Here is a 222,806-nt window from a genome sequence, read left to right on the forward strand (position 1 = left end):
ATCACTCTGATGTCGACCAAATGTGACCCAAGATAGGTAAGGGGTCTTGCAATTGCCTAGCTAACATCAAATTTATCAAAGTTCAGTCACTGGGGTAAAGGTCATCAGGATCAAAGTTCCAAAAATAAGCGTTCTCTGATTGGAACCAAAGTTGGTACACATATGGAGGTATGATCTGCAATTGTCTAGGAGACGTCAAATTTGCCAAAGGTGAATAATTGGGGTCAAAGGTCAAAATCAAATTTTTTCACGCCAGTTATCACAGAATGTGTTACACATATGGAGGTGCAGTCATTTCTGATCATCTGACCCGAGAGGCTTTGTCAACATTCTGCAAAATAATTATATGTAACTGTTTCTCCACAAAAGTGGTAAAATAAAATTGTCATGACATCAAAGATTACTAACCTCAAGATGACCTCAAATGCCAACTTGAAAGTTCTTCCACATCTGAAATTAATTGACATAATATACAGAAACAATGCTGAAAGTTTCACACTTTAGTCAAGAAAATGCACAGTTCTTATTGAGGGTACTCTGACCCACAGTACAAAATTTGTTTTGTTTGAGCTTTCCTACAATGCGTCTCTGTGTTTTATGAATTATTTTTTCTTGTTGGAATTTATGATCAAACAAAATATTCTCTTTGTGTTTTTTGTGTGCTTGATGTTGGCTTTAACCATTTGTATTGATTTTTTTTTAAAAAGATTTCGTGTTTGTAGCTGCCTAGTCTACAGTATGTTTTTTTTGTTTGTTTGTTTTTACTGTTTTTCATTTCACAGATCAAGGTTTATTTATTTATTTCCTGTTGGTTTCTGGAACACTTTCAGGCCCATGTGTGTGATCTTGTGATTACTGGGCTTTGAATGTGCCGTGTTTGTACGTTTAGTGAACAGTGTAAAATGCCTGTTGCCGGGTTAACTATAAATGGATGAGAGGATCTAAATCTGTTAGTATACAACTGTTCTGATGCAAAGAGATAAACACACCCACACACCCACACACACACATATATATGCACAACTGAGTTGGTGTGATGTGGGAAAGAGTCAGCTGTCTTGTTGACCTTGTGAGTGTTAATGAATGTCGGCTCAAAGACTTAACCAGAGTGCAGCCTGCAGCCAGATGGTCATTTCCCCAACATGGTGGGGGGTGTTACTGTACAGTGTCAGCACATTTAATTCAAAGTACGGGTTGTTTATGCTCAAAATCTTCACTCATTTAATGTTTGAATGCATGAGCGCAAACTTAAATATTACATCCTGGATCGCTTTCTGACTTATCCCATGTCGTTGAAGAGGGTCTGCCTATTAATGAAATCTAAGATAATAATTAAAAGAAAATTTTATTAAATGTGTTGTTGCTTCCTGCAAATCCTAGGATAATAAAACCACCTTTTGGTACTGCATGATAAAAATAAATTTATTGTATGCCTTTGCAGTTTTTATTTATTTATTTTAATTTTACTTTTTAAGTGTCTTAAAAACAGAAATTAACCTTCATGGTGGAATCTACCAAAAAGATGTCATGCAACCTTTAAAAAACTAAATGAATTCAGGTTTATAGGAAATCACGTTTTCTGTGGCTGCCACTTTAAATGGAAAAGGATGCCCAGGATGCCCTGTAGAGAGAGAGGGCATCTTGCCATCTCTTTACCAGTCCATGTGGGCATGTCACACTGAGGGTAGACCAGCTCAGTGGGCGTGTCTTACAGAGAAAGCTGCAACACCAAATCAGAAATATTTGGAACGATATGGAAAATGCAGTTTAAAAAAAAATGCAGTGATCCTTTCATTTACTTTGGCTTCTTTTTCATTGCAAGCAGTAAGAACCCAAGATAGTTAATGTTTTGTGTGGTCATCTGAATTTCATTTGTTAAAATATATCCATCACTACCTGCAACACATTCCAAAAATAAAAAAAATAAATAAATAAAAATGTGATGGGGTAATATAGGGCTAATAATGAGATCTGAAAAAAGATTAGATGTGGATGTTATTTCAAACACATTATGTCAACAAGTGATTGTAATCATGATTTGAGACAGTGGTCTTCAGACCAGAGGATCCTTGGTTGAAACCCCAGTCTGGCTGGAAAATCAGTACGAATCCTTGGGCAAGGTCCTTAATCCCCAAGTTGCTCCTGGTGTGTAGTGAGCGCCTTGCATTGCAGCACCCTGACATCGGTGTGTGAGTGTGTCTGTGTGAATGGGTGAATATGAGGCATCATTGTAAAGCTCTTTGAGTTTCTGATATAGATGGAAAAGCGTCATATAAATGCAGTCCATATTCACAGCGCTTCACTTCTTCCACATTTTGTCATGTTACAACCTTATTCCAAAATAAATCATTTTTTCCCTCTAAATTCTACACACAACACCCCATGATGACAACATGAAAAAAGTTTTTTTTTTTTTTTTTTTTTGCAAATTTATTAAAAATAAAAAACTAAGAAATCACGCGTACATAAGTATTGGCAAACTAGTGGGCCGCCATGTGCCTTTTACTAAGGAGTGGCTTCCATCTGGCTACTCTACAATACAGGCATGATTGGTGGATTGCTGCAGAGATGGATGTCCTTCTGGAAGGTTCTCTCCACAGAGCAATGCTGGAGCTCTGACAGAGTGACCATTAGGTTCTTGGTCACCTCCCTGACTAAGGCCCTTCTCCCCCGATTGCTCAGTTTAGATGAGAGGCCAGCTCTAGGAAGAGTCCTGGCGCATCTGAACTTCTTCCATTTACAGATGATGGAGGCCACTGTGTTCACTGGGACCTTCAAAGCAGTAGAAATGTTTCTGTACCCTTCCCCAGATTTGTGCCTCAAGACGATACTGTCTCAGAGGCCTACAGACAATTCCGTTGACTTGATGCTTGGTTTGTTCTCTGACATGCACTGTCAACTGTGGGACCTTATATGCAGATAGGTGCGTGTTTTTCCAAATCATGTCCAGTCAACTGAATTTACCCCAGGTGGATGCCAATTAAGCTGTAGAAACATCTCAAGGATGATCAGTGGAGACAGGATGCACCTGAGCTCAGTAATGAGCTTCATGACAAAAGCTATGAATACTTATGTACATGTGATTTCTTAGTTGTTTATTTTTAATAAATTTGCAAAAATCTTTTGCAAATTTTGTTATGTTACAGGCTTATTCCAAAACGGATGAAATTCCTTTTTTCCCCTCAAAATTCTACAAACAATACTCCATAATGGCAATGTGAAAAAAGTTTTCAGATGCTGTGGACTTTACAAATTCTTCCTTTAAATTCAGTGAGTGGCAGTAGGTCCTGGAGTTGTGGTCAGCTGCAGTTCTCCACCCTTTCCAGGGGCTCATACAAAACACTAACACTTCACTCTCAAAAATCTTATCCGTGGGAAAACTGCACAACTAAGAAACAACATGACTGGTTATGATGGACCCTCCCAAAACACACCTGTTCACCATTTCAATGTACTCACTATCAAAGTCCATAAAAATACAGAATTCAAGTCGCAACAAATTCTGGTTTTCTCATTCATTTCAATAATGTTCCTGAGTGGGCAGTCCGCCACATGATGTCAACAAAGTCAACTTTTCTGGCAAGTTTACACCTGTGAAATCAAGCAAATTTCCCATGTTTATGACTTAATTTCTCAGGGCATATGGCATCAAAAATAAAGTACAATACATCATTATTGTAACAATTCTTTCTTTATTTTGAATAGTCATTTGATTTACCATCGACATGCACTTTAACTATATAAAACAGGTCTAGGTGCGTGGTGCTGTGCATTGGATGTAATCACTACGCATTCACCACAACATGGAACTGCCTTGGTCCTGGATGGCAACTAACCAGGCAGAAAACTGATCCATCCCCTCCTTCTCAAAACCACCCATCAATCTGTCACAATCAGGAGAATCATGGTCATCCCCTTGACCTCTTCCAGTTGCTGGGGTCCTCTGTGGTAATGATCTGAACTCCTCCAGGCATGTGATCGTGCTATTTTTCAAGCATTGCAAATAATCTTTCTGTCAATCTGGCAGACAGGCATCATCACTATGAACTGGAAGAAAGGACATGTCATCCCACTCTGGAAAGAAAAGATTGATAACCTGGATTTCAGTAGTGTCAGGGGCATTATTACATTTTCTGAACTGAGAAATGTACTTGCAAGAATTATTCTTAACAGGATTCAGTCCAAGTAAATTGCCGCTATTTGAAAAAGACAACCCACTTCACACCCAAGACTGTTGAACACATCTCAGCTCTGCAGGTACTCATTGAATGCAAGTGTGATTTTCTGCATTGCTTTTTTGTGGCCTATGTTGATTTTCGTGAAGCATTTGATTCAGTTCATGTGGCTGCTGTCTGGGACATCCTCAGAATTTGTTGGATTTGTTGGATCCTCAAGAAGTTGCTGGACATCACAGCAAGCCTATATGCGGGCATACTGTGAGCACTCTGCTGAGTGGGGACAGAATCTGAATTCTGAATCTGAATCAGCTGCGACATTGTGACCATGTGGCACATTTCTCTTGGCATGATGCAGAACGCTAAAAATTCAGTGTTGAGGACCTCAGCAATCAAGAAGACCAAGGACACTCCCAGCTTTCGTCTTCCTGCAGCAGATAGATGGTTACTTTTGGGAGGTGGAGATGGACTTGTCATTTGTCTGGGTGGTTTCTGTCCAGAACCTGGGGCAGTTCAGTGGTGTGGTAGATTCAGAAACTTGCAGCACAGGTCCAACGTCCCAGACCTGACTGAAAGTCCTCAAAAAACAAAACAAAAACTATACAACTTTGAAATGTACAGAAATGTAACAGGAGAACATTACAAATGGAAATACACTCCCAAATGAATGTACATATACACTCAACAAAAATATAAACGCAACACTTTTGGTTTTGCTCCCATTTTGTATGAGATGAACTCAAAGATCTAAAACTTTTTCCACATACACAATATCACCATTTCCCGCAAATATTGTTCACAAACCAGTCTAAATCTGTGATAGTGAGCACTTCTCCTTTGCTGAGATAATCCATCCCACCTCACAGGTGTGCCATATCAAGATGCTGATTAGACACCATGATTAGTGCACAGGTGTGCCTTAGACTGTCCACAGTAAAAGGCCACTCTGAAAGGTGCAGTTTTGTTTTATTGGGGGGGATACCAGTCAGTATCTGGTGTGACCACCATTTGCCTCATGCAGTGCAACACATCTCCTTCGCATAGAGTTGATCAGGTTGTCAGTTGTGGCCTGTGGAATGTTGGTCCACTCCTCTTCAATGGCTGTGCGAAGTTGCTGGATATTGGCAGGAACTGGTACACGCTGTCGTATATGCCGGTCCAGAGCATCCCAAACATGCTCAATGGGTGACATGTCCGGTGACTATGCCGGCCATGCAAGAACTGGGACATTTTCAGCTTCCAAGAATTGTGTACAGATCCTTGCAACATGGGGCCGTGCATTATCCTGCTGCAACATGAGGTGATGTTCTTGGATGTATGGCACAACAATGGGCCTCAGGATCTCATCACGGTATCTCTGTGCATTCAAAATGCCATCAATAAAATGCACCTGTGTTCTTCGTCCATAACAGACGCCTGCCCATACCATAACCCCACCGCCACCATGGGCCACTCGAACCACAACACTGACATCAGAAAACCGCTCACCCACACGACGCCACACACGCTGTCTGCCATCTACCCTGAACAGTGTGAACCGGGATTCATCCGTGAAGAGAACACCTCTCCAACGTGCCAAATGCCAGCGAATGTGAACATTTGCCCACTGAAGTCGGTTACGACGACGAACTGGAGTCAGGTCGAGACCCCAATGAGGACGACGAGCATGCAGATGAGCTTCCCTGAGACGGTTTCTGACAGTTTGTGCAGAAATTCTTTGGTTATGCAAACTGATTGTTTCAGCAGCTGTCCGAGTGGCTGGTCTCAGACGATCTTGGAGGTGAACATGCTGGATGTGGAGGCCCTGGGCTGGTGTGGTTACACGTGGTCTGCGGTTGTGAGGCTGGTTGGATGTACTGCCAAATTCTCTGAAACGCCTTTGGAGACGGCTTATGGTAGAGAAATGAACATTCAATACACGAGCAACAGCTCTGGTTGACATTCCTCCTGTCAGCATGCCAATTGCACGCTCCCTCAAATCTTGCGACATCTGTGGCATTGTGCTGTGTGATAAAACTGCACCTTTCAGAGTGGCCTTTTATTGTGGGCCGTCTAAGGCACACCTGTGCACTAATCATGGTGTCTAATCAGCATCTTGATATGGCACACCTGTGAGGTGGGATGGATTATCTCAGCAAAGGAGAAGTGCTCACTATCACAGATTTAGACTGGTTTGTGAACAATATTTGAGGGAAATGGTGAAATCGTGTATGTGGAAAAAGTTTTAGATCTTTGAGTTCATCTCATACAAAATGGGAGCAAAACCAAAAGTGTTGCGTTTATATTTTTGTTGAGTGTATGAATACATATTATATTAATAATAATATATGAATAAAATTTATTAATATGTTACTATTCGTTTGAGGATCATCCAGAATAGATTTCTGACCATTTTGAGATTAATTTCGCTCTATAGTTTTTCTGACTTCACTATGTGGAAATGTGCAATAAAAACACAGCACAAAAACATCACACACAAAATTATGGCTAATACAGTATGTTGTCTGATATGTATGGCAACCGAGCCGGCAAGAAGTTAACATGAACTATAACAGTGCATCGTCAGAGTGCATAAATCCGCTCATCCCCAAAGTATAACTTTTACAGACGTGTGTGTAGTAATGTTTGTTATAGGTGTCCATTTTTTTTTTAAATCAAACTTATGTATGTTTTGTAGCCTGATCACAGTCTGAATAAATTTGACCAAATTACACTAAGAAGTTGGAATATTAAGTTATTTTGTGCCAACCTAATTCATTAGTTTCCAGTTGAAGCACTTTATTAGGTTGGTCTAATTATTTTTTCAGTGTGTATACCCTATTGTTACCAAGCCTGTTGTGGATATTACTTATGTAGCACCCGGCTCATGTAGCTTTTTAGGTATGAAGAATAAAGAGGGTGTTGATGTACAATGTGCGGGGCCCTGGGTACATTTAATTATGGCAAACTGTACAAACCTGTATAACTATGACAAATTATCTCCTTTTTAAACTTCATCATGAATTCAAATAAATGTCAATACATCCACTTAGCAGGAAAATATTAATTATTTTTAAAAACCACTAAAAATTTAAAATCCAATTTTACACTATTACCTTTTAGTACTCTCTATTTCGGCTTTAGACACAGTTTGTACCTTAACTAAAAGGATGAGATGCACACAAAGTACTTTAAATGAAAAAAAAAAAGGAATTTAGTTAGCGTATTTTTAAACTAAAATAAAATATGAAATTGAAGGTCAGAGTGTCTGATTGATATATATATTTATATACATGTAGCAGCTGCACTCTGCGTTGTTATGACTCCACTCATTCGCTCCTCAGAAGTGATAAGGAAATTTTTCACAAATGTGAATCTGTCAGATTTGGATTCTGGATCCAGCCCCGGTTTATCTCTTGACAAATTAGCTCTAAATTCTTTGATATTCTTGCACATACTCACATATTGAAAAAAACCCACTAAGCACAGTACCAACACCACTATCAGGATTACAGCCACAACAGCGTGTGTGTAGACAGGTCTAGGTTCCAGTGGCTCAGAAGGCACTTCTTTATTGTCTAAGGCATAAAGAGCAGATAGACGTATGTCAACGATAGATCTATGGAATGCTTTCACAAGAAACATGTGACCTAAACATTCAGTATGTATGGACACAATTCAAAAATATAAGGGCACTTTAATTGCATAATTTACCTCTGTCGAGGGTCCAAACCCCTCATTGTTTAGGGCCCCTTCATACATAATACGAATAAGTACAACTCAGGGCGACTCATGGCGAAACAGCTCATATGAGTGAACGACGAAACATTGCTCCAACGGGCGACATTGTGATGGTTCACGCATGCGATGGTGTCTTTCAAGCAAAAAGACATCACAACGCTGATGTGGAGAACAATAAAATAAAAATCAGCTGTATAATTAGTGAATATCACTCGGTTGATATAAATAATACATAAAAGAGGATGCAATACAGAACCCTGCGGTTAAATAACCCTGGTTAAAAAAAAAAAATCACTCACGGGATTCAAACCCATGAGCTCTGATTATCAGACAGAAACGTTACCACTATGCTACCATCACTGCCTTGTAATCAGTGCGGAAAAATGCTTGAAATCAAAGACATGGACAAGGTACACTGTGTGCAACCTCTGCAGCCTGGCGCAAAGGTGAAAGATGTTTTATATATTTCCAGGATAGCAGACAGAGACATGCACCTCATGGAGGAATGTTGTTAGTTCATGTCCTTCCAAATCCAGGAGCAGAGATCTTTACAGCCGCGGCTATGAGCAGACACGCCCCCTGTCCATTCAGCGCCCAGACCAATGTTCCACTCTCTGTGTTATGTGGTCATTCATTTTCGTTATTTGTTATGTAATTGCGTATGTAGGTATTGTCATAATTAGGTGGAACACCTCAGGATCCCACAATCAGAGGTGGTTAATGTGCCCTGGGAAAGGGAAGTTTGGGGTCCCCTGCTGGTGCTGTTGCCCCCGCAACTGTATCTTGGATAAGCGGTTGGACATGAGTGATGAGTGATGACTTTGAAATTTGTCGAATATTTTCACCAAATTTAATCAAAATTATTTTTTTATTAACATTAACTATCCAGCATTATTGTTCATAGTACATTTCTTATCTCCACTCTACAAAATCTTTATTTTCCTTCAGTTTATTACAAATACACAAAATTTATTCAACCCCAAAGATAAAAGGCCAACAAAAAGAATCATAATAGTACAAAATAAACATACGAGGGCTGTCTATAACGTATAGGTCCTTTTTATTTTTTCAAAAACTATATGGATTTCATTCATATGTTTTTACGTCAGACATGCTTGAACCCTCGTGCGCATGCGTGAGTTTTTCCACGCCTGTCGGTGACGTCATTCGCATGTGAGCACTCCTTGTGGGAGGAGTCGTCCAGCCCCTCGTCGGAATTCCTTTGTCTGAGAAGTTGCTGAGAGACTGGCGCTTTGTGTGATCAAAATTTTTTCTAAACCTGTGAGACACATCGAAGTGGACATGGTTCGAAAAATTAAGCTGGTTTTCGGTGAAATTTTTAACGGCTGATGAGAGATTTTGAGGTGATACTGTCGCTTTAAGGACTTCCCACGGAGCGAGACGTCGTGCAGCACTCCCATGCGCCGTCGTCAGCCTGTTTCAAGCTGAAAACCTCCACATTTCAGACTCTATTGATCCAGGACGTCGTGAGAGAACAGAGAAGTTTCAGAAGTCGGTTTCAGCATTTTATCCGGATATTCCACTGTTAAAGGAGATTTTTTTTAATGAAAGACGTGCGGACAGGTCCGTGCGGACGGGTCCGCGTGTCGGGACGCAGCCGGCGCGGTGCGGCGGCACAGGAAAAACACCTCCGTGTTGATAACCATTTGTAAAATCCAGGCGGCTTTTGATGGCTTTCAGTGGAGTGAGTATATGAGAAATTGTTTAACAGCTGGACATGTTACAACTTGTCCTTAAGGCTTCCAACGGAGGTGTTTTTTCTGTGGCGGAGCGTCGCGGTGGCTGCGAGCTGACGCTGCAATCCGCCCGCATGTCTTTCATTAAAAAAATCTCCTTTAACAGTGGAATATCCGGATAAAATGCTGAAACCGACTTCTTCTGAAACTTCTCTGTTCTCTCACGACGTCCTGGATCAATAGAGCCTGAAATGTGGAGGTTTTCAGCTTGAAACAGGCTGACAACGGCGCCTGAGAGCGCTGCACGACGTCTCACTCCGTGGGAAGTCCTTAAAGCGACAGTATCTGTTATGTGTCGGACGTGGTCGGAGCACCGACCCAGCGTTTGACAGGACCCAGCATAAAATAAGCATAGCACGGTTCAAAAGATAATAGAATTTAATAATCATAATGAGTGCAGTGATAAACAACCAAAAATGTCCGCGGTCTGATGAGGTGAAAACAGGGCGCGCTCTCAGCAGCGCAAACGGTCCGGAGCCACAGCAGTTCGGACCCAGGGACCCCGCCGACACCCCCCAGGTGGCCGCGACAAACCGAGTCTGTGAAGAAAGAAAACATGAGGTGAGTCCAACACTCTCCACCCAGAGAGACACAGCTCAAAAGGTGCACACAATCAGCAAACACTTCCTGGCTTAAATATATATCAGCTTCTCACCCTGCAGGCACGGATCAACTCAGTTCAAATCTCCACTGCAGCAGAAGCTGATTAGACAATTAGCATAACGTGACAGCTCAATACAACAAGGTGTGAGGGACACCAAATCCACTGTCATTACTTCATAAAAGTCACCAAAACCAAATTACCTCAGGAAGTGTGCTGAAGAGCGTGAGACCTCACCCAATCCTCCTTCACAGACTGTGGCGTCAAACCTGGAGCGGTCTCTGCGTCCGTAATGGTGAGATTGTTCTCCTGACATCGATCTCACACGTCTGCTCACAAGGTCGAGTCTCTGGCAATCACACACTGTGCATTCAAGGTTTAAGTGCAGCAAGCTCTGATCAAGACAGATATACCACAGCTGCATGACCTGCACGTGATAACAAGCCTCAGGTGTTCAGGGTGAGGTCCTAATACTCAGCCACACGTCAGCCACTCAGTCCTGAACGCATACCACCTGATGGGAGAAACAGAAAAACAAAAACCAAGCCAGCCAAACACCCCAGCACACAACAGTATCACCTCAAAATCTCTCATCAGCCGTTAAAATTTTCACCGAAAACCAGCTTAATTTTTTGAACCGTGTCCACTTTGATGTGTCTCACAGGTTTAGAAAAAAATTTGATCAAACAAAGCGCCAGTCTCTCAGCAACTTCTCAGACAAAGGAATTCCGACAAGGGGCTGGACGACTCCTCCCATAAGGAGTGCTCACAGGCGAATGACGTCACCGACAGGCATGGAAAAACTCACGCGTGCGCACGAGGGTTCAAGCATGTCTGACGTAAAAACATATGAATGAAATCCATATAGTTTTTGAAAAAAATAAAAAGGACCTATACTTTATTGACAGACCTCGTATAGTTTATAACGTCAAGTTACCAATGTCATTGTTAAAGCTACATTTTTACTTTGCTAATGTCACGAATTTAGACTGATCAAGGAAAACAAAAACCAACAAAATAGAAGTCCATTACTGCTATATCACCTGAACCCTAGATGGAATCAGTTTATTATATCTATATACAATTGTGTTCAAAATAATAGAAGTGTGTTTAAAAAGTGAGTAAAGCTCAAAATCCTTATAATAGCTTTTATTTCCATACACACAAATGCATTAGTAACACTGCACATTCTATTTCAAATCAAAACATGAAGAAAAATTGTATCAAATTTGTTATTATTTTACAGAAAATGAAGAAAAAGGGAATATTAAGCTATTTATAAAAATAGTAGTGTCTGCATTTTTCTTTTTGTGACCTTTATTTTGCAGGCCCTTATTTAAGGCAGCAGATATTGTACATGCTGGTTGTCCTGCATTTATAAAAATAGCAGTGTCTGCATTTTTCTTTTTGTGACCTTTATTGCACCCTTACAGGTGGCCCTTATTTAAGGCAGCAAATATTGTACATGCTGGTTGTCCTGCATTTATAAAAATAGTAGTGTCTGCAAGGGGATTCCCTTCCAAGATGGCGCCACGTGAAGGCGCCCTGGTATTCTGGTGCTCCCTGTTTTGTCTGTTTTTGTGCGTGAATCGTGTGTCATTGTGCCCCTACACCCGCGAGGAGCTTCTAAACATCAAATCATCAACACCCACGGACATTACGCCAGTTTTTTTAGTGCCTGCAGCTGAACTGGTTCACTTTTTGGCCAAAAAAGTGAGACGACGGCGGAGAGGGAAACGCGTTGGAGCTCTCGTGCGCCTCAGACGAAGGGGCACGCGCATATTTCTCTCCAACGTCCGCTCACTCCACAACAAGATGGATGAGCTGGCACTGCTGATGAAGAAGAATAGAGATTTCTCCTCATCTTGTGTTCTGTGCTTCACGGAGACGTGGTTAAATGCACAGACACCGGACTGCGCGCTCCAACTAGGATTCCAACTCCTCCGTGCAGACAGAGACCGAGCACTCTCTGGTGGAAAAACTAGAGGGGGAGGACTCTGCTTCTATATCAACAACGCCTGGTGCTCCGATGTGACTGTGATCTCCCAACACTGCTGTCCCTCTCTGGAATATCTCCTCATAAACTGCAGACCGTTCTACTCTCCACGTGAGTTTAACTCTTTCATACTTTGCTCTGTGTATATTCCACCGAGCGCGGACGTGCACGAGGCCGAGCACGCTCTCGCGGATCAGATTATGAGCGTGGAGAGAGACTTTCCGGACTCTCTTGTTATAATTCTCAGTGATTTTAACAAAGGGAATCTCAGTCAGGAATTACCAAAATACAAACAGTTTGTTAAATGCCCGACCAGAGAAGGGAGCACGTTAGATCATTGTTACACGACAGTGAGTGGTGCGTACCGCGCGGTGGCCCGTGCACTCAGATCACATGATGGTCTACTTGATCCCCATGTACAGACAGAGACTTAAACTCTCTAAACCTGTTGTGAGGACGTCTAAAGTGTGAAGCAATGAAGCTGTAGAGGAGCTACGCGCGTGCTTGGCCACCACGGATTGGGATATGTTTGAGGCTTCAACAGACAGTCAAGATGACTACACGGACACTGTGACGTCATATATTCATTTCTGTGAAGACAGCATCATCCCACAGCGTACCAGGGTGAGATATAACAATGACAAGCCCTGGTTCACACCTAAACTCCAGCAGCTCCGTCAGCAGAAAGAGGTGGCTTTCAGAGAAGGAGACAGAGACAGCTATAGAGGTGCAAAGTACAGATTTAGCAAGGAGGTGGCAAAGGCTAAATCCATGTACAGTTCTCATCTGCAGCAAAGGTTCTCTGCCAACGACTCGGCCTCTGTGTGGAGGGGGTTGAAAGAGATCACCAACTACAAGCCCAAAGCACCTCGTTCTATTAACGACCTCAAGCTGGCCAACGACCTGAACGTCTTCTATTCACACTTTGAAGACAAGGACTCACACCTCCCCACCCCCCACACAACTGGATATTCAAACACTCTGGACCTCCCCCTCTCACTGCTGCCGTCCCCACTCCCCCTGTTGCCCTCTTGGTCCAAGAGGAGGACGTGAGGAGACATTTCAAAAGGCTGAATCCACATAAGGCCCCGGGCCCAGACTGTGTCTCTCCTGCCACCCTGAGACACTGCGCTGATGAGCTGGCCCCAGTCTTCACGGGGATCTTCAACACCTCCCTGGAGTCATGCCATGTTCCAGTCTGTTTCAAGTCCTCAATCATAGTTCCAGTCCCCAAGAAACCATGCATCACTGGACTTAATGACTACAGGCCTGTGGCTCTCACGTCTGTAGTCATGAAGACCTTTGAACGCCTGGTTTTATCCCACCTGAAGTCCATCACCGACCCCCTCCTGGACCCCCTGCAGTTTGCCTACAGAGCCAACAGGTCTGTAGATGACGCCATAAACCTGGCCCTGCACTCCATCCTGCAGCACCTGGACTCCCCAGGAACCTACGCTAGGATCCTGTTTGTGGACTTCAGCTCTGCATTCAACACCATCCTTCCAGCTTTGCTCCAGGACAAGCTTTCTCTGCTCCACGTGCCCAACTCCACCTGCAGGTGGATCACAGACTTCCTGACAGACCGGAGTCAGCGCGTAAGGCTGGGAAAAAATGTCTCGAACACTCGGGTTCTCAGCACAGGATCTCCACAGGGCTGTGTCCTTTCCCCTCTGCTCTTCTCCCTGTACACTAACTGCTGCACCTCCAGCCATGACTCTGTAAAGCTCATCAAGTTTGTGGACGACACCACCCTCATCGGACTCATTTCGGATGGGGATGAGTCTGCCTACAGGAGGGAGGTGGACCGGCTGGTGACCTGGTGCAGCAGCAACAACTTGGAGCTCAACGCCCAGAAAACAGTGGAGATGATCGTGGACTTCAGGAAAGTCACAGCCCCCCCGCCCTCCCTCGCCCTCACCAACAGCCCCATCACCACTGTGGTCTGTCACCGCTTCCTCGGCACCACCATCACCCAGGACCTCAAGTGGGAGTCAACCATCAGCTCCCTCATCAAGAAGGCCCAGCAGAGGATGTACTTCCTGTGGCAGCTGAAGAAGGCCAAGATGCCTGTCCAGCTGATGGTGCAGTTCTACACGGCCATCATCGAGTCCATCCTCTGCTCCTCCATCACGGTGTGGTACGCCGGGGCCACAGTCAGGGACAGACACAGACTGCAGCGCATTGTGGCCTCTGCTGAGAAGGTATTCGGCTGTAGCCTTCCATCTCTCCACGACCTGCACGTCTCCAGGACTCTGGGCCGAGCAGGTTGGATCACAGCTGACCCTTCTCACCCTGCACACGGTCTGTTCAATCCACTCCCCTCGGGCAGGAGGCTACGGTCCATCCGAACAAGAAACTCCCGCCATAAGAACAGTTTCTTCCCCTCTGCCGTTAGACTCATGAACTCCTCATAACTCAGTCACCTTAAGCTTAACTCTGTCACTTTATCATTTTATCACGGGTCACTTTAGACAGTGTATTTTGGTTTTTAATTGCACTCCTCCCACTGCACTGTTTTTTCTGTTTCTCTGTTTTTCTGTTGCACACAGCCTTTCATATTTCATATTTCTTTTTTTTTTCTTTTTTTATCTTAAATTTTATCTTATTTTGACACATATGTTATATTTTATCTTAGCATTTTATCTCTTCTTGATGTTTCACCATTGTACCGAAGCAAATTCCTTGTCTGTGAATCCTGTTCACTGGCAATGGCAATAAACTTCTTCTGATTCTGATTTTTCTTTTTGTGACCTTTATTGTACCCTTACAGGTGGCCCTTATTTAAGGCAGCAAATATTGTACATGCTGGTTGTCCTGCATTTCTCTCTGAAAATCTGAGTAAATTGGGTCATTCCAGACATTTTTTCAGTATAACAGTGTACTTTGATTAAGAAGCTGATTGGACAGAATGGCAAAGACTCAGCCAGTGATCAGCTCCCGTGTGAGCAAAGAAGATCTAAAATTTCCTGTGAGTACTGTAACAATGAGAAGACGCCAGTGAGAACCCAATCTTATGGGCAAGAAGCCAATGGAAAGTACCATTCTTGCAAAAATGGCATGCTGTAGAGATTACAGTTTGCCAAAGAACACACTGACTGGCCTAACGAGAAATGGCGCAACATTTTTTGGATTGATGAAAGTAAGATTGTTCTTTTTGGGTCTAGGGACTGCAGACAGTTTGTCAGATGACCTGAATTCAAGCCACAGTACACTGTGAAGACAGTGAAGCATGGTGGAGCAAGCAACATGATATGGGGATGTTTCTCATACTATGGTGTCGGGCCTATTTATCACATACCAGGGGTTATGGATCAGTTTGAATACATCAAAATTCTTGAAGAGGTCATGTTACCATATGCCAAAGACGAAATGCCCTTTCAACAAGACAATGACCCCAAATACCCAAGCAAGTGAGCAGCATCTTGGCTCCAGACCAACAAGATTAATGTTATGGAGTGGACAGCCCAATCCAGGGACCTTAATCCAATGGAAAAAGTGGATGAAAATTTAGCAAACTTGTGCGGTGACTGAGGAAATCCAAGAAATGTACGAGGTCTGTTAGAAAAGTATCGGACCTTTTTATTTTTTGCTAAAACCATATGGATTTGAATCACATGTGATTGCATCAGCCAAGCTTGAACCTTCGTGTGCATGCGTGAGTTTTTTCACGCCTGTTGGTTGCGTCATTCACCCGTGAGCAGGCTTTGTGTGAGCAGTGGTCCACCCCTCTCATTGGATTTTTATTGCGAATAAATGTCTGAACGATTTGGAGCTTTGCTGCATCAATTTTTTCCAGAAACTGTGAGAGACCTCCAGGTGGACACCATTCGGAATATTCAGATGGCTTTCAGGGACCATTTTATGGGGATTACACAGATTAAGGAGTGCTCCAGCTGGTTTAAAGACCACCCACAGCGTCTGAGAGCGTGGCGCACTCCGAGCACCGATCGACAGGCTCAAACCCCGCTGAAACAACCAGATCATTTCCAACGTGAAGGCTTTGTTGATCCGGGACGTCATCTGACTTCCACAAAAAAGGCATAAGGCGTGGACATCAGCACTTTTTCGGCACATTCCACTGTTACAGGAGTTTTTTTCATGGAAAAAGAAGCAGAGGGATGCGCCACTGTGCCGTTCATGGCGCGGGACAAAACCACCTCCGTGTTTGTCTCACAGGATGGCTTTGAGATGGATTTCAGACGGCTGTCGGTGGCGCATCCCTCTGCTTCTTTATTGCCGCGACGTGCAGAGTTCCTCCGCTCCTCTTTCCATGACAAAAACTTCTGTAACAGTGGAATGTGCCGTTCATTTCCAAATTGAACGCTGTGTTGATCCGGGACATCATCTGACTACCACAGAAATTGCAGAAGACGTGGACATCAGCACTTTTTTGGCACATTGAGACAGACATGCGGAGAAATTTGCGCATCGGGATGGAGCCGCATGGCGCAAAGCAACGCCGTGATGAAGCCTCACAGGACATGTTCTGGCATGTCCAGCTCATCCACAATTTCTCGGATAGTCACACGACTGAAAAACCACCGAAAGCCGTCTGAAAGCCGTCCTGTGAGACCAACACGGAGGTGCTTTTGTCACGCGCCATGAGCGGCTCCATGGCGCATCCCTCCGCTTCTCTTTCCATGACAAAAACTCCTGTAACAGTGGAATGTGCCAAAAAAGTGCTGATGTCCACGTCTTCTGCCATTTCTGTGGAAGTCAGACGACGTCCCGGATCAACAAAGCCTTCACTTTGGAAATGATCTGGTTGTTTCAGCGGGGTTTCAGCCTGTCGATCGGCGCTCGGAGTGCGCCGTGCTCTCAGCCGCTGTGGGCGGTCTTTAAACCGGTTGGAGCACTCCTTAATCTGTGTAATCCCCATAAAATCGTCCCTGAAAGCCATCTGAATTTTCAGAATGGTGTCCACCTGGAGGTCTCTCACAGTTTCTGGAAAAATTTGATGCAGCAAAGCTCCAAATCGTTCAGACATTTTATTCGCAATAAAAATCCGACGAGAGGGGTGGACCACTGTTCACACAAAGCCTGGTCACAGGCGAATGACGCAACCGACAGGCGTGAAAAAACTCGCACATGCGCACGAAGGTTCAAGCTTGGCTGATGCAATCACACGTGATTCAAATCCATATGGTTTTTGCAAAAAATAAAAAGGTCGGATAGTTTTCTAACAGACCTCATATTTCTAATGAAGACAGTATCAATGCACCAGATTCTGTTCATTATCAGTCAACAGTAAAGATCAAGAGTTCAAGGTCAACCCAGACAGATCCACAATGAACTCTCTGTAATGAACTGCATACTGAATACTGATGACCCCAATACAGAGAACAGACATCAACACAGGTCCAGAGATCTTTAACCTGAGTATCAAGCAGGCCAAGATCAAATATAAAGAATCAGTCAGCATAGCAGAGGTGTCCATGAGACATTAATTGTGATTTAGCCACATTGTACTTAGTCTGCTTGTCATCAATGGCCTCAAGTGATAAACTTCCAGTGGTGTTAATGGTAGTTTTTCAGCAATAACCCAGTCTACCACATCATAGTTATTTATATCAAAGTGTTGGGTTGACACCTGATACCCCACAGATTAGGGACACCTGTTGTTGAGTATTGATTGATTATGCTCCCTTCAGAGGCCTTGAGACAGTCTGTTACATACTAGTAAGTGTCAGTATAGCATTGTAGCTATCAGATGTCCCTATAATTACCACGTCATAGATGCTCAGTTAGCCACAGACATAACATTACAGACTGTCAAGGACTTTGGTACAACTAACTACAATGTTGCTAAAAGCTCCTGTCACCCTGTGTGAGTTATAAGATTAATCTGGGGCAGTTCCAGAAAAGTCAAAGCCCAGAAAGTCAGTCAGTGTGGCCACAGTGTTTAAAGAGCTAGGCAGAGGGAGTTACCAAAAACACAATTACATCAACTCACAATTCGGGCAGTCAGTCCAGGCAAACTAAATCTGCACAAAGCAGGCAACAAAAGGAGGAGGTCAAACTAGAACAAAGACTGGTTAGCAACATATAATCACTGGGAGATGATACATAGAAATACTGGTGGTCACAGTGGAATGGCCAGGACCATGACATTCTCCACTTTCAGGTAAAAATGGGACTTCAAAATTCATAAATTTGTAACATCAACACCTACATCAGTATCAAACGTTAATTCAACCCAGTCTCATGGCAGCTCGTCAGACTCGGTTATGAAAAGTACATTAATCTATGGGTTCGTGAGGGGGGTACGAAAATGCAACATTTTTCGTCACAGGGGCACAAAAATGTAGGGTGAAAGGGGGATTCTGGGGGGGTCACTGTTAATATTTGGGAGGGTACACACTTACGGCATGGTAATGGTTAGAGTTAGGAGAAGGGGAAGATTATAAATAGCAAAATTAAAAACCCGTGTCACGAAAACCAACCCTTTTCGTAATGGCGCATGATAGAAACATGAGGCTGGGATGGGTTAATCAGCTATAGTGGCGCCAGTTCGAGGAAACATGATTATCTTCCTTCTCTCTCTCTCTCTCTCTCTCTCTCTCTCTCTCTCTCTCTCTATTTATTTATACCTTTCTGTATTATTTAGTGAATAAGGTTTTTTATTGTTTTTATTTTATTTTTTACTTCTCTATGTGCTATTTTCTAGGCTGATGTCTGTACTGCATGTGCCCTTATATTTTGTTTGTGTGTGGACAAATCATTACCTGAGTGGCATGTCCAGTGACTCCAGTTGCTCCAAAAAGCTTTGTCAGCACAATACTTATTCAACCTGGACCGAACCCTGAAGCAGCTCCTCTCAGTGATCTCAGCAGGGTTTAGAGTCAGACTCATCTTCCTGGCTGAAGTCTGACGCTGTCAGACAAATGTAAGGTACAGTCAATGTGATGTAAAAACAAATCTGTCATTCCTTTAAAATAATAAAAGATAATAATAAATGAAAGTAATAAAAATAGAAAAATAATAATTGGAAAAAAATTTAATCTATACAATAAATACATAAATTATTATTTAATAAGTAGGTAAAATAATGTTGAAATAAAATGTAAATAAATAAACAAAGCATAATAAAAAAATGATTTAAAATAATCCTTCAACCCATGTGTGTTCCAGTCAGACTCATATTCTACTGAGTGCTACTAAAATACTGTATGCCTTACCGGTCTAATATTTTAATGCTTTATCAGTCTATCCATCTCCCACATAAAACACATACAAAAAAAGTTTTGTATGAGACAACTTAAAAATAATTTAAAATTTCCTTCCAGAGTCTATTTGTACCCAAGAAGCAATTACATCCTTTGTGCATTTCAGTGGCACTTTTCTATCTGATGCAGATGCTCAAAGAGCTTTACCTTAAGGACCTTAGACATTTCGAGTCTGACAAGGGTTCAAACAGAGGATCCTCTTGTCTCGAACTTGCTGCCTTAACCCTAAAACAATCACCTTTCACAAGTACGTCATGTGGAAAAGGGACCAGAGGACAAAGAATCACAATTCCACCAAAAACATATGGCACAGAACCTGTGGAAAAAGGACCAAGGTCCATCTGTTTTTACATAAGGACATTTAGTAGGTGTAGTGCCTCCTACAGGCTCTATCCTCAGGTTGTCTGTCAACCAGGACACTAAAATATTTCAGTCCATCAAGGTGCACAATCCAAAATATCTGTTTTCTTAGTTCATAGACACTGATAATGTTGAGTCAGGAATACCGTGGATAGCCAGAAGATCATCAAGGCTCCTTGATGGGACTAATCCTTGTCATAACATCTCCAAATGCATTGATCCCAAGAGGCAAGATTGGTTCCAGTGTAGCTCAAACTCTACTATGTGGATGTAATTGTGAGCCCAAACCCAAACCTTGGTCCAGATCCAGCTCACGCTTGTAACGGTTTAATAGTGACACGACAAAATCAGATAATAAGTCAGCAAGTGGACATCAGAGGCAGAGGGTCAGTCTGTAGATCTGTAGGTCAGTCTGTAAGTCAGCCTGAAGGTCAGTCTGTGGATACATAGCTGTGTTGACTAGTTTTGCAACATCAACATCTCGTCACAGGTGTGCAGAGCAAAGATGATGACCAGCATGCCAGTGGACAGATAACAACTGTGACGCTTGGTCCAGCATTCATGAACCTTCCTGTAAAAAAAACCCCACCAGATTCACCATCAAAACCTTGGTTGTATCAGCCTGGACCAGACTTTAATCCTTATGTTAGTCATTTTGATCTGCTTAGTGGACAAAGCGCTGGTCAGCCACTCGCGAGCTCTGAGTCTGAAGGGCAAAAGGGCAAGGCTGACAACATATCCAACATCCATTGTACTCTTGGGGTACAGGAAGTGATGCATGGTACAATTTCTAACACCATTCTCACATCTACGAGTCACCACTTTCACACCAGTGGCTGAGAGACAGAGCGTGTGCTGTGAGAGCCCATCGTACCCTCTCGCGACAGGTGTCAGCCAAATTTTAGCTGACGCACACAAACATCTAACACCACTCATTTGGCACTTACAAAATTGTGGCCATTCATACTATCATCACGAAAACAGTCAGCAGACAATCACTGTCGAGCTGGATGTAAAATTTGTCGAAGTGCCCCACAACTGTGGAGTTGCAAAAAGCCACACACGTAGTGCATGTGTCTCGTGATGTGTGCGCACGTGTCGCAGACAACAGAAATGGTTTTTCTTGGTATTGCTGGTTTTGAGTTATCTGCAGAATTGAACAAAAATAATATTGTGATGTTAACAACACATGTACATGGATCATGGATCAAACTGAGCAGAGGTAATGAAAGTGGGGTTTGGATTTTTTTTGTGTAGGCACTGTGATTTTTCCAATAAAAAACATTAAGTATTGTTCTCATTTTCATTTAACCTTTATTTAATCAGATAAGAAAACCCACTGAGATCAAGACCTCTTTTGCAGGGGTGATCTAGCCAAGAAGGCAACAGCACACACCAACAGGCAAAGCAATAATAAAACAATAATACAATACATCCGCCATAAAATACAAACCCAAGCAGCTGACCAATGGACCCAAGAATTATTTTAAATAACAATGCAAGCTCAAGCACAATAAAGTTCATGGTCTAAGACAGGATTTAGGACATACACATTGTCCAAAGGATTTCCGTTGTCTGTTCTCTAATATCAATCGGACGGCTGTCAGTGAAACTAGCCCAGGCAGTTTCAATTCCATTTGGAGGGCATTCCAAGAAAAGGGGGAGCCAAAACTGTAGCTTTCTTTCCCTTTTCTTTTCAAACAGGAGGAACCGAAAAACACAAAGTGTCATTCGAGTGTAAGGCATAGCAGCTTACAGTTCTACACAGAAAAATGGACAGATACGTAGAAAGCAGCCCAACAAGTGCCTTATATACCAAAGTCATCCAGTGCATGAGCTGCCTTGGTTCCAAAGAGGACATGCCAGCCTTGGCATAAAGTTCGCAGTAATGGGTAAGGTGGCTACAACCAGTGATAAATCTGAGAGCACAATGATACACTGGAGACAAGGACTGCAAACACATGCTAGAAGCACATAAATACACAACATCATCACAGTCCCATAGAGGCATGAAAGTAGCATTTATCAGACGCTTCCGGGCTTCGAGGGAGAAACAGGACTTGTTTTTATGGAAGAACCCAAGCTTCACCCTCAGTTTAGAAATCAAGTGCCTAATATGAGCTTTGAAGGAGAGCAATTAAAATTAAACCCAAATACTTATAATTAGTGACCAGCTCAAGAGCTTGACCTTGGACATTTTTAATAGCTGGTACTGTCTTCAAAGAAACTGATGAATTTGAAAAAAGCATTATTTTAGATTTTTCAACATTTAATACCAATTTGTCTATCACTTATTCAGCAATGTAATAACAACTGGTGCCTCACAGAAAGAAGGTCGTGGGATCGATTCCCAGCCTTTCTGTGGAGTTTTGCATGTTCTCCCCGTGTCTGCATGGGTTTCCTCCAGGCACTCCAGTTTCCTCCCACAATCAAAAACATACTTATTTAGGGTCTGCTCCTTTCTCTGCCCCTGACCAAGGCAGAGTCTCTACATCTGGAGTTGGTCCCCGGGCGCCAAACTGTGGCCCACTGCTCCTAGTGGTGGGATCGTGTCTAACTGTAATTAGGATGGGAGGACAAATTTTGTTGTATGTATGTACAATGACAATAAAGGCTCTATTCTAGTCTGTTCTATTCTGTTCAATTTAACTTTAAACCTCCTTTGTTTTTGTTTTTTGTTTTTTACCAAATCCCATGAGCAGAAACTATTACACTGGATTTGTGACATTATGACCAACATATACATTTGAGTGGAATTAAGTCTATACATAGAATGAATGATGTGTCTGAAGAATCTAAAATCTGATTATGTTGTGTGGGCCGCTGAAGAGGAGGTACTGCTGGCCCACCACCAGATGGCACCCTGCCAGGATGGCAGCGTTTGGGCCTCTAGAGGGGGCACTGGCCTTTTTGGTGCCACCAGGTGTGCACCGTTGTCAGCTGTTTTCCAGCATTCATCACTTCATCCATAAAAGCCTGGGAGAGACACCATAACTCTGCCGAGTTATCCGCTTACCATGCAGGTAAACTTACTCAGCCTTTTGTGCCGTTCGCACATTCATTGTTACTGAAGTCTTTGCAGTTGTGAATATATACTTGCAGCTTGGAGCCAAGTTTGTGGGAAGTTTGGAGGAGTTGGTGTCTCCACTCCTCAGTTCTTACTTTCTAAGTATAACAATTGACACTGCACGTTCTCCAGTTTTCCTCTGCACTCTGGGAGTTATTGGAGTTTTCCTTCAGGAGGATTACTGTGGTTTTTGCTGACTGTTTGCTGGGTGTACACACACCCACCTAATGTGTTTTTGCTCCTGCCAGCAGTACCGGTCCGACAGCCTCGATCGGTGGCCACCTGGGGGTACCAGGACTTGGCAGCTCCGGTGTGTTGCAGGCCTCCGGCTGGCGGTGGAACTTCGTGGGTTCCGGCTCTTCTCTGGATAGGCGTCTCCTACCCTCGGGCCTGCCCACGTGTCACCATTTATTATTAATTGGACTCTGCATATTTTGGACACTGTTTGCACCTTTGCAAAATAAATTGTTATTTATTGGTATTCCTATTGACCGCTCATTTACGCCCCCTAACGTGGCTCCGTGCATTCACTTTCTCAACAGATTATCTACTTTATATAAGATTCAATGCAGTTTCCTCTGCAATCAACAGAGCAAGCACGGATACCACGGAATTAGTCAATGAGTCAGAGAGTGGCTCAGCAAATTTTCCATCAGTAATTCTGTAAAAACTGCAGCATATCAGCTTTGTAATCTTGGGAATCCAATAGATACAGGTGAGGGCCAGCGCACCTCCTATTTTGGACCTGAATGGCATCTTTTTCTTTTAACATAAGAATTTTCAGGAATTCTTTCATATGTTGGTATAAATAATATAAATATGTCACAGACATGAACAAGCAAAGCTCTTCAGCATCTCACCATGTTATTTAGGTCCGTCAGACTTTTTTCCCCAGACCCCCCACTACACCCATCTAAACCCCCCACCACATTAACCATTTTTCTTTATTTGCCTCTCACATGCCTGGAAAGTCCTCACCATCTCATTTAGGTCCTTCAGACTTTATTTTCAGTAAATCCTTCTGGGTGCATTAGGATGGCTAAAAAAACATCATGCAGTTTACACACTAAATATTCACTGACTGACCTCATGAGCTGTCAAGGTGCGTCCTGCCTCTCAAGTTAGCTTTCCAGAATTCAATAGGGACTCAACATTTAGCACACCCTGCTCAGCGTGCCGCTCTCGTTGGAGCGACATGTCTGCTATTTTGGCATTGTGGGATAGCTCGCTGGACTACTTTCGCCTGACCCAGGGCTGAATTTACCAACATGAGAAGAGGCTGCTGGATGAGTGTGAGCATTGACTTACGATCATTTAAGAGTAAAAACACACAAGATAGACAAGTTCTTGTGCCAAATATACTCCTGATGCTTTTGTTACCCATGAAAACGCAGGTCTGGGAACTACTTTTTGTACAGGAATTCATCAAGCACATCGGCCGCGTACTAACACAGAATATACAAAAACTATATATTGTTATTCGGCCAAAACGAGAGCATCCACTGTTGACTTGCCATAAGCTAGTGGCACGCATGAGAGTATGCATTTAACATTTCCTGTTTCAGCAACAACAGAGCAGTTTAACCCGCAGGTGGCGTGACACTGTTTTTGCTTTTACATGTGCTCAACAATCTGCAAAAATGAAAGTATCTACACAAAGTCCCCATGGATTCCTTAGAAGCAAAGGTGAGTTGTAAACACAGAACACAGTGAGTCATCGTAGTGCTGGAAGAAGTACTCAGATCGTTTACTTTGATAACAAAAGTAAAAGGAGTGAAGCCCCATTGCAATTGTAAATTCCCTGTAACAAGAAAAAATCTTGTATTCAAAGCGTTCCTTAAGTAACAGAGCAAATGTATTAGCACCAAATATATGTAAATTACCAAAAACTAAAAATATGCATGATGCAGAATGACTATTTTTAGAATTATTGATACTTTGACATGTTAATCACTGTATTGTTACAGCTGGGAAATGTGGAGCAAATTTTTATTTATTTATACATATTTGATATATTACTGCTGGATAGCTTGTGAAGTTCCTACACAGGCCCTAACTGCCATTGGCTTCAAAGCCGTCTATCACGTGAAGCAGATAAAAGTCTGTGACCCCTCCTGGATGCAGATTACTTCCCCAGCCAAGGCCTGTATTTATTTCCAACTGGAGGGTCTGGAACATTGGAGATGAAGTGTCTTGTAGCATGACCAAGAACAGAACCCAGGTCTACGAGAGGTGGGAGTAAGTCACCATCAAGTCATGAATCAGCAAGTCCCGAGTCAAGTCTCAAGTCTTAAGACTTGACTTGGGACTTGCAGATTGATGACTTGACAGTGACTTACTCCCACCTCTGAGGTCTACATATTGGAAACTCAACTAACTTATTTTTCTTTCTGAGCCACCAATAAATCCTTATGATCTACTTTTGAGCCATATGAATAATCTGGACTGAATATCCTAAATGCATTAGTCTTGGATACGTCCTAACATGACCGTGATCAGAGTGATCAAGGGCCCTTAACTGGCCCCAAGTTTCTTTAAATGGCCTAACTATACATTTTGCCCACTAATGTTTTGTTTCTGCGCTCCATGCCCCTTACTTGAGTACAACAGAGCAGTATAGCATTTCTTTTTCTTAAATATGAGGATAATTTTGTATACCCCATTGGTGGGGCCCTCTGAGGGGGATCAATTCCCCATAGGTCCAATCAACTTGAGAACCATGTAAACCTTCTTATCAGTGAAGGAAAGTGTGTTAAATGGGTAAAAGTTGCATTGAGTAATAAAAAAATTAAAAATTCAATTTTTTGTTATTTCTGGAAGCATGCAAGTAGTGCAGCAGATAACAGAAAATTTACAGAGGAATCCTTCAAATGTGATACAAGCACCAAATTTGGCAAAAGTACACCTTAGGTATTACTCTTTTGAAAAACCGACGTGCCACTTGAATTTTCAATAGGCGGCCACGTAGGGGTTAATTGAAGAATTACATAGGGGTCAAAATATAAAAATGCTCCAGTCATATTGAAAATTATACCACATTATTTGTCTGTTTGTAAAGATTCCAAAAAGGTATAATTTGGACAATCTATGACTGAATTCTATAGAGTTATGGGATAAAAACAACAAGAATGGTGACAGAGTTCAGTTTCAGTTTGTACAGGGGTCAAAAGTTAGAGTTGGTCCAATTTTGTTCAAAGGTAATGCAAATTATTGGTTGAGTTAATAGGGTTTCAAAAGGAATAGTTTGCACCATGTATCATGCTTAGTTATCACGTTACAACACAGTCAAAACTATTCAATTTATTAATCCAAGTAGCTCAATCAACAATTTGCACAATTTTTTACTAAAATTGGAGTAACTTTAACTTTTGACCCCTGTACAAACTGAATTTGGCCTTTATCACATTCTTAATGTTTTTACTCCATAACTCCATAACATTTAGTCATAGATAGCCCAAACTATACCTTTTTGGAATCTTTATGATTAGATAAATAATGTGGTATAGTTTTCAATATAATTGGAGTATTTTTATATTTTAACCCTGTGTAATTCTTTAACTGACCCCTATGTGACCGCCTATTGAAAATTCAATTAGCCAGTCAGTTATTTTCAAAAGAGCAATGTCTAAGGAGAATTTGTGCTGGATTTGGTGCTTGTATCATCATGTGAAGTATTGTTTCAGTTATTTGCTGCACTAAAGGTGTTGTGCTTTGCTGCATCCATGACACCACGGAACCACCATGAGTCCTGGGTGGAAACCACCCAGGCAGACAACCAATCCATCCCCACCTTTTAACAGTAACCATCTGTCTGCCACAGTCAGGTGAAGTATGGGCGACCCCTTGGCCTTTTCCAGCCATTGGAGTCCTCAACACTCAGGCACCTATGTTGTGGATCATGTACAGAGAAACGTACCACATGACCAACATGTTAAAGCTGACGCTCCCTCACAGTGCAAGTGATACTCCTCATCTGAGTCTCCCTCAGTAACCACAGACATCCAGCCATCGCCTTAGGTCGCTGGTTAGCGTCCAAGTTTCATAACCATACAGTAGTGTTCAGAATAATAGTGCTATGTGACTAAGAAGATTAATCCAGGTTTTGAGTATATTTCTTATTGCTACATGGGAAACAAGGTACCAGTAGATTCAGTAGATTCTCACAAATCCAACAAGACCAAGCATTCATGATATGCACACTCTTAAGGCTATGAAATTGGGCTATTAGTAAAAAATAGTAGAAAAGGGGGTGTTCACAATAATAGTAGCATCTGCTGTTGACGCTACAAACTCAAAACTATTATGTTCAAACTGCTTTTTTTTAGCAATCCTGTGAATCATTAAACTAGTATTTAGTTGTATAACCACAGTTTTTCATGATTTCTTCACATCTGCGAGGCATTAATTTTGTTGCTTTGGAACCAAGATTTTGCTCATTTACTAGTGTGCTTGGGGTCATTGTCGAAATGCCCATTTCAAGGGCATGTCCTCTTCAGCATAAGGCAACATGACCTCTTCAAGTATTTTGACATATCCAAACTGATCCATGATACCTGGTATGCGATATATAGGCCCAACACCATAGTAGGAGAAACATGCCCATATCATGTTGCTTGCTCCACCATGCTTCACTGTCTTCACAGTGTACTGTGGCTTGAATTCAGGTCATCTGACAAACTGTCTGCAGCCCCTAGACCCAAAAAGAACAATCTTAGTTTCATCAATCCACAAAATGTTGTGCCATTTCTCTTTAGGCCAGTTACTGTGTTCTTTGGCAAATAGTAATCTCTTCAGCATGTCATTTTTGCAAGCCCATATACATGCCCATATCATGATGCTTGCACCACCATGCTTCACTGTCTTCACTGTGAACTGTGGCTTGAATTCAGAGTTTGGGGGTCATCTCACAAACTGTCTGCGGCCCTTGGACCCAAAAAGAACAATTTTACTCTCATCAAAATAACAAAATATTCCTCCATTTCTCTTTAGGCCAGTTGATGTATTCTTTGGCAAATTGTAACCTCTTCTGCACGTCTTTTATTTAACAGAGGGACTTTGCAGTGGGATTCTTGCAAATAAATTAGCTTCACACAGGTGCCTTCTAACTGTCACAGCACTTACAGGTAACTCCAGACTGTCTTTGGTCATTCTGGAGCTGATCAATGGGTGAGCCTTTGCCATTCTGGTTATTCTTCTATCCATTTTGATGGTTGTTTTCCGTTTTCTTCCATGCGTCTGTTTTTTTTTTTTTTTTTTTTTTCCATTTTAAAGCATTGGAGATCATTGTAGATGAACAGCCTGTAATTTTTTGCACCTGTGCATAAGACTTCCCCTCTCCAATCAACTTTTTAATCAAACTACGCTGTTCTTCTGAACAATGTCTTGAATGTCCCATTTTCCTCAGGCTTTCAAAGAGAAAAGCATGTTCAACAGGTGCTGGCTTCATCCTTAAATAGGGGACACCTGATTCACACCTGTTTGTTCCACAAAATTGACAAACTCACTGACTGAATGCCACACTACTATTATTGTATTATATTACTCAAAACCTGGATTAATCTTTTTAGTCACATAGCACTACTATTATTCTGAACACTACTGTACGATAAGACTGGAAGCCTTAAAACCCTGGACCTTCATTCTCCTGCAGAGATATGTATCACCAAACACCTCTGTCCAACGACCTCACAAGCACTTCCCAGACATCTTTTAATCTCAAAGGCCAACACCAAAGAGTCATGAATGTCAGTGCCCCTAACCTGGGCACGCAATATATATGACTATACTATATAATATATGGACTGATCTGTCACTTGAGCCAGACACGTGTTTTCAAGGGTGGTTTAATCAAATTTCAAGGTACAGACTACAGAGGATTCTCAGTACACAACACAAGTATGTCGTGATGTTTATTTCTCAGTTATTTGTATTGTTAATCTAAATTTCCAAAGTAACTTGTAACTAAAGTTGTCAGATCATTGTAATGGAGTAAAAATGACAATATTTGCCTCTGAGATATAGTGGAATGGAAGTATGAAGTAGGAAACAATAAAAATACTGAAAGTACAAGTATTTCACATTTGTATTTGAGTGCCATACTTGAGTAAATGTACTTAGTTATTTCAGCAGGGGAGTTACGTAATGCTTACCAAGAGAATGTTTTTGTCAGATCCCATTTCATTGTGTTCCACTTCCCATTCTAGGCAGCGTCCAGGAATCCTCCCAGCAGGACTCTCCCAAAGAACTTCCAGTTGAGATTGAGGACCTTTTTGCAGCCATACTTTTTCTGAGATGTCAGGTTTCACTACATCAACATTAAGAAAGCAGTGACGGGATCAGCACAGATTCACCCTCATGCAGTGTGCTTGCAACAACTGTTCCGTCGAGTGAATACTTGGTCTGGTTCACCAGATTGTGTGCACAGTGCTCTACCTTACATACATGCAGGTACCTTGGTTTTGGATTTGCACACAAAAGAAGGTTGGTTTCAGGGGCCCTTGAGGAGAGGAACCATTCACACAGACGTTGATATCCGTGAAATCAGGCAGTGCTTTTCCTGTAAAGTTGCAGCCGATCCTGTGCCCATTTGACATGATATATTTGGGACATTCCTCAGTTTGCTTCAGTTCCCTGTGCCTGGGTAAGAAACAATCATAATATAAACACCATGTGATGTGAATCAGGTGTTTGCATATTTGTGTATGTTTGCATATGCATAGCTGTGTCCAGTTGTACGTGTGTAACATGCCACACGCAGCCAGGCAGCAGAGATAAATATCCAATCTGAGTCAGGTCTGGGAGTATATATGTACGTTGGCACCGGACATCACCACATCCAACACTGTCCCAGAGCCTGCAAGTCTAGGTCTACAGGTAGTGATACCATTTGTCAGATGGCACTAGCTTAAACTGCCCACATTTGAGGTGACTGGACACTAACACCATTCCTTTGTATAAAACCTGGATGGAGGGAAGCTCACGTCCACTGACGCACTTGGCTGTTTGTTTTGTGCTCTTCCGCTCTTTATGGCTGAAAGATCTACAGTTTTGATACCACACAGTGATGCATCCCATCAGGATCTTTGGCCCCATGCCAAACTTTTTCAACTGTAAGTCAAATCCCCTTGGCTTCTCTCTTCTCTCACTCTGGGTCACTACAGCAGATCTGAGGTAGCACAAGTTGCTTTCTACAGTTGACCTGCTGATTGCTGTTGTAGGAATACAGGGAGAAAAGGAAGGGGCTCAGGATACAAACCTGAGGCACTCCTGTGTTGAGAGTCATTGAGGCAGAAGCATTGGAGTATATCCTTGCTGCCTGGTATAGATTTGAGAGCAAATTTAGGATCCAGCTACATGGACTGATTTTGAGTCCAAGATCCCTGAGCATAGTATTGAGTCGAGTAAGGACTTTCATGTTAAATTCTGAAGTAGCGACTTTAGGTATGGTATTTAGTGAGCAGAGGTGTATTCGGCTCGCTCCGCTGCACTTTTCAATTTTCTGCCTTGTAAACCTCACACTTTTTGTTTGGAATTCCATTTTTATTTTTATTTTTCATATTTACCGCTTTTTGACCATCTGTAAAATGTCCAAGTCAAAGAGTACAGAAAAACAAGACAGAGAAACTTCGTTGCTTGTGGCACCTGAAACTATTGCGGAGATTAGACTTTTGTTGGAAGACGAAAGAGCTGCACTGTCAGCGGACTTTACGCCTTCTTTTGAAAGTTTGTTGTCCATGCTGGACTGCATCCAATGTGCAGTGTGTGGCCGCGGTTTACACATTAATTCTCTTGAATCCACGCACACCGATTTTGACCAATGTTTGGACCAGCTCAAAGCCAAATTCACTGCACTACGAAGAGACAACTAGTGGTTAATATCCAAGGTGGCAGACCTGGAGGGATGCAGCAGACACCGGAATGTTCAGATTGTGGGTTTATCTAAAGCTATCAAGGGTCCGCATCATTCAGTTTTTTCCTCCCAACTCCTGATCGATGTTTTTGGAATGGAGGTGCTCGCTTCACCGCCAGAATTGGACATGGTGCACCGGAGCTTAGCTCCTAAACCAGCTCCAGTTATACTGCATTTTCATCACTATCAAATGAAAGATCTGGTGATTCGTGAGGCATGTAAGAGGGAAGACCTGGCGTACAACGGCCATAAGATTTTTCTTTTCTTTTCTTACAACTTGAAAAAATCGAGTTCAGTATAAGAGGGAGGGCTTATGGGTTTCTAAAAATGTGGCAACCATATAGTATTTCTTATCTTGGATTTTTGAAAAATCTAGGTCCTGAATGAAATAATTGATATGGGAGCATGGTTTTTTTTGCGTCCCACCAAGGATGTAATAAAATCATTGGCGTTTATTTTTTTATTTGTCTGTCCGACTGTTAGCGGGATTATGTCAAAACTACTGTGCGGATTTTGACAAAAGTTTCACTACAGATAAATATTAGGCCAAGGAAGACTCCATTACATTTTGGAGGTGATCTGGATCTGGATTCTGGATCAGGTTTCATTTTATACAGGCTTTGAAGGATTACTGTTAGCAGGATTAAGTCAAAACTGCTGTACGGACTCTCACAAAATTTTCACCACAGATATACACTCAACAAAAATATAAATGCAACACTTTTGGTTTTGCTCCCATTTTGTATGAGATTAACTCAAAGATCTAAAACTTTTTCCACATACACAATATCACCATTTCCCTCAAATATTGTCCACAAACCAGTCTAAATCTGTAAGAGTGAGCACTTCTCCTTTGCTGAGATAATCCATCCCACCTCACAGGTGTGCCATATCAAGATGCTGATTAGACACCATGATTAGTGCACAGGTGTGCCTTAGACTGCCCACAAAAAAAGGTCACTCTGAAAGGTGCAGTTTTATCACACAGCACAATGCCACAGATGTCGCAAGATTTGAGGGAGCGTGCAATTGGCATGCTGACAGCAGGAATGTCAACCAGAGCTGTTGCTCATGTATTGAATGTTCATTTCTCTACCATAAGCCGTCTCCAAAGGCATTTCAGAGAATTTGGCAGTACATCCAACCAGCCTCACAACCGCAGACCATGTGTAACCACACCAGCCCAGGACCTCCACATCCAGCATGTTCACCTCCAAGATTGTCTGAGACCAGCCACTCGGACAGCTGCTGAAACAATCGGTTTGCATAACCAAAGAATTTCTGCACAAACTGTCAGAAACCGTCTCAGGGAAGCTCATCTGCATGCTCTTCGTCCTCATCGGGGTCTCGACCTGACTCCAGTTCGTCGTCGTAACCGACTTGAGTGGGCAAATGCTCACATTCGCTGGCGTTTGGCACATTGGAGAGGTGTTCTCTTCACGGATGAATCCCGGTTCACACTGTTCAGGGCAGATGGCAGACAGCGTGTGTGGCGTTGTGTGGGTGAGCGGTTTTCTGATGTTAATGTTGTGGATCGAGTGGCCCATGGTGGCGGTGGGGTTATGGTATGGCAGGAGTCTGTTATGGACGAAGAACACAGGTGCATTTTATTGATGGCATTTTGAATGCACAGAGATACCGTGACGAGATCCTGAGGCCCATTGTTGTGCCATACATCCAAGAACATCACCTCATGTTGCAGCAGGATAATGCATGGCCCCATGTTGCAAGGATCTGTACACAATTCTTGGAAGCTAAAAATGTCCCAGTTCTTGCATGGCCGGCATACTCACCGGACATGTCACCCATTGAGCATGTTTGGGATGCTCTGGACCGGCGTATACGACAACGTGTACCAGTTCCTGCCAATATCCAGCAACTTCGCACAGCCATTGAAGAGGAGTGGACCGACATTCCACAGGCCACAATTGACAACCTGATCAACTCTATGCGAAGGAGATGTTTTGCACTGCATGAGGCAAATGGTGGTCACACCAGATACTGACTGGTATCCCCCCCCCAAATAAAACAAAACTGCACCTGTCAGAGTGGCCTTTTTTTGTGGGCAGTCTAAGGCACACCTGTGCACTAATCATGGTGTCTAATCAGCATCTTGATATGGCACACCTGTGAGGTGGGATGGATTATCTCAGCAAAGGAGAAGTGCTCACTATCACAGATTTAGACTGGTTTGTGAACAATATTTGAGGGAAATGGTGATATTGTGTATGTGGAAAAAGTTTTAGATCTTTGAGTTCATCTCATACAAAATGGGAGCAAAACCAAAAGTGTTGCGTTTGTATTTTTGTTGAGTGTATATTAGGCCATGGAAGATGCCATTAAATTTTGAAGGTGATCTCGATCCACATTCTGGATCAAAATTTCACTTTATATAGGCTTTGAAGGATTACATCAAAAGTACTTCACAGAGTCTCACCAAATTTGCACCACAGATAGATATTAGGCAGTGGTGGACACAGCTAAACTAACCAAAAAGCATTCTGAAGGTTTGACGTTAAACAGACATGTGCCGAAATGCATTATGGGAAAATTCAAATGACCTGCTCTCATCACCCAAACCCCCCCCCCCCCCCCCCCCCCCAAAAAAAAAATGCACAGAACACTGAATGGGAGTGTAAATAGACCAACTGTAATTTGTATGCGGTATTGAGGTTTCAAATTCCGCAAAATGTCAAAAAAATGTCAGAGTTTGCAGTGAGACTGTCTGATCAGGCTGCAATTTAACCGCTGCACACGAACAACTGCATTAACGTCATCCCAACATAAAACTCTTTGTATATTGTGCATAAACTCCTGTGAATATATGATCTGGGTTTTTAGATGTTGTTATTATGTTTGTTTAATGTAAACCTGTGAGAAGCTCAGGTTGTTTCACCGTTATTTACAATGGGCAGGGAATCACTGTGAGCCGCAGTTCCTTCATGTTCATGTCATTCTGGAGGAAACTGAAGTTTGCTCTTTAAGATCCTGCTTATTGTCCTTTACAGCACTGTTTGTTCCAGAATAATATATAAAATGTTTGAAATTCAGTTTGTGTTTGCAGCAATCTCTTAAAAATGTTATAAAAGGCATAAAAGTTACATTTTGGTTGTATAATGTTCATTTGCAATTGTCATCGTGTACTTTCTCAGTGTTATTTTGACTGCAGCAACTCTCTGGTGTGCAAGGGATTATGGGATATCTCAATGGGGCAAATTGTGGTACTTTAAAATGATATACTTTCGTGAAACTGAAATAAACAACAACAACAAAAAAAAAGCCAATTTTGACACCCCCTGTAAATTTACTGTAACTTGTGTGTTGGTTTTTACAATGCCTGTGATCTGTGATCCACTTATATTGAGATGTTCTGAATATGTTGGTCTATTTACACTCCCATACAGTAGATGGCAGAGTTCTCTGCATTTTGATGAGGGGGGGCATAAACTAAGATAGAGGCCCACGTGAGAGCATGGGTTGTCAAAGTTAGCTGAAAAGCTAATCTGTTAACAAAAAATCTTAGCTTTGCTAATTAGCAGTTAGTGGGTTAGTGGAGCTGTAACCACCACTGATATTAGGGCATGGAAGACTCCACTGAATATTGGAGGTGATCCAGATCCCGAATTCACTTTATAAAGGCTTTGAAGGATTACTGTTAGCAGGATTATGTCAAAATTCCTGCACAGATTTTGATGAAATTTTTAACACAGACACATATTAGGACATGGAAGAAAATAGTTTTTGATTAATGTATCAGTATGTCTGAATACAACCCTGGCAAAAATTATGGAATCACCGGCCTTGGAGGATGTTCATTCAGTTGTTAAATTTTGTAGAAAAAAAGCAGATATGACACAAAACTAAAGTCATTTCAAATGGCAACTTTCTGGCTTTAAGAAACACTATAAAAAAAATCAGGAAAAAAATTTGTGGCAGTCAGTAACAGTTACGTTTTTAGACCAAGCAGAGGGAAAAAAATATGGAATCACTCAATCCTGAGGAAAAAATTATGGAATCATGAAAAACAAAAGAACGCTCCAACACATCACTAGTATTTTGTTGTACCACCTCTGGCTTTTATAACAGCTTGCAGTCTCTGAGGCATGGACTTAATGAGTGACAAACAGTACTCTTCATCAATCTGGCTCCAACTTTCTCTGATTGCTGTTGCCAGATCATCTTTGCAGGTTGGAGCCTTGTCATGGACCATTTTCTTCAACTTTCACCAAAGATTTTCAATTGGATTAAGATCCGGACTATTTGCAGGCCATGACATTGACCCTATGTGTCTTTTTGCAAGAAATGTTTTCACATTTTTTGCTCTATGGCAAGATGCATTATCATCTTGAAAAATGATTTCATCATCCCCAAACATCCTTTCAATTGATGGGATAAGAAAAGTGTCCAAAATATCAACGTAAACTTGTGCATTTATTGATGATGTAATGACAGCCATCTCCCCAGTGCCTTTACCTGACATGTAGCCCCGTATCATCAATGACTGTGGAAATTTACATGTTCTCTTCAGGCAGTCATCTTTATAAATCTCATTGGAACGGCACCAAACAAAAGTTCCAGCATCATCACCTTGCCCAATGCAGATTCGAGATTCATCACTGAATATGACTTTCATCCAGTCATCCACAGTCCACGAGTGCTTTTCCTTAGCCCATTGTAACCTTGTTTTTTTTTCTGTTTAGGTGTTAATGATGGCTTTCGTTTAGCTTTTCTGTATGTAAATCCCATTTCCTTTAGGCGGTCTCTTACAGTTCGGTCACAGACGTTGACTCCAGTTTCCTCCCATTCGTTCCTCATTTGTTTTGTTGTGCATTTTCGATTTTTGAGACATATTGCTTTAAGTTTTCTGTCTTGACGCTTTGATGTCTTCCTTGGTCTACCAGTATGTTTGCCTTTAACAACCTTCCCATGTTGTTTGTATTTGGTCCAGAGTTTAGACATAGCTGACTGTGAACAACCAACATCTTTTGCAACATTGCGTGATGATTTACCCTCTTTTAAGAGTTTGATAATCCTCTCCTTTGTTTCAGTTGACATCTCTCGTGTTGGAGCCATGATTCATGTCAGTCCACTTGGTGCAACAGTTCTCCAAGGTGTGATCACTCCTTTTCAGATGCAGACTAACGAGCAGATCTGATTTGATGCAGGTGTTAGTTTTGGGAATGAAAATTTACAGAGTGATTCCATAATTTATTCCTCAGAACTGAGTGAGTCCACATTTTTTTCCCTCTGCTTGGTCTAAAAAAGTAACCGTTACTGACTGCCACAATTTTTTTTTCTTGATTTCTTATAGTGTTTCTTAAAGCCAGAAAGTTGCCATTTGACATGACTTTAGTTTTGTGTCATGTCTGTGATCTGCTTTTTTTCTACAAATTTAAACAACTGAATGAACATCCTCCGAGGCCGGTGATTCCATAATTATTGCCAGGGGTTGTATATGTCTGTATATATATAAACTCAGTGTCCAAGATTAATCTAACTACATTTAAGATAAGATTTTTCACAAGAGATCGTATTCAATCTGACTGGAAGACTGGCAGACATTGACACAAGTTATGAAATAGGATCCGCATCCACATCTTGGAAGTTCCTAGGAATTGCACTGATAATGCCATTGTTGACAGTATAAGGTGAGTCATATCCCATATCACTATGACTTGTGCAGACAAGGTTTAATGGAAATGTTGTGCTGTGCAAGGAGGTGAGATGTGTGATGTGTGTGAGTGTAGCCAGTGGAGGCCTTTGTGATGATGTGACTCACTGTGGTCTAGGATGACTTTTAATGGACTTAAACATACCAGAAATAAAGGTTTTGCTGTGAACCAAGAGGCATATTTGGACTTCTATCCCACCTGCACTCCAAATACTCCATGTTATGGAACACACAAACAAAACCCTGGACTGTGGTACCCGCAATGCCTAGAGATAGAAATAGAGGTCAGACTGGAAACAAGTCTATTTAGATCATACTGTTAGATTAATTTGAAAAAAACCTCCGACTGACCTGTACTGGGAGGCTGTTGGACCAGTTCAGTATAGTTTGTACTCTTGAGCACCGAGCCATTGGTGCAGGGTCCAGTCAGTACCGTGTAAACTCTTACTCTGATTTCATTCATCAGATCAAATTGCACACTGTACGTACTCTCAGGTGTCCTGATGGCCTGCCAACACAGAAAATCAACCTTATTGTAGATATATAAATATCATATATAAAAGTGTGTGTATATATATATATATATATATATATACATCCTTGCCTCAAGTGGAGGATTTTAAGTATCTCGGGGTCTTGTTCACGAGTGAGGGGCGGATGGAGCGTGAGATCGATAGACGGATCGGTGCAGCATCTGCAGTGATGCGGTCGCTGTATCGGACCGTCGTGGTGAAGAGAGAGCTGAGTAGGGGGGCAAAGCTCTCGATTTACCGATCGATCTACGTTCCGATCTTCACCTATGGTCATGAGATTTGGCTCATGACCGAAAGAACAAGATCACGAGTACAAGCAGCCGAGATGAGTTTCCTCCGCAGGGTAGCTGGGCACTCCATTAGAGATAGGGTGAGGAGTTCGGTCACTCGGGAGGAGCTCAGAGTCGAGCCGCTGCTCCTCCACGTCGAAAGGAGCCAGTTGAGGTGGCTCGGGCATCTTTTCTGGATGCCCCCTGGACGCCTTGCTGGAGAGGTGTTCCGGGCACGTCCCATCGGGAGGAGGCCCCGGGGAAGACCCAGGACACGCTGGAGGGACTACGTCTCTCGGCTGGCTTGGGAACGCCTTGGGGTTCCCTCAGAGGACCTGGGGGAGGTGTATGTGGATCGGGAGGTCTAAAAAGTGAGTACAGCTCAAAATCCTTAAACAGCTTTTATTTCCATACATACAAATGCAATGGGAACGCTGCACATTCTATTTTAAATGAAAACATGAAGAAAAATTTATCAGATTTGTTATTACTTTACAAAAAGTGAAGAAAAAGGAATGTTTTATATATATAGCAGTGTCTGAGTTTTTCTTTCAGAAGTTAAATCGACCTCACTCCCCAAGGCCAAAAGAGCTCTAGTGACAGACGCCTGAGCCTGTGGGTTTTAGTCACGTGGTTAGAGTACCTGTCTCTCATTCCTAGGACTGTAAGTTTGAGTCCAGAGTAGGACAAAGCGGCGCACTTTACAATACCAGTAGTAGTATCTGCATCTACAGCGACACTGCTTTCAACCCATATTCAGACCTATATGTGTGTCCTCCCCCCCTCCACGGGCAATTTTATGGGGTCTGCTAACTGTGTGCGTCTCGGCGGCAGGGATCACCCCTGAAGTGACTTTTCAAAACCTGGTTAGGAGTGAAGCAAGTTTCCCACAGTGGGGTATGTACTTCTGAAGAGCCCTGAAATGCCTTTGGGTGGGGCTCGATGCTGATTGGTCGAACCTGTGTCTTATGTCCCAGGAGCTGTAATATAGCACCCTCTTGTAGCCAACAATTTAATTTGCCTGACGTGTTTATTTCTTGATTGAATCAGACAGTGGCAAAGATCATTTGTTAGTTGCATTATCAGATGTCAGCTCCACAGTTTAAAATTAATTCTTTGCTTCTCCTCACTACAGCATTGTTTCTAAGTATATCAGTGTCATCTGGCAGCACCGTGGGTTAATCAGCAGGTTATTTTATGCCTGTAGTAAGGCTGAGTTGTGTTCTCATCAGATGCTAAATTGCTAAGATGCTAATGTAGCGTAGCATTTTCGTGTTATTTTTCAGCAGGCATTGTTATCAGGTCTCAGGTCTATTTTTAGTCCTGGAATTAATCTGGAGCTACGCCGGTGTCGCTGACCGAAGGGTTCCCCTAAAAATCGGTCCCCCCAATGACGCGTTCACAGATTAACAACTCGTTTCTGCTTCAAACTTCACACCAGTCATCATCTAGCTTAGCGACAGATATCTGAAGCTTTTGTATAACAATCATTTCCCCATAAATTCAGCATTATTTCATCATAAAAGGCGGCGGAAGCGATCAGACCACCTCAGCTAACCTAGCTGCTAGCTTATGTGTTCACTGCGTGTCAGTTATTTCAGTGCGTCACGGAATTTTGATGAGTTTCCGCTTAAAACAGCCTCATTTCTGCTTAAAACCGACTTTAGAATGATTGAAGAGGTTTTACCTTTATCATCTGATAATCCCATTAATCCATTTGATTGCTTTGGGTGAACAGACTCTGTGTCAGACGTGCTGCTGTGGTCCGAAATGACGCATGCGCAGATGCAAAAGGCAGACCGATTTTTAGGGGCAGACTGTTTGGTCTGTGACACCAGCATTGTGTTCACAGTTTCACAAGATTCTCAGTAAATTTCATGGAAACCTACCACTTCTCTCTGTGGAGTTTTTGGGAGTGTTTAATAATGTTAATTTCGTCAGACGAAATATGTTCATCAACAACCCTTTTTCCCATGACTAAGACTAGACGATGACGAGACGGCATCAATGTTCTAAAAACACTGACTGAAACTGTAAATGTGTGTTATTGTTGGCGAATAAAAATGAGACAAAAATGTTTTGCAAGAAATAAAAAATAAACAAAAACTCCCTCCTCATTTACGTCTACTACACAACTACCCCTTCACACAGACAGTTTTTATTCATTCATCGTTAACGTGCCTTTTTTTGTGAGGCAGCCGACGACGCGGGTCTCTGCCGTGGAACGGAACATTAATATCTCCTGCTTCTCTGGTTCGTAAACTAAAGTTAGTGTCCCTCATGAAAATAATAATAATAATAATAATAATAATCCTCCGCTCCGTGTGTGTTGCGGGATTTACTCTGCGGCGTAAAGGTGGAAAGACGGGTCATTCCACAATCAATAACTTCAAGGCAAATTGCCATTTTAAATCAAAGGACACCTCTTTCCAAACGTTGTAAAACAGACAACATACTACAACCAATCAAAGCTGTTTTTCCCCTAAATGAGACGTTCTTCATTTCGTCGGGGAGAACTTATCTCAGTATCAAAGTCTCAGCACTCCAGGCGCGAGTATTACAAGTATAAGGGAGGCCGGGGCCAAAGTAACATTTTACATTTATATCCTTCTGAATCAGAACAAGTGGGGAAGAGCTCTTAGATTAGACATGATGTCATGATAATGTGATTCATTTATTTACTTATTTAGTCAGATTTCCAGTAACGTGTTGCTGCGGGTTTATGACACAGAGCGCTTTAAGATGTGTGACCATGTGAGTGTAACTTACGCTCCATTGGTTCTGATATGAGTCATAGTATTCCAGCTGAAACCGTTTTTGGCACTCGGTTATGTTGTTCAAGCTGCTTGGAGAGCGCCACTGAATTTGAAGACATCCCAGATGACCAGGATCAAATATGACAAGTTCCTCTGGAGGATCCACTTAAAAAGAAAACATCAGTATAAAATAAAACTTACAGAAGACAGTCGTATAAACATTAAGATGTGAGTGAAGTAGCTGGAAGTATGTTATATGTTTTCACCTTAGTTTCTTACATGAACTAAAGCTGATGGATGTTTACTGTGTGAATAAATGCCAAAGAAATCCAATAAATGATCCTAACAAATAAATATGGGTTACTGTGTGTGACAGGTGCAAATGCCTTCATGTTTTTTTTTTATTCCAGGTAATTAATGTGTTGTGTGTCACTTTAGTAACACCTTGTAGTTGATTTATGGACCAAGACTTTGTGACATCAGTTCCAAGGAAATTTTTTTTCGGCTCCAGTCCAGGAGCATGAATTATTTTGTATTGTGGGAAGAATCTGTTAGTAGAATGCTTTCATTTCAGTGTGTTCCAAAATAACACTTGTTGAAAGTTACAGACTTGTTTTGTCACTCTGGATACAAGAAGAGGCAAATCTCCAAGACTAATATGAGGGCCCCTTCACACTAGAGCACGAGTGCCGTATGTATCATAGGAATTGGAAAAACAAACAGAGTCAGAGCAACATTTGTACAGCTGGATGACATACGAAACCCCAGAATGTGGTACGAAAGCAGCTCGAATGAATCACGCAATTCGGAGTGCAGCAGCTCCCGAATCCAGGTCGACTACCCAGAGTGCAGGTCGAATACAGACACAAACCTTCCCCCAAGAAAACATAAAAACAGAATAAAATCAAAAAGAACAACACAGCAGGAAACTCCACAATGCCGGCAGAATGCAGCAGGAATACACAGAATGCTCCTCCAATGCCGTTCGTGCTACCTGAGGTCTGGGTGGAAAGCAAGCAGGGGGGCGTGGCAGGGCGAGCGCTGTGGTCCCCTCTTTTGAAGACCTGCCGTGTCACACTGCTGGTTGTCGAATGACATCCAACCCATGGACCAGTTACATGTAGATCAGGGTCCCCTGACCATTGCATCAGTGGAGCGCAGGTGTGACTGAATTATTACGGACATCTGCACCGACATGCACACCCACAGCTGTGATTACCAGCAGGGGTGAAAGTAAGATTAGACACTTGCAGGAACTGTGCTACTCAAAAAAGTTTTTTGCTCGTGTGCTCATAACCCTAACCCACCTGTGGCATTGAGCAGAGACGCTCGACAGGGGAAGATGGTTATTATCAGCTTTAGGGTGCAGGCAGGATTACTTTGTCCAACACCTTCCAGCCGAGCTGCAATCATGAGCCAGGCGGACGTGTTGATGTTCCCTGCTGCAGAGTGTTTTCCAAGAAGCAGTGAAGAAAGGCAACACCAAGGAGCTGCACTTGTTGCTGCAGAACAAGACATACTGCAAATTCAACATCAACTCCTTCAGTCTAGAACAGGGGTGGCCAAGTTCGGTCCTCAAGAGCCACCTTCCTGACACTCTTAGTTGTCTCCCTGCTCCAACAGACCTGAATCCAATGAAAGGCTCATTAAAAGTCTGCTAACGAGTCTTACGGATTCAGGTGTGTTGGAGCAGGGAGACAACTAAGACTGTCAGGAAGGTGGCTCTCGAGGACTGAACTTGGCAACCCCTGGTCTAGAAGGACAGACGGCGTTCCAGCAGTCCGTAACTGATGAGAACCTGGAGCTGATAAAACTGTTGGAGAAATTTGGAGCAGATATCTGACTGGCCAACAGGGAAGGGTGGAGAACAGTCATTTATAGCTACACAGTTGCTAGATTTAAAATAAAAAATAAACAACTTTGCAAGCATCACCACCACCAACTGCAAAACAACCAAAAGTGGCGCTCTTTGCGCTCCCAAATCCAAAATGCGGTGGTGCTTTTACGTAGTGCTTCTCTGTGAAAATTTCAAATAAAATAAATAAATCAGCCACACCGGCCAGTTTTGCCATTACTGAACTTTTCCCCGTAAGTGTGTGTTAACACCACAGAGGTTAATATAAGGACTAGAGTCCGCAGTCGCACTGAGACATGTGCCGGCAAGGAGGTGTGGTCGCCATTTTGGATCAGGGCAACTCAGGGGGCAGCGCACACTGACGCTCAATGAGTATCGTCATGAAACAGGTGCAAAATGATGGAAAGCTGCACATGTTGGCAAAACCACAAATGGGGGAAGAAGGGAGACATTTCCTTCCATAATTAAACGGTTTTGGTTATTCTTGTTACTTTTTCCGTGACTTTTGAGCAATAAACATGTATAAAGCGTCATGCCTGTGTATGAAACCTGAGGATTTGAAACCACCTTGAATGGAATTTTATTCAAAGCTGAATTTATTCAGTACTATATATAAAAAAAAAAAACGGATTTAATTCATGCGGACCATGTGGAATGAATTAATGCACTGTGTGTGTCAGTCTGGATTATGGGATATTATGCCTTCATGTTTGCACAATTTGGAAGCTGGAAACTTTCAGCACTGTTTAGGCCTCTACTGGTGGTTGGCTCTCACTGCGGTATTGTATCACTTCCTGTTCCGGAGCACAGCGGTGTTTTTCTGTATCTGTTAGCTGTTTACTCTGCGCAGTTAGATTGATCTAGTTATCTAGATTACGATTTGTTTCCCAGTGTAATCTTTACGTGCCTTAACTAAAGCACTCCTTCTGCTGAATCACCTATAAATTATTTACACATTATTCACTTTGCGTGTTTTTAGGAATCCGCTAGCTTAGCGTAGCTACTAGCTCTTAGCCGATTTAGCATGGCGGCTTCTCCTGTCTCTCCCGCACTTTTCTGCTCTGGGTGTGAAATGTTTAGTTATTCCTCGGCCTCCTTTAGCAGTAACGGTACTTGTAATAAGTGTAGCTTATTCGTAGCTTTGGAGGCCAGGCTGGGCGAATTGGAGACTCGGCTCCGCACCGTGGAAAATTCTACAGTTAGCCAGGCCCCTGTAGTCGGTGCAGACCAAGGTAGCTTAACCGCCGTTAGTTCCCCCCTGGCAGATCCCGAGCAGCCGGGAAAGCAGGCTGACTGGATGACTGTGAGGAGGAAGCGTAGCCCTAAACAGAAGCCCCGTGTACACCGGCAACCCGTTCACATCTCTAACCGTTTTTCCCCACTCGGCGACACACCCGCCGAGGATCAAACTCTGGTTATTGGCGACTCTGTTTTGAGAAATGTGAAGTTAGCGACACCAGCAACCATAGTCAATTGTCTTCCGGGGGCCAGAGCAGGCGACATTGAAGGAAATTTGAAACTGCTGGCTAAGGCTAAGCGTAAATTTGGTAAGATTGTAATTCACGTCGGCAGTAATGACACCCGGTTACGCCAATCGGAGGTCACTAAAATTAACATTAAATCGGTGTGTAACTTTGCAAAAACAATGTCGGACTCTGTAGTTTTCTCTGGGCCCCTCCCCAATCGGACCGGGAGTGACATGTTTAGCCGCATGTTCTCCTTGAATTGCTGGCTGTCTGAGTGGTGTCCAAAAAATGAGGTGGGCTTCATAGATAATTGGCAAAGCTTCTGGGGAAAACCTGGTCTTGTTAGGAGAGACGGCATCCATCCCACTTTGGATGGAGCAGCTCTCATTTCTAGAAATCTGGCCAATTTTCTTAAATCCTCCAAACCGTGACTATCCAGGGTTGGGACCAGGAAGCAGAGTTGTAGTCTTACACACCTCTCTGCAGCTTCTCTCCCCCTGCCATCCCCTCATTACCCCATCCCCGTAGAGACGGTGCTTGCTCCCAGACTACCAATAACCAGCAAAAATCTATTTAATCATAAAAATTCAAAAAGAAAAAATAATATAGCACCTTCAACTGCACCACAGACTAAAACAGTTAAATGTGGTCTATTAAACATTAGGTCTCTCTCTTCTAAGTCCCTGTTGGTAAATGATATAATAATTGATCAACATATTGATTTATTCTGCCTAACAGAAACCTGGTTACAGCAGGATGAATATGTTAGTTTAAATGAGTCAACACCCCCGAGTCACACTAACTGTCAGAATGCTCGTAGCACGGGCCGGGGCGGAGGATTAGCAGCAATCTTCCATTCCAGCTTATTAATTAATCAAAAACCCAGACAGAGCTTTAATTCATTTGAAAGCTTGTCTCTTAGTCTTGTCCATCCAAATTGGAAGTCCCAAAAACCAGTTTTATTTGTTATTATCTATCGTCCACCTGGTCGTTACTGTGAGTTTCTCTGTGAATTTTCAGACCTTTTGTCTGACTTAGTGCTTAGCTCAGATAAGATAATTATAGTGGGCGATTTTAACATCCACACAGATGCTGAGAATGACAGCCTCAACACTGCATTTAATCTATTATTAGACTCTATTGGCTTTGCTCAAAAAGTAAATGAGTCCACCCACCACTTTAATCATATCTTAGATCTTGTTCTGACTTATGGTATGGAAATAGAAGACTTAACAGTATTCCCTGAAAACTCCCTTCTGTCATGATCATTTCTTAATAACATTTACATTTACTCTGATGGACTACCCAGCAGTAGGGAATAAGTTTCATTACACTAGAAGTCTTTCAGAAAGCGCTGTAACTAGGTTTAAGGATATGATTCCTTCTTAATGCCATATAACAACACAGTGCAGAGTAGCTACCTAAACTCTGTAAGGGAGATAGAGTATCTCGTCAATAGTTTTACATCCTCATTGAAGACAACTTTGGATGCTGTAGCTCCTCTGAAAAAGAGAGCTTTAAATCAGAAGTGTCTGACTCCGTGGTATAACTCACAAACTCGTAGCTTAAAGCGGATAACCCGTAAGTTGGAGAGGAAATGGCGTCTCACTAATTTAGAAGATCTTCACTTAGCCTGGAAAAAGAGTCTGTTGCTCTATAAAAAAGCCCTCCGTAAAGCTAGGACATCTTTCTACTCATCACTAATTGAAGAAAATAAGAACAACCCCAGGTTTCTTTTCAGCACTGTAGCCAGGCTGACAAAGAGTCAGAGCTCTATTGAGCTGAGTATTCCATTAACTTTAACTAGTAATGACTTCATGACTTTCTTTGCTAACAAAATTTTAACTATTAGAGAAAAAATTACTCATAACCATCCCAAAGACGTATCGTTATCTTTGGCTGCTTTCAGTGATGCCGGTATTTGGTTAGACTCTTTCTCTCCGATTGTTCTGTCTGAGTTATTTTCATTAGTTACTTCATCCAAACCATCAACATGTTTATTAGACCCCATTCCTACCAGGCTGCTCAAGGAAGCCCTACCATTATTTAATGCTTCGATCTTAAATATGATCAATCTATCTTTGTTAGTTGGCTATGTACCACAGGCTTTTAAGGTGGCAGTAATTAAACCATTACTTAAAAAGCCATCACTTGACCCAGCTATCTTAGCTAATTATAGGCCAATCTCCAACCTTCCTTTTCTCTCAAAAATTCTTGAAAGGGTAGTTGTAAAACAGCTAACTGATCATCTGCAGAGGAATGGTCTATTTGAAGAGTTTCAGTCAGGTTTTAGAATTCATCATAGTACAGAAACAGCATTAGTGAAGGTTACAAATGATCTTCTTATGGCCTTGGACAGTGGACTCATCTCTGTGCTTGTTCTGTTAGACCTCAGTGCTGCTTTTGATACTGTTGACCATAAAATTTTATTACAGAGATTAGAGCATGCCATAGGTATTAAAGGCACTGCGCAGCGGTGGTTTGAATCATATTTGTCTAATAGATTACAATTTGTTCATGTAAATGGGGAATCTTCTTCACAGACTAAAGTTAATTATGGAGTTCCACAAGGTTCTGTGCTAGGACCAATTTTATTCACTTTATATATGCTTCCCTTAGGCAGTATTATTAGACGGTATTGCTTAAATTTTCATTGTTACGCAGATGATACCCAGCTTTATCTATCCATGAAGCCAGAGGACACACACCAATTAGCTAAACTGCAGGATTGTCTTACAGACATAAAGACATGGATGACCTCTAATTTCCTGCTTTTAAACTCAGATAAAACTGAAGTTATTGTACTTGGCCCCACAAATCTTAGAAACATGGTGTCTAACCAGATCCTTACTCTGGATGGCATTACCCTGACCTCTAGTAATACTGTGAGAAATCTTGGAGTCATTTTTGATCAGGATATGTCATTCAAAGCGCATATTAAACAAATATGTAGGACTGCTTTTTTGCATTTACGCAATATCTCTAAAATCAGAAAGGTCTTGTCTCAGAGTGATGCTGAAAAACTAATTCATGCATTTATTTCCTCTAGGCTGGACTATTGTAATTCATTATTATCAGGTTGTCATGGCTGGTTCAGGTGACCCTGAACCATCCCTTAGTTATGCTGCTATAGACGTAGACTGCTGGGGGGTTCCCATGATGCACTGTTTCTTTCTCTTTTTGCTCTGTGTGCACCACTCTGCATTTAATCATTAGTGATCGATCTCTGCTCCCCTCCACAGCATGTCCTTTTCCTGGTTCTCTCCCTCAGCCCCAACCAGTCCCAGCAGAAGACTGCCCCTCCCTGAGCCTGGTTCTGCTGGAGGTTTCTTCCTGTTAAAAGGGAGTTTTTCCTTCCCACTGTAGCCAAGTGCTTGCTCACAGGGGGTCGTTTTGACCGTTGGGGTTTTACATAATTATTGTATGGCCTTGCCTTACAATATAAAGCGCCTTGGGGCAACTGTTTGTTGTGATTTGGCGCTATATAAAAAAAATTGATTGATTGATTGATTGACTAAACTAAACTGATGAAACCATTCGCTCATAGAATCAGAAATCGTTTACAGCTGCAGGTGTCTTGTCCACACTGCACAGTGGAGAACTTTTTTGGAATCCTGTCAAAGATAATAATAATAATAATGTATATATATATACAGATCAGAGCCATGTAAATTTCAACACTAATATTTCAGACTGTGTGGGTATCACAGTAAGTTCAATACTTTCCTTACATAATTTAATGTAAATTAATTTTACTGACTCGATATCCAGGTTAGAACAGTATTTTAACATGTATTTTGAGCAGGCCCGGCGCCAGAAAAAAAATATTAAGGGGGCAATGAGTTTATCACAGGGGGCGGGGTCGCCCCCCCCAAAAAAAAGTGCGCACCGGAGGAGACGTGCCTCTGAGCGTTGCTTAATGAATTGGGTGGGCTCCTGGAAAGCTTGTGTATTTAGGCTACACCGTTGTAAAGCCCAGGTTACACATAGATGGTTTTGTCGGCGGGCAGTAAGTAGACCGAAGTTCGTGGTAGTTCCGGCTGTTTTCACGGTGGAAAGGGGCGGAGCATTTCGCTGTTTTGAGCGCCGTACTAGCTGCAAATGCGCAGCTAAATCCACTGAATAAAGCGGCGTTTTGATGCCGTAGCATCCAGCACACGTCAGGCAACAGGGGTTAATAACCAGTTCTATCCTTTACAATTGCAGGTTAAGACGCGCGTGAGAACGGCGGTGTTCTGCTGCTGCCGCTAATGCCCTGTGTATCGCTGGATTTGTCCAGGCAAATCCTGCGTTACTCCAGGAACTTTTGCATATAGGCACCGCCCCCAGAGTATAATAGGCTGAAGCAGCTGTCACTGCAGGGGGAGGGAGCTCATCTCTCAGCCTTTTCCCCTCCTCAACGTGTTGCTCGTCTCCACTACAGGGCTGTCCTCTGCTTCTGAACCAGACCTCTTGGTAAGTCCTTGCCGCTGCCAATTTTCTTTTAGGAGGCATACTGGAGCTTCTCTGCAAAAATATCTGGAGCTGGCCACGAGTGAGAGGCCTGCATGCAGCGTGCTAGCATTTTTATATTGACCGCCGCCTATCGGCCGTTTGGAACGCCGTTAACCGGGAGGTAGCGTTTAGAACGACGTACTGTCCGCTAGCGCCGCCGTTTTGTCTGCCTCTGTCGCCGGTTAGAATGCCTTTGAGGACGCCGATGTGGGCTCTATCGCCGTTTTACATGCCGTTGGTTAGGGATACAACGCCGGCCGCCAATTACGGCGGTGTAAACTGCGACACTACAGGGAGGGGCAGGATGAAACGGCGATTAAAAAATATCAAACGCCGTTATTCGCATTATCTCCGTCGTCACGCGAATTCTCCGGGAGCGCTCCCAGAATTATTCGACATGTTGAATAATTTTTTGGACGATTCCCGGTAAAGCCGGAACTAAGCCACACCCCCTAGTGCCGGCGTTGACAATGGCGTTTGATCCTTAAGATGGCCAAAAACTCTCCCGGGACGCTTCCGGGAGCTCTTACCGTCTATGTGTAAATTGGGCTTAAGAGACTGAGTAAAGCCCCGTGTGGTTAACACTGATCTTGCCCTCCACTCCAGCAGGAGTCAAAGTCTCTGTGTGCCACTTTCCCATGATATCACAGATCCATTGTCAGTCCACCTCATGTGTCAGAGGATGTATCTGTAAAATGATGTTAACATGGCTGTTAGACCTCATCCAGGCAGCGGCACTGCACGTCAAGGTGTCACAGAGATGTGCTGACTCGGTGTGACACATGGTGTATTTAGTGTGATTGTGCAGTGTTTACCTCTTGTGCACATGATTGCATGCCACAGACTTTGCACGTTACAGTATTTCCTTTATGCACCCGAACAGGATGCACGGTGGGGGGTCCGGCTCATCGGGGGCACAATCAAGATGTAAGGATGTGATCAGATTGCTTTGAATGCTGGGGAGTTGCCATTTTGGATGCCACTTCAAATGCCATTTGAGGTAGTAGTCAGACAGCAGTACAACCACTGTACGAATACTCCCCAGTTCGAATTCAGCACGACAGTAGTGTGCCTGTTCTCTACATTCTTGCTGGCCATGCTAATTTGGTTTATTAAATGCCATACGGATTTTGTCCGAGGAATTCGAACGCAGTTCGACTAAAGGTTGAATTGCACAAATGACGTGCGAATGTCCATTCATACGGTAAGAATGCAGTATGACCTGCAACTTGAACGCCGTTTGAATGTTTTCCAGCACAAGTGAAACAAAAATGTGCCAACTGCTGTAGGAATGAGCACGAGGCGTTCGAGTGCAGTTCACATGCAGCACGAATTACATGAATGTCATTCGAATGACCCTACGGCATTTGTGCTCTAGTGTTTCAGGGGCATTAGAAATGATCCATTACGAACTAACCTGTAAGTGCGCTGCATTGGATGGACCCCGTCCACCTTATTAGGAACAGCATCAGTGCAGCGTGTAGAGATTTACGCACCATCATTCACTTTAAGCTTGACTGCCAGCATAAAGTCAAGAATTAAAATGGTTAAAGTATATGAAATACTACACAAATAATTACCAGTGCAATGTACAAGCTTGGTATAAATTCTGAACAGGCACTACATTCATCAAAACAACAAATTCAATAAACAGCACAAAAATAGGCCAACCAGAGATACCAGATTTAAAACAGGTACTTACTGGAGAAAAAAGAAAAAAATTGACTTGTCCTCCGTAAGAAGTTCAGGCAGTGTGACCGAGATGACTGAAGTGTGAACTCATAAACAATCCAAAACTAACACCGGTGATTGTCTGGTTTCCTGAGAAATGTGGGAATGGCCCCTCCTTAACAAATGCTGAGTGAGTGAGAACATCCACAGAGATATATAGAGCGGAGAAAGAGGGAGGGAAAGAAGGGAGAGGGAGAGAGAGAGAGAGAGAGTGGACAGAAACACCTAGGTAGTGATTATAAATAATTTCACCTCATTCAGATTTTGACTTTTCTTTTTTTCATTCTCATGTTTCCTAACAAAACAATGCATGCACATTCTAAATTCAAGACTTACACCTCTGCACAGAAAGAGCAGACTGGACAATCAGAATAAAAATCAGAATGAAATGCATCTGCCAAGTAATTTAACAGACTATAGTAGAGTTGATATAACACCTAAATAGATCCTGTCATTCGATTGGTAGATTTTCATTGAATGACTCCAGTACCTTCTAAAAATGCTTCTGTGATGTGAGGAAACTATCTATATTACGTGGACTTCACCTATTTAGATGTCACATAAAACAAATAATGTTTTCTGTGCAATGGTAAGAATTTTGCACTCATAAACATTCATTATTTGGGTAATGTATTGTCTGTGAAATGTACAGTACACAATAAACAGCAATATGCAATATTAATACAAAAGTTACAACATAAAATACATAGTGTAAACAACAATAAAGTGTTTATTACCATTACAGATGTGGAATGAAATGTGTCTGTGGTCAGCTATTTATTAAGCGGATAGTTTGGGCAACAAAACTGTCCCCGTGTCTAGTGGTTCTGGTGAATGTGGCTCTGTAGCATCTGCTGAAGGGGAGCGTTGAAAAAAGGTTGTGTCCAATGTCTGTGACGAACCCCCGCCCTTTCTTCCTTTCTTTTTTGGCTCATAACTACTACTCGTAGGGTGGTGGTGCATGGCACGGCACAAAGGTTTGCAATATTTTTCTGAAAGCTGCGTATCTGGAAAGGTCATGATGTGATGAGGCACAAGTATAGGTAACGGGTATATATTTCTATGACCCTGTTCAGACTGGGGTTGACAATGCAGCTCACGCTGGATTCAATCCAGATTGCTTTCAACCCACATGGCGTTCAGACCTGATTTTCAAATCTGGCTCATCCCACAACACACCCAAACTCGATCCGGCTGAAGCTGAAATTCTGTTAAGAATGTGTGTGTGAATCTTAACGTGAGGGCGAGTTTTGTGTGTGTTTGTGTGTGACACATGGAATAGAACACACCCTGCAGAGAAAGGTAATTTCCTGTCCTCGCTATTGCAGCCACACTGAATGGCTCCATCGGAAAGGACACTGTAGGCACGCTAACATAGTGACATAGTGACGATGTTTGATGTCATGATTCTCAAGCTAGCCAGATTCGAGCCACACTCAGCAAATCTGGTTCAAATCTGGCTCATATCACCTTTAGCACGTACACACACACATATACTAAATCCAATATGGCCACCAAGATTAAAGATGGCTGCTGAAGATATACCAAATGCATCCTTGTTTTCCCGAGAAGATACCTTTCATGGTCTTATATACCTTTTAATTTTTGTTTAAACAAAATGCAAATCATACAGTTAAGGAGATGACAAAAACATTTATTTTGACCTTTTCAGCATTTGAGGAAATAATTATTTGTACTCTAAAATTGTTTGAAATTCCTTCATACCTTCATTTTCTGCCGTTTTTCCAGGTGTGTGTCGTGGTGGCAGTAGACCAAGCAGCTCATTCCACACTTCCCTATCTTCAGCCAAGTCCTGTAACGCTTCCCGGGTGATCCAAAGTTGTTCCCAAGCCAGCTAGGAAATATAATCCCTCCAGCATGTCCTGGTTCTTCCCCGGAGTCTTCTCCCATCTGGACATGCCTGAAAGACCTCCCTGGGGGGGTGACAACAAGAGGGCATCCTGACCAGATGCCGAAACCACCTCAGCTGCTTCTTCAATATGAAGAAGCAGCTCTACTCCTAGTCACTCCCAGATATTCTGGCTTCTCACCCTGTCCTGGAGTGTAAGCCCAGATATTCAATGGAGAAATCTTATTTCCACCACTTGTATCTACGACCTTGTTCTTTCAGTCATGACCCAAAGCTGATACCAGTTGATTCACGCTACTATCCTCATAGTAGTGTGAATCAACTGGTATTGTAAATCAAGAGTTTGATCTTCTGGCTCAGCTCTTTCTTCACCACGACGGTCTGGTACATAGTCTGGAAAACATCAGATGCAGCCACAATAAATGAAAGAATAATTTTTCATTTCAGAATATACTTTTTTAGAGGTTTTTTCTTTTGTGTGGAATACATGGCTACACGTAATAAAATGAGTTGAATCATTTAAAACAATTATCGCTCAACTGGACAGGTCTGACATACAGTACATCTGAAAAGTATTCACAGGGCTTCACTTTTTCCATTTTTTTGTTACAGCCTTATTCTAAAATGAATGAAATTCATTTTTCCCCCTCAAAATTCTACACACAGAACCCCATAATGACAAAGTCAAAAGGTTCTTGTTTTGTTTTTTTTGTAGATTTTTGCAGATTTATTTAAAATAATAATTAAAAAAAAAAACTAAGAAATCACATGTTCATAAGTATTCACAGCCTTTGCCATGAAGCTCAGAATTGAGCTCAGGTGTTTCCACTGATCAACCTTGAGATGTTTCTACAGCTTAATTGGAGTTCACCTGTGTAAATTCAGTTGATTGGACATGATTTGGAAAGAGACACACCTCTCTACATATAAGGTCCCACAGTTGACAGTGCATGTCAGACCATAAACCAAGCACGAAGTTTAAAGAACTGTCTATAAACCTCTGAAACAGGATTGTCTCAAGACACAAGGGTACATAAACATTTCTGCTGATTTGAAGGTCCCAATGAGTACGGTGGCCTCCATAATCCGTAAATGGAAGAATTTCAGATGCACCAGGACTCTTCCTAGAGCTGGCCGCCCTTCTAAACTGAGCAATCGGGGGAGAAGGCCCTTAGTTAGGGAGGTGACCAAGAACCTCATGGTCACTCTATCAGAGCTCCAGCAGTCCTCTGCAGGAATCCACCAATCAGGCCTGTAGAGTGGCCAGACGGAAGCCACTCCTTAGTAAAAGACACATGGCAGCCCATCTGGAGTTTGTCAAAAGGCACCTGAAGGTCTCTCGGACCATGAGAAACAAAATTCTCTGGTTTGATGAAACAATGATTAAACTATTTGGTGTGAATGCCAGGCGTCATATTTGGAGGAAACAAGGCACCATCCCTACAGTGAAGCATGGTGGTGGCAGCATCATGCTGTGGGGATGTTTTCAGCAACAGGAACTGGGAAACTAGTCAGGATCACATCCTGGATGAAAACCTGCTCCATAGTGCTCTTGACCTCAGACTGGGGTGACAGTTAATCTTTCAGCAGGACAATGACCGCAAGCACACAGCCAAAATATAAAAGGTGTGGCTTCAGGACAACTCTGTGAATGTCCTTGAGTGGCCCAGCCAGAGCCCAGACCTGAATCCGATTGAACATCTCTGGAGAGATCTGAAAATGGCTGTGTGCACCAACGCTCCCCATTCAACCTGATGGAGCCTGAGAGGTGCTGCAAAGAAGAATGGGCAAATCTGCCCAAAAATAGGTGCGCCAAGCTTGTGGCATAATATTTAAGAAGACTTGAGGGTTGTGAATACTTTTGTACATGTGATTTTAGTAAAAAAAAAAAAAGAAAAAAAAAGAAAAAGTTTTTCATGTTGTCATTATGGGGTGTTGGGAGTAGAATTTTGAAGGAAAAAATTAATTTACGTCATTTTGGAATAAGGCTGTAACATAACAAAATGTGGAAAGACTGAAGTGCTGTCTCCTGACACCGGATGCACTGTATTTTCTGGTACTATGGTAACAAAGAACATTATTTAACATTATTATCACTTACTGAGGCGTTGCTGGGCCGGTAGCACAGATTTATATTTACACTACCTGTCCATACCTGCCCACAGTAACAGGCAGGTATGGACAGTCAGTCCCGCAGTAACGGGCAGGTTGTTGTGTGGGCCGCCAGAAGAGGAGGTACTGCTGGCCCACCACCAGAGGGCACCCTGCCTGAAGTGTGGGCTTCAGGCACGAGGGGGCGCTGCCGCCTTACAGGAACAGCCGAGGTGACAGCTGTCACTCATCAACTATGACAGCTGTCACCGATCATCTGCACTTCTCCCCGGATAAAAGCAGGATGACACCTCCACCACGTCGCCGAGATATCGTACTTCTTTGAGAGGTAACTTTCTCTGCCTGCATATTATATTGATTGATTCCAAGAGCTACTGTGTTGCAGCTGTCTACCCAGAGGACCGGCGTGGGTCGCGACTGTTTCGTCCTACTTCCCACCAGATAAGTGGTACTCAGACGCTGCACGAGTGTGTGTTAGAGGTGGAGGTGGAATTCCCACCGTTATTGTTACGGGGTGTACACACACCCACACTTGACTGTCTTTGTTCTCCGCCAGCAGTACCAGATCCGACACGCTGAGACGATGGCCACCTGGGGACTTCGGGACCTGGCGGCTCCAGTATCCTTCGGGTTCGGTGGCGGTGGAAATCGTGTGGTTCCGGTTCATCTCCAGACGGACGTCTCCTATCGTCGAGCCTGCCCACACGACACCTTCATTCATTGACTTGTATTTATTCTATAATCTGCTGTGTGTGGTTGTGACATTCACAACAGTAAAGTGTTCAAATTTAACTTCCTCTATTGTCCGTTCATTTACGCCCCCTGTTGTGGGTCCGTGTCACTACACTTTCCCAACACAGGTATCCCAGTACCCCCCTGCTGTGCATAAACTGATGACTTCATAGCATGCGCAACCCAAGAACTGTCTGCAGACGACAACATGAAAAGGTGAGAAATGTGCGTTGGTCCCAATATGGATATTCCGGATGGTTTCATCATGGATAGTCCAACAATGAACAGCAGCCAAAATAGCCAGCTTGATGAGGACGCCCTGGCGATTTTGGGGAGCAGTGCGGTACCAAATCAAATCAAATCAATTTCATTTATATAGCGCCAAATCACAACAAACAGTTGCCCCAAGGCGCTTCATATTGCAAGCCAAAGCCATACAATAATTACAGAAAAACCCCAACTGTCAAAACGACCCCCTGTGAGCAAGCACTTGGCGACAGTGGGAAGGAAAAACTCCCTTTTAACAGGAAGAAACCTCCAGCAGAACCAGGCTCAGGGAGGGGCAGTCTTCTGGGACTGGTTGGGGCTGAGGGAGAGAACCAGGAAAAAGACATGCTGTGGAGGGGAGCAGAGATCAATCACTAATGATTAAATGCAGAGTGGTGCATACAGAGCAAAAAGAGAAAGAAACACTCAGTGCATCATGGGAACCCCCCAGCAGTCTAAGTCTATAGCAGCATAACTAAGGGATGGTTCAGGGTCACCTGATCCAGCCCTAACTATAAGCTTTAGCAAAAAGGAAAGTTTTAAGCCTAATCTTAAAAGTAGAGAGGGTGTCTGTCTCCCTGATCCGAATTGGGAGCTGGTTCCACAGGAGAGGAGCCTGAAAGCTGAAGGCTCTGCCTCCCATTCTACTCTTACAAACCCTAGGAACTACAAGTAAGCCTGCAGTCTGAGAGCGAAGCGCTCTATTGGGGTGATATGGTACTATGAGGTCCCTAAGATAAGATGGGACCTGATTATTCAAAACCTTATACGTAAGAAGAAGAATTTTAAATTCTATTCTAGAATTAACAGGAAGCCAATGAAGAGAGGCCAATATGGGTGAGATATGCTCTCTCCTTCTAGTCCCCGTCAGTACTCTAGCTGCAGCATTTTGAATTAACTGAAGGCTTTTCAGGGAACTTTTAGGACAACCTGATAATAATGAATTACAATAGTCCAGCCTAGAGGAAATAAATGCATGAATTAGTTTTTCAGCATCACTCTGAGACAAGACCTTTCTAATTTTAGAGATATTGCGCAAATGCAAAAAAGCAGTCCTACATATTTGTTTAATATGCGCATTGAATGACATATCCTGATCAAAAATGACTCAAAGATTTCTCACAGTATTACTAGAGGTCAGGGTAATGCCATCCAGAGTAAGGATCTGGTTAGACACCATGTTTCTAAGATTTGTGGGGCCAAGTACAATAACTTCAGTTTTATCTGAGTTTAAAAGCAGGAAATTAGAGGTCATGCATGTCTTTATGTCTGTAAGACATTCCTGCAGTTTAACTAATTGGTGTGTGTCCTCTGGCTTCATGGATAGATAAAGCTGAGTATCATCTGCGTAACAATGAAAATTTAAGCAATGCTGTCTAATAATACTGCCTAAGGGAAGCATGTATAAAGTGAATAAAATTGGTCCTAGCACAGAACCTTGTGGAACTCCATAATTAACCTTAGTCTGTGAAGAAGATTCACCATTTACATGAACAAATTGTAATCTATTAGATAAATATGATTCAAACCACCGCAGCGCAGTGCCTTTAATACCTATGGCATGCTCTAATCTCTGTAATAAAATTTTATGGTCACCAGTATCAAAAGCAGCACTGAGGTCTAACAGAACAAGCACAGAGATGAGTCCACTGTCTGAGGCCATAAGAAGATCATTTGTAACCTTCACTAATGCTGTTTCTGTACTATGATGAATTCTAAACCCTGACTGAAACTCTTCAAATAGACCATTCCTCTGCAGATGATCAGTTAGCTGTTTTACAACTACCCTTTCAAGAATTTTTGAGAGAAAAGGAAGGTTGGAGATTGGCCTATAATTAGCTAAGATAGCTGGGTCAAGTGATGGCTTTTTAAGTAATGGTTTAATTACTGCCACCTTAAAAGCCTGTGGTACATAGCCAACTAATAAAGACAGATTGATCATATTTAAAATCGAAGCATTAATTAATGGTAGGGCTTCCTTGAGCAGCCTGGTAGGAATGGGGTCTAATAGACATGTTGATGGTTTGGAGGAAGTAACTAATGAAAATAACTCAGACAGAACAATCGGAGAGAAAGAGTCTACCCAAATACCGGCATCACTGAAAGCAGCCAAAGAGAACGATATGTCTTTGGGATGGTTATGAGTAATTTTTTCTCTAATAGTTAAAATTTTATTAGCAAAGGAAGTCATGAAGTCATTACTAGTTAAAGTTAAAGGAATACTCGGCTCAATAGAGCTCTGACTCTGTCAGCCTGGCTACAGTGCTGAAAAGAAACCTGGGGTTGTTCTTATTTTCTTCAATTAGTGATGAGTAGTAAGATGTCCTAGCTTTACGGAGGGCTTTTTTATAGAGCAACAGACTCTTTTTCCAGGCTAAGTGAAGATCTTCTAAATTAGTGAGATGCCATTTCCTCTCCAACTTACGGGTTATCTGCTTTAAGCTGCGAGTTTGTGAGTTATACCACGGAGTCAGGCACTTCTGATTTAAGGCTCTCTTTTTCAGAGGAGCTACAGCATCCAAAGTTGTCCTCAATGATGATATAAAACTATTGACGAGATAATCTATCTCACTCACAGAGTTTAGGTAGCTACTCTGCCCTGTGTTGGTATATGGCATTGGAGAACATAAAGAAGGAATCATATCCTTAAACCTAGTTACAGCGCTTTCTGAAAGACTTCTAGTGTAATGAAACTTATTCCCCACTGCTGGGTAGTCCATCAGAGTAAATGTAAATGTTATTAAGAAATGATCAGACAGAAGGGGGTTTTCAGGGAATACTGTTAAGTCTTCAATTTCAATTTCCAAGACTAAGAGTCAAGTTTCAAATGAATTAAAGCTCTGTCTGGATTTTTGATTAAGTAATAAGCTGGAATGGAAGATTGCTGCTAATCCTCCGCCTCGGCCCGTGCTACGAGCATTCTGGCAGTTAGTGTGACTCGGGGGTGTTGACTCATTTAAACTAACATATTCATCCTGCTGTAACCAGGTTTCTGTAAGGCAGAATAAATCAATATGTTGATCAATTATTATATCATTTACTAACAGGGACTTAGAAGAGAGAGATCTAATGTTTAATAGACCACATTTAACTGTTTTAGTCTGTGGTGCAGTTGAAGGTGCTATATTATTATTATTTTTTTTTTTAATTTTTATGCTTAAATAGATTTTTGCTGGTTGTTGGTGGTCTGGGAGCAGGCACCGTCTCTACGGGGATGGGGTAATGAGGGGATGGCAGGGGGAAAGAAGCTGCAGAGAGGTGTGTAAGACTACAACTCTGCTTCCTGGTCCCAACCCTGGATAGTCACGGTTTGGAGGATTTAAGAAAATTGGCCAGATTTCTAGAAATGAGAGCTGCTCCATCCAAAGTGGGATGGTTTCCATCTCTCCTAACAAGACCAGGTTTTCCCCAGAAGCTTTGCCAATTATCTATGAAGCCCACCTCATTTTTTGGACACCAGTCACACAGCCAGCAATTCAGGGAGAACATGCGGCTAAACATGTCACTCCCGGTCCGATTGGGGAGGGGCCCAGAGAAAACTACCAGCCAACACGACGAAAGTTAAAGTGAGCCAACTTTTAATGTACGCGTTTGCTGGGTGTCGTGCGTTTTGGAATGACATTATTGCTAATGTGATTCCACGTGTTGTGCATCTCACTAAGTGATAATAATGCAAATAATATGTAGTTGTCGTGCAGTATGCATTTTCAGAGGCCCAACGTCCATGCCCAGTCGCCCAAAATGACTGATATTTGCCCTCGTCTAACTCTGCCCTCCAAAAGCATGTTATTGTATTATTACACTACATATATTTGGCATTTACGGCCAATACCCATGAAAAAAGGATTTTTGGGGAATTAGAAATTTTGGTCAATAGGTTGGTTTGAAAGCCTGTAAATCAAGAAACAACTTGGACGACCTCAATGACAGTGTTCTCTGCAAAATTCAGAAGATTGACAGTTTTGGATCCTTGGAAATCCTGAATTTCTCCATCCCAGAGCAGAGGATCTGGACATCCTGGACCTCCATCTTGACTTGGCTCCCTACAAATTTGAATGACACTGAACATCCAGCCCTTAACAGGCCTCCTGCTAAAATGCTCTTGCTGTGTGTTACTTACTGTGTGTTACTTGGTATTAACGGCCCTTACCAAAAAAAAAGTACTGATAAGTATATAAAAAGTAAACTGGAAGTATACTTGAAACATACTTGCATGTACTACTTTTTGGTAAGGGGGACCAAGAAGTGTGTGCTCCATATTTTCAGTGAGTGAAAGTTTAGTATCATACAATTAGTATGTTAGCACTAGTTAGCATCTGTCATTACCTAGGTAATGTTAGCGACACTGATAGTGTTACAGCTGCTGAGGCTAACTGTTTGACACCTACACCCAAGACACATTTAATCACCCAAGGCGGCAAGGTAGCTTAGTGGTTAGCACTGTGGCCTCACAGCAAGAATGTCATTGAATCGCTTCCTGCCTGGGGCACTCTACGTGAAGTTTGCATGTTCTCCCTCTGGCTTCCAAAGACGTTTGGTGAACTTTGGTAACTGTGAAACTGACCTGAGGTGTGCTTGCATGTGTGAATGTGTTTCTTTATATGTCGTCCTGCAATAGACTACAAATAAATAAATATATAACACGACCAAGAGAACTGCAAAGAATCTTTTTATTATGATTGTTTTTATATCAACCATGTTTGTTTGTTTGTTTGTTAAGAAATCCCAGCAATTTATACATGTAGTATGTACACAGGTTTGGATTCATTCAGTCTTCATGCATGCATTTGACCTTTCTGAAAATACAAAAAACAAAACAAAAAAACCTACAGTATATACATAATTGTGACTTTTCTGGGCAGTGGGGTGTTTAGACATGACTCACATTTCCTATGGATTGGATAGCATTCTGAACAAAGGAAAAAATACAGTCATACAATGTACAGCATGTCAGCAGTCACAGGAACCATTAGTCACAGGAAAGCAAAAGCAGAGGTCTGTCACATTCACACAGGAGATCGATACCATCATGTGCAGGAAATCACTGGTCAATCTAACACATTTGTATTTAGTATTCTGCAAAGCTCTCTCAACGTCCCAGGCCTGCAAGCTTCCATTTAATATGGTATTAATAGAAACTGGACAGAACCAACACTTCTGTTGTCAAATATCAAGATGTGGTGAGATGTTATTATATATGAATCATTACATTATTAACCCTTTGATGTCCTGGTGTTTCATCAAGATTGATTATAAGAATAAAGTGAAATGCAATCTACCAAATGTTTGAGGTCAAGATTAAAAGATTAAGGTTGTTTGCAAAGAACATATTTGACAGACGGAAAACCTTTGACTACGTCAGTACACAGCGGTAAGACATAGTATTGTTATTCCTCCTGTGTGTATGTCTGTGTGTGAACAAAATAACTCGAAGAGTTTTGTTCCAATTTGGACCAAACTTGGTGGAATGACTGAGGGTCAGCCAAGGACAAAGTGATTTGATGTTGAGAAAAATTGGTTCAAAGTTAAGGTCAAAGGCCAAGGTCAAGGTTTAGGCCCAGGTGTTATATACAAGGATACTCACTATGGCTATTCTGACAAATTGGTTACACCCTATGGTTACTATTAAACAATAATATGAAGTAATATATCACCTTTCTATTGGTCATATGACCTTTGATCTTGGTTGACTTTGAAAGGTCAAGCTCAAGGTCATAGTTGTTCAGCTCAAACAGCCAATATTGATTAAAGCTGGTGGAGGAGTTGTGTGTTTTGAAGAACAAAGTGTTGTGGCTGGGGTGCCTGGCTGGCTTTTGTTTCTGTCCTCTGTTTTCTGTCTTTTGTTTTTCCTTCCAGGTGGCATGCGTTCAGGACTGAGTGGCTGTGTGGCTGAGTTATTAGGACCTCACCCTGATCACCTGAGGCTGGTCATGTGCAGCTTGTCAGGACTCACAGCTGTGGTGCATCTATATGGATTGGGGCATGGTTGCATTTAAGTCTGGAGTACACAGTGTGTATTTGCCAGAGACTCGACCTTGTGACCAGACGGGTGAGATCGACGTCTAGAGAACCATCTCATCATCATGGATGCAGAGACCGTACCAGGTTTGATGCCATGGTCTGTGAAAGAGGAGGGGGTGAGGTCTCACGCTCGTCAGCACACTTCCTGAGGTACTTTAGGTTTTGTGACTAACATGAGTACAGTCAGTAAATGTGGTGTCCCTCACACCTTATTATATTGAGCTGTTATGTTAGTCGTTTAATCAGCTTCCACTGCAGTGGAGAATTGAACTGGGTGTTCCATGCCTGCAGGGTGGGAAGCTGATTGGTGATTAAGCCAGGAAGTGTTTGCTGTTTATGTACACCTTTGAGTGGTCTCTCTGTGTGTGAAGTGGTGGACTCACATTATGGTTTCTTCTTTCACAGACTCGGTTGGTCGCGGCCACCTGGGGGGTGTCGGCGGGGTCCTTGGGTCCGAACTGTTCTGGCTCCGGACCGTTTGTGCTGCTGGGAGCGCACCATTCTTCCACCTCGCCAGACCGCGCACTTATTTGTTAGTAATTTAGCACTCACTGTTATGTTATTAAATTCTGTTATCCTTTGAACTGTGCTCTGTTTCCTTTATGCTGGGTCCTACCTCAAACGCTGCTCGGTTCTCCGACTGCGTCCGACACATAACACAAAGTCGATCCATTTTGGATAGAACTGATCAAATGTCAAGACCAAACAAACATGTATCACTGGATGACAATTGGTTTGCATGACAAAGCAACAACATAAATAATAATAATGACTTGGATTTATAGAGCGCTTTTCAAGACAAAGTTGCATTATTCATTCACACACATTGGTGGTGGTAAGTTGCTAGTGTAGTCACAGCTGCCCTGTGGTGAACAGACGGAAGCATGGCTGCCATTCTGCGCGTATGGCCCCTCTGACCACCACCTCATTCATACACAGTCAAGGTGGGTTAAGTGTCTTGCCCAAGGACACAACGGCGTGTGTTTCTGAATGGTTGAGAGCCGGATTCGAACTGCCAACATGCAGCATTTGCTGAGTCAAAGCAATGACTCAGAGAAAATCAGATGTTACAGTTACTGTACATAACTGAAAATTATCATCACCGGATCTGGTGTCTTTTGTGTTCAAGACACAAAAGACAACAATAACGCACATGCATATCCATTGAAGTATTCTGATACTGTATTTGGAAACAGAAACAACCAGATGTGTTGCTGCTCTATACAGGCTACCACACTGGGATTTGAATAAAAGTTATATTGGCAGGCAGCAAATTTAAAGATGGCAGATTTTGAATTTACATATGTAGACCAAATACTGATGTGTGTTTATTATTGATTGGTTGATAGTTCTGGGAGGGAAATGAAAGAAAGACAGCTGATATTGAAAAAAAAAAAAAAACAATCCATGGCTGGCAGGCATGCATTCAGAGGGTCTTTGTGAAACCTGATCATGCCCCAATTCAAAGCATTTTGAGATATACTGACTTGGAATGTCCAGCTAAATTGTGGTGAAAGTCAGATGTATTTCAGTCAGGTTATCTTTGGTACAACAGTTAAAACTCTTCAATAAAGTTAGAGATCCTTAAAAGGGTCTTGGTTAAACCCACTCATGCTCAAATTCAAACTCAAAGAGACACTTGTTTGGGATGTCCACTTCAAACATAATGAAAATGATCAGTTTTGCTTATCATATGCACAATAATCAATATTGATCAGTAACACCCCCATCACACTTAGTACGAATGAGCACGAGCCAAGCAGAATCAGGCAGAACTTCAAAAAGAACCAGGATTTGTGCCACATCTGGGGATAAGAATGAGATAAGAATAAGAATTGTGGAGGATGGCTGTCCGAACACCTAGACTGCGCTCCGACTGATTCGTGCACGAGCCTCCGAACATGGAACAAATGTAGGTGGAATACTGTAATCATATCTGGACAGCTGGCAGACTGCAGTAAGAACAATAAGAATGCACTAACAAGCTGTACAATTGCAGTCTGATTGCGGATCAGCAGGATATAATCCAGCAGCACTCACGGTGCGCTCGTGGTGCACTCAGGTGCATTCAGCCGTGGCAGAAACATGCTGAACGCCCCCCTGCCGAATGTGATCAGAATGTCATGCCATTTTCATGCCAACTGATTGTTTAGAATGCAGTCAGACTCTAGTCAGATGGCACTTCATTCCATAGCTTTTCCACTTCGACTGCACCACAAATGTTTTGAACATGTGCAAAACATTTGAGTTGGCTGCACAACTGTGACCAACTGTTTAGAATGTTCTCAGAATTTTCATTCGGATGGGATTCAGGCTCATTCGGCCTCTAGTGTGACGGGGATATAAAGTTGCCGATCCTTAGAGGGTCTTCATGAAATGATCATGCTCAAATTTGAATTCAAATGAGTTAAAATTACATATGCTTTTAAAATGCCATGAATTTTCTTTAGATAGTCAAGGCCAACACCAAAGCCAAGGTCTTGAGAGGTGCCTGAAGGCACCTTAAGACCAAAGCCGTGCATCAAAGCACTGATAAAATGCATTTTTAAAACCTTCTTCTGACCTTACAGGCAGTGAGGATAACAATGACAAAAGGACACAACAAAAGAAAGTTGGTAAAATAAATTATTTACACCTACACTGACTTTCTGTCTGTCAAAGTTCAATGATGTCGGTGAATAACACCTCATTTTTTTTATTATACTCTCTAATGTAATTAATTTATCTTTAACATCTAAGAACAACGTGAAACAATAGTCAAAATCTGACGTTAATGAGCATTTGGGATGATCACTAATTACGTACAAACAGCAGTGATTAAATGCTAAAATCTAAAATGGTGTAACATATGTCAGGCTGTATAGCATGTTAACTTTTCCCAAAAGATATCTGTCTGTATGCGAGGTGTACCAACATTTCAGCAAGAGACCTAGATTTGATCAAGTGCCCAAAAATCCAAATAGATCTAAAATACTCAGAACACAGTGATAATGACAATAAAATATATCAGGCATGTAGAGAAAATGTTATGTAGGCTTTAACAACAGTCAAGTTTCCTAAAATTTGCCAATTTTTTTCTATAGATTAGCACAGGGCCAGAAATTTGACCTTGACCTCTGACCTTGATCGATAACCAATCCAAATGAAAATCAAATCACCGCTTCCCGTCCATTGTCCCAATGTACCTGCCAAGTTGAATCTAATGTGTAGGTGCTTGCACTGACAACATCTGTATGAAGTCTAGGATTCTAGGATGATAATGGGAACATCTGTACCGCTTTACTCCACCACAGCATCACTATTTTACATACAGTGGCATAAAATCATGAAGCAAACTGAATTCAGGGAAAACACAGCTGGTCTCACCTTAAAAAGTGGTTTATATTGAGAGATTTTGGTACTACAGGGAGTAAATTAAAAACTGCAAAACACAAACTGACATTAGACACCAGAAAGCACAGTGCAAGTCTAAAACTGGCCAGTGAACTTTGAACTCATGCCTTTCCAGTCAGAGCTGCAGGCAATCAAAGTTAGAGCCTAACATATGAAAAAAAAAATAAAAAAAATAAAAAATTTATTAAAAAAAAAGGCCAAGTGTAACCTTTAAGACACACGACATCAAGTGTTACAAAGCCATTTAAAGGAGTCATGTCATGCCAGGCGTCTTAACTAAAATGTGATTGGAGGAGTATGTTCAACAGCCCCAAAACTTCACAATTCCATGGTTGTGTCTGTAAAATCACCTCAATATATGCACAATTTAGGCCAGCATGGTTCTGCTGGAGGTTTCTTCCTATTAAAAGGGAGTTTTTCCTTCCCACTGTAGCCAAGTGCTTGCTCACAGGGGGTCGTTTTGACCGTTGGGGTTTTACATAATTATTGTATGGCCTTGACTTACAATATAAAGCACCTTGGGGCAACTGTTGTGATTTGGCGCTATATAAAAAAAAAATTGATTGATTGAATTGAGCATGTGCTGGAGGTTTGTGGCATATGTCACTGAAGACCATATCTAGATTCCTGCTTGCTCTGTGGGATGCAGGGAGCCAGTTTCAGCTCTGCAAGACATGCCCACTTTATGGGACAGGGATGAAGACATGACAGCAGGTCTTTTTGTGTCTTAAGAGTTTAATATTTTCAGACACCTGTTGACCTGTGTATAGTATCTTGATTTAAAAATGTGTAGGATGCCTTTAAACACGGTGACATTTGTGAAATTTCAACACATCAAGAGATAAATGTTTGAGCTACTAATGCATTAATAAGCATGGTCATCAAGAAGGTAAGGTAAAAATACAGCTTGATTGTTGCAGTTTTGCATCTTGATAGTCATAGTTAATACACAGTGGAGGTCAGAGCTATCTGAAATAATTCTGTTGTAGTGAGTCACAACTTATGTGGCCGGCCACCCCTGGGGGACACAGATGGCTGGGTGCGGGCAAATGAAGCTGATCTATGTGGATACAAAAAACAAAACAGAAAAAGAAAAACACCCTATTTAGAACATAACCCATAAAAGCACAAGAAGCACCTTTTTGCATTACTATAACAGAGAAAAGCATTTTAGCCTCAATCATTTCCCGTTTTTCCATTCATAGTTCTTAATGTGATTCCAGCCTGGGGGAATGCGTTCAATTCTTGCAAAATATTTTGTGAAATGTTTATTATCGTTGTTTATTATTTATTTGGATCCCCATTAGCTGCAGCAAAGCTGCAGCTACTCTTCCTGGGGTCCACACAGGCTTACAAATACAATAAATTATATATATATGAACAGAAAAATTGAGAAAATAAAAATCAAATCAAATCAAATTAATCATTGTCTGTATATGTTTAAAGGCTTGACTCAGATTACTCATTATACCAATAAATGCTATTTCAGAAGTTTTTTTAAAGAAACATTCATTTGCAGTAAGTTTAATGTGATCCGGTAATAAATTCCATTCCTTCATACCCCTAAATATGACAGTGTTCTTGATGGCATTGGTTCTGGCTACAGGTAGCATAAAGTTTCCCACCACAGCATGTCTGGTTCTGTAACTATGATTTTCTGAACTAAAAGAAAAATTCCTAAAGAAAATATACGGTAACTTTGTGACAATAATCTTTCTGGTAAAAATGAGCAGTGAATATAAAAGTCTGTCTTTGACTAATAGCCAGTTTAAATTTTTATGCATTGTGATATTTGTCCTATAACTGCACTTAAGTGCTATACGAGCTGCCCTATTTTGAATAATCTGTAATTTATTTAGCATTTCTCTAGTAGCATTTGACCAAACTGCTGGGCAATAGTCCAGATACACTAACAGTAATCCGTTAATAGCATAATTCATTGTAGTACAACTTAGAAACCTTGCATATCTACTCATAATTGATATACCCCTGCCCATTTTTACAAAAATATTATTTATATGTTTTTTTCCATGATAATTTTGAATCTACCACTATACCTAGCAGCTTGGTCTCATGCACTTGATTTATTAACATATTATTAACTTTAATGTTTAATATGGGGTTTTTCATAACAACACAACTGGAGCCAATAACCATAGTTAGTCTTTTCTGTATTTAACACTAACTTGTTAGATGTTACGCAGTCAACTACATTGTGCAATTCCATATTTAAAAGTTTCAAGATCATTGTGTGAGTGTGCTGATGTATAAATGGTTGAGTCATCTGCATACATCACTATACTAGCTTTATGTAAAATATATGGCAAATCATTTGTGAAAATTGTAAATAATAATGGACTGAGGCAACTCCCTTGTGGCACTCCACATACTACCCTCCTGGTGTTAGAGAAGATGCCATTAAAAAACACTGTCTGTGTTCCGTTATAAAGGTAACTATAGAACCAAGTCAGAGCTGATAGCTCAAAACCATAACAAGCAAGTTTTTTCAATAATCCATCATGGTCAATGATATCATAAGCAGCAGAGAAATCGAGAAACACAGTACCAACTATGTTCTTCTTTTCAACCTCTCTGAACCAATCATCAGACATATGAGTCAACACCCTGGCAGTGGAGTGACTCTTTCTATATGCATGTTGGAAATCCGTGATTAAGTTATTAGAAGAAAAATAATTATTAATTTGCTCATATACAATAGACCCCATAATTTTTCCTAACAGGTAAAATACTTATGGGTCGACTATTTAAAGCTGAGAATGGAAGTTTCTTATTTTCCGGTAGTGGGATAATTTTAGCCTGTTTCCACGCTTGTGGACATGTATTACACGTAAAACTGAGGTTTATTATATGGGCTAAAACAGGAGCAATATAATCAGCTGCTAGTTAGAGAAGCCTACTGTCAAGACCATCAACACCCATGACATATGTTAGAGATAATATCTCAGAATAAAATGTGTGAGGCTGACATAGTGACCATGAGAAAACTGCCCTGCAGATATCACAGCTCATATAGCTATCACAGGTGGGTGGGGTATTAAATTCAATTCTATTTACTTGGATTGCACCAAATCACAACATAAGTCACGCCAAGGCGTTTCATGGGGGTAAGATGTAACAATACAATCATCTAAGAAGGCGGCTGGCAAGGCTCCAATTTTACAACTCCAATTCCAATGAAGTTGGGACATTGTGTAAAATGTAAATAAAAATGCAATACAATGATTTGCAAATCTTCTTCAACCTATATTCAATTGAATACACCACAAAGATGATATTTAATGTTCAAACTGATAAACTTTATTGTTTTTGTGCAAATATTTGCTCATTTTTAAATGGATGCCTGCAACACATTTCAAAAAAGCTGGGACAGTGGTATGTTTACCACTGTGTTACATCACCTTTCCTTCGAACAACACTCAATATGTGTTTGGGAACTGAGGACACTCATGATTGGGTATAAAAGGAGCATCCCCAAAAGTCTCAGCCGTTCACAAGCAAAGATAGGGCGAGGATCACCAATCAATTTTTTTATATAGCGCCAAATCACAACAAACAGTTGCCCCAAGGCGCTTTATATTGTAAGGCAAGGCCATACAATAATTATGTAAAACCCCAACGGTCAAAACGACCCCCTGTGAGCAAGCACTTGGCTACAGTGGGAAGGAAAAACTCCCTTTTAACAGGAAGAAACCTCCAGCAGAACCAGGCTCAGGGAGGGGCAGTCTTCTGCTGGGACTGGTTGGGGCTGAGGGAGAGAACCAGGAAAAAGACATGCTGTGGAGGGGAGCAGAGATCGATCACTAATGATTAAATGCAGAGTGGTGCATACAGAGCAAAAAGAGAAAGAAACAGTGCATCATGGGAACCCCCCAGCAGTCTACGTCTATAGCAGCATAACTAAGGGATGGTTCAGGGTCACCTGAACCAGCCATGACAACCTGATAATAATGAATTACAATAGTCCAGCCTAGAGGAAATAAATGCATGAATTAGTTTTTCAGCATCACTCTGAGACAAGACCTTTCTGATTTTAGAGATATTGTGTAAATGCAAAAAAGCAGTCCTACATATTTGTTTAATATGCGCTTTGAATGACATATCCTGATCAAACATGACTCCAAGATTTCTCACAGTATTACTAGAGGTCAGGGTAATGCCATCCAGAGTAAGGATCTGGTTAGACACCATGTTTCTAAGATTTGTGGGGCCAAGTACAATAACTTCAGTTTTATCTGAGTTTAAAAGCAGGAAATTAGAGGTTATCCATGTCTTTATGTCTGTAAGACAATCCTGCAGTTTAGCTAATTGGTGTGTGTCCTCTGGCTTCATGGATAGATAAAGCTGGGTATCATCTGCGTAACAATGAAAATTTAAGTAATACCGTCTAATAATACTGCCTAAGGGAAGCATGTATAAAGTGAATAAAATTGGTCCTAGCACAGAACCTTGTGGAACTCCATAATTAACTTTAGTCTGTGAAGAAGATTCCCCATTTACACGAACAAATTGTAATCTATTAGACAAATATGATTCAAACCACCGCAGCGCAGTGCCTTTAATACCTATGGCATGCTCTAATCTCTGTAATAAAATTTTATGGTCAACTGCAAGAAAAAATAGTCCAACAGTTTAAGAACAATGTTTCTCAATGTTCAATTGCAAGGAATTTAGGGATTCCATCATCTACAGCTCATAATATAATCAGAAAATTCAGAGAATCTGAAGAACTTTCTACACGTAAGCGGCAAGGCCGAAAACCAACACTGAATGCCTGTGACCTTCAATCCCTCAGGCGGCACTGCATTAAAAACTGACATCATTGTGTAAAGGATCTTACCGCGTGGGCTCAGGAATGCTTCAGAAAAACATTGTCAGTTAACACAGTTCGTCGCTACACCTACAACTGCAAGTTAAAACTCTACCATGCAAAGCGAAAGCCATACATCAACAACATCCAGAAACAAAGATGTCTTCTCTGGGCCCGAGCTCATTTCAAATGGACAGACACAAAGTAGAAAAATGTCCTGTGGTCTGATGAGTCCACATTTCAAATTGTTTTTGGAAATAATGGACATCGAGTCCTCCGGACAAAAGAGTTAAAAGACCATCCAGATTGTTACCAGCGCAAAGTTCAAAAGCCAGCATCTGTGATGGTATGAGGGTGTGTTAGTGCTCATGGCATAAGCAACTTACACATCTGTGATGGCACCATCAATGCTGAAAGGTACATCCAGGTTTTGGAGCAACACATGCTGCCATCCAAGCAATGTCTTTTTCAGGGACGTCCCTGCTTATTTCAGCAAGACAATGCCAAGCCACATTCTGCATGTGTTGCAACAGCGTGGCTTCGTAGTAAAAGAGTGCGGGTACTAGACTGGTCTGCCTGCAGCCCCAGACCTGTTGCCCATTGAAAATGTGTGGCGCATTATGAAGCACCGAATACGACAACGGAGACCCCGGACTGTTGAACAACTGAAGTCGTACATCAAGCAAGAACGGGAAAGAATTGCACCTACAAAGCTTCAACAATTAGTGTCCTCAGTTCCCAAACGCTTATTGAGTGTTGTTAGAAGGAAAGGTGATGTAACACAGTGGTAAACATACCACTGTCCCAGCTTTTCTGAAACCTGTTGCAGGCATCCATTTAAAAATGAGCAAATATTTGCACACAAACAATAAAGTCTGTTAGTTTGATCATTAAATATCTTGTCTTTGTGGTGTATTCAATTGAATATAAGTTGAAGAGATTTGCAAATCATTGTATTCTATTTTTATTTACATTTTACACAACATCCCAACTTCATTGGAATTGGGGTTGTAGAAACGTCACAGTTTAAATGACTGTGTTGGTGTTATGCAATACACTGGTGATTAGTCAACTGGTCATGAATGACGCCACAGATATCATGAAGCTCCTTGGGGCAATTTACAGTATGTTGTGATTTGGTACTATATAAATAAATTGAAGAGATTGTACAATAACAGAGGGAGACGTAGACTAGATAGACTGTGGGTGACTAAAATTATTCCATTGTCTCAGGAATATTACTGTATTTTTCAGAGTATATACTGTGGTGTATAAGTTGCACCTGTCAAAAAATGCAACTTGAAGAGGAAAAAACCATATATAAGTCACACTGGATTATATGTCGCGCCGGACTGTAAATCACACTTTTTTCTGTGTTATGAGCTCTTTAATTTGGGATTTTGTGCATTGTTGCTGTGTATTTTTTATTACTGGCATTTATTCTTTTATTATTGGAGTTAATTTTGTTTAGTGCTTTGATTTTTTTTGGAAAGAACCAATATAAATAGTCATTATAATTACTATTATTAATAACAAACTTGTGAATTTTCCGTATATAGGTCGCACCGCCGTATAAGTTGCAGGGCTTCCCAAACTAGCAGAAACTTAGCAAGTTTCATTTTCTCAGGTTCACAAGAAACTCATGGTGTTTTCTTGAGGTCATAAGAAAATGATTCCATTATCTCTGGAAAACAATTGTCATTTCTCAACAAGACGTCCTATACAGGCCATGAGGACCACTGGTGTTGGTGCATATCGGATTCCATAGCTTGAAGCAGATGAGAGTCTACAGTTCCCCCTGGACGGGACACCAGGAGAACTCGGGCTACTTCCCTAGGCAAGGCTGGTTCCCAATTACGGCTGGGTGGAGTGAGACAATACAGATGAAGTGTCTTCTCCAAGGCAGGGAGCATGAGCAGGATTGGGACACGTCTACATATTGGCAGGCCGGCTCCTTATCAAAGAGCCTCCTGAGCTATCTGCTCGACATTTTCCCAAGATCATAATAAAATGACTCCATCATCTTCTGAAAACATGAAAAAGTTATTATACAACCTCTGGAAAACGAATGTTGTTTTGGCATGGTTACCAGAAAATGATAAACTCTGGAAACAAATGTTTTCTCAAGGTCACAAGAAAATGATTCCATTACCTCAGGAATACAATAGCTGTTTTCTTGGGATCACAAAAAAATTGTTCCCATTATATTGGGAAAACACATGAGTACAGTTGGCAACACTGGTAATAAACATTTTGAGAAAAAAAATATATATATTAAAAACAACTGACCTTAACTAAAAAGCAAAACCTTAAGAGGGAAAACAAAAAAGTCCTCAAGTTTATGAAATCACTAAAGACTTGACTGTGACGAGCTACTGCGTAATGTTTAATACACCGCAGTAAAATTAAATTAAGTGATCCCTCAGCGACATTTAAAAGTTAATATCACAGATATTGCTCCCACGCCTAAAGAATTATTCCAGTTACTGTGTAGTTTCCACAAAAATCATCAATTTGACAAGGTGCAAAACTAAAACATAAAAAAGTAATAAAATAAAATCCAGCAGGGCCTTACGCAGTAATTACGATTAAGACCAAGAAAGCAACAGTGCATAAATACAAAACAATAAATACATAAATAATAAAATCTCCCTGATTTACAGTAATAATGTGTCAGAATTCTTAAGGTTGACACCACAATATCACACCTACCACAGTGAAGAAGAATATCCCCTCCTGCATTTGGTGGCATTTTCACAGCACCATCCTGTGGTGATGGACAGAACTACAAACACTCTGAGCAGAACTAGGGACATACCTACACACACACACACACTCTATATGTGTATATATATATATATATATATATATATATACACATACACACACACACACACACACGTATGTATGTATATATGTGTGTAGATGGCACTGTTTTATTGATCAGGAAGGAGTTATTTAGCACGTGATGTCTGATGAGAATAATAAATTGTAACCACGCTGTGTCTGTAACATGGAACACATGGTTTGAAATCTAAAACCCATTAAGAGATAATTGGCAACAACTTCTTATCAAGCACAAAATTAAAGTTAGAAAGCACCTTACATGTGTAAGAGAAAATGCTACAGAACATGACGTCCATGCATTTGGCCACACATACATAATCACAGTGGTCAGGTATCACCTTCCCCGGTACATGAAGGTTTGCACTAAGTAAGAACTTCCATACAGCATTGCATGCTGGGTACAGCTGTTGCTACATGGTTACAGAGGCAAAAACACCAGGTAGAAGGTCAGATGCAGCTTCATCTCCTGATATATGGTGTTGTACCCAAAACTGCAGCATTATTCTGATTGCTGGAATCCATAACTTGTCAATTAAGTGAGAACGCCAATGCTGCCGCGGAAGAAGACAAGAAGATTTTTAAAAAGATGCATATCGTGTTAACAGCAAGCCCATATGGTTGGATTAAAAATGATAGGAAATATAAATTTGACAAAACAGAAAGAATAAACCTATCATTTATAAAGTCTATAAACCCGTTGAGGTCAGTCGAGTGGTCAGTATGCAGCTTTGTTGTCTTAAATGAATTATGTGTTTTGATTTCCTCATTGCCATGTCTGCAGATTAGTCAGTAAGTACATGCTCAATAATCACTGAGCACACTAGGAGGGACAAGCAGGCCTTCCTCTATACCTAGTGTATTGTCCAAACATCCAGAATTTGACCCCATAGCAGCTGGACATCTTGTTGGTCTTCAAGATGTTTCACCACTGGTTTAAGTGACTTCTACACTTCTGATATGTGGCATCTTCAAGACCAACAGGAAGACCAGTTGCTGTAAACATAAAGATATCTCCTACCTGGATGTCTGAGAACCTTCGATGACAGACCTAGTCCAGATAATATTCACAGTGGCGTCCACACACACACACACAAAGGATAACCCCAACAGCAAGGAACAACAATCGTAAATGTGATGGGCGGGGATAAGGTAGATCCTGAAATCATATCAGAAGATCTGTTAAGCTCCTGCTTCAATCAGGCAGCCGTCATGTAGACTCCCAAACACCCACTGGGTCCTCACCCACATGAGTTCCTTGAGGGTTGGGCAGGGAAGGGTTGGTTGGATGACAGTAACATTCTGGCTTTTGTCAAACAGCAGACAATTGCGTCGGTTTGCATGTAGGCAGATCCAGCAGAGCCTGGACAGTCACGCCCACCTTCACCAGACCACGTTCTTCTAGGATGTGATGGGGCAGGCACAGCTTGTCCTGTGATAGTAGAGAAACATCCTTTGTCAGTGTTGTCACACAGGAGATGCAGGTGTGATGTGCACAAAATGAACGCATGCTGAATGCTGATCAAACATGTTCTGCTTATAAACGAAGGAGATGGATCTGCCCCAGGTCAATGAACTGCATTTCTACAAAGTCATCAGATTTTAGTGAAATTTTGCAGAGACGGAATGGATTAGCTGATGCAGCTACAAAATTATTTGAAATTAATATGTTTAACTGCCACAGACTTGAGTTCTGTCCAGGGTGTACCCTGCCTCATGCCCTATGACTGCTGGGATAGCCCCCACCCCCGACCCTTAATTGGAGTAAGCGGGAAGAGAAAATGGAAGGATGAATATTTTTATAATGTTCCATACTGACTGTCATGGCACTTGTGTCTTCGGGAGGTTTTGGCCATTCCTTGTTGCAGCACTTCTAAAGCTCCATCAGGTTGGATGGGGAGCTTCACTGCACAGCCATTTTCAGATCTCTCCAGATATGTTAAATCGGATTCAGGTCTGGGCTCTGGCTGGGTCACTCAAAGACATTCACAGAGTTGTCCTGAAGCCACTCCTTTGATGTCTTGGCTGTGTGCTTAGGGTTAATGTCCTGCTGAAAGATGAGCCATTGCCCCAGTTTGAGGTTAAGTGCGCTCTGGAGCAGGTTTTCACACCACTGTGCTTCACTGTAGGGATGGTGCCTGGTTTCCTCCAAACTTGACACCTGGCATTCACGCCAGAGTTCAATCTTTGTCTCATCAGACCAGAGAATTTAGTTTCTCATGGTCTGAGAGTCCTTCAGGTGCCTTTTGGCAAACTCCAGGTGGGCTGCCATGTGCCTTTTACTAAGTAGTGGCTTCCGTCTGGCCACTCTACCATACAGGCCTAAGTGGTGGATTGTGGCAGAGATGGCTGTCCTTCTGGAAGGTTCCCCTCTGTCCACAGAGGAATGCTGGAGCTCTGACAGAGTGACCATCAGGTTCTTGGTCACCTCCCTGACTAAGGCTCTTCTCCCCCTGATTGCTCAGTTTCGACAGACGGCCAGCTCTAGGAAGAGTCCTGGTGGATCTGACATTCTTCCATTCATGGATGTTGGAGGCCACTGTGCTCATTGGGACCTTCATAGAAGCAGAAATGTTTCTGTAACTTTACCCAGATTTGTGCATCGAGACAGTCCTGTCTTGGAGGTCTACAGACAATTCCTTTGACTTCATGCTTGGTTTGTGCTCTGACATGCACTGACAACTGTGGGACCTTATATGTAGACAGGTGTGTACCTTTCCAAATCATGTCCAATCAGCTGACCCCAGGTGGACTACAATTAAGCAGTAGAAACAGCTCAAGGATGATCAGAGGAAACAGGAGGCACCTGAGCTCAATTTTGAGCCTGTGAATACTTATGGTACGTGTGATTTCTGTTTTTTATTTTTAATAAATTTGCAAAAATCACACAAAAAAAACCTTTTCACACTGTCATTATTGTGCGTAGAATTTTGAGGAAATTTTTAGAATAAGGCTTTAACATAAAAAAAATGTGGAAGCATTGTGAATACAGTGGTCCCTCGTTTATCACGGGAGTTACGTTCTAAAAATAGTCCGCGATAGGTGAATTCTGCGAAGTAGCCAGTGTTATTTTTTTTTTAAATTATTATAGATGTTTTAAGGCTGTAAAACCCCTCACTACACACATTTTCTCATTTTTCTCTCCTGTGTAAACACTCTCAAAGTTCAAACCTTAGTACAAAAATAAGTCCAGTATTATAGAATGAAACCAAAGATCAAAACCTGTTTTCAGGACCAAACATTTGTTTGAGAAATAAAAATAGAACGTTTTCCTATAAATAATTATGATGGCTTTTAGAACTAACAAATTTAATTTTAACAATCAACCTACGAGGTTGGACACATAAGAAATTATTAATAGTAACTGACCAGTAAGATGTTGCGATTCTCTTTGGGAGTGACGAGAATGAACAGGATTAGGAATGAACATATCAGAGGGACAGCTCAGGTGGGACGGTTTGGAAACAAAGTCAGAGAGGGGAGACTCAAATGGTTTTAACATGTGCAGAGGAGGGACCCAGGGTATATAGGGAGAAGGATGCTGAGGATGGAGCCACCAGACAGGAGAAGAGGGAGGCCAAAGAGGAGGTTTATGGATGTGCTGAGGGAGGACATGCAAGTGGCTGGTGTGACAGAGGAAGATACAGAGGACAGGGTGAGATGGAAATGATTGATCTGCTGTGGTCACCACTAACAGGAGCAGCCTACAGAAGAAGAAGAAGATGGTACTGCATGGTAAATTTGTGTAGCATGGACAATTCTCAAAGTGAAGAACTGTGGAAAAATGACACTATTGAGGAAAGCCATCCACACACCATGATAACACCATGAAGGGCTTTGTTACAACAAAACAGATCACATCTAGACTCAAACTGGCAAACTAGCTGAAATTTAAGGTGTTCTTTTGAAGAAATCCTTCTCTGTTCAACTCCACCATGAAGCTGTATAACTGGTGACACAACATACGAAAGCTGTGTACAATCTCTCCATACCGCCAGAGTTGGCATTGGTGCCTGGTGGCTTCCCTCATCAGTTTCATTCTGCTCTGATCACTGTTTTTGCTTGTTTGTTTACATATGACTCGTTGACAGAGTCATACGTAAGAAGCCTTCACACATTTACTTTAAAGCTTTGCTTGCTTTCAGTTCAAACAATGGTGAAGATGAGTGAGTGAGCGTGACACATTATCGATGTTAATATTAACCTGTGGGACTCCCAGCTTTTTACAGGCATCCAAGAAGTTCTCCACATTTCTCCGACACTTAGCCATGCTAAGCTTGGGCTGAAAGGCAGAATACCCAGTATGTTAGCAATAGCAAGCAAGCAAGCAAGCAAAAAAAAAAAACAAAACAAAACAAACAAAAAAAAAACAAAACACATTAGACATTAACTGTAAGAAATCCACTGTGCTTACCACTGCAGGTGAGGGAACATGGATGCTAGCGACAGACCGAGGACAAATGTGATTGGCTAAATGGCAAAGGACAACTCCGTCCATCAAAGCAGCTCCAACATCTTCTGGGAGCAACACCTTTAATCTGGACTCAATGTTCTGAAATCACATTAAGAATGGCATTCATGTCCTGTTCCAAATAAAACACCTGTTGTGTTACTCACAGTGAGCCCTGTCTGTGTGTGACAGCTACACAATCATCTCTGATACAGTGTCCAGGCCAGTTTCTGTGCAGACTGGTCTGTTCCTGTCCTGGTGATCAGGCTTAGTTGTTGGTTGTTATTATGCTGGAAATGCGACGCGCCCTTGTCTAATGAACATGATACAGACAAACCCTTCTACACCCAGTGACTGGCTTTGTATTGGTATTTGATAATCTGCTAACATTACAATATATGCTCAGACATGCCTCAAACAGCTGTGTACACACTGTGCAATTAGTTTTAGTGATGATATGGCCAAGGGTGTGTACTTTACATTGGAGTGACATTCTGCTTTTCTAGTTATTAGTTTCTGTATTTATTTATTGCATACTTTTTTTAACTGAAGCTGCATTCAGTTAGTACCTAACATCAAAACTGTAAGTAATGCATTAAGTCGAAGCCTGCAAACCGTCACCCTTGCTGATCAGTTTCCCACTTCTTCAAAGATGGGCTGATGTTGAGTTCTTTTTGGAATGTCACATTAGTTCGATTAGTGTGACACTTATTTATGCCAACCTAGTTAGCCCTTTAGCTGAGATAATTTCTTGCAGATTGGTTGACATAAGAGAGGGAAGGAAAGTCTCATCCTTTTTAATTACACAGGAAGATTGAACTACTATGAGACAGGATAAAATACTGAAACCTGACATGTATCTGAGTGCTAAAGAGTATTCTTGTCTTGTGTAGAAGGTGCAAGTAAATCAGGAGACTTTGTTTTTGCTCCTGAACACATCTGTATGTAAGTGGGTGAAGTGTTTTTAGGCTGTCATGCATTACAGTGCATGTTATAAAGCTCGCATGCAGGAAGTGTACCTCATATTATACTGCAACACTTTGGATGGTCAGTGCCACAGGCAAAGTACTGTACAGCGAAAAACCAGTGGTGACTCTTCTGTTATCTGGAACACTAGATATCCATATCCATACACATTCATTGGAGCATAATAGTTTGGTAACCCCAACGCAGAGAACCAGAATGCAAGGTAAGTAAAAAGAAGCTTACTGTCCACACAGAAAATGCACAGTTCAAGTAGCTGGCAGCAGGGTTAGCATCAACAGGCAGTAGTTAGACAGACAGGTGATCAGTCCAACAGGCGGGGTGCCGCCAGGGATTTCAGGCCCCATGAAAATAAATCTTACTGGGCCACCTCCCATATTATTTTATCAGTATTGTAATTGTATTTGGGGCCTCTCTGGGCCCCTGTCATTCATGGGCCCCTAGAAGACTGTTGAAATCCTCCCCCAGAAGCATTTGGCTCCCTCTCCATCTGCACCCCCACCCCTACAGCCACTCCACACTCTACGCACACATGGACAGAAACTGATATGAACTCATCTGCACCTCTTACCCCTACCCCTCCTTTGTGTTTCTGTTCCCACCCCCGCCCACACCCACACTCACAGTGCCTCAATTCAGATGATGGACTGTTTCAAAGTTTAGCATACATAAACAATCAAATGTTTATGTGTGGTTGTTTTAATTCTGATGTGTGCCATTATTACAGTCAACTAGTAACAACTGTGGATTAATTGCTGTATTTTTGTCTGACGTAATTGGGTGTGATATGAATTGCCCTTTTAGGGATCAATAAAGCTGTTTGAATCTTGAAGCACCGCTGTCAACAGGTAAAAGTCTTTCCGCAGGAGGCAACAGACAGATACCCCAAAAACATGGAGGGGTTTTTAACTGCAATTGAGGGACGTGTCAAAACATAACCCTTTCATCATGTACTAAAGAAAGGTGAGAAAATTGCTTCTAAAGTATTTTTAGTGTTTTGTTTTTTTAATCACTCCATATTAAATAAAGGTGTGAGCCCTGGAGGAGTTCAGAAGGCCTTCAGAATTTCAAGTGATTCCCTTTGCAGTTAAAAGAAATTAAGACAATGGGGACAGTCAAGTTTAAGCAACCAGATTTGGAGTTTGCCATACTGGGTGTGTTCTTTGACACTGTTAGCAGCTTTGAGCAAGCTTACAGCTTCATCAGCACTGTGTGGATCAGAGAACCATTTTTCTTGAACAAAGTTAATTTTATAAATACATAAATTAATTGGAATGAGGCTAACACATACTGTAATGTAGCTGTTAAGCTCATGTTGTAATTCATTTAAACCCTCTTACTTGTTCAAATTTTAGGTGGAGTGAGATTTTCTGTTGACAGATTTTTAGCTAGCTTTTTTTAAATGGACAATGAGTGGAGGAAAAGAAACAAATTTGTTGGTAGATTTACTGGGCAACTGTAGACTGAACAACTGTGTTATTGAACTGCTGTGAAAGACAAGAAAAGCAAACGGAGATGGACTTGTTGTGCAAACATTGATTATGACAGGCACAAGCTAAGTGTGTGGACGGCCAGGCTACCTTGAGGGCCAGGATATCCCTGAAAGTGATAGTGCATCAAATTATTTATGATACTGCATCATGTGATCCAATCAAATTAATTGTGGGGGGACAGCCCTGAAGGCCTAGGTGTAAAATGCACAGCCCACTGGAATGGAATTGATGCAGATATTATCCATCCATCCATTTTCAACACCTGCTTACTCCTGTTATGGGTCATGGGGTGGGGGGCACCTGGAGCTAGAGTCCCTTGATTGAGAGAGTAACGACATGACGAGTCAAAAAAAAAAAAAAAAAAAGGTCACGTGACTCGTGGTGCCATCTTGGGTTCAAAATAGCGTTCGCTTTTAATCTGTCTGCATGTAAATCCAGCAATTTTATTTATTTATTCGCTGAAAATGCCGGGTTGTTGTGCATTTGGATCCACAAATAGACTCAACAAGGGCTTCAAGATGTACAGATTCCCATCAGAACCGAACAGAAGAAAAATTTGGAAAATAAAGTCAGCCGTGTGGGATGGAAGCCGACATCATCAAAGCTTTGCGAGGTAAATTTATTGTTCAGTCCCATGTACAGTAAAACTCAACTAAACCGGCATCGTGTAAACCAGATATTCGCAGTCACTGGACAAAAAAAGTCCCAAAGTTTTCGTATTGTTTTCCATGTAATAAACACTGTATATAATGGATTTTGTATAACGGATTTTTCGTTCACATTGGATAAAATGTCTTGTCCGACCGCAATGTATTTCCATTAAAAACCCCAAGCAGTCTGGACATGCAAACTAACAGAGGTACAAATTAAAGTTCAGCTCTGACACTCGCCGATTTGAGGAACGTGGGACCGGAGTCATTTCCCTGATTAAAAGCCAGGCCATTTATTTTTTCACACTGTGCTCAGATACTTTTCAGCTTTATTCCTTCGTCTGCCATCATATTAATAGCTTTTGCAGTGCGCACGCCGATTACAAATGGATCAGAAACTTTACAACAATCTGACAAAGATGAAATTGTACAGCTTACCTTTGAATTGGAGGTGATGAATGCAGAACGAAAAGCTTGTTGAGGTTCAGATTAATCCATAACAAAGCATAATCCAGCGACAGAGAACTTTAAAACTGTCACACACGTCATTGCATGACATGGAGTTACAGAGTTGCAGAAGCATAAATCAGGCTTTAATTTAATTAAATAAATCATCATAAATTGCAAATTTATGTAAATGTGATAGCTTAACTATTTTTATATTTATTTTTCATAGTACCTTTACCTGGATGTGTTGCTGTATGAGGTTAAATGACTAAAAAATGTTGAAAACATAAAAGGTTCATTCAGTAGTTCAGTGCAGTTGGCCTCAAAACGGCACCATGTTCTGAGTTGACGTTACTCTCCTCAATCAAGGGACTCTACCTGGAGCCTATCCCAGCAGTCATAGCACGAGAGGCAGAATACACCCTGGACAGGATGACAGTCTATTGCAGGGGTCACATACAGACAAAAATGGCCACACTCGCACTCACACCTACAGTCAATTTAAAATGCAAACACCATACAAAAAGGACCAGGCAGGAAGCAATCCCACGACCTTCTCATTGTGAGGCAACAGTGCTAACCACTAAGCCACTGTGCCTCCCTGTGGATATTATCCATTCTAAAAATTTAAAATCATACAAAGTTGCAGATGTATTTACAAAAACATTTCCTGCTTGATAAAATCTAGAGAGCAAACAATACAACAGCAGGGTTCTCACCAGCGCAGTTGAGCATAGGGGTCCCCTATGCTATTATATGGATCCCCTATGCTGTAATATGGAGCCCTATGCTGTGATTTAACCAGCATAGGGGAGCTTTTCTTTTTTTTTTTTTTCTTTTTAAAGGACATGTCGCACGTTATTTAACGCCCCAATTAGCAATACAAAGTGTCCCTCAAAATGCAGGAAATAGTGTTTCAAAGGATAAATTTCAAAATTTTCTCAGAGGGATGCCCCAGACCATCCTACAATACTTGCGCCTGCAACGCTTGTCACACAGCTATTCCCTGCTGTTACCCCCTATGCTGTGAAAAACTCCTGGTGAGAACTTAGCTATCTTACTGAAACATGTTGCATAAGATGTTGATTATTTCTCAACTGCTTAGTGTAACTGTCAATTTGCACAGAAATTATGTTTCATGCAATTTGTAACTTGCAAGTGTTGCCATAGACTGTGTGTATATATATATATATATATATATATATATATATATATATATATATATATATATATATATATATACAGAGAAAGCCTGTGTGCCATCATCCACTGGTTTTCTATAGCCACCCGGAACGAAATCACCCCCTTGTCTGGGAGATACCATGTTGAGAGCCCCACCTGCACTGATTCACGATGAAGTCATTAATACATAAAGGGGTGGCACATGGGTGGCTTAGTGTGTGACGAAAAAACCTAAACACATCCCTCTCTTCAAATCCAAAGCACCAGCTAACAGGCTAACCTCGGTTTGGGTGTTTATTAAATCATATTTGTGGGGACTGCACAGTTGTTTTCCTAACGATTTACTTTGGTGACAGTAAAAGTTATGAGCTGTGCATTTCCTCAGTAATCATGCATTAAGAGGATTGAGCTACCGACAGCTGCTAAAAGTACTGACACTGTTAACATATAACATTAAATATGACGAGAGTTTCACTCAGCATGAATATTACAATAGAGACATCTTAGATGTTCTGTAATTACGTTTCACTGCACAATAAGTCATATTATTCTGGGTGTTTGTAATAAAATACTCCAAAAAGACTCAGCAACAACACAACAGCGAGTGGCACCGCATCAAGTGGACTCTTGAGTAACAGTCAGATGCTACAAGAGGAGTACACACTGGGGTCAGCCCCTGTCACTGACAGCAACCACGGCCACAACTATACAGAACTTTATGGAATAAAACATCTTAAACTAAGAAGTTAGAAAAAAAAATTCACCTCAAAACTAAAGTTGTCATGAAGGAGGAAACTATCTATAGCAGGGGTTCCCAACTTTTTTGAACCAAGATCTACTTCTAACGTTGACAGTCTGTTGACATCTACCAAAAGCCATAGTGTAGCCACAATTTATTGTGCGCCAATATAACACCACAATTTTCTGGCACAAAGATAAACTTTTAACAAGAATAATACATTATTGAAGTAAATGTGAGTGGTGCAAAGAATAAGCACAAGTAGGCCTAAGACTTGTCCGTAACAACACAACAACAAACAACCCAAATAATACAATGCCTAATTCAAGTTGGAAACGTTGTTCTCTGCCTTAATGGGACTTTTGGCACTGAGAGGAGGCAGTTAGTCTCTCATAGTCCAGACAGCAGGAGCTGACTGCCAGCCGTAAGAAGGCTGCAAGGTGATCTGTATTTTGACTTAATGATTTTCATATGGAAAAAGGCTGACTTACACAAATATGTTGATACAAAAAGTGCAATCAAATTCTGTGGGGTTTATCTGAGGTTGGGGTGCTGCATTACAATCCAGAATTAGACATTAATGTCAGGTATTTCCAGGTGTTGCTCTGGATTTGAGCTCAATGTCATTTTTCAGTGTGAGGATCTCTTTCTCAATAGCACAGCTATCAAGGTTAAAGAGTGATGCCACTTTGGACATTATATAATCCACATCTATATGTTCCCCAAATGGACAACTGACAAAAGGCTCAATGGAAGCAAAGTCAGTAAAGTGCCTGTCAAATTCTGACAAGATCCTCTGCACTTGATCATCATAACGTCCACTCTCAAGCTCCGCACGGTCTTTGCCCTGACGCCTAAGTTCTGTGTCCATGTGTGGAAAGTTCCGCAGATCACACTGTTGCAACGTGCTTGATAGCAGTTGTAATTTGCTTTAAAACATGTTCATGGAGCTGATCGTGTTGATGATGTGTTTGTCTTTACCCTGCAGCTCTACATTCAAGTTACTGAGCTTGTCAGTCAGATCGGTAACAAAGGCTTCTAGCTGTGCATATTCAGCATGGTTTGAACATTTCAGAAATTCTTTAATTTCAGGCAACAATTCATAAAACTGTTCCAGAATCTGTGTGTAGCAGAATCTGTGTGTTCTGCACCTGTCTCATCCAGCTGTACGCGGAATAATCACATCTGCAGACTCCTGGCCCGAACAGAACACTCAATCTTGTTAGCCACATTCATCATGTCTTCCATGTTTACCGACCATTGTGCTGCTAGTCAACTTTTCAATTCCTGGACTTTTCAGGCACGCAGGGGTGATTTAGCAGGGAAGTTTGCATCGTGGCTTTTGTGGATTATCTTGAACAGCCACTCCAAATTCCCTTTCTTTGGTAAAGCCACATTTGCATTGCAGATAAGACAAATGGACTTGGCATTCGAATACACACACAAAAAATAATGTTCCTCCTATTCTGAATGAAAATGATACATTTTAGATTTTAGCTTCTGCCATTGTAGTATCCACTCGCTCTCATCTAGCTTTCGAGTCCTCTGTTACAACCTAGCAATCATACCGTGCACACGTGCAGATAGAAAGAAGTGTGTGAGATTTTTTGTTTTTTCATAATGTGATCAACTGATCGACTGGTAGACTGTGATGGACAGGTTGGGCACGCTGGATCTATAGAGACCAAAACAGGGTTTTTTTGTTGTTGTTGTTGTTTTGTTTTTTCGTACCAGACTGTAAATATGTTTATTGCTGATATAAAGTTTGCCATTTTAGAATTAGCTGCTATGGGAATGTGCTCTGTTTTGGAGCCAACCTCAAGCGGCCAGTCAAGGAACTACACTTCCGGGTTGGGGTCAAAATACAGCTTGAGTGTTGCCCCTTGGTAACTGCATGAAAGTTTTGCCATGTAAACGTCAGCCTAATACATGGGTGTTATATGCTCTGGATGCCCCTTTCAGCTTCTGCAATGATTTTCCTGTTGGTATTCCTGGTCCTTTGATGACTGATTTACAAAGAACAGAAACACCACACAAAAAAAGAAAGGACAGGAATAAAAAGACAAACTATATAAACTGTAAGCATGTATGAGGTCTAATTAATCCACCCTCAGTTTGCATCTTATTATGTTGCTTTGGACTCACATTGACTTGAAAAAGCTTTTGCAAAACAAGGCCCAGATTTAGATTAATCTGAAGCAAATGTGCGATCTTGCAGACTTTGTTCAGAGGATGAATTGGAAAAAAAAGCAAAGGCATGAACAGGGTGTGAAGCATCTGACCTGACGTAAGAGTCCTATCTGTTCCATTTCTTCCCTCAAATGCTCCATCTTCCGCCTCATAGTGAAACTGGGATCTGTCGAGCTGTAGTCCTGACGGCTTCCTCTGGTGAAAGCTGAAATCATGAATAAAGTGCATGGTCTGAGTCACAAATAACCCACAAGGGAACAAAAATAACAAAACCAACTAGACTAGGTCAATCTCAAGCATTCTGAAACTGAGCCCTGAATGGAATCAGTATATATATATATATATATATATATATATATATATATATACATACACACACACACACACACACACAAATGTTAGAAAAGTATCTGACCTTTTTTTTTTTTTTTTTTTTTTTGCAAAAACCTGATGGATCTGAATCAAGCGTGCTTGCATGAGCCAACCTTGAACCTTCCTGCGCATGCGTGAATTTTTTTCACGCCTGTCAATTGCTCAGGCTTTCAAAGAGAAAAGCATGTTCAACAGGTGCTGGTTTCAGACCGCTTTCGGTGGCTTTTCAGTCGTGTGACTATCCGAGAAATTCCGGAATAGGTGGACATCAGCACTTTTTCGGCACATTCCATTGTGACAGAAGATTTGGCCATGAAAAGAGTGGCGGCAAAATTTGTGCCAAAGCTGCTGACAGCGGAGCAAAAGCAACTCTGTGTTGAAGTCTAACAGGACATGCTGGACTCCGAAAAATGATGCCCACCTCTTCCACAATTTCTCAGATATTCACACGACTGAAAAGCCACCGAAAGCCACCGAAAACGGTCTGAAACCAGCACCTGTTGAACATGCTTTTCTCTTTGAAAGCCTGAGGAAAATGGGATTGTGCATGAGCTGGACATGCCAGAACATGTCCCGTGAGGCTTCATCACGGCGTTGCTTTGCGCCGAGCGGCTGCACCGCGACGCGCGGAACTCCTCCGCACGTCTATCTTAATGTGCCGAAAAAGTGCTGATGTCTATGTCTTTTCACAATTCCTGTGCTAGTCAGATGACATACCGGATCAAGACAGCGTCCAGTATAAAATTAACGGCACATTTCACTGTTACAGGAGTTTTTGTCATGGAAAGAGAAGCGGTGCAGCTGCTCGGCGCAAAGCAATGCCGTGATGAAGCCTCACGGGACATGTTCTGGCATGTCCAGCTCATGCACAATCACAATCGGATATTCACACGACTGGAAAGCAACCGGAATCCGTCTGAAATCCACCTGAAAGCCGTCCTGTGAGACCAACACCGAGGTGGTTTTGTCCCGCGTAATGAACGGCTCCGTGGCGCATCCCTCCGCTTTTCTTTCCATGAAAAAAAACTCCTGTAACGGTGGAATGTACCGAAAAAGTGCTGATGTCCACATCTTCTGCCTTTTTGTGAAAGTCAGACGAGGTCCCGGATCAACAAAGCCTTCATGTTGGAAATGATCTGGTTGTTTCAGCGGGGTGTGAGCCTGTCGAAGGGGGCTGGGAGCGCGCTGCACTCTCAGCAGTTGTGGGCAGTCCTTAAAGCGGCAGTAACACTCCTTAATCTGTTTAATCCCCATAAAATCATCCCTGAAAGCCATATTAATTTTTTGAACGGTGTCCACCTGGAGGTCTCTCACAGTTTCTGGAAAAAAATTGATGCAGCAAAGCTCCAAATCGTTCAGACATTTATTCGCAATAAAAATCCACCGAGAGGGTGAACCACACCTCACTCAAAGCCTGCTCACAGGTGAATGACACAACCGACAGGCATGAAAAAACTCACGCATGCACAGGAGGGTTCAAGCTTGTCTGACACAATCACACGTGATTCAAATCCATATGGTTTTTTAAAAAAATAATAAGGTCGGATACTTTTCTAATAGACCTCGTACAACTAAATACTAGTTTAGTGATTCACAGGATTGCTAAAAAAGCAGTTTGAACATAACAGTTTTGAGTTTGTAGCGTCAACAGCAGATGCTACTATTACTGTGAACACCCCCTTTTCTACTTTTTTTTTTACTAATAGCCCAATTTCATAGCCTTAAGAGTGTGCATATCATGAATGCTTGGTCTTGTTGGATTTGTGAGAATCTACTGAATCTACTGGTACCTTGTTTCCCATGTAACTATAAGAAATATACTCAAAACCTGGATTAATCTTTTTAGCAATGGGAAACACTCGACTCACATTTTGGTACAATTCTTAGCTCACAACACAATTTTCTCACAATTTTTTAACAGGATGAGCTGCAGACAAACTATGCCTGAAAAATCTTCCTTTATTTCTATAAACTGTGCAAAACGTGTCCTCTTCTTAAATGTGGAACTGAAATTATATTTCATTGTAAACAACAAAAATTAATATCGTATTTTTCAAACAAATCCCACATTAAACTAACTAAATAAAATTATGCTGCCACACCCCTGATTTAAGAGATGATATGTCCATCACAATTAACTTTATTTTTAAAACTCTGATAGTTCAAACTACATTACTTAATTTTTAAGCATTACAAATATTCATAGTGAATGTCACTTAGTAAATGTCTGTGGAGGAGGTAATCTAAAACTAACTACACCTCAGTGTGTGTGTGTGTGTGTGTGTGTGTGTGTGTGTGTGTGTGTGTGTGTGTGTGTGTGTGTGTGTGTGTGTGTGTGTGAGTGAGAGAGAGAGAGAGAACGGTTTTCTTGATAGGGGCTGTGAGTCATGCTGGAGGGAGAGATGATGGACCCACCCCCAATAAAAAAAAAAGCAATGGTGGGGGAAACACTGGGTAATACTTTCTCTCAGTTTTGTCTGTATTAAAGTACTTGTGAATATGATAACTAAAACAGATGTTATGGGTCAGTGTTTAGTTCTGATTCCAATGTGACACCAACAGCCTCTAGTTAACAACATGTACTGTATGTGTCCGTCGGAGGGCCCAGGGCCAAACATCAGCCCACTCCCTTTTTTGAAATGTTGGTTGAAAGTTAGTAAACCTGAAGTTAAATTAAAATGAATGAGAGAAGGACAAAATTTTGACACAATGAAGTGAGTTATTTGTGATGTATTTTTTAACTGTGTTGAAATTATACATTTTATTGAAACTGGCATTCAGATGTACATGACAAAGGCCATGCTTGTGCACTGGCCCACCCCCTCTTCAGGCAGGATTTTGCATGGAGAGCTCTGGACCCTGGGAGAATGGGGTAGTTAACTCAACCATGAAGGCTATGACTTCATTGTGTTGTTGTTTCAGAATATCTCTAGCATTTAAAGAGTTTTAACAGGGGAAGGAGGAGGTGTTTACATTGTGAGCCCTTGATTCAAATGAAGGTATGGAGCCAAGAATATTTTTTTCACTGCTCTTAATATCAACTAGCGTGTTGCCCATGGGCTCTAGTGTTTGTAAAATAGTTAGCTGACATTTTTAAAGGGTGGTAATAAATTATTCAAAGTTTGTATAATGAGTCGGAATGGCTTGTGAGTCCAGAATGTTTTTAGAACCTTACACCTCAACAGCTTTTAGAAGAGGAACTCAACCTTTTAATTTCCTGTTAATTATTTAATTTTTGTAATGTTAATTTACTGTGTTAATGTATTTAGAAATTGTTTAGCTTCTTGTTATCATATACACACTATTATTATTATTATTATTATTATTTTACTATTAGCTCGATTTTGTCATTTGATTTTTAAATGGAACACAATAAAAATAAGTGTTTTCACATGTATTTTTGACGTAAATACAATGGGCCTCATGTATCAACGTTGCGCACTTGTGGCGTAAATTTACGGTGTAAATTTGATGTACACCAAAGTTGCCGTGACGTATCAAGCAGTGGGCACCTGCCCATTTCCGGCGTACGCCCGACGTGACCTTGATAAATGCGGCGGGTGAAAACAATCGTAATTATAATGAACATGCCCATAAATATTCAGACTCCGCTTCAGACACACCCTCATTTTATGACATGGAAGCCAGGAAGACGGCAAAGAAAAAGAACTCCACCAATCATGACGCGTGCCAATAGAGCGTCAAAAGCGGCCGTCGTATTAATTGTTTTGTAGTATAATCAATAAAGTGTTACAGTGGTCCTTTGTTTATCGCGGGAATTACGTTCTAAAAATAGCCCGCAATAAGCGAAGTCCGCGAAGTAGTCAGCGTTATTTTTTACAATTATTATAGACGTTTTAAAGCTGTAAAACCCCTGTAAAACCACTTTATACACTTTTCTCAATCATGAACATTTTCTCTTTTCTCTCATGTGTAAACACTCTCAAAGTTCAAACCTTTGTAGAGAAATAAGACCAACCTGTTTTCAGGCCCAAACATTTGTTTGAGAAATAAAAATAGAACGTTTTCCTATAAATAATTATGATGGCTTTTAGAACTAATGAATTTAATTTTAACGATCAACCTATGAGGTTGGACACATAAGAAATTATTAATAGTGACTGACCAGTATTTCACAGTTCCTCTGATCGCGCCTCTTCGTCCTGACACCACTCCTTTTTCCACTGAGTCAAACCTCGCTGCAGGTGTCTTTTTCCGAGTGAAGAACACAGTTATGGGTAGTTGTTGGCACTTTTTTTCTTCTGGGCGAGAAGATTCTTATAAACAGACACGCAGACCACAATGCACCGTTAAAAAAAAGCATGCAAAAATTGGACTAAAAAAATCTGCGAAACTGCGAGGCCGCGAAAGGTGAACCGCGTTATAGCGAGGGACCACTGTATTCTCTTTTCACATGTCAATAATTCTTGACATGTGGATATTTGCTAGCTCAATTAATAAGACACGCCTAATTTTTCAGATTTTCTTTATTTTTAAAATGTATTTATTTATTTTATTGTAACAAACGAATGGAGAAGACAAAACCTGACTGCAGCATGGGCGAAGGGAATGACAACACTACAGTTGTAATTATCAATTCCATTGTCTAAAACGATCACACCACATAAAGTTAAGCTCAGCGCTGCTCTGGCTCCAGGCTCGAAGTCTGGAGAAAAAGGCGAGCAGCGCTTTCTTTGCGGTCAGCACTGTGGCCACGGATCGTGCTCGAGACCAACAATCCCGCAAAAGCGGGATTTGTATTAATTATTATGTAGTATAATCAAGAAAGTGTTATTTATTTAACATATGCATTGATTTGTATGATGGCACTGTTTATCATGTTGATCATTTTCATTTTTATGTGGATTCCAGTGCTGGTTCATTTTGGTGTATAATTTACACCACCTCTCGACTTGGTGTATATTTTCAGCGCACCATACGCCAACGACCACATTGATAAATGTCAAGTAGCGCAGCCATTTTGGCGTACACCCCATATACGCTCAAATATCGCCGTACGCAACGTTGATACATGAGGCCCAATATATACAAACCGTGACCAGTTTCAAAATATACGGCATTTGCAACAAACAGCTACAAAGACATCTGAAAACAAAGTACTCATGAGTACTCAGGTGTTTCTGACAAATGACGTCGTAACTAGAAGCGTCCCAGTGTGTGCTTCAATGGAATGTAGCCAATAATGTTAAGAACAGAGGCACAGATTAATTCCAAAGTTGACATAAGTGTGATGTTATGTTATGATGACTCATTTTTAAGTGATAGCTGTTAATTTTGATGGAGTCACTGTAAAAGCTGCGGCTCCAAGGAGGTTTCTGTGCACCTGCAGTGCCATGAGTCATAAATGCAGCCTGTCAATAACCGTCTCTGTTCCAGGATCAGCTTTGTGCATGATTAATTATGAGTATTGTTATCAATAAAATAAAAAAATACATCTCAGGGTTTGACATACGCCAATTTGCCCCACTGGCCCATAGGGCCAGTAGAATTTAGAAGTTAGTGGCCCACAGTGTAGGAGCACTGGTCCGTGGTTTTGCGCACAAGAGTTCATGATATTCCACCCTGAAATCCTGCAAATAAAAGTGCCTATATAATATAAACCAACCCAGAAAAAAATATAAAATAGTCTATGGACCGTGAAGTTAAAAAAATAGAATTTATCAGAAGGCATTCTCAAGTGTAAAAAAATAAAGCGACTCCCATAAAATTTAGAGGGCATTTTTTTAGCAACCCTCAGAGTTGGCTAACTCACAGTCAGAAATGTAAAATACAGATGTTGGTCCATATCAAACCTAAAAAGTATGCCTTGTCTGGATTAGAGTTATAGATCTGCAAAATTGAAAAAAATTATGCTTGGTTCCTTTGCTAATGTTGTCACCATGGGGTTTCCACAAAGGCAAGCTGGTTAGACTTTTAAACTAGCTTCAAAACAGCAAGGGTCTACCAGGACCAAGCATATACATTACTTAATTGTCAGCATATGACAGATAGGCCCTGCAGATTTGGCAGAAAACCTCATTCTTCTCTTGGTCATGACCAAGCCACGGCCATTTCTGTGGCTAGGTCGGGACAAAACCTCTCTTCCTCTTGTTTCTTTCATATAGCCTGTCTCTCTCCCTTAACTCATCATCACTAAGCTCCCTCTTCTGGCCAGTTCCTTTAGCAAAACTCTTTCCTGGTTGTTGTCCGGGTTTAGGTGGTTGCAGTTTAAACATATTTCAATTCAAATTTCAAAGCATTCTGTTACATTTGCGCCTTGTTTGTATTCCTTTCCTGCAGCTTTCCACGCATCTCAAGATGCTAGCGAATATTGCCAAAGATCAGTGGCGAAAACAGCTGAACACACGCTCCACACATCGACAACATACATTTCAATGTGCGCGAGATTCTGCAGGAGCATGGAGCGTGGTGTGAGACCAAAACAAACATGGCGGACTCGGTGAAGTTTGATGACACGGAGATGTGAAGAAATTAGACTTTGCCACCGCAAAATATGGCAAAATAAATAGAATTTTGCGCATTTTTGTAGTGGTCCGAGCAGGCCATCATTTGATAAATTGTACTGGCCTGTAATGGCCCAATAGTGGGACAAATTGGCGCCGGGCCAGCAGGCAAATGCCTATGTCGAGCCCTGCATCTGCTGCCAGGGGACAAATAACGTCACAACTAGAAGCGTCCCAGCGTGCGCGTCAAAGGAATGTAGCCGATAATGTTAAAAATGAAGGCACAGATTAATTCCAAAGTTGAGATAAGTGTGATGTTGTGTTATGATGACTCGTTTTTAAGTGATAATTGTTCATTTTGATGGAGTCACGGTAAAATCTGCGGCTCCAAGGAGGATTCTGTGCACCTGCACCGCCATTAGTCATAAGCGCAGCCTGTTAATAACCATCTCTGTTCCAGGATCAGCTTTGTGCGTGATTAATTATGAGTATTGTTATCAATAAAATAAAAAAAAACAAAAAAAAACATCTGCTGCCGGGGGAAAGCCACTGTCTCGTCAGCTGCACAGCACACACACACACACACACACACACACACACAGCGAGCTTCGCAGCACACATGCAGACATTCCAGCTCCAAATTTACACACTCTCAGTAAAAAAAAAGAAAAGAAAAAAGAAATCTAGCCACAAAACACAAAAGGGGAAGATACCACAATCACCGTTGTGTTGTGGATTAATTTCCAAATGTAAACTTCACGCGATCAAAGAAATGCACGCGCGCGAGATCACCGGCTGCAGCTCTGCCTCCCTCTCGATCATGGCACGTAAAACAACATCCATGAACTCCTGGAAATAATGTATTCTGACTTTTTCCAATGTAACAAATCCATCTCCGTGTCTCCGTGCAGTCTGTTAAAAACAGTGTCAGATGTCCCACGTCCATGTCCACAAACCAGCATCCACACAAACAGCATGTCACCACACTTTAACCCTCGGGGGTCCAAGCGCATTTTTTGGACAGTTCACTTGCCTGGCATAAATATTTTGTTATTGCTGTTAACAGCTCTCCCTGCATCCCACAATCAAGTTTTATGTCTCTTTTTTTCAGGACAACCTGTGCTTTCAGAATATATATGTTGTTGTTGTGTTTTTATAAGTGTAATAAATGTTTACAATCAAAAATAGGCAAGGAAAAAATAAAGCGAAAAATAATTTTCCACACACATTTATTCAAAACACACAGCAAACTATAACAAACAACTGTATTGACACTTTATAAAGGTAATTTGAGGTCTTGTGTGAAAGACTGAACAACAAAAAGGTTCAAAGAATAAACACAAATGCACATTTTGAACAATATATACAAAATGGTCTACGCGTTTTGTTGTCCATTGATATGGTAAGCAGTGTTTTACGCAGAGAAAGCAACAGAGTTATCCAGTAACATTCACATGCAAACTAGTGGAGCAATCCTGATAGATACACATTCTTTGTTTGAGCACGTGAGATTGTCATCAGAGGCTCTCTGTCTGATCCTGCTTTCACTGATCGCTGTGCGTAATGGCGCAGGGCGCACTGAGTATGTACTAATAGTATGTACTCATTGGAGCACCCAGAGGGCTATTCAAACGGGCCAACGAGTAACATATCACTCCTGAAAACGATCTTTGGCTTTACACGTGAGGTAAATCTGCCCTACGATTGGATTTTGGAAAACCATGTGACGGTGAACCAATTCCAATTGGACACTCACATTGCGCACGTCATCACACAGCTTCTATGAGGAGTACAAAGATTGCCGATGGCTGGCTTGAAGGTCCGTGGAGTTCACTTTTCAGCAAAAAAAAAAAAAAAAAAGTAAGTTTCTATCTCATATCATTATAAAGTTATTTATAATTTAGTAAAGCTTGGTCTTAGCCGTCATATATGATGGCGTCGACCCCAGAGGTTTAAGTTCCAAAATCCGACACTGAAAAAGTTAAGAGTTTCAGGGTGAAGCGTGTTGTCTGCTCTCTGTAAATCCGAGCCATCACGTTCGAACAGCAGCTCAGAAGCCTCGTTTTTGGATGGAGCAGGTTCATTTCCCTCTGCCTGTCAGTCACTGAGATGTTTCTGTTTTGCTAATTAGGATGTCACACACTGAAAAATGCCAAGAATTGCCGAGTGAGACGTTTTCCAGATATGCACCTGCTAATGCTCAGAGTGAGAGGAATAAAATATATCAGGGATCACTAATTATTAGCATATGTGTGCAGAGACACGTACAATCATGAGTACTTTTATGTTGTCTTACTAACTTGGACGTTAAACATGAGACATGTCCTTTAATATAAAGATGACTTACTGCCCTGGCTGGAATGGTGTGTGAGCCCAGAAAGAAGTTAGCAACAGCCATTGTTCAGTGTTGTTAGCCAATATTTATAGCTTCTCCAAAAATATTAGTCCTATCCACATTCCATTTTTTGCAGCATTCATCCTTGGCCCAAAATACATAAACATACCAAACAGCAAATGTCAGCTCTCCCCAGTTACTGCGTAATCAAAGCCATACACATGCACGCACACACACGCACGCACGCACGCACGCACGCACGCACGCACGCACGCACACACACACACACACACACACACACACACACACACACACACACACACACACACACACACACACACACACACACACACAGAGGCCACTTGACTATTGTAATATACATGTGCCAAGTGAGTGCAATTTTAGAACAGCTGAACAGTTCCAAAGAAACCTTCCTGATTTCAAGAGAAACTCCCTCTACTGAACTTTGGCCACAGAATAAAGGCTGTGTTGTGTGGATTTCTAAGGATACAAAAGAGGAAAATGCTGATTAAATGATAAACTTCTGTGGAAAAGGATCTCAAGAATCATGTTATGGCCCAGTCACACGGCACTTAACGAAGGGTGACGAAGCCCTGACTAAACAAGAAATCTGGACTTTCGTTGACTGTCGTTTACATCGTTTAACCTTCGCGCAGCTTCGCTCCTGCAGCTGGCGCTTAGTCAGGATTTTTAAACTGTTGAAAAATTTTAACAAAGGGCAACGAAAACCTTAGTTCATCTGTGTTTCGTTTTGCTGTCGTTCTTGACGTTTTTTAATTGTTTGTTTAGTTTTTGTAACGTTATTGTTTAATTTGACTTCGTTGGAGCAGCTGAACATTTTCACACTGTGCAGAAGCCGGTTTGTGAGCGCTGAGGCTGCTGCTGCGTTCATGTGCTGTCGGAAATTACAGGGCAAACTTAGCCTGCTTGCTTGGATTTTTTTAACTGTGTGGGGGGGCAGCTTCAATGGGCTCAGGCACATTACGTAGGCCAGAATTAATCTTTTGTGTGGATATAAGCAATTATTTTGCCACAAGCAACTGTTGAATTTGAAACAACGAAAAAGTTGTGTAATTTCCGACGGTACTTGAATGCAGCATCAGCGGCAGCAGGAGCTGCTGCGTGCGTTTATTATTTTGCATTAAATATAACAATATGAGTGTAGGAATGATAATCCAGTCCTTCTATACATGTGACAACAGGTAGATGAATCAAAATGATTATATAAAGAGCTGTTCTGGAAAGACAGAATTCACGTTGTGGATCAGTGATCAGCTGGTGGAATAACCGCACATGTGAGTCAATGCGCGCGTTCACACGCACTGATTAATTTACTGCTCTGATATATTCAGTCATCTTTACACTTATATTTCGATTTATTCTCCCTTTTGACAGTTTTCTGTTATGAATCAATATATATGGCTTAGAACATAATACTGTGATACAGCAGTGACCACAGCACACTTTTTTTTTTTTTAATTGGAGCACGACGGAGCGCGCAGCGTGTCAACAGACAGTGTGGATTCTGATGATGATGGAGATGATCCCTCTTTTGTTCTAGACAAGGAACCAGAGCAGGTGGTCCATCGACATGCACACAGATCTCCACAGTTTCTGTTTGCAGTTTCCCCAGGACTCAGGCGCTATGAGCTCCGTCCCAGCGCAGAGTGCTGGAGCAGACACACATTGCTCCAGCTGTGGCTCAAGGCACGTTTCGTCGAGATCGTGAGCTTCGGTTTCGTTAAGTTCCTCTTTCGTCCATTTTGCGCTCTTGCTTCGCAGACTGTTCGGTGATAAAAGCTCTTTCGTCCACCTTTTCTCAATGAATTGTGACGTTTTTTACTTTTTCCCTTCATTCAGGAATCGTCGTGTACCGTGTGACTGGGCCATTAATGTTTTATCTGACAGAAAAGCAGCTCAAAAGAATAGAGATTCACCAGAAGCAACAGTCCATAACATGACTCTGCCAGCCAATCATGCTCTATACTGCTGCATCCTACTGAGGAGGTGTGGCCTGCATGGCCATAACACATTTTGCGCTCTCATTGGACCAACATCTGCTATTTTAGCATTGTGGGATAGCTCACGCCCACAGACTGAGCTCACCAGTCTACTTTCGCGAAACTGCTCAGCACGCCGCTCTCGCCGGAGCGACAACACACAGAATGTGTCTCTTTGTCCCAGATAGATCTGTCTAAGTGCAGCTTCTTGTTCTGACTTTAACACGAAGTTAACACCCAAGTCATCATCGCCAACTGTAAACTTCCGTGTTAGTACGCGGGCGCGTACTAACACAGAATCCCCAGAAACTGTGGAAAGTTGTTCTGCCAAAACGAGAGCGTCTACTTTTAGCTTGTCATAAGCTAAGCTAGTGGCGCTCGTGAGAGTGTGTACATTTTGTTCATTTACAAAACATATTGTGTGTGTTGATAATCAGTTGTATGACAAACCATTAGAAGGGCCATCATGGTTGTTGAAGCGTGAAGGCCATATCTCACTGAAAAGGGACACCACTACGGTTCTGGTGCAGTTAGATCTCAGTGCTGCATTTGATACAGTGGATCATCATATTCAACTTGATAGGCTGGAAAATCATTTTAGGATTACTGGAAGTGCCCTTACATGGCTGACGTCATACTTGACCAGTCGTTCTCACTGTGTTTTGTACAGTACCACGACATCTAACCTTAGTGACATGAAATTTGGGGTCCCACAGGGGTCCGTCTTAGGCCCCCTGCTTTTCTCCCTTTATACAGCACCCCTTGGGCACATACTGTGGTGTTTTGGGATTACCTTTCACTACTATGCAGATGATATTGAGTTATACATGCCGATAACTGCTGGTAATCTTGTTCACATGAAATCCATAGAAGATTGCCTTGCATCAGTGAGAAGTTGGATGTCTATTAAACTCTGATAAGACTGAAATGATGGTTCTTGGTCCAGCAAGACATCAGCATCAATTTGACCAGTTAACGCTCAGCTAGGCTCGTGTGTCATACATCACACTGACAAAGTGAGGAACCTTGGGGTAATTTTTGATCCGACATTGTCCTTTGACCTCCACATTAGAAATATTACAAGGACTGCTTTCTTCCACCTGCGAAATATAGCGAAGATTCGTCCCATCCTGTCTATGGCTGATGCTGAGACCCTGATCCATGCGTTTATCTCTTCTAGATTGGACTACTGCGATGTTCTATTTTCTGGTTTACCGCAGTCCAGCATTAGGGCTCTTGAATTGCTTCAAAATGCTGCAGCCAGACCTTTGACACGAAGCAGAAAGTTCAACATTACACCCATTTTGGCATCCCTTAACTGGCTTCCTGTCCCAGTGAGATCAGATTTTAAGGTTCTGCTACTAGTCTATAAAACTGTTCACGGACTTGCAACTCCTTACTAAGCTGACCTAATTAAACCTTACATACCGGCCCGGGCTTTGCGTTCTCAGGATGCAGGACTACTTTGTGTCCCTAGGGTGAATAAGAAGTCTGCGGGTCACAGAGCTTTCTCTTATCGTGTCCCTGTTCTGTGGAATGATCTCCCTGCGTCAATTAAACAGTCAGATTCTATGGAGACTTTCAAGTCCAGACTTAAGATGCACTTATTTTCCCTTTTGTATGGCTAGCATACTGGTATAGTTTTGTTTTACGCTTTTTACTCTTTTAAATCATTTTATTAAGAAACGGAGTGGGCCGCGGCCTCAACTTTACCTAAATTCTGGGTCTGTTAGTGAAGCTTAGGGCTAGTGGCCGGCGATCACCTTAGTATTTCTTCTGTTTTTCTTGTTAATTAATGCTGGCAAATTATGCTGTATTTCTTGTTTTTCTGATGCCTGATTCAGTTTTTTCTCTCTGTTTAAGGTGCAGCTCCATCCAGAGATGGGAGTTGTATTTGTGCTGGCGACCCTCCTGTCCTGTGCACCAACAGCATTTCCTGTATATTCGTTTTGTGAATTGTTCTGTAATTTATGTCTGTAGCATGGCCCAAGCAAAGGGTCACCCCTTTGAGTCTGGTCTGCATGAGGTTTCTTCCTCAAGCAGGGAGTTTTTCCTTACCACTGTTGCTCTGGGGGTTAGTAAGGTTAGACCGGGGGGGGGGGGGGGGGGCAATCATGTGACATAAACGGCCGAGACATTGCAGGTTTTCCTTGCTAGCAGTCAGCTTCGCAGGTGATTTCATTAATGTTCAGGTGTCTCAGCAGGTGATTTCATTGATGACCAGGTGCTTACATGCAGAGGAGAGGCTCATCAGCAACCCACCTGGTGAGGTGATTGGTTGCAAGGAAAACCTGCAGTGTCTCAGCCCTCGTTGCCCACCCCTGGCTTAAACCTTACTTGTGTGAAGCGCCTTGAGGCAACTGTGTTGTGATTTAGCGTTATAAAAATGAAAATAAATTGAAAAATTGAAATTGAAACAAGGTCTAAAACGCATCAGACAGGTGTCAAAGTCCCTGTGGCAATCTGTGAAAGGTGTGGAGGGTTTTCTGGTGAGAAGACGGATCTGCATTTATAAGATGAGTGAGCAATTGCACATGTGGAATCAGCTGGCAAAAGAGACCATGCTGGAAGCTGGATTAACAGCTATGTGATTATTGTGTGAAGAGTGTTTTCTGACCACTGGGCATGTGCCATGCAGACAGTGGTGGGCACAGATAACCAAAAAAATGAACTTCAATAACCGATAATCAGATAACTGAAAAGTTATCTTTGATAAAGATAAAACGATAAATCACCCAAAAATGTATCAGAAGTTACAGATAACCGAAAACCGATAAATTCCAGGATTGTCTCTGGTACATTTGCAACTACTAACAAACTGAATTTGAGTTTTAACACCACGATCGCTGCTGGTAGCATCAAAAGCGACAACAGACCCAAACAATGAGCCCACACTTCTGTCTTTGAACACCTTGCCCCCTGCTGGAAGCTCTTTACTACATGGCTTCCAACACAGAAGCAAGCAGAGAGGAGCTGCAAAGCTCAGCTCTCTACCCAATCACAATGCTCCGGTCAGGCGGAGGTCTTGGAAAATAAAGCAATGCTGAGTTATGGTTTGGTGTATAAATAAAATGAATACTGATAGAATAACTCCATTAATGTCAATTCTGTCATTTGTACAAAGTTAAAATATAACATATATCGTTTAATGTTGAATAATGCACTAATTCTGAAGTTTTGTAACAAACACAGACAGATCGCAAAGGATTCTGGGTAAAATGTGCCTCTGTTAAACACTGATTGGTTGAGTCATTCATTATGTAAACCAACACGTTAATGTGACGTGTGTCGTGTGTTGGTGTTTACAGATAAATGTGCCTTTGTAAAATATTACATTTTTTTATTTGTAAACAGGCATTTTTACAGAGCCCTGGAAGTGTCATCGCAAAATGTTTTGCATGTGGAAAGAATGTGTGCTCATTTTATTACATTGTGCGCACGTTTTATTATATTGTGCACACGTTTTATGATGTTGTGCACATGTTTTATTATACTCAACAAAAATATAAACGCAACACTTTTTGTTTTGCTCCCATTTTGTATGAGATGAACTCAAAGATCTAAAACTTTTTCCACATACACAATATCACCATTTCCCTCAAATATTGTTCACAAACCAGTCTAAATCTGTGATAGTGAGCTGATATAATCCATCCCACCTCACAGGTGTGCCATATCAAGATGCTGATTAGACACCATGATTAGTGCACAGGTGTGCCTTAGACTGCCCACAATAAAAGGCCACTCTGAAAGGTGCAGTTTTATCACACAGCACAATGCCACAGATGTTGCAAGATTTGAGGGAGCGTGCAATTGGCATGCTGACAGCAGGAATGTCAACCAGAGCTGTTGCTCGTGTATTGAATGTTCATTTCTCTACCATAAGCCGTCTCCAAAGGCGTTTCAGAGAATTTGGCAGTACATCCAACCAGCCTCACAACCGCAGACCACATGTAACCACACCAGCCCAGGACCTCCACATCCAGCATGTTCACCTCCAAGATCGTCTGAGACCAGCCACTCGGACAGCTGCTGGAACAATCGGTTTGCATAACCAAAGAATTTCTGCACAAACTGTCAGAAACCGTCTCAGCGAAGCTCATCTGCATGCTCATCGTCCTCATCGGGGTCTCGACCTGACTCCAGTTCGTCGTCGTAACCGACTTGAGTGGGCAAATGCTCACATTCGCTAGTGTTTGGCACGTTGGAGAGGTGTTCTCTTCATGGATGATGCGAAGGAGATGTGTTGCACTGCATGAGGCAAATGGTGGTCACACCAGATACTGACTGGTATCCCCCCCAATAAAACAAAACTGCACCTTTCAGAGTGGCCTTTTATTGTGGGCAGTCTAAGGCACACCTGTGCACTAATCATGGTGTCTAATCAGCATCTTGATATGGCACACCTGTGAGGTGGGATGGATTATCTCAGCAAAGGAGAAGTGCTCACTATCACAGATTTCGACTGGTTTCTGAACAATATTTGAGGGAAATGGTGATATTGTGTATGTGGAAAAACTTTTAGATCTTTGAGTTCATCTCATACAAAATGGGAGCAAAACCAAAAGTGTTGCGTTTATATTTTTGTTGAGTATATATTGTGCGCTCGTTTTAAGCATCGTTTGAGTAAAACAAGGGCGCGATCTACTTAAACGTGGCAACAATTTGTACAACGTGCACTCAATATTGTCTTGACACATAAATGTTGGCTATTAGCCAACAAACCAGGAGACAGTGTAATACATCTCCCCATTAGAAATGGATGTGGTCAGGGTGTATCATCATGGTTTGGGCACAAGGACATATAGAGAACTCCAGCTGCCCAGCATGACATCATCTGGAATTTAAGCACATTAAAAAGGATGCTGAGGGTGAAGCGTCTCCCCGTCGTGAGGATGACAATTTAGGTCATATTATGGAGTTCATTTTGAACGAAAGGAAAACGTGCGCACGTTTTATTAATTTGAGGGCTCAATTAAAGGAAAACGTTCGCATGAATTATCATGGCCAGGAAAACGTGCGCACGTTTTATTAATTTGAGAGCACGTTTTATTAATTTGTGGGCTCAATTAAAGGAAAATGTGCACACAAATGATCATGGCCAGAAAAAAAATATCACTTTAAGTGACCTCTCCCCGGGTTCCATATAAATCGTGCGCTCTGAACTTTTACACCGTGCAGTTCTGTCGTACAGTTTGAGCTGTCACCCAGTACAGTGATTGAAAATATACAACCCCTGGCAAAAATTATGGAATCACCGGCCTCGGAGGATGTTCATTCAGTTGTTTAATTTTGTAGAAAAAAAGCAGATCACACACATGACACAAAACTAAAGTCATTTCAAATGGCAACTTTCTGGCTTTAAGAAACACTATAAGAAATCAAGAAAAAAAGATTGTGGCAGTCAGTAACGGTTACTTTTTTAGACCAAGCAGAGGAAAAAATATGGAATCACTCAATTCTGAGGAAAAAATTATGGAATCACCCTGTAAATTTTCATTCCCAAAACTAACACCTGCATCATATCAGATCTGCTCATTAGTCTGCATCTAAAAAGGAGTGATCACACCTTGGAGAGCTGTTGCACCAAGTGGACTGACATGAATCATGGCTCCAACACGAGAGATGTCAGTTGAAACAAAGGAGAGGATTATCAAACTCTTAAAAGAGAGTAAATCATCATGCAATGTTGCAAAAGATGTTGGTTGTTCACAGTCAACTGTGTCTAAACTCAAGACCAAATACAAAAAACATGGGAAGGTTGTTAAAGGCAAACATACTGGTAGACCAAGGAAGACATCAAAGCGTCAAGACAGAAAACTTAAAGCAATATGTCTCAAAAATCCAAAAATGCACAACAAAACAAATGAGGAACGAATGGGAGGAAACTGGAGTCAACGTCTATGACTGAACTGTAAGAAACCGCCTAAAGGAAATGGGATTTACATATAGAAAAGCTAAACGAAAGGCATCATTAACACCTAAACAGAATAAACAAGGTTACAATGGGCTAAGGAAAAGCAATCGTGGACTGTGGATGACTGGATGAAAGTGATATTCAGTGATGAATCTCAAATCTGCATTGGGCAAGGTGATGATGCTGGAACTTTTGTTTGGTGCCGTTCCAATGAGATTTATAAAGATGATTGCCTGAAGAGAACATCTAAATTTCCACAGTCATTGATTATATGGGGCTGCATATCAGGTAAAGGCACTGGGGAGTTGGCTGTCATTACATCATCAATAAATGCACAAGTTTACGTTGATATTTTGGACAATTGAAAGGATGTTTGGGGATGATGAAATCATTTTTCAAGATGATAATGCATCTTGCCATAGAGCAAAAACTGTGAAAACGTTCCTTGCAAAAAGACACATAGGGTCATTGTCATGGCATAGGGTCAATGTCAACGAGCAGATCTGATTCGATGCAGGTTTTAGTTTGGGGGATGGAAATTTACAGGGTGATTCCATAATTTATTCCTCAGAATTGAGTGATTCCATATTTTTTTCCTCTGCTTGATCTAAAAAGTAACCGTTACTGACTGTCACAATCTTTTTTTCTTGATTTCTTATAGTGTTTCTTAAAGCCAGAAAGTTGCCATTTGAAATGACTTTAGTTTTGTGTCATGTCTGTGATCTGCTTTTTTTCCGCAAAATTAAACAACTGAATGAACATCCTCTGAGGCCGGTGATTCCGTAATTTTTGCCAGGGGTTGTATAAGCCCAGCTTCAGGGCCAATACTGCCATGAACCCTACTGGCCACTAGATGGCACTAGAGACCTTGAAAACTTGCCAAAACAAAATTCCAGATAATCCGTGTCTGCTACATTTAAGATGCGTGAAATTTAATAAACGCAGACACAATAACAACGTCTATAAACCCAGAAAATATATTCACGAGAGTTTTAGGCACTAGAGTTTAATGCTGTTGTCCGTAGAGCCTGATCAGAGTGTTTCAAATGCATTTCTCATGTTGTGAACGTACTGATTACCCTATCCTACCCATAATGCACTGCTGGGCACAGCATATATCCACACTAAAACCTTAAAAATTAGCGCATTACTTTAAACCTAAAACATATATCTGATATTTTCACTTCATAAAAGTTCAGACATGACATTAATTTAAATAACTTGTCCGAAATTAGATTGGTTAAAAAAACATAAGTTAAAAATGTATGCCTCTGGATGACTTAGGTGATATTGCCCTCGTATTAGTATGGGGTTAAAAGAAATGAGTGTTTTGGGGAGTTGGGACCAGTTCTCCTTTGCCTGCAGAGGATAGAGCGGTTTCTTCTAGAAGCAGCTCTCCTCTGTTTTGCAGAGGGTACAACTACACATCTGCTATGAAACATTTAACAGGTAGGTGCTCAACTGATTTTAAATTTTATAAATGTTTGTAGCTGTTCAGCTTTATTTCCCACGTTATCGGTCTAAAAATTATCGGACAAAAATTTATCGCAAGATAATTCGTCCGATAATGGTTTTTAAAGTTATCTAAAAAGATAATCCGATAATGAAAACATTATCTTCGACAATTATGTGCCCACCACTGCATGCACAGAAAGTGCAGCTTTGTTAACTGGCCTTTAAGATGCACCTCACACACAAATTCATGAATGAATGAAGTCGTGAGAGCCGTTGCCTGCACTACTTCTTACCTGTGTTGCTGAAGGCAGAGGAGGTCCAGTAACCGATTGATTCCGTGTGTGCATCTGTATATGTTGCTGATTTACCCATGCTATTTTGACAGAGACTTACTTATGAATGTGTAACTTACCTCAGAATGGGACAAGTGCTACTTTAATTGTGTTTTTATTCTAACTGTGACCACCAGGAGGGACAGTCTCTGAAACTTTGCACACACAGCATCTTGACAAAAATGTCATGTATCAAGGTAAAACTTGCTATACAAAGTCAAAGTCGCTTGTTGCTAATGTGACCGTACCTTTAGACCTCGAACATGTTCAACATTAAGTGTGTCATTGAATGTGTCATCGCAGTGCCAGATCACACCCCATTCTTTGTTGATGTGTATGGGCACACACATGAGCAAAACATATTTTTAATTTACTGCTTCCCTATTCAGCAGCTGCATAATTCTAAGGCTGTCCTCAGCCATTTACATCACAAGTGGCATAACTAGGCTGTCTCATTTCAAAAGCTGCTTGTGAAGCGGCCTTCTTTCCCCCACAAAGGAAGGATACATCAGGTGAATCCTTCACTCCCCAAATAATCCCATGAGCCATTGCACAATTTTTCACCCGAGGCCATCAAAATATGGCCATCGGGTATTATGAAGGCTTTGTGTCCATCTGTAAGCCCGTCCGTGTGGCTTATTTCCAGGGTCTTCAAATTCACAGGGAACATTCTTAGAACACAGACTTTTGACAAGTTCAAAGATGGCTAACCTTGACCTATTTCAAGAGGTCAAAAGGTCACATTCTGTTTCCAATTTTTATGCTATGAATCATGCAATTCTGTTTTTTTTTTGTTTTTTTTTTTGGAGGGGGGGTACAGCCAATCACAGTAGAGAGGCACTGTGACATCACTGGCTGGTCTCTCTCTGGCTGCTAATTCATCATGGTGGAATCCGTTCTGAAACTGCTTAATTTCTATGTAAATATAACATGTTTCTCATATATTATGTAAAAGCTAGCACAAACTAAAAACTTCGAAAACTCAACACTGTTTTTGTAACCTAACAACACCTCTGGAATGATTCACAAGACATCTCGTGGACATCAGCGTGCATGCGCATCACACGCGGTCAAAGCTCATGTATGCGTACATGCACATCCTCCTGCAGATGCCGTTAAAATTGTTAATAATATATAATAATTTATAATATTGTTTATGATTGACTGATTGAGTTTATTCTGCAACATCAATACAAACATACAGAGGTGAATGCATCAATGATACATGAAACAACAGAATAAAGCATAAATACTTATTTCCATTGTGGTCCTTGTGAAATTATCACGTGACAAAATAGAACGTAGAATTGAACATGTACAAATTGTAAATAAGACAATAGGATCTTAATAATGATTAATAATTGATCTAAATAACAATAAATGTATAATTAATTTCATATATATATATATAATGCAAATAATGGATGGCAAGGAGTCCAACATAGAGAAATATTGGATTCAGAAAAGTTATATTGGACAAGGCTACTTTTTTTTACTACATAGCCTTAAGAGTGTGCATATCATGAATGCTTGGTCTTGTTGGATTTGTGAGAATCTACTGAATCTACTGGTGCCTTGTTTCCCATGTAACAATAAGAAATATGGATTAATCTTTTTAGTCACATAGCACTACTATTATTCTGAACACTACTGTATATACGAGTGCTTTCAATGGACTAATACATGTATTTCTACATATAATCTTACTCTAATAACTGGGCTCTCAGAGTGCTATGTGATTTGGCCAAACACAAGCAAACAATGAATGGGAAGGCTCATAGTCAAGTTGGACTTTTCTTGCACCTTACCCAGAGGTGTCAAGTAACGAAGTACAAATACTTCGTTACTGTACTTAAGTACACTTTTTAGGTATCTATACTTTACTCCTTTACTTATTTTTCTGCCTACTTCTGACTTCTACTCATTACATTTTCACATAAGTATCTGTACTTTCTATTCCTTACATTTTTAAAACAAACAGCCTCGTTACTCTTGCCTTCAGTTTAATGTTTATATATATATATATTTCACGTCATGTGCGCCTGTAATCAACTTTTCTGCAGCACGGCTTTGCTTTGAACTGTGAACCAATCCAAGCAGTGGTTCGCGATTGAAGCAATGCGTCGACCTATTGCTTCGTTTATTCTTTCTTTCTTTCGCTTAATTTTCCCCCGCTAAAACCCTAAAGAGCATACTTCTGTGAGTATTATTTATCTTTTCTATGTTAAACCGACCTGTTACGGTCTTCTGAAACAGTTGATAGATGTATTTTATAACTTAAAAACGGGAGCGACGCTAACGCGTTAGCATGTCTATGGCATTTTCAATGTTAAAAGTTAGCATTAAGCAGCTCTCATCACGTTCGGGTGCATTTGTTTTCAAATTGTAATATTTCTTAAATTTATTTTTGTTTATATATTAATAATCTAATGATTATTATATACAATTTTAGAGAAAGAAGCAAAAAGAACCTGAATAGAAACACAACAGAAAATATAAACGCAACTAACAATGAACATACATATATAAATACATACATACATAAATAAATAAGTGTTTCCTGTGAACACCTAGTGACTCTCACACCTCCACTTCATCCCTGTCTTATTTAATGACAATTTGTTTTGGTCAAACCATATTTTCAATGTGTTAATTTCTTCAGTGATTTCCTCCAGAACTATCTGCCAAACTAGAAAACTGCTGCATCCTTGTAAGAGCAGAATACTACTGGAATGAATTTGAATAAGGAAAGTTGTTTTTTTTTTTTCTCACTAAATGGATGCTGCACTCACTGCAGTTTATTATCTGGAATAGTCCCAGATTGCATTTCAGAGCTTCTAGAATTGAAACATTTTCCTGCAGGTGGTGTTGGGGGGTAATTTTGGGTTTTGGGTCTTGGGCCACATTTAGAACGAATCAGTTTTTAAATTAAGCTTTCAATTCATATAGTGGCATCTACCTTTTTTTTTTAAAGGTTACTTTATACTTTTATACTTTAAGTAGGTTTTGGAGCACATACTTTTTCACTTTTACTTGAGTAAAGAAGTCAAGTTGATACTTCAACTTTTACCAGAGTGTTTTTAAACTGCAGTATCTATACTTCTACTTAAGTAACAAATGTGTGTACTTTTGATACCACTGGCCTTACCAGATCGTGGCTTAAGTCCAAACACTGTCAGGGATGTGTTATAATCTGCATTCCGGAACCCCTCCTAGAAAGAAAACAATGTCAACTTCTTTCCTTATTTCATTCAGAGAAAAATTTCAGCAACAGCACAAGGACATGTTTTCACATGCTCACCTCACAATCATCGTTCCCACTGGAATTTTTCCGAGCACTCTGGCACTTGTACTGTAAAGAGGAGTTTAAAAAGATTTTTGGGGTTTGACAACTTTACGCCTTTTTTTCTCATGATGACATACAACTGAAAAGCTATGTGACTACGTATGCAGATGACCCACATGTGCAGATGATTTACATTTATGTTTACTTAAACATTGTACGAGGTCTGTCCAAAAAGTATCGTACCTTTTTATTTTTTTCAAAAACTATATGGATTTGAATCACGTGTGATTACATCAGCCAAGCTTGAACCTTCGTGCGCAGTTTAGAAATGATCTTGTCGATCCAGCCTGTCGAATGGCCGCTCGGTGCACCGTGCGCCCTCCGCCGCTGTGGGCCACCTTTAAAAAGGTTTTAACAGTCCATAATCCACGTGACGCCGACAGAATCTTCACCGATATCCAACTGAATCTATCGAATGGTTTCCAACTGCCTGTCTCTAACAGTTTTGAAAAAAATTTCATGGAGCAAAGCGGCAGTCTCTCAGCAAGTTCTCAGACAAAAGAAATCCGACGGGAGGGGTGGACCAGTGCTCACTCAAAGCCTGCCCACAGGCGAATGACACAACCGACAGGCGTGGAAAAACTCACGTATGCGCACGAAGGTTCAAGCTTGGCTGACGCAATCACACGTGATTCAAATCCATATAGTTTTTGAAAAAAATAAAAAGGTCTGTTACTTTTTGGACAGACCTCGTATATGTGGGCCAAAAATGATTTATAAAGGAAAAGCATGAAAATTATCAGGGGTGCCCAAACGTTTGCATACAACACTACACACACACACATACATACACACACATATATATATATGTGCGAAGGCATAGTGTGCGATTATAGCGAAGATTTAAGTGACATATCGATTGTTTTTGAAGATGAGGAAGTTTCTGATGAAGATATTAACGGCGTAAATAATCAGCGACTCCAAACCGTGTATGTTCCAGCCGAATGCGACAGAAAGAGGATGAAGTGCAGCTGTCAGCTGACAGCAGCAGTGCTGAGAAGGACAATATAAGCTGCTGAATGGTTTGTTCACTCTCCACCTTTTCTTATAAATGATCATTTATTCCTGGCACGGTGTGTTTGTGTAAGAAAAAAATATTTGAGCAGCACAGCATGCTTAAATTCGGGAGTTTGTTCTAAAATCACTGAAAATAAAGTTTCTGTACATTCTGTATATATTTAATCATTTATAAGTCAGTTTCTTGTGATTGCCAATTCTTCACTTTTTATTCAAAGCAAATTATTGCAAATCTTTATCTGAAAAGCTGTAGACCCACATGGGATGGGAAAAAAGATTTCTAAATAAAAGAAAATTTTACTTCTATGTCTGTTGTCAAATTTTATCAGGCATAATATTGTAGAAAAATGTATATGCTAAATGGAGACTTATCTGTCTAAAATACACATACAGAACATCTGTAATCAAATTGTTTCACATCTAATCTACTTTGAATGAACATAAGTCTGAACAAAAAACAGGCTGTTCAGTTTACATGCATATGTATATTTGGAAAACACAAAAATGACAGTGTTCTGTTTTTTTTCAGGTGTTCATGTGAACACAGTCAGCCGATGCCACTCGTGATCAAGTCTCGCTGTTGCAGGGAAATTTCTGCAGTCTTGGCGTAGATGCAACATCGTGGCGAAAATCCTCAATGTGTCACACAGCTGGCTAGTTTCTCGATTGTGTGTTTGGATGCAGATGTCCTCAGAGTGGCACACTATGCCTACATGATGCTCCACAGCACGAGTAAGCACATGAAATAGAAAGTTTCATTTACATAGTTTATAGAAAAAGTAAAAAATATTCAAATACAAAAAGAATGAACTGTTGTTTTGAACATCAATCCATGCTATTTTTTGTTGCAGAAAGTATCATCATATCGCATATCGGCCATTTGTGCGGTTGTGCTGGGGACACTTGGGAAAGCACAGAAGGGTGGCACTACCAGCTTGTGTTGTATTCAAAATAAGGAGTACTTTTCCATCACCATCATCCGACTACACTGGCTTCCATTTTCCTCCTCTGGAGTGAGGGGTTGGACTCATCGGTGGTACCTGGTCCGCTTGTCAGCATCAGCCTTCACGTTGGCTGCTCAGTGCAGGAAGATCATTGGTGGGGATTTCTGGTCGGTTTGGTGTTTTGCAGATCTGAAGAACCGCTTTTGCTATGTTGCTCATATAGACTGAATAAAATGTTTTTTTAACAAATTGTAAAACACTTCTCATTTGAATGAAACAATGTGAAACTTATGTGAAATTGTATTTTTATTCATTTTATCATGTTATATAAAAATATACAAATAATCTGTTTTGTTTTTTTCATTTTCCACATATCACATGTTGGATATGTGGCTAATGTTCTCATTGTGAATCCTCCTCTTTGCCACTAAGGAAAGTATATTCTGAACCTTGGTCTCTCTTGCTTTGTCTGCTTTTGTTGTCTCCTTGCATTTTCATTAAAATGAGCAACAAAGTCCTAAAACAGAAGTTAAAACAACATTAATAAAAACATTGCTTATATACATTAAAAAATGCTGTTTGAAAGTTAGGGTGTTACTGAGATAACATAGACAACTTACCTGCAAAGCTGACCCTGATATGAGAAGGAGACTCGATCACGAGTGGCATCGGCTGACTGTGTTCACATGAACACCTGGAAAAAAAAAAAACAGAACATTGACATTTTTGTGTTTTCCAAATATACATATGCATATAAACTGAACAGCCTGTTTTTTGTTCAGACTTATGTTCATTCAAAGTAGATTAGATGTGATACAATTTGATTACAGATGTTCTGTATGTGTATTTTAAACAGGAAAGTCTCCATTTAGCATAAACATTTTTCTACAATATTATGCCTGATAAAATTTGACAACAGATATAGAAGTAAAATTTTCTTTTATTTAGATATCTTTTTTCCCATCCCATGTGGGTCTACAGCTTTTCAGATAAAGATATGCAATCATTTGCTTTGAATAAAAAATGAAGAATTAGCAATCAAAAGAAACTGACTTATAAATGATTAAATATATACAGAATGTACAGAAACTTTATTTTCAGTGATTTTAGAACAAACTCCTGAATTTAAGCATGCTGTGCTGCTCAAATATTTTTTTCATACACAAACACACCGTGCCAGGAATAAATGATCGTTTATAAGAAAGTGGTGAGTGAACAAACCATTCTGTGTCATCCTCCTCAACGCTGCTGCTGTCACCTGACAGCTGCGTTTCATCCTCTTTCTGTCGCGTTCGGCTGGAACATACACGGTTTGGAGCCGCTGATTATTTACACCATTAATATCTTCATCAGAAACTTCCTCATCTTCTTCAAAAACAATCGATATGTCACTTAAATCTTCGCTACAATCACGCACTATTCCTTCGCTGTCCGTGCCCGCCGTGTTGGTAAACAGAGCGGCGCTGCGAGACGTCTACTCGAATGACGTCACATCCGTCGCAGTGAAAAAGTAGGTCAACTCAGAGGCGGAAAATTTAAATTCTCAGATGAGTAACGAAACGTCTAAATCCTTGTTCAGTGTAATTTTATTGTAAAAACGAAAGACGTGGAAAAAGCTTTTTTTTATTCTTCAAGAATATGTAAAAACGTCATAGCGTGGCAGGGACACTAAGTATTCACAGACTTTGCCATGAAGCTCAAAATTGAGCTCAGGTGCATCCTGTTTCCACGGCTCGTCCTTCTCGAGTCTAAAGGCACAAATCTTGATGCAGGGTACAGAAACATTTCTGCTGCTTTGAAGGTCTCAATGAGCACAGTGGCCTCCATCATCCATAAATGGAAGATGTTCGGATCCACCAGGACTCTTCATAGAGCTGGCCGCCCATCTAAACTGAGCGATCAGGGCAAGAAGGACCTTAGTCAGGGAGGTGACCAAGAACCCAATGGTCACTCTGTCAGAGCTCCAGCATTCCTCTGTGGATAAAGGAGAACCTTCCAGAAGGACAACCATCTCTGCAGCAATCCACCAATCAGGCCTGTATGGTAGAGTGGTCAGACGGAAGCCACTCCTTAGTAAAAGGCACATGGCAGCCCACCTGGAGTTTGCCAAACGGTACCTGAAGGACTCAGACTATGAGAAACAAAATTCTCTGGTCTGATGAGACAAAGATTGAACTCTTTGGCGTGAATGCCAGGCATCATGCTTGGATGAAACCAGGCACCATCCCTACAGTGAAGCATGGTGGTGCTAGCATCATGCTGTGGGGATGTTTTTGACTGTCAGGAACCGGGAGACCAGTCAAGACTGAGTGAAAGATGAATGCAGCAATGTACCAAGACATCCTGGATGAAAACCTGCTCCAGAGAGCTCTTGACCTCAGACTGGGGTGAAAGTTCCATTTTTCAGCAGGACAATGACCCCAAGCACACAGCCACGATATCAAAGGAGTGACTTCAGGACAACTCTGTGAATGTCCTTGAGTGGCCCGCCGGGGCCCAAACAGGAATCCGAATGAACATCTCTGGAGAGATCTGAAAATGGCTGTGTACCGAAACTTCATCAGTTTTGAGACAACCTGATGGAGTTCGGTGCATCTTAAGACGTGCTGCAAAGCAAAATGGGTAAAACTGCCCAAAGATAGGTGCGCCAAGCTTGTGGCATAATTTTCAAGAAGACTTGAGGCTGTAATTGCTGCCAAAGGTGCATCAACAAAGTACTGAGCAAAGGGTGTGAATGTACATGTACATGTGATTTCTATGTGATTTCTATTTTTAATAAATTTTCAAAAACAAACAAAAAAAAAAAAAAACCTTTTTCATGTTGTCATTATGAGGTGTGTGAGTAAAATTTTGAGGGAACAAATAAATTTACTCAATTTTGGAATAAGGCTGGAACATAAGATTGGAAAAAGTGAAGCGCTGTGAATACTTTCTGGATGCACAGTATACACAGGGTGTCACAAAAAAAGTGCCACAAAATCATTTGACTAATTCTGCAACGGATAATCTGAATTCACTATTTTTTCAGACATCAAGATATATGTGAGGAATTTCTTCTGATGTAATGTCAGACTGATCCAATGAGGATGCTGCTTACATTTGAGCAAAAAGGGAAACTGGTGGAATTCCACTTTGAGACCAAATCCATGGTGAAAACCCAACGACAATATCATTTTGCAGTTAGAAAAGCTCCAGACAGAAAAAACAATATGGAGGATTGTAAAGATGTTTCAAACTGATAGAACAATGTTAACAAAGGGAGATCTGGCCGAACCAGAGGAGTGGTGCACATATTAAACACATCTTGTGAATGCTAAAACTCTTACAAACTGAGGTGAAATTAGAAATGAACACCAGAGATCGTTCCATGAGAAGATCCATGAGATATGCCATATGACAGATATCAGTGTCCAAAAGTGTATAGATTTCCTATGGCTTTATTTCTGTGGCACTTTTTTTGGGACACTCTGTTGTGTGGGCCGCCAGAAGAGGAGGTACTGCTGGCCCACCACCAGAGGGCGCCCTGCATGTAGTGCGGGCTTCAGGCACGAGAGAGCGACAGCTGCCGCCAGCCGGGGGTGACAGCTGTCGCTCATTACCTCTTGACAGCTGTCACCCATCTACTCAACATCATCTCACTCCATAAAGACCAGACGTCATCTCCACCTCGTTGCCGAGATATCATACTTCATAGGAGGTAATACTCTCAGCCTTTTTGTGAGATTTGTAACTCTGTTATTGTGAGAATTTGCAGGAGAACCGGTCGTTTGTGAGGAGGCTGTGCAAGACGGCGCTCCTTTTCAGCTGAGACCGCTGCAACATATTGAATGAGAGGTGGAGGTGGCATTCCCACCGTTGTTGTTACTGGGTGTACACACACCCACACTTGACTGTCTTTGTTCTTCGCCAGCAGTACCAGATCCGACAGTCGGGGACGGTGATCACCTGGGAATTCGGGACTTGGCGGCTCCAGTATTCACCAGGTTCTGGGGCGGCAGAAATCGTGTGGTTCCGGCTCTTCTTAGGACAGATGTCTTCTATCCTCGAGCCTGCCCACACGTCACCTCTGTGTATTGACTGTAATGATATTCTGTGATTGTATGTTCGTTGTGCACATTCACAACATTAAATTGTTACTTTTTGGCTCATCTATTGACCGTTCATTTGCGCCCCCTGTTGTGGGTCCGTGTCACTACACTTTCCCAACACACTCAGTATATTCATAATACAAAATTGGTTTGTTTGCATTCATTTTGGAACATATTTTAAAATCTATTTAAAATATACGGGTATTGTCAATTCTGACCACGACTGTATATACTGTTCCTTAATACAAGGATAATATGTTTTAAGAGGTCAACATGTCTAAGTCAATGAATCACAATATTATGAGATATATTTTACAAACAAAAGTGCAAACATAAACTTCATTTTTTAGAATAAGATACTATCAAAAATGGAGGAAAAAAGTCAGGAAGAGCTTGTGTGTTGTCATGCATTAAGATTCCTGTGTGTGTCTCAAACACTTTTGATACTTGGAATTATGTCTTGGATAATGCCCTAATATTGTAATTTCTCACAACATCCCTTTTCAATAATTAACCCGTTGTAAAGTAAGTTCTTTCTGTTTCTCCCTTTTTGCTTGATGTTGCCACAGCAGATCTGACATGGATCTGCATGCTGATTTGGCACAATATTTACACCAGACGCCCTTTCATGACGCAACTCCACATTATATGGAGAGTGGACATAGGTGGTCTTGAACCAGGAACCTTCATCTCTGGAAGTAAGTGCACCAACCGGTTGGCCACTACACCACCAAAAAGTTAATGTGCTGTGAGATTGCTGATTTCTGGCATGTGACACAAATAAAGTGATGCATACAGTTTACGAGCACCTGTAACTAATAAGACCGAAACACTGAAATATCAAGAGTTTTTCCTCAGGCACATACAGTGTTTTGTTTTTCAGCAGAAGACCTCAGTGACAAAAAGCTAATTTATTATGGCATGATGTCATCACACCTTCAAATAGTCCTTTCTTAGGTACTTGTTCCTCCTGCGGTCTTCATTCTGGTTAAGAACGGGTAGTACCTCAAGCCAATTTGGCTCTGAATCTGACAGATCCGTTTTTAGGCTTGCATCAAAGGAGCAGGAAGATGAAGGCTGCAGAAAAACATAGTAAAAAAATGAGTGACAAACATCAGAATTAGAAAGGTATGGGCACAGCCACAAAATGAAAGAGACATGAAACTAGGATTACTATATGTTGTATTTTGGGTGTAAAGTCAAAGAATTGGTACCTGTCCACTCAGTACTGATGTTCCACTACTTCCTTCATCCAAAGAAGCACTACAACAAAGGCACGAACACAATCAGAGGAATCTACAACCCCTGGCAAAAATTATGGAATCACCGGCCTCGGAGGATGTTCATTCAGTTGTTTAATTTTGTAGAAAAAAAGCAGATCACAGACATGACACAAAACTAAAGTCATTTCAAATGGCAACTTTCTGGCTATAAGAAATCAAGAAAAAAAAGATTTTGGCAGTCAGTAACGGTTACTTTTTTAGCCCAAGCAGAGGAAAAAAATATGGAATCACTCAATTCTGAGGAAAAAATTATGGAATCACCCTGTAAATTTTCATCCCCAAAACTAACACCTACATCATATCAGATCTGCTCGTTAGTCTGCATCTAAAAAGGAGTGAACACACCTTGGAGAACTGTTGCACCAAGTGGACCGACATGAATCATGGCTCCAACACGAGAGATGTCAATTGAAACAAAGGAGAGGATTATCAAACTCTTAAAAGAGGGTAAATCATCACGCAATGTTGCAAAAGATGTTGGTTGTTCACAGTCAGCTGTGTCTAAACTCTGGACCAAATACAAACAACATGGGAAGGTTGTTAAAGGCAAACATACTGGTAGACCAAGGAAGACAAAGCGTCAAGACAGAAAACTTAAAGCAATATGTCTCAAAAATCGAAAAATGTACAACAAAACAAATGAGGAACGAATGGGAGGAAACTGGAGTCAACGTCTGTGACCGAACTGTAAGAAACCGCCTAAAGGAAATGGGATTTACATACAGAAAAGCTAAACGAAAGGCATCATTAACACCTAAACAGAAAAGAACAAGGTTACAATGGGCTAAGGAAAAGCAATTGTGGACTGTGGATGACTGGACGAAAGTCATATTCAGTGATGAATCTCGAATCTGCATTGGGCAAGGTGATGATGCTGGAACTTTTGTTTGGTGCCTTTCCAATGAGATTTATAAAGATGACTGCCTGAAGAGAACATGTAAATTTCCACAGTCATTGATGATATGGGGCTGCATGTCAGGTAAAGGCACTGGGGAGAAGGCTGTCATTACATCATCAATAAATGCACAAGTTTATGTTGATATTTTGGACAATTGAAAGGATGTTTGGGGATGATGAAATCATTTTTCAGGATGATAATGCATCTTGCCATAGAGCAAAAACTGCAAAAACATTCCTTGCAAAAAGACACATAGGGTCAATGTCATGGCATAGGGTCAATGTCAATGAGCAGATCTGATTTGATGCAGGTGTTAATTTGGGGGATGAAAATTTACAGGGTGATTCCATAATTTTTTCCTCAATTGAGTGATTCCATATTTTTTTCCTCTGCTTGGTCTAAAAAAGTAACCGTTACTGACTGCCACAATCTTTTTTTCTTGATTTCTTATAGTGTTTCTTAAAGCCAGAAAGTTGCCATTTGAAACGACTTTAGTTTTGTGTCATGTCTGTGATCTGCTTTTTTTCTACAAAACTAAACAACTGAATGAACATCCTCTGAGGCCGGTGATTCCATAATTTTTGCCATGGGTTGTAGGAGTCTTTTGAGATGACAAGTAGATTACTAACGCCACATTTTCTCGTGTGTTGAAAACAGAGTATATCCCAGAAATGAAACAGCTCATTCTGGGTCTTATGATATCTTATTAAATATCAGCAGGTTTATACAAGTCACCTGGGGCCTCATGTACAAAGGTTGTGTACACACAAAAACATGGTGTACGTCCTTCTTCACGCTAACATTCAGATGTATCAAAAGTGAAATGACCGGGGAAATGTGCAGTGCCCCACTCCAAGTTCATGGCTGACGTATGCACGTTTCTACAGCTATTGTTCCTCTGGTGACACGCAGAGGTGATGCTGGGAAACTGCTAACAGTGTGAAAACAAAAAGTCATGAGAGTGATTTCAAAATGAGCAAATATTTGCACAAAAAAAAAAAGTATCAGTTTGAACATTAAATATCTTGTCTTTGTGGTGTATTCAATTGAATATAGGTTGAAGAGGATTTGCACATCATTGTATTCTGTTTTTATTTACATTTTACACAATGTCCCAACTTCATTGAAATTGGGGTTTTATACTGGTGGACATAAAAGCATGCATAAAGTGATGAAGAAAATGCTATTAACAATGGCTGCCCTACCATTATTTAATGCTTCGATCTTAAATATGATCAATCTATCTTTATTAGTTGGCTATGTACCACAGGCTTTTAAGGTGGCAGTAATTAAACCATTACTTAAAAAGCCATCACTTGACCCAGCTATCTTAGCTAATTATAGGCCAATCTCCAACCTTCCTTTTCTCTCAAAAATTCTTGAAAGGGTAGTTGTAAAACAGCTAACTGATCATCTGCAGAGGAATGGTCTATTTGAAGAGTTTCAGTCAAGTTTTAGAATTCATCATAGTACAGAAACAGCATTAGTGAAGGTTACAAATGATCTTCTTATGGCCTCAGACAGTGGACTCATCTCTGTGCTTGTTCTGTTAGACCTCAGTGCTGCTTTTGATACTGTTGACCATAAAATTTTATTACAGAGATTAGAGCATGCCATAGGTATTAAAGGCACTGTGCTGCGGTGGTTTGAATCATATTTATCTAATAGATTACAATTTGTTCATGTAAATGGGGAATCGTCTTCACAGACTAAGGTTAATTATGGAGTTCCACAAGGTTCTGTGCTAGGACCAATTTTATTCACTTTATACATGCTTCCCTTAGGCAGTATTATTAGACGGCATTGCTTAAATTTTCATTGTTATGCAGATGATACCCAGCTTTAACTATCCATGAAGCCAGAGGACACACACCAATTAGCTAAACTGCAGGATTGTCTTACAGACATAAGGACATGGATGACCTCTAATTTCCTGCTTTTAAACTCAGATAAAACTGAAGTTATTGTACTTGGCCCCACAAATCTTAGAAACATGGTGTCTAACCAGATCCTTACTCTGGATGGCATTACCCTGACCTCTAGTAATACTGTGAGAAATCTTGGAGTCATTTTTGATCAGGATATGTCATTCAAAGCGCATATTAAACAAATATGTAAGACTGCTTTTTTGCATTTACGCAATATCTCTAAAATTAGAAAGGTCTTGTCTCAGAGTGATGCTGAAAAACTAATTCATGCATTTATTTCCTCTAGGCTGGACTATTGTAATTCATTATTATCAGGTTGTCCTAAAAGTTCCCTGAAAAGCCTTCAGTTAATTCAAAATGCTGCAGCTAGAGTACTGACGGGGACTAGAAGGAGAGAGCATATCTCACCCATATTGGCCTCTCTTCATTGGCTTCCTGTTAATTCTAGAATAGAATTTAAAATTCTTCTTCTTACTTAGAAGTTTTTGAATAATCAGGTCCCATTTTATCTTAGGGACCTCATAGTACCATATCACCCCAATAGAGCGCTTCGCTCTCAGACTGCAGGCTTACTTGTAGTTCCTAGGGTTTGTAAGAGTAGAATGGGAGGCAGAGCCTTCAGCTTTCAGGCTCCTCTCCTGTGGAACCAGCTCCCAATTCGGATCAGGGAGACAGACACCCTCTCTACTTTTAAGATAAGGCTTAAAACTTTCCTTTTTGCTAAAGCTTATAGTTAGGGCTGGATCAGGTGACCCTGAACCATCCCTTAGTTATGCTGCTATAGACTTAGACTGCTAGGGGGTTCCCATAATGCACTGAGTGTTTCTTTCTCTTTTTGCTCTGTATGCACCACTCTGCATTTAATCATTAGTGATTGATCTCTGCTCCCCTCCACAGCATGACTTTTTCCTGGTTCTCTCCCTCAGCCCCAACCAGTCCCAGCAGAAGACTGCCCCTCCCTGAGCCTGGTTCTGCTGGAGGTTTCTTCCTGTTAAAAGGGAGTTTTTCCTTCCCACTGTCGCCAAGTGCTTGCTCACAGGGGGTCGTTTTGACCGTTGGGGTTTTTACGTAATTATTGTATGGCCTTGCCTTACAATATAAAGCGCCTTGGGGCAACTGTTTGTTGTGATTTGGCGCTATATAAATAAAATTGATTGATTGATTGACCTTGCAAATGAGCGAGTATTCAGGGAATGCAAGGATTTATAGTAGTGTTCAAAATAATAGTAGTGCTATGTGACTAAAAAGATTAATCCAGGTTTTGAGTATATTTCTTATTTTACATGGGAAACAAGGTACCAGTAGATTCAGTAGATTCTTAAAAAGTCCAACAAGACCAAGCATTCATGATATGCACACTCTTATGCTGCATTTACACATAACGACGATAAGTCACGGATGCCATGAAGTACACATTCTTGGCCGCTAATCATGAATGTGATGATTCAGGACAGAGGTGTCAGGTGTCCTCAGGAACTGTTGCAACCTGTTACCATACGTTACGATTAATGGTACGTGTTGCTGGGGAATTATCAGGAACCATTACACACGGTCAAGAATAATGTTCTGCATTGTTGCGCGCTATTGCGCGTAACAGCGCATTGTTAAGTTCTGTCACATTGTGAACGAGGTGAATTGTCTCCACACAAACCCATATTCATCCAACCATTGCTAACAATTCAGGTCGCTCCAGTTTTTCAGAAGAACTTCGTGACTGCATGCATAGTTGGGCTCTGTGCCATGGAGTGGTGCAGAGAGGAGGAGGAGGAGACGGACAGAGCCAGATGTGTGGCTTCATGCGGCTCTCGTCTCGCGCATTTTCCCAAACATCAGGCACATGCAGCAGGTGGAACACCTGCAGGAGCGCGCTGAAGAGCACTGAAATTAGACTTTTAGCCGACTTGGTGTCAGCAATCAAACTAAATGCGGTGCAGCAGGGTTTAATTGTGTGTGCTTCTTCCTCCGCTGGACTAGAGGAGGTGCAGAGATGTCTGGCTGCACGTGAGGCTCCTCTCGCTCCTCTGGCTCAGGCTCGTTCTCCTGCTCATCGGTTACAACAGCAGGAGCGTCCTGAGGAGCTTCAGCAGGAACTGTGGAACGACACTTGGCTGACTTCGTGTCACTGTTCCTCTTCGGCATCCTGCATCAAACTGAACGCCGTGGAGCCGAGTTTAATTGTGTGCACGTGACAGAAAACTGATTTGTCACGGCAAACAGTGAAATGTGACGCCGCGTTATAAGTCGTGTCAAAACTTGAGTTTCCGTGTCACTTCGTAATAACGCGTGACAGTTTGTGCTCCAAGAACCATCAATTTCAATCAATCAATTTTTTTTTATATAGCGCCAAATCACAACAAACAGTTGCCCCAAGGCGCTTTATATTGTAAGGCAAGGCCATACAATAATTATGTAAAACCCCAATGGTCAAAACGACCACCTGTGAGCAAGCACTTGGCTACAGTGGGAAGGAAAAACTCCCTTTTAACAGGAAGAAACCTCCAGCAGAACCAGGCTCAGGGAGGGGCAGTCTTCTGCTGGGACTGGTTGGGGCTGAGGGAGAGAACCAGGAAAAAGACATGCTGTGGAGGGGAGCAGAGATCGATCACTAATGATTAAATGCAGAGTGGTGCATACAGAGCAAAAAGAGAAAGAAACAGTGCATCATGGGAACCCCCCAGCAGTCTACGTCTATAGCAGCATAACTAAGGGATGGTTCAGGGTCACTCGATCCAGCCCTAACTATAAGCTTTAGCAAAAAGGAAAGTTTTAAGCCTAATCTTAAAAGTAGAGAGGGTGTCTGTCTCCCTGATCTGAATTGGGAGCTGGTTCCACAGGAGAGGAGCCTGAAAGCTGAAGGCTCTGCCTCCCATTCTACTCTTACAAACCCTAGGAACTACAAGTAAGCCTGCAGTCTGAGAGCGAAGCGCTCTATTGGGGTGATATGGTACTATGAGGTCCCTAAGATAAAATGGGACCTGATTATTCAAAACCTTCTAAGTAAGAAGAAGAATTTTAAATTCTATTCTAGAATTAACAGGAAGCCAATGAAGAGAGGCCAATATGGGTGAGATATGCTCTCTCCTTCTAGTCCCCGTCAGTACTCTAGCTGCATTTGAATTAACTGAAGGCTTTTTAGGGAACTTTTAGGACAACCTGATAATAATGAATTACAATAGTCCAGCCTAGAGGAAATAAATGCATGAATTAGTTTTTCAGCATCACTCTGAGACAAGACCTTTCTGATTTTAGAGATATTGCGTAAATGCAAAAAAGCAGTCCTACATATTTGTTTAATATGCGCTTTGAATGACATATCCTGATCAAAAATGACTCCAAGATTTCTCACAGTATTACTAGAGGCCAGGGCAATGCCATCCAGAGTAAGGATCTGGTTAGACACCATGTTTCTAAGACTTGTGGGGCCAAGTACAATAACTTCAGTTTTATCTGAGTTTAAAAGCAGGAAATTAGAGGTCATCCATGTCTTTATGTCTGTAAGACAATCCTGCAGTTTAGCTAATTGGTGTGTGTCCTCTGGCTTCATGGATAGATAAAGCTGGGTATCATCTGCGTAACAATGAAAATTTAAGCAATACCGTCCCCTAATACTACCTAAGGGAAGCATGTATAAAGTGAATAAAATTGGTCCTAGCACAGAACCTTGTGGAACTCCATAATTAAGCCTAGTCTGTGAAGAAGATTCCCCATGTACATGAACAAATTGTAATCTATTAGACAAATATGATTCAAACCACCGCAGCGCAGTGCCTTTAATACCTATGGCATGCTCTAATCTCTGTAATAAAATTTTATGGTCAACAGTATCAAAAGCAGCACTGAGGTCTAACAGAACAAGCACAGAGATGAGTCCACTGTCTGAGGCCATAAGAAGATCATTTGTAACCTTCACTAATGCTGTTTCTGTACTATGATGAATTCTAAAACCTGACTGAAACTCTTCAAATAGACCATTCCTCTGCAGATGATCAGCTAGCTGTTTTACAACTACCCTTTCAAGAATTTTTGAGAGAAAAGGAAGGTTGGAGATTGGCCTATAATTAGCTAAGATAGCTGGGTGATGGCTTTTTAAGTAATGGTTTAATTACTACCACCTTAAAAGCCTGTGGTACATAGCCAACTAACAAAGATAGATTGATCATATTTAAGATCGAAGCATTAAATAATGGTAGGGCTTCCTTGAGCAGCCTGGTAGGAATGGGGTCTAATAAACATGTTGATGGTTTGGATGAAGTAACTAATGAAAATAACTCAGACAGAACAATCGGAGAGAATGAGTCTAACCAAATACCGGCATCACTGAAAGCAGCCAAAGATAACGATACGTCTTTGGGATGGTTATGAGTAATTTTTTCTCTAATAGTTAAAATTTTGTTAGCAAAGAAAGTCATGAAGTCATTACTAGTTAAAGTTAATGGAATACTCAGCTCAATAGAGCTCTGACTCTTTGTCAGCCTGGCTACGGTGCTGAAAAGAAACCTGGGGTTGTTCTCATTTTCTTCAATTAGTGATGAGTAGAAAGATGTCCTAGCTTTACGGAGGGCTTTTTTATAGAGCAACAGACTCTTTTTCCAGGCTAAGTGAAGATCTTCTAAATTAGTGAGACGCCATTTCCTCTCCAACTTACGGGTTATCTGCTTTAAGCTACGAGTTTGTGAGTTATACCACGGAGTCAGGCACTTCTGATTTAAAGCTCTCTTTTTCAGAGGAGCTACAGCATCCAAAGTTGTCTTCAATGAGGATGTAAAACTATTGACGAGATACTCTATCTCACTTACAGAGTTTAGGTAGCTACTCTGCACTGTGTTGGTATATGGCATTAGAGAACATAAAGAAGGAGTCATATCCTTAAACCTAGTTACAGCGCTTTCTGAAAGACTTCTAGTGTAATGAAACTTATTCCCCACTGCTGGGTAGTCCATCAGAGTAAATGTAAATGTTATTAAGAAATGATCAGACAGCAGGGAGTTTTCAGGGAATACTGTTAAGTCTTCTATTTCCATACCATAAGTCAGAACAAGATCTAAGATATGATTAAAGTGGTGGGTGGACTCATTTACTTTTTGAGCAAAGCCAATAGATTCTAATAATAGATTAAATGCAGTGTTGAGGCTGTCATTCTCAGCATCTGTGTGGATGTTAAAATCGCCCACTATAATTATCTTATCTGAGCTAAGCACTAAGTCAGACAAAAGGTCTGAAAATTCACAGAGAAACTCACAGTAACGACCAGGTGGACGATAGATAATAACAAATAAAACTGGTTTTTGGGACTTCCAATTTGGATGGACAAGACTAAGAGTCAAGCTTTCAAATGAATTAAAGCTCTGTCTGGGTTTTTGATTAATTAATAAGATGGAATGAAAGATTGCTGCTAATCCTCCGCCCCGGCCCGTGCTACGAGCATTCTGACAGTTAGTGTGACTCGGGGGTGTTGACTCATTTAAACTACCATATTCATCCTGCTGTAACCAGGTTTCTGTAAGGCAGAATAAATCAATATGTTGATCAATTATTATATCATTTACCAACAGGGACTTAGAAGAGAGAGACCACATTTAACTGTTTTAGTCTGTGGTGCAGTTGAAGGTGCTATATTATTTTTTCTTTTTGAATTTTTATGCTTAAATTGATTTTTGCTGGTTATTGGTAGTCTGGGAGCAGGCACCGTCTCTACGGGGATGGGGTAATGAGGGGATGGCAGGGGGAGAGAAGCTGCAGAGAGGTGTGTAAGACTACAACTCTGCTTCCTGGTCCCAACCCTGGATAGTCACGGTTTGGAGGATTTAAGAAAATTGGCCAGATTTCTAGAAATGAGAGCTGCTCCATCCAAAGTGGGATGGATGCCGTCTCTCCTAACAAGACCAGGTTTTCCCCAGAAGCTTTGCCAATTATCTATGAAGCCCACCTCATTTTTTGGACACCACTCAGACAGCCAGCAATTCAAGGAGAACATGCGGCTAAACATGTCACTCCCGGTCCGATTGGGGAGGGGCCCAGAGAAAACTACAGAGTCCGACATTGTTTTTGCAAAGTTACACACCGATTTAATGTTAATTTTAGTGACCTCCGATTGGCGTAACTGGGTGTCATTACTGTCGACGTGAATTACAATCTTACCAAATTTACGCTTAGCCTTAGCCAGCAGTTTCAAATTTCCTTCAATGTCGCCTGCTCTGGCCCCCGGAAGACAACTGACTATGGTTGCTGGTGTCGCTAACTTCACATTTCTCAAAACAGAGTCGCCAATAACCAGAGTTTGATCCTCGGCGGGTGTGTCGCCGAGTGGGGAAAAACGGTTAGAAATGTGAACGGGTTGGCGGTGTACGCGGGGCTTCTGTTTAGAACTACACTTCCTCCTCACAGTCACCCAGTCGGCCTGCTTTCCCGGCTGCTCGGGATCTGCCAGGGGGTAACTAACGGCGGCTAAGCTACCTTGGTCCGCACCGACTACAGGGGCCTGTCTAGCTGTAGAATTTTCCACGGTGCGGAGCCGAGTCTCCAATTCGCCCAGCCTGGCCTCCAAAGCTACGAATAAGCTACACTTATTACAAGTATCATTACTGCTAAAGGAGGCCGAGGAATAACTAAACATTTCACACCCAGAGCAGAAAAGTGCGGGAGAGACAGGAGAAGCCGCCATGCTAAATCGGCTAAGAGCTAGTATCTGCGCTAAGCTAGCGGATTCCTAAAAACACGCAAAGTGAATAATGTGTAAATAATTTAGAGGTGATTCAGCAGAAGGAGTGCTTTAGTTAAGGCACGTAAAGATTACACTGGGAAACAAATCGTAATCTAGATAACTAGATCAATCTAACTGCGCAGATTAAACAGCTAACAGATACAGAAAAACACCGCTGTGCTCCGGAACAGGAAGTGATACAATACCGCAGTGAGAGCCAACCACCAGTAGAGGCCAGTAGAGATCTGAAATGAGATCACATGAACCAATACGAACGTTGTCACGTTCTATTAAGGATCACTACTTATCAAGACAGATCAACACGCTCAGTTGCGACCTCTACGACATGAGACAAAATGAGGGTGGTGTGTGACATTCGTGGAAGATTTTTTGACAGCCTAAAACATGCTCCACAAATATCAAGAATATCACGCACCAACACACACTATTAAGAAACCTATTCAGATACGTTAAGTCACGTTAAGAATGTCAGCAATGTGTCACAAATGACAGAAAAATGATATTTGTAACGTGTCTTGCTTATGTGTAAATGCACCTTTAAGGCTATGAAATTGGGCTATTAGTAAAAAAATGTAGAAAAGGGGGTGTTCACAATAATAGTAGTGTGGCATTCAGTCAGTGAGTTCGTCAATTTTGTGGAACAAACAGGTGTGAATTAGGTGTCCCCTATGTAAGGATGAAGCCAGCGCCTGTTGAACATGCTTTTCTCTTTGAAAGCCTGAGGAAAATGGGACGTTCAAGACATTGTTCAGAAAAAGTTGATTGGAGAGGGGAAAACTTATACGCAGGTGCAAAAAATTCTAGGCTGTTCATCTACAATGATCTCCAATGCTTTAAAATGGACAAAAAAAAAACAGAGACGCGTGGAAGAAAACGAAAAACAACCATCAAAATGGATAGAAGAATAACCAGAATGGCAAAGGCTCACCCATTGATCAGCTGCAGGATGATCAAAGACAGTCTGGAGTTACCTGTAAGTGCTGTGACAGTTAGAAGACGCCTGTGTGAAGCTAATTTATTTGCAAGAATCCCCCGCAAAGTCCGCCTGTTAAATAAAACACGTGTGAAGAAGAGGTTACACTTTGCCAAAGAATACATGAACTGGCCTAAAGAGAAATGGCGGAATATTTTGTGGACTGATGAGAGTAAAATTGTTCTTTTTGGGTCCAAGGGCTGCAGACAGTATGTGAGATGGCCCCCAAACTCTGAATTCAAGCCACAGTTCACAGTGAAGACAGTGAAGCATGGTGGTGCAAGAATCATGATATGGGCATGTTTCTCCTACTATGGTGTTGGGCCTATATATCGCATACCAGGCATCATGGATCAATTTGGATATGTCAAAATACTTGAAGAGGTCATGTCGCCTTATGCTGAAGAGGACATGCCCTTGAAACGGGTGTTTCAACAAGACAATGACCCCAAGCACACTAGTAAAGGAGCAAAATCTTGGTTCCAAACCAACAAAATTAATGCCTCGCAGATGTGAAGAAATCATGAAAAACTGTGGTTATACAACTAAATGCTAGTTTAGTGATTCACAGGATTGCTAAAAAAGCAGTTTGAACATAATAGTTTTGAGTTTGTAGCATCAACAGCAGATGCTACTATTATTGTGAACACCCCCTTTTCTACTTTTTTTTACTAACAGCCCAATTTCATAGCCTTAAGAGTGTGCATATCATGAATGCTTGGTCTTGTTGGATTTGTGAGAATCTACTGAATCTACTGGTACCTTGTTTCCCATGTAACTATAAGAAATACATATACTCAAAACCTGGATTAATCTTTTTAGCAATGGGAAACACTCGACTCACATTTTGGTACAATTCTTAGCTCACAACACAATTTTCTCACAATTTTTTAACAGGATGTGCTGCAGACAAACTATGCCTGAAAAATCTTCCTTTATTTCTATAAACTGTGCAAAACATGCGTCCTCTTCTTAAATGTGGAACTGAAATTATATTTCATTGTAAACAACAAAAATTAATATCGGCTTTTTCAAACAAATCCCACATTAAACTAACTAAATAAAATTATGCTGCCACACCCCTGATTTAAGAGATGATATGTCCATCACAATTAACTATTTTTAAAACTCTGATAGTTCAAACTATATGTATATATATGTGTATGTATGTTGATATATACACTCAACAAAAATATAAACGCAACACTTTTGGTTTTGCTCCCATTTTGTATGAGATGAACTCAAAGACCTAAATCTTTTTCCACATACACAATATCACCATTTCTCTCAAATATTGTTCACAAACCAGTCTAAATCTGTGATAGTGAGCACTTCTCCTTTGCTGAGATAATCCATCCCACCTCACAGGTGTGCCATACCAAGATGCTGATTAGACACCATGATTAGTGCACAGGTGTGCCTTAGACTGCCCACAATAAAAGGCCACTCTGAAAGGTGCAGTTTTATCACACAGCACAATGCCACAGATGTTGCAAGATTTGAGGGAGCGTGCAGTTGGCATGCTGACAGCAGGAATGTCAACCAGAGCTGTTGCTCGTGTATTGAATGTTCATGTCTCTACCATAAGCCGTCTCCAAAGGTGTTTCAGAGAATTTGGCAGTACATCCAACCAGCCTCACAACCGCAGACCACGTGTAACCACACCAGCCCAGGACCTCCACATCCAGCATGTTCACCTCCAAGATCGTCTGAGACCAGCCACTCGGACAGCTGCTGAAACAATCGGTTTGCATAACCAAAGAATTTCTGCACAAACTGTCAGAAACCGTCTCGGGGAAGCTCATCTGCATGCTCGTCGTCCTCATCGGGGTCTCGACCTGACTCCAGTTCATCGTCGTAACCGACTTGAGTGGGCAAATGCTCACATTCGCTGGCGTTTGGCACGTTGGAGAGGTGTTCTCTTCACGGATGATGCGAAGGAGAGGTGTTGCACTGCATGAGGCAAATGGTGGTCACACCAGATACTGACTGGTATCCCCCCCCCAATAAAACAAAACTGCACCTTTCAGAGTGGCCTTTTATTGTGGGCAGTCTAAGGCACACCTGCGCACTAATCAGCATCTTGGTATGGCACACCTGTGAGGTGGGATGGATTATCTCAGCAAAGGAGAAGTGCTCACTATCACAGATTTCGACTGGTTTGTGAACAATATTTGAGGGAAATGGTGATATTGTGTATGTGGAAAAAGTTTTAGATCTTTGAGTTCATCTCATAGAAAATGGGAGCAAAACCAAAAGTGTTGCGTTTATATTTTTGTTGAGTGTATATATATATATATATATATATATATATATATTGATATCGGTTTAGGTGTGTAGGAATCTATGTGTATATGTGGCAAAGGGTATTACTGGTTGTGGGGAAGAAGGGGTAGGGATAAATAAGCTGATGCTTCACCCTACCCCTTTTCGGACATGTTGGGTACACAGTAGGAACTTTTTTGTTGTTGTCTTTACTGATCTATCTTGTAATTGTTGTTGTATCAAATGTTCGAAATAAACAGTTTTTCATCATCATCAATGCTTAAAAATTAAGTAATGTAGTTTGAACTATCAGAGTTTTAAAAATAAAGTTAATTGTGATGGACATTGCTTGAGCCCCACTCCCAATCTGTTCCACATCCTCACCCCACAGACAGAAATACAGAAACCTTTTAATGTTGTTCGTGCCCACTGATGCTTTAAATTAAATTTCCCCCTCAGACTGCAATCCCCTGATCTGTTAAAAAACATATTTTTAATATTTGCTGGAAGTAAATTGTTTATTGCTTTATACACGATTTGTACTGTTTGAAAAAGAACCAAGTCTGTGAATTTTAAGAATTTGGATTGTAAAAATAGTGGATTTGTATGATCTCTATTGCCAGTATTATGAATAATTCTTATAGCTCTTTTCTGCATTACTGATAGTGATTGTGTTGTACCTTTATAAGTATTACCCCATACCTCTGCACAGTACTGTAAATATGGTAAAACCAGTGAGCAGTAAAGAATGCGGAGTGAGTTGTGGTCCAGAATATGTTTCGCTTTGTTTAGAACTGAAATGCTTCTTGACAGTTTACTTTGTATATGTTTTATATGAGTCTTCCAGTTTATCTTATCATCTATTATCACCCCCAGAAACTTATTTTCATGTACCCTTTCAATATCTACCCCCTCGACTTGTAACTGAGCCTGTATGTCTGTATTATTGTGTCATCTGCAAATAATACTAATTTTAATATTTTTGGAAACATTGACAATATCATTTATATAAATTAGAAACAGTTTTGGACCCAATATTGACCCCTGTGGGACGCCACAAGCATTGTCCAAGCATGATGATATATATTCCCCCAACTTCACAAACTGTTTTCTGTTACTTAAGTAGTTTCTCACCCAGTGCAACACCAACCCCCTAATCCCATACTGTTCAGGTTTACTGATTAATATGTCATGATTGATTGTATCAAAAGCCTTTTTAAGGTCTATAAATATTCCAACTGAATGTAATTTGTGGTCTATGGCGTTTGTAATCTCCTCAACTGATTCTATTAATGCAAGTGATGTTGAACTATGTGCTCTGAATCCATATTGACTATCAGTAAGTAATTTATGTTTATTTATGAATTTGTCTAATCTATTATTGAATAACTTTTCTAATAATTTGGAAAATTGTGGAAGCAAAGAAACAGGTCTTATACAGCGGCACAACCTTAGCTATTTTTATTTGATTGGGAAATTTACCGGTTTGAAATGATAAGTTACAGATGTATGTTAATGGTTCTACAATCCATTCAATGACTTGTTTTACCACCACCATATCAATTTCATTTAAATCGGTAGATGTTTTATATTTACAATTATTCACAATGTCTATAATTTCTTTTCCATCCACTGCTGTGAGGAACATTGAACAGGGATTTCTTTCTATGATATTATTATCCCAATCCTCAGGTTGGGAATTGGGAATTTTTTCTGCCAAGCTTGGTCCAATATTTACAAAAAAATTATTAAAACCGTTGACTACCTCATCCTTATTTTCCTTCTTGACATTATTATCAATGAAATACTGAGGGTAACTCTGTTTTTTATTACCATTTTTGATAATGCTATTTAATATGTCCCATATTCCTTTAATATTGTTTTTGTTATTATATATGTTACTATAATATTCCTTCCTACATACCCGTATAATATTAGTTAATCTATTTTTGTATTTCTTATATCTATTTTCTGCCTCTTTAGTCTTTAGTTTTATGAATTCTCTATACAGTGTATTTTTCTTATTACATGCATTTCATAACCCTTTCGTCATCCATGGTCGAGCTTGGATTTTTTGTTTTCTGTAGTCTTGTTTAATTGGACAATTTTTATCATATAATGATGTAAATATTTGTAAAAAAGTTGCATATGCACTATCAACATCACTTTCACTGTATACCTTTTCCCAGTTTTGCTCCTGTAAATCCTTCTTTAGTGTGTTCATGTTTTCCTCTGTCCGCACTCGCCTGTATTTTATTTTCTCCTCTGGCTGATTCCGCCGATGGTTTCTATTATAAACGATGAAAACTGGTAGATGATCACTAATGTCATTGATTAATAATCCACTCACAGTGTTATTCTCAATATCATTGCTGAATATATTATCAATTAAGGTAGCACTATGGGATGTAATTCTGCTTGGCCTGGTGATTTTTGGATATAAACTCATACTGTACATTATACTGATAAATTAATCTGTTATTTTATGCTTATTTGGATTGAGCAGATCAATATTTAAGTAACCACAAATGAACACAGTTTTTTGATTAGTTTTTGAGAACATTTTTCCCATACAGTCAGTGAGTGAATGTTTCAATACTAGATCCTGGTGTTCTATATATACAGCTGACTAATACATTTTTGCTTTTTTCTTCACATATTTCAATAGTTATACATTCTAATAAGTTATCAGTCACAGTTGTCATATTGTCTACTATTTTATAATCCATGTTCTTATCCACATACACAGCCACTCCTCCTCCACTCTTATTCTTTCTGTTTACACAATTAAATTCATATCCATCCAGTTCAAAATCCATTCCTTTATCTTCATTGATCCATGTTTCTGATATAGCAATTATGTTAAATATTTTTTTAAATTGACTTAAATATTCTTTAATGTTGTCAAAGTTTGCATATAGACTTCTGCTGTTGAAATGGATTATTGATAATTTGTTATCCGTTTTAATGATCCGATTAAACTGTTCATCTGTATAATAGCAACAACTGTCATTGATATTTGAGAAGAAATTATTGTCCGGGTCTATATCGTGCTCCAAGTCCAGTACATTGTGGTCTGTGTATTTAAATGTTCTCAGTTCTATTTTTCCATGATCAGCAATCCTTTGAGTTATATCCTTCTTGTCTCCAGATGTAGATGATGTAGTAGATGAATAGGTTCCTCTGGTCTGTGTCATGGTGTTGTGATGTGTTTGTGTCCTCATACCTTATTGGTCGTATTTGTCCAGATCCTTGATGTTCCTGATTACCATAACCTTCGCTTGTTCTGGTGTTCCATTCAATTTGATAAATGTTTTGCAGTTGGATGTCCATGTCTGTTGAATTTTTCCCTGCTTTTTTAAGAAACGAGCTTTCCTGGCGATGTCTGCGTTTCTTTTGGTCAGATGTTCATTGATGAATACGTTTGTTCCTTTAAGTTTCCATCCCTGTTTTAACAATGCCATTTTATGTTTTCTGTTGACAAACCTCATTATAACTGCTCGCTTGTCTCCATCCTCTCTCCTGGGCAGGGGGTGGCACGCTTCAATGTTATTACAGTCCATTTGAATACCTTTAGATTGCAGGAAGTCAACCACCTGTTGTTCCACTGAGCTGGCCTCCTGCTCACTGGCCTCCCCTCCGCTGTCTTCTGACACCGCCCGTGCGTAGGATCGAGGTTTAATATGAATTCCTGTAATAATAACGTCGTTCATCCTTGTGTACTGTTCCAACTCCGCAACACGGTTCTCCAGGTACACCAGACGCCGGTCTTTCTCGGCATTCTGGATCCGGAGCGCCTTCACTTCTTCCACCAGCTCCATAATGGATTTCTGCTGCATTTTAACAACAGAGATTTCCTCAGACAAAAAGTCCAGGGACTTTTTGATATCGTCTCTCTCCTCCGCCGTCAGTGCCTTCTTCGGACCCATGGTCAGATAACTCCGCGCTGGCGCCTCGGGCCTCAGGTGTAGCCGTGCCGTTGGATGTGCGCTGACGCCTCGGGCTTCAGGTGGAGCCGCGCCGGTGGAACTGCGCTGACGCCTCGGGCTTCAGGTGTAGCCGTGCCGTTGGATGTGCGCTGACGCCTCGGGCTTCAGGTGGAGCCGCGCCGGTGGATGTGCGCTGACACCTCGGGGTTCAGGTGGAGCCGCGCCGGTGGATGTGCGCTGACGCCTCGGTAAAGCCGCGCCGGTGGAACTGCGCTGACGCCTCGGGCTTCAGGTGGAGCCGCGCCGGTGGATGTGCGCTGGCGCCTCGGGCCTCGGTGGAGCCGCGCCGGTGGAAAACAGTCCTGCTGTAGGCGGTTTTACGATGATAAAAACATGTATTTTTCATCAAGAGTAAACGCCACACACTCTATGGTAAACACACGCCAACCGCGGCGGAAACGACGTAAAGTGCGCACCGTCTAAGCGAATTCTGCTTTTTGCATTACAAATATTCATAGTGAATGTCACTTAGTAAATGTCTGTGGAGGAGGTAATCTAAAACTAACTACACCTCAGTGTGTGTGTGTGTGTGTGTGTGAGAGAGTGAGAGAGAGAGAGAGAGAATTGTTTTCTTGATAGGGGCTGTGAGACATGCTGGAGGGAGAGATGATGGACCCACCCCCAATAAAAAAAAAAGCAATGCTGGGGAAAACACTGGGTAATACTTTCTCCCAGTTTTGTCTGTATAAAAGTACTTGTGAATATGATAACTAAAACAGATGTTATGGGTCAGTGTTTAGTTCTGATTCCAATGTGACACCAACAGCCTCTAGTTAACAACATGTACTGTATGGGTCCGTCGGAGGGCCCAGGGCCAAACATCAGCCCACTCCCTTTTTTGAAATGTTGGTTGAAAGTTGGTAAACCTGAAGTTAAATTAAAATGAATGAGAGAAGGACAAAAATTTGACACAATCAGGTGAGTTATTTGTGATGTATTTTTTTTAACTGTGTTGAAATTAGACATTTTTGTTGTGGGCTGGGGTGTTTGGCTGGCTTGGTTTTTGTTTTCTGTTTCTCCCACCAGGTGGTATGCATTCAGGACTGAGTGGCTGAACATTAGAACCTCACCCTGAACACCTGAGGCTTGTTATCACGTGCAGGTCATCAGGACTCACAGCTGTGGTGTATTTTGTCTTGATCAGAGATTGCTGCATTTAAACCTTGAATGCACAGTGTGTGATTGCCAGAGACTCAACCTTGTGAGCAGACGTGTGAGATCAACGTCAGGAGAACAATCTCACCATCACGGACGCAGAGACTGCTCCAGGTTTGACGCCACAGTCTGTGAAGGAGGATTGGGTGAGGTCTCACGCTCTTCAGCACACTTCCTGAGGTAATTTGGTTTTGGTGACTTTTATGAAGTAATGACAGTGGATTTGGTGTCCCTCACACCTTGTGTTAGTGAGCTGTCACGTTATGCTAATTGTCTAATCAGCTTCTGCTGCAGTGGAGATTTGAACTGAGTTGTTCCGTGCCTGCAGGGTGAGAAGCTGATGTATAGATTTAAGCCAGGAAGTGTTTGCTGATTGCGTGCACCTTTGAGTTGTGTCTCTCTGTGTGGAGTTGGACTCACCTCCATGTTTTCTTTCTTCACAGACTTGGTTTGTCGCGGCCACCTGGGGGGTGTCGGCGGGGACCCTGGGTCCGAACTGCTGTGGCTCCGGTCCGTTTGCGCTGTTGAGAGCGCGCCGTGTTTCCACCTCACCAGACCGCGGACTTTTTAGTTGTTTAGCACGTCACTCACTGTTATGTTTATTAAATTCTGTTACCTTTTGAACCGTGCTCTGCTTATTTTATGCTGGGTCCTTTCAAACGCTGGGTCGGTGCTCCGACCACGTCCGAAACATAACAGTAGTCTCTGGCCATTTAACAATGGACCAGCAGAAGCAGAGACGGTGTTTTTGCCGGGAAGGCTGCAGCAGATGTTGGAGTTGATCCGGGATCAGTTGCGGGTGCTCTCCGCCCGGGTTGTGCGCGTTGGTGCGCGCATGGCGGAGTTCACAGCTTGGGTCGCGTCGCACCCCGCTGTTATGGCTGTAGCCCCGTCTCCTCCCGTGCAGCTGGCTCCGATGCCTGTTGTAGCAGCCCCGGTGGTATTTAGTTTGCACTTTAAGCTGTTTGTTATAACCTGCTGTCGTTTACAGCAGTGTGTATTGGTTTTTACTCTGTTACCACAGGGATTTTCTTATTTGGCACTTTGGCTCCCTCTGTTGGTGACAGAGTCACATTACCGTCTAGGTTCAAAGGATGGAAAATACGTTTTTCCATTCTTTGCACTTGACGATGTAGGCCAATGTTAGTTTTTTTTTTATTGGTCTATTATCTGTTTCTTGTTTTAGTATGTGGTGTTTTTATCAGGGGTTAATTTGTTGTTTTTGTGGATTATAGCACTGTCAGTGGTCTGGAGTTGAAATACAGGCTGTCTGGAGCATGGCATGGACCCAGGTGACTTTATGTTTGTCTGTTGGTCTTTCTTTTTTATTTCTTTTGGTTTCACCTCCCAGGGTTTGATGGGACGGTCCTCTGGGGGGTGATGGGGGGTAATTGGGTTGTTTTTTCTTTTTTTGTTGTTTTTGTTGTTCCCTCTCTTCTCCTCTGGCTCCAGCCGTGTGAGCCGTAGGTTGTCGGCGTTGCTGGGGTGGTGCAGTTTGGTTGTGCTGGCCGTTTCCCAGGTAACCTCTGCATCCGGGAGGGGGGGGGGGTTCGGGGTGTTGTTTTTTTGTTGATTCCCTGTTCCACCTCCAGCTTCAGTGCGCCTTTGAGCCGTATGCCATCGGCGTAGCTGAGGTTTGGGGCAGTGGAATATACCCGCAGCTGGTGGCTGGTTTAAAAGTCGGAGGGGTGGCGCCGTCTTGTGCCGTACGCCATTACCGCTGTTCCACTCCTCCCGGTTGACTTTTGGCGTATAGTCGTGGTTGGTGACACTGGACGTACTTCCAGTTTCCACTGCGCTGAGGGGGTGGGGTTGGGGTTGTTGTTTTTTGTTTGTTTTTTTTCCCCAGTTTCCGCCCTCAGGGTGTGACTGTGGTGTCCTCTGGGGGGGAAAGGACTGTGGGTCCATCTAGCCGTAGTGTTGTTTTTTTTTTTTTTGCAAGCTTAAGTTTGGGTTGTGTTTTTTCTTTTCTCCTCTTCCCGGGGTTTGATGGGACGGTCCTCTGGGGAGGGGGGGTTGGTATGGTTGTTTGTCTTTTTTTTTTTCTTTTTTTTTGTCTTATGACTAAGCAGACTTTAACACACAGTCGGAAGAAGTCTGAGTGCACAGGTTCAAGAACTCCTGGCCAAAATTATGCAAAGTGAACAACTAAAGTAAGAGTCGACAGGAATGAACGCAAAGATGCAGTCAGAGGTGGAGACTCTAACAGGTTTGCTAAATGAAACAGAGGGCAAGACCATTAAAGTCAACAAAGGATATCTCTGCACTGGAGTGTCAGCTGCGGAGCAGTCAATCAATCAATCAATCAAATTTTTTATATAGCGCCAAATCACAACAAACAGTTGCCCCAAGGCGCTTTATATTGTAAGGCAAGGCCATACAGTAATTATGTAAAACCCCAACGGTCAAAACGACCCCCTGTGAGCAAGCACTTGGCTACAGTGGGAAGGAAAAACTCCCTTTTAACAGGAAGAAACCTCCAGCAGAACCAGGCTCAGGGAGGGGCAGTCTTCTGCTGGGACTGGTTGGGGCTGAGGGAGAGAACCAGGAAAAAGACATGCTGTGGAGGGGAGCAGAGATCGATCACTAATGATTAAATGCAGAGTGGTGCATACAGAGCAAAAAGAGAAAGAAACAGTGCATCATGGGAACCCCCCAGCAGTCTACGTCTATAGCAGCATAACTAAGGGATGGTTCAGGGTCACCTGATCCAGCCCTAACTATAAGCTTTAGCAAAAAGGAAAGTTTTAAGCCTAATCTTAAAAGTAGAGAGGGTGTCTGTCTCCCTGATCTGAATTGGGAGCTGGTTCCACAGGAGAGGAGCCTGAAAGCTGAAGGCTCTGCCTCCCATTCTACTCTTACAAACCCTAGGAACTACAAGTAAGCCTGCAGTCTGAGAGCGAAGCGCTCTATTGGGGTGATATGGTACTACGAGGTCCCTAAGATAAGATGGGACCTGATTATTCAAAACCTTATAAGTAAGAAGAAGAATTTTAAATTCTATTCTAGAATTAACAGGAAGCCAATGAAGAGAGGCTAATATGGGTGAGATATGCTCTCTCCTTCTAGTCCCCGTCAGTACTCTAGCTGCAGCATTTTGAATTAACTGAAGGCTTTTTAGGGAACTTTTAGGACAACCTGATAATAATGAATTACAATAGTCCAGCCTAGAGGAAATAAATGCATGAATTAGTTTTTCAGCATCACTCTGAGACAAGACCTTTCTGATTTTAGAGATATTGCGTAAATGCAAAAAAGCAGTCCTACATATTTGTTTAATATGCGCTTTGAATGACATATCCTGATCAAAAATGACTCCAAGATTTCTCACAGTATTACTAGAGGTCAGGGTAATGCCATCCAGAGTAAGGATCTGGTTAGACACCATGTTTCTAAGATTTGTGGGGCCAAGTACAATAACTTCAGTTTTATCTGAGTTTAAAAGCAGGAAATTAGAGGTCATCCATGTCTTTATGTCTGTAAGACAATCCTGCAGTTTAGCTAATTGGTGTGTGTCCTCTGGCTTCATGGATAGTTAAAGCTGGGTATCATCTGCGTAACAATGAAAATTTAAGCAATACCGTCTAATAATACTGCCTAAGGGAAGCATGTATAAAGTGAATAAAATTGGTCCTAGCACAGAACCTTGTGGAACTCCATAATTAACTTTAGTCTGTGAAGAAGATTCCCCATTTACATGAACAAATTGTAATCTATTAGACAAATATGATTCAAACCACCGCAGCGCAGTGCCTTTAATACCTATGGCATGCTCTAATCTCTGTAATAAAATTTTATGGTCAACAGTATCAAAAGCAGCACTGAGGTCCAACAGAACAAGCACAGAGACCAGTCCACTGTCCGAGGCCATAAGAAGATCATTTGTAACCTTCACTAATGCTGTTTCTGTACTATGATGAATTCTAAAACCTGACTGAAACTCTTCAAATAGACCATTCCTCTGCAGATGATCAGTTAGCTGTTTTACAACTACCCTTTCAAGAATTTTTGAGAGAAAAGGAAGGTTGGAGATTGGCCTATAATTAGCTAAGATAGCTGGGTCAAGTGATGGCTTTTTAAGTAATGGTTTAATTACTGCCACCTTAAAAGCCTGTGGTACATAGCCAACTAACAAAGATAGATTGATCATATTTAAGATCGAAGCATTAAATAATGGTAGGGCTTCCTTGAGCAGCCTGGTAGGAATGGGGTCTAATAAACATGTTGATGGTTTGGATGAAGTAACTAATGAAAATAACTCAGACAGAACAATCGGAGAGAAAGAGTCTAACCAAATACCGGCATCACTGAAAGCAGCCAAAGATAACAATACGTCTTTGGGATGGTTATGAGTAATTTTTTCTCTAATAGTTAAAATTTTGTTAGCAAAGAAAGTCATGAAGTCATTACTAGTTAAAGTTAATGGAATACTCAGCTCAATAGAGCTTTGACTCTTTGTCAGCCTGGCTACAGTGCTGAAAAGAAACCTGGGGTTGTTCTTATTTTCTTCAATTAGTGATGAGTAGAAAGATGTCCTAGCTTTACGGAGGGCTTTTTTATAGAGCAACAGACTCTTTTTCCAGGCTAAGTGAAGATCTTCTAAATTAGTGAGACGCCATTTCCTCTCCAACTTACGGGTTATCTGCTTTAAGCTATGAGTTTGTGAGTTATACCACGGAGTCAGACACTTCTGATTTAAAGCTCTCTTTTTCAGAGGAGCTACAGCATCCAAAGTTGTCTTCAATGAGGATGTAAAACTATTGACGAGATACTCTATCTCCCTTACAGAGTTTAGGTAGCTACTCTGCACTGTGTTGGTATATGGCATTAGAGAACATAAAGAAGGAATCATATCCTTAAACCTAGTTACAGCGCTTTCTGAAAGACTTCTAGTGTAATGAAACTTATTCCTTCCCCACTGCTGGGTAGTCCATCAGAGTAAATGTAAATGTTATTAAGAAATGATCAGACAGAAGGGAGTTTTCAGGGAATACTGTTAAGTCTTCTATTTCCATACCATAAGTCAGAACAAGATCTAAGATATGATTAAAGTGGTGGGTGGACTCATTTACTTTTTGAGCAAAGCCAATAGAGTCTAATAATAGATTAAATGCAGTGTTGAGGCTGTCATTCTCAGCATCTGTGTGGATGTTAAAATCGCCCACTATAATTATCTTATCTGAGCTAAGCACTAAGTCAGACAAAAGGTCTGAAAATTCACAGAGAAACTCACAGTAACGACCAGCTGGACGATAGATAATAACAAATAAAACTGGTTTTTGGGACTTCCAATTTGGATGGACAAGACTAAGAGACAAGCTTTCAAATGAATTAAAGCTCTGTCTGGGTTTCTGATTAATTAATAAGCTGGAATGGAAGATTGCTGCTAATCCTCCGCCCCGGCCCGTGCTACGAGCATTCTGGCAGTTAGTGTGACTCGGGGGTGTTGACTCATTTAAACTAACATATTCATCCTGCTGTAACCAGGTTTCTGTAAGGCAGAATAAATCAATATGTTGATCAATTATTACATCATTTACCAACAGGGACTTAGAAGAGAGAGACCTAATGTTTAATAGACCACATTTAACTGTTTTAGTCTGTGGTGCAGTTGAAGGTGCTATATTATTTTTTCTTTTTGAATTTTTATGCTTAAATAGATTTTTGCTGGTTATTGGTGGTCTGGGAGCAGGCACCGTCTCTACGGGGATGGGGTAATGAGGGGATGGCAGGGGGAGAGAAGCTGCAGAGAGGTGTGTAAGACTACAACTCTGCTTCCTGGTCCCAACCCTGGATAGTCACGGTTTGGAGGATTTAAGAAAATTGGCCAGATTTCTAGAAATGAGAGCTGCTCCATCCAAAGTGGGATGGATGAGTCTACTGCAGACAGGCTCAGGGTGAGAAAGGATGAGCTCCAGGATGAGAGTGATAGTCTCGGCACAAAGTTCCCGGTTGACAGAGAAGAGGCGGCTGGAAGCGTGCATTATCCAGCTGAAGGAAGAACTAGAGAAGCTCAACATTGAGATGATCAATGACTGCATGAAGAAATTAACATTGCAGGTGGAGCAGCTGATGTTGGAGCTGTCGTCAGAGTACAGTAACGCACAGCTCCTGGAGACGGGCCTTTCCCAGCTGGATCGTCAGCACAAGGAGCTGAAACTGAAGCTGCAGGAGGTGTTTTTTGTTCCCAGCCTACATTCCAGCCATGGTCCCTGGAGGGGGGCTTTGTTTTTTCTGGCCCAGGTCCGTGTGGTCACCGGGAGGCTTCCCGTGAGGGTGGGGTACTGTTGTGGGCTGGGGTGTTTGGCTAGCTTGGTTTTTGTTTTCTGTTTCTCCCACCAGGTGGTATGCATTCAGGACTGAGTGGCTGAGCATTAGGACCTCACCCTGAACACCTGAGGCTTGTTATCATGTGCAGTTCATCAGGACTCACAGCTGTGGTGTATTTTGTCTTGATCAGAGATTGCTGCATTTAAACCTTGAATGCACAGTGTGTGATTGCCAGAGACTCAACCTTGTGAGCAGACGTGTGAGATCAACGTCAGGAGAACAATCTCACCATCACGGACGCAGAGACCGCTCCAGGTTTGACGCCACAGTCTGTGAAGGAGGATTGGGTGAGGTCTCACGCTCTTCAGCACACTTCCTGAGGTAATTTGGTTTTGGTGACTTTTATGAAGTAATGACAGTGGATTTGGTGTCCCTCACACCTTGTGTTAGTGAGCTGTCACGTTATGCTAATTGTCTAATCAGCTTCTGCTGCAGTGGAGATTTGAACTGAGTTGTTCCGTGCCTGCAGGGTGAGAAGCTGATGTATAGATTTAAGCCAGGAAGTGTTTGCTGATTGCGTGCACCTTTGAGTTGTGTCTCTCTGTGTGGAGTTGGACTCACCTCATGTTTTCTTTCTTCACAGACTTGGTTTGTCGCGGCCACCTGGGGGGTGTCGGCGGGGTCCCTGGGTCCGAACTGCTGTGGCTCCGGACCGTTTGCACTGTTGAGAGCGCGCCGTGTTTCCACCTCACCAGACCGCGGACGTTTTAGTTGTTTAGCACTTCACCCACTGTTATGTTTATTAAATTCTGTTACCTTTTGAACCGTGCTCTGCTTATTTTATGCTGGGTCCTTTCAAACGCTGGGTCGGTGCTCCGACCTCGTCCGAAACATAACAATTTTATTGAAATTGGCATTCCGATGTACATGACACTGGCCATACTTGTGCACTGGCCCACCCCCTCTTGAGCAGTTTGAACATAATAGTTTTGAGTTTGTAGCATCAACAGCAGATGCTACTATTATTGTCAACACCCCCTTTTCTACTTTTTTTACTAATAGCCCAATTTCATAGCCTTAAGAGTGTGCATATCATGAATGCTTGATCTTGTTGGATTTGTGAGAATCTACTGAATCTACTGGTACCTTGTTTCCCATGTAACAATAAGAAATATACTCAAAACGTGGATGAATCTTTTTAGTCACATAGCACTACTATTATTCTGAACACTACTGTGCTTGAAAATGACGATACCTGGCTCTTAAGCCGATTTTGTTTACCAAGGCCATTGTTACTGAAGTTGTGTGCAGAATTGCGGCCGGCCCAGAGCACAAGGAGCCAGGGGTTTTCTGTGCCCACACAGGTGCTGACCACGCTGTGCTTCCTGACAACAGGGGCATTCCAGCGGGAGCTGGCTGATTAGTCAGGAGTGTGCCAGTCAACCTTGAGCTGAGCCGAGCCATGCCAGCTGTGTTGAACGGAATCATCTGCGTGTCATCCAGGTACATCACATTCCCACACAATGCTCTTGAACAGACCAACATTAAAGCACAATTTGCAGTGAGAGCCAGTTTCCCAAATGTAATCGGACTGCACATATACTGCTATAAAGGTGCCATGTTTCCTATTAACAAAAAAAAAAAGAAAAAAGAATTTTTGTTAATAGGAAACATTTTCATTCCATCAATGTTCAAATCATATGTGATGCACAAATGCATCTAACTAACATTGTGGCTAGGTGGCCTGGTTCAAATTCATCCTGACTAACAGCATGGTTGGGGCAGCACAGTCTCATGCTTTTTTCATGCTCCCATTACGAAATGTGAAGAAAGGGATAGGAGTGTTATGAAGAAAGGTAGCCTATAACTCTTTCAGACTTGTCTTGATTTCCACCCAACAGTTACCCCAGACTTGGAGAATTTTACAAGTGGAGAGTTTTTTAAATGACAAAGTCAAGCTCATTGCAGTCAAAAAGTCACCAAGCACACTGGAAGAAAGAGGTAAGTGATATGTAGATAGGGAGGATCTCCACTGTCCTCGCTGCAGATACAACATAAAAACTTAAGTTCAATTACTGGACTCAGCTCAGGAAGGTGAGTTATATAAGTTGCCAACTGAGCAACTTATATGACTTACCATCCATCCTGAGTTGAAGAAAAACTATTCTTGAAGTTGAGGTTACTTGTGTTTTTAAGGCAGCAATTGAACATTTTGGGATTACTGGGAGCGTCCTTGCATGGTTGACGTCATACCTGACCAGTCGTTCTCACTGTGTTTTGTACAATAACACGACCTCTAACCTTAATGACATGAAATTTGGGGTTCCACATGGGTCCGTCTTAGGCGCCCTGCTTTTTTCCCTTCATACAGCACCTCTTGGGCACATAATGTGGCGTTTTGGGATTACCTTTCACTGCTATGCTGATGATACTCAGTTATACATGCCTTGGTCCAGTGAGACATCGGCATCAATTTGACCACCAAACACGTAGTTTAGGCTTGTGTGTCATACATCACACTCATAAAGTGAGGAACCTTGGGGTAATTTTTGATCCTACGTTGTCCTTTGGCCTCCACATTAGAGATATTACGAGTACTGCTTTCTTCTATCTGTGAAATATAGCTAAGATTCGTCCCATCATGTCTATGGCTGATACTGAGACCCTGATTCATGCGTTTGTCTCTTCTAGATTGGACTACTGCAATGTTCTATTTTCTGGTTTACCACAGTCCAGCATTACGGGTCTCCAACTGGTTCAAAATGCTGCTGCCAGACTTTTGATACAAAGCAGAAAGTCTGACCACATTACACCCATTTTGGCACCCCTTCACTGGCTTCCTGTCCCCTGTGAGATCAGATTTTGCTACTAGCATATATAATTATTATATAATAATATTATATTATATAATATAATAATTTGCGGGCGTAAATTGCGGGCTTTGTGTTCTCAGGGTGCAGGACTACTTTGTGTCCCTGGAGTGAATAAAAAGTCTGTGGGTCACAGAGCTTTCTCTTATCGTGCCCCTGTTCTGTGGAATGATCTCCCTGCATCAGCAAAACTTTCAAGCCCAGACTTAAGACGCGCTTATTTTCCCTTTCGTATGGCTAGCATACTGGTATAGTATGTTGCTATGCTTTTTACTCTTAAATTCATTTTATTAGGAAACAGAGTGGGCCACGGCCTCAACTTTATCTAAACTCTGGGTTTTTAGTGAAGCTTAAGGCTAGAATTAAGTTTAAAGCATGGAAGTTTATTTTTTCCAGTCATCTTCTCTGTGCTGTCCGTGTGTGTAAAACTTGTTTGAACATGATGGTGCATCTGAGCGTTGTGCTCTTTGTACAGCACCAGACAGCATGACACTTTAGTCCCGTTTTAGTTGGCCTGAGGCTCGACGGCGTTCTGGTTATGGAGGACTGATTCCATCTGGTCTACTTTCTGGTCTGCTGAGTAACTGATTCCATCTGCTCAAAGTGATCTTAATCAGTGAAATCACCTGGTGAAGTCGGTGGTTGCAAAGAAAACTTGCACTCGAGTGCCACTCAATATTATGGTCAAACATTTTTTTCAGCTGTTTCCAGGTCCCATCCCCTATTTTTTCCTTTTAGGAAGCATATTAACTGCTATAAGTTTCATTCAGATATATGGATATTTACAGGTAGGTCAATGAACCGAAGTGTTTCCTACATATCACGTAATATAACTGGGGCTCAGCTGACCAGTCTGAATATGAAAGTGGACTAGATGAAGAGTTCATAACATCAGCTGTCAATCCAGTTAAGTGTGATATCATTCCCTTCATTCTGCAACAACTAACAGAGTTTCATCCCAGAGATGATTACCATGAGCTCCTGCATTTGTCACTGCTGTTTCTGGGATCTGACTGCAATGGTGATGTACACCTTCAGGCTCTGGGACATTCCATCAAGCTAGATGATGGCAAAGCTCAGCTTTTGTTCCCAGTTCCGACTGACTGCACGTGAACTCACGTCTCTTGGCCATTTCAACACATTTGTGATAAAGGTCTACCTCAAGGCTTGGTTCACATGCATGTGTGCGTCATCTGCTTCACAAAATGATCTGAAGCTACTGTGTGAGCTAAACAGCTATAAGAGGACAAATGAAGCTATTGCTGAAGTTACGGTAAAGTCATTCTCTGGACAGTGCATTGTGACATTTTCAATCATTTTTTGTGTTATTCTATTTTTGTTCAATAAGCACTTTTGAAGTTCTGAAGTAACTGCTAGCAGCTGCTAGTCTTCATTTTAAAGTATTTTTACAATATTCTTAGGTTTATGTTAAAATAACTGTTATCATATACAATTTTTTCCAAAAATTACAAAACTTTGATGCTGTTGAGCTACCAGTAAATATTATTAGAATACATCTAAATTTTGTTAGCTTTTTTCTTTTCACATTATGAACAAATCTGTGGGGTGGGACAATAAAAATTAGAAACTTTATTTTTGAGTGGACTGGCAAATTGGCAAAGTACAATAAAGAACTGCCAAACATGCATGACAGAGAAGATGCAGCAAGGTATTGAAATATTCATAAATTCCAGTAAAATTTGACTTTCTCGTGATTATGCATGTGTTTCACTTAAAATCACAATAAAAATCAATTTAAAACATATCTGCAGAAATTCTTGCAGGATTCCCTCCAATAAAGGTGCATCTAAAAAATTGGAATATCACAAATAAGTTCAATATTTTTTATCAGATATTACAGGAAGTGAAACATTTATATATTCTCATTAAATGTAACTGTAATATACCGTATTGACCTGTCTGAGGGCCCAGGGTTGTGCACAAGCTCATCCCCTTTTTTGAATGAATATGGTTAAACACACACCCAAAATTAAATTATTGTTATTATTATTAAAGTTTATTAAATGCCCATTTAAAATAAATTCATTCCGTGACCCCCAACACATTGTAAAAAGCAAACAATAATGAGGTTCCACAATGTTTTTCTCATTTCTTCCGTGCCTGATTTGTGATATCATCTATTTGACCTGTGCCCTTATTTTGAAGGACTCTTGTGCATGAAAGTGTTTTATGAAAATGGCGAGCTTTGCAACCCCAGTCACATGATGACTGCTATCAGTTTGTGTTCATTTTTGTAAGACAAAAGTCCTTTTTCCATCTGCAAAATGAGTTCCTTGTCAGCTGATGTCCACAAAATTCGTTAGAAAGTTTTGTGTTTGTTCAAAACTTTGAGGGGAGTTCAGAGGGAGATCTTTCCTGCTGCCTGGATGTTAGTGCGTGACACCGTTGAGTATGAGAGACTGGGACACAGTGAGCACATGCAGCGCTTCTGGATGCAAACGTGGAGAAAACCAAGTTCACATGCTGATAGCAACAGACTGCATGTTCCATTGTTTTCACTGAGACGCTAACTGGAAAATTACGGCTGTTTTATCTTAGGGCCCCTTCACACATAACACGAAAGATGCAGAAACTGGAAGAAAATCCGCAAACCAAAAACAAAATGGGTAACCCCGAAACATTCCACCTGCTGTCGGAAGGGACACACTGTCAGACAGGCGTGCACGACAGCGCGGTTTCATGCACACTCGTGTTCACACGCGCGAACACAGTGCGAGCACGTGGAAAGTCGCGCACACAGCAGTGGAGGAACAAAATAAAACAACACCACAATTTATAATACTTAATTCCCGTTATAAAGAGCGGATTTAGCCTCCACCTAGACGTACACCAGGAAGTAATGAAATTATGTGGATTACTATTCTCCCTTTTATGTTTTACATGAATTACATGATGCGCTCCTTCTCATGAAGACATCAGCCGGGCTCAGCTCCCATCTCATGAAGAGCCGGGCTCTCGCGTCGTGAACACATTGGCCGGCATGGCGTGTCCACTGCGCAGTGATCCGCTGCAAATGTGATATGTGTTTTAATTATTACAATGTGGGGAAATTCCACAGTGACACGCATCTTGTTTTGCTCTCATTTTTCATGAACTGAACTCAAAGATCTAAAACATTTTCTATATACAGTTTCTCTCAAATATTGTTCACAAATCTGTCTAAATTTGTGTTAGTGAGCACTTCTCCTTTGCTGAGATAATCCATCCCACTTCACCGGTGTGACATATCAAGATGTCACACACATCAAGAATTCAGAAAACCAGTCAGTATTTGGTGTGACCACTACATGCCTCATGCAGTCCAACACATCTCCTTCACATAATTTCAATTTTCAATTTCAGTTTATTTTCATTTATATAGCACTAAATGACAAAAAAGTTGCCTCAAGGCACTTCACACAAGTAAGATTTAACCTTACCAACCCCCAGAGCAAGCACACAGGTGACAGTGGTAAGGAAAAACTCCCTCTGATGATTTGAGGAAGAAACCTCAAGCAGACCAGACTCAAAGGGGTGACCCTCTGCTTGGGCCATGCTACCGACACAACTGACAATACAATTCACAAAACAATATAGAGGAAATGTTGCCAGTGCACAGGATGGAGCCGCACTTCAAACAAAGAGAGAGAAAAAAAACAGTATCAGGCAACAAATACAGTATAAACTGTCACCATTTAGTAACAAGAAAAACAAAAGAAATACTATGGTGATCGCCGGCCACTAGCCAGCCTAAGTTTCACTAAAAGACCCTTTAGATAAAGTTGAAGCCACGGCCCGCCCCATTTCCTAATAAAGTGAATTAAAAGAGCAAAAAGCATAGTAACACACTATGCCAGTATGCTAGCATACGAAAGGGAAAATAAGTGCGTCTTAAGTCTGGACTTGAAAGTCTCTACAGAATCTGACTGTTTTATTGACGCAGGGAGATCATTCCACAGAACAGAGGCATGATAAGAGAAAGCTCTGTGACCCGTAGACTTTTTATTCACCCGAGGGACACAAAAATAGTCCTGTACCCTGAGAACGCAGAGACCAGGCCAGTATGTAGGGTTTAATTAGATCAGCTAGGTAGGGAGGTGCCAGTCCATGAACAATTTTATAGACTAGCAGCAGAACCTTAAAATCTGTTTCTGGAAAAATTTGATGCAGCAAAGCTCCAAACAGTTCAGACATTTTATTCGCAAAAAAAAAAAAATCAGACGAGAGGGGTGGACCACTGCTCACACAAAGCCTGCTCATAGGCGAATGACACAACCGACAGGAGTGAAAAAACTCACGCATGCGCACGAAGGTTCAAGCTTGGCTGATGCAAACACACGTGATTCAAATCCATATGGTTTTTGCAAAAAATAAAAAGGTCGGATACTTTTCTAACAGACCTCGTATATATACTCAACAAAAATATAAACGCAACACTTTTGGTTTTGCTCCCATTTTGTATGAGATGAATTCAAAGATCTAAAACTTTTTCCACATACACAATATCACCATTTATCTCAAATATTGTTCACAAACCAGTCTAAATCTGTGATAGTGAGCACTTCTCCTTTGCTGAGATAATCCATCCCACCTCACAGGTGTGCCATACCAAGATGCTGATTAGACACCATGATTAGTGCACAGGTGTGCCTTAGACTGCCCACAATAAAAGGCCACTCTGAAAGGTGCAGTTTTATCACACAGCACAATGCCACAGATGTCGCAAGATTTGAGGGAGCGTGCAATTGGCATGCTGACAGCAGGAATGTCAACCAGAGCTGTTGCTCATGTATTGAATGTTCATTTCTCTACCATAAGCCATCTCCAAAGGCGTTTCAGAGAATTTGGCAGTACATCCAACCAGCCTCACAACCGCAGACCACGTGTAACCACACCAGCCCAGGACCTCCACATCAAGCATGTTCATCTCCCAGATCGTCTGAGACCAGCCACTCGGACAGCTGCTGGAACAATCGGTTTGCATAACCAAAGAATTTCTGCACAAACTGTCAGAAACTGTCTCAGGGAAGCTCATCTGCATGCTCGTCGTCCACATCGGCGTCTCGACCTGACTCCAGTTCGTCGTCGTAACCGATTTGAGTGGGCAAATGCTCACATTCGCTGCCGTTTGGCACGTTGGAGAGGTGTTCTCTTCACGGATGATGCGAAGGAGATGTGTTGCACTGCATGAGGCAAATGGTGGTCACACCAGATACTGACTGGTATCCCCCCCCCCCCCAATAAAACAAAACTGCACCTTTCAGAGTGGCCTTTTATTGTGGACAGTCTAAGGCACACCTGTGCACTAATCATGGTGTCTAATCAGCATCTTGGTATGGCACACCTGTGAGGTGGGATGGATTATCTCAGCAAAGGAGAAGTGCTCACTATTACAGATTTAGACTGGTTTGTGAACAATATTTGAGGGAAATGGTGATATTGTGTATGTGGAAAAAGTTTTAGATCTTTGAGTTCATCTCATACAAAATGGGAGCAAAATCAAAAGTGTTGCGTTTATATTTTTATATATATATATATATATATATATATATATATATATATACACACACACATATACACACACACACATGATTTTTACTAGCATTTTATTACAAGTAGATATAAAGCCATTACGAATTTATCACTTTTGACCCTCAGTCAAGGTAAAGAGTACCACCCCATCCCCTCCAACCAGAGTTAAAATTTAAATGCCGCCTGTGACCACCATGTACATATCATATTAAACAACTGCAAGTATATATATATATATATATATATATATATATATATAAACATTTTTGTTTCCGTATTTGTATGCATGTGAACGCAGCTTAATGAAAAGAACTTATGGCATTGAGTTATAGTCTCAGTATATCAATATTAAATTGGGACATAACGACTATAAAATAGACATTTGTTTTACATAATTAGATTAAAGCTATTGTACAGTTCATTTTAGTATTCGAGAATTTGTTTTTGTAATTGGTGCAGTTGATGGTGAAGCACTGGCTGCCTTTTTTCCCCTCATTTCGCTTCTGTTTAACAGGTGCCTTAACTGGCTCAAGGCGGCCTCTCCGCCATTAGTAATGGCCGCCATGCGGCACGCCACTAGCCACGTGACATCCATTCCAGGTCTCTATTTCCATGGTTTTTGCCATCGGATTAGCTTTTCAGATAAGTTTTAAACCATCATTGGACAAATTATCTTCTAATAAATTTAGTTCCGATAACTTTCAGTCGGATAACATTTTTTTTCTGGTAAAGTTTAATGGTCAAAAACGTTTGTAAAGCCTAAAATCAAACATTTTAGTTTGAAGCAGACTGGCTGCCTGTCGCTTGCTGATGATGTCATCATTAAGCGCAAAACGTGATTGGCCGGTTGACGCAGGGAGCATTGTGGGTAGTGTAATTCAGGTTCACTTTAGATGTTACAGTGACTCGTCCACTCGACACAAAAACAACAGACTAGTTTTAACATTATTTTACTTTATTTCTTTGTGGCTGTAATTCAATCGCCAAGACTAGGTGGGGGAGAGGAGCTCTCACGGCGCAGCTGTGTATACAGATGGAAGAACTTTTCTTCACATTTAGACAGTTTTGGATTTTTAAAAAAGGATGCTTTATATGGATTATTTATTCAGATGAATCCCACTGAAATGAACAGGGAAGAATTTATATTTACTACATGTATTTTATTCTGCCAATCAATGCATTAATGGATGTATTTCGGTTGTTTAACCCACAGGGTTCAAAGCTTGTGAAAAAAGCAGCAGCTTTTACTGTAGCTCGTAAATGACGGTGTATCTAATACCGAGATAAACTGTGACTTCTAATACTGTGTTTTACTGCTTTTGAAAGAAGATGACAGTGTTTAGGTTTTTTTTTTTATTTTAATTCATTCATTTTTAATGTGTTCTTTGTGTTTGTGATCCTTGAATTTACCCAGCAGCCCCTGCGGCTCTTAAAGTGAAACTGGTATATCAGAAGCCGACAGTGTAATCTGATGTGGCCGCGTCCAAATCAATGCAAATAGTTATCGGTTATCTGTAATAAAGATAAACTTTTTAGCAGTTTATCGGTTTATCGTCATAAAAGATAACTTTTGAGTTATCTGATTAATGGTTATCGAAGCTAACTTTTTGTTTAGCTGTGCCCACCACTGTGTATAACTGATATCATCAGCATAGCAATGAAAGGCAATCCCAAAGCGCCCAAGGGGTGCTGTATAAAGGGAGAAAAGCAGAGGGCCTAAGAAGGACCCCTGTGGAACCCCAAAGGTTAGAGATCGTAGTATTGTACAAAACAAAACATAGTGAAAACCACTGGTCAGGTATGACTTCAAACACTCAAGGGCACTCCCAGTAATCCCAAAATGATTCTCCAGCCTATGATGATCCACAGTATAAAACGCAGCACTGAGATCTAACAGCACTAGAACCGTAGTGGTGTCTGTATCCATTGCAAGCAGAAAATCATTCACTAATTTAGTGAGCGCTGTCACTGTGGAATGATATTTTCTAGGATCAGACTGCAGTGGCGCAAAAAGATTATTCTCACTAAGGTGATTCACGAGCTGTCGTGAAACCAATTTTCCAGAATTTTAGAGCAAAATGATAGATTTGATATCAGCCTATAGTTTTTCAATACACTAGGGTCAAGATTAGATTTCTTAAGTAATGGTTTAATCACTGCAGATTTAAAACATTTAGGAACAGATCCAGAATATAATGAGAGATTAATCATTTCCAGCACAGTCGGCCCAAGAGTGGGCCACAGGTCCTTAAACAGTTTTGTTGGTATAGGATCAAATAAGCAGGTTGTGCTTTTTGTAGACATTACAAGTTTCATCAGCATGCCCAGTGATATACTATCAAATTCCGTAAATCTAGGTACTACCTTAGTGATGGCACCCACCTCAATAGCAGGGTGTAGTGGCTGGGATAAGGCATGCTGGGACATGCTCAACCTAATGCCTTATATATTCTTCTCAAAGTAATCCAAGAAATTCTGTGCTGTAAAAGGAGAGCGACTTACAGATGGTTGTCCATGAATAAGTGTTGCCATCGTGTTGAACAAGAACTTATGAGTTATGCTTGTTTTTGTTGAACAAATCTGAGTAATAGGTCCACTTTGTAGCCAGTAGTGCATGCTTATAGTCTAAAATAGCATCACGCCACACAAGGTGGAATACTTCGAATTTTGAACTGCACCATTTCCGTTCTAGATCTCTAGCCTTATGCTTGAGATCACGCGAGTAATCACTGAACCAAGGTGACTATGTTTTGGGGGGCGTCATGGTTTTAATAAAGGTTGCGCAATCATGTCGAGTGTAGTTTTGAGCACTGAGTTTAAACTATCCACAAGAATGTCTACTGATTGGGCATTTGCCAAATGTGAAGCTAAGATATCAGGCAGTCTAGCTTTGAGTTCAGTCATAGTTGAGGAGTTGATGCATCCACAGTGATAAGTAAGATTGTTGTTCTACTAAACATGGCAGCGAAACTGTAAACTTAATAAGTGAGTGATCAGAGACCACTGATGTAAGAGGCATGATGTCAGTATTCGTGACAGCAATACCACATGTGATAACCAGATCCAGGGTATTTTCACTAATGTGCATCGAGTCCTGAATGCATTGTTGAAATCCTAATGCATCCACAATTTCCATAAATGATTTGCAGAGGGGATCAGATTGCTTATTTATATGAATGTTAAAGTCACCAAATCAGAATGTTATCTGCACTCCTTGACAAGTTAGAGATGAACGCACCAAATTCATCTAGGAATTCAGAGTATGGGCCAGGAGGCCTCTATACAGTGACAAAATAATATGGCTGATTTTTATTCTTCTGATCGGTAATACGTAGCATCATGGGCAGAGCGGAGAATCAGATGCTCAAAAAAGTTATATTTGTGACCCCCAACAACTAATAAGCTAAACCGAGATTTATAAATAAGAGCAACACCAGCGCCTTGCTTTCGCATCATGAGAGATGTGACTAAATGTGTATGCCGGTGGGCAGGCCTCATTTAAGGGAAGGACAGCTGTAGGTGTAAGCCAGATTTCACATAACCCAATCATATCTAAGTGATCAGTGATTTTGAGGACAGTGAACTTATATTAATGAGAGCCAGACTAAGGACCTCAGTGGGGTTGACGGACTGTTTGGATGTAGGGGTGGTTCCAGAGTAGCGTATATACACTCAACAAAAATATAAACGCAACACTTTTGGTTTTGCTCCCATTTTGTATGAGATGAACTCAAAGATCTAAAACTTTTTCCACATACACAACATCACCATTTCCCTCAAATATTGTTCACAAACCAGTCTAAATCTGTGATAGTGAGCACTTCTCCTTTGCTGAGATAATCCATCCCACCTCACAGGTGTGCCATACCAAGATGCTGATTAGACACCATGATTAGTGCACAGGTGTGCCTTAGACTGCCCACAATAAAAGGCCACTCTGAAAGGTGCAGTTTTGTTTTATTGGGGGGGGGGATACCAGTCAGTATCTGGTGTGAACACCATTTGCCTCATGCAGTGCAACACATCTCCTTCGCATAGAGTTGATCAGGTTGTCAATTGTGGCCTGTGGAATGTTGGTCCACTCCTCTTCAATGGCTGTGCGAAGTTGATGGATATTGGCAGGAACTGGTACACGCTGTCGTATACGCTGGTCCAGAGCATCCCAAACATGCTCAATGGGTGACATGTCCGGTGAGTATGCTGGCCATGCAAGAACTGGGACATTTTCAGCTTCCAAGAATTGTGTACAGATCCTTGCAACATGGGGCTGTGCATTATGCTGCTGCAACATGAGGTGATGTTCTTGGATGTATGGCACAACAATGGGCCTCAGGATCTCGTAACGGTATCTCTGTGCATTCAAAATGCCATCAATAAAATGCACCTGTGTTCTTCGTCCATAACAGACGCCTGCCCATACCATAACCCCACCGCCACCATGGGCCACTCGATCCACAACAATGACATCAGAAAACCGCTCACTCACACGACGCCACACACGCTGTCTGCCATCTGCCCTGGACAGTGTGAACCGGGATTCATCCGTGAAGAGAACACCTCTCCAACGTGCCAAACGCCAGCAAATGTGAGCATTTGCCCACTCAAGTCGGTTACGACGACGAAATGGAGTCAGGTCGAGACCCAGATGAGGACGACGAGCATGCAGATGAGCTTCCCTGAGACGGTTTCTCACAGTTTGTGCAGAAATTCTTTGGTTATGCAAACCGATTGTTTCAGCAGCTGTCCGAGTGGCTGGTCTCAGACGATCTTGGAGGTGAACATGCTGGATGTGGAGGTCCTGGGCTGGTGTGGTTACACATGGGCTGCGGTTGTGAGGCTGGTTGGATGTACTGCCAAATTCTCTGAAACGCCTTTGGAGACGGCTTATGGTAGAGAAATGAACATTCAATACACGAGCAACAGCTCTGGTTGACATTCCTGCTGTCAGCATGCCAACTGCACTCTCCCTCAAATCTTGCGACATCTGTGGCATTGTGCTGTGTGATAAAACTGCACCTTTCAGAGTGGCCTTTTATTGTGGGCAGTCTAAGGCACACCTGTGCACTAATCATGGTGTCTAATCAGCATCTTGATATGGCACACCTGTGAGGTGGGATGGATTATCTCAGCAAAGGAAAGTGCTCACTATCACAGATTTAGAATGGTTTGTGAACAATATTTGAGGGAAATGGTGATATTGTGTATGTGGAAAAAGTTTTAGATCTTTGAGTTCATCTCATACAAAATGGGAGCAAAACCAAAAGTGTTGCATTTATATTTTTGTTGAGTGTAAGATTGATGGAAGTAGGTTTAGGTTTGAGACATTCCACACAGCTTGTAGGTAGTAGACACAGAACATTTGATGCTGCTGGAATAGCCAACGGTTCCGGAGTAGCATATACGTATAAAATACATGAAAGTAGGTTAAGGTTTGCAACATTCCACATGGATTGTAGGTACCAGACACGGAATATTTGATATTTGATATTGCTGGAACAGCCAACGGGTAATCCTCAATTTCAACATCATCCAAGTTTTCAAAACATATCCCTCTATGATTTTTTATGGACACGTCGACGGAAACAGGGCACAGTCTCAACTTGATGAATTTCCCTCCCTGGCAGATAAACTGCACAATCACCATAGTGGATTTTCTGTGCTAATTTACCTGCTAAGGTAATGGATTCCACACTCATATTTGTCATAAGCTGGCTGGCAGTGTCGGGAGCTCTGGCCCCAGGAATACATTTAACGTCAGCCGGTGTCTGTAACCTGACTTTGCAGGTGACAGAATCCCCTATCACTAAAGCCCGGCGTTTCGGCCCAGATAGGAGTGGAATTCACCCATGGGCTCAAAGAACTAACATCAGGCATATCCAAGGGAGAAAACCGGTTCACAGTTTGCAGTAGCGAGTGTGCGTTAATTGCTCATCACTGTGTCGCTGATGTGCACATCACTTTGATGACTTCTTGTTTTCACACTATTAACGGTTCTCAGCATCACCTTTACATGTCCACAGTCGAACAATAGCTGTAGAAACGTACCTACGGCAGCCAGGATTTTTGCGTGACGCACCGCACATTTCCACGGTCATTTCACTTTTGATACATCTGAACATTGGCATGCAGATGGACGTACGCCAGGTTTTTGTGCATAAGCATGCTTTTTACATGACGCCCCTGGGCCTAACTGATATTTGGAGACTCATTAACCCCCAAGAAAGGGGACACACATTTTACTCTCATTCTCATAGAACTTATTAATGAATAGACTTCTTTCTTATTTCTCATTACTTTTTGACACAGTCACAGATTGTAATATAGGGGTCATAGCAATAACAGACCATGCACTGGTGGAGCTACATCTAAATTTAAATGCTGATAAGAGCAAGGTTAGAAGATGGAGAATGAACACAAGTTTGTTCCAGGATGATCAATTTGTCACAAAACTTGGGGAGGATAAGAATATTTATGGAGTTAAATACAGGAACAACAAAGAGATTATTCACACTTTGGCATGCTCTTAAAGCATTCATCAGAGGAAAGTTTACAGCCTGCAGCTCATGGAAAAAAGGAAAGTAAGGAGAAAATGCAATCACTCAAAAAGGAAATAACTGACCTTGAAAAAATTTTAGCAGAACGATATGATGAGGAACAGTTTCAGAAGGTTTTTCTGCTAAAATTTGAATTGCAGAATACTGTGTTCATTATTTAGGCTTAAAACTAATTTTTATGAAAAATGGAGATAAGAAAGGATGGTTATTAGCAAGACAGCTAAAACCTCAGGATGCAAACAACACTATTACAACAGTGAGAGAAAATAATGAGCTAATCACATCATCTACAGACATCATGGTTTTCAAGAATTTTTACAAGAACTTGAATACATCTACAAATACAACTAATAGTGAAGACCTATCTTCCTTTTCCAAAAGATAACATTGCTGCAGGTCCCTCAAATGGAAAAAGATAGTTTCAATATCCCTATGTCAGATACCAAAGCAAAAACCGCTATTATGTCTATGAAAACTGGGAAATCACGGAGCGTAGATGGCTTCCTAGCAGAATTTTATAAGAAATAAATAGATGGCCTCTGCCCTGTTCTTACAGAGGTTTTTCATGAAGCATTTCAATATAATTCATTCCAGACAGCTTTAATAAGATAAGACAAGGCGAAACCAACTTTATTTATCTCGAAGCAAATTATTTTGCAAGAGTACCGAAACAGTAAAAAGTGAACAATGTTTTTTTTTTAACATTAAGTACAATAGTGCAGCAGATAACTGAAAAAAAAAAATCCTTCAAATGGTGTTGCAAGCACTGAACTTTGCACAAATACATCTTAGAAATTACCCTTTTGGAAAGGAAGGGTGCCCATTTGAATTTTCAATAGGCAGTCAGGTAGGGGTTAATTGAAGAATTACACAGGGATAAAACATGCTCGAATCATGTCGAAAACTAGACCATATTATGCCTTTATTTGTCGATGGTACAAACAGCAAAAATGGTGACAATGGTCAATTTCAGTTTGCACAGAGGTTAAAAGTTAAAGATGCTGTAATTTTGGAAAAAATTAATGCAAATTATTGGTTGGGTTAATAATAACCCCGTCACACATAGCCGGAATCATGCAATGTGGTGTCGGACTTATGAATCGGCGCACATCCGAAAAGTGTCGGATTTCAGTTCCAAAATGTTCTCACAGCCATCTGCGGAAGTCCACAAAGTTGGTCAAAATCAGCTGGCGGCCCCGAGTGTGACGCACATGTTCAAAACTCTCCGGGCGCGGTCAAGATGGCACCTATCCAACGGCGGTCCATGTGTTAATCTGAGGACCATCTGACCGCAATTTACATATTCCAATGGTGGCAAAACGGGATGTGAAACAATTTGAGTGCATACGAGGGAACCTTGAGATAAATCTGGCACAGCAAAGCCTGCCGGTATGGCCTGCATGTGCCACGTATAATAATGCACAAAGGAACTGTTGAAATGTATGTGGCATGCTTCATCACAATAATAATTATGAATTATTATCATGTACAGTGAATGTGAACAGAGGCTATCAAACTGAAAGCTCCGTGCGCTACTGTGCGCACACCACCGCAAATCTGAAAAGGCTGTTATATCCACATTAGACCTTACAGGACAGATATTTGTCCATTCCTTCCGATGGGCGATTTCTATTTCTATTATCGCCATCATAACACAGGCAGCTGCCCCTCTCTGTGGTGCGCAGTAATGCATCATTGCACACATCAGGCTCGGAGCTGGAAGGAAGTCACGCTGTAATAAATGATCATCTTCTAACCCTGAAGGAGATATAATATGGAACTTGTGCCAGGCCATTACACCATTAACAAACATGAATCTCATCTCCAACAGCGGTCCAGGAGTGTTTCACAGCGTGAACATGTACGTGAAGACTGGACAGCAGCCTGCGGTTAAAATCCTCTCACCCAAAAGAAAAAAAATTAATTCCATGTGATAATCCAATCATCGCAGTGTCCAGAGTTGTGTTGTGCTCCTGAAGTGGGCAAACAAGAAAAAAGAAAGTTCCCTGGAAAGGCGCTCCATCTGAAAGACTGCATGGCCCAATGCCAGTGAACTCTGAGCAAAGCTGTCCAGTGGCAGGCGTGCGCACATGTGCCCCGCGCGTGTGCTTAGTAGCCCATGCAGTGTTATGAATACACACACACACACGGCTGAATGATAATTGCAGCCCCACGTGTGCACAAACGCACGCTGGACACTCGCACGCACATGTGCGTGAGAAACACAACACTCCAGTCTGTGTTTGCCATCCAGACATATGGAGATCGGGCAGTCTGCAGTGCCTTTTATGGTCATCTGACAGCAGTCTGTGTCATCTATGTACACTCTAGATGCAATCTGACAGGTGTGGACGAGGCAGTCTGTCTGTGCTCCGACACTGCAGAACACACCTCTTTTCCTCCCGACTGCATCGGATCATCTGATCATCTGCATCGGATTAACACTTCCTGTGTTGGGCATGCTTCCGGTAAATTTTTGCTATGTGTGACAGGAGCATAAGGTTTTAAAGTGGAATAGTTTGCATTATGTGCCACGCTTAGTTATCATGTTGTGGGGTAACATGTCACGTCATAGTGTCCAATGGACATCAACATTATTTAACAGTTACTTTGCAGACCAATTACTCAACATAGTCAAAACTATTCCATTTGTTAATCCTATTAGCTCAACCAATAAATTGCACCACTTTTTATTTTTACCAAAATTGGAGTAACTATAACTTTTGATCCCTGTACAAACCAAAATTGAGCTTTCTCACCATTTTTGCAATTTCTTTACCCCATAACTATAGAATTCAGTCATAGACAGAATCTTTATGATCAGACAAATAATATGGAATTTTAACCCCTGTGTAATTCTTCAATTGACCCCTACCTTGCCGCCTATTGAAAATTCAAGTGGACAGTCTGCTTTTTCAAAAGAGTAATGTCTAAGGAATATTTGTGCCAAATTTGGTGCTTGTATCACCATTTGAAGGATTACTCTCTAAGTATTCACTTAACTGCTGCCCGGCCACAAATTATTTTAATGATGCTATGATATCCCTAATACCAAAAAAAGACAAAGATTTAGTAGATCCAGCTACGTATAGACCCATAAGCCTATTTAATGTTGATTGTAAAATATTATAAATTACATTTGACCTGAGGTTGGACAAAGTTTTGCCAACAATTATACATAGAGATCAATTGGAGTTCATAAAGAACAGACTGCCAAATGATAATACAAGGAGATTATTACATCTGCTGTGGATGAATCAAACTAATCCACAAGCTATAGTAGCCATATCCCTAGATGCCAAAATAGTCTTTGGCAGGATGGAGTGGGCTTTGTTATTTGCAATTCTGCCAAGATTTGGATTTTCTGTAGATGGCTAAGGATCCCGAATTCGAATCCAAGGGCCACAGATTTTACTAATGGGATGGTGTCTCAGTTTGTCAACATATCTAGATTAACATGTCAAGGATGTAGTCTTAGCTCACTTTTGTTCACAATATTTCTTGAACCTTTGCCTGTTAATGATAAGAGAGGAGTCAAAAGTCCGAAGAGTTACTGGAGGAGGTAGGGAGCATAAACTGTTCCTCTATGCTGACAACATTTTGGGACTGTTTCAGGACCCAGCCAACTCCATAGCAATGTTCTTGGAAATTATCAAAACATATTCTAAAGTCTCTGGGTATTGTACTAATTGGCACAAATCAGAAGCTATGCCAGTATCCCAGACCTGCTCCCGTAGTCTAATATTTATGGATGTAACTAGATACAGACCCAGATATAAAATAAATCATTGTCGCAAATATGGAAAAACTACTAAATAAAATAAAAGTTAATTTGGATAACTGGAGCAGGCTGAGCACAGGAAAAACACCTCCGTGTTGATAACCATTTGTAAAATCCAGGCGGCTTTTGATGGCTTTCAGTGGAGTGAGTATATGAGAAATTGTTTAACAGCAGGACATGTTCCAACTTGTCCTTAAGGCTTCCAACAGAGGTGTTTTTCCTGTGGCGGAGCGTCGCGGCGGCTGCGTCCCGACGCGCAGACCCGTCCGCACGTCTTTCATTAAAAAAATCTCCTTTAACAGTGGAATATCCGGATAAAATGCTGAAACCGGCTTCTTCTGAAACTTCTCTGTTCTCTCACGACGTCCTGGATCAATAGAACCTGAAATGTGGAGGTTTTCAGCTTGAACAAGCTGACGCCGCCGCCTGAGAGTGCTGCGCGACGTCTCGCACCGTGGGAAGTCCTTAAAGCGACAGAATCACCTCAAAATCTCTCATCAGCCGTTAAAATTTTCACTGAAAACCAGCTTAATTTTTCGAACCGTGTCCACTTCGATGTGTCTCACAGGTTTAGAAAAAATTTTGATCAAACAAAGCGCCAGTCTCTCAGCAACTTCTCAGACAAAGGAATTCCGACGAGGGGCTGGACGACTCCTCCCACAAGGAGTGCTCACAGGCGAATGACGTCACCGACAGGCGTGGAAAAACTCACGCATGCGCACGAGGGTTCAAGCATGTCTGACGTAAAAACATATGAATGAAATCCATATAGTTTTTGAAAAAAATAAAAAGGACCGTTACTTTATTGACAGCCCTCGTATTATAGATCTGTGTAGTTAATAACATTATCTTCATGGACGATTAGTTCGCGCGCACGTGAAAAAAAAAAAAGCAGCCGCTGCGGCTTACGGAACCCGGGAGAGGTCACTTAAAGTGATATTTTTTTCTGGCTATGATAATTTGTGCCTACGTTTTCCTTTAATTAAGCCCACAAATTAATAATACGTGCTCTAAAATGAATAAAACGTGCGCACGTTTGACAAGTCTGACACATCAGAGGAGGAGTTTTAAGGTTGCTATAAGACTGACTTTTGATTGTGCAAGTAACTTTTTTTTTGGTGCAAGTATTTTTTTTTGTTACTAGCACCAGTGCAAGTAGGTTAAAAAATGTATTTCGACCCCTGTATAAAAACATGATAAACTGCTTTCTTTGGGGTGAACGGAAACACAGAATTCACATAAACAAACTATACCAACCAAAGAAGGAAGGGGGCTTGTCTTTACCAAACATATTTTTTACAATACTTCTTGTGAAATGGCAAAGCATGAAAAACATTGGGGTGAAACAAATTGTGATTTGGACTGGATACTGATTGAACTCTTGCTCAAACAATAAAACAGAAGAACAATATGATGAATCTAAATACATTCCAGGATCCATTCCAGAAAGTGTTACTTACATGCATGGTATGTGGGAATGCCCCAAGGTTCTTCTTTTATGGGAGATCATTTTGGAGTATATAGGGAATTGGATGAGCTATAAACTCCCAAGTTAACAGAGACTGTGTCTGCTTGGAGATAGAACAGTAGTGCCACATTTAAACACATCTAAATATCGAATATTGAAAGCTGGCCTATTAACCTGAGCACACCTGAACCACAAACTACTACACTGGCTATTTGTAAGGTTCAAATGATGGAAACGACCGCATATGAAAAAATGCTGACAAGGTTGAACGGGGCAATACCATGGCTGATGAGCAATGGGAGAGTTTTAGAGAATATGTGTGCAGAGGAAACAATGTAAACATGTGAAAAGTTGATGAAATGTACCGCACCCACTGACTGCCTTCGCTATATTAATAACCTCTATTTTTAACAATTTGTGACAGACACTGCATGTTCCATAACCTGCTGCCTTTTATTGTTTGTTTGTTTATTCTGTGTGTGATGCTTTGATTGTTTCTGTTCAAGGGTAGGTATTGTTTCGATGTTGATAAATGTCAAAAACAATTTTTATTTATTTATTTATTTATTAAAAACACTAAATAAAAAATTATTGAAACCTTGTAGCTTCTATTCATTGAAAATATAAACGCAACACTTTTGGTTTTGCTCCCATTTTGTATGAGATGATCTCAAAGATCTAAAACTTTTTCCACATATACAATATTACCATTTCTCTCAAATATTGTTCACAAACCAGTCTAAATCTGTGATAGTGAGCACTTCTCCTTTGTAGAGATAATCCATCCCACCTCACAGGTGTGCCATACCAAGATGCTGATTAGACACCATGATTAGTGCACAGGTGTGCCTTAGACTGCCCACAATAAAAGGCCACTCTGAAAGGTGCAGTTTTATCACACAGCACAATGCCACAGATATCGCAAGATTTGAAGGATCGTGCAATTGGCATGCTGACAGCAGGAATGTCAACCAGAACTATTGCTCGTGTATTGAATGTTCATTTCTCTACCATAAGCCATCTCCAAAGGTGTTTCAGAGAATTTGGCAGTACATCCAACCAGCCTCACAACCGCAGACCACGTGTAACCACACCAGCCCAGGACCTCCACATCCAGCATGTTCACCTCCAAGATCATCTGAGACCAGCCACTTGGACAGCTGCTGGAACAATCGGTTTGCATAACCAAAGAATTTCTGCACGAACTGTCAGAAATTGTCTCAGGGAAGCTCATCTGCATGCTCGTCTTCCTCATTGGGGTCTCCACCTGACTCCAGTTCATCGTCGTAACCGATTTGAGTGGGCAAATGCTCACATTCGCTGCCGTTTGGCACATTGGAGAGGTGTTCTCTTCACGGATGATGTGAAGGAGATGTGTTGCACTGCATGAGGCAAATGGTGGTCACACCAGATACTGACTGGTATCCCCCCCCAATAAAACAAAACTGCACCTTTCAGAGTGGCCTTTTATTGTGGACAGTCTAAAGCACACCTGTGCACTAATCATGGTGTCTAATCAGCATCTTGGTATGGCACACCTGTGAGGTGGGATGGATTATCTCAGCAAAGGAGAAGTGCTCACTATCACAGATTTAGACTGGTTTGTGAACAGTATTTAAGGGAAATGGTGATATTGTGTATGTGGAAAAAGTTTTAGATCGTTGAGTTAATCTCATACAAAATGGGAGCAAAACCAAAAGTGTTGCGTTTATATTTTTGTTGAGTATAGAATAAGTAAAATTTTCACAGTCTGAAATACCTGACCAAAAATATTGAACTTTTTCACAGTATTCTAATTTTTTTGAGATGCACCTGTATTACCTTTGGTACACAAGAGTTGTTCATTCAAGAGCAGAGACACTGAAATGAGAACATCACTTGATTTGACATTAGCAAATTACCCAAGTGATGAAAACTAAACTACACAGTAACAGACATAAATTTTGAATTTATAGAATGATATTGAATTTCCTTATATAGATGTGATTGCACTTGCTTTTTCAATAAAGAATTTAGGATTGAATATGACAATTAAACAAGTGTGATACCTTGACTTGGACTCAAAAGAAACACATGCCCACTACAGGGCCTCTGCTGCAAGTGCACTTTCCTCCTGAGAAAGACCCAAAAAACTGCTACAGTACGTACCTACGAGCCGCTTGGGCTGGGGGTCTTGGTTTGTTACTGGAGCCTCCGGAGTGACTCAGGAATCTGCACAAAATAAAGATGCTCAGCTATTGCACATAGCAACCAACACTCATGACAGAGAAACAGGTTTTTCCAGAACATGATACATTTAATAAGTGTTGAGGTGAACATGAAACAGTCTAAGTAACCTGGCTGAGTCAAATGCAGATGAACTTATTGAGCAATAAAGGATGCACAAAAGTGTTGGTAAAGCCCAGTGGTGGTCACAGTTCCGCTAATCCACTAACCGCTAATTACCGAAGATAATGTTTTTATTATTGGATTAGCTTTTCAGATAACTTTGAAAACCATCATCGGACTAATTATCTTCCCATACGTTTTGGTCCGATAATTTTTAGACTGCTAATGTGTAAACAAAGCTGGATAGTTACAAACATCTATAAAATCTAAAATCAGTTAAGCACCTACCTGTTAAATGTTTTATAGTAGATGCGTAGTTCTATCCTATCGTAAACAGAGGAGAGCTGGTTCTACAATAAACTGCTCTATCCTCTGCAGGCAAAGGAGAACTGATCACAAAAAAGAAAAAGGCTCATTTCTTTTGACCCCATACTGATACACTGGCAATATCACCCAAGTCATCCAGAGGCATACAGTTTTAAATTATGGTTAAAATTTTAACCAAACAAATTTTGGACAAGTTATTTAAATTAACGTCACATCTGAAGTTTTATCAAGTGAAAATATCAGATATATGTTTTAGTTTTAAAGTAATGCACTAATTTTGAATGGTTTTAAGGGCCTTTCACATTGAAATTGTCAGTGCGATGCTTTAACGCTTCCCAACGTGTCGTAATGCCAGGCCGATGCGTTTCCAACACGTCACAACGTCAGACGCGTTGCTTCGGAAGCGGCAAGGGGGCAGAGATTGCGGCTACGTCACACTCTGGCTGTTTCCACAACCTGAAAAAACTTCAGCGATCGCCATCTTGAATTTGCGTCGCCTGAACCACAAAAAGCTTTAAAAAACAGCAGTAGAACGATTCTCCCATGACCCTGCTGGGAGAAGCTTTTTTCAGCTACTTTTCGAAGTGACGCCAACCGAGGGAGGACTGACGACTTGGTGGGATATTGACGCAGCCGGCGCCACACGCCGCCACAGAAAAACACCTCCGTTGGAAGCCTTAAGGACAAGTTGGAACATGTCCAGCTGTTAAACAATTTCTCAGATACTCACTCAACTGAAAGCCATCAAAAGCCGCCTGGTTTTTACAAATGGTTATCAACACGGAGGTGTTTTTCCTGTGCCGCTGCACCGCGCCGGCTGCGTCCCGATGCGCGGACCCGTCCACACCTCTTTCATTAATAAAATCTCCTTTAACAGCGGAATGTCCGGATAAACTGCTGATCCCGACCTCTTCTGAAAGTTCTCTGTCAGCCGTTAAAACTTTCACAGAAAACCAGCTGAATTTCTCGAATGGTGTCCACTTCGATGTGCCTCACAGTTTTTGAAAAAATTTTGATCAAGCAAGGCGCCAGTCTCTCAGGAAGTTGTCAGACAAAGAGATTCCGACGGGAGGGGTAGACCACTCCTCACTCAAAGCCAGCCCACAGGCGAATGACGTAACCGACAGGCGTGAAAAAACTCACGCATGCGCACAAGGGTTCAAGGTTGTCTGATGTAATCGCACGTGATTCAAATCCATATAGTTTTTGAAAAAAATAAAAAGGTACGTTAGTTTTATCACAGACCTTGTATATATATATATATATATATATATATATATATATATATATATATATATATATAAATTTCATCATGAGGTTTATGTCACAGAAATCCTACTTTACAATCACACTGCAGTCATTGTTAAATTATTTCCTGTTGCATTTATAATAAACATTTGTATTTATTTAGTGTCTGTTTTTCTGGTTGAAATGAGGTATAAATAATCTACCAGGCTTAAAAAAATGTACAAGTTTCCATGTTATTTTATTTGTCTAAAAATAAATGTCCAAGGTTCCTTATGTTAAACAAGAAATTATCTAATCTGAAATAACAGGTGGTTTTAATTTACAGATGAAAGATTTCTAAAGAACCATTTATTGATTTATTTAGCTATTTTAATCACAAGTGTTCTAAACTTCTCTCTACCAGTAATCAGAAATTTTGAGGTAACAAACAACAAAAAAACATTTCCAATGATTTGTCTTCAGAAAACTGCTCTATAAATGAGCAGTCCTGTCACACGTTAATGTTTTGTACAGATCAGTGGTTTCTGCACCAATCCATTTTGTAGAGATCAGTGGTTTCTGCACCAATCCGTTTTGTAAAGATCAGTGGTTTCTGCACCAATCCGTTTTATATAGATCAGTGGTTTTTGCTACTAGTCTTCCGTGTTTTGGCCCGACGCGTCGTTCCTATTGGACAACGCGAAGGTACGTCACAGCTCAGAGTGTCGAAAGTTGGATTGAACTTTGACAGCGTCAGCCTGCCGACAAGCGGCAATGCGTGCTCCAGTCAGAAGCATTGTTTTAGCTCAGCTTTTGACGCGACGCATCTGACGCATCTAAAAAGCAACGCGTCTCATTGAAAATAATGCTTTTTAGACCGATTTTTGACGCTTCTGACGCATCTTAGGCGTTCAGTGTGAAAGGCCCTTTAGTGTGGACATGCTGTGCCCAGGTGCATTATGGGTACCTCAGTACATTCACGACAGAATAAATGCATTTGAGAGGCACTGATCAGGCTCCACACAGACAACAGCATTAAACTGTTTGTATAATGTGCCTAAAACTCTTGGGAATATATTCTCTGGGTTTATAGACATTGTTATTTTGTTTGTTTTATGTAAAAATGCCAGAAGAAGCTCTGGTTGCACCTCCATTATTTTCAATTGGAATCACTGCAATCGATTCCTGTTTGCTATTAGAGTCCTGCTTATGTCAAGCACTGTCTGTCGTCTTTGTTCCAGAGTAATATATATAAGATGTCTGAAATTCAGTTTGCGTTTATTAAATTCCACGCATCTTAACACTCTGGGGCCAACGCCTTCGTATACGATGGCTAAGACCAAGCTTTACTAAATTATAAATAACTTTTGAATGATATGAGATAGAAACCTTTTTTTTTTTTTTTTTTTTGCTGAAAAGTTACCTCCGCGGACTTTCGAGCCAGCCATCGGCCATCTTTGTACTCCTCATAGAAGCTGTGTGATGACGTGCACAATGTGAGTGTCCAATCGGAATTGGTTCACCGTCACATGGTTTTCCAAAATCAAATCGTAGGGCAGATTTACCTCATGTGAAAAGCCAAAGATCGTTTTCAGGAGTGATATGTTACTAGTTGGCCCGTTTGAACAGCCCCCTGGGTGCTCCAATGAGTACATACTATTAGTACATACTCAGTGCGTCCTGCACCATTACGCACAGCGATCAGTGAAAGCAGGAGCACACGGAGAGCCTCTGATGACAATCTCACATGCTTAAAGAAGAAGTGTGTAACTATCAGGATTGCTCCACTAGTATGCATGTGAATGTTACTGGATAACTCTGTTGCTTTCTCTGCATAAAGCACTGTTTACTCTCTCAATGGACAACAAAACGCATAGACCATTTTGTATATATTGTTCAAAATGTGCATTTGTTTATTGTTTGAACCTTTTTGTTGTACATCCTTTCACACAAGACCTGAAATTACCTTTATAAAGTGTCAAAACAGTTGTTTATTATAGTTTGCTGTGTGTTTTGAATAAATGTGTGTGGAAAATTATTTTTCGCTTTATTTTTTCCTTGCCTATTTTTGATTGTAAACCTTTATTACACTTATAAAACACAACAAAAACATATATATTCTGAAAGCACAGGTTGTCGTGAAAAAGAGAGACATTAAACTTGATTGTGGGATGCAGGGAGAGCTGTTAACAGCAATAACAAAACATTTATGCCAGGCGAGTGAACTGTCCAAAAAATGCCCTCGGACCCCAGAGGGTTAAATGTAGCAGACGCGGATTACCTGGAATTTTGTTTTGGCAAGTTTTCACAGTCTCTACTGCCATCTACTGGCCAGTAGTGTTCATGGCAGTATTTGCCCTAAGTACTGAGCGTCCAGTAGATGGCAGTGTTCTATTTATTTTTACACCGGTCATATCAGACGGTTATCTAATTACAACTTGGCTTTTTTTTAAATGTCTTTTTTTAACAAATAAAAAAATGACATATTTTACAAAAGCACATTGATCTGTAAACACCAACACACGAGTCACGACACCCCTCACATTAACATGCTGGTTTACATAGAATGAATGAGTCAACCAATCAGTGTTAGCGGAGGCACATTTTACCCATAATCCTTTGCTATCTGTCTGTGTTTGTTACAAAACTACAGAATTAGTGCATTATTCAACATTAAAAGACATATGTTATAATTTAACTTTGTACAAATGACAGAACTGACATTAATGGAGTTATTCTATCAGTATTAATTTTATTTATAAACCAAACCATAAGTCAGCACTGCTTTATTTTCCAAGACCTCTGCCTCACGGCAATGCTGTTATTGAGTAGAGAGTTGAGCTTCACTGCTCCTCTCAACTGCTTCGCTGCTGGAAGGTATGTAGTAAACAGGAGCTTCCAGTAGTGGGCAGGGTGAACAAACAGACTCACTGTTTGGGTCTGTAGTTGCCTTTGATGCTACCAGACGCATCTGTGGTGTTAAAACTCAAAATCAGCTTGTTAGCAGTTGCAAGTGTACCGGAGACAATACTGGAAGTATTGTATTTCTTCTTGAATTCTTGAATTTCCCTCTGGGATCAATAAAGTATCTATCTATCTATCTATCATCTATTTGTAGCTTCCGCTAAATTTTTGGTTGGTTTATCGGTTTAGCTTTATAAAAGATAAGTTTTCAATTAGCTGATTATCTGTTATCAAAGCTCATTTTTTTGGTTAGTTGTGCCCACCACTGGTAAAGCCCCTTTCACACCGGGTCTGCGTAGAGTTGCATTGTGCTGCATATCTAGTACGCAGGAATGGCTGCGTAAGTTGCACGCAGGGGGGAGAAGCTTGGCTCCATGATGCTAATTTTACAAACTGCCTGGACACGCAGATGTATTTCATACACTGGAAAAAGTTAGAATACATTATTTCCAGGAGTTAATTGACTTTATTTAACATGCCACAATCGTGAGAGAACTTAAGGAGGTGAAGGCAGAGCTGCAGTTGGCAATCGCGCACGCAATCCGTCCGTGAGGAGTTATAGTGGAAGTGGACATGTCCTCTCACTGGCAATCCATCTGTGAGGAGTTATAGTGGACGTGGACATGTCGTCTCACTGGCAATCCATCCGTGAGGAATTATAGTGGACGTGGACATGTCGTCTCACTGGCAATCCATCCATGAGGAATTATAGTGGACGTGGACATGTCCTCTCCCTGGCGATTGATCCGTGAAGAGTGCGTAGAGCACTGGAGGCAGTGCTCTACGCCACAAGTCCGATAAAAAATTAAACGTTTACTTTTTTGCATCCATTTCACGGAACCCTTTCCATCGCTCAGTGTATTGCCACGTAGAGCTGCATAAACCCAGTGTAGGGCTGCATACACCCAGCATAGGGCTGCATAAGCTCAGCATAGTCGGTACACCGCATTACACAACTCTATGTTGGCCTGATGTGAAAGGGGCTTAAGAAGGAATGTTTGAGAAGAACCGGTATGCTGGAACATGTCATACTACACACATTTTCAGCAAGCCGATATTGGCTATCAGGTGTTTTAAAACAAATATTAAAGTTTCCAGCCAAAAATACCCTACAGACACCAAAGTGCCACATCCTAGAAAAGTGTCTATCACTTTAAATACAAAAGAGCTGCTGTTGACCACACAAGCATGTCTTATAGACAGGAGCAGGAACAAGTTTTTTTTTTTCTTTCAGGAATGTCAGCTATGACATTTTAGCCATGCGCATGATCCACTATGCAGGTGCCTCAGTGTTGAGGATCTCAGCAGCTGGAAAGGTCCATCTACATTTCATATGGCTGCAGCAGATAGATGGTAACTTCTGAGAGGAGAGATGAATTGGTTGTCAGCCTGGGTGGTTGTTATATGGGACCCATAATTGTTCCATGGTGTGGTAGATGTGGTGATGCATGGCACCAATGCATGCTCCCAGACTTGACTTGATTGGCTGCCTCCTGTTGCTCAGAGTTGCCACAGGAGATCCAGCAGTGACTAGTGATCCTTCCTGATACAACAGGTGTGTACACAGTGGCACTGCTGTGAGATTAGGAAGTAAAACTTGTTTGCAAATTAGAATCAAATTCAAAATGCTAAGTACCAAGTACACGTGAAAAACCAAGTGTAATTTTGGTTTAGCTTATGGGTTCCTGAATGTGGCAACCCTTTAAGATTGACACTATTGTTTGTCTGCTCCTTATGAACTCAGGGTTGCCACAACACAGACTACAGATCTGCATTGGGATATGGCACAAGGTTTACGCTGGTTGCCCTTCCTGAAGCATCTCTATTTCTACATGGAGAAACACACACAGCCCCTGGTCTTCCCAAGCAGTCTCCCAGCCAAATACTAATCAGGACTGACTGCTTCGTTTCTGAGATCTACTAACAGACTGGGGCTGCATCTGAGGTCCTACGGATGCTGTACCTGATCCATGTGGTGAGGAAAGAGCTGAGGCAGAAGGTGAGGCTCTTGATTTACCAGTCAATTTACAGTCCTATCCTCACCTATGGTCATGAACTTTGGGAAATGACAGAAAGAACAAGGTCGCAGATACAAGTGGTGGAAAGAGCCCTCTGTCGGGCAGTGACATGCGGTCAGGGGAGGCAGGTGAGGCTGTCATCATGGAAAGAAAAAATGTAAAATGAAAAATAAAGTGGTTATATTTATCCAGTGATTTGTACCATAAAGATATTTTCCTTTTAACTTCACCAGTTTTAGATTATTTCTTATTCAAAATTGCTTAATTTTCACATTTGCCATTCAAATACTGGTAAGAGACGTGTGGTGAGGCAGCACTGTCTCTCTGTATGTCTCTATTAAAATGGCCAAACACTCTGGTTATATGAACTTAAATTCCATAGTTTAGCTGATGTGCATAATGTACAGTGTCTTTATGTCAACAGCTGTGTGTGTGTGTGTGTGTGTGTGTGTGTGTGTGTGTGTGTGTGTGTGTGTGTGTGTGTGTGTGTGTGTGTGTGTGTGTGTGTGTGTGTGTGTGTGTGTGTGTGTGTGTGTAAAACGTGTTTCGTGTGCTGAGCGATCATAAAATGGCTGCAAAAAGGCACCAGGTAAGGCACGCAGTTCACCTGCCTCATGTTAGGGGGCACTAGTGATCCCTGGGATCCTTCTTGCAGCAACTCCTCAACTGCAGAATAAGTAACAGCAAGCTGCAATTTACAGTTAGCTAGTTAAGAGCCACGGTCCATTTATTTTACTTTCAGAATAGAGGATTACGTATCCAAACTGAAACAGTTTTCTAAACTGGACTTTCAATCGAAGCAGGAGGTAATAATTAAAGGAAGGGATGCGGGACAGAAGACCTGCTCTTTTCAAATGGAGTGGGACACACGTAAAGTCTGGCTGTGTGGATGTCCAGTAAGAAAACACCTTTTCTGCTGCCTTCTTTTTTCAACTTGTGACTGTCTGGACTCAGATGGGATATTGTGACCTGAAGAATTTTCTCATCAAACACGAGCGGTCGACCGCTCACATTCAAAGTCACAAGGATGACTTCCTTCCTGGCAGCGATCTCCACTGAGACAGAGAGACTTTTAAAACTGAAGGAAGATAAGGAAGACTTACAAACAAGTCATCGATGCTTTTGTTCAGAAGGAGTGGCACATGTGGACTTCATTTATAAGTAAAGGTAAGAGCATAATAACTTTTTTTTATTAAATGTGCTTTTTTGTGTGCTACAGTTTGTATGTGTAAAGAATGCTGATATGAGATTTTACACATAACCTGTTAACTGCTGTCAATCAAACGGTGAATAAGCTACTCTGTAGGGTTCATATGTTTATAAATCTGATTGTGATGACGTCAGTGCCTCACCAGCCATCAACCTCACCACACGTCACTGCTGTTGGGTATCTGGGCTTCCACTCAGGTACAGGGTGAGAAGCTCGAATAATAGAGCCACTGCTTCTTCATATCAAAAAGAGCCAGCTGAGGTGGTTTAGGCATCTGGTGAGGATGTCAATGTACATATAGATTTGGACAAAAGCTCACATTGATCAGTAAAATATTTGTGATTGAATGGTACAAGTAAATTTATATGGAACTGACAAACAAATCATAAAAGAAAGTCATATACAGTAAAAGAAAAGACCTTACTTGTGGTCCCTCAAAGCTTACTGCATGTACTGCTGACATTAAATATTCACAATATAAATATATTTCATTGTTCAAAACATGCAAGCATCTGAAGCCTTTCTTTGTTTTAAGGACTCATCAATTCAGAGTTTACTAGTCAAGACATTGGTACCGGCTTGCTGAAAAGATGGATAATATGCTTTTTTTGTTTGTTTTGTTTACAGTGTGGATATCCTGTCATCCCAGCTGCGCACTCAGAATGCCACACATGCCGTCACAAAAAGAAAAAAGTAATTCTTTCCCTCTAACCTGTGTGCTCGGCCAGTCACTCTCCGGCGGTGAATAAGACTCTCTGCTCTACAAATTAAGGACCGTCGGCTAGAGATCACGTGACAAACGTGTAGTAGCCCCATCCAGGGAAGGGACAGGGGGAGGAAGATGGTCAAGGACACACAGGAGCAGGCAGAGACAAGGTGAAGCTGGTTTGTTAGTACAGAGCAAACAGTGCAGAGGTAACATGGTAATGGAAAGGTGTGGATACTGTGAAAAAGAATGAAACCACAAAAGCAGAGGTAATAAAGATCCTTCACAGACCAGAGCTGCACAAGCTCCTAGTGTCAAGGTTAGTGAGCAAAATCTGTTAAAACAGTCTGTGGAGGGATGGTGGCAGTCTTAGTAAATGTGAGTATATGTAAAGAGGAGGAGGAGGTGTTGTTTCAGATGTTACCGATTCTGTTGCTCCTGCTGCAAAAGTTGAACAGCAATCTTCCTCAGATCTAGGACTTCCTTTAGTTCATCATCCTCCTCCTCAAGCAGCTGCTCCTTGTCAGAACTGAGACAAGTTCAGGCATGTAGTTACTGTCATTAGACTACTGTCATGAGACTGAGCTACACCTGAATAAATGCCTCATTTCACAAGTTAAAAAATAAATATACTGAACAAAAATATAAACACCCCCGCGACCCTTAACTGGACTAAGCTGTAAAAGATGAATGAATGAATGAATGAAAAATATAAAACACTTTTTTTGCTCTCATTTTTCATGAGTTGAACTGAAAATCTAAAACATTTTGTATAATACACAAAAGACCTATTTCTCTCAAATCTGTCTAAATCTGTTAGTGAGCACTTCTCCTTTGCCGAGATAATCCATCCCACCTCACAGGTGTGGCATATCAAGATGTTGATTAGACAACTTGATTACTACACAGGTGTACCTTAGGTTGGCCACAATAAAAAGCCACTCTGAAATGTTCATTTTTATCACACAGCACAGTGCCACAGATGTTACAAGTTTTGCAAGAGTGCAGTTGGCATGCTGACTGCAGGAATGTCTACTAGAGCTGTTACCCGGGAATTAAATTTTCATTTCTCTACCATAAGCCATCTCCAAAGGCATTTCAGAGAATTTGGCAGTACATCCAACAGGCCTCACAACTGCAGCAACTGCAAACCACGTTTGCAATTTCTACAGAAACTGGGTGTAATTGATTTTGTTGAACAGATCACAAATGTAACTGAAAATAAGCAATATTCTGTAGTTGATTTTTTTTTTTTTTTTTTACAGAAAGCATTTGATACTATATACCATGCTGTGCTGTTGGATAAACTACAGAGGTATGGTATCAGGGGATTGGCACATGACTGGATAGCTAGCTATTTATACAATAGGTACCAGTGTGAACATATTGGTGGGACAACCTCTGAATTCATGAAAATTACTTGTGGGGTGCACCAGGGTTCAGTTCTGGGGCCTTGTTGTTTCTTCTATAAATTAATGACATATGTATAGTTTCCAATTCCATCAGTTCTATTTTGTTTGGTGATGATACAACGGTGTTCTGTCGTGGGGATCATTTGGGACAGACCTTGGACATGATGAAGAAGGAGCTAAAGAAGTTTAAACAATGGTTTGAGTCAAACAAATTATTGTTCCACTTTGGTAAAACAAAGTGATTCATATTTGGAAACAAGTCCAGGAATTTCTGCAGATATTTATCATTAAATGATACTGAAAGTGAAATTGTAACTGATAGCAAATTTCTTGGTGTTGTTACTGATGATAAACTGAACTGGAAAACACACTTTGTTAAATCCAAAATGTCAAAAGCCATTGATTGCAATTTTGCATAAAGCACAAAATTTTATTTCCCCAATGCTCGTTAACTATTTTATCTCATTCATTGCTCATTCCATATATGACATATTGTATTGAGGTATGGGGAAAAACATATAAAACTAATACTAATCCAGTCTTTTTGTAGCAAAAGAAAGCTATAAGAATTATCTGTAACAAATCATATTGTGAGCAAACAAATCCATTGTTTGCCTGTTTACATATTATAAAATGCTGGGACTTGGTTGATTACATCACAATACAAATTATGTATAAAGTTAAAAATAAACTGTTGCCACAGCATGTCCAGGATCTGTTTAAACTGAGGGACTCCAGTTATAATTTGACAGGAATTTTATTTTTTGAGAAATTAAGGATCCGAACGTCCGAGCGTCCTTAAAGGGGTCCTTAAAGCTGTACTAACAGACCTTATTCTCTGTGAAGCCCGTAAAAGTTTCACCGAAAGCCAGATAAATTTTTCGAATGGTTTCCAGGTGCCAGTCTCTAACAGCTTCTGAAAAAATTCTGATGGGAACAAAACCCCAAATCATTCCGCCATTTCCAGACAATGAAAATCCGACGACGGGGCGGGACCACTCCTTCCACAAGGCGTGCTCACAGGCGAATGACGTCACCGACAGGCGTGGAAAAACTCACTCATGCGCACGAGGGTTCAAGCTTGTCTGACATGAAAACACATGAATCAAATCCATATAGTTTAAAAAAAAAATAAAAAGGTACGATACTTTATGGACAGACCTCGTATATATCTATGTATGTGTATATATATTCAGGAAATTGTGTTTATGTGTGTATGCATGTATATATTTCTTATTTTTTTATAGTATAGGGGGTAGGTATTTATAAGCTTTGCTTCTGCCCTCACCCTTTTGGTCACACGGGTTCATTGTAGAGTTTTTTTTGTTATTGATGAATTGTGTGCCGACTAAATTCATTCATTCATTCAAACTGTCAGAAATTGTTTCAAGGAAGCTCAAGTGCATGCTCGTCGTCCTCATCTGGGTCTCGACGTGACTGCAGTTCATCATCGTAACTGACTTGAGTGGGCAAATTCTCACATTCAGCTCTATGCGTTGTGTCCCTGTTCTGTGGAATGATCTCCCTGCATCAATAGAACAGTCAGATTCTGTAGAGACTTTCAAGTCCAGACGCACTTATTTTCCCTTTCGTATGGCTAGCATACTGGCATTGTATTTTACTATGCTTTTTACCCTTTTACCCTAAAGTCTTTTGGTGAAGCTTACAACTAGTGGCTGGCAATCACCTTAGTATTTCTTCTGTTTTTCTTGTTGCTTAATGCTGACAAATTATACTGTATTTGTTGTCTTTCCGATGCCTGATTATGTTTTTTTCTCTCTGTTTGAGGTGCGGCTCCATCCAGAGATGGGGATGGTATCTTCTTCTGTAACCCTCCTGTCCTGTGCACTGGCAAAATTTCCTGTATATTCGTTTTGTAAATTGTGTAAGTAGCATGGCCCAAGCAGAGGGTCACCCCTTTGAGTCTGGTCTGCTTGAGGTTTCTTCCTCAAATCATCAGAGGGAGTTTTTCCTTACAACTGCTGCGTGTGTGCTTGCTCTAGGGGTTGGTAAGGTTAGACCTTACTTGTGTGAACCGCCTTGAGGCAACTTTGTTGTAATATGGCGCTATATGAATGAAAATTAATTGAAATTGAAAATTTAAATTATGCAAAGGAGATGTGTTGCACTGCGTGAGGCAAGTAGTGGTCACACCAGATACTGGCTGGTTTTCTGACTTCTTGATGTGTGACATCTTGATATGTCACACCGGTGAGGTGGGATGGATTAGCTCAGCAAAGGAGAAGTGCTCACTAACAGATTTAGACAGATTTGTGAACAATATTTGAGGAAAAACAGGTCTTTTCTGTATATAGAAAATGTTTTAAATCTTTGAGGTCAGCTCATGAAAAATGGGAGCAAAAACAAAAGTGTTGCTTTTATATTTTTGTTCATTGTATACATATAATTGGCTAAGAAATGACTTATTATGCTGCCTGTTGCTTTACATGAAACAGCTGCTTACTGCCATGTCCTTCTCCCTCTCTAAAATCATGTGGGCGTGTCACATAGAGTGCTGATTGCCTCAGTGGGTGTGTCTCAAGCATGAGTCCATAAAAGGACTGCCATAGCCACATATGGACTCTTGTGACATGTTACAGAAATCCAAAATGAACTGTTACAGGTCTAATTTTGCTTATCGCAATAGAGTTTCTTCATCCAAAGACAAAGAAGTGTGGGACTTTCAGAATGTTTAACACAAAAATACAACCATATTTAATTGTAAAAGGTAAATATAAACATATTTTGCATAATGTAACCACTTTAGTATTGCACAGTAGTCACTCACATACTGATACTTCATATTCATTTTTTATCTCTGATATAAACATATTCAATGACAGCTAATTACGGTTTTCACCAATATATTTCAACAGCTGGGGACTTTCCAAATTCTAATTCTTTTTTTAATGTTCAACAAATTTTTCAAATTTACTTTACAATAAACAAGAAAAACTTTGTATCTTTGAACCACAGGCACAAAAATATGCTTACTAGCAATCAATTATCCTGTTTGTGGAATCTGTTCAGTAAACTCACCCAGACTCCTCTTTCCAGCTGTCTTTGTCTTTATTTGGATGTGACATATTAAGAACTCTTTCCAATTCCTTAAAAAACAAACAAAGAATTAAAATAAACAATACCAGACATATGAGTATTGAGGATAGATTAATCTGAGTCCAACATCATTTTACGTATCAATGCTGCTCTGTTATACAGGTGTGTTTGTCCATCTTGATTTATCTTTATTGTGTGGGGAACCAATGCACAGTGCATCAATTATCAAAACGGTTTTGAATTTCCCAATAACCTCATAGGAAATGTCTTTTACTTATTTTTCTTTCATTATTTAAGTTTAAAAGCGTGTTATAAAGGATAAATACATGCCACATAATTTGGGAGAATGAATTACTACTTGTGCATTGCACAAGCAAATCTACTCTGCTCACATCAAGAACTGCCTCCCTTTTTTATCAAACGTGTGTAGTAGTAAAGAAAGCAAGTTTCCTCCACACATTCCTACCTTTAAACATGACGGGTGACTGCCCTGCTGCCCATCGCCCTCTGACAGAGCAGGATCCTCATCTGGGTTGGGCTCTATAAAGTCATAGAGATCCTGATCTGATAGAGGGAGGAAGCATCCGCGTTCATCACATAAATGTTCACATAGGCACCTGATTCCATAACCCCCACCTCGTTGCTATTGCTTTGAATGAGCTTAAGTTACAGTGATTTTGGGTAACCTTTACAGGAGTCCATTTTGGAGAGGAGAGAGAGAGCGTCTGCACGGGCTGTCTCTGAAACCTGAGAGTGCAGGCTGATGGTGTCATCGTCTGATGGCTGCAGGAGACAAACAGTCAGAAAGCAAATCTAAGCTGGGTTCTAATCAGAAATTCATATTCTGGTGTGCCTTCGATATGGCCCCCTTCACCACCACCCTCATGATTCATTTCTGGCAGATGGGACTTGTACTTGTAATATTCCAGAAATGTTCTTTGACTTTTGATAAAACTTATTCTGGACAGCTAACAGCAACAAATTAACGCTGCTTAAAGGTGTCCCATTACACACCTTTCAAATATTTAATGTGTGTTTCCCAGCATCTTAAAAGCAGATATTAAGGCACCATAAGACAAACATTAGTTTATCATCTCCACCCGCATGCCGAGATTGGCCCACATCAATTACTTTTGTATTCTTTTTTATTTTTTGCTAATTTCATTGACGCCGACACAGCTGGTGCAAGAACTGGCACGTCCTCTAGGTGGCAAATATACTTTAGACGGAGAAGGCCGAAGTTGACAGAGCCAGGCCCGGAACTTGCCACTTATTGCCATTTACAACCACACACAGAAGGACAGCTGCTGATAAAACCAAGAAGCTGAAGCCAAGGTGAATGCTCCCCCAAGGTGAACATGAGCGACATTTACAGCCAGTGTGCAAGTGATATGCTGCACAATGGAGGTAGCTTGGACAATAAATACAACGGTTGCATGGTGAGTTTTTCCTCAGTGAGCTGTAGCTTTGTGCTGACACATTCTATTCCGTGTGCCTTCTGGCAAACTGTAGCTAAAATTTCACATGTTCTTTTGAAGAAAATCCTTCTCTCTTGTTGCATCAGACAAACCTAAAAAAAAAAAATTGCCCTCCCTCATGACTTTTTTCTGATGTCAGAACTAATGTTTTTTTTTTTAATGGGGCCTAAAGTCTGTAACCAAAAATACAACTACGTTATCTATACGTTATCTATATATTTTTCATTGTATTTTAGCTACTAAAATGGGGGGGGGGGGTGATTGGCGCTCATTGCGGGTTTAATTATTTAATGGTGGGACAACAGCATTTGTAGTAATTGTGCAAAAGCGTCATGATGTTTAAATTACAAATAATCTAGTTAGAATGAAAGAATGCTGCAAAGTGATTCTAATCCTCTTTTAAGGGTTCATCTGATCCATATTTTCAGCAAGCTATCATATATTTCAGCCAGTGTCCTATAAGAAGATCTTAAAGCTACGGGGTGTAAAATTTTGTGTCATCTAGTGGTGAGGTTGCAGGATGCATTAAGTCATGTTATGATTATGTTGCTCTACATGTTTTTGCTTCTTTGCTGACAGGAATTCACACTCCCTCACCTTCTCCTTTCCAAATCCTACAGGATAGAATGAACATTTATATAGACACATCCTGGCACAGAAAAAAAAAACATGACAGGTAACAGAAATGTAAAAATATACATTCCATTTGTTTGATAACTAATATAATAAAGTTTGCTGACCTCTGTTGTTGACAGCCTCTTGTCACCGTTGTCACTTCCTATTCCAGAGTCGGGCCCGTGGTTCTTGCTGGGATAAAAATCTTCCATGCTGGAAACATAGGAGAATCAAAATCAAGTTTAACGGTATAGTTGGTGTACTTTCTACAATAAAATAAACCATGATTATGCAGGTCTGAAAAATGGATGACAGCACATTTGACGGTGGACTTTGTTGGTACCTATCAGTAAGCGGCTGTGGAAGGCACCGTTTGCTGAGGGAGGGAAGGTCCAATGTGTCTGGCTTCTTATCCATCCTACATGCCTGGATGTTCAAGTATTTAAAAATGTGCACTTTGCCTTTGAGACAAATCTGAAACATCCAAATGAAAAACACCTACTTTCAACCACAAGATGGTGGCACTGTTCCAGGAAAGTGTGAACCCTTTGCTACATTTCTGCAGCTGATTTGACGCTGCTTTCAGGTTATTCTTGACATATTTATGATGTGCATGTACAAAATCTGACATGTATGTACCTGTGCGGGTGGAGACTGCATAGGGTTGTTGTCTAAGATGATTTGCTGCAGTTGCCTGAGTTTCCTGTATGCTGGTGGGATCTCTGTGATCTTATTGCAGGAAAAGTCAAGTCTGATGAGGGGCAGGTCAGCCAACTCTGCAAGCACAGAAGAGAGAAGTGTTTCAAAAATAGCTTGTCGGATGTGACGAGCTGCTTCTGTTAATGTGCGGCATGCAACTGCAAACAGTCGCGGCTTTGTTTGGCTGATGAGTCAGAACATCCTAAGAACTGAAGTGACACATATTTATTGATCAAAGAACTGAATAGAATAGTTTCAGGGCACATTCTCATTATGTACTTGTATTTATCTTATTTTATTTTTAAATGCCAATCATGACAACCACTAGAAACTGTACAAGACCAGAAGTGTTAACTAATTTTTGGCCAGGTAATGAAAATTAAGAAATCAAATTCATGTTTTCATTTTTCACAATATAATTCAGGCAGATTTTCAGGAAAAAAAAAATCCTGAGGAACAATGAAGTGATCTACACAGAGACTGAATATGTGTTTGAAGCCCACTTATCAGATCATTTTTTAATTGTGTGACCGTCATGTCCTTTTTCGATGCACTCAACCAAATGACCATTTCTGTGAAGTGTAAAAGATTTTGAAAAACAAACAAACAAACAAATACATAAATAAAATAAAAACAAAAATCTAAACTAAAAGCTAGCAACCTAAGCTGTAATATTCCACTATTGTCAGGATTTGGCCTTGATCAGGGTTATGGTTTAATTTTTTCCCCCTTTTTTTTTTGTCCATCGTCTGCCCAGCTTTGATTTATTAGTTGTTTTTTGTCTCTTGTTTATTCTCTGTTCTGTTTTGCTTTGTTTCTTTTTTACTTTTCATACTCTTGCCATGGTTCAGTTCCATTCTGGTTTTATTCAAGTCAGTCTGTGTTTTCATTGTTTATTATTTCGCTATCATTTATTTGTATTGCTGTTCTCATTTCTGACATTATCTGTTGTGCTGTAGTATCGGGTTTTGTTTTCTGTTAATGATTTAGTCTTTATTTGTTGTTTTACCATCTGGTTATCTTTTATTGTATACTTCAGTCATAAGTCAGTTCCAGTCTAGTCTTGTCTTAGTGTTTATTTTCTTATTGTTCTCGCATCAGTTCCCATGTAGTTTTTCTTCTTTACTTATATTATCGGATGGTTCACTTTTTAGTTCTCATGTTCATGTTCTGTTCATAGTCCTCGGTATCTGTTTGACCTTTTGTTCTCTGTTTTTCCTCATCTCCATTTAATTGTGTTTGCACTCCACTGCACCTGCTTTGTCTCTCACGCTGATGCTTTCTGCTTTGTGTTTCTATTCACTCACGCTTTTTGCACTTGTTCACGTGTCTGTCTTTTTTAATCACTCAACCTTGTGTAATCCTTCCTCACTATCTTGCACTATGTATCATCTTTGTCCTATAGCCACACCCCCTTTCTAGATCATTCACCTGCACCTGCACCTTGTTAATACCAGCATATTTAAACTCCTCCCAGCCACCACACCTTGGCCAGTTTTTTTTTTTTTTGTGTGTGTGTGTCTCCGTGCACTTACCAGCTCTCCTCACAGTCCTGATTTGCCTTGCCATGTTTTCTGATCCTGCTTTGTATTTTTGACTGTGCCTTTAGCCTCATCCCTGAAACCTCTGTTTGCTTGTGCCACTGAATCCTGCTTGACTATGACTGCATGTTTGCCTAGCCCTGTTTGTACTTTGCTTGGCTGATTGAAAACCTGTGCACCAAACCTAAGCCTGGAATAAAGACGATGACTTCTTTTACACTAACACCTGGTCTGACAGTCTGCATTAAGGGTCCACCCTCTTCAAGTGCCAGGCACCGTCACAGCATTACAACTATCAATGTAATCCTATGTTTTACTTGTGTTGTGCAAGAGGTTTTTAAAGTAGGTGACTCTTTTGCACTGATTTGTTTTTTATATAATTTGATTCCAGACAAATTCACCAACGCTACACACAGTAAAATCACCAGTGCAAAACTAACACTGACAGTGTTGAATTAACACTGGTCATTTTACTGTGCACTTTTGAGTTGTCTTTCAACTCATCAAGAAATGGTTTAGTCATGCAGCTTAGCTAATATTTCCATAAAAAGTGTTCATTTTGTGATAAAAGCATGGAATTTGGTACACATATTTTAAATTAACTAATGTTTATTTACAGATATAGAGCCATCCTGAAGATGACCTCTAATGAGCTACAGGGGTCAATAAAGAATTACACAGGGGTCAAAATTTAAAACTGCACCAATCATGCTGAAAACTATACCACATTATTTGTCTGATCATAACAATTCAAAAAAGGTATAGTTTGGGTTATGTAATGGCTGAGTGGATCCTTGTCATTTGATTGGTGCTTTGTATGTCAGATGACATAGATTATTCATCCAATTTGTGTTGCATTGCATTCAGAGTGCAATTTGGTTCCACTTACAGTGCATATTGGGTCCATACGTTTGGTACCATTGCATTCTGCGCACACACACACAATGCACGCGCACGCACACACAAAACAAATAAACTGCGCTGTAAGCCATCTGGAGGCTGTTAGCAGAAGTTAGAATGAAAAGCTGGACTAATTTCTGATGTGATTTTTTTCACTGCACTGAGGAAGGACACAGTTTTTTTTTTTTTTTTTGGTAGTACACACCCGCACAAGCGCTGTCCTGGTTGTGTGAGCCCTTAATGCGGGACAACGATACAAGTGGGACGATGATTTGATTGAGCTAACTGACGGTGCTAGTTCTTGTAACACACACAGACAAAATCCACTCCACTGTAAGCTGTCTGGATGCATGAAGAGCTGTTCAGATGAAAAGATGAAAAGCTAACGTGATTTTTCACTGGACTGAGGAACTACACAAAGTCTTTTTTTATGGAAGTACAAAGTCAATACACAGCATCACCGGACTACATGTCACAATTTGGACTCCTATTTAAAGTTCGTGTTGGACTTTAGCAGCAGTGAAACACCAAAATGTAAGTCCCTTTTCTGTTGTTTATAAATTAATAAACTATCAAATGACAAGGATCTATTTTAGCCATTATATAACACAAATAATGAATGTTTTTACATTCTTTCAATGGAACAAATATTTCATGAGGTGAAAGCTAGTTCATACCATTCATTGAACTCATAAACATTGAATTGATTTGAATTGAATATTTATTTTGAACATAACAAAAAATAAAATAAAATAAAACAGACAATGTAAAATTAAAATTAGTTCAAAAAGGAGTGAGAAGAAGTCGAAACTTATCTAATCCCACCCCTTCTCCCTGTATAATGATTTAAAAATATTGTTGACAATCATGATAATAATACTACTACTACTACTACTAATAATAATAATAATAATAGCAACAACTAATAATAACAATAATAATGATACAATGATACAACATAATTTTAGAAAAAAGACAAAGACATAAGAAACCTGACAAAACAAAACACAACAGAAAAGATAGACCCAACTAACAATGAACATAAATAAATCCATAAACAAATATAGAAATAAATAATCAATAACAGTTTCCCGTGAACACCTAGTAACTCTCACACTTCATCCCTGTATCCCATGAAAACACATTCCTTATATTTTGTTTTAAACACTCCTCATTCATACTCCTCGTTCAAAAAAAAAAATGCTGCAAATTATTGGCTGCCTTAATAGCATTTTAAAAAGGAATAATTTGCACCATATGTCATGCTTAGTTATATTATGAGGTAACATATGTCATACGTCATAGAATCCAATGGCCGTCGACCTTGTTTGACCTTTACTTTGGAGACCAAACATTCAACACAGTCAAAACTATTCCATTCATTAATGCTTTTATTCCAACCAATAATTTACATCACTTTTTACCAAAATTGGAGTAACTTTAATTTTTGACCCCTGTACAAACTGAAACTGATCTTTGTCACCATTTTTGTTGTTTTTACCTCATAACTCCATAACATTAAGTTAGTGCAAACTATACCTTTTTGGAATTGTTATGATCAGACAAATAATGTTGTATAGTTTTCAACATGATTGGAGCATTTTTAAATTTTGACCCCTGTGTAATTGTTTATTGACCCCTGTAGATCATTACAGGTCATCTCCAGGATGGCTCCATATCTGAAAATAAACATTAGTTCATTTAGAATATGTGTGCCAAATTCCATGCTTTTATCAGAAAATGAATTTTTTGGGGGGGAATTTTAGCTAAGCTGCACCACTACTATACTTTCAGCAGCTGCCAACAACACTCCCCCTCCCACCCCCTCAACTTGAAAATGATTACGCCTTTTTGCCAATACTCACCTTACAGTCACCTTTTCTTGACTTTAATGAACATAAATACTGGTTTTATAAAAATAAAATAAAGACTCCTTGACTTCATATTTAACTGACAGCACTGTAACGGTAAAACTTACAATTTCTAACCAACATTGTTTATGAATGTAACTATTAAATTCTTTCTAACATTTTTCTAACATTTAAATTATTTCTAAACATTTTAGTTGTTGAAATTATTATTATTATAAGTAGTATTAGTAGTAGTAATAGTATGAAAAAATATCTTCAAAAGTGGACCTTTAATCTCAGGCTGTTATGTTATTAACATGTTAGATTACTGAAAAAAGTGGTCAGATTAGGCATCACTGCGTATCAGGTGACAGGTTTTCTGCAAATCAACGATCAGAGAATACTGCAGTCAAAACGTTCTCAGCAGATGTTAACAGCTGCTTCTGGTGTGAGTGTTAAACTCCTGTCCTTTCATTAAGAAACAATGCACTGTGGTCCGGTCTAGTCTCATCTAGTCATCAACAGAAAATTAATGTGAGAATTTTTTATTTTGCCGTGACATTTCTTGCTTATGCATGAGAACGTGAGATTAATGCTGAAAGTGAGTGTCATACCAGATACGTGAGAGTTGACAACACTGGCACTGGTTCAATTTCTCTACAGACCGATTTTTATGAGTTTTCTTGTCAACAGACATGTTTGGACACACTGATGAAGAAAACGGCAACAACACAACACACATATTCCTGCATCATCGTCAATGTTTGGACATGTTTCTTTTTTTAACTTCTTCTTCTTCTTTGTCTTTCGGCTGTTCCCGTTAGGGGTCGCCACAGCAGATCAATCGTTTCTATCTCACCCTGTCCTCTGTATCTTCCTCTGTCACACCAACCACCTGCATGTCCTCTCTCAGCACATCCATGAACCTCCTCTTTGGTCTCCCTCTTCTCCTCCTGCATGGTGGCTCCATCCTCAGCATCCTTCTCCCTATATACCCTGGGTCCCTCCTCTGCACATGTCCAAACCATCTCAATCTCACCTCTCTGACTTTGTCTCCAAACCGTCCCACCTGAGCTGTCCCTCTGATATGTTCATTCCTAATCTTGTCCATTCTTGTCACTCCCAAAGAGAATCTCAACATCTTCAGCTCTGCCACCTCCAGCTCTGCCTCCTGTCTTTTTGTTAGTGCCACTGTCTCTAAACCATACAACATAGCTGCTCTCACTACTGTTTTGTAAACTTTCCCCTTCACCCTTGCTGATATTCTTCGGTCACAAATCACTCCTGCCACCTTTCTCCACCCACTCCACCCTGCCTGCACTCTCTTCTTCACCTCTCTACCACACTCTCCATTACTTTGAACAGTTGACCCCAAATATTTAAACTCATCTACTTTCACCACTTCTACTCCTTGTAACTGCACTATTCCACTGGGCTCCCTCTCATTCACACACATGTACTCAGTCTTGCTTCTACTGACTTTCATTCCCCTTCTCTCCAAAGCATATCTCCACTTCTCCAGACTAGACTCAGCTTGCTCTCTACTCTCACTACAGATCACAATGTCATCTGCAAACATCATAGTCCATGGGGACTCCTGTCTGATCTCGTCCATCACCACTGCAAACAAGAAAGGACTCAGAGCTGATCCTTGGTGTAATCCCACCTCCACCTTGAATGAGTCTGTCATTCCGACTGCGCATCTCACCGCTGTCACACTATTCTTGTACATGTCCTGCAGTACCCTAACATACGTCTCTGCCACTCCAGACTTCCTCATACAATACCACAACTCTTCTCTTGGCACCCTATCATAAGCTTTTTCCAAGTCCACAAACACACAATGTAACTCTTTCTGTCCTCTGTACATTTCCAACAGTATTCTCAGAGCAAACATTGCATCTGTAGTGCTCTTTCTCGGCATGAAAGCATATTGCTGCTCACAGATCTTCACCTGTTTTCTAAGCCTAGCTTCTACTACTCTTTCCCATAACTTCATGCTGTGGCTGATCAGCTTTATGCCTCTGTAGTTGCTGCAGCTCTGCACATCACCCTTGTTCTTGAAAATAGGAACCAGCACACTTTGTTTCCACTCCTCAGGCATGCTCTCACTTTCCAAGATTTTATTAAACAATCTGGTTAGAAACTCTACTGCCATCTCTCCTAGACATTTCCATGCCTCCACTGGAATGTCAGCTGGACCGACTGCCTTTCCACTCTTCATCCTCTTCATAGCAGCCCTCACTTCTTCCTTGCTAATCTCTTGTACTTCCTGATTTACTCTCACCACATCATAACATTAATTATAATTAATGCTATACTTGTTAATCACTTGTCTTTCTTTAATGAAAGTTGCAATACCAGTAATAATTATAAATATTTAAGGGTTCTGTTTGTTGTATGACAGCACTGGTTGCTATGCTCGTGTTCACGGCAGGGAAAAAAGCTTTTGGCAACACATCACAAAACAAGTGTTATTCTTGTTTTGGAGAAAAAAAAAACCCTCAGGCTGGGACTCTTTAAAGAACACACACACACACACACACACACACAGAGCATGAGGAGGGCTGGACCTACCCTCGGGCAGCATGTGAAGACAGTTCTTCCTGACGTTAAGTTCACGTAAGGCATGGAGCCTCCCCACCTGAGCTGGCAGCACCTGGATCTCATTACAGCTAACATCCTGCAGGAGGAGACAGTGAGCAAGACATGACATCAGTCTGTCATAACTTCAAGCATGCACTGAGTGCTACTGCTCACCAGTTCCATCAAGTCGTTGGCCTTTCCGATCTCCTCTGGGATGGACATGAGCTTGTTGTTGCTCACCAGCAGAACTTTCAGGGGGAGGTTGAACAGATATTTAGGCAAAACTGCCAACAGATTCCGACTGTAGGTAAAACATTGACAAGCAACTGTCACCGTGAAAACAATCGATTTCTTTTCAGTGCTGCTGCATGTAACAGTGAGTATCATGTGACTAAGTTCCAGCAAAAAGAGGAAATGCCTCTCATACAAAGAGAGCACATATATTCCATCAAGTACACTGTCACGCAAAGAGGAACAAGCACTTATTAAGAAAAACCAAACAATCTCTTTGGTCAAAGAGAGACCAAAAGTTAAAAAAAAAAAAGAGACATGAGCAGGAACCAACCTGATATCCATATATGTTAGCATCTGCAGGTTGATGATGGCTTCTGGGATGCACTTGATACAGTTGTGGTAGAGGTTGAGCGACTCGAGGGGTGCAAACAGACACACCTCTGGTGGAATTTCTGTTAAACGGTTCTTGGACAGATCTGCAAAGCAGAGGAAGACATATAGAAGATATGTGTGCCGTCAAAATGCATAAGCAGGTGACACGTAGACTGTCTTGTCCAAGGTGTCCCCTGCCTCACAACCTATTACTGCTGGAATACTGTATATTATGAAGTGGTCTCTTGAAATTTACTTCAAAATGCATTTTTGCACAATTACTACAAATGCTGTTGTCCCACCATTAAATAATTAAACCCGCAATGAGCGCCAATCACCCCCCGCCCCCAAAAAAACTAAAACAATAAAACTGCTGGAGTCATAGCTATATGTAAGGTGAAAACATTAAGAAATTTCAGTGCAATCTGCTCAATACATATTGACTATTGCGAGATAAAGTTCAGCAGCATGACCACACCTCCAGCACTCCCCTGTTCAGTATGCCTACTCACTCTTGTTTTTGTGTTGAGCCCTATATACACCCTGTACACAGTCTATGGTTGAGCCCTCCCTCCTCTGTGCTTTTTGCTCTTGTGTTTACATGCTGAATTAATGTCTTTAACATTAATGTTAAAGACAATTAATGTCTTTAACATTGTTCTTATAGTGAACATTTTCAATATTAATCACATGCAATGTATAAGGAGCCTCTAGACTCTCTGCGGTGTTTCATCTGATCTGAGTCTGAGGTAAAACACATTAGTACCTCAGAATTGCTGAATCACTCCATCTACGCATGCACGTTTGTGCAGGCAAATCTATCTTTATCGCGCTGTCATCTCTGTTAAATAAAACGCATCACAAACCACATATTTTTAGATAAGGAACATGACTTGAGGCTGCGGGAGAACCAATAAGAACAAGTAACAGCCACTGTTCTTTGAAGAGTCTTCACCTTCAAACAACAACCACAACCTCTGTGTGTGTGTGTGTGTGTGTGTGTGTGTGTGTGTGCGTGCGCGAGTGCGTGCATCAGCTACAGTAAAATTCAGAACTTTCAATTATTCTGTGACATAGTGCAGGAAAAGCAAACATTAACATTCTGTCTCACTAATACACAGTTATATTCTGCTCTCTTCCACAACATGTCTTTTTCCTGATTCTCTCCCCTCAGCCCCAACCAGTCCCAGCAGAAGACTGCCCCTCCCTGAGCCTGGTTCTGCTGGAGGTTTCTTCCTGAAAAAAGGGAGTTTTTCCTTCCCACTGTCACCAAGTGCTTGCTCACAGGGGGTGGTTTTGACCGTTGGGGTTTTTCTGTAAATATTGTATGGCTTTTGCCTTGCAATATAAAGCGCCTTGGGGCAACTGTTTGTTGTGATTTGGCGCTATATAAATAAAACTGATTTGATTTGATTTATATTGTCATCACTCTCAATTAACAATTAAGCAACATAAAATGAAAAAGTTAACAAGGGGCGCTCGAATTACCTAACGTCTCACTTGTATTTTGATAAAAAGGTAATTTTCATATCAGCAAATTACAGGGCCCTATGCCATCATAATTTTGTCAAACTATCATAGGTACATCCATCCATTTTCTATACTCGCTTAGGGTCACGGGGATAATGGCTCTCATGGATGCTTCCCAGGAGGTACCTAAGGTATAGGTATGAAGTGTCTACCTTGGACTGTTAATCATGTTCACTAGAAGAAGAAAAAACTGTCATCCTCATTAATGTCCAAATCTGCTCACTAAACAACCCTAAAATCTAACCAGCTAGTCCACTCTCCCCAAAGCACCTATAGTGTAAATACCAAGTGTTCACCAAATCAGTTATTGTGTTCACAACAAATATGTCATACTCATAAATAGTATGAAATAATAGAAAAGTATCAGACCTTATTATTTTTTTCAAAAACCATATGGATTTGAATCACGTGTGATTACATCAGACATGCTTGAACCCTCGTGGGCATGCGAGAGTTTTTTCACGACTGTCGGTTACGTCATTCGCCTGTGGGCAGTCTTTGAGTGAGGAGTCGCCCACCCTCTCATCGATTTTTTTCATTGTTTAGGAATGGCTCAGAGACTGCTGCTTTGTTTGATCAAAATTTTTTCAAAACTGTAAGGCACAACTGAGTGGACACCATTCGATAAATTCAGGTGGTTTTCGGTAAAAATTTGAATGGCTGAGATTTTGGTCTGGTAGTGTCGCCGTAAGGACGGCCCACGGCGCCTGACGGCGATCTGCGCTTCGAGGCAGCAGCATCTCGCCGTTTCAAGTTGAAAACTTCCACATTTCAGGCTCTGTTGACCCAGTAAGTCGTCAGAGAACAGAGAACTTTCAGAAGAAGTTGGCATGAGGAGTTTATTCGGACATTCCATTGTTAACGGACATTTTGTAATGAAAGAACGTGCGGGCAGAGTCGCATGTCGGGCCGGACCCGACCACGGGGGGTCGCGACAGGAAGAACACCTCCGTTGGAAACCTTAACGGGCAAGTTGGAACATGCCCAAGCTGTTAAACAATTTCTCAGTTACTCACTTGTTGAAAGCCATCAAAAGCCGCCTGAATTTTACAAATGGTTTTCAACACGGAGGTGTTGTTCCTGTCGCGGTGCACACAGACTCGCCGAGTCGTCACGGAAACGACTCGGCAAATTTGCACGCACATCTTTCATTAAAAATGTCCTTAAACAGTGGAATGTCCGCATAAAGTCCTCATGCCGGCCTCTTCTGAATCTTCTCTGTTCTCTCACGACGTCCTGGGTGAATTAAGCCTTAAATTAGGATGTTTTCAGCTCGAAACAGGCCGTCGACAGCACCTGGAAGCGCTGCACGAAGTCCCGCTGCGTGGGAAGTCTTTACACCGACAGAAACACCCCATAATCTCTCATCAGCCGTTAAACTTTTCACCGAAAACCAGCTTAATTTCTCAAATAGTGTCCACTCGGATATTCCTCACAGGTCCAGAAAAAAATTTTGATAAAGCAACACGCGCCGTCTCGAGCAGCGTATGAAACAAAGGAATTCAGCCGAGAGGGCGGGACCACATCTCACTCAAGGCCTGCCCACAGGGAAATGACGTCACCGACGCGTGAAAAAACTCACGCATGCGCACGAGGGCTCAAGCATGATTGGTGTAATCGCACGTCATTCAAATCCATATAGTTAAAAAAAATAAATAAAAGGGTCGGTTTATTATCTAATAGACCTCGTATGTAAATACATGCAACAAACAACCCTAAAATGTAATCAGCTCATTTATTCTGAATTGAGAAGCTGCATGTGATGTAAAGACGACGTGTCTACCATGCATTGTTAATAACATATTCTGTTCATAAGAAAAAGTCCCTTCATGCTTATTAATATGCAAATACACTGCAACAACCAACCATAAAATGTAATTAACACATTTAATACAAGTATTAAGTGTGCATCATGCATTGTTAACTCTCTAAATCCCAAGCATGTTTTCTTGTACATACTATACTTCTGTCACATTTTTACTCAATGTGGGCTCAATTTTCAACACCTCCGTTTCGGAGTGTCAGAGGACAAGTTGGGACATGCCTATCTCGGCTTTCAGTGCTTACCAGTCGAGTGAGTATAAGAGAAATTGTGGAGAGCTGGGCACGTCCCAACTTGTCCTCTGACACTCCGAAACGGAGGTGTTCCTTTGTCTCGCTTCATCAGCGAATCGGTCATGACGCGCAAAGCCTCCGCGCGGCTCTCCATGACAAAATCTCTTGTTAAAAGTGAAATCTGCCGGAAAATGGCTGATGTCCAGCTCTTGTGATAACCAGAGAAATTGCACACGCCGGTCCCGGCTCCACACAGCCATCCTTTTAGAAATGATGTGGTGGTTTCTGCCTCTCGATGGCGGCTCGGAGCGCGGCGCGCCATTGTGGGCCGTCCTTAAAGCTGTAGTAACACTCCTTATTCTCTGTGAAGCCCGTAAAATTTTCACCGAAAGCCAGACAAATTTTTCGAATGGTTTCCAGCTGCCTGTCTCTAACAGTTTCTGAAAAAATTCTGATGGAAAAAAAGCCCAAATCATTCTGCCATTTCCTCGCAATGAAACAACGATGAGAGGGGTGGAGCCTTGCTCACTCAAAGCCTGCCCACAGGCGAATGACGCAACCGACAGGTGTGGAAAAACTCACGCATGCGCACGAAGGTTCAAGCTTGGCTGATGTAATCACACGTGATTCAAATCCATATGGTTTTTGAAAAAAATAAAAAGGTCTGTTACTTTTCTAACAGACCTCGTATGCTTGGTCCTGGTAGACCCTTGCTGTTTTGAAGCTAGTTTAAAAGTCTAACCAGCTTTTTCTAACAGACCTCGTATGCTTGGTCCTGGTAGACCCTTGCTGTTTTGAAGCTAGTTTAAAAGTCTAACCAGCTTGCCTTTGTGGAAACCCCACGGCGACAACATTAGCAAAGGAGCCAAACATGATTTTTTTTTTTCAATTTTTAGATCTATAACTCCAATCCAGACAAGGCATACGTTTTAGTTTTGATATGGACCTACATCTGTATTTTACATTTCTGACTATGAGGTAGCCAACTCTGAGGGTTGCTAAAAAATGCCCTCTAAATTTTATGTGGGAGTCACTTTATTTTTTTACACTTGAGAATGCCCTCTGATAAATTCTATTTTTTTTTTTTTTTTTTTTACTTTATGGTCCATAGACTATTTTATGTTTTTTTCTGAATTGGTTTATATTATATAGGCATATTCTTCCTCAGAGGGAGTTTTTCCTTACCACTGCTCCTCTGGGGGCTAGTAAGGTTAGACCTTACTTGTGTGAAGCACCTTGAGCCAACTCTGTTGTGATTTGACGCTATATAAATGAAAATAAATTGAAATTGAAATTGCCAGTTTTATTTGCAGGATTTCAGGGTGGAATATCATGAACTCTCGCGTGAAAAACCATGAGGCCAGTGCTCCTACACTGTGGGCCACTAACTTCTAAATTCTACTAGCCCTGTGGGCCAATGGGCCAAAAGCCCTGGGAAGTCCGGCAACACCATGGAAACAGCACAATCATGGCTAGAAGTAGGTAGCACACAAAAATGTCATTTATCACAGTTAAAATCCATCCATCCATTTTCTAAACCTGCTTATTGATGCTAAAGCTCAAGAGGGGGCTGGAATCTGTTCCAGAAGTCAATGGGTGAAAGGCAGGGTACCACACTCTCACGAGCACCACTAGCTTAGCTTATGACAAGCTAAAACTGGATGCTCTCGTTATGGCCGAACAACTTTCCACAGTTTCTGGGGATTCTGTGTTAGAACGCGCCCGCGGCCGACGTGTTTGATGAATTCCTGCGCAAAAAGTAGTTCCCAGATAATTGTGATATATTCCTGTGAGATAATGAGTATATCTCATCTAAATCAATTCTAAAATTTACCAGTAATAAAATTATAAAGATAACTGAAGTTTTAAGAGTGGCCATAATAAATATTTAAGAAACTTAAAGGTTTATGAGCATTGTAAAACATTGACACGATGGAGTTTGACGCAGAAGAGTTCAGAAAGATACGATTGGAATGTTCTGATTACTATTTACAGTTAGCGATGAAAGACTTGGGTGTTAACTTCATGTTAAAGTCAGAACAAGAAGCTGCACTGAAAGAGATCTATCTGGGAAGAGACACATTCTGTGTGTTGTCGCTCCAACGAGAGCAGCACGCTGAGCAGGGTGGCAAAAGTAGTCCGGCGAGTTCAATCTGTGGGCGCGAGCTATCCCACAATGCTAAAATAGCAGACATGTCGGTCCAATGAGAGCGGCACTCTGAGAAGGGTGGCAGGGTACTGGACGGTCCGCCAGTCTATACCAAGGCTGACGCTTAGAGACAAACACATTCACACTCCAAATCACACCTTTGGTCAATTTAAAGTCACCAATTCACCTAACCTACATGTCTTTGGAAGTTGGAGGAAGCTGGAGGACCCAGAGGGAACCCATGGAAACATGGGGAGAGCATGCAAACTCCACATAGAAAGGACAAGGTCAGAACCAAACCTAAGACCGTCCTATATGCCAAATCATAAAACAAAAAACATAAGCTGAATTTCTTTGATAATTTATTTATTGACATTTTTTTACAGTGCATCCAGAAATTATTCACAGTGCTTCCCTTTATCCACATTTTACCCTGAGGCCATCAAAATATGGTCATTGAGTATTGTGAAGGCTTTGCGTCCGTCCGTCCATCCGTCTGTGCTCAGCTTAAGTCCAGTACTATTACTGCCAGGGTCTTCAAATTCACAGGGAACATTCTTGGGACACAGATCCTGGACAAGTTCAAAGATGGCTAACCTTGGCCTATTTTAAGAGGTTAAAAAGTCACATTCTGCTAGCGAAAGCTAGCGAAAAATAAACACTTCTAAAACTGAAAACGCTGTTTGTGTAACCTGATAACACCTGTGGAATGATTTACAAGACATTTCGTGGATGTTAGCATGGTGACGTCACTGACTGGCCTAGCTAGCTGCTAGCTTCACTTTGTTTTTGTGTAAACATAACCTCTTTTGCATATATTATGTAAATGCTACTGACAAATAAACACTTCTAAAACTGAAAATGCTGTTTTTGTAACCTGAGTAAATCCAGAGTGATTTACAGTAGTGTTCAGAATAATAGTAGTGCTATGTGACTAAAAAGATTAATCCAGGTTTTGAGTATATTTCTTATTGTTACATGGGAAACAAGGTACCAGTAGATTCGGTAGATTCTCACAAATCCAGCAAGACCAAGCATTCATGATATGCACACTCTTAAGGCTATGAAATTGGGCTATTAGTACAAAAAAGTAGAAAAGGGAGAAAAGTACTATTATTGTTCACAATAATAGTAGTGTGGCATTCAGTCAGTGTTTGTCAATTTTGTGGAACAAACAGGTGTGAATCAGGTGTCCCCTATTTAAGGAAGAAGCCAGCACCTGTTGAACATGCCTAAGGAAAATGGGACGTTCAAGACATTGTTCAGAAGAACAGCGTAGTTTGATTAAAGAGTTGATTGGAGAGGGGAAAACTTAAAAATAGGTGGAGGAGTGGCACTATATATTCATAATAGCATTAGGTTTAAATTAGTAGAGGATATGACTCTGGCTATAGATAATGTTTTAGAAGTTGTTATAACTGAAGTCCATAATGATAAGGAGAGAAATGTAATAGTTGTTGTGTGGGCCGCTGAAGAGGAGGTACTGCTGGCCCACCACCACCAGAGGACACCCTGCCTGGAGTGCGGGCTCCAGGCACAAGAGGGCGCTGCCGCCTCACAGGAGCAGCCGGGGTGACAGCTGTCACCAATCATCTGATCTTCAGTAGTATATCAGCAAGACGACATCTCCACCTCGTTGCCGAGATATCGCTCTACCTAGGAGGTAAAGTGCTCAGCCGATTGTGTTGTCTTCCCGACAATAATACTTTGTTGCTTTGTGTGTTTAATAGCAGACAGTGAGTATTTACAGCTGGAGACTGTGTTGGACTTTTTCCCTACCTCTTTGATAAGTACTCACACTCCTGCACTTACCAGTTTCTGATGAGAGGTGGAGGTGGTTTTCCCACCATACGTGTTGCTGGGTGCAAACGCATCCACATCTAACTGTTTTTTGTTCCTCGCCAGCAGTACCAGATCCGACAAGCGGAGGCAGTGGCCACCTGGGAGTTCGGGACTTGGCGGCTCCAGTATTCCCAGGGTTCGGTGGCGGAGGAAATCGTGTGGTTCCAGTTCTGCTTTGGATGGACGTCTCTTATCTTCGAGCCTGCCCACGTGACACATTTTTGTGAATTGACTTTATTGCTTACTATTGTGATCTGCCGTGTTTGTTGTGCTTATTCACAACAGTAAAGCGTTGTTATTTGACTTCCTCCATTGTCCGTTCATTTGCGCCCCCTGTTGTGGGTCCGTGTTCCTACACTTTCACAACAATAGTGAGCTGTTTGTATCGGTCTCCAGGAGCTGACGTAGAATTATTCAATGACTGTGTAGGAAAAAATATTTTCAAGGAAAGAAAAGAAAACTATGTTTATATGTGGAGGTTTTAATATAGATATACTAAATCACACAAAGCACAAATGGACTAATGATTTTCTTAATATGATGTTTGGCGTGAGCCTCTATCTGACTATAACTAGACCTAGCAGGGTAACAAATCACAGTGCCACTTTAATTGATAACATCTTCACAAACAGCACTATGAATGACATTACAGGCGGCCTAATGGTCTGTGATATATCTGACCATCTACCAGTGTTTATTATATATATAACAAGAAAATTACAGATTGTAGAGGGAAAAAACATATCTATAAACGGGTTTGTTAGGAGGAAGCAACTAAATCCCTGAACAATGACTTAAATTCCCAGGATTGGAACTTAATTTAGTGTGAGAAAATGTGGACAGGGCCTATCGTACGTTTATGGAGATATTTATGGAATTATATGACACACACTGTCCAATTAAGAAGTATAGTTGTAAAAAAAGATTTGTGGAATGTCCTTGGATGACCAAAAGTCTACAGAATGCTTGTAGAAAGAAAAATAATCGTTACAAAATATTTATTAAATTTAAAACTAAGGAAGCTGAAAGCAAATATAAACTATATAAGAATAAACTAACAGAGCTATTAAGAACTAGTAAAAAATTATATTATAGAAAACAACTGGAAATGAATAAATGTAATACCAAAAAGGTTTGGGGAATATTAAAAGATCTTATGCAGCATGGAAGGAGAAAAACGATATATCCACATTATTTTATTGAGAAGGGTAAAGATAACTGTGATATGAGTGAAACTGTAAATCATTTTAATGATTTTTTTTTTTTTTTGTTAATATTGGCCCGGATTTGGCCAATAAATTTCTGGTAAAGGTCCTGATGCTCCAATATGTATTAAGAGAAATAGAAATTCATTTTTTCTCTCTCCTGTAGATGAACTTGAAATTATTACTATTGTTAGGAAATTTAAAAGTAAATCTTCAACTGATTTTCAAGATATTAACATGATACTGGTTAAAAAAGTAACAGAAAGTATTGTCAAACCACTTGTTTATATTTGTAATTTATCTTTTATAACGGGAAAATTTCCAAGCAAAATGAAAATGGCTAAAGTTGTTCCTCTAATTAAAATGTGAGATAAACACATTTAGGAATGAACATATCAGAGGGACAGCTCAGGTGGGACGGTTTGGAGACAAAGTCAGAGAGGCAAGATTGAGATGGTTTGGACATGTGCAGAGGAGGGACCCAGGGTATATAGGGAGAAGGATGCTGAGGATGGAGCCACCAGGCAGGAGAAGAAGAGGGAGACCAAAGAGGAGGTTCATGGATGTGCTGAGAGAGGACATGCAGGTGGTTGGTGTGACAGAGGAAGATACAGAGGACAGGGTGAGATGGAAACGATTGATCTGCTGTGGCGACCCCTAACGGGAACAGCCGAAAGAAAAAAAAGAATAGACCAGTCTCTACTCCCACAATTCTCTAAAATTTTGGAAAAGCTATATGGCAATAGATTAGAGTCATTTATTGGAAAGTATGAAATTCTTAATGAATGTCAATATGGTTTTACGAGTAAGCGGTCCACTTCAATGGCAGTAATTGAAACCATAGAGGATATAACCAATGCTATGGAGAGAAAGAAATATGCAGTTGGCATTTTTATAGACTTAAAGAAAGCTTTTGATACTCTTAATCATTCAATTTTGATAAAAAAAAAATTAGAAATGTATGGTATTAGGGGAGTTGCATTGCAATGGATATAGAGTTACTTAACAGAGAGAAAGCAGTTTGTGAAAATGGGTGAGTTTACATCAAATAACTTGGAAATTTTATGCAGAGTACCCCACGCTTCAATTTTTGGAGCAAAATTATTTAATTTATATATAAATGACATATTTAACATCTCCAAAATGATGAGAATGATTTTATTTGCGGACGACACAAACATTTTTTATGCAAATGAAAATTATAGTGAACTTACCCGTATTATTAATAAGGAATTGAATAAACTAAAAAGTTGGATAGGCACAAATAAATTATCTTTAAATCTAGATAAAACTAAAATTATATTTTTCGGAAATTACAAAGTAAATTCTGAGATAAAGACATGTATAAATGGTGTTCAAATTGAAAGAGTATCAGAATGTAAATTTCTTGGTGTAATAATAGATGAAAAAATAAGCTGGAAAAGCACATTAGATATATACAGAGTAAAGTTTCCAAAAGTGTCGCAGTCATTAATAAAGTTAAATATTTGTTGGAGCATGATGCCCTTCGAGTGTTATATTGTACATTGATTTTGCCATATTTAACTTACTGTTTAGAAGTATGGGGTAACAACTATAAGAGTTCACTTCATCCCCTCGTTATATTACAAAAATGTGCAGTTAGAATTTTGCACAAAGTAGGATATCTAGACCACACAAATGAATTGTTTATCAGGTCAAAATTATTAAAAATCAAATCAAATCAATTTTATTTATATAGCGCCAAATCACAACAAACAGTTGCCTCAAGGCGCTTTATATTGTAAGGCAAGGCCATACAATAATTACATAAAAACCCCAACGGTCAAAACGACCCCCTGTGAGCAAGCACTTGGCAACAGTGGGAAGGAAAAACTCCCTTTTAACAGGAAGAAACCTCCAGCAGAACCAGGCTCAGGGAGGGGCAGTCTTCTGCTGGGACTGGTTGGGGCTGAGGGAGAGAACCAGGAAAAAGACATGCTGTGGAGGGGAGCAGAGATCAATCACTAATGATTAAATGCAGAGTGGTGCATACAGAGCAAAAAGAGAAAGAAACACACAGTGCCATAAGAAGATCATTTGTAACCTTCACTAATGCTGTTTCTGTACTATGGTGAATTCTAAAACCTGACTGAAACTCTTCAAATAGACCATTCCTCTGCAGATGATCAGTTAGCTGTTTTACAACTACCCTTTCAAGAATTTTTGAGAGAAAAGGAAGGTTGGAGATTGGCTTATAATTAGCTAAGATAGCTGGGTCAAGTGATGGCTTTTTAAGTAATGGTTTAATTACTGCCACCTTAAAAGCCTGTGGTACATAGCCAACTAATAAAGACAGATTGATCATATTTAAGATCGAAGCATTAATTAATGGTAGGGCTTCCTTGAGCACCCTGGTAGGAATGGGGTCTAATAGACATGTTGATGGTTTGGAGGAAGTAACTAATGAAAATAACTCAGAACAATCAGAGAGAAAGAGTCTAACCAAATACCGGCATCACTGAAAGCAGCCAAAGATAACAATAGGTCTTTGGAATGGTTATGAGTAATTTTTTCTCTAACAGTTAAAATTTTATTATCAAAGAAAGTCATGAAGTCATTACTAGTTAAAGTTAAAAGGAATACTCGGTTCAATAGAGCTCTGACTCTTTGTCAGCCTGGCTACAGTGCTGAAAAGAAACCTGGGGTTGTTCTTATTTTCTTCAATTAGTGATGAGTAGTAAGATGTCCTAGCTTTACGGAGGGCTTTTTAATAGAGCAACAGACTCTTTTTCCAGGCTAAGTGAAGATCTTCTAAATTAGTAAGACGCCATTTCCTCTCCAACTTACGGGTTATCTGCTTTAAGCTGCGAGTTTGTGAGTTATACCACGGAGTCAGGCACTTCTGATTTAAGGCTCTCTTTTTCAGAGGAGCTACAGCATCCAAACTTGTCTTCAATGAGGATGTAAAACTACTGACAAGATACTCTATCTCACTTACAGAGTTTATGTAGCTACTCTGCCCTGTGTTGGTATATGGCATTAGAGAACATAAAGAAGGAATCATATCCTTAAACCTAGTTACAGTGCTTTCTGAAAGACTTCAGAAAGCGCTGAAAAAATGACTGATCTGGTAAAATTACATACTGCATTACTAACGTTTAAAGCCGATAAAAATGAATTGCCATGCAATATACAGAAACTGTTCTGTAAGAAAGAAGGACAGTATGGATTGGGGGGGATGTGGTAACTTTATAGTACACTATGTAAGAACTACTCTGAAAAGTTGGTGTGTGTCGGTATGTGGAGTCAAGTTATGGAATCATTTGGACAACCACATTAAATTGTGTGGAAACATTTATAAGTTCAAAAAGAAATATAAAGAAATTATGTTAGCACAGTACACAAACGAGTAAAAAATGTTTATAGAGTTAGTAAGAAGTGTAGATTATTGTATAGACATTGAACAGTAGTATCTGGTGTACGGCATTATGACAGTAATGATCAGGGTGCAAGACTATTTGTAATTGCTTACAAGGTAAAAATGTGTTAAACTTTAAATGAATTGAAAATAATGGAAAGCCATTGATACAATTATTAGTACCTAACTACATTTTAATATAGAAAAGTATAAATGAAAAGGACAATATGTATGCACGCATAGATGTATGTGTGTAATTGTGTATGGGTTTTCATGTACTTGTATAGGTGTACACGTATAGGTGAATGTGCGTATATGGGTATATATTGATGAGCACTTGTAAGGGGATTGAATAATCGAATATGGAGTTGTTGATTATACTGGTATTGAGAATTGAATATGTACCTCACAAGGAAGATCTGAATACGAAATTGTTCTATTCTGTTCAGTTACGTTATTTTCTGATTGCTATCTCATTTTGAGTGTATTTAACTGTGTACAGTAACGGGTGTACGGGGTGGGCGTTTATAAGCTTTTGCTTCAGCCCATGTCCTTTCAGCCGCACCCAGTTTGGGAAACTGTTTGAGTTATTATTGTATTTTCTTTTGTTTTTTAATGTGTTATGTTAGTAAGAGTTTATGTTGGTATTTTGTTCATGTGCGTGCTGAATAAACTCATTCATTCATTCATTCAAAAACTTGCAAACAATTATAGGCTGTTCATCTACAATCATCTCCAATGCTTTAAAATGGACAAAAAACCAGAGACGCATGGAAGAAAACGGAAAACAACCATCAAAATGGATAGAAGAATAACCAGAATGGCAAAGGCTCACCCATTGATCAGCTCCAGGATGATCAAAGACAGTCTGGAGTTACCTGTAAGTGCTGTGACAGTTAGAAGACACCTGTGTGAAGCTAATTTATTTGCAAGAATCCCCCGCAAAGTCTCTCTGTTAAATAAAAGTCATGTGCAGAAGAGGTTACAATTTGCCAAAGAACACATCAACTGGCCTAAAGAGAAATGGAGGAATATTTTGTGGACTGATGAGAGTAAAATTGTTCTTTTTGGGTCCAAGGGCCACAGACAGTCTGTGAGACGACCCCCAAACTCTGAATTCAAGCCACAGTTCACAGTGAAGACAGTGAAGCATAGTGGTGCAAGCATCATGATATGGGCATGTTTCTCCTACTATGGTGTTGGGCCTATATATCGCATACCAGGTATCATGGATCAGTTTGGATATGTCAAAATACTTGAAGAGGTCATGTTGCCTTATGCTGAAGAGGACATGCCCTTGAAATGGGTGTTTCAACAAGACCCCAATGACCCCAAGCACACTAGTAAATGAGCAAAATCTTGGTTCCAAACCAACAAAATTAATGCCTCGCGGATGTGAAGAAATCATGAAAAACTGTGGTTATACAACTAAATACTAGTTTAGTGATTCACAGGATTGCTAAAAAAGCAGTTTGAACATAATAGTTTTGAGTTTGTAGCGTCAACAGCAGATGCTATTATTGTGAACACCCCCTTTTCTACTTTTTGTACTAATAGCCCAATTTCATAGCCTTAAGAGCGTGCATATCATGAATGCTTGGTCTTGTTGGATTTGTGAAAATCTACTGCATCCACTGGTACCTTGTTTCCCACGTAACAATAAGAAATATACTCAAAACCTGTATTAATCTTTTTAGTCACATAGCACTACTATTATTCTGAACACTACTGTAAATCTAGAATGATGTAAGAACTCGCATCAAACCTCATGACTTTGCAATAATTGCACAAACTGTATTTATTTGAACAAATAAAGTTTATTGAGATAACAATGGTTTCCTTTGTACAGAACATGTTGCATTTTCAACAACTGCATGACAGCAATTCAGCAAATCTCACCAATAAGTTCAATCCTCAGTAGGTCTGTGATGACCTCTGTTTCTCGGCACAGGTTATTCTTAAACTTTCTCAAGATGTTTTTTTGTTTGTTTTTGACTGCAGCATACAGACATTAATATATTTACTCGTATATGTATGTATATCCAACATGTTTGCAGTTTTTACAACTGATACACCCACGTTTTGGCAATTTTCATGTTATAATCTACTGTGTGACATTTTGTTCTAAAACTGCTGATGGTGTGCATTGTAGCTGTCTATAAGTTTTTGTTACTGTGGTTAAATTGTGCATTCAACCTTCTCCTCACAATGCAACTAACACACAGCAATAAAAAGGCTTTTCTTCTCCAACTACCACATAAATAAATAAATAAATAACTTTTGTCCAAGATGGTTAAAATTCAGATAAAAATCCATGTTTTTTAAATGCTTTTAAAAAATAGCTCCATCTTATAATTAGCAGAGCTAATTAAATCAGTTATTTTTAAACCGTATTACCAAAGATAACACAGAGTTACAAAGTGTTGCAAGAGGCAAACTCAATGAAATTTACATTCCATTGTGTCAAGAAAGTGCTGGGCCAGAAAAGACAATGTGTTGGTGAGTAAGTCTGACTGGAATGCATGGCAAGTGCATAAACTCTGTGTGTGCTGCAAAACTATAAAAAAAAAAAAACCTTCTGTCTTTAGGTGAAACTGGACATAAATATAATGCATGCTATCTTTATTTATTCTTTTAGAAGGATAAAAGGGGTGACATATACAACTGCTGGAGCAATATCAGCATCAACTGCCCTTATCAATATTTTCCTGTGGCCTTGAGCAGTACCATGGGCCACATGCAACAGAAGCTTTGTATCAGCTTCTTCATGATCAGCGCTAACGGAAGCCATGTCACTTGATCTGTTGCTTACAACATTCACATCTGAAGTTGAAACAAAGAAGACACCTTCCACCTCTAGAGAAGCAACTTTTTACAGGAACTTCACCAGCATCAGTAAATTTTGTAATATTATCAGCAAAAGTTACATAGCCTGAGTCACGTGATGCTCTGGTGCTTCTGGCAGGGCAGAATAGCTTCTCTGCAGTTTCTAACTGCCATATGAAACATCTTGTCCAATCCATCACATTCCTTTGACTCCCACGTCCAGAACTTGAGCAGGCACTGGCTTCAAGTAGAACCATGTCATCTCTGTTTCTGGTATTCTACAATTGATAAGCTGGTTTCACCAGCGCTACTGCCAACGCTCTACAATAACAACTTGGAATACCTGAAAAAAGAAATCATAGATTAATACTGAGGAAACCAAATCAAAGATTAGTGCCTTGGTCCAACAGGGCTGACCAGATCTCAACAGATTTGACCCTTGCCTCTTGTTCTAGAAGGGCATCTATAGTTCTGTCAGCCATTATGTTACACTTTCTGGGTCTTAATACACACAGGATCTGGTCAACAATATATCTCAGTCCTGAAACTCCCACTGCTGTACCTGAAATAAAAAATTATGAATCAAGTGCACATGATAAGTGAATTTGCATTATTGGAATTACTTGATTAAGCTATATCTTGAGAACTGTTTGTTGTACATACTTGATCTTGGGCTCAAAGTCTGCGGAATTCCCAAGTTTATATTCATCAAGAATGCATTATTAGGTGTTAAAAGGTCACAATTTTGAGTTCTAAGCAAAAATGTGATTTCGGTAGGCATGTTTGGACACCATCTTGAATAACGCAAATACTAAGCAAGATCCCAGGTGGGTTTTGCTTTTGTATGAAAGAGGACATACTTGACTACATTTGTGCCAAATTTCAAACTTCTATCCAGAAGTGAACAATTCTTATCTAAATTGGCCCCTATCTGCTTGACTAAAAAGTGAAGCACTGTGAATACTTTCTGGATGCACTGAAGCCTGATGCACACATGAGGAATCAAACCTCAGGCTATGTGTCAGTAGTCCACCTCCTGTCCCACAGAGCTACATGCTCTGTGCAGGGTGGCATAACAGCGATGTTTGTTAAATGTAGCTCTACAGATCTGCTTCATCCTTACTTCCTAAGGTTACAGCACTCTGTAAAGCACAGCGGACCAGAGCACTGACAGCAGTCATGAAGCAGAAGCGATCAGCAGAGCACAAAACAGCCAGAACACAACGATCAGTGAGGGAAGTGAAGTTTAAAGATTAACAAAAAGAAAAAAATAGTATACAGGTAAAAACAGACTGTATGACAGAGGACATATGCTCTAGTTATTTTCCATTAAGCATAAAATTCTGTCTCTCCCAAAGGCTCAAACATTGATGCTATAACCCAGCTGTACGTAAAATACCCCCACCCCACCTCAATCCCCACCCCCTACCCCCGCAGCATCCTCTATAACGGTGCAATCATCTGGGTCGATGGGACACGGGGGGTGGGTGGAGGCAGCATTTGTGAGCCTGTCCATCTCCCTCCTTTTCCCTCCTCCATTCCAGACCGAGCACCATCTGCAGCTCACAGTTGGAGTTTGGTGCACCTGCTGGCTGCCCAGAGACCCCACAGAACAGACCCCATCAGGCAGGCGAGCCCTTTTCAACTGCAGTCTGATGTCCATTCACTGAAGCCACACTGATAGTTTTACTCCACGGTTTGCTAGCAGACACAACAAGCTACAGTTACCAAAAAAAAAAAAATTCTTGAGTGCTCTATTGCTCTAAACTGTAAAGAGAGAATATGAAGTATGCAGCTTATACACTTAAAAATATTCCTTGTTGAGTCAATTTAAAAATGTGGTATCAAGGGCTGCCTGAAAATTTTATTGTAGGTCAACAAAAACAGTTTATTCTTCCAAAATCACAAAATGTTGGAATAAATATCTAAAAAATGACTTAAGTCATGTATTCATTCATTTAATTACTTAATTCAATCAGCTTTTAGCATTTAGCATGAAACGCAGAACAGAACAGATGTAGGTAGTGGATGTCAGCGGCTGCAAAACACAACGCAATGTTGTAACTTTTTTCTTCAATGCTACGTCGCACAGTTCCTCACATTCACAGTGAAAATAATGACAGTTTTCCACGTGATCTCATGAGATAAATAGGACGTGAACAAACCTATTGTAATGGTATTCATTTTTTCCCAAGCAACCGTCTGTGTAGAACCAGCTGACCGGTTGTTAAGGGACTGTGACATTATCACACCATTGTCCTCATGTTGTTTTGACACAAGAGGAAGTTGAATTACCTGGACTCAAGCTGGGAACTGATTTTTTTTTGATAATGATACCATTATTTGGGCAGCACGGTGGCTTAGTGGTTAGCACTGTTGCCTCACAGCGAGAAGGTCAAACATTCAATTTCCACCTTTGGCCTTTCTGAGTGGAGTTTACATGTTCTCCCCGTGTTTGCATGGGTTTCCTCCCATATCCAAAGACATGCAACTTAGGTTGATTGGAATCTTTAAATTGTCTGTGGGTGTGAATGTGGTTGTTTGTCTGTTTGTGGCCCTGTGACAGACTGGCGCCCTGTCCTGGGTATGCCACGCCTCGCGCTCTATGACTGCTGGGATTGGCTGCAGCCCCCCGTGACCCTTAATTGGACTAAGCGGTTGTAGATGAGTGTGTGTGTGTAAGAGATACCATTATTAATTCTGGCTATTGGCACAATTGTTTTTCCATTCCCTTCTTAATTCCTCTTCCAGAGGGTTTCAGCATCAATGCAGCTGTTTTCCTGGTTTCTAGACAGAGAGTTTGAGGTCATGATGTTACAGTACAGTTGAAATTATGAGCTCGCAAAAAAGGAACTGTCAGAAAAACATGCAGGCATTGATAAGAGGAACTAAGGTCTGAAGCATGCAATGGATTGAAAAATACTGTGCTGATTCTCAAGTGGAACTGGTTCTCGGTTCCCACCCCAAGCCTGGATTTAACCAGGCAGGGGTAGAACTTACAAACTTCATGGAGAAAGGTGGGCTTCAAACAGAGAACCTTCTTGCTAAGAACTAAAAGTTCTCTAACTGTGCTGTTTGATAGTGGTCGGTTTTACAACAAACTTGTTTTTCATTTTTTTTAAAAATGAATACTCCCATTTGGTTTACTCACATTTTATCTGCCTTCTAAAATGGTCATGTTCCCATTGTGTCTTCTTCTAATGGATGATTTTCAAATTGCAATAGAGCAGCACCTACGCCCATGTGTGATTATGTGGTTTCATTCAATCAATCAATCAATTTTATTTATATAGCGCCAAATCACAACAAACAGTTGCCCCAAGGCGCTTTATATTGTAAGGCAAGGCCATACAATAATTACATAAAAACCCCAACGGTCAAAACGACCCCCTGTGAGCAAGCACTTGGCGACAGTGGGAAGGAAAAACTCCCTTTTAACAGGAAGAAACCTCCAGCAGAACCAGGCTCAGGGAGGGGCAGTCTTCTGCTGGGACTGGTTGGGGCTGAGGGAGAGAACCAGGAAAAAGACATGCTGTGGAGGGGAGCAGAGATCAATCACTAATGATTAAATGCAGAGTGGTGCATACAGAGCAAAAGGAGAAAGAAACACTCAGTGCATCATGGGAACCCCTCAGCAGTCTAAGTCTATAGCAGCATAACTAAGGGATGGTTCAGGGTCACCTGATCCAGCCCTAACTATAAGCTTTAGCAAAAAGGAAAGTTTTAAGCCTAATCTTAAAAGTAGAGAGGGTGTCTGTCTCCCTGATCTGAATTGGGAGCTGGTTCCACAGGAGAGGAGCCTGAAAGCTGAAGGCTCTGCCTCCCATTCTACTCTTACAAACCCTAGGAACTACAAGTAAGCCTGCAGTCTGAGAGCGAAGCGCTCTATTGGGGTGATATGGTACTATGAGGTCCCTAAGATAAGATGGGACCTGATTATTCAAAACCTAATAAGTAAGAAGAAGAATTTTAAATTCTATTCTAGAATTAACAGGAAGCCAATGAAGAGAGGCCAATATGGGTGAGATATGCTCTCTCCTTCTAGTCCCCGCCAGTACTCTAGCTGCAGCATTTTGAATTAACTGAAGGCTTTTCAGGGAACTTTTAGGACAACCTGATAATAATGAATTACAATAGTCCAGCCTAGAGGAAATAAATGCATGAATTAGTTTTTCAGCATCACTCTGAGACAAGTCCTTTCTAATTTTAGAGATATTGCGTAAATGCAAAAAAGCAGTCCTACATATTTGTTTAATATGCGCATTGAATGACATATCCTGATCAAAAATTACTCCAAGATTTCTCACAGTATTACTAGAGGTCAGGGTAATGCCATCCAGAGTAAGGATCTGGTTAGACACCATGTTTCTAAGATTTGTGGGGCCAAGTACAATAACTTCAGTTTTATCTGAGTTTAAAAGCAGGAAATTAGAGGTCATCCATGTCTTTATGTCTGTAAGACAATCCTGCAGTTTAGCTAATTGGTGTGTGTCCTCTGGTTTCATGGATAGATAAAGCTGGGTATCATCTGCATAACAATGAAAATTTAAGCAATGCCGTCTAATAATACTGCCTAAGGGAAGCATGTATAAAGTGAATAAAATTGGTCCTAGCACAGAACCTTGTGGAACTCCATAATTAACTTTAGTCTGTGAAGAAGATTCCCCATTTACATGAACAAATTGTAATCTATTAGATAAATATGATTCAAACCACCGCAGCGCAGTGCCTTTAATACCTATGGCATGCTCTAATCTCTGTAATAAAATTTTATGGTCAACAGTATCAAAAGCAGCACTGAGGTCTAACAGAACAAGCACAGAGATGAGTCCACTGTCTGAGGCCATAAGAAGATCATATGTAACCTTCACTAATGCTGTTTCTGTACTATGATGAATTCTAAAACCTGACTGAAACTCTTCAAATAGACCATTCCTCTGCAGATGAACAGTTAGCTGTTTTACAACTACCCTTTCAAGAATGTTTGAGAGAAAAGGAAGGTTGGAGATTGGCCTATAATTAGCTAAGATAGCTGGGTCAAGTGATGGCTTTTTAAGTAATGGTTTAATTACTGCCACCTTAAAAGCCTGTGGTACATAGCCAACTAATAAAGATAGATTGATCATATTTAAGATCGAAGCATTAATTAATGGTAGGGCTTCCTTGAGCAGCCTGGTAGGAATGGGGTCTAATAGACATGTTGATGGTTTGGAGGAAGTAACTAATGAAAATAACTCAGACAGAACAATCGGAGAGAAAGAGTCTAACCAAATACCGGCATCACTGAAAGCAGCCAAAGATAACGATACGTCTTTGGGATGGTTATGAGTAATTTTTTCTCTAATAGTTAAAATTTTATTAGCAAAGAAAGTCATGAAGTCATTACTAGTTAAAGTTAAAGGAATACTCGGCTCAATAGAGCTCTGACTCTTTGTCAGCCTGGCTACAGTGTTGAAAAGCAACCTGGGGTTGTTCTTATTTTCTTCAATTAGTGATGAGTAGTAAGATGTCCTAGCTTTACGGAGGGCTTTTTTATAGAGCAACAGACTCTTTTTCCAGGCTAAGTGAAGATCTTCTAAATTAGTGAGACGCCATTTCCTCTCCAACTTACGGGTTATCTGCTTTAAGCTGCGATTTTGTGAGTTATACCACAGAGTCAGGCACTTCTGATTTAAAGCTCTCTTTTTCAGAGGAGCTACAGCATCCAAAGTTGTCTTCAACGAGGATGTAAAAATATTGACGAGATACTCTATCTCACTTACAGAGTTTAGGTAGCTACTCTGCACTGTGTTGGTATATGGCATTAGAGAACATAAAGAAGGAATCATATCCTTAAACCTAGTTACAGTGCTTTCTGAAAGACTTCTAGTGTAATGAAACTTATTCCCCACTGCTGGGTAGTCCATCAGAGTAAATGTAAATGTTATTAAGAAATGATCAGACAGAAGGGAGTTTTCAGGGAATACTGTTAAGTCTTCAATTTCCATACCATAAGTCAGAACAAGATCTAAGATATGATTAAAGTGGTGGGTGGACTCATTTACATTTTGAGCAAAGCCAATTGAGTCTAATAATAGATTAAATGCAGTGTTGAGGCTGTCATTCTCAGCATCTGTGTGGATGTTAAAATCGCCCACTATAATTATCTTATCTGAGCTAAGCACTAAGTCAGACAAAAGGTCCGAAAATTCACAGAGAAACTCACAGTAACGACCAGGTAGACAATAGATAACAAATAAAACTGGTTTTTGGGACTTCCAATTTGGATGGACAAGACTAAGAGTCAAGCTTTCAAATGAATTAAAGCTCTGTCTGGGTTTTTGATTAATTAATAAGCTGGAATGGAAGATTGCTGCTAATCCTCCGCCTCGGCCCGTGCTACGAGCATTCTGGCAGTTAGTGTGACTCGGGGGTGTTGACTCATTTAAACTAACATATTCATCCTGCTGTAACCAAGTTTCTGTAAGGCAGAATAAATCAATATGTTGATCAATTATTACATCATTTACTAACAGGGACTTTGAAGAGAGAGACCTAATGTTTAATAGACCACATTTAACTGTTTTAGTCTGTGGTGCAGTTGAAGGTGCTATATTATTTTTTCTTTTTGAATTTTTATGCTTAAATAGATTTTTGCTGGTTATTGGTGGTCTGGGAGCAGGCACCGTCTCTACGGGGATGGGGTAATGAGGGGATGGCAGGGGGAGAGAAGCTGCAGAGAGGTGTGTAAGACTACAACTCTGCTTCCTGGTCCCAACCCTGGATAGTCACGGTTTGGAGGATTTAAGAAAATTGGCCAGATTTCTAGAAATGAGAGCTGCTCCATCCAAAGTGGGAAGGATGGCGTCTCTCCTAACAAGACCAGGTTTTCCCCAGAAGCTTTGCCAATTATCTATGAAGCCCACCTCACTTTTTGGACACCACTCAGACAGCCAGCAATTCAAGGAGAACATGTGGCTAAACATGTCACTCCCGGTCCGATTGGGGAGGGGCCCAGAGAAAACTACAGAGTCCGACATTGTTTTTGCAAAGTTACACACTGATTCAATGTTAATTTTAGTGACCTCCGATTGGCGTAACCGGGTGTCATTACTGCCGACGTGAATTACAATCTTACCAAATTTACGCTTAGCCTTAGCCAGCAGTTTCAAATTTCCTTCAATGTCGCCTGCTCTGGCCCCCGGAAGACAATTGACTATGGTTGCTGGTGTCGCTAACTTCACATTTCTCAAAACAGAGACGCCAGTAACCAGAGTTTGATCCTCGGCGGGTGTGTCGTCGAGTGGGGAAAAACGGTTAGAAATGTGAACGGGTTGGCGGTGTACACGGGGCTTCTGTTTAGGAGTACGCTTCCTCCTCACAGTCACCCAGTCGGCCTGCTTTCCCGGCTGCTCGGGATCTGCCAGAGGGAAACTAACGGCGGCTAAGCTACCTTGGTCCGCACCGACTACAGGGGCCTGGCTAGCTGTAGAATTTTCCACGGTGCGGAGCCGAGTCTCCAATTCGCCCAGCCTGGCCTCCAAAGCTACGAATAAGCTACACTTATTACAAGTACCATTACTGCTAAAGGAGGCCGAGGAATAACTGTGTTCCTGTGTTGTGCCTTATCCGTGGGTCGTGGTGGAGTGTGACTGGCGACGGCTTTGCGTCACGCTCTGACCGGATAAGAGGTTTTAACGGGAGCTGCAAGAGTGTGTCTGTAATGGGTGAACGCGCACGGCGGAGCTCTGTGGCACGGGTCGCTGAGCTTCCTGTGTTACAGTTGTAGCCCCGTTTCCCCGGGTAAAGATAGCTACTGCGTCTGTTGTTCAGCTCCGGCGTTGTTTAGTTGAAACACATTGTGGTTGTGTGTTTGCACACAGCTGCGCACAGAAAAGCAGCTTGAGTTTGATTTCTCTGTCACCAAAGGGGGTTTTTCATTTTTAGCACTTTGGCTCCCTCTGTTGGTGACTGAGTCACATTACCGTTAAGCTCTTAAGTTGGAACAGGTGTGTTCCATTTGTTTGAGCTTAACGGTATACGTCACTTATTAGTTTTGTGTTAGTTCATTTTGTGTGGGTGTTTGAGTTGGTTTTTGTGTGGGATTGCTGGGTGTTTCCCAGGTAACCTCTGCACCTGGGAGGGGGGGGGGGTTCGGGGTGTTGTTGTTTTTTTTTGTTTGTTGATTCCCTGTTCCACCTCCGGCTTCAGCGCAGCTTTGAGCCGTCTGCCATCGGCGTGGTTGAGGTTTGGGGCAGTGGGATATACCCGCAGCTGGTGGCTGGTTTGGAAGTCGGAGGAGTGGCGCCGTTTTGTGCCGTCTGCCATAACCGCTGTTCCACTCCTCCCGGTTGGCTTCTGGGGTATAGTCACGGTTGGTGAAGCTGGACGTGCTTCCAGTTTCCACTGCGCCAAGGGGGTGGGGTTGGGGTTGTTTTGTTTGTATGTTTTTTTTTTCTTTCCTTTTGTTTTTCCCCCCAGTTTCCGCCCTCAGGGTGTGACTGTGGTGTCCTCTGGGGGGGAAAGGGCTGTGGGTCCATCTAGCCATAGACGGCCGGGGCTGGGTCCGTTGGTCATGAGGGGAGGCGTCTCCTGGGGTTGATGGAACGGTCCTCTGGGAGGCGCTGGGAGTCCCCGTGGGTGACCTTGGATCCCAGAGGGACCTCGGCTGTGGTTATTACTCCTGGAGCTGGCGGGATGTCCTCTGGGGGGTGTTGGTCCCTACATGTCGTCGGGGGGGGGGGGGGTTAGCGTTTTTGTTTGCAAGCTTAAGTTTGGGTTGTTTTTCTTTTCTCCCCTTCCCGGGGTTTGATGGAACGGTCCTCTGGGGAGGGGGGGGTGGTGTTAGTGTTTTTATTTGTAAGCTTAAGTTTGGGTTGTTTTTCTTTTTCTCCTCTTCCCGGGGTTTGATGGGACGGTCCTCTGGGAAGGGGGGGGTGGTTTGGTTGTTTGTGTTTGTCTTTTTTGTTTTGTGACTAATCAGACTGTGAACATGGTTGGACAAAGGCTGACCGCACAGGTTTAAGAACTCCTGGCCACACCTGTGCTAATTGACAGACAGAAACAAAGGCAAAGATGCAGGCAGAGGAGAAGACATCAACCGTTCTGTTAAATGAAGATTCTGTTGGAAGATGTATGCAGATACGGTTTCCAGCCATGGTCCCTGGAGGGGGGTGTTTCTCCTGGGCCAGGTTTGTGTGGTCGCCGGGAGGCTTCCCGTGAGGGTGGGGTGAGTTATCAGGACCTCACCCTGATCACCTGAGGCTCGTCAGGACTCACAGCTGTGGTGCATCTACACGGATTGGAACATGGTGGCATTTAAGTCTGGAGTACACAGTGTGTATTTGCCAGAGACTCGACCTTGTGACCAGACGGGTGAGATCGTCGTCTTGAGAGCCATCTCATCATCAGTGGATGCAGAGAACGTCCAGGTTTGATGCATGGTCTGTGAAAGAGGAGAGGGTGAGGTCTCACGCTCGTCAGCACACTTCCTGAGGTACGTTGGGTTTTGTGACTAACATTTGTACAGTCAGTAAATGTGGTGTCCCTCACACCTTATTATATTGAGCTGTTATGTTAGTCGTTTTAATCAGCTTCCACTGCAGTGAGTTTGTGAACAGAGTGTTCCATGCCTGCAGGGTGGGAAGCTGATTAGTAATAAAGCCAGGAAGTGTTTGCTGTTTGTACACCTTTGAGCGGTCTCTCTGTGTGTAGAGTGTGGACTCACATGATGATTTCTTCATTCACAGACTCGGTTTGTCGCGGCCACCTGGGGGGTGTCGGCGGGGTCCTTGGGTCCGAACAGGTTCTGGCTCCGGACCGTTAGTGCTGCTGGGAGCACACCGCAAAAATCCACCACGCCAGACCGCGCACTTATTTGTTTGTATTTTTTCACATCACTGTTATGTCATTAAATTTAGTTATCCTTTGTACCGTGCTCTGCTTATTTCATACTGGGTCCTTCAAACGCTGGTCGGTTCTCCGGGCTGCGTCCGACACATAACAGTATGTGTGGGTTCATTTTCAAGTAGTTTGGATAAGACAAACAAAACATCCTGCAACCTCTTGTTTCTTCTTGGTATTAAATTAGGAGAAACACATCAAACATCTTTATCTGTTCTCTGAGTTCATGCACCTCTCTGTCTCAATTCTATTACACAGATATTACATCTATTTCATCATGCAGATACAAATATAATCAGACTCTCAGCCTGATTATCAATTTACTGATTCCTCAGACAGAGATATTTGTATCTGCAGTCCTATATTAAAACATTGTCATCTGCCATCAGGGTAACACCTATTGAAACATTTACTGTAGTTTTGCCAATCACATCCACAAGAATCATGAAATACGAGGTCTGTCCATAAAGTATAGGTCCTTTTTATTTTTTTCAAAAACTATATGGATTTCATTCATATGTTTTTACGTCAGACATGCTTGAACCCTCGTGCGCATGCGTGAGTTTTTCCACGCCTGTCGGTGACGTCATTCGCCTGTGAGCACTCCTTGTGGGAGGAGTCGTCCAGCCCCTCGTCGGAATTCCTTTGTCTGAGAAGTTGCTGAGAGACTGGCGCTTTGTTTGATCAAAATTTTTTCTAAACCTGTGAGACACATCGAAGTGGACATGGTTCGAAAAATTAAGCTGGTTTTCAGTGAAAATTTTAACAGCTGATGAGAGATTTTGAGGTGATTCTGTTGCTTTAAGGACTTTTCACGGTGCGAGACGTCGCGCAGCGCTCTCAGGCAGCGTCATCAGCCTGTTTCAAGCTTAAAACCTCCACATTTCAGGCTCTGTTGATCCAGGACATCGTGAGAGAACAGAGAAGTTCAGAAGAAGTCGGTTTCAGCATTTTATCCGGATATTCCACTGTTAAAGGAGATTTTTTTAATGAAAGACGTGCGGGCGGATTGCAGCGTCGGCTCGCAGCCGCCGCGACGCTCCGTCACAGGAAAAACACCTCTGCTGGAAGCCTTAAGGACAAGTTGGAACATCTCCAGCTGATAAACAATTTCTCATATACTCACTCCACTGAAAGCCATCAAAAGCCAACTGGATTTTAACAAATGGTTATCAACATGGAGGTGTTTTTCCTGTGCCGCCGCGCCGCGTCGGCTGCGTCCCGACGCACGAACCCGTCCGCACGTCTTTCATTAAAAAAATCTCCTTTAACAGTGGAATATTCGGATAAAATGCTGAAACCGACTTCTTCTGAAATGTCTCTGTTCTCTCACAATGTCCTGGATCAATAGAGCCTGAAATGTGGAGGTTTTAAGCTTGAAACAGGCTGATGACACTGCCTGAGAGCGCTGTGCGACGTCTCGCACCGTGAAAAGTCCTTAAAGCGACAGAATCACCTCAAAATCTCTCATCAGCTGTTAAAATTTTCACTGAAAACCAGCTTAATTTTTCGAACCATGTCCACTTCGATGTGTCTCACAGGTTTAGAAAAAATTTTGATCAAACAAAGCGCCAGTCTCTCAGCAACTTCTCAGACAAAGGAATTCCGACGAGGGGCTGGACGACTCCTCCCACAAGGAGTGCTCACAGGCGAATGACGTCACCGACAGGCGTGGAAAAACTCACGCATGCGCACGAGGGTTCAAGCATGTCTGACGTAAAAACATATGAATGAAATCCATATAGTTTTTGAAAAAAAAAAAAAGGACCTATACTTTACGGACAGCCCTCGTATGAGTCATTTTATGTGCAACTGTAGAGGGATTATCCCTAATATAATACATAGCATTAAAAATATGACTCTGTTAATCTCAACTGAGGATGTAATCCGAGGCTGGAAGGAACACTTTGAGGAACTCCTGCATCAGACCAGAGCACCCTCTATAGTAGGAGCAGAGCTGGAAGCTGCTGGAGGATTTTCATCAATTTCCCTGGTGGAAGTCACTGAGGTAGTCAAATAACTCCACAGTGGCAAGGCCCGGGGGGTTGATGAGATTCATCCAGAAATGCTGAAGGCTCTGGTTGTGGAGGGGCTGTCTTGGATGAGACATCTCTTCAACATTGCATTGAGGTCTGGGACAGTACCTAAGGAGTGGCAAACTGGGGTGGTGGGCCCCGTATTTAAAAAGGGGGACCAGAGAGTGTGTGACAATTACAGGGGCATCGCACTACTTGGCCTCCATGGTAAAGTCTACTCCCAGCTGCTGGAAAGGAGGGATATCGAGGCATAGGCAGGGGAGGAGGGTTTCCCGTTTGGTGGGCTCAGGGTCTTATCAATGCTTTTTGCAGATGATGTGGAATGTTAGCTTCATTGGCCGGTGACCTCCAGCATCGGTTCTCAGCCGAGTGTGAAGTGGATGGGATGAGGATCAGCACCTCTAAATCTGAGGCTATGGTTCTCAGCAGGAAACCGATGGACTGCCTACTACAGGTAGGGAATGCAGTCTTGCCCCAAGTGAAGGAGTTCAACTACCTTGGGGTCTTGTTCACAAGTGAGGGGACCATGGGGCATGAGATTGGCTGGAGAATCGGTGCAGGAGGGGCAGTATTCCATTTGCGCTACTGTACTGTTTTGATGAAAAGGGAGCTGACCCAAAAGGCAAAGCTCTCGATCTACTGGTTAGTCTTCGTTCCTACTCCACCTATGGTCATGAGGGCTGGGTCATGCCCGAAAGAACTAGATCGCGGGTACAAGCGGCCGAAATGGGCTTCCTCAGGAGGGTGGCTGGTGTCTCCCTTAGAGATAGGGTGAGAAGTTTGGTCATCCGTGGGGAGCTTGGAGTAGAGTTGCTGCTCCTTCACGTTGAAAGGAACCAGCTGAGGTGGCTCAGGCATCTGGTAAGGATGCCTCCTGGGCACCTCCCTAGGGAAGTGTTCCAAGGACATCTAACAAGGAAGAGACCCCGGGGAAGACCCAGGAATAGGTGGAGAGATTATATCTCTACACTGGCAGGGGAACGCCTTGGGATCCACCAATCAGAGGTGGTCAATGTGGCACGGAAAAGGGAAGTCTGGGGTCCCCTGCTGGAGTTGTTGCCCCCACAACCCAAACCTGGAAAAACGGTTGTAGATGAGTGATGAGTGAGTGAAAATAGAATAGAGCCTTTATTGTCTTTGTACATACATACAACAAAAATTTGTCCTCTGCCTTTAACCCATCCTAATTACAGTTTGACACAATCCAACCAATCGGAGCAGTGGGCAGCCACAGTCCGGCACCTGGGGACCAACTCCAGATGTAGAGACAATGCCTTAGTCAGGGGCAAAGAAAGGAGTAGACCCTAAATAAGAATGATTTTGACTGTGGGAGGAAACCGGAGTGTCCTGAGGAAACCCAAGCAGACATGGGGAGAACATGCAAAACTCCACAGAAAGGGCGGAAAACGATCCCACAACCTTCTTGCTGTGAGGCACTAGTACTAACCACTAAGCCACCATGCCAACCAGGGTAGCTCCACTCTCTTCTATTACCTTCCATCCTTTTGATCATCCCCCATATTTCATCTGGAGAAGTGTTTTTTTCCAACGGAGACACAGTAATCCCTCCACGGTGTGTCTTTCATCAGTGACAGCATCTTGCAGTGTTTACCATGTGTGACTTTACCCAGGAAACAATGAACAGAGGCAAGACCACGCTGGAATATGAACCTAAACATCTGGCCAGATTGACGCTACTCGCTGACCCTTCTCCAAGGTCAGAACATCTGCTCAAAGCTCTCACACTTCCCCAAAGAAAACAAAGGATGACTGGAGACTAACTGCCAGTTGCACACTGCAAACAGACACCAAAGTGTGAGCAGGACTTTCTCTTTGCCTTCACTACAGAGGCACACTGTAACATTTACCTTTCTTCGTTAACATTGTCTAGTGCCTCAAAACAATTTTACTTCAACTTTACTTTATCATTGATTACAGGGGTTGAGCCAAGATTTTCTGAGGACATTAGTCACACAAATTTGTCTCGACATTTGTGTAGATTCATCTAGCACAAAAGACAACAACAACAACCACTTGGATTGCTGAGCCACATGTATGTCATTTGAATACAGCACACTTCAATATAACTATAAAATATTTTCTGGAGTATAATCACACCTGTCAAAAAATGCCTCTTGAAAAGGAAAAAAACATCCATAAGTCCACCATAGGTCGCAGGACCTCCCAAAATAGTAAAATAAAAACACTGACTTGTACTCCAGAAAAATATGTAATTGACTTTCAGTGTAGCTGGCATTATCTGTTGCCATTTTACTACTTGATGAATCATTGTAGCATTAAATAGTAGTCAATGCAGTCAAATCAAGAATTCTCAGTTAAGTTTTCACACAAACTGATTTAAAAAAAGAGAACAGATCAGAAGAAAGAAAAATCATAAGCAACATGTTTCAACAGTGTTCATATGATTTGTTACCTTCACTCAATATGGAACAATCTTGAAAAACCTGAATAGTCCCACTGTTGGACAGACAAAGTTCATGATTTCAATCATATAAATGGCACATTCAGTCCAACAGTCCAGAAATAGTACACAGTAACTTCCTGTCATGTCTGCTGCCCTTAGAGAGCAAACTCACTGCGCAACATGTTGTATACACCCATTTACACACTGAAAGCAGAAAAATCAGAGAATTGGTGCATTAAAGTGCGAGACTGGGAATCCAAAGTTCCAGACTGTCCCACAGTGACATAATGGTATTACAATAAACATACTTTATCATATTTCCAAATTAATTATCCTGAATAATGACTTATTAACAATGAATAAAACCCACAAGTTGGGCAGGTCTGGGAGCAGTCCATTGAAAAGCCATGGTGGTGCTCCAGATCACAAATATGAACAGGTTAATACTTTTTATGATGGGGATTGTCTACCTGGTGGTTGTTACTCAAGGCCCAAGGCAATTACAAAATTGCCAGTCCACCACAATATGGAAACCAAATTGAGTACTGGATGGCAATCAGCCAGCCAATCGGTCCATCCCCACCACACCAAAGTAACTATCTATCTGCTGCAGCCAGGTGAAACATAGATGTTCACTTGGCCTTTTCCAGTTCCTCTGGCCCTCAACACTGAGGCACATGCATACTGATGTGTAGCTGACACTCCCTCACAAAGCAAGTGGTACACCTGAGTCTCCCTAAGTAACCCTTTGTTAGACACAAAGTCATTCCAGTGGTACCCAAGGATCCTCTGAAGAGACTAGGGCTGCCACAATTAGTTGACTAGTCACAATTACGTCAACTATTAAAATAGTTGACAACTAATTTAATAACCAACATTGTGATGTCACAGGAAAAGTTATGCCCAAACAATATCATGGTTAGACGGCAATGGAGCTCAAAAGTTTGAGAACATTTTAACCAAATTAAAGAGAAAAATATGCAATGCAAAATCTGCAAGGCAGAACTTGCCTTCCACAGCTGTGTGACGCTGATGCAGGAGCATCTGAGGAGGACGCATGTTGTGGCCAATTCAGATGCTGATGAAGAGGGACAATCATCTTGGTAAGCTAACTGGATAGTTAGCCAGTAACATTAACGTCTACAGTGAGCTATTTACTTATATTGATAGTTGTGAATGTTAACATTAACAATGATTTAATTAGCCTTAGCACACATATGTTATGTATTTGCTGTAATGTTATAACAGCAATGTCGTGTTTGAATAGGAAATTTCAATTCAATTTCAATTTACTTTCATTTATATAGCACCAAATCACAACAAGGTTGCCTCAAGGCACTTGACGCAAGTAAGGTCTAACCTTACCAACCCCCAGAGCAACAGTGGTAAGGAAAAACTCCCTCTGGGGAAGAAACCTCAAGCAGACCAGACTCAAAGGGGTGACCCTCTGCTTGGGCCATGCTACAGACACAAATTACAAAACAATTCACAAAACGAACATACAGGAAATGTTGCCGGTGCACAGGATGGTTCCGATATACCACACCCATCTCTGAATGGAGCTGCACCTCAAACAGAGAGAAAAGAAAAAAAGCAGAATCAAGCATCAGAAATACAACAAATACAGTATAATTTGCCAGCATTAAGCAACAAGAAAAACAGAAGAAATACTAAGGTGATCGCCGGCCACTAGCCGTAAGCTTCACTCAAACTGCCAGAATTTAGATAAAGTTGAGGCCGCGGTCTGCTCCGTTTCCTAATAAAATGAATTAAAAGAGTTAAAAGCATAGTACTATACTATGCCAGCCATACGAGAGGGAATATAAGTGTGTCTTAAGTCTGGACTTGAAAGTATCTACAGAATCTGACTGTTTTATTGACGCAGGGAGATCATTCCACAGAACATGGGCACAATAAGAGAAAGCTCTGTGACCAGCAGACTTTTTATTCACCCTAGGGACACTAAGTAGTCCTGCACCTTGAGAACGCAAAGCCCGGTACATAGGGTTTAATTAGGTCAGCTAGCTAGGGAGTTGCCAGTCCGTGAACAATTTTATAGGCTAGTAGCAGAACCTTAAAATCTGATTTCACTGGGACAGGAAGCCGGTGAAGAGATGCCAAAATGGGAGTAATGTGGTCAAACTTTCTGCTTTGTGTCAAAACTCTGATGGTCTAGTGGTTAAGGCGTTGGGCTTGAGACCAGAAGATCCTCGGTTCAAATGCCAGCCTGACTGGAAATTACTAAGAGCCCTTGGGCAAGGTCTTTAATCCCCTATTGCTCCCGGTGTGTAGTGAGCGCCTTGTATAGCAGCACCCTCACATCGGGGTGAATGTGAGGCATTATTTGTAAAGCGCTTTGAGCGTCTGATGCAGATGGAAAGGCACTATATAAATGCAGTCCATTTACCATTTACAATATACAATCACCAGCAACTTCATGAGGTATGCCTTTACAGCTGCTCATTAAACCTGTCAAGCATGTGGTAGAACCTCAAATCATTTAAACAAGTAGACAACAAAATGATGAAACTTCAAACTAAGCATCACAATGGAGAACAAAGGTGACTTTAGTAACTTAGAAGATGGTGTGGTTGTTCGTACCAGAGGGCCTGGTTTGACTTTTTCAGAAACTGAGCTGACCTACTAGAATTTTCACACAAAACCATGTCTAGGGTCTACAGAGACTGGTTTGAAAAAGAAGAAACATCCAGTGAGCAGTGGTATTCTGAGTGAAAATACCTTGCTGATGGCAGAGGTCAGAGAAAAAAGTCCACAGTGGTTTGAGCTGATAGAAAGACACCAAGATCTTAGAGGGATCATAATAACGGCCCATTATTTAGTGCCACTAGATGTCACACTGTTCACCAGCATCTCAGACCAAAGCAAAGGCTTGTCTACGGCCACTCTTCCTCATCCTCCTCCATATAAAGGTCAAGGTGGAGCGCTTTAGGAGCTTGAAGGGCTCCCTATTTGGGAAAAAACAGACCTTTTCTTGATTCCAGTCCACCCACATTCTTGGTCACTGGCCTTTTTAGCTTCTGAATGCGAGTTCTTGGGGGGAAGAATTTCTGAAAAGTCGCTACTCTCTGCCATCTCTTATGCACAGTGCCATGTTGATGGTCACTACGGTCTCTTTATGAACATGAGGAGAGGCAAATTTTTCACAGCGTGAGACTCACATGTAGTGAGTGTGCAAACAGTTGTTTTGGCTCTACAATCAAGAAGTAAAAGCTTAATTTACAACAAACATATCTGGAGTGTTACTTTATTCTCTGCGTAAGAAGCCATCATGCCACAACATCTTTACATGCTTTTATAGAGCTGTTAAACAATTTTCAACAAACTAACATTGGTCACGGAGTGTCTTAAAAACAGATGTAAAAAGCTGTTGTGAAACATACGCCACAGGCACTGAAGTACTATACTGTATTCCAAAAACCTACATTTCAAGCCTCAAAGACAGAGGTCACCAACCGTGCTCCTGGAGATCACCTGCCTGCCAAGTTTTCCAGCTACCCCTGCTCCACACGCTGCTAATTATCTGATGGCACGGTCACACAGCATACGAATATTCCTGAACGAAGGGAAAGTCACAAATCATTGAGAAAAGGTGGATGAACAAGCTTTATCACCGAATAGCCTGTGAATCAAGAGCGCAAAAAGAACGAAAGAGGAACAAAACAAAACCGAAGCTAACGCTGAACTCGACGCTTTAAACGAAACACACCTACAGCCATTGGAGAAGTGTGTGTCTGCATCTCTGCGTTCCAGAACTCGGCACTGGGACAGAGCTCAGCTGCAAATAGAAGCGCGTGATCCGACCCACTGTGGAGAACTGTGCGCACGTCAGTGGTTCCACCTGCTCTGGTTCCTCGTCCAGAACAAAAGAGGGATCATCTCCTTCATCATCAGAATTCTCACTGTCTGGTTCAGACTCTGATAACACGCTGCGCACTCCGTCTTGCTCCAATTAAAAAAAAAAAACTGAATCGCTTGCTCAGCATTCATAAGACACCTCATTTTTACAAATCAAAAACACCACCAAGCTAACCAAACACGCTAAATACTCCACCAAAAAATACACACTGCAAACACGCCAAATATTTCTCAAATCTCTCAAATACCAAAACTCTAATCGCTGTGTGTACAAGACAGGGGGGGGGAATGAGAGAGACAGAGTGAGAGAGAGAGTAAGTTGTCTCTCTCTTTGTCTTATTTATGATAACCTCACGCACGCACAGGTGCTCTGTACGTGGATCAAACACACACACACGCGCGCGCACACACACACACGCGCACTTCACTTTCTCTCCAGCTGATCACACTGGTTTTTTTTCATATGAACCACGTCTGTGGATCAAAGCTGTTCACACACAAATGTCCACTGCTGCTGGAACTTTTTTCCACAATTAATGGCTCAAAGTCACGCTTCTGTAAACTGCTGCCTGGTTTGCACAAGAGACGCAGTTCGCTCTGACAGATCACAGCAGATGACACGAAATATTATTACGTCGGCCCTCAGTGCCACAGAAACAAACAAGGGTGATCACGCTCCTGCAGAGACCCCCTGCTGCGAACAAATACACAGCCATCAACAATCGTGTCGGCTGTCAGCAGCTCCACGGAACCGAGGCTGACCACGCTCTTGCAAAGCCCCCCGCTGCAAACAAACATGCAGTGATCAAGGATCACTTCCTCAAAACTTTTGAACTGTCAGACTGAAAGGGCCAGGAGGCTCTTCTCTCTGTACAGGCGGGAGGACAGCAAGCCCTTCAGAGGTCATGGACAGCATGCTGCAGCTCTGGACGGAGTTTTGTGCAGCAACTCTCTCCTCAGATGCACGCAGCGCTGGAACAACACCATGATTATGGCCTGCTGTGCGATGGCAGAGGAGGCCGACAAATTCTTCCTGGCCGGCCAGCACCATGGCATGACCGCGGCATCACTCGCCACATCACATGCAGTGGTAGAAGCCCCACATTACACACCAGCTCCGCCGCGCAGGAGCTGCAGCTCCTCCACTGCAGCGCTCACAAACCAGCTTCTGTACTGTGTGAAAACATTCAGCTGATCGAACAAAGTCAAACTAAACACTAATGTTACAAAAACTAAGCAAACGATAAGAAACAGTCAAGAACTACAGCAAAACAAAATACGCATGAATTGAGGTTTTCGGTGGCATTCGTTTCAATTTTTAAACAGTTTAAAAATCCTGACGAAGCGCCAGCTGCAGGAACAAAGCTACGAGAAGATTAAACGATGTCAACAAAGTAAATGAAAGTCCAGATTTCTTTTATTGTTTGAACTTTGTTGCCCTTCGTTAAGTGCCGTGTGAATGGACCTTAAGTCTGCTGCAGGGGTGCTCAGCTAGTCAAGAGGTAGGAAACACTAGACTTGTCCATTCAGCTGTGGTTGCAACAGGTACACATGGGCTGCATCCCCATTCAGGGTCTGCACGGTTCTAAGGGCTGTGTCCTACAAAACTCTTCAAGATTCAGCCCTTCAGATACAGCAGAGACTGAACAAATCTTTCCGAAATTAGTGCAGCCGACACAGCATTTTTTCTTTTACATCATTATGCTTCCCCGCCCCTAACTCCTGTTACCTGGCCACCTAGACAGCTGCACACAACAAGCATAGTGGCCCTAACCCGCAGTTTAGTCATCATTTTTCAGTATTTATTTATGCTTTGCTTATAAATATTACTTATTTACAGTCGTACATATGGAGCCTAAAAGTGTCCTTTTGTCATTTAAATTTACCAGCCATTGCCTTTAAAATCAGTTGACCTAGTCATGCCACTTATGACATAAATAACCTACAATTACAGCCATGGAAAACATGCACAGCAGATAATTTCCAGGGGCAGAGCTGGTAACCCCTGCTCTAATGGGGCTATTCCACAGAGTGCTGTTCCTTCCCATTATGGCCATTATTGGCACCGGATTTGAAATCGGGAAACAGTTTTTGTACTGTTCAAAAATTTGACCCGAAGCAGCATTTGTTGCGCGGGTTTTGATCATGTCTGACTGAGGGCACAACTCCTTTCTACTGTTTTCAGGTGGGTTGTCAGGTATGCACTTTATAAGCAAGCCTGTTAGGAGGCAAGACAGATTAAGCCGTTTCATCCCATTTTTTCACTTTTTTGGATTGCAGCCAATTGTAGTAGAAGGTAGCAGAAGTAGTAGAAGTATCCCTGTGGAACAGCCCTGTAAGAAATGCAACTTGTCACACCCCCTGTTCAAGAGAGCCGATTGGCTTAGATTTGGACTTCTGTGACATATGGCATGGGTGTCTAAAACCAGCCATTTCAGGTGTAAATTTTGCTTATTTTAGGTGCATTTCTAAACTGAAATACAGAAAATTATTGCACTATGGGGATATTTAACATAAAACCACAACTATTTATAAGTGCAAATGAACAATTTAACAATTTAGGCAGGTGAGAAATCAAAATGTGTTTTTAACTATAATTTTAAAGCAGCTTTGTAACTAGTGTAATCAGTTTAAAGAAAGATAGGGAAACCAAAAATGGAACACATCCTCATATTTGAGAAACATGAACAGGCTGCATTTGACGTTTTTCCCTCATAAATGAACCACTTCTTAAAACTTGTTAGCTATTTTCACGTCTATAGACTCACAGATAGCAATAATAAATGTGACCTTAACACCACAGCTGAAGAAAACTGGCCCTGCTGACTGAACTATAACTTGGAGGCTGTCACAGTCTGAGAAAAGAAGAAATAATAATGAAGATTTGCAGCCTGCATGTGAAACCAGAAGCAGAGCAGCGGTCTTCCTCCTCTCTGGTTCCGGTGAAGGGGGGTGAGACTGCCGCTACTCACCCCTCTGCACCTTTTGTCTCATTGTGAATAAAATGTATCACATGATGACCAAAAAATCACGTCGACATAGACAGAATGTGCAAGTGGAGAGACCCTTCATTCATATTCTACTCCAGCAGCGCACGGAACCTGACGTGGGCGCGCCTGCTGCCACAACAAGCACCGAGCCGGTTGATATATGACCATTACAACCCTATCAAAAAAAAAAAAAAAAAAAAAAAGCCACAATGACGGACGCATTTATTCTGAAAATCACACGTGCATTCACGTTTTTAGACGGTGTTGTTTTTTTTCCCATTCATACACAACAACAGCATCAGCCCACCTGCTTGTGTCGTGTCGGTCAGATCGTAGCTCATCCCCGGGTACTCTCTGAGCTTCCGGCCGCTCAGGTTGAGGATCCCCGAACACGCCGCATCCTCCAGAGCCCGGTCCAAGCTGCGGGCCGTGTGGTGCTGCTGCTGCTGTTGCTGGTACTGGCTAATTCCTGGGCTCCAGTGGGGTCCGCTGTAGTGATGGCTTTGAAGAGCCGTGAGAGCGCCCAAGCCTCCTTGATTCGACGCCATATTCGTTAAAAAAAAAAAAAAAAGAAGAAAAGAAAAAGAAATTAGTCCTTACAATAACAACAGCGCACAGCGGCAGTTTCCCTCCGCCCATGCGCGAATAAGAAGCGGACGCTAGGGGGCGAGCTCCTGATGTGGCGCTGCTGCTGCTGCAGCCGCCGGAGGAGCAGATGATGACGAACAGGCTTTGGTGGTGGCGGCCATTTTGGGTCATAATTACCTTGTTGCTACAGTAACAGCAACCCAGCAGGGGCCCTGATGACAAACCCTGGATTTAGTTATCACCCACAGGACACTAACTGACGCTATAACTATCACCATGATAAAATATTAACCACTGATACTAACTCACAATTAGAATTGCACACATGAGCGCACATGCATTTTCCAAGGTCAGAATATTATGCCCCATATTTAGGTAAAGATGGGCAGTTATGCGATGAAATTCAAATGTTGTGCAAAGATTACTGGCCAACCAGTAGTACAATATTTTCAACCAACTTACAATAAACATACGCTTAGCTGTCATATGAACATGATATGGTAGCTAAGTATCTTCCTCTGTCACATCAACCACCTGCATGCCCACACTCAGCACATCCATAAACCTCCTCTTTGGCCTCCCTCTTGTCCTGCCTGGTGGCTCCATCCTCAGCAACCTTCTTTATTCATTCATTCATTCATGAACAACAACAAAAAAATTCATGACGAAGGAACAAAAGAAGATAAATCTTGTAACCATTGTTCCTTATATCATAAATTCATAAAAAAAAATCCATAAACTTCCACAATTCCAAACCTAACTCCGGCTCCTCGTCCGCCACCAAACATCAAATAAACATCATTAACAAATAACAATGACATAACTGTCTTACATTTCAGCAGTTGCATTCACTTTTCTTCCAATTTACTGTATTCTCTCACAGTTTATCATTATACATTTTTTTTTAACTTGTAAACATTTGTACAACATTTAATTTCTTCAGTCAGTACATTCCAAAGCTTAACTCCATACAAAGAGGGACACTTCTTTTTCATAGTAGAATGTGAGAACTTAACTCAAAAATTATATTTTCTTCTATGGCAAGTGACCTGTGTAACAAGACTCCCTATACCCTGGGTTCCTTCTCTGCACATGTCCAAACCATCAGTCTCACCTCTCTTTCACTCCCAAAGAGAATCACAACATCTTCAGCTCTGCCACCTCCAGCTCTGCTTCCTGTCTTTTTGTTAGTGCCACCAGCTCTAAGCCATACAACATAGCTTATCTCACTACTGTCTTGTAAACTTTCCCCTTCATTCTTGCATCTATTGATCGGTCACAAATCACTCCTTCCAATTTTCTCCACCAACTCCACCTTGCTTGCACTCTCTTCTTCACCTCTCTGCCACACTCTCCATTACTTTGCACACTTGACCCCAAGCATTTAAACTCATCTACTTTCACCACATCTATTCCTTGTAACCACAGTGTTCCCCTTGGGTCCCTCTCATTCACACACATGTACTCATTCTTGCTACAAATGAGTTTCTTTCCCTCTTCTACCCAGAGCATATCTCCACCTCTCCAGGGTAGACTCAACCTGCTCTCCACTCTCACTGCAAATCACAATGTCATCTGCAAACATGAAACTTGTTATCTAGACAAATGATGGCTATTTTGATACCTCTGAGGCTTTGCGTCATGTAGTTCAACGGTTGTTTATATACCATAGGTTAATGTGCGTAGCATATCATCAGTGACATCAGTGTAAACAGTTCTATTAGACTCTTCATTATATACATATACTATACTTAACAAATTGATATTAATATCTTAACATAATGGGTATGTGTATTTTCCAGTTAAACTCTGTTTTATTGCCATTGTCATTACCATCATCACAATGACTATTGGAGTGTTGATGTTTCTATCCATTCAGTATGCGCTGTCATCATATACAGTGTTCATATACTACAACTACTACCACAACTACTACTATTATTGTTCAGTCTAAATCTGTTTTAATTATTGTTAACATTATGGTAGTATTACTACCATCACCACTACCCAAATGAGGCCTATTGACCTGCTTTATGTTTTTGTTTTTTGTTTGTTTTGTTTTTTTGCATGTTATCCTTCTGTACCTTATCCAGCAGGGGTGGTGGCCAAGTGGTTAATGCGCTTGGTTTCAGTTCAGAAGGTTCCGGGTTCAAATCCCACCCCTGCCACATTTCTCCATGTAATGTGGAGTTGCGTCAGGAAGGGCATCCGGCGTAAAACTTGTGCCAATTCAACATGCAGATCCACCTTGGATTTGCTGTGGCGACCCCAAGTGCAAACAAGGGAGCAGCCGAAGGGAATTTTTTATCCTTCTGTACCTTATCCATTTGCCATCTATACCTCACATTTACTTATGGCTTCTTCATCTCTGTGTTTTTATTGTACTCTGATGTATTTAATGTACTGGGCTGCTAAAACAACTTAATTGTCCACTGGGAATTAATAATCCATCCATCCATCCATCTGGATGGATGAACTGTCTACTCCATACTGATTTACCATAGAGTGGCATGCAGTTTGTATTTCTTCATAACTGATGTAACTAAAGTCCAAGACATATTCAGTGATTTGGAAATGTTCATGTATCCATTCCCTGACTTCTCTAAAAAAAACAAACAAACAAAAAAAACACAAAACCTGGCAACAAAACTGATACCCTGATCAGCCCTGATAATATACCCTGATAAACTGATACAGGTATTATACCAAAGTGTTCCATTACTTATGCAACCC

At 41.2% G+C, this 222,806-nt stretch overlaps 2 protein-coding genes and 1 long non-coding RNA gene across 6 annotated transcripts; 1 reads left to right on the forward strand and 2 right to left on the reverse strand.

The window, feature by feature from the left end:
- Positions 1-6,435: 6,435 nt before the first annotated feature.
- On the reverse strand, positions 6,436-49,766 carry il13ra2 (interleukin 13 receptor, alpha 2). 2 transcript variants are annotated; one of them, XM_034178540.1, is made up of 9 exons: positions 49,558-49,766; positions 49,273-49,367; positions 40,054-40,205; positions 36,834-36,990; positions 36,628-36,748; positions 29,354-29,538; positions 29,052-29,206; positions 18,975-19,122; positions 6,436-7,732 (listed from the first exon to the last, which is right to left on the reverse strand). In XM_034178540.1, the coding sequence occupies exons 2-9, from the start codon at positions 49,355-49,357 to the stop codon at positions 7,440-7,442; spliced, it is 1,296 nt and encodes a 431-aa protein (XP_034034431.1). In that variant the 5' UTR covers positions 49,358-49,367; positions 49,558-49,766; the 3' UTR covers positions 6,436-7,439. The 2 variants fall into 2 exon arrangements, with proteins under 2 accessions (XP_034034431.1, XP_034034432.1); XM_034178541.1 differs by having other exon boundaries at positions 49,273-49,372.
- Positions 38,451-55,115, forward strand: LOC117517511. The gene is made up of 4 exons (XR_004562745.1): positions 38,451-38,578; positions 50,000-50,005; positions 54,522-54,529; positions 55,105-55,115. It is a non-coding gene; the product is annotated as an uncharacterized LOC117517511 (long non-coding RNA).
- A 17,199-nt stretch (positions 55,116-72,314) lies between these two features.
- Positions 72,315-220,153, reverse strand: lrch2 (leucine-rich repeats and calponin homology (CH) domain containing 2). Of its 3 annotated transcripts, none has more exons than XM_034178544.1 (21): positions 219,793-220,153; positions 183,250-183,394; positions 182,859-182,985; positions 182,676-182,781; positions 175,748-175,884; positions 175,452-175,582; positions 175,234-175,321; positions 173,702-173,798; positions 173,482-173,555; positions 172,998-173,065; positions 168,971-169,075; positions 168,553-168,621; positions 159,915-159,977; positions 113,294-113,342; positions 113,016-113,156; positions 105,986-106,036; positions 105,833-105,896; positions 83,881-83,993; positions 76,068-76,205; positions 75,858-75,935; positions 72,315-73,085 (listed from the first exon to the last, which is right to left on the reverse strand). In XM_034178544.1, exons 1-21 carry the CDS (start codon positions 220,031-220,033, stop codon positions 72,966-72,968), a joined length of 2,205 nt encoding a protein of 734 aa, XP_034034435.1. In that variant the 5' UTR covers positions 220,034-220,153; the 3' UTR covers positions 72,315-72,965. The 3 variants fall into 3 exon arrangements, with proteins under 3 accessions (XP_034034435.1, XP_034034434.1, XP_034034436.1); XM_034178543.1 differs by having other exon boundaries at positions 173,482-173,579; positions 219,793-220,152; XM_034178545.1 differs by lacking the exon at positions 168,553-168,621 and having other exon boundaries at positions 173,482-173,579; positions 219,793-220,152.
- Between the last annotated feature and the right edge of the window lie 2,653 nt (positions 220,154-222,806).

The sequence above is a fragment of the Thalassophryne amazonica genome, chromosome 9 (genome assembly GCF_902500255.1).
Source record: "Thalassophryne amazonica chromosome 9, fThaAma1.1, whole genome shotgun sequence".
Taxonomy (NCBI): Eukaryota; Metazoa; Chordata; class Actinopteri; order Batrachoidiformes; family Batrachoididae; genus Thalassophryne; species Thalassophryne amazonica.

What these genes read in the sequence shown, in the direction of transcription:
- il13ra2 (XM_034178540.1), bottom strand. Translation starts at nt 49,357, where the DNA reads ATGATGGTGCGTAAATCTCTACACGCTGCACTGATGCTGTTCCTAATA. An exon ending in CCAACAGCCTCCCAGTACAG is followed by an intron (nt 36,749 to 36,833) that starts GTCAGTCGGAGG and finishes TTCTATCTCTAG; the next exon opens with GCATTGCGGGTACCACAGTC. An exon ending in TGTGCAAATCCAAAACCAAG is followed by an intron (nt 29,207 to 29,353) that starts GTACCTGCATGT and finishes ATGTTGATGTAG; the next exon opens with TGAAACCTGACATCTCAGAA.
- lrch2 (XM_034178543.1), bottom strand. Translation starts at nt 220,033, where the DNA reads ATGGCGTCGAATCAAGGAGGCTTGGGCGCTCTCACGGCTCTTCAAAGC. An exon ending in TCTTCACATGCTGCCCGAGG is followed by an intron (nt 175,885 to 182,675) that starts GTAGGTCCAGCC and finishes CTGTGCTTGCAG; the next exon opens with AGTTGGCTGACCTGCCCCTC. An exon ending in CATCAGTACTGAGTGGACAG is followed by an intron (nt 113,157 to 113,293) that starts GTACCAATTCTT and finishes GTTTTTCTGCAG; the next exon opens with CCTTCATCTTCCTGCTCCTT.